The 288,358-nt window shown below is 40.8% G+C and overlaps 5 protein-coding genes across 8 annotated transcripts; 3 read left to right on the forward strand and 2 right to left on the reverse strand.

Annotated features, from left to right (window-relative positions):
- The first annotated feature begins 9,179 nt into the window (after nucleotides 1-9,179).
- Nucleotides 9,180-132,134, forward strand: FREM2 (FRAS1 related extracellular matrix 2). Its single transcript, XM_009085633.4, has 24 exons — nucleotides 9,180-14,328; nucleotides 17,073-17,162; nucleotides 73,990-74,136; nucleotides 76,155-76,385; nucleotides 79,070-79,195; nucleotides 80,085-80,336; nucleotides 93,140-93,289; nucleotides 95,628-95,837; nucleotides 96,027-96,224; nucleotides 98,223-98,387; nucleotides 98,471-98,653; nucleotides 102,059-102,189; nucleotides 103,097-103,255; nucleotides 104,152-104,455; nucleotides 106,357-106,488; nucleotides 107,081-107,412; nucleotides 116,849-117,041; nucleotides 119,124-119,228; nucleotides 120,358-120,485; nucleotides 120,575-120,709; nucleotides 124,139-124,265; nucleotides 124,464-124,651; nucleotides 125,548-125,694; nucleotides 127,444-132,134. The coding sequence occupies exons 1-24, from the start codon at nucleotides 9,180-9,182 to the stop codon at nucleotides 127,954-127,956; spliced, it is 9,495 nt and encodes a 3,164-aa protein (XP_009083881.3). The 3' UTR covers nucleotides 127,957-132,134.
- Nucleotides 132,135-148,376: 16,242 nt separating this feature from the next.
- On the forward strand, nucleotides 148,377-189,466 carry LOC103827373 (complement C4-like). The gene is made up of 41 exons (XM_009102903.4): nucleotides 148,377-148,526; nucleotides 149,996-150,188; nucleotides 151,203-151,383; nucleotides 152,033-152,103; nucleotides 152,416-152,501; nucleotides 153,174-153,256; nucleotides 154,385-154,472; nucleotides 156,762-156,867; nucleotides 157,061-157,184; nucleotides 157,503-157,618; nucleotides 158,358-158,525; nucleotides 159,266-159,463; nucleotides 161,073-161,264; nucleotides 162,596-162,745; nucleotides 163,165-163,291; nucleotides 163,666-163,737; nucleotides 164,588-164,788; nucleotides 165,559-165,670; nucleotides 165,896-165,966; nucleotides 166,780-166,919; nucleotides 167,765-167,977; nucleotides 169,270-169,321; nucleotides 169,753-169,833; nucleotides 170,986-171,189; nucleotides 172,701-172,776; nucleotides 173,198-173,354; nucleotides 174,716-174,811; nucleotides 175,141-175,309; nucleotides 176,268-176,434; nucleotides 176,866-177,024; nucleotides 177,626-177,685; nucleotides 178,144-178,237; nucleotides 178,909-179,077; nucleotides 180,714-180,801; nucleotides 181,441-181,515; nucleotides 182,102-182,210; nucleotides 183,175-183,264; nucleotides 183,647-183,739; nucleotides 184,432-184,515; nucleotides 187,876-188,008; nucleotides 189,133-189,466. Exons 1-41 carry the CDS (start codon nucleotides 148,462-148,464, stop codon nucleotides 189,269-189,271), a joined length of 5,052 nt encoding a protein of 1,683 aa, XP_009101151.3. The 5' UTR covers nucleotides 148,377-148,461; the 3' UTR covers nucleotides 189,272-189,466.
- Nucleotides 189,467-191,278: 1,812 nt separating this feature from the next.
- STOML3 (stomatin like 3) lies at nucleotides 191,279-199,810 on the reverse strand. The gene is made up of 7 exons (XM_009085634.4): nucleotides 199,759-199,810; nucleotides 196,931-197,034; nucleotides 196,235-196,307; nucleotides 194,917-194,999; nucleotides 193,008-193,211; nucleotides 191,875-192,009; nucleotides 191,279-191,479 (listed from the first exon to the last, which is right to left on the reverse strand). The coding sequence occupies exons 1-7, from the start codon at nucleotides 199,808-199,810 to the stop codon at nucleotides 191,279-191,281; spliced, it is 852 nt and encodes a 283-aa protein (XP_009083882.3).
- Nucleotides 199,811-202,769: 2,959 nt separating this feature from the next.
- PROSER1 (proline and serine rich 1) lies at nucleotides 202,770-223,564 on the reverse strand. Of its 3 annotated transcripts, XR_007776803.1 has the most exons (14): nucleotides 223,321-223,564; nucleotides 220,288-220,353; nucleotides 219,489-219,557; nucleotides 218,938-219,032; nucleotides 216,694-216,787; nucleotides 216,139-216,249; nucleotides 215,318-215,401; nucleotides 214,357-214,435; nucleotides 212,045-212,140; nucleotides 211,879-211,923; nucleotides 207,870-209,634; nucleotides 207,085-207,232; nucleotides 203,398-205,791; nucleotides 202,770-203,099 (listed from the first exon to the last, which is right to left on the reverse strand). XR_007776803.1 is itself a non-coding variant. In XM_050970513.1 (13 exons), the coding sequence occupies exons 1-13, from the start codon at nucleotides 223,363-223,365 to the stop codon at nucleotides 205,669-205,671; spliced, it is 2,820 nt and encodes a 939-aa protein (XP_050826470.1). In that variant the 5' UTR covers nucleotides 223,366-223,564; the 3' UTR covers nucleotides 202,770-205,668. The 3 variants fall into 3 exon arrangements, 2 of the variants coding, with proteins under 2 accessions (XP_050826470.1, XP_018764145.1); XM_050970513.1 differs by having other exon boundaries at nucleotides 202,770-205,791; XM_018908600.3 differs by lacking the exon at nucleotides 203,398-205,791 and having other exon boundaries at nucleotides 223,321-223,563.
- A 614-nt stretch (nucleotides 223,565-224,178) lies between these two features.
- Nucleotides 224,179-233,369, forward strand: NHLRC3 (NHL repeat containing 3). Of its 2 annotated transcripts, XM_050970559.1 has the most exons (8): nucleotides 224,200-224,282; nucleotides 224,859-224,961; nucleotides 225,195-225,344; nucleotides 226,208-226,355; nucleotides 226,856-227,056; nucleotides 228,218-228,309; nucleotides 230,162-230,274; nucleotides 230,760-233,369. In XM_050970559.1, exons 3-8 carry the CDS (start codon nucleotides 225,240-225,242, stop codon nucleotides 230,986-230,988), a joined length of 888 nt encoding a protein of 295 aa, XP_050826516.1. In that variant the 5' UTR covers nucleotides 224,200-224,282; nucleotides 224,859-224,961; nucleotides 225,195-225,239; the 3' UTR covers nucleotides 230,989-233,369. The 2 variants fall into 2 exon arrangements, with proteins under 2 accessions (XP_050826512.1, XP_050826516.1); XM_050970555.1 differs by lacking the exon at nucleotides 224,859-224,961 and having other exon boundaries at nucleotides 224,179-224,282.
- Nucleotides 233,370-288,358: the final 54,989 nt, after the last annotated feature.

Genomic DNA, 288,358 nt, shown 5'->3' on the forward strand with positions numbered 1-288,358 from the left:
GTGCACTCACTTGAAAGGATTGATAGGTTTTGTGAAGTACACAGCAAGAAAAGATCCAAAGAATATTTCTTCTTTCTTTCCTGGGTCTTATATAAGTTTCAGGGCTGAGGTAGAAGAGTGGAGTGATTAGATGGGAGAGTAAACAGCCCTTCCTTTCTTTTCCCTGCTAGTCTAGCTTCACTGGGAAGGACATATCTCAAAACTGTTCTGTAGCTGGGAGTTCAGGTAATTGAAAGGAACATTTTAAGTTCTCTTTGATAGTCAAAAAGTCTAAGATCAATATCCAGTATTTCTGGAGAAAGTGCTCTAATCACTAATTTATTTGTACGTACCAGCTGATTTACCTCTTCCTTAAAACAAACAGACCATAAAGACTCAAAATCTTCATGGCAAGAAGATGTCACTGTCTTATTCAGACATTTTACATAAACATAGTAACAACAATAAAATCACAGTGGATTGTCTATGATCACTGATACTTTATTTTGGAGAGAGATCTGCAGGGATTCAGTTGTCTGTGTATATATTTTGGATTTTTTTTTTCAGCAGATATCATACTCATCCTTTATTTTATTTCAGACTGTTTGTTTCAGTTATTGCTTCTGCTGCTTTACAATATTCTGGACTGCCTGGTTTAAGATCTGAGAAAGAAACATTTGCTTCTCAGCTGAAAACTTCATCACTGAGAAGTCCTGTTGTAGTTATGGAAAAACAGATATATAAGAAAATCTCTGTTAAGGACTTGAGAAATTTAGGTGAACGTAACAGAAGAAATTTAACTTTCACAAATCCAAAATATTTTATTAGACAAAACAATGTAAGCTTTCTGGGGCATTTAAATGGGTTCTGAACTAGGAATAACTGCTCAGGACAACATTGTGTTGTATTCACTAATGACCTCTAACAAATCTACAGTAAGAGGCAGAAAAGTAAATCTAACACTAGACATATTATGAACGGTATACATTACAGTGATTAAGTTTTTTACATAAATGAATGGCCTGGAATACTGCACAGAGAAATGACAACTTGATTTGTGAGAATTTTGGTTAATTCAAATGCTTTCATAGATGAGAAACCCTGGGGAGGGAGGATTCTCCTATGAATATATATTGAGTGGGACCTTCAGTATGGGATTAAATCCATAATGGGCACAGAACAGACGGGGGGAAAAAAAAGAAAAAAAAAAGAAGTAGTTTCTTAAAGCATAAGTGCACAATACTAAAGACCAAGGGCTTAAAAAATAATGGGGAAAACTGCCATGTCTGCAATGATGCAAAGATACAAAGGTGCTTGTTTGGGTGGAGGGCAATCACAAGGCTGTAGGTCAAGCACACATCTCCTATAAAGTCCCAACACCCTTTATAGAGATTCAGTGAGCATAAAAGGCATGATGGTGATGCAGTTCAAAACTATTCTGTGAACAGTGGATCTAGGATGTGTACCAACCACATACACCTCACCTTCCAGCTGAGAGTTTTTCAAATAAAGCTGCCAATTTTACTTCCCTCAATATGGTTGGAAATAGCCTAAACACTGCAAATACTAAGGTTATCTGACTGCAAATACTTATTTAGCTGTCTAAGGAAATTGGCAGTGTTGTTGCGTAGCCCCTGCTGGAGTTCTTGGTTTAGCTGCTCAGCTGCAGGTTTACATGTTGCAGCAAGAGTAAAGTTTATGGTGGGTCAGATACTGGTGGCCTCTGACCCTCATTATTTGGTGAGTGTATGTTTGCTAATTGGCCTTTTTTAAAAAAGAAAATAAGTTTTATAGATAACTGCTTTTTAAACTGGCAAAGGAAGCTGTTGTGTGTTCAGTCATTCAGCATGCAGGAAGCTCTTACTGCAAAAGCCTACCTGCTCTCTCTATTTTGTGCCATTTGGCTAAATATGTTCCCACTGCATTTGTCAGAGATTAAACTTGGTAAACTTAGTTTACCAAGTTGTGTTATGCAAGTGCATAAAAAAAAATTGGGTTTTTTTTAATAATTTAAATATAGGAGTCCTGGAGGCAACAGGCTTAGAGCTTCTGAATCTCTCGTAATGTAGAGTTGCCTTTTTCACATTTAATTTCCCAAATTTAGGATTTAAGCACCTATCTTAAGCCAGGAACATAAACTTTCAATAGAAGGGATGGAAAGAAATGAGCACTTTTCAAGGACCTTTCACAGGATGAGACACCTCTAACCCCCACTTCACTTCACTTATTATAAGAGGAGTGGTGTCTGACAGCTGTCAAAATTTCTTAATTTCTAATATAAAGGCAGCAATAAGTGATTCAAATCTCTTCCTATCAGGAGGTTGATAAACCCTGGTTCAACATATTATCAATAGAGGAAGTTAGGTGCAAGGTCTAAGTCAGACATCCAAAATGGCCTGAATGCTTCTGTCTATGTCCAAAGGGGTGAGGAATGACACATCTCATACACGGTTATTCAAGGCACCTTTGCAAGACTGTCTCCTTACTACAATGCTATAAACTCGTTTAACTGCAAAATTCCAGTTTAAAAAGGGGCATGTACCAAAGGATGGTTCAGCTTAGGCAGCCACATTCTGCCTCTCACACTCAACACATACATAATTGAGATGGGAAATCTGAAACTGCTGTGCCCAAGTTTTTGGGTTGTTAGGGCTCTGGTTAAGGGCAGCCAGTTGCATATTCCGAGCTCTGTGGTGAGCACTTTCTCTGTGAGACCTGTACCTCTCAAATATCCTTCTCCAAACACAGATCCCAGCTGTTCTTTGGCTTCCAGTTAATGTCTATGTTGCTTGAAGTTAGGCACTAAGTACTTATCCATGCCTTCAAAAATGCAGTGTAACCTGCAATTGGGATTCTTAGTGGCTAGCCAATATTTTTTCTGTGATGAACACCTGCAAACCTAGCAAAGCAAAATCAGTTTAATCTACTAGTTCAATGGCTGTTGCTCCAGCTCCTATTTCATAGTAAATGTTAACACAAATTGATGGTTCATTTGAAAGACCTGGAGAACTGGTTTGAAACCCTTCTAACAGAAAAGTCTGAAATTAACTTGCAACATCACAAAATGCCAATTTTTAATAGGTATCCAGGTGAACAGACACGTACATCCATTTGACTTGTATATTAATAAAATCCTCATCTATCATATTTTAAAATGAGTGAGATTCTTACCTTGGCAAAACTCACTGAAAACAATATGATGCTTATTTGAATAGAAGACACAGTATAAGACCCAAAAGTTTAAGATACATATATTCCAGTTGTGTGTAAAATGGGAGTAAAGTTAAACACTGGCTAACTTAGGGAAATCTCTGTGGAGAAAGGAAACAGAGTAAGTGGTCGATATCACTACCTGGATATGAAGAGGGAGGGGGATGCTGGTTCTTGTCCTCTTCACAATCTTAAGGCTTAGTTCTCATTTACTTTCCAGCCTGTGGCTGTCTAGCATAAAGAGCAGTAGTTTATAGTCACAGGAAAATGTATATATGGCAGTGATACTGTTTGAATTATAATACAGTGAAACTGCCTGTGTGGAGTGGTTTGTTATGACAGCCAAAGCTACAAAGATTAGGTAAAATTTTTTTAGAAAGCAGAACAGAAAAAAAATACAGTGAAGGGAATCTTAAGTGATTAAACTGCAATTTCTTCAGCCTTTGATATGCAATTTTAATAGTTATCCAAGGTCAACTCAGAGATGGCAGGATCATTTTTCAAAAGAGTTTTGTTACATTTTATAACAAATAACATAGCATCCTGAATTATTAGAAGCATTGAATTTGGGGATACCTGACAGCTTGTTTGACTGAAGTTCTGGAACTAGTTTAACAGTCTTAGTCATGGAACATGACTGAATACTATATAGAATGTGCAGTATGTCATGTTTATAGTATAGGTGTGTATAAAAAATATTTAGTTGATAGAAAAGAGTTCTATTAATAGGCAAAAATCAACATCCTGGCTCAGATAAATTAAAATAATTCTAAATATTTTTACTAAATATAATCCTCTGTCAGCTGCAGAATCACTGCACTACTTTGATCAATTAACTCACCCACAGACAAATACACCTCCTTCCATAAAAACAGCAGACATCCAAAATATGTGTGAAAGATAGTAACATCCATCTAGGTATTGCTGCAATTGTTTTGATAGCATATCATGCTTATGTTATAAAAGCCTCACAACCACTGAGACCACTACTCTAAAGAAAACCTTAACATGATGTGAGCACTTGGTACAACACAGTCTCCCCTCACCACTGATCTTTCAGCTCAACATGAAACATACAGAAAATGATTAACCATAGGAGTCCATTATGGAGGAAGATTCTTTTCTGAACTAAATTTTGGCATGCACAGCTTCATTCTACAGGAACTGCTGTATTTCTCTCTCAAACTACTTCACATATTTACCCTAAAAAAATTAATTTGGGGCAAATATTCCTAAAGCTCTGTTTCTAGGGCAGGCCAGAAGAAAACACAGGCTAATGTGGTCAAATTCTTTTCTATTTTTTGCATAGCAACCTCTGTTAAACCTATTAAAGAGTATTAATTTTATGTACAAATCTTCCCTTGCTTATTTTAAGGGGCTAAACCTAAAATCATAAACTTAACACTGAACTGAATATTGCCACTAGCAAAGATATTAAACTGTAGTCAGCTTGTACTCCAAAAAGTTTCACCTCAACTTCATTTAACATCTGTACTAGAATGAAATGCCAATAATTCCTTGTTGATAACACAATTTCAGTTATAATTATAATTTATATAAATATAACTAGCACTATACATAACCCCAAAAAAGTGCCTATTCTGGATTGTACTTTGAGATTAAATTGTAATAATTGTAATCCTGTCACTGGTGACAGGACTTGGTCACTTCCTATCAACAACATTTCCAACCCCTCACCAATTTTATCCAAGAGCAATCTGAGAGAGACTTTAGGTCTTAAGGTCTTTAAATATTTTTGGAAACACTATGTGGCTTATAGTGTCTTTGTACCTGCCTTCATTACACATCAAAGAACATGCATGTGTGTGTCAGTGTACATTTAAAAATAATGTTACACATTCCATAATCACAGTAAAAAAACTTCAGAGTCCAAACAGAAGACATAAACTATAGGTAATGGAACAACTTATTTAGTCTAGTAAATTACTGTCTTTCCTCTTTGTTCATAGATCACGAAATTGTATTTTGGCTTTGAAACAAAAAGTGTAAGAGTGATCAAAAGGCATAGGAAAAAACATAAAGGAAAATATATTGCTTCTGATGAGATCTAAAGTGGGAAGGAGCTTGAAGAAGGCTGACTAGAAAAGTAGGTTTTCAAAGAGCTGAGGTTGAAGTATAAAGAGAAACATGGCTGGTGCCCAGGACAGGTAGGCAGAGCACCAGTGCCAGACAGGTGAAAACAATTCCTGGGACAGCAGCAGAAGAAACAAAAATGACAAAAATAACAAAAATCTAAGAAGAGCTTTAGAAAGCTGGAGGGTGATTTTGGATTGGGTTTTGGAGTCACTGTTGGTTAGGCCATGTGGTCACACTTACTGAAGTACATGAAATGTACAAACCAGCACAATACTCATCCCAGCATCAAACCAAAACAACTTTGAGAACAGCCTGTGTAAGTTTCACTAGTCAAGGAATGCAACCTTATTCTGACAGGAACCAGTTACATTTCTTCATACCACAAGGCCATGGGATGCCACGTTACCTGTGGATGCCACATTAAGTGGTGCTGGACTTCGCACGAACATCTCTGCTGCATGGCAGCAGATATTTGGACTGAAACATAAGTCATGAAAGAAATGGAGAACAGGTTCAAGACAATCCTCATTTATAGAATATGAAGGTAAAGAAGACATTTTGGGGAGGACTCTACAGGCAGCTCTCTGCCTCTAGAGATACCTGGCAGGAAAAGGATGACTGAAAGTTATAGCTTAGCAACACTCTTCCATAAATCCATGCATGAAAATTCATAAATAGCCCCTTGTGTAATAATTCATTAATGAAATAAGAGAACAAAAATAGTATGGAGCAGCAGAAAGGTTGTTGGTTAAATACAGCAACACACAGGCAACTGAAACACTCTCTCAACTGGCTGTTTTAAAATTTTCAAATTCTTACTATGTTTCAGCAGACTATTTTGGTCTTTGAACACCATATAAATTGACATACTGGAAATGATGGACATTTGCTCTGAGGTTCAGTAGATACTGTAAACCCCTCTTCTACATGGCCTTCAGAGCTGAATTGTAAGAGCAAAATTACTTAACAAATTAAGATACTTTGGATACTTAATTACACAACCAATTAAGTATCCAAATACTCCCATGAATCCCACTTGCTGTTTCCATTCTCTTCCCCTGCCCTCCTAATTTTCTTAGCAAGATAGAAAATACACTTTGACACGAGATGGCAAATCTTTTTGCACTTGAAAGTTATGAAATACTCACATTGCTGGAAAATATTAAAAAATGCTGACTTTTGTAAGTCATCTTTTGCCTCCTTTACCAGTATTTAAGAACCAAAATTAATTCATTTTTACTAACTTATTTGAAGAGTGTGTCCGGAAGTGTTTACATTGTTTAGTACAAAATAGCTACAAAAAGCAATATAATAACAAAAATCAGGCATTGCTACTGTTTAGAAATAAGATTATGCTTTATCAACAGAGGGCAGTCTTTGATAACTATACATTTGAATGAAGACTTGGAAAGCAGTAAACTTCTGTTTGTTTTACATAGGATTGTGAGTTGTGTCGGTTTCAAGTAAGGAATATACGCCTGTGAAATAAACAAACGTCTTAAAATATTTATTTAATAATGCTGTGTTAAATGAGGAGGTCTTCTATGCCCTAAATATTTGTTTCTATTTAGACTTGGAAAAAAAGTTTAGTAATATAGCAAAACTGCAAGATTTCATGCAAAGATATGTATATTTTTTTCCCCATGTCAAATACCAGTTCCTTTACTCACTAAATTTTATTTTAAAAGATCAATGGACTTTTATTGGGCCTAATTCTGATTTGCCAGGCTAACTTCAGGGACAATTGGTAGGAAAACAGTTTGGATTTACACCTATGTTATTAGATCAAAACTTAACCAAGATTAATTTTCTTCAGGTACAATTTGAACATAAGTGTTGGCACAAGCCAAGGAAAATACTTTCAAAATTCTCATCAATTCTATATTCTGGAATTTTTATTTATGTTGTCCCGTGAAAAGAAGAAGAAATAAAGCAAGTCTTGCACTTTGTACTTGGACTGTGGCACAAGAGCTCACTGGCTTGTTTGACAAGACAGCAACTCTTAAAAATAAAGAGGACTTCTGCTGTTTGTACATGGAGATTTACTACTTGGTGATGGAGATAACAGAGGTCAAAGAAGCAGAGCCTCTATCTATGGAAAATAAGAGATTTCTGTGTAAGACATGGTGCAACTCTATCCCTTTACTATTTTTTTTCTTTTCAGAAGCAGCAAAATACCTCAAAAAAATTAATATTTGGACTATCTTGTCCAAATTTTAATCTTGTCCATTGATGCCTGGGACTCAATTGAAATATCTTCATTTGAATATTACAAATAAGAAATTCATTGCTGAAATCCAGGGTGAATGTCTCACAAGGATAGACAAACAGTGTTGCTTAACTTAGAAGATGTCTAACTACTAGAACTACTACCCCCTGCAGCAGCATCCAAATCCATGAGTCTATAGCATAGATTTATTTAATAAAATAGCTTTCAGCAGTATTCCACAGGCATGCCAGTAGTAGAATATAAAAATATATCACAAATTACAATAATCCAGTGTTTAGAACTGAATGTGGATGTCTACTGATGTCCCCCCCACCCCAAACCAAGCTGAATGATTTATTAGAAAGAATACTTAAATGTGAATGTAGCTGTGCCCACACTGCAAAATTCAAATTCCAAACTCGAGTTTTGCCATACAGAAAGGAATATCACATGCCATAATGTTGCTCCACCGATTGATACCGCAAGAGATCATTTTAAAAGAAGGAATAAAAAAAATACACAAATGTCGAAACAGCCTTGTGCGGTCTTTGAATCTGTGTCTTTAGTGGTGTTTTTCGCTTTGTTAGAAACCTTTTCTAAACCAGCGTGCGGATCACATTTCATAAACAATGAGGAATGTCAGCAACTGAGACACGCTGAATCGAAACTCAGAGCCTCGGGCATTTTAAAAGACAAGGAACTCCAAGTTCGGGCTCTCATTAACGTGCTTTTACCGGCAGGCACAAGGTGGCAGAGGGACCGTAAGGCTTTCATTCCCGCCGCCTCCGAGGAGTGACACTGGGCACTAACTGGTGCCAGCTGATGCGCTTGGCGCCCGAGACCTTTATCCAATATTCTTTGCGGCGCACAGAACCGCGGTGCGGGCAGGCAGCTCCGCCGCAGCTCTGGGCCGCTTGCCCTCGTGTGACCCGTCCCGTTCTCTTTCAGGCACTTTTGTGTTTCCCCCGTTCCCCGTCACGCGGACCCTGCTCTCGGGCAGCCCCGCTCCTGCCGCCGCTGGAAGCCGGGCGGCACCGCCGCCACCCCGCGGGGAAGGGAAACCCCGAGCACTGCCCGGCGGCGAGCCGGGAAGAGCCCGGCTTTAGTTCTGCCCCCGGAGCCCAGGCGGGAGCGGGGAAGCTCAGCGCAGGAGGCTGCAGTGCGCTCCCGCCGCTCCCTGGGCTGGCAGAGGTGCGCTCCCACCGCTCCGGGAAAGCCGCGCCGTCCTCCCCCCAACTGGAGGGCTCCCTTCCCGCGGCGGCTCGCGCCAGCAGAGCAATCTGCGCCACCACCTCCCGGCTCCCGCACCGCCATCACCTCCCGGCCCCCGCACAGCCACCGCCTCTCCGCTCCCGCCGCTCTCCCGACTCCTTCCCCTCAGCAACCTGCTGGGCGGCAGCGGGAAGGAGGAAGGGGGAGCCCCGACCCTCTCGTAACTTGCATGATTGGCACTCAGCTCTGCCCAATTGTGCATGGCGGCTTCTCCCCCGGCGGGTGCCCATTGGCTGTTCTGAGGCGCGGGGCGGGGCTTGCCGGGCCGCGGGGCTCCCCTCCGGAGCGGAGCGCGGGGCGCCCAGAGCGCAGCGTGTGCGTGGAGTGAGCGGCGCCGTGCCGGCGGCAGAACTGCGGCTGCGATTTGGCCACTGCCGGGGGTTTCCGACGCTTCTCTCCTCCGGCAAGGACGATGCAGCCTCTCCCCGCAGGGCCGCGGCGGCTGCTGGCCGGCTTGCTGCTGCTGCTGGCCGGCTGCGCCTGGGCTGGGGCGGCGGAGCCGCCGCCAGGCAGCAGCGCCGCGGTCTCCTCGTCGTGGTCGCCGGAGGCGGACCCCGTAGTGGTGGCCAACCGCGGGCTGCGGGTGCCCCTGGGCCGCTCCGCCTGGCTGGACCCCACGCGGGACCTGGTGTTGCAGGTGCAGCCGGGGGACCGCTGCCACCTCACCGTGCTGGACGAGGACCCGCTGTGGCAGCGCCCGGGCCGCCTGAGCCCCCGGCGCTTTCCCTGCGACTTCGGAGCCCGCGAGGTGCAGTACTCGCACCTGGGCGGCCGCAGCCCCGCCCGGGACCGCGTCCGCCTGCAGCTGCGCTACGACTCGCCGAGCCGCGCCCTGGTGCTGCCCCTGGTGCTGGAGGTGGAGGTGCTCTTCACCCAGCTGGAGATCGTCACCCGCAACCTGCCCCTCACCGTGGAGCGCCTGCGGGGCACCAGCAACCCGCTGGACGCCCGCAGCCTGGAGTTCGCCTTCGAGCCGGGCCGGCAACGCTGCCGGGTGGGGCTGCTGCCGCTGCTGGCCGGGCTGCCCCGCTACGGAGAGATCCTCAACTACCCGCCGGCGGCGGGGGGCGGGGGCGGGGAGGCGGCAGAGGGTGACCCGATGCCGTCCTCGATGTGGGACTGCGAGGAGTTCCTGCGCCTGGGGCTGCGCTACCGGCACACGGCCGCCGGCGGCTCCCCGAACCGCGACCTGGTGCCGCTGGTGGCCGAGCTGCGGGAGGCGGCGGGCGGCGGGGCGCTGCTGAAGCGAGAGTACTTCCAGGTGCTGGTGCGGATCCGCGCAGGGAGTGAGAACGTGGCCCCCAAACCCAGCTTCTTGGCCATGCTTATGATGGAGGTGGACCAGTTTGTGCTCACCGCCCTCACGCCTGACATGCTGTCAGCTGAGGATGCAGAGTCGCCGCCCGATCTACTGCTCTTCAACATCACCTCTCCCTTTGGTCCTGGCCAAGGCCACATGGTCAGCACGGACGACCGGAGCTTGCCTGTCACCTCTTTCAGCCAGCGGGATGTGCGGGAGCTGCGCATTGCCTATCAGCCACCCATGGAGGACTCCGATCGGGAGAGACTCTTTGAGCTTGAACTGGAAGTGTTGGACCCAGAGGGTGCTGCCTCAGAGCCCTTTGCCTTTGTGATTGTGGTGAAGCCCATGAACACCCTGGCACCCGTGGTGACCCGCAACACTGGTCTCGTGCTCTATGAGGGACAGTCAAGGCCTCTCTCGGGCCCAGGTCCCAGCCCCAACCTGGTGATCAGTGATGAGGATGACCTTGAGCAGGTGCAGGTGAGTGTGGTGGCAGGGTTGAGGCATGGCCACCTCACTCTCCTGGAGGACACCCCAGGACCCGCTACCCCTCGTAAACACTTTACAGTGGCTGAGCTGGCAGCAGGCCGAGTCATTTACCAGCACGACGGCAGCGAGTCCCCACTCAGTGACAACCTTGTGCTGCGGCTGGAAGATGGTGGCTCTCGCCACCGCGTTGAGTTCCTTTTCCCCATTACCCTGGTGCCCACTGATGACCAGCCACCCCTGCTTAATGCTAACACAGGGCTTGCCATGGCTGAGGGTGAAACAGTGCCCATCACCACCCGTGCTCTTAGTGCCACTGACATTGACTCGCAGGATGCCATCCTGCTCTTCACAGTGGAGTCTGGCCCCACGTCTGGGCAGCTCCTGCTCCGTCAGGCGCAGCCGCCCCCTGGCTGGGAAGAGGAGGAAGAAGAGGAGGGCTTTTCTTGGAGGAAGGTGCCAGGTGTAGCGGGGAGTTCCCTCATCTATGAAAAGCCAGTGAGAGAGTGGCTGCAACAGGACATTGTGGAAGGACGTCTCTTTTACCACCACTTTGGGGCTCACAGCCCTGGCCCTCGGGTTGTGTTGGACCAGTTCATCTTTAGAGTCCAGGATGACAATGACCCACCCAACCGCTCTGGACCACAGACTTTTGTGATCAGGGTGCATCCAGTAGACAGGTTAGCCCCAGAGCTCCATAGCAGCAGCAGCCTGCATTTAATCGTTGCAGAGCAGCAGGTGACCCCCCTGCGCAGGAAGCACTTGTGTTACACAGACCAGGACTCAGGGGACCGGGAGCTTCGCTACACAGTAATCCAGCCCCCCACTGACACCGACTCCAACCACCCTCCCGAGGCTTACGGAGCACGCCTTGGATCCCTTGTCCTGACCGAGGATCACTCTGTGGAAGTTACGCATTTCACCCAAGCCCAGATCAACCATCACAAGATCTCGTACCGTCCCCCACAGGAGGAGCTGGGGGTGGCCCCTCATTTGATTCAGTTTCAGTATCAAGTGCAAGATGCAGCTGGGAATGCAGCCAAAGGGACTTTCACCATCTACTTGCAACCTGTGGACAACCAGCCTCCTGAAATCACTAATACTGGCTTCACTTTGCCTGAAGGAGGTAGCCATGTCCTTAGTCCAACTGAGCTGGATGCCAGTGACACAGACACTGAACTTGCCCGTCTCAGATTTATCCTGATCCAGGCTCCTCGGTATGGCCAGTTGCAGCTCTCTGGGTACAGTCTGGTTCCAGGAGGCATCTTTGGCCTGGAGGATATCAGACAAGGGAGGGTGGTGTATGTGCACAGCGGAGCTGAGACCAACAGTGATACCTGCAGGCTTGATGTGAGTGATGGGGTTCATTTTGTGCCCATCACCCTGAAAATGAGTGTGCACCCAGTTGATGATGAGGTTCCTACACTACGATTGCCCCCAGGCACTCTTGGTTCCTACCTCGATGTGCTGGAGAATGGTGCTGCTGAAATCACTGCTAATGTCATCCAGGGCACGGATGAGGATACAGATGACTTTATGTTGACCTTCATTGTAGAGCATCCTCCTCAGCAAGGGAGCATCCTGGTTCAAGGGGTGCCTGCAGAGAGATTTTCCCAGAGAGATCTGTTGGATGGTGCTGTGGTATATGCTCACACCGGTGGCGAAATAGGCCTTCTGCCCAAAGAGGATGCTTTCAATCTTACCTTGTCTGACCTCTCTGAGAAGTGGCGTGTCAGGGGCAATGTTGTTCAAGGAGTTTCAGTCTTGGTGACCATTCTTCCTGTTGACAGTCAAGCTCCAGAAATTTTTGTGGGGGAGCAGTTCGTGGTGACGGAAGGTGACAAACAGGTGATTACTCTTGCTCACCTCAGGGCTGAAGATGTGGATACTCCTAGTGATGATATACTATGCACAATTGTTGCTCAGCCCACATCTGGGTATGTAGAGAACATCTCTCCTGCCCCTGGATCTGAAAAATCCAGGGCAGGTGTAGCTATAAGTGCTTTTACCTTGAAGGACCTCCGTCAGGGGCACATTTTTTATGTCCAGAGTATACATAAGGGTGTAGAGCCTGTTGAAGACCGATTTGCTTTGCGCTGTTCTGATGGCATTAACTTTTCCCAGAGGCGCTTCTTCCCCATTTTTGTTGTGCCGATCAATGACGAAGAGCCTGAAATCTTCCTACGAGAGTTTGTTGTGATGGAAGGCATGAGCCTGGTGATTGATACCCCCATCCTCAATGCAGTTGACGCGGATGTCCCTGCTGATGAGTTAATGTTCACAATCACCAGGCTTCCCAGGCACGGCCACATCGTGAACCAGCTGGTCAATGGAACTGTCCTAGTGGAGAGCTTCACCTTGGATCAGATAACAGAGAGCTCCAGCATTCTCTATGAACATGATGACTCTGAGACCATGGCGGACAGTTTTGAGGTGCAACTCTCAGATGGTAAACACGCCGTTAGGAAAATGGTACCCATCATGGTTATTCCTGTGGATGATGAGACGCCCAGAATGGCCATCAATGATGGTTTGGAGATTGAAATAGGGGAAACTAGAACTATTAATAACAGAATATTGAAGGCTACTGATCTTGATTCTGAAGACAAAACCTTGACATACGTTATAACTTACGGCCCAGGACAAGGCCTCTTACAGAGAATAAAGCCTTCAGGTGGAGTTGAAAATATCACCCGGGGAATGAACTTCACCCAAGATGAAGTGGATAGAAATTTGATTCGATATGTGCATTTTGGCCAACAAGGAGTTCGTGATCTTATCAAGTTTGATGTGACAGATGGAATAAATCCTCTCATTGACCGCTACTTTTACGTGACAATAGGCAGCATTGATATTGTCTTCCCTGATGTCATCAGCAAAGGAGTTTCTCTGAAGGAAGGAGGGAAGGTGACCCTTACTACTGATTTGCTTAGTACCAGTGACTTGAACAGTCCAGATGAGAACTTAGTTTTCACCATTACTAGACCACCTGTTCGTGGTCATCTTGAATGCACAGATCAGCCCGGGGTACCCATCTCCACTTTCACTCAGCTCCTGTTAGCAGGCAATAAAATCTATTACATTCATACTTCAGAAGATGAGGTGAAAATGGACAGCTTTGAGTTTGAGGTGACTGATGGCTATAACCCTGTGTTTCGTACTTTCAGAATTTCTATTAGTGATGTGGACAATAAGAAACCCGTTGTCACAATCCATAACCTGGTGGTGAGTGAAAATGAATACAAGTTGATAACCCCATTTGAACTGACTGCAGAAGACAGAGATACACCTGATGCATTGCTAAAATTTATCATCACTCAAATACCAGTTCATGGCCAGATCATGTTCAATAACTCCAAACCAGTCACCACCTTCACTAAGCAAGATCTGAATGAAAATCTAATCAGCTACAAACATGATGGCTCGGAATCAGTTGAGGACAGTTTCTCTTTCACTGTTACAGATGGCACTCATACTGATTTCTATGTTTTTCCCAACACTGTCTTTGAAACAAGGAAACCTCAGACTATGAAGATTAGAATAATGGCTGTGGACAACAGTGTACCTCAAGTTGTAATAAATAAGGGTGCTCAGACTCTCCGTGTTCTGGCCACAGGTCACATTGGGTTTCTGATTACCAACAAAGTGCTCAAAGTGGAAGACAGGGACAGTTCACATGTTACTCTTAAGATCAGAATCACAGAGGGCCCACGCCATGGCTTCCTGATTCACCTGGGGAAAGGCAACCATAGCATCAGCCAGTTCACCCAAGGTACAACAATACTTCATGTGCTTTCTTTAGATCACTGAAAACATTAGTTTTTGTGCTAAACTCTATAGTAATTGATGGAAGAAACGTTCCAACAAAGAGCTTATTTAAAATGGCTTCATAATTTTTTACATCTGTTTATTTTTTGTTACGTCCGTGAGAGCTTTAATCAGGAAATGTGGTCTGCTGGGTAAACACTGATTAAAGGAGCTTCATTTCTTTGGAGAGCTTAGTCCAAATAAAAGGGATTTGCACTTTCTGTCAGTCACAGTGGTAAAAGTTTGGATAACAGAATTGGGCTGTACATCTTAAGAGACACTGCTTCTTTAACCAGTTTTATTTAGAAAATGCTATGACAGTGGCCAAGCTATTATTAACTAATGGCTAGGGTATTGGTTGCTGTACAGTCTGAGCACACCTAACTGTAAAAGCAAAATCCTTTCCCCACCAGTGGGAAATAATATATTATGAGTGCATTTGTTGCCTTAATTACACAAATCTTTACCACAAGATGTTTGTGGTAAATTAAAAGGTAATGTAAACATTTAAAAATTATGTTAATGGTACTTACTTTTTACGTGGAACTAAAACATTTGGTGATATAAATAGGGCAAAAGCCACATGTGTCATATATTCTGAAATAAGGCCTCACCCCAAGGCTGTGAAGTAACTTTAATTAAAATGGGAGCATTAGCTATTCTCTGGAGTATTTTCCATGTTACTTTACAATGACTTAATGGCTAATTAATTAAAAATGAAATAGGTCATGCTTATGCTACATTGAAACAAATCATTGTCTAATGTTCAGGGCAGAAATAAACAAGACCCTCTTTTGTGATATTCGTTATGATCCCAGTGTAAGCACAAATTTTGCAAAGGACTTTGGGAAGCCTCTGCCTTGACTATTGGACCTGTTTTATGCTTTCTTTTTATGTTTTGATCTTCTCCTCTCTTGAGGTCTCTTACCCTGTCATGTGCTACCTCTTTCAAAATGCTGAGTAGTTCCAATTTCAACAACCTATGTGGGTTCTTATGGGGCTTGTAAAACCTTATTAGAGTCTTCCAGTTTATGTTGGAAGGGACTTCTCGAGGTCATTTGATTCTATCTTTACTCAAAACTGGGACAACTTTGAAGTCAAATGAAGCTCTTCAGGACATCATGCAAAAAAAATTTAGAAAGCTGCTTGCTAGTTTGTGAAGTCCATACTCAAACTCCCATTTCTTGGATTTGTTCCTGTGGTGTATCAACAGGCAGCCTGACCTCTTTGAGTAGTGTAACAAGATTCATTGTGTGTAAGCATGGGAGCAGTCTGGTTTTTCAGATTCCTGTAACTGAAAGAGAGGACAGAGCAATTGTTTAGAACACGGCTTTCTGATAGTGGGGACAATTATATTTTTTGAAATAAAAAATTATACTTGATGCATTTCAAAATTATGTTGGAGAATTCCAGTATAAAATTAATTTTTCAGGCATTGTGGTTACACAATTATGAATTGTGCTTATAACTAGGCAAGTTTTTATATAGCTGGCATAACCTAATCAGCTGTGGAAGGAAAGCATAGACTTCCTAAAGTGACTCCAAACATGTTGTTAAGGAACAGAAAACAAAAAAGGTCATTCTTTGCAATTATTTTGACAAAATTAAGATCTTTGGGTGGCAGGTGGCTTTTTTTTCTTAGGACGTGGTCCTGGTCCTGCAAGCACCAGTTCAAGTGCTTATCTTTATGTATGCTGGAACCATGGATTTTGATAAGGCTACCCCCATGAGCAGAGCTGAGTATTGTGTGTTTGCCAGATGAAAGATTTATGTGCTCCACTGGCATGAAGAAGTATTTGTTTGCATCCTCTTTACAGCCCCATGAATTTTTGATCTTTAACTTTCAAACATTTATGGAAGAGATTCTTCACTTACATATATTTGCTGATAATGCTCTTGGCTTGTTTGCAGTCAAAGATGTCTGGTTACTTTTGGAACTGAAGATTTTGTGAAGCTCTAACAAAAATGCTTTTGGTTTTTTTTTTCACTCATGCATCCACCCTAACATCAGAGAAGAACTTGGGTGGTGCTTGAGCTCCACTTTATTGCGAATAATTTCTAACACTTTTTCTTGAAAAAAATATCAGACTTGGGTTTTTACCATCAGCAGTCCTTCAAAGAAAGTGAAAAAAAAATTAGTTTTTATGTATATACATGTTTCTCATCACTACTCAAGGAAACCAGGAAAAACAATATTAGCAAGTATTTGTTTATCTTTTACACGCTTTATGGTAACTGCAGGTTCTACATCAGGTTTTTTCCTAACTGAAGGAATTTCTGATTACTCTAATTGCATCTACTTGGGTTCTTAAAACAGCCAATCACTGTAACTGTCCTCGACAGTACTTTGCAGGTTGAAGAATGACAGAATCAATATCCTTGTGGAGATGCACCTCTGTTTAAGAAAAGGAACCACTAAAAATACGAAGTACTTCTAACTGTCAAGCCCATGTTTTTAAATTTCATTTCAGTTATTTTTGTAAATACAGCTTTAAAAGAAAGAGAGCCCTGGGGAGGAGGAAGTAAAGGGAGAGAGAATGAATGATATCTGTAAAACTTCAACATGTTAATACTGAAATTCCTCAGTTCTGCTGTGGGACCTTGACCTCCCACTTGTTGAAGCTAAACTATTTAATGCATGTCAAATTTTTCTAAAAAAGTTTTCCTATCTTCATAATTTAAAATAAAGTCTATTTTTCCTCTTTCCAGCTGATATTGATGATATGAAGATATGCTATGTTTTACGAGGGAGTGACAATGCCACCAATGACATTTTTCATTTTTTGGTTGAAGACAGTGGTGAGTACTCCTAAAATCTCAGTTTTTCTTGTTATTTAAAGACAAAGAATTCAAGTGTGCTTTGGGAGTTCAAGAACATCGAATTGAGGGAAGTCTGTTATCTCCTGGAATGTGATTGATTTTTGGCTTTCCTATATTTTGAACTATTTTCTGATGATTACAAAAAGAGGTGTTGATAAAATGGTCATTGTACCTAATGAAAAAATCTCAAACTACTCTAGCAAGAAAGTGAAATTCTGTAAGTCTACTCAGATACCTTCTATACTCTGATACTACTTTCTTTAGTTTTACCTTTTTATTCCCTATCCAGGCTCTTCACACATAAATTCTCCTAAGTCTTTATCTTGAGAAACTTTTCATTTGCGGTTATTGGTGTCTATCATTTTAAAGGTTCCAGTTCTAAGACTTTTCATATCAAAACATGTACCTGTTGTGTAGAGTTCAAGATTTTATCCTATGTACTTAACAGAATCCTCAATGGCTTGTCAAAGGTCTTTGTCAGGTGACTGGTGTGAGTTCTCCTAGCTAATACTATTTTCTGGGGTTGTGGGGGATGCAAAAGAAAATTATTTTAAAAAAATTAAGAATACTGCTATGTACTCATTTGAGGGAGAACTGTGAGGGAGAACTGTGTTAGGTTTTTTTGTTTGTTTTAAAAGCACAAAGAAAGAACACTTTAAAGGGTAAGCAAAATACATCAACAGGATTTTTTCCCCCCTCCAAAGTCAGACTTATTGTGGATATTCCTAAATGTAGGTATTCCTGTGTGTGGTAACAGGTGGCTAGATTATGTTACTTTAATGCCTTTTTAAATATGTGATACATAGCTCTATGAGTAATTGGCAATGAATTTTATTAGTTGATTTAATAATATACTTCTTAGAAAGAATGCTTCAAGTTGGCTGATTGTCAGCTCATGTACACAGCTTGTGTTACTGCTTCACAAGAAGCATAGCCAATTAAGAGTAATAAGATCAGTGAACAGGGATTTGTCCTGTCTGTCACAGACTGGACAGTTTTGTCACCATCTACCGTTGCTGGAGCGGGACATTTAAACATGTTTTACTGTTTATTGTGCTGGACAAGCACAGAGGGAACACCACCTTTCCGGACTTTTGGAAATGTCTCTGCAAATCTTTGTGACATTAGAGACCAGGTAGTGACATAAGAGTTGGCACTGCCTGACTTATTTTCCATAAATGTTTTCTTTTCACTGAGATATAGGTTAGAGAAGCTTAAAGGTATGTAAAATGAAATGTGAGATGCTGTCTTTTCATGGTAATACTTTTTTATAACAGGTGTCACCAGAAGGTGACATTGTTCATGATTCTTGAGTTATTCTTTTTGTAGGTGAACAAATATTCAGTCTTGAGCTCATTTCAAGGTTTTGTGTGGTTGGAGTAATTAAAGCTGATGAAAGTTTGCTCTCAGTGAGCTGTTTAACATCAGTTCTTAAAACTGAGTTGCCCCTCAAGAGGCCAACATATGTGGGACTTGTCTCTGTGCTAATTAACACTTCATAGTGGCAAATACATAGTCAAAGTAAATTGCATCTAATATATGATATTTTTTTCATTGGAAAGCTTACCTGTCACATCTGCTTCTATTTAGCAGAGTTGTAACAGCCTGTCAATTGTAACAGCATGCTGTTTTTCAGAATACAAAGAATCATGATAACAAGGTGCTTGCTGATTTTTTTAGAGCCTTTGGAAGTTGTGACATTACTGTCACAGACACTACTTAGCGAGACGGCAAAATGGTTTTTGCTATCCTGAGGCTATTTGTTGACAGAAAAATGAGCTGTGTTGCATTTCAGAGTATTTCTGATTTTCAAGATGGTAAAGGCACATTTAAAGTTGAGGAAGTTGTGATCAAAACATTAGTAGCTGTCTGTCTGAAATATCTCAAATTTATTAGCAATGTCTTTAGAATCTGTAACAGATGAAAAATCCAGCAATTTAATCTACTTCTATTTCCACCCTTCTCAGAAAGACTTCAAAGCCTGTGTTTTGCAACTCAGATGTATTTTGGCAGACTTTCAGTTGTACCAAGGCTATTGTTTAGGATTTTTTTTTGATTTTAAGCCAAATCATATTAAGAGACTCCACTCAAGAGCTGAGTGAAAGATGGAGCACAGGTGATCAACATCCATTATGGAAAGCCACACTTCAGACTTCCATCTCCTGTATCAAGATTTTTGCAGTAGTAACAGGTTTGTGCTACCCTGCAGTACCTAGTGCTGTAAATCAAATAAGTGGGACTTTACTTAAACTGAATTGTGCGATAGTCCCTGAGTGGTCTGGTTCAAATCAAGAAACATTTCAAAACATGATTCAATGAATGAATATGCATTTGTATAATTCAGATAATATATTTTCAAATAATTTAAAAACCCTAAAATAAGTGGCATCTTGCAACCCAAGTATTTTGTATCTTCTAGGCTTTCATGCCTCAGCAAGGGGAACATACAACAGTACTTCCTGCTCTTTTCATGTGACATGAATTAGAAAGTTATTTTTGCCCCAGACCTGTAGTGTTGCCTGTAAAATACTTTTCTACACGTCCTGTGATATTTGTTCATAATCTCTGAACTGCAAATAGGAGAAGAGCATGACTTCCTCTAGGTCTGTCTTTTGGTGGCTGATCTGCCATGCTCTTTATACTCTGACTTATAAAAAGAAATGCAGAAGCTCTTTTGTCAGCCTCTTAAATGATGAAAGTTTGGGGCCTGAGGCTGTTATTTCATGCAATTGCCTGGAGACCAAGTACAAGGAGTCATCAAACTGCTCTGGTGTGAGCTTTGTTGTGGATTTGGAATTTTGTTTATCTTCTCACATGCAATAGTATTTATGGTAAGCAAGTTAGGGCAACAACAGACTGGGCAGGTAGGTGAGGGTGAAAGGGCCAAGTCAGCCCTCTGCCAGCTCTTGGCCCCTTGCCTGCTCCCCTTCTCCCAGTGGGAGTGAGGTGAGTGCCATGCTGCATACCAAAGCATGACCTGGGATCTGAAAGCATGAAATATGGTGCTGGAACAAGGTTGTTTGCTTAGTAACCAGCAGAGAAAACTGAAGTACAGACAAATGAAGAGTAGCTTGGGGATTATGGCTAGCTCATCATAAACTTTGTGGTGCTAACTAAAGAGAACATACATGGGCTCAATATGAAGAGAAAGGAAATCCATTTAAAAGGAAAGTAACTCCTTAGGACTATAATTAACAAGCAAGAGCATAGGCCTGCTGTATTCAAACCAAAATTAGAGGTTTCACCAGGAAGAGCTGGTTCAGGTTTAAAGCTCTGAAGGAGTCTTATTGTCAGCATCAATTACCTACAAATCTATGGCTGTAGAGATTTTCTGGCTTTAAATGGCATTTTTAATAAGAGTAATTAAAAAGTAAAATAAACTGAACACAATTCCCCTATTTATCAAAACTAATGTTTTTTAAAGGTAGAAAGCATTATTTGGCTCCCTGTGTAGAGATTTAGCCTCAATATGATCTGCTATAAAGTGAGAGAGCCCATGCTGTTTTACTTAGAATAAGACTCTGTAGTGTATCAGATGCTGCTGAGTTAGCTGTGTGACATTTTCAAAGAAACTACTGTGGTTCATATTAGAATTTGCTTTCCATTTTGTTTTGAAGTCTAATCCTAAAATAATCATGTGGAGATCACTTGATGCTGAAAAAGTGTTATGAGTCCATTGCTGTGAAACTTTGAAAGAAGTGTAGAATTTTCTTTTTCAGAAAGGTTGCAAAACAGTCTCAGTTGAATCACATTCCTCAAGAGTGGCCTCTACATTCCATTAAGAAGGTGGAGAAAAAACCCTTCTTAGCAAGTGCAAGCATGTGACAGTGGTGAATCCTGATGTTTACATTATAAAAATTCTTAATTCAATGATTAATAAAGGAATGAATGCTACCAGAACGCAGGGAAAGCAGGATTTTTATTTCTCATGGGGAGGTAAAATGCAAATCTAGACTGATAGCTGAACTCCTGCATGTATTTCTGGTATGTGAGTTTCAACACTATTGAGAGACTCACTAGACTGAAAAAAACAAAGATCCACTTGAAAATGCTTCAGTCTTTTAATGAATGAGAAACACAACCATAGGCTAACTTATATCTGATAATTTTAAGGAGAAGCTGCAGTTTCTGCAGCAAGTTCATATTACTGGTAGCTTGGGAAAATTATGTGTGTAGGGCACAGCATAGAGTTGGTGCTTCAGCTGTGCAAAATGGCATTAATCTGTATAGAATGAAAGTTGACACAGAAATTAGGTCCAGTTGAGATAATGTTGAGCTCTGATGCCTGTTTCAGAAAACTGCACTCTACAATTTTATGCTACATCCCTTATGAGTTGTCTGAGGCATTTTTACTCCTTATGTGAACTGAGCATGGAAAATGCAGTAAAACTGAAGTCTGTTGTTTACCTTCTCTTTATTTTTGCTCATCTGAGATTCATTATTGTCACTGCAGCAAGTTGTAATAATTGACTAAGAATATGGGTTTAATACCCAGGTTCTGTAGAAGATATTTTCTCATGAAAGTTGCTGTTTGAAATAATCTGAAACTGGTTGAACTGGTTTAAGGCAGTTTTTTTCGGCAATACTGCTGATTGTGTCGTGTAAAACAAACATACCCCAAAACTGGCTGTAAACTCAAACCCCAGCAGAACCTCCATGCCTCCAGAGGCAGTATCAAGATGAAATACATTCCCATGCCCAGCAGTGGGTGTCCAGGTTAGCAGCACTGCTGTGGCAGCATGTGGACTGCCTGTTAGAGAGCAGCTATTGTATTCTTCTTTTGATTCCCATAAGAAAAATTCTTTATTCTATTTAGGTTTTGTAGATAACTCTGAAATGTTCAAGATCAGGTCATGTAAAGTCAGTGAAAGAATGTTCATCTCTCTTAAATAATGGTCTGATCCCAGATATTTTTAAAAGAAGACCTTGTTCTTGGCCTGCTTGTTACTTGACTAGTGCTCTCATCGCAGTAGTTTGCTGTGTTTGTTCTCCCTCCTCCCCTGTCTGTCTTCTGAAGGTTGAGAAACTGTCAACCAGGATTGCAGCAGCCATGGAAGAAATTTCTGTGTTCAGCCTCAGTATTTTTTGTTGCAAGAGGCCAGTGACACACCAGTAATAATGCAATATTAATAGTAATATTACTAGTGTGGCATTAGTCAGTTCTGTTACAGTTTCCTGTTTTGAGTAACAAAATGAGAGCACCCTGATGTGGGCTTTTTGGTCTGGAGCATTCTAAAAAAACCCCTTGATTGTGTGAGGGGAAAACCCATTTCCTATCCAGCTTTTATTTGAACCATAATCGGCCTGTCCCTTACCTAACTTCATTCTCTGCTCAGCGCTTGAGTCCTCCAAACTGCTTCTTTAGGACTGCTATGATATCTTGCAACAACTTGCCTCAAGGGCAGAATGGTTTCAAAGGAGAAGTAATGACAGCTTTTCATAGCTGGTTTAGGAATGCCAGGATCACTAGGGAAACAAGAATTGTTTCATTTCAGGCTCTTTGGGCAGCTTTTCTGACTTAAAGCCAAGGCATCGCAAAGCCATGGCTCACTAAAACTGGTGATTTGCATCATTAGCTAAATCTTACTTAAACTTTTTGTTACAGATCCCTAAATGCCTTCACACAGCACTGCATTTTGCTATACTAACATTTGGCTAAATCTCTACTGAAGCAAGAATCTTTCAAAAAGAATTCCCTGAAATTGGCCTTTAAGCCAAATTTATGGGAAAATTTAATAAACTTTTCCCAAATATGTTTATGCAAGAAATAAAGAATCATGTTCCACTGCCTAGAGAAAACTCTCCATTAAGTTAGTGAAATACAGTTATTGCATCTGTCATTCTTTGTTTTGCTAAACAAATAATATTTTTTTATGCTTTTTTAATAAAGCATACCTGAATTTCACTATTTAGGTATGCTTTATTAATTTATGAGGGAGTAATATTTCACCCTTAACTTTAATTATTAAACTATAACAGTTGTCAGTGCTATTTTTCAAAGCTAAAATGCCAATGTTTTTTCCTGGGTGAGCTATAGTAATAATAATAGTGTGATATCAGACCTTTTGGACAGTTCCTAAAGTAGCAAATTGGTAAAATAGGATTGGGGATTATTTGCAGCATCCTTGCTTGACCTCACTTACGGCATTTGGGCATACCAGTCTTGGCAAGACACATCAACTACATTTATCTTTGGCTTAAAAATGAGGACACATCACATGTTTGGGGTTTATTTGCCATCATTTGCCAAGTACTGTATTGGATTCTGGTCCATTGCCAGGCTTGTTGCTGCTGTTTTAATATACTCTAGGATGGTGCCCAAGCAATTTTCCACATGTCACACTTGTTACTGTAAGTATTATCAGAGGATTTAAATAGTTAGCTTGACACTACAGTTTATATATTAAAAAAAATCAAAATAAACTTTACTGTAAATAAAAGATGATTTCATGGGGATGTTATTTTGAATGTGGTTGCAAGGCGTCAGCAAAATTAGGTATCTGTGAAAATATACAGGATTAAGAGATGCTTATATGGAACATTTAGAAAGTCTGGTACAAGCCTTACTAATCTCAGTGGAAAGATTTTCATTGTCTTCTGTACTAGTTATTATATTGGTCTCCTTGTCCTGGCATTTTAGACCGAGTCATGGGAATTACTGAATTTTCCATTTCTAACTTGACTATCACCTTATCCTTCAAATATGGACATAGAAAAGACCTGCTTTGTCTAGTTGAAACAAGATGTATGTTTGAGACAAATGAGGGTAGCTGTGTGATTTGGCAAGAGAATTTTTGTTTGGCTTTGATAATTTGAGTTCAAATGGTGATTTTATCCAAAAAACAAAGCTTTCCCTCTGCTCCCCATCTTGTATTTTTAATAATTTTCTTTAAAAAGCAAAGCAGTATATTTGAAGGGGTGGGTTTGCCTTGGATTAGTAAAGGAGAGTCAATTATGGTTTTAATTGTCTTTTATACAGAACTTAGGGCACTTTGTCCAAACCTAGAAGTCTCAGATGAAATTCCTTCCTTCATTTGAGAGGCTTTTTAACCCACACTTCCACTAATACGCCTTCACTTACACTCTGGCCTGTTTTGTATTGATTTTCTATTTGCTGCCCAAGTATATGAGTTCTTAATTACTCTTTTGAATATTGCCTGCACTTGAATGTTCCACTTTCAACTAAGTATTGTTACCACAAAGCCAAAAAATTCTCTTTTTTTTTTTTTTTTTTTTTTGTGTGTGTGTATGTGTTCTTTCCTCTTTTCCCTTTTCCCTATATTTCTCCTTTGCTGGTGATACTGCTATGTTCCACAGAATGAAATGGCTTAGGATCAGTGCCTTCCAGAGTAACCCTTAGGCTGGTGGTTTAGATCAGGGTTTAGAGCAGGCAGATACTGATTCTGTTCCAGTTCTCCTTGAGTCAGGGCCAATGGTCTTTTCATCCATAAAGAATCAGTTCCTGGACTGTTGGGCTGGTTGAATAGAAAGGAAATGTCTCAAACAGCAATACCTGCTGATAGTATTTTTCGAGTTTCCACCTGAGATCACTTGCTGAGTAATCACACTTTCAAAGAACAGATACAGTTGCAACAAAGTTTGCCAGTTCAGCACTTGAAGCTCAATCACTCTTGTTTTCCCAAGCTGAATAGTGCCATTGATTTCATTTGACCTGGTCAGATGAGAGACAAGGAAGGGATAAGGTAGCCCTATAAGTACTTAACAGGCTTCTTACTTAAAAATAATCCACAATTTAGCTTTTATATTCTTGTGATAAAGAGGAAGGCCCAGATAGCAGCCAAAGAAGCATGACAATGAGCAGTAAAATTAGGTCAAAATGCAAGAATTAAAGGGATTAAGAAGACACACTAGGCTTAAGTAGAAGAATTGAGAACTCTCAGCAGTAACACTGATTGCCAGTGACATGAGAACCTGCAGAAAGACGCTAATTCCTAAAGTGAGCTATAATAAGCTTGTGAAATTATCTTGGAAGTCAGTTGGAAATATTTTTGATTTGGGTATTCTGAAGAGCTCTAGAGAAGGGACACTGGCTGCTGTCAAGAAATCCTGCTAACAGTTTGTTTAATTTCCCAATTCATTTTAATCAAGGGATTCTAAACAGCCCTCAAGATAAGTTTAGCTTATATCACTTCACTGGCCAGTTAACTGTGTAGAGTCCTCTGGAGTTCCCATACAGGTCCATTTGATAGCAAAAAAAATGTATGCAGGAAGTTTATAGATTTCTTTAAAAATCAGGTTGATATTTTTTCAAATAGCGATAAGGATCTCTGAAACAAACAACAGATACATGAAAAACAGTATTCCAACAAAAAAGGATAGTGAGTATTAATTAGTAACTACTAATCTATGGAAAGATGCTAAGAATCAAATTAAATTTAAAATGGAGAAAATATAATGATAGCATGTTTTGTCATCAAGGTTTCACAATTTGTGCATCTTATTTGCACCATTCTCACTGGTGCTAGGTTCTGTTTGCCTTGCTAGATATTAATAGGGCAATTCTTGCCTCATCAGCCTCTGTGTTTTTTCTGGAAAAATGAAGACAATTATTTTTTGTTTCATAAACCCAAATTTGGCTTGGATGCTGTTCAGTTTTTTCCTAAATTATATTACTTGTTCTTTATAATTGGTATCAAAGTAAGTTAGGGAGTGCTTTGGTTGGCTGGAGCTTAACGATGGAGGCAGTAGAGTGTTTAGGGGTAGGAATCAAGGAAAGACCGGCATGGTAGATCTCTTGGTGAGAGTCTGTTATAGAGCACCCAGCCAGGATGAAAAGGCAGATGAAATATTCTATAAGCAGCTGTGAGAAGGCTCACATTCACTAGCTCTTGCTCTCACGGGGGACTTCAGCTTGTAGCATGCCTGCTGTAGGTCCAGGCCAGCAAGAAGGAGGCAGTCTAAGGAGGTTCCTGGAATGTATGGGAGACATCTTCCTGAAACAGCTGGTCAGTGAGTCAACCAGGGTACCAGCTGGACCTGCTGTTTATGAGCAGGGAAGGAAGGACTTGTGGGAAATGTGGTGGTTGGAGACTGTTTTGGGCACAGCTATCACAAAACTAATGAGTTTAAAGGAAGAGGATCAGCAGAACTGCCATCTTGGACTTTTGAAGGGCAGACCTTGGCCTGTTTAGGAGCCTGGTTGAGAGAGTCTCTTGGGAGACAGTCCGGAAAGGCAGAGGGAGCCAGGAAAGCCACACGTTCCTCAATAAGAAAATCTTAAAAATGCAGAACTAGGATATCCTCATGTACCAGAAGTAGGGAAGAAGACTAGCTTGCCTGAACAGAGAGTTTTGGCTGGAACTTGGTGAACAAAAGAGCTTATCACCTTTGGAAGAAGGGCAGGCAACTCAGGAGGAGTACAAGGATAGCATGAATTTACGCAGGGAGAAAATTAGAAGAGCCAAATCCTAAGTAGAGCTTAATCTAGCTACTGCCATGAAAAACAATTTAAAAATTTCTATTAATACATTAGTGAGACAAAAAAAGGAGTAAGGAAAATCTCTATCCGGAATTGGATGTGGGGAGAAAAATAATGACAGAGGATGAGGGACCAGGTTCACCCCCAGTAAGTTTGCTGATGACACCAAGTCGGGTGGGAGTACTGATCTTCTTCAGTGCAGGAGGGATCTGGACAGGCTGGATCGATGGGCCAAGGCCAACTGGAAGAAGTTCAACAAGGCAAAGTGCTGGCTCCCATTCTTGTGTCAAAATAATCCCATGCAGTGCTACAGGCTGGGGGAAAAGAACCTGGGTGTACTGGTTGACAACAGCTGGACATGAGCCAGTTTGTGCCCAGATGGCAAAGAAGGCCAATGGCATCCTGGCCCGTATTGGTACCAGGGCAGGGATCGTCCCCTTGTACTCAGCACTGGTGAGGGCACACCGTGCATCCTGTGTTCGGTTTTGGGCCCCTCCCTACAAGAGGGACACTGAGGTGCTGGAATGTCCACAGAAGGGCAATGGAGCTGGTGAAGTGTCTGGAGCACAAGTTCTGTGAGGGACGTCTGAGGCAGCTGGGGGTTTTTACCCTGGAGAAAAAGGGGGCTCAGGGGAGATCCCACTGCTCACCACCTACTGCCTGAAAGGAAGGTGTAGTGAGGTGGGGGTTGGCCTCTTCTCCCAGGTGACAAGTGACAAGACAAGGAGAAATGGACTCAAGTTGCACCAGGGAAGGTTTAGATAGGATATTCAAAATATTTTTCATGGAAAATCTCATGAGGCATTGAAACAGGCTGTCTAGGAAAGTGGTTGAATCCCCATCCCTGGAGGTATTTAAAAGACATGTGGATGTCATGATTTAGTGGTGAACTCGGTAGTCTTGGGTTTGTGGTTGGACTCAATGATCTTAAAGGTCTTTTCCAACCTAGATGATTATATGATTCTATGAAATTAAAAGCCAGGAATGGTGCAAGCAGAGTGAATAGAGTAAATTAATTCATTTGACTTGTCTTGATTATTGATTGGGTTTGGTCTAGATGAAAATATCTTAGGCTGGTATAGTGTGCCTTGTTTTCTCTAGGGTTTCCTTCAGTGAATTTTTCTTTAACAGATTCAACTAATTAGGTTTTGGGTTTACTACTAGAAAAGATTTCATTTAGCAGTCAGCCCTTAGGAAGCTCTTTGAAAAGACAAAAAATTTTCCCCTTGCTGAAGAAGGATTTTGACTTGTTGAAGTTCAAGTCATTAGTAAAACATTAATTCAGTCGGCTTGATACGCCATTGCCCTGAATGTTTGCCAGGATTCCAATCTCAGTAACTCTTAAGTACCAGCATTGCACTTCTCTCACTGCTGTATAATGCACATTTACGTCAAGACTGTAGGAATGCTGTTACCACACACTTTGCTGCTGCCTCTCTAAAGCTTTGCAGTTAGGAAATAACATAATAATTAGAGAGGAAATTTTAAGGATACCTTTTAAGAAACATTTGAAGTCTAATTCAAAGCCCAGTGCCTCCAGTGAGGCTCTTTGTGCCTCAAGGTTTTTGGTTTGAGCCTCCATCACTGAAATCGGTGAGAAATTTTTTTTCACTCACTTCTGTGGTGTTCAAGAGCACGTTGTGCAAGATAAGATTCTCATAGCTAAAAGGTTATTCAGCTGTCCCTAAAACTCTTTTGCCCTAGAATTTTTACGGCCTTCGAAGTATTTGATTTCTTATTCTGATGTCTGCTTTTTAGGCAGAACTTGTAAACTCAAGAGCCTGAGACACTGTAGCCAGTTTAAAAAACCCACTGAGGTACCCTGTGTATTATTTCAAGACTTTCCTAGGCTTTGTGCTGAATTCAGTCAATGTCTATGCCATTAAACTGGATCATCATGGCCGTAGAGCATTTGTAGTACTGTGTGTTCAGATACATCCCTCCTGAAAGAATTGCACAGAGAGCATTTTGGGTAGAGATAAAAGATTCTAGTGGAAAGGAAATTATTGAATACCTTTTTATTTTCCTGTCAGATGCACAGAGCATCACACTCAGCTTCTTCTTTAGGGATAGATGATGCAATGTTATACATTTAAGATCCAAATGACAGAGTTTCTCTAGTGGGTATTTTGGGTGGGATTTTGTCCTGGATTAATCCTAATCAAGTGGAGGTCCTTGAAGTGCTGTATTAATAGCCAAAATAAATTTAGATTTTGTTCATAACATTGAGGATGAGTAGATTTAGATGTGGCATAGTAACAATTGCTCTGAATTCTAATCCAGTTTTGCCCATAGTTTCCTTTTAATGTGTACTTAGAATTGCATAAATCATGTAAGTATTAAAAAGAGCGGTGTTCTGCGCTGGCAAGGTGTACATTTTAGTTGGTGAAGTGGAAATTTTCAAGCTTGTTGGCTGATTTGGGTATTACACTAAACATAGGAAAGGACATGAGATTGCCAGTGTCTTGCTTTTACTTATTAAATCCTTTCATATTGTACGGGTTGCAGATATTTGAGACCTGTGCTCAATTTTCTGTGCTGCCTGAGGAATCTTAAGTAGGTATTTCCTATAAAACTGCTGTTACCTTTAGGCTGTAGGAAATGTGACTTAGCCTGTGCTCCTGCAGAATCCTGTTTTTTGTACACCAGTGGCAAGTGGGAATAAGATAAAGCGAAGTATTGCTTTTGTTACTGTTTTGTTTTGCCACCACTGAAAAAACACAGGCAAGAAGAGGAAAGAGTAGCTGGAATAGGCAGATTATGCATTTAACCAAAGTTTTATGACTGTAGTGGTTGAAGTGGCCTAAAAATGAAGGATTTCATTGGGATTCATCAGCCAGCCCATGAGCTCAAATACTTTCATCTAGCTCTCCTTTCCCCTCCCCTCCCTCCCACTTAAAGACAGACAGAAAATAATTTAGTAGTATGTCCTGCAAGTATTGTAGCAATAGCATGGCAGAGTCTTGTGGGTCTTTTTAAGCTTACTGTATGCTATGTTCTGATTTTAAAATGTACTACTTCCCACCTGTTTAAGGATCTCAACTGGGCTAGATTCAAATAAGCAGAATAATTTTCACCAGTGTTGTTCTGCCCTGAATCATATAATGCATAATTCTTGAGTTTCAGATTATGAAGAATGGAGGAATAGATCACAATAGAAAAATGTTTTATTTGTTTATTTAAGGGAAAATAACTATTTAAATGAAGAAGTACTAATGTACTTCTAGCATGTAAAGTATCTTATTTTTTGTGTTCCTATTCCCCATTCAACACACACAACCCAACCACCCATATCTCTACACCAAGGTAGTGAGCTTGCAGTGATTCCTGTATCATGTCTCCACCAACCCAAATTAGGCTGCTATTTAAACTCCTTTAATGAATTGTTAGGTTCATAGCACAAGTAAATTCAAGATTATATGATTTTTTTTTTTGATCAGCTCATGAAAATATATTGGCACCATAGTCCAGTTAATGCCCTGCAAATGCTTACTAAATCTTTAGGAAAGAGGATGAGACAGGGAAGAGAAATATGTTTTTATGAGGTCAGTCTTTTTTTCTCTTTATTGAGTTTTCTCACTGTATTCCCCAAAATAGCCTTTTACTAATTCCCTTTTTCTGTCATTCAAGAGAGCTGTTTCTGAGAAAATGCATTTTGCTACTCTTAGCGTGCTTGAAAATTGAAAGAAGCCTCCAAAGAATCTAGACCTGAGAAATGCAAACCCATTGAATGCAATGTTAGTCTTAAAGTTGTAAAAATTTCAACATATTGAGTAATAAGCAAACGTAGTTTTAGACTGTTAGTCTCTTTGTAGTTACTGCTATTATTTCAAGTAGTTTGATAATTATCAGTCATAGGAACTCTGCTTGAAATCATATGATAAAATTATGTCCTTCCCTCAAATGCAACTGTAACCACCTATTAAAGCACATAAGTATGCAACTTGTGATTTTTCATGGTTCTTTTAACTTCCCTTAATTACACACATGAACCAGGCCTTATTCATTGTTTTGAGGTCCCGGATTCATCTAAACCTCTGAGGAGGAGACATTCCTGGATCAATATCTGGTTACCGAGTTACTGAGATGTCAAGTGACTGCTTTACTTTCTGATGCTCTCTGCTTCTAGGGAAACTTCATCTAACTGGGGCACCTCAGAGATTCCTCCTGTGTGTGGTAAATGTGTTTGTTATTTAACAGACTTCCCCTGGCTTCCACAGCTAAAAGAGAATAAATCTAAATCCTCTGTGGACTTGACATCTATTTTAAGTAAGACTGTCTGCAAGGTCTTTGGGATGGAGCTGCTTTTCCTAGCTGGGACATACTTTGGCAAATGCGATGGAACCTGATTTGACAATGCATGGCTTTGCTTGATTAGTCCCTCATCAACAGGAAATGTGTTATTTAGGTAAAGAAATAGCTTCTATACTGTTTTTTCCTGCACTTCATCAATTTTGTGCTTGGAATGGAATATATGGACATTGGAGCAAAAATATGTTGTAAAACATATTCTTTGCATAAATCTTGTGGGTTTTCTATATATTCTTTGTTTAAATCTTGTAGTTTTCATATCTTTTGAGTACTTTTGAAACATAATAGTTTTTGTGTAGATTTTCTCTTTCAAGTATTAATTTTGACTTGTGAAGGGTTTTTTTTGTTTTTTTGTTTGTTTGTTTTCAGGTTGGGTTTTTTGTGGGGTTTGTTTGTTTGGGGGCTTTTTTGGCTTTTTTTTTTTTTTTTGGCTTTTTTTTTCTTGGATATGTTTGATGACTCCAAAAAGATTGAGTGGTTAGACTGAGTATTAGGTATGCAGATAACTATTAAGAGTTAATATAGGCTTTTTTTCTACAGCATTTGACATAGCAATGAGTTACAAAATTATCTTAAACATTTAGGAAATGCTGAGCTTCATGAAGTTGACAGTTTGGACAGTTTATAATGTTTTGTTTGAAGGATTGTGGAACTTGTCAAGTTTCACAAAAACTGAGAAGCATAATTTCCTGAGAAGCCTTGTTTCATGAAACATAACAGTAATGGTGATTTTGCTAAACAAAGAGGCTAAGCTGCTTCTGGTCTGCTGGAAATTTTCAGAAGCTTGATTTCTATGTTTCACCCATGTTAGTGGCATCACAAGGATCAGTGTTTGGATTTAGAATGCAGAACAATTCAGCTTAGAGATAGGAATGTAGTTTTTAAGAGCAGGTGATCCTAACTGGTAACAGATTTCCAAGGCAAATGGTGGATTCTGATGTCTCCAAGAACAGATATCTTACAGAAAAAAACCCACCTGTGAAGCTACATCCAACACAAAGTTACTGAGTGGTCTACTAGGTTCTCTCAATGCAGAAGATCAAGCTAAAGCATTACAGATGCCTCTTTTGGCCTTGAAATTAATAGAGCAGGAATTTGTAGAAACTTTCAACTATTACTGATTTTTCCCGCATCTAGAGACAGCAGCAAATCTCTCCTGGAAACTTAGAAAGAACTGAAAAGAGAATATATCATTTGAGAAAATTCTTACTAGTTCTGTGCTTCCAAATTGTATATATAAGAAACAGTCCTTACTCCTCCTTGACCCTCCTCCAAGATCCTTAAGGAAATTAAGAAGTGCTATTCTGAAAGTCATAGAAGGACCTTTAAATCACATAGCTGAAAAGCCAAGAATTCAAGGAAGATAAAATAAAACCTGAATGGTACAGAACTCAAAACCTGTGGATTGTTTTAACTTTTCATATAGTCAGTAGTTATTATTTGTTTAGTATTTCAACATACAGTCTTATCCCTCTCCCACCTACACACATTCTTGTAAAGTATATCTTTCTAATCTTAATGTTATCTTAACATTTTTCACCTCAGGGAAGTTTTTACAAAGAATTCTATAAGTAAGCAGCACTTGGAAAAAACCAACCAAAAAGAACACAGAATCCTAACAAATTTGACCAAATTGATTTTTAAAACCTTTTGTATTTAACATTTAACCCTTAAATTTGCCAATTTTTTTTTATCTTCAAAACCCCATAATGTGCCAGATACTCTTAAAATAATATTCTGTATAAATGTAGGGACAATATTTTTATAGAATTCCATTGTTTATCCTGTTATTAGCTGGATCAGGGTTATTCTGACATAATCAAGTGAAATAACTCCATTCTCATGTAAATGAATGTGGAATAGACTAGGCAGATTTCTACCCGCTTCTCAACAAAATTATTCCCACAGAGGTTATCCAACTTGTGTCCTGCCTGGTTAGTGTCTTGCTTGGAGGAGTTCAGCAGGTCAGAGGCAGATGTCATGTACATCACACTGCTGGCTTCCCTGTGGATGTGCTGTCACATGATCTCCAAATGGGGGGATATGGGTGACTTTCTGCTCTGATTATGGGATATCTGTCTTTCCTGCTTCACTCCTGTTTTTTCCCCTCATATAACACTGAGGTTGCTTTGGTGAGTAGCATGGCTCACAGTTGAGTCTTAACTTCTGGATTCTTGACATGCCTCAACTGGCTTTTCACCTGAAGAAAAGCAGGTATTCCTCCTTCAGTGCTTAGCTTTGCATAAATAGTTCCTGACCCTGACCAGTGCTCATGGACACGTTATCCAGTCAGCCACACTGAGGGGAGACTGAGAGCATACTGTTTCAAGCAGCAGTCAGTTTTAAAAAATATTAAAAATGTTTTTAATTTATAAAAATATATGAAGATATATTTTAAATTAAACATATTCATTTTATTAATGCAAAAATAGGTTTTAATATATTAGGATATATTAAAATATATTTAAAATATATATTTTATATAATATGAAAGTATATTTTCTTCTGCATCAGAAAGACTCCAATTTTTGATGAAAAATAGTTATTTGGAGGGGAAAGATGGTCGAGAGACATTTTTGCACTTCTACAGAATGCTTTGTAGGTCAACTTTTAGTTCTCACTGATCACAGTACCTGAAACTACAACTTTCAGGCCCAACCCACCTTTCCAGTGTAGCGCTGATAAGAGATTGTCAAGAAGTTGATAAACACAGGCTTAAGGATTAAAGGTAAAATAAAGTGTCTGTGGTAGGCTTTCAGTGCAATGTGGTGTCCATGAGTAAATGAAGATTTTCTTCCTTTTTTTGTTTTAATATTTCTTTCTCTGGGCTTCTTTTAAAACCCTTCTCTTACTTACACAGTTTAGTAGTCCTTGCCTTACTTCTTGCTAAGATAAAAAAAAAAAAGAAAAAAAAATTTCCCCTCCACAAACACATTACCTCTGAGAATTCCCCTTTGGGCAGTGTTGTTCAGCTTCATTCCAAAATACAAGGTTGTGTGCTAAATGACATAGAATAGGATACACAGGAGGAACAAAGGCATGATTAATTGCCTGTGCTAGAATATTTGTTTTACTTCAAGCTAGCTGCATATCTTAGAGTAGCAGAAGCCACAGCATGAATTCTAACATATGTTTGTCCAGGCACAAACTTTCTGTGCATTGAGGTTATACATGCTAAATAAATAACAAGCATTGTTAAAACCCACATTTCAATCCCTTAATTGCTAATGTTTGGGTGCTAGCTAGATCAAGCCAGCACAGGTACGCTGTCCTGTACTCTTATTAGTAGTTTCTTAATTTTTTTCAAGATTTAACTAGCTTTGGAGGGAGCTTGTAGTATACTTCCCTGGCAACTTATAGTTTTTGAGGTTTTAAATGCAAGATCTGAAGAGTCATATGTTTTTGTAGTCTGCTCATTTATTACATTATAACAAAAAATATTCTTAATCTACAGACAAATGTTGCTCTTTTAATTTCAGAAGGAAAATAAAAAGGATGGGAGTCATATGTTTTAACAAAAATGTCCAAATGTATGGTTGCAAATCTAATGGTAATTTTGGGATCCCTTTGTAGTTAATGGAGGTTAAATAAGGGTGATTCATTTCAGTCTAAGAAACAAGTTAGTAGATGAGTTGAATTGCTCTCCTGAGGTGCTCATTTCTCTACTTATGTCATGGTACATCTTGGCTATTAGTGGAACTCAGAAAAAAAAATGTTGCATCTACGTACATAGATTTACATAGTTACATTCTGTAACTCCCACATAGGATTTTATTTGCTGAAATTATTGTGGTGGGAAAATGTAGTTATGAATAATATTAAAAATATTTATGCAGTAATTTCAGTGCATTTTTTTAATGTTTACCTTTGTTTTGCTCAGAAAACGTAAATTCAAGTTCTGTTTTTTGCCTTTCCTGGAGCTTGGAGATGGTTCATGGTTTTACTTTATTTCTTTATATGCTTAATTGCTGCAAAATATGCAGTAGATGCTGAGAACAGCTTTAATGAGTTAAGGAAATTAATAAAAGTAAGATTATGTTATCTTTTTCTTCACTGTAAATTTGGCAAGCCCCTTTCATTTGCAGTGGCTATTCCTTTTATCTAAATACTTGGGAAAGAATAGAGAGATAATTTTTGATGAAATGAAATACCAAGAAGTTGTGATTCAGATAAAAAAATGCTTAGAAGTGCAAGGAAAAATTTTATCTTTATATATATAATCCTTAAATACATTAAATGATTAGAACAAATAGGGAGTTGAGCACTGGACTACAAAACTGAAAGCAAAATACTGCAAACATTTCTTTATGAACCTTTATCTACATTTTTCTAAATACTTATGTGGGTATAGAGTGTCCTGGTCACACATGTTTATATGCATGTCCATACACAAAATGCAATGAAAATATTAGCTGTGAAGTTAAAGAAAGATATATTGAATATTCTGAATATTCTTAGCTTTTAGGAGTATAATAAATAATATGAATAGAAAAATATCTGTTATTTTCCACTTCTATTTGTGTCTCTAAGTCGAGAGAGGATGGCTTAAAATGAAGTTACTAAAATAGATTTTATTTCTAATTTTTCACATTTGGTATGTGATTTCATGCAAGCTATAGATTCATGGATTAACAAAGTGCTGGGCCCATTTCTGGAGATCCTTTAGTCTCATACCCCTGTGCTGAGCAGCATCAATTGAGCAGATTGTCCAGGAATGAATCCAGTCAGGTTGGAAGTATCTCCAGGGCTGGAGACTTCCACACCCTCTCTGAACAATCTGATTAAAAGCTTGAACACCCTTACAATAAAGAAGTGTTATTGTCATGTCTGAATGCATCTTGTAATTCAGTTTGTCCTGTGCTTCTTGTCCTGTCTCTGGGCACCTCTGAGAAGAGCCTGTCTCTCTCTCATTACACCTACCCAGGTACTTTCAAGTGCTGCTAAGTTTCCCACCTGAGCCTTCTCTTCCACAGGCTGAATAACAACTCTCTCAATTTCTCTTCAGAAATTTGGGGCTCCAGTTCCTTAATCACCTCTGTGGCTTTTCTAGCTCCACTATGCCCTTGTCCCTTGTGTGCTGGTCTCAGTACTGGGCCCAACAGAGCACATGTCTCTTCATGAGTAGAAAGGAAGGATCACATACTGAAACCTGCTGGCAGGTCATGCCAATGCAGCCCAGAATGCTGATTATGTTCATGCTGTCGTGGATCAAACTAGGCAAGTCCAGGGCTCATATTGTGGCAGTAAGAAAAATATCTATTCCCTGTGACTTCATTCATGTAGAGAAGCAAAACTCTAGTATTCAAGCATGCAAACTACCACAAATGTGTGTGGCTTACAGATTTTAAATGCAAGGAGCATTTCCAAATTAGTGTAGATGACTGATAGCTGAGACAGGGCTAGAGCGTGTTTTCCATGTTCCACATGGAAATGGAGCATGGTTAGGAACCACCAACTCTAAGCAGAACTGTAAGTCTGTCTCATAGTAGGGTTCTGGGGAAATCTCATAAAAGCCTTTGTCAGTTGCTCACAAAATCTATTACCATTTATTACCTTGGCTCTTGGCAAAACAGCTGCAAGCTGTTTCTTTCTCTCTTCCTGCTCTGTATGACTATTATAGGCTGGAACATAGAGATTCATGTCCATAATGACTGGTAAAATTAGAAGAATCAGAATTGGAAAACAAACTCAAAATTTTAAAATTTTTCTTTCAATTTAACTATCTAAAATTAGGGGACTAAAAGAATAATATCAGAAAGAGGTATGAAAGGATATTCTTAAATTGCCTGAACCACGATAGAAGTGTACCGCTTTATAGCAGGAAATAAATCCATCCCTAATTTTCAATTTAGATTAATGAATGAGGTGCTGTTTGGGTGAGAGAAGTAGGAGGGGAAGAGGGAATCCAAAATCCTTGCCACCTGGTTCTTAAAACTAAATGTGATGCTTCCAGAGTTTTACTGAGGAAATGTAGGTACCTGTAGAGGACATTTTAGCTTTTATGCAGGCCAAATAGCCATCTGGAGTTTGTTAATTCTCTCCATCATCTGTTTATAGAGTTTACAGTGGTTGGGTTCCTCCCTTAAATATGGTTCAATGATACAGTCAAATTTGACTTGATGACTTACTGCTGCCAAGCAAGCAAGATCCCCCTCTCCCTCCCTCACCCTTTCCTATCTCATGTCACACCAGTTTATAAATTATTTGGTTGATTCAAGTAACTGTTCTGGCAGAAAGCCAGTGGGGTTTTAGGCTAAGTGAGTGGTAGGGTGCTGAACTGGTTTACCAGGCAGGCAGGGATGAGCAGCAGGGAGACCAGGCATTTAGGAACACAAGGACTGGAGGAGGTGGGAGAGAAATGGAGTCTCCCCAGTTGGGGGCTTGAGGTGCTGTGTTGGTTCAGGTGAGTTGTCCAGCTGTGCTGCTTCCCACTCAGTTCAGATGGGCCTTCTCTGGCTGCTTGAGACAACAGGAAGCTCTGCTACCCACCACAGGGGAACTCCCACCTCCTCATTTCATCTGGCTGTTACCTCTTCCTCTGTGCGAGCACAAGTGATGGTGCAACCATGTGCAAAAGCATGGATTCCCCCTATATACAGCATCCCATAATTAATCACCCTGAAACCGTCTTAAAACTGCATTCTTGGCTCCTCAGGCTAAGAAGATTTGATCGATGAATGAACAAACAGCTTTCCAGCTCCTGTTTTAAAAATAATAATAACACAAATTTTGCTGGCTGGTGGCTTAGCAACAGAGAAAAGGCAGTTTGTAAAACAAGTCCATTTAATTTGTACAATGACATTCCAGTGTGACATCTCCATTAGCACTTAGGCAAATTTTTGTTGGAGGTGTGGATATGCTGAAAGAGACTGTGCATTTTGTGATAATCATCTGAACATTAAAAAGGAGAAAATAATAAAAAAAATAAGGTGAAAAGTTATATGCATATCTGTGCTATTTAGGAGAAAAATATCTAAATCTGTAAATGAGAAAAAAGCATAGGTATAGCATTACACACATTATAAAATAAAGTTTTATGTCTTCTAATTGACAATATTATAATGCTTTTATTAAATTTTTAAATAATTTAAATTTTTTAATAAGGGAGGATCTCCCATTTAATTTAGAATGTTGCACTAGTGTTAGCGATTTATTTAGCTTGGAATTGAGGTAACAAGTAATGAAAATGAATTGCTCTTGTGGAAGGAACATTGTGCTGCAAGTTGATTATCACTATATCAAAAGTGGGTTAAACATTTTAAGTACTTTACACAAGATAGTGGTTTGCATGTGGTAGGAGATGTGCAGTTAGATCATTGAAATAATGGTTTGAGCACCTATATTGGGATTACAATCCTGTAAAACTTGTGCAGTGGAGAGATTCAGCTGGCTACAGTTCATGTTCTACCATAATAAATGGCATCCCTTACATCACATATTTGATTAACAAGTTAAATGTGGCATTCATGCAATGATTACACCATCAAAACAATCTTCTTTTGAGATGGAAAAGCATGCAAGGAGTGGCGAACCAAGTCATTAGGCAAATGCGTTAGTGCTTCATCAAACCATAGAACCATCAAGGTTGGAACAGAATTTTAATATCATGAAGTCCACCTGTCAACCCAGCAGTACCACTGAAACCCCTAAAGCACTAAACTCTATCACCCAGAATTGAGTAAAGGCTAATGGAGAACCACAGAATCACAGGATTTTTCAGAAGTAGGCTGTTTTTCTTTCTTTTTAAAAAAACAAAATCAATCAAATAAATAAAACCCCCACAACGTGCATCCTCTTAATTTTAAAGGAAAAAGCCAAATGGTTTCTGGAATTCACACATGTTCTCTGTTGCTTTGTGTGAGTAGTGGTTGGTGGTGTGCATGTCAAGGCAAGGTGATCTCCCATGTTGTACTGAGTTGGTGGCTTTGTGGTGCTGGGGATGAAGGCAGGATGCTCACATACCTATAGCCAGGAGAGAAAGGCTTCTTCAGACATCAGCTGAGAGTACTCAGCTTTTGCATTGAGTTTGCACTGAAGAGGCCTTTCTCTCCTTTCAAGGATTTCAGGGGGAGCTGGGGAGGCAGGTCCAGACAATGGCCAGAGATACTGCTCTAATAAAACAAGAAATTGCAGCATGTTTGTTCAGACTTGCAGTGTCTGTAGAGATGCCAGCCATCCCCTTTGCGTAACAAAGGCAAGGCTGCCTCCGGAGATTTCTTTCTGAAGGCATCTCTGTTTAGAGACAGTGCATGCACGTGCATGCCATATTTCCTTCTTGTGTTTGTGCTTGGTTGCATCTTTTAAATCTAACATAGTGTTACACTGTACATCAAATCACTGTACTTTATATTTTCATATGCAGCCCTGATGAAGTGTTTTAAATTTTCCATACCATGTAATAAGAAGGTATTTTACAGATTAATAGACATGATTTGGTTGGAACAGATTATCCAAAAATATTATATTAGTGTTGCAGGTAACCAGGTTGGTTTTGCATGAAAATAAAATGTAATCTTTTTGTACTTCTAGAGAAGGTGATCTGGTTACTTGACTTCTGAAGCTATTTGGAATATTGATAATGATTCTGATTTGTCAAAGCACACCAAAATCCTCTATTATTGATGGATGCTGTGTGTCAATCACAGCAGACTAATTCTAAGATAGAATAATGACTGTAGAGAGGAACCTGAGCAGAATTTATCATCTCAATAAGGTACCAATAAGACTGCAGCTGCAACAGTTGTGATTCAGGTTGATCTGCTGGAACACTGCAGTTGTTCATCCTCAGTTCTGCATTGCCACTGCCAGATAAGTTTTTAAACTAACCAGTTAAAAGCTAGGTGCCTTGTATCTGTATGTGCTGCAGTTGATTATTTGGATGCTCAGAGGCAATGTGTGGTAACAAAAACTGGGAGCTGTTGATGGTTAGAGCTCTCTTTCTCTGTGCCGAAGGTAGGGTATGATATAGAAATTTCTGTTCCTCCACAGCATGGGAGCATTCTCCAGTGTACTCACTGGGACATTGGCAAAGCAAAGGAGCCCATGTGAGGACTAGGGTCTGAACATACCTTCTTTTCCAGTGGAAAACCATGACATTTTTTCCTTTAAAAAAATGTATCTAAGCTTGCTGACTCCACTTGTCACAATTTTTGTCCCTAATTCTTCTTGAAGATGGTCATAGTAATGGCCACATTTGAAAAAAAGAGTTCTGACGGTCGTTTAAACAGGTGTGTTGGTTTAATATGTTCCTAAATGGTCTTTTGCCAGAGGTAGCTGCCTCTTTACAGAGTCAGCAGAGTGGTATGCATATGTTAGTAAGTCCAGAGTTAGTCCAGCTCTGTAGCAGTGCAAGATTAAGATGCTGAACTATGGATGTTTTAGGGCAGGGGTGCACACTATATTTCACTAATGCTGCTAGAGGTCTGCCAGTGATACAGGAGGGGGTGAACAGCTGTGGAGGGTATGGTCTTAGAGATGCTTTAGCAAAATTTGCCAGGGCTTTCCTGTCTGATATGGTCTTGAGATAAGATTTGCATCAGAAGGTACAGTATCATGCAACTCATTAAGAGCTTTTATTCACCATTCATTTGAAGTATATGTCGGTTTTTCTGGCCTGTCCAAGTTAGTATAACTTTCTAGGCATATATATGCCTAGAAACCTATCCTGACTTCACAGAGATTTAAAACACCACAGTCTAGTTATCATTGAATCCACCACCCTCTTAATTACACAGTTTCTGAATTTTTCATTGCAGTTATGGACATTTGCATGTTGGTAAGATACAGGACATAAAAACCTTTTATGAGGAGCAATCCTGTTTTTTTAAAGAGCATATGCAGGCAAATTCAGTCTTAAAATTTGATTTTAAAAATATGTTGTTTTAGCAATGTAAAATAAGTTCAGGTTCACCTGTGAAGGGGTTGTTTTCAAGCCAGAAACCTTTGGTCTCTGGGCATGACATGGATGCAATCAGACTTTCACACTTTAAAGAAATAGTTCTTATAAATAGTGCTTCATATTTAAAGAAATAGGACAATATCATGAGCACTACAGTGCCAGCAATTCTTCTTACTACAGATATATTTGTACTGCCTGTACCTGTCATATCAAATGAAGGATATATTAGAATGTATTTATATCTCATATGCTAACATGTACTTAATGGTGGAATTCTCTGTTGAGAGGGGATTGAAGTTTGGACGTAGTGATTGCCAAGTAGAATTGTGGATATGAATATCAGATACAATAGGGAGTAACATGCAGCATAACATCAGAAAAATAAGAATAAAAGTTAAAAAATTATGGTTTGGAGGAAATGGGCAGATGTGTTGGTGAAGATGCAACTACATGAGAAAAAGATTGACTTTCAGATTTGAACAGTTGTAGGGAAAGAACAAAGAGAAGGTTATTAGCAGAGAAATAAAGAGAGACTGAACACAAGCGTTATACATCCAGCAACAAAATGGAAAAAAATGGGAGTTTAATTTGTTACAAAATTAATTTAAGTAATAGAAGGAATTTTCCCTTGAGTAATATGAAATTAAGGTGCTTACTGTGGTACAGCAGGAGAAAAAGGTAATGATTTATGGAGACTACAGAATTAAAGTAATCAAAATATGATTTCTATGTAATTTTTCTTTCTGTGCTGCCCTTTCTTTGCCAGCTGGAGGTTTAAGTTATACATACACATATCTCTTCCAGAAATGTAAACTAAACTGGGAATCTTTTTTTTTAATTTTTTAAATAGGTGCTTATTTTGTAATATCAATGTTAAAAGTCACTCTTTTAAATTTGGTTACTTTTTATATGTCTTTTGTTTCTTTTTATGTGTTTTAATGAGATACCTATCATCCTAGGCAGAAATGTGTTATTGACAGTTTTACTTTAAAAGGGAAAAGGTCTTTCTTTGGGATCTTTGAAGCAGATTTTTTTTTTATTGTGTGACTGAGAATATTCTACTTTCATCATCAGAAATATGTCACTCTTTGTAAGACACATTACAAGAATCTAGAATTATGTGTGTGTTTCATCAAGTCCTTTATTAGATGAAATGGTGGGGTTTCCATGAAGTAGATTGGAAGATTTACCAGAGTGCAGACTGGCCATTGGAACTCTGAAGATGTGTTTCTCTGCACTGTCACCTGGGTCCTGGAGGAGATTTTGGCCTGCAAGTGATTCAGGTCTTCTTGTAAGTGTTCATGTTGCAGGGCTGGTATCAATTCACAGCATGTAGCCATCTATCCCTGCCAAGACTTCCAGTGCTGAGCTTGTTGAAGCACAAGAATGGGTTCTTATGGCCTTAAGAGCTCAGCTGCTCTGGGATGTTGGTTTTCCTAAGTTGTGAGTGTCTCAGGACACACTGGTGTTCAAGTGGTGTTCTTGGCTTTCACGGAAGTGTCCTGCTCTGTCCATTCCATCTGTTCTAGCATCCAGAGCAGTCCAGTGGCTGATTTAGCCAGGAAGATCTAGAAACTCAGTGGTACAGGGGCCTCAGAAGGTGGGATAAGTTTTAGCAAGATGATCGCCTGGTTTGGGTGCAGATGTGGCAAGGTGGAGACAGACATTGGATGAAGCAGTGGCTGCAGGTTCTCCACATGAGGAGCTGAGCTTCTAGTGCAAATTGCAATATCAGTATTCTGACCAATCTCACAGTTCATCTGTTCATGACTATTCTTGTTCAGCCCCATGCCTCTTTTTGAAGAGATTTTAACTTTAGAAGTAATCAGATGGATGACTGCTTAACCAGAGTAGTTCCCTCAGACTTTGTGTTCTACCAAGCGATTACACTTTTAGGTATCCCTGAAACAAATGAAGCATGATAATTAGAAATTGTACATATGGATGTAGAGCTCACTGAAGCTTTTTGATAACCTGCCATGAATGCTGGTTTGCATTAGGCTGCCAAGAGCTGTGACTGTGGCTGATCAGATAGTTATCAAGTAAACAGAGATGTTCTGTGCGGAGTTGGAGGCTTGGGAGGTGTTTTCTCTTTGGTTGCCATATTCTTTGGCATGTGCTGCAGGCACTGAGCATGAGTCCTAGAGCTTTTGTTAGGCAATTGCAAGGCAATTTCACACTGTTTTCTATGGCCATTACAAAGGGTTAGGAAAGTTCTGTTGTCATAATGTAGGCTGCTTCCAAGGGAGCAACCAACATGAGGAATACTTTTTGTGCTTTCACATCCCTGCATGAAGGAGGAAGGGAAACCATTTCAATGGAAATTTGTGATGCTATTAAACCCTTGTCCACTTATGCTTTTGGTTTTATGAGAAAAATAATGATCATTCATGAACATTTAGAAGGAAGTCTTCTTGTTTTCTTTCCCATGTTCTTATGGGGAGCAATTCAAGGGAAGAAATCACTCAGAAAGTTTTGCCAGCAAATAAAGTGTTAAAATTAGAAATTAGACCTAAAGTCTGGGAATAGTGCAACCCCTTGCAAGACAGGTAGAGTTCTTCATTATCCTAGAAAGAGAAATTATTTTATTGTCTTCATGATGATTAAATTCTGCCACTGAAGCAGTCAAATCTGCTGGGTTTGTGAACTGAGCCTCGAGAAGTAGAATTGATACCTTGCTGTGTAGCTGGTGATCTTGGTGCTGTTTTACTAGTCCCTTTGCACTGGAGATGAGTATGAAGTTTCACCAAAAGTTAGTGGCTTCTGAGTCACTTAGATGTTCTTGAAAATTTTATCTGGTAAAGAACTTCAGAGAGGAATTCAGGATTAATTATACAAGCAAACTCACAGGTTTTTTTTGTGATCTCAACTAATTTGTTCCACTCTGGGCTAAATTTGACCTGATGCCCTACAAAGTTGCTTGTCTATATGCACATCATCCTCCCCAGCATGTCTCATAATTCCCTTGTTATTATTTTTTCCATTTTCTGAGTTTTCCCAGGCCCCTTGACCTGAACCTTGAATAATACAGATTTAAGTGTAATTCTGTATTACTGGAACAGCACTTCAAAATTTGCAAGAAAGAATAGAATGCTGGTTACACCCACTCCTAAGTCTTAAAATTTTATGCCATCTGATTTTTCTTGTGGTGAGAGAAATGTCAGCAGACTGGTCTTTTGTCACAAGAGTGTATACAGTTACATGTGTCCTTTGTGTGACAGGATTTTTTCAGTGACCTGATTAAGGAGGCTTTTAAAAATGCATTTTTCATTTTAATAGAAAACTGATCCTACTTTAAATAATTGAAACAAAAATAACTCAAACTGAGTCCCTTCAGTGTGATCACAGAGACACATTTGCAAATATTTTTTCCTAAACCTATCTTCCCATCTCACTCTGTCTTCACTTCAGAAGATCTTTATCTATTGTGCTTGAGGAGAAAATAAGGGGTTGGAGAAAGGCACCAGTCCAGGCTGAGATTGAAATCTCTGTTCAGTTTTTCAGTGATGTTTGATCTGGCTGGTAATCTTGGGTAGTACCCTTAGTTCCTCTGTTGCAGTCCCCATTGGTAGAAAATCTCCTTTTCATTGTCCTTGTTTAGCCTACAATATCTTTAAACTGTCTTTAAAGGAAAGGGTTTATTTCATCTAACTTAGATTTAGTTTAGATACATGTTTTGGGATGAGATTAATCCCACCTTTTCCCTCTGTTGACAAAAGACACACCTTAAAGGAGCTGAAGTGTGATGTTTATACTGACTCTACTGCATTTTCAGTGTCATGGAATTTTATTAAACATTTGTATACATAACAAATATGGAGTTGCAAATGTGGATATGGGCTATAGAAATAAAAACCAGAAGAGATCTGTTATGATGGGCTGCAGACTGCAGAGCATCAGTTTGTTAGCCAGCAGGTGAAACAGCAGTGGCCACTACAAAGAGATGGGCTGCACAGAGGGGTTTGGAGAGGATGGCCAAGATGGGGTGAGCAGTGTGCAGGGAATCTGCAGAAGAGTGGTTTTACTGGAGCACAGGTGGTAGAGAGCCAGGGAAACCTCACCTTTGTACTCCTGCACAGGACTGCCCCAAGGAAATGTGTCGGAAATACGCGTTTGATGTGTTCGGTGGAACTCTTAACTGCACTGCCATGAACACGTTTGTGCTGTTTATTATTGGCAAGCCTTGCAAAGGAATTTTCATTTTATTTGGAATCCAGGAGTGGTTTGGGGAGCTGGCAGAGGGTTAATATCTGCAAAGCTCTGAGGTATGTGAAGTGCTCAAGGTGCCTGCTAACAGCCTAATACACTGTTTGCAAATGGCTGTGTCGTGTCACTTGGTGGGACATGCCAAGTCCTGTGGTGTAAGCTGGGCTGTGACACTAAGCTGCTGATGGAGAAAATATATTTTAGCCTGACTCTGTTGATCATGGATCACTTGTACATCATTGTTGCATACATTATTGTATCCTTGTGGCTTTGTAAGATAGCAACCTCTCTTTTTCTCTGAAAAAATAAGCAAAATTCTGGGGCATGGGTGTTGTGAAGCAGAAAAAGAGCAGGTGTAAGGTTCTGCAGGTGTTCAAGGTACAAGCTCAGCCATGGGCATCGTGGAATGGGATGTATCTGTATTGTATTTCCTGCTCACTTGATGAGTTCTATGCTCAAAATTCATCAACCCCTCTGTAAATCCTGAGGTGAGGCTACATTATGAGTCATTGTGTTGTTTTTGCCCCAGATATGGCACTTTAGCACTTCTTTTATTGTCTGTCCCTCTCCCAATATTTTATTTTGTTTGGTGTCTTTATCTATGGCCACTGGAAAAGGGAGCTTCAGCTTATGGCACTGTGCTTTCTTCAGAATCAAGTGTGGGATGTTTGCTATATTTGGGGCAGATTTTTAGGCAACTTTGTAAAATGAAGAGATAATCACCTGATTAAAAAAAAAAAAAAACAAAAACCTGTCCATTTCCACCATTTTTATCTCTCTGAGTGGGAAATGTGGAATAAATCATGTAAAGTATTGAAAGAGAAATTAGATTAAAGCTTTTGTATTTTAGAAAAATTATCCTTAAATCCTCTCAGGAGCTGCATTAACACTAATACTCTTTTTTTCCTTGGTGGGTGCATTAGCATGCATATAAAAAGGTTTGTTAGCAAACTGACTGATATTTTGTGATTACTGCCATTTCATTTCACACATATAGGTTAAACGTGCAACAGGCAAGGGGTTCAATTCTTTTTTTTTCTTTCCCTGCCCTTTCTAGCATAAAGTACATAAACCTTGGAAGATAATTTTTAACCTAGGAGTTACCCATTCATTAGCAGAGTTGAAAGCAGGATACATTAAGTAGTTGTTTCCTGACCTCAGAGAGAGCTGCCTGTGTGCTCTCAGATCTGTGTCCAATAATTGGTCCTACCTAGGGGGAAGAAAAGAAAAAGAAACTACACAAACTGACTGAATGACCACTGAAGGGTGCTTCCAGAGTAATAGCTGGCTTCTGGCAATGCTCCTGTTCATGTGACATAGTTTGAAATACCTTTCTTGTTACCCAGGGGTATCTTCTACCTTAAGCTTTTAAAAGGTCATTGCTAAAAAGCAGGAATATTGATTAATTGGTGGGCTGAATTTTTAATCTTACTGTTTATGTTGTGATCAAAAAATGATAAAAGTCCTTTCAAAGAGTGAAAATCTGTGTGTCTGTGAGAAATAATTTTCTGAACTTCATTATCTACCAGGTATACCAGACTGCTGATAGAAAACTTCACTCTTTAGTTAAATTACTTAAATTTTTTTTCGGCAAGTCAGGATTTTAGAGTTATCTTTAGATTGTGTCATGCCTATGTACAAAATCTGTCAGGTTAATGTTTTTGCCTTGAGCTGGCTGCCATGGCCAGGCTGCCCCTTCTAACTCTTTAGTGCAGCTCCTCAGCTACCTGCACAATTCCTTTGTCCTGGAGAATCATTCTGGAGTGACTTCAGTTTTGTCCATTTTCATTTAGCCTAAAGTGACTTGAATGGAGTGAATGCAATTATAATGTGAATGGTATGCCAAAGGAGCAGATAATCTTACAACTGTAAGGAATGATGCTTTTTGGAAGGTTTACTTCCAAAAGTATGTGCACTTCCAAAAGGAAGTTTGATTCTTTGACATTTTTCTTCTTTTCTTCTGAAGTTAAAAAACTCCAGAATAAGTAGAAATGAGAGCATTGGAAAAATCTGGTTTTTTTATTTTATGTAATTTGTTTGCATTTTACTCTTCACATACCTTGGCTGGTGGGCTGGTTTTTGCTGGGGTAGAGTTAATTTTCTTCACAGTGGCTGGTATGGGACCATGTTTTGTATTGGTGCTGAACATGGGGTTAATAATATAGATTTGTTTTTATTTCTGCTGAGCAGGGCTTACACAGAGCCAAGGCCTTTTCTACTTTTTGGACTTGCACACTGGCAAGGAAATTGAGGGTTGGGAAGAGACACAGCCAGGACAGGTGACCCAAACTCACCAAAGGAATATTCCAGACCATGTGACATCATACCCACTGTCTGAAGAGAGGGAAGAAGGGGGGGTGTGCACATTTGGAATTGTAGTGTTTGTCTTCCCAAGTCACTGTTACATGTGATGGGGCCCTGCTCTCCTGGGGGTTGCTGAGCACCTGCCTGCCCATGGGAAACAGTGAATTAATTCCTTGTTTTGCTTGTGTGCATGCCTTTTGCTTTCCCTAGTAAAGTTTCTTTATCTCAAGATCTCAAATCTGGAGTTCTCCAGATTTTTCCTTTCTGATTTTCTCCCTGATCCCACTGGTGGGGGAATTAGGGAGCAGCTGTGTGGGGCTTGGCTGCTACCTGGGGTTAAATCACAGCAGTCCTTTTTGCATCTAAAAAAGGGACTGACCACACACACTACAGAAAGTTAATGTTTACAGAAGAGAAAAAGGTAGGACTTAAGAAAAGCAAAGCTGAAGAACTGCTACAGTAAGGGAAAATTTGTACCTACAAAACATTCCAAATCCATATTATCACATGACTATAGTCACCAACAGCAGAGTTTCTCAATGGGCCCTTATTTTCCTTTCAGTTTTAACCTGCCCTTTCTGAGGTTAAATTGTGTATCTAAAATGTTCAAGAACAGAAAAGGCTGGAATGAGCTTCCCTACAGGTGGGGTAGTGCCTTTGAAGTTAGCCAGTAGATGTCATCACAAGACTGAGCGTCTTTGTCCAGGAGCTGGGCAGCACCCTTCCCTAATCCTGCACACACGTGCCAGCTCATGGCTGGCAGAAACCTCATTGCAGCACTTGAGTGTGTGTTTTCTGTCTGGCAGCAGGTGTGGGCTAACAGAGGGGTTCAAAGTATAAGTTATCTACAGTCTTCTACACCTTTCTCTGCTGGTAGTGTGTGAGATGTTTAAAAGACTTTTTTTCATTAGAGGGAGGTGACAGTGATGCCTGTGGGAATTAGGAAATAGCAATGACAGTAAACTCACTAACATAAGGGCTCACTAGTGTCTTATAGATAAGATCATAGATATATTTACACCTACTTAGCTGCAGAATCTTGCTTCTCTATACTGTGTTCCAGAATGGAAGGGTATGATCTGCAAAAGCGTCCAGTGTTAATCTTACTCTGTCCTTGCTGAGTAATAATAGGAAATTTACCATTGATTTTGTGAGAGGAAAAGAAGGGTTTAAAAAAAAAGTTTTCTCCTGAATTTTTATTTAAAAAATGCATTCCCAGTCCTCACGATCACGCTAATTGCTATAAGAATTAATTGCCTAAATATACATATCTTGCAATAATGCAAGTACAGTAGAACCAAGAGGTAGCCTTCTGGTCTGTAGCTGTCCCTTCACAACAATCCAGGTTTTCCATAGGCCCCAAAGCCAGCCTGCATTGATGTCTGGTTTCCATAACCTTAAATTGCACTAGTTGTCAGCACTTTGGCATCTAAATCCCATCAATACAGTATTCTTCTGAAATCTGTAAGCATGCTGTTTTGTGGTAGCATATGTATGACCTGCCCTGTGTATCAGTCTCTGTAAGTTAACACTGGCCCTCTCTGACAATCATCACAGAGGCAGCTGGGTTGGTTTAAGATGTCCTTGTCCTTCAGCTGTTCAGTACTAAACTGCTGCTAGAGGCTGCATCCCAAACAGGATGAGGGCAGACAACAGAACTCTTTCTCCTTCAGGAAAATGCTTACCTCAGTTACCTTAACTTGTTGATGAAGAGGCTTTAAGTTAAGCTGGTTAATTTGTGCTGGAGTAGACGAGAGAGGCTCACAAGATCTGTTGATTTGTATTGGTAGAGGAGGCCTTCAGCAAAGGAGCAGAAGCAAGTAGCCAAGGTATATCAGCTTCTAATACCATCTCATTCATTTATTTAATGAATGTCTGGCTGCAGCCTAAAACTAAATATAACAATTTAAACAGCTGCAGTGGTATAGCTAATCTTCTTCATATGCTCGCTCACTGCAGTGTTTTACAGTATTGCCCCTATCCAAGACTAACTGGACACCAAAATCTCTGGCTTGCCATTTGCTCACCTCTCAGGATTCTCAGCTGCCCCTGTCCAATAAGCACATGTATACTGGAGTGTGACTGCAGTGCTCTGAAACCAGAAATGAAGACACAACACTAAATGCTCTGCATTTTGCATCATAGCCATATAAAACAGGAATTGTGTTGATTCTCATGAGAGAATCCTTTTAGACTTTGGACACGTAGCTGCATCTGCTACGGAATTTCCACCTGTTTGTAGTAATTCATAATCTGCCCATAGCATCTAAGTTTTTCTTGGAGTGTGCAGCATTTTGTTTACTGCAATTTGTCCATCACAAGTCCCATAGAGAGCAGCAGGGCCCATGGAGAGCTGCCAGGGAGAATCTGACTCGGAGAGAAGCCCCTCTGAGAGTTTTCTGGTATGAATGCTTGTCTGGCCAGCTTTGCCAGGACTGGGGAGGACAGGTGGGAAGCACCATCTCCCCATCTTCATTATGTATTCCTCTATTCCGTAGTGCCAGTCCTTCTCATCATGAGAGGACAGGGTCTTTAAGGGTACCCAGTCCACAGCAGTGAGAGGACTGCTTGTGTGCTACTTTTGTTATCTGAGGCAATCTGAGAACAGGCTCAAAATGGTGTTGCACTAAGGACAACTTAGCAAAAGGAAGCAAAGTATGGTAGGGGGAAAGTATCAGCTCCAAAGGGGAACTCATTATAGAGTAGTAGAGAGTACTGCTTGTGCAAATGCTGCAATAAAACACACTTACTGCCTACTTGCCATAAATTGCTTTCCTGGTGCTCTTTCTTCCAAATATTTTAGGCTGCCTGATTACAACCTACTCATGATAAGTCTTGTATAAAATGAAATGTCTTGTGTCATAGTCTCTCCGTTATTTTTTGTAGGAACCTCATTTTTATTACTGGAGACCAATTTGGACATTTTGAAATTTTGCAATTTCACATTTATTTCAGTGCCTGAATTGACTGTTTGGTAAAGACTTTAGTCATAAATGTACAAATAACACCAACAAATCTCTTTAAATTGCAATTGAAACTGTCAGTTTAAGAAATATGATAAGATTACAAGGTCAGTCATGACAGAAGCTTTCTTAAATCAAAACATATGTGACACAATAAAGCATGCATCATAAGGTTTTATTGTCAGTTTGCTAAATTTGTAAAACTGCTTCATGACCATTTTGCAAGATACACAGTATTTTCATGCTCTCTTTAAGTTTTACTTATTAATCAAATAAAGTCAGCTGGTCTCTTTCCTTCCCCCTATGTTATGCCTGCAGTTGGATAAGGGGTACACAGATGTTGCTTGTGGTAAAATGATGCAACTGTCAGCCCATGGCAAGTTGGAGTGGAGAATGGAGACTTCATTTTAACAGCAGTTTTCTGGCAGAGGATTAATAAGCTTCTATTAAATAGAAATGGGTATCTGAAAGTTTTACAAATTACATGGTTTTGAAAACCCATCGAAAGGGCATTAAAAGGATTTACATCCGAACAGATGTCCAATGTGTTATTCATCTGTCTTGAAATAAGAATAGATAAACTAAAAAACTTCTGAAATATTTTGGGAACTGGGAAATAGAGTTTGAAAACCATATTTGCCTAATAGCATATTGCAGAAATTTGTAGACCTCCATATTACTGACTGAGTTTAATGATCGCTCCCTTACTGTCAGTATTACTTTACATTCCAATTTTTTGTTTGTCGACAATCATAGTTAACATTTACAGGATTCATTGTAATGTTATGTAATGTTTTTCTGTTTAGGAATCTGGCTTGATGGATAAACTGCCAGGTTCATTTAAGATGTGACCTGTGGAGATGGCAAAGAGAATGTGTTCCTGATAAAGCGCAGAGCATTGCACTGGGAGAGGGAAGCAGCCTTACAGAACATGTCGGGGCATGACTGATAGTGTGGCTGTTCTCTTCTGTGTTGGTTCTTGCTGCACTCCCCCCACCCCTTCCTATAGTATCCAAACACCTTCCAGTAGTACATGAACAAACATGATTAGCATCTGTCACAAAATGTTCTTTCTTTCATCCTTTCCTTGGGGCAGAATTGTGTGTGCAGTGTAACCTAGAACTTTTTCTTTTTTAAATGTATTTGGTACATTATTATTATGTTTGTTAAAAAGAAATCAAAGGTGCATACTCTGACTCAAATGAGAAGATTCATGCTTTATTCCTGGGGGAGTTCATTTCACAAACTCAGACCAGCCCCCAAGCAAGCTCTGTTTCCTGCACAGACTGGCTTTACCTTCAGGAGAAAAACAAAATCTATTATGCCTGAGGAGTATTGACTAGCCAGTTGAACTGGAGCTTTAAGCAGTGTTTTAAATATGCTCAGCCCAGAATAATGAGACCCTTGAAAGAATGGCTTTTTTTTTGGTTTAAATGTAAGTCAAAGTTCACTGTGAAGGCATCAAAAACTGTTTAACAAAAAGACTGGACACACCTTTAAAGTCTCTGTTGTTCAGATGAATGGGAGTGTTTGGTTATCATTTAGCATTCTCTGTTGACTGAAGGACACATGTTAAAGATATATCACATCACTGTGACCATGAGAAGAGTGATAAAAATAAGTATAGCCTTTTTTTTCCCTGTAATTAATGATGAAAACAAAGCCTTGCCCCGTGACATAATCTTTCTTTTTGCCATGAAACATAAAGCATGGCAAAAAGAGTTTTTTCTGAAGAAACTTATCCTTGATACATTATTACAACCAGAATTAAGCCTAAGTTTCCATCATCAAAATCAGAAATAGGCCAAATACACATTAATTTTTCAGTTAGGATCTTGAACCTGATCAAATTTAGTTTCACTCCTGGCTACCACAAAACCTGATTTATAGCTTACAGGCACAATATAGCTCCATGGTAAAAGCACCTGCTGTCAAATGTTCAATCCAATGAGTTTCCTTGCACTCTCTTTAGGGATGCCACCTCTCATGCAGTGATATCTACAAACAGTGCTTCCTGCCATCTGTTTGCTCAGAAGTTTGCCCTCTTCCCTTTCTTCAGCATGATAGAATATCACCCAATTAAGAGAAAGGTTTAAGACTTATATGTTGTATCACATACTAGATGTATCTGTCTCCAAAGGGAAGTTGATTAGTGTAGAGGTCTTTTACCTCTGAGTCAGATGAGGAGATTCCTATTTATGGTTTCACAGTTATAAGATCAACTTTCATTTATTATTGCAAAGGGCCAAATTTTGGGGCTTGAGTGATGCTGAAAAAGAAGACCTGAGTTTTCATCCTACCCATTGATCATGACAGGATAGCTATTTTGTGCATGTAATCTGTTCTTAAAAAGCAGACGTACAGGAACATAAACCAGATTTCACAGACTCACAGAATGTTCTGAGTTGGAAGGCACCATAAGGATCATCAAATCCAGCTCTTAAGCAAATGGCCCATACAGGGATTGAACTGACAATTCTGCTGTTATTAGCACCATGCTCTAACCAGCTGGGCTCATCTCAGTTTTATTTGAAAGTATACTCAGGGTCATTTCAGCTACTTCACTCCTGAAACTGATGACAGTTTTGAGAGAAATCTATTGTATTGTGCAGAGACAGTGTCTGCTTTAGTGGGTACAATCTCTGCAGAAAAAAAATATCATTTTCCTTTGTTCTTTCTTGGTATCTGGTGGTTGTGGAGATGTTACTGGAGAGAAAATGTTGCATCTCCAAGGTGTGAAAGCACAAAAGTGTGGGTTAGCTGCCCATTTATCCCAGAATCACCTACAATGCTTTTGCATCTTTAATCAGTTAATGCCTAAAAAAAATAAATGTTAGTGCTGTTTTGTACTTCCTTACTTGACTGAATGATTAGAGCCACAGTTAACCTTTCTCCCCTCATTTTTCAAAAGACCATGTGGTACCAATATTTGGGAGTATTAAATTGTTGTTAATTCTTTGCTCCACATAGGTTCAGAAAATGTTTTCTGTTCTCTAAGCAATTAGAACAGTAGTTGGAAAGACTGAAATAAAGATAGGACATGCATTTCCCTAATGAAAACCAATAGTCTTTAAATGTGTTTCCAAACTCTACTATAGGAATAATCTGCAATCAACTTCTTTCTGATGAATTTATTCTTAGTACAAATACATAGATAAAAAACATTGTAACTGATTTGCCTTATAGTTAAAATTCTACTTACAGAAAAAGGAAAGTATTTTGTTTTGTTTTGTTTTTTAATGGTATTTTTCTTCCATGGGGTGAAAAAAAAAAAAAAAAAAAAAAGAAGTTGGTGAGAAATTGTGAAGCTTGCATGTCTGGATTTATTTGATTTATATTCTGGTGAGTGGCATCCCTGGCCATGGCAGCAGGGTTGAAACGAGATGATTTTTATGGTCCCTTCCAACCCAACCCAAACCATTCTGTGAAAAAGCTGTCAGACCATCTTTGTGCCTATGACATTCATGTACTGATGTGTAATTTGAAAGCTGTATTTTGTATACAGTTTTATAATGAGATCCTACCCACTTGATAGATATGAGGTTAATTACATGGGACTACAGCACTTGGGCTTCTGGAAGTAAGGTTTTTCCCATCTCCTCTCCATCTATGTTCAGGGGACATCTGAGATCCCTACAGTTGTACTGTCACCACAATGCTGTTGTGTAAGACAAGGTCTTAGCATTCCAATGTTTGCAAAGCAAAGCTAGAAACTTCCCATTTTAAGTAAAAAGGCAACAAGAAAAAGCCCTTTTTTTGTGTGTGTTTGGACTTGTTAGCTAGTTTTATTTAGTATTTAGTATTTGGATTTTTCAGTATAAGCCAGAAAATACTTCACAGGGTTTCTTGTATATAAAAATACAAAATAGCTATGTATGAAAGAAAACAAAAGCAAAAAATGGGACTCTGCAGGAAGCTACTCTACAGGTTTGTAGCATTTTTCTGTCATTAGCAGTTAGAGAAACTGATAAATATCCGATAAAGTTTTTGCATCTAAACAGCCAGTGAGATAATAATATAATAGAGCCACTTGGTCTTGGTGTTTATCATTATGTTTCTTACAATGAGGTACAGAAAAGTCGTGCTGGTGTCCCTTGTCCTTCAGATTGTATTGCTGGTTTTTTTCATTCTGTGTCTGGAATGACTGCCACCACCTTTTGTGTGTGAATTGTACGTGTTTTAAAGATGGATTCCTATTCTCATAATGTTACTAAACAGGAAACAAGCCTTGCTTTGTTGTAGGCTCAGATTAACCTAAAAAAAGTGCCATTAAATCAGATATGAGATTCTTTTAATACTCTCCATGATTTTTGTGCTAGAGAATATGGTGATTCTCTGGCATGCACTGTCAGATACTGTTAAAACACCTCTGCATTTAAAACTAATTAGAACAAACATGAAATTACGAGAGAGTTTAATTGTTAAGGAGGTTAATGGGAAATTTATTTTGCATGTGTCTTAGTTACATTTATTGTACCACAATCAAGAGGAACAAAGAAAACTAAAGAACACATTTTTCAAATTCATCCTGCTCTCAGTGCATTTTCTTCCCTGTGTTTGCCCTGGTGTCTGTCACAGTCAGGCAGATCTGTTTATTCTCTAATATAAAAATAAATGAAGAAAAGTAATGGAAAATAGGATTTTCCAGCAAATATCTGTTTCTGGATCCATCATTCACATATCTTAGTTATATGAATACTTTAATATATATAGGAGTACCATACTGGAAAAGGTCACTTGTGTTTTTGCAGGGCAAGTGTCATAGAATCACAGAATTGTAGAATTATTTGGCTAAGAAGGGACCCTAAAGGCCACCCAGTTCCAACCCCCCTGCCATGGCCTTGACCACTTCCAGGGATGGGGCATCCACAGCTTCTCTGAGCAACCTGTGCCAGTCTCACCACCCTCATGGTAAAGAATTTCTTCCTGATGTCAAATCTGAGCCCACTGTTTTACAGTTTAAAGCCATTCCCCCTTGTCTATTACTACATGCCCTTGTAAAAAATCCTGTATATGTACTGTATGTACATAGTACATATACAAGAGTATATATGTACTATGTACATATAGTACATAAGGAGGGGGCACTCAATTGAAGGATTGCTGAAAGGGGAAATAAGACACAGATCTTGATTTTCGGATGAGAACTGTATTCCTTGTTCTTTGTTCTGTTGTGAGCTCAAGATGTTGAATGGTTTAGTAAATAAGATACAATTATGGATAGTTTCAGAAGTGACTCCAGTAATATATTTCTCAAGATAATGAAGTCTGTGAAAACAAAGTATATTTTTAATTTTCTTATACTTATCTAGATTTTCATATTTAACATGTGAGTACAAGTGAGTCAAAAAACCAGGCTTCTGTCCTTTTAGTTTCTTTTTGAAATGATACATTCACTTTAGAATTCATTCTGGTAGGTGCTGTATAAGCTGCATGTTTGTGTGTTTAGGTACATGTTTTAGGTAGATATCTGTCAGTATGTATATAGAGCACAAGTTTAAGAGAATTAATTTTTGTAGAGGGTTATATTTTTTTTATGTGTGTTTTTTTCTGTTGGGACATCAAATCTTCATTTTGTGGAGTGACTTCTTACCTTTAAAAGGTGTGGCTGGTGGGCAGTTAGATGCAAGATAGTGCCTCAAAAATGATCAAAGGGAGCAAGTTGCAGAATTTCAGAAAACTCTGTTCTTCAGTCACATTTGTGTCCTGCCTGTAGGTCTGATGGAAGTGGGCCTTAACAGAAAGCCTGGTTATCTGTAGGAATAACCTTGGGAAGCCTTGTAAGGCAGGAACCTTTATGACCTCTTTAAATGGTTGCCGCAACAACTCCTGCCTTCTATTGGGAATCATTTTTTTTATTGTTAAAAGTGATGTGATTTATGTCACCATCAAAGCATGTGTTGCTTGGTTTCACTCTCTATTAGGAATCATCATCATAGGGATGAAGTGGTTTTGTAGTGGAAATAACATGGAAAACTGGCTTTTCATGTTAAGGGCCAGATTTACACTCTAACACACTGATTTATACCAGCAAGGAATGTCAGCATGAGGGCTTGCTTCCAGCATCAAGAGACAGCACTGCTGCCAAGCCCAGCAGTCCCACTTTCTCTCCACCCCTGGTATTTATCACTGTGCTGATGCCTCCCTTCCACTGGCACAAGCACTGTTACTCTTGTGCCATGAACTCTGGGTCAGGGGAAACACCCAGATTAAAATTAAACTGTTTCTTTCCACATTTAGTTCTACTAGAGATCATTTCCCTGGAGCGGTTCCTTAAATGGCCATGCAAACACTTGTGCCAGCTCCAGGGGGAAACAGAGCAGGAGCTGGAACTGAGAGCCTGTGTTGGAACAGGGAGTCCTGGATTTCTCTAGACAGTGCTTAGTCTGCATTTGCTAAGTACATCCAGGAAGCTTTGGCTCAGAGATGCATTTTCAGTCAGTTTAACCCAATCTGAGACCAACACTTCAATGGATACTGCCTCCCTCAGAATTTGTCCTGCTCTGAGATGTGTTCCTGACCCACCCTGTTTGCCTGTTGTTTTAGGCTGCCTGTTTGATGCAGGCAAACATCCAGACACTAATCTGAAAGATATGGTGCCAAGAGGTAGGGTGTTTCTCATTTATAACCAGATTAATGTTCAGTACAAATCAGCTTGTACTGAAGTAAAGATTTACTCAGTAGGGCTTGCAAATTTCCCTTTTAGTAGTAGAGTCAGAGGCCATGTAACATGTTCCTTTTTTCAATCTACACACTCCCCACTCTGAGGAAAGTTTTTAAGTGTAGTTTGTGCTAGATTGAACACAGATGAAGTTAGATGACTAAATTCAGGTTTCTGAATGTGTCTAGTTGTCAAAGGTCCCGCTGTGGTCCATGAATAACTAGATTGTACAGTCTGGAATTACAAACATATTCAGCTAATGCAAGTGTCTTCTTTATGATGAGCTGAATATCTCTCCAGACACTGTTGGGCATGTTTCAGTTCCCTCAGCATAGCACCAAGTGTACTGTGAGGGCTGCAGCCAACTTGCCTGACCTCTGTCCAACCCTGCTGGAGAGCATGGGTTTCTTGTTAATCATGTGTTATATTTGCCAGCTGTCTGCAGATGTCTCAGATACCTTAAAGGGTCTCAAATGACCCTGAATACCTATCTCTAAACAGTAGGATGCAAATCCACTGACTAGTCTTCCTTGGATATAAAGGATGCTTAGGATAACTATCTTAGGATAGTTACAGACATCTACCTCATCCAAAGTTAGGTGAAACAAATCTCAATAAATGCTTTTCAAAAAAACCTGTCTAACATATCCTGAGTGCAATTCAAGGCAGGAATGTCTCTCTACATAGAGAGTTCTGGAGAGAATGTGAACAAAGGCTTCCAGCTGCTGCTGGCAGGCACCGTAAAGAAAGTGAAGTTACTAGAACCAACAGGCTTTTGGTGTTTTTTTGTTTTTTTTTTTTCTTTGCCAGACCATTGCACTTTACAGTGTCTTTACATAGTGGGATATATCTAGTGTGTCAGGCTCAGTGGAACCAGCAGTGCCCACAGCCAGTGTAGTGTCCAGGCCAAAGGCTCAATGCTGCAGGTTAAAGTCTGACTAATGGGAGAAGAAAGGTCAGTGAGTTATACCAACTTAAGCTACAGTATTAAAGGTAGGAGAGAATGCCTGGCATTACTGTGCTGTTTTCACAGAATGAATTTTTCCCTTCAGAACACACTGCTAAGTCTTGGTTTACTGACAGAATGTGAAGTTTTAGTTATGTGTTATGGGAAAACGTATGAACTGATTTCTCCTGTGTGTTCTACGGGAGCCTGCTGCAGTCCTGGGCTAGGTTCATGAAGAATTGTTCTTGGAATTGTTTTTTACAGGGAATGGAGTGTGAGTCAGGTAGAAAGGAACCATTAATACATAAAAAAATTACTCTGGAGATCTGCAGGATATTTTATTTCACTTCATCCAGCAAAATACTGTTACTATCCATAACTGTAATAATATTATTCATGTTACTGATTTATTTTAAACAGACAAAAAGAATTAATCCTCACCCTGTTACACAGGTTCTTCCGGTGATTGATGAAGACTCAAATTCTCTGTAAGATGAAAAAGAAAGCATAAATTCAGCTTTTAAAAATTGGTAAATTTTTATGGATAGGGTGCTGTGAGCACATTTATTCCCATTTATGTTCCTATGTATGAAGTGAATGTCAGTAGTAAACAGCTACTATAGATTCTGTAATGGCAGAGAAGCACAAAACTGTGGACCAGGTCTTTATCTTAATGAGCAATTGTGGCTTTGTTTGCTTCAACTGAGCTGCAAAATGAGACTGATTCTAAATACAGAGTGAAGGCACTGTATTCAATGAAGTTTAACAGAGTTCATTCTTACATAGGTCAGTGTGTATGTATCTATGGGAACTTATGTATACTATATAATTATATTGATTAATATATATACAGAGAGAAAGAGAGAGACTCGCAGTGTAGGAACATATTAAAGAGTATTCCATGAAAGTAGCAGACCTCAATTTTTTTTATTATTCTAACTTCGTACAAACAAATCTGGCTTAAGTTCATCAGCTGAAATTCACATGGTCTCTTAAAATATAGGATATATAGCTGCTGGGAAGAAATTTAGATTCTTCCCAAAACTGGTATGAAAAATGTAAATCTCCATGGTCAAAAAATGTGATGTCAATCATTTGAGCATATCAGGTGTAAAATTCTGTAGCATTAATTATATTCTCCATATTCCACAAAAATTACCGCACAAATACATTGGTGTTGACTCATACTGTTAACTCATGTTAACTTATAAATTAATATTCATACTGCATTGTTTGGTGATGATTGCACTTCACACTGGCTATTGGGCAGGTTCAAGCCATAGAAATGAATGCTGGCCTTGAGTTCACTGCTGGTGTTTGCAGTGCTGAAATGCTAGGAATGAGGGAATTGTAGAAATAATATTCTCTAAAACATGCATGTTTATAATTTTTCTTTTCCCATATTAATAATAATATTCTGGCATAGGTTAGAACACATAAATATTATACATACTACAGTCAAGAGATTTATACTTTGTTGAAGGTCTAAAGAACTCTAAGCATTCTAAGCTATTTGCTTGACACACTATTTAGTTTTCATAGGAAAGTAGTGAAAGTTTTCACTGTTCTGTTATTGACCCAAATAAGGCCGATTTCTTGACTACTAAGTTGTCGGAAGGCCGCAGGGTTTGCGACCCCAACTTGTGTTAAAAGACAGTGTTTCAGCCTGCGCGTTCAAAGGATCAGTCGAAGCTCTTCAGTCTCAAGGTTGTTGTTTGTATCTTACCTATAAAATTTTCTTCCTGCCCAGCCGAGGTCCTCTCAGCAGGACAGCCAGAAGCACTCTGCCTACCCCAGGGTGGTGTTATCTTTATATACTAAAAACTTCTTGCAATTATTTTCCAATACCTATCACCTATGTTAGACAGTGAGCTTCTACTCTAAACCAATCTAAAAGTGCCAACATCACCACCGAAGATGGAGGTAGAGAAGAAGAAGAAGAAAGGCTGGACACGCCCAAATCCCTCCATCTTGTCCACAAAAACCCCTATACTAAAAATCCCAAAACCTACATTTGCACCCTGTGATAACTTTGTTATTACACTACTTAAACTGCTGTGGCTTTTATCTCTCCATGTAAAGGTGGCAATTTGCTCCATGTTTCATAATCGAACCCACTGGTGTTCTGGGCTGTGTGCCAGGGTCTCTGAGCCCCCTGGCAGGGGTCCCGGCAACTCCAGACTCCCAAAGGGATGTCCTGAGTTCAGACACTAAGTGTTTTATGTATTGACTCAAATATAGAACTGTAAAATTGCAGAATCATTAAGGTTGGAAAGAACCTCCAAGATTATAGAATCCAACTTTTGACTGAACATCACCATATCAGCTAGGTTCCATGTCCAGTCATTTCTTGAACACTTCTAGGGATGGTGACTACACCAGCACTTCAGGCAACCTGTACCTGATCACTCTTTCACAGAAAAAAAAAAATTCCTGTTGTCATACCTGAACTTTCCTTGGTACAGTTTAAGGCCATTTCCTCTTCTCCTGTCACTACTGCTTGAGAGAGGAGACTGACCCCCACCTTGCTATTACCTCCTTTCAAGCAGTTTTAGAGAGTGATAAGGTCACCCCTGAGCCTCCTCTTTTTCAGGCTGAACACCCCCAGCTCCCTCAACCACTCCTTATATGATTTATTCTCTAGACCCTTCCCCAGCCCCACTGCCCTTCTCGGGAGACACCACAGCACCTCAATGTCTCTCCTGTAGTGAGGGGCCCAGAACTGGATGTGGGATTTGAGGTGTGCCCTCACCAGTACCAGTACCAAGTACACAATCCCTGCCCTGGTTCTGCTGGCCACACTATGGCTGATACAGGCCAGGGTGCCATTGGCCTTCTTGGCCATCTGGGCACTCTGACTCATGTTCAGCTGCTGTTGTCCAGCACCCCCAGGTCCTTTTCGTCTGGGTCACTTTCCAGCTGCCCCCAGCCTGTAGGGCTACATGGGACTTTTGTGACCCAAGTGCAAGACCTGGAACTTGACCTTGTTGAATCTCACACCATTGGCCTCAGCTCATTGATTGAGCCTGTCCAAATGCCCCTGCAGAGCCTTCCTGCCTCAAGCAGATCTGCAGTGATCTGCTGCATCATGTCAGACTTAGTTGTCTTTCCATCATGCTACATTATGATTCTTTGGAATATTTTACAAAATTCCACACAATACTTGGTTACTGCTGACTTTATGTATATTTATAGGAGTTCACTTGTTGGTAAAAAAAGACAAAAAAAGTTGTACAAAATATTTAGTAGATTGCAGAGAGCATTCAGGAATTAACAGGAATGATTCACAGTAAGTTTTGCACTATTTGTAATAATATGGATTTGTGGGGTTTTGGGGTTGTTTTTTTGGTTTGGTTTTTTTTTTTTTTTATTTTGCAATGAGTGGGTGTGCAGGAACACTAAGTGACAGGGTGTATTTAATCATCACATTTGATTTGGTGTGAGCAGAAATTTAGATATTATAAAGCCAGCTTCACTCAATACTGCACGATATAAGAAGAGAACACATGTAGCTCTTTCAACTTTTTAAAGTTGAAATAGATGTATAGCCATACTGGGATATGCTCAAATTTCAACTGATAATCTGGAATATTTTCATCATTATATACATATATATATATATATATATAATTATATATATATATATATATATATATATATATGTGAGTAGGTATACTTATGTGTAGTAGAAATCATAAATATGCTTTTTATTTTGAGCTTCCATGGACTTCTGCATAACATTTTTTAAATTCAGATTTTGTTGCCTACTTGCCAAGGGATCAAAGAGTTAACCTAAAAGGTTGTAGCTTTCCCATAGATTGCACTGTCTAAATCTCATTCTCAAGATCTCTTAGGAAGAAAAATGTTTAATCATAGTCTGAATGAAATTCCAGACCCGCTTTCATGCCATGAGTTTTGCCAGCCTGTTCTCCAGTAGATTTAAATAAGTGTTCTGCTTATCAAAATGTGACTCAGAGAAAGCAGTGCCCTTAGAGGACAGTGGTGTGAAAACGGGCTCTGAAGTTTGTCTGACATATATGGCTGGCATGTCTGTAGCTGTTGAGTAATGTTAAAGGAAAGTGTAAGAAAAAAGGTTGGAAGATTTGGCCTGGATTGTCTGTCTGTGTAAGCAGCTACTGTATTTACCCTGAGAAGGGCATGTGATGGCAGATTGGGGAGTAAATGGTTTCTGTGGCCACACATGAGTAGGAAAGAGAGAGACAAGTGTGTCCAACAACCTGTAGAGTGCAGTATCAAAAAACACTGAGAGAACCCAAGATCAAATCTACCCTCATTTCTTTCCTTCTAGCCAAAACTGAACCTTTTCTGTCTTTGGAGCAACATAGTCCCTTATTGAGCTACTCAAGACAGAGCTTAATGACCTATCTCAGGAACCAGCAGGGTTGAGGAGGCTCAGCAGAGCATTCATCTGGTAAAGCTTTGCCTCTGGCAGGGCTGAGTCATGTGGCACTATCCTTTGTGCCATGAAGAGATACCTACTCAACTAGAACTTGTTTGTGTCTCTCTGACAGGATGCACATACTGTGTCTTGTCCCCATGTTCATGTGCAAAAGCATGTTAAGCTATCTTGGTGACTGTAGATTTAAATACCTGTTCAATAAAAGAACTACAACCTAGGGCTCTTAATGTAAGCACATACTAGAGCAAATGTGTCTGCACTGAACAAGTAGTTTTTGAGACAGTACACACACATTTCTTTTCACTTTTCGCTCCAATGTTCCTTAACATAAGGACTTTTATCAAACTTATCCTGAAAGTTGCTCATTAACCAGAAAGTGAAAAGAAATCGTTTTCCCATGGTTGTGTTATTCAGTATTACCCTCATTGTCCTCTCAAGAACTTACTCAGGGAGTATGTGAAGTGGTGAAGAACAGAGGTATTGCTTGTGTCTCAGCAGCTAAGAAATCTAAAAGATATATTGATTTATTAACATGAAGTAAGAATCATGTCCAAAGGATTAGAAATATGTTTGGACAAAGATGTTTCAAGATCTCAGTATGTTCTCTTGAGATATTTGAGTTAATGTGTGTAAAAACAACTTATTGTGAGACCTCCTTTGGACTGCAGCTCCCAATTTTAGAATTACAGAATGATTTTGGGTTTGAAAGGACCTGAAAGCTTATCTGGTTTCAAATATTTTGTTCCATTTAGTCAAAAAACATCCAGTTTCATCTGTTCAACAATTTTGGAGTGTTCCACTGTAGGAAGTGGAGACAAAGGCAAGAAGCCCCTGCTTTTGTAGGTGGAGATTAGTGAGAATATCCTTTTGGTCAGTTTGGATTAGCTGTCCTGTTTGTGTCCTCTGCCAAGATCTTGCCAACCCCAGCCAACTGAAGGATGGTGGAATGTTGGAGAGACAGTTCTGATGCTGTGCCAGCGCTGCTCAGCAGGAGCCAAAAACACTGGTTTTCAGCACCAGTGCAAAGCACACCACTGTGAAGACTGCTGTGGGAAAAATGAACTCCATCTCAGCCACACCCAATGCAACCTTATAAATAAAAAATATTAGTAATATTTGCCCCCTTTGGAAAGGAATGAGAAAGTGACCTAGGCAAGTGATTTTTTTAAATAGGCAGAAAAATAGCAAGTACGTCTTTGGAAAGCTTAAGGCTACAGCTCACCCTTCCAAGTGACAAGATAGGACTGACCAGTAGAGTTAAAGCAGAAAAATTTCTCTGACACAAAGAAACCAGTCAAGGATCTGATTTAGCAAGGGTGTGGGCATGAGTAAAGTTATATGTACATATGTTAGAATAATTGAAACTTTATTATGGATCACATTGCTTTTCAGATCTATCTCTAACTAAGGACTCACTGCCATATTTTTCTTCAGAGTGTGTGGCATAGATAGTTTTGCACAGGAGGATCAGCAGTGTATTGCTTTCAAGCTGACCAGCTGGTCGCTCAGTTTTTGTGGATGGGCTGAAATGTGCATCTTTCTGGAGGCGTCAAACAGAGAACCAGCAATCTGTGACATTTCATATATTGCACAGTTTTCAGATGATTAATACTTTGCCATCTCATTTTGTGCTGTTAATTCATATCCACACCTATTTGAACCTATAGAAAAGAGAAAAAAAATCCTGTGAGTGTAAGTTATGCACCTCTCATGTACCTCTCATGAATCAGTCCTGCTAATTAAGACATCCATTTTCTTCTAGAATTAGGGTAAGAAGAGAAAGAAGGGGAGAGGCTTTCACAGGTAGCTCTATAGCAGTCAGTGACTAGAAGGGTTTCTGTAACCATCTATACTTATGCAGCCGGAGGGCTGCCCAGGCTGATTCCATCTGAGATGTCCTGTTAATCTCACTGAGCATCCAGTGAGCTTTGTCATTTTCTCACCTCTGCTCTGTTCTCCAACTTCTGCTGTATCTTCTATTCTTCATGGCCCTATGGTCCATGGGGCTTCCGAGGCATTCCTGGAATGGGCTTCCATGGACCTCGGACACTAAAATGTTGTTGCATCCTACAAGAATCAGGAATCCTAACAGGTAGCAAGGGCACTGTCACATTTAGTGGGGGAAAGAAAATGAATATTTCCAGCAGCTGTGAAATCAGTTTAAAATAACAAGTTTAACACCCCCAGCCAAAAGGAGGAGGTAGGTGATGACAACTTAGCACTGTATTATCAGCTTTGTTCAGATTGCTTCAGGCAAGAGTTTTCCCAGCAACTTCCCAAGTGCCCCCCATGGCGCTGCAGCCCAGGGAACTGTCCTGGTTTGTGTCTCAGCAACCTCAGCAGCTACAGCAGGTGACATGTGGGAGGCTGAGGTCATGTCCCAACAGGTGAGTGCTATGCTGTTCCCTTTCAAGAAAGGGTGGGAGATAGCTTTCTTTAAAAGCAATAAACATTTGTGCTGGCTGGCAAGTTCAAACTGCTGCGATTCCACCTTTGCATGTTTCTGTACAAACTCTTAGGTAAAAAATGTAAACTTGAGACCAGAGATACCCAGGCCTTCACCTGCCTGTATGCAGTAGCCAGCAGATTTGGTGGGAGCCAGACTTGGCTTGAGAAAAGACATTGCCTCCCTGACCCTTGGGAAAAAGCTGAAGGATTTTGATTTCTCAATACATGTGGGAGAACAGTGGTAGAAATCTTCATCAAGGATTTTTCAGAAGCTTGAGGAATGCCAAATCAACTGAAATAGCTTAAACATTAGTCTCTTTTCAAGCCAAGTAAAATGTGAACTGTACATAAGTTGTTAAAGGCTGTTGTATATTAAAACCAAATTTGATTTTAAAGATGCAATTTTTCTGCTGCTAATTTTAATTTAGTTGCTACTTATCTCGAAGTGTAAGTGAAGGCGTCATGCAGAGAAGAGGGAGAAAGAAATTGTGTGTTGGAAGCAACATACTATCAAGATTGAGTTTTCAAAATTTCACAGTCACTTCTGTTCCCTGTCCTTCTGCTTTATGTCTGTTGAGCTCCTCTCTTGGAAAACTCACAGTGCTCATATTATTCTGGGCTATCAACTCTACTCTTCATTTCTGAAGCGCTTTTGTGCACTTATCTTTAATGTTTAAACAGATTTTTGACATCTTGGCTTGACTCTTTTAAGGAATCTTTGGCTTCTTTGGTTTTTTTCCTTCTTGTAATATACGTTATGACTACAACATAGGATTTTCAGATGAAATAATACAGGAATATATTATAATTACTGCCATAGGAATACACAATTTTTCCCCTTAGGATAGACTTCAAGTAACTAAAAAACTAAAAATTTTAGTCTATTTGAAGTTTAGTTTAGTAAAAAACTAAACTTCAAGTAGACTAAAAATTTTGTCATGATATAAAAAAATAACACATTATTGCAAAAATATTTATTTCCTCTGCAGAACTGATATCTTTGACTACTCTGCAAGGCTTGTCTCAAGTCAAAGTTACTGTCTTCAAAGAGAATCCTTTTCTGTTCTTGTTTATATCAACAATTTTATATGTTTTCTGTTTTTTAATCTGCTCTTGCAGAGCAGCACTAAATCACCTGCAAAAAGGTTATAGGTTTGACATAGCTTAAAAAGGATGAAAGGCACCACAAAGGAGTTTCTCTGGTCAAATAATATTGAAAGTCAAATATTTGAGATTACCTGGTACAATTACTCTGAAATTAATTAAAAAATAAATGAACCTGCCTGACATGTGTTCTCCTCCGGTCAGTCAAGCATTTTATTTGTTGTATTGTCAGAACAGAAAAGGAACCAAAATTCAAGTCTCTGGAAGTGAATTCTTAATAACAAAAAGCAGTTCAATCACTTTGACACAGAGTTAAAAGAATGCTTTTTGTGTCAATGCTCAGTGGGCGATAGCAAGTCCAGCTGATAAAATGGAAACACTATTCCAACTTGTTTAGAGTAGGTTTTGCTAATAATAACAACCACTTTAATTCCTCTTGAATACATTTTCCTCTTATGTCTGTAAAATTTGAGATTTATGAGTTTGGATTGTGATCTGGAATGGAGGGGAATTTTCTGCCAAAGCAGTGTTCAACAGCTAGGGGAAAAAAAATAAAAAAAGTTGTAAAGTTCAATTACTTCTTCAAGGGAAATTTGCCAGTTTGACACACAAAAGCAATTTCAAATTCATTGTGAAAAATTAGAGGTCTCAGTTTCAGGTGATACCCCTTCATGCACCCTGGTTTTAAGCATGAGAATGATTTTGCAGACATTGAAATATTAGGCACATATGTAGGAGTTTGCAGTACTGTGTTCTAAAAGAAAATGTAGTCTAATGAAGGGGAAATTGGTCTATTCTTTTCCCAGAATAGAGGAATTTCTTAAAATAGTACAGAATGAAGTGAGATAATATTTTGATTTTAATTATATTTCTCCTGACTCCTGTTCTAGTGTAGTGTCTTGCATTTGTGAGGTTGCAGTACACTTTTCTGTTATTACTCATAAATTGACTGGGGCTTAGGATGTGCCATGACCCTCAAATTCAACACTCTGTCTGAGGAGGCTTAAAATGAGAGTAGTTTTCCTGTGGGCTAATATGTGTGTGCTTTAAAGGTATAAACCAGAAGAGAAGTCCCTGTCCTGTGTGACAGTAGCTAAGATGGTTGAGCTGAACCCGTTATTCTGTGAGCCAAGGAAATGAGCCTTGCTTCAATTCAGCCAGAGCCTCTTGGGAGAGGTTGTCTGGCGCCACAAAACAAATTAGTGAGCAGAGACTGAAAACTATTAGGTTTATTTTAAGAATGTGTTGTCAGAGATCTAATAAATTTACTTGTTGCTGCAGGCCATGCATGTATGAAGCCTTAACTAATCCAGGTGGTGGGGTTTTTTTTTCCCTCAGAGGGAGGTGCAGGGTGTGGATCTTTAGGAAAAAGGTATTGTGCTTTAGGTAATGTGGGCATTGTTTAATGATAGTCATGACAGCTTGAGTGGGTTTTCTCTGTTAATACTCACAATGCAATTTAAATTAATTTTCTCATGCAAAGTTAGTTAGTGACTACACAAAATGCTAATTAGTTTAATTGGCAGCATGGAAATAACTTTAGAGTAGCAGAGCAGTTTTTCTAAACCAAATCAATTTTTTTTTGTTGCCATGTTTAAATATTCCAAAGATTACTTTTAAAATGTTAAAATTTACAAGTTTACCATGTTACAGTTAGGACCAGTTGTGTCTTTGAGTTTTCTCAGGACCTCCTTTGTCAAGAGGATGACTTAACTGGGCTTTAGTTAACCATATAGACTGGTGGGTTGAACACACTCCTGTTACATTCAATGGAGTGGGTCAATCTTTCCACAAGGTGATCCAGCTGTTTATATAAGATGTGCCTGCAGTTCCTGAAGATGTATTTCTTTCCATTCCTTGTGCCTAGACAGCTAGGTTTAATTAAGCATACATCTTTTATAAGATAGCATTAGATGATATGAATCCTGTGCCTAGGAAAGATCTCTTGTAAGGATCTCTGAGGCAGATCTCTTGTCTTCACCTTTTGTGGAACAGGAGCCAGTTGATTATGTCCCTGTGCTCTGGAACCCAAGCAAAAACATACAGTGTTTTGCCAGGAGTGGTTATTCACGGGAGATACTGAATTGTTTTGCTCTGAGCTCTTTTCTGTTTAGAAGCAGTATTCATCGTGGAGAGCTAGTCCCTTGCTTGCAGCAGAGAATCCAAAACCAGCAAGTGGATCTTTTGGATTTTCTAGAAATCAGTTACAAACTAAGTACTTAATATGAATAAAGGCTTTCAAACACACACAGTGCTCCAGCATCTTTTTTGGTGATTCAGATTGGGTTGCTCTTGATCCACTTTGCTTTTTCCTTTGAAAACTCATAGTCTCTTGGTGCAGCCAATAGAGTGACGGTATCCTGGCTCTCAGTGAATTTCTACAGAGCTGATTTATAATGAAATTAATTTAAAGCTATGAGACTAATTGGCTGAAGACCCAGTGCATATTTGCTTGTACAGTTTTTTGTCAATGAAAATCAAGTTAACCTCTTAGTCAGAACCCAGTCAATCTTCTGCAGAAGAATGAGACATAGACTTGAATTGGGCATTCCTTGGATTAACTCACTGTGAATCTCCAGACTGCACTTGGGGACATCCTTAGTGACACTTAGTGGAATTTTACAAGGATCCAAATTTAATGCGCGCTAGGTAACCTTGACATTCATGTCTTGTCTCTCACTTCCCCATCCCTTTTTAACAAAGCAGCTACATGGTATTTTTCTGATATTTCTTCTGCTACGTGGCTTCAGGAATTTGCTTATTCGGAGCCCTGCCAAATGTGGCCCTTCCAACTTGTTTCTTGGGGGTAGACATAAAACAGAAAAAAGAGTTACAGAAAGTACTGAAAGATGGAAACTGTCTGCAGTTCATCGGATACCAGCAATTATACTCCAGGCAAGCTAAGTCCATAATGCTGGGAAGTGGGTGTTTTCTCATGAGAAGTTCAGAGAAAGCATTGTTTTAGTCCCTAATGACTTAGGGCTGGTTTAGAAGGTTCATTTTGAAATGTTCTGCAAATATATTGAGTTACAGTGGCAGATATAGTGCAGGAGAGTGCAGAGTTCAGCAAGTTGTAGTGATTGGGGTCTATTTCAGTATACTTGAAAGACACTTACAAAGGTGAAGCATTTTAAAACTTTTCTAATCAGGCAATATCTTTAGGTTTTCTTATGCATTGTTCAAGTCAATTCAAAACTTTCTAGTGGCATGTGTTGTGTGCTGGGTTAACTTAGGCATTTCACTTCTGCAATTTCCATATGAAATTAAGGCAGTTTTACAGGATATACCCTTTCTGATAGTCATAGAGGGAATAGTGTTTGATCATAAAATCAGATTTGTTTGGGTTGGAAGAAACATTTTCAGTACATCTAGTCCAATGATGTGCTGCCCCAATGCATTGAGAAAGGAGCATTTATTGTCTGCTTTATTGCTGGGGGCAGCGGTGGGGGTGAGAGGGGGGTAATAGTTTGACAGAAAAAATATTTGCTTGAGACCTTAGACTTTTTAACCTGAGGCTAAAATATACTGGGACCATTACACAGTATGGCAAATCAGAGTTGTTGCGCGTTGAACTGGGCATATAACGTCTATATATTTATTGTGACTAGCAGAATCACCTAGGATTTATATGTTTCTCCTATAGTCTGGTAAAAATAGGTTTATACTTTCCACGAATGACTTGGAAAATAGAGTGGGGAAGTAGAGAGTGCTGAGGTTCACAGCACTCACGGTTAAATGGGGTATCATGATGCTAGGGACTAACATTTCCGCATTTCACACCAGATTTTGCTTTTACTAAACCTATTGATGTAGCTTTTTCTTGGTGTATAGTAACTGACTTGACTTGACACAAAAGAGGCAATAAAAGATTAAAAAATGGAATAGATATCTCAAAATGGACAGTTTCCTGTTCTTCGCTCTCTCTGTATCTTTGAATTCAAGTTCACAAGTGGATTCCTGTTTTCAGATGCTTCATGTCCCTGCTGCAAAGAAAAGGGTAGGGTAATGCCAGCTCAAGTAACCCTGTCTGAATGAGGCACCAGGTAGGGTCAAATATTTAGAACCAAGGAAGCAGACATGTGGAGAGGTAAACAAGTCAACAATTCTTGCACTGCTGTACAGTGATTGCTGAACTGTTGGCAGACTGTTAATATATTGTCACAGTTGTTTTGATTTTCCTTACTAACATCCTTTTGCACTCTGTTCAGAAGGCAAAATAAGAAGAGGCAGGAGAAAAGACCAGTAGAAAAAAATTTGAAGAAATTATTTTTTCTTAGTGCCTTATTTACTGATTGTTTTTTCCACTCTTTCTTGTTTTTGATATATCTTCTTTGTCCGGGAGGAATTTGTAGGTTAGGTTTTTTTCTCCATTAAGCAACCTTAGCTAATGACTAAAGAGAGCAGATGCATTGTGCCTTGAAGCTCTGCAGGTCCCAGGTAGCTGTGTTTGTACAGATGTATCTTGTACACACAATGAGAGTGTGTGGCTGTGGGTATGCAGGGTAGGCACACTTTTGCTGATACATCTCTGATTTATGCCACAGATACTCAGCAGGGAAGCCAATATCTGCATCAAGATGCAACAATTTCTGTTGTGTCAACAAGTGAATACTGAGGTGCAGTTATTTGCTTTTATTTATGAATTAGGGTCTGGAGTAGCTCCTAGGGACATCAAAACTGCAATCAGACTTTTGTTACAGAATGGCCATTTTTTTTGGACCCTCAGGTAAACAGTGCTCAGGGTACACAATTTAATGTTAGAATTATTTTTTATACTGTCTTTACATAGCTCTATGATCTATGGAGAAAACTGAAACTGATTCTTTCCTCCTCTAAGCTCTTTTTTCTAACCATGATAGAAAATTCTGACAATCTAATCTGTATTTTTTCATGAAGGAATTATAACTTTAAGATAGCTGAGCAGCATGGCTAAAAAGATGAATGCTTGAATGGGAATATTAATTTGAATATTATTTTTTTAAATATTTTTCCCTTCAAGCATCTGACTGACCAAGTCCTCTTCCCCCTCCTCTTGCATTCACGTTGTGTAACTGAATCTGTTTTTTCCAAATTACTTGATCATTTTAGGAATTTCTTGTTTGATGACCTATGCAAAAATAATACATCACTGTTTTCTGACAGGCAAACAATTTGCTGACAGGCTTTTTATGAAGACCAATTCCACGTTATAGCTATCTTTGACTTGCCATATACAGGCAGACCTTTTCAGAGGGTTTTGTCCTTAAAGCCTCAGTCATGAAGTCACTTTGTGACTCAACTTACTCTAGATCCTTACCTTCAGTGCCTTACAAAGTTTCTAAATGCATCTTACAACTCTTGCCATCTCATTTCTCATTAATATCTCGCTGCACCACCTCCCATCTAGCATCTTCTGATTTAGCACTGCTGCACTCTGATCTCTGGCAAAATTCAGGAAACAAGTTTTCATGCCTCGCTTTAGCAGCATCTTGCCAACCACATCTCATTCATGCAAAACTCCTTTGGATTTACCATGTTCAAACACTGCCCTCCTTCCTTTTGTGTAGTTTTAAAAGTAATGGCTTCCTTCTCTGGACTTCTGATGTACTTATACTGCCAGTACTTGCGTGGAAGAGAAATAAAAGCAAAGCTGGTTTAGTAGCTTAATGATTTGCCCAGCAGCTAAATGTCTGACTGTGCCCAAGGACAGTGCTTCTGAGCAGTCCACAATCCATCTGCTGATAGAAATATTATTGTAGGGCTGGGACTTATTTAAATAGTAACCTAAACTAAAGTGACATGTTTAGTTGTTTAGCTGTTTTATTTCTGACATTTTACAACTTCTAAAAGCTATTCTCTTGATATTCTTCACAGGGTTGTGTTTGTGTGGTGCTTGGCTCTACTGTGTTGTAGCAGTTTTATCCAGATTAGGCAGGGGGGAATTCATTTTACACAGCATTAGAAAGCTGTAATAAAAGTGTCTACAATCTGCAGGAGAAGTACAACCTACAACAGGAGTTTTCAAACACTGCTGAGGAAAAATGCACGTATTTTTGCATATTTTAATTCAAAGCTAAACTTATTCAAAAATAAGTGTCTAAATTAAGTCATAGCTTTACAAAATGCCTCTTTCCTGGGTTTGACTATAAAAACAGTTTAGGATTTCTAGCCCCAAAATAAATACCTGAAATTAGGTAAGGTGTATCATATGCTTCCTACTCTGTTTCATTAGAGTCTGTAGTAATAATAATAATAATAGTAGTAGTAGTAGTAGATAATAATAAGAACAGTGGTTTTATTCTGTGGGACAGTGGACTGTGAAATGGCTTGCATAAATCAGAAAACATGTCTTTTGAACAAAAAGCAAAAAGAAGGAAAAAAAGCAAAAAAGTGAAGACAAAAAGGTTTAAAATACCTAGATTCTTTTCTTAAAATTTTAAAGCTGATAGGTTTGGTATTGCACATTCTAAAAGGTGAACATTATATATTTCAGGGACAGAAGCAGGTCTGTAAAAATGGAAGCTTGCTGTAACCCCCATGAGTAATATACTTTTTTGTGTGTTTGTTTGTTCTCTAGGAAAAAAAAAAAAAAAAGAGAAATAGCTGTAAGCAAGAAATAGGTGGAATGAAGGCAAGACTAAATATTTTTATTGCCTGTCTTGTGCTTTTTTTCTTCCTAAATTTCATTCATAAGAGGCCTGTATGTAAGATGTAGATTGTGTGCCTTTGTCCACAGCACATTTAACCTTGAGTTCTTTGGATAAGAGAAAAATGTATACAAGATTTTCCTTTCTTCTATCCTCTGGTTAGAATATCTTTTGTTTAAAAGGATGCAAACTCAGCTGGAAAATTTTCCTTTACCTTGGCAGTTTCAAATATCTGACATCCTCATTTGTAGTAGGATCGTGCAGCAGTATATCTTCTCACTAGTGGTACAAATAGGTTCTTTCTCCTCTAAAAGACAATAAATTTCCACCCTTTTTATATGTCAGAAGCTTTTATCCTTCTGTTAAATTATGGTCAGATTGGGCAGTGTGTTCAAGGGTGGCACACAAATGGCTTTTCTCACTGGATTAGAGAATAAGAAGTATTCTGTTACATTTGTCCCCATAAAGCAATGGGAAGACATAACATACAGCTAACATAATGTAAGTGCTCTTGTAGTTACTGCTGTAGCACTCTAGCTGCTGGTTCTCTCTGCTGCTCATTAGTTTCTGATATGTGTGTTTGTAGCCTTCCCCTTTGTCAGAAACAATAGAGATCAAAAGAGCAGAAAGGAGCAGGGTGAAGAGGGCAGGCAGATACTCCAGTAACCATATCCCTCCTTTCATTTGCACGGTACCTTTGCCTCTGTGTGACATTGCACAACTTTAGTTCCTGGTTTTTCTAGTAGGCAGGTCGATAAAGAAACACAGGGGCTTATCTTTGAAGCAGGGTGAAAGCATGTGGAGTGGCTGCCTTGTTTTTCAAGAATGGAAGAAACTGGAAGGGGTAAACCAACCTTCATTTGTCTCTTCCTCAAGTAATTAAGCCATTAATGAATTTAAATGCTTAGATATATCTCTCTGCTGTTCACTTTTTTCACTGCCTTGGGTACAGAAGTGTTAATTTCTAGAGGAAATGTCTTGCACATTTAAGACAGTTGTTACCTGAGCAAACCTTGTTCTGTAGCAGCACCTTGTGGGAAGGAAATCAGACTACAGTCTACAGACATTCCCAGAAGACAGTTGCTGAGTGAGCATCTGCCATCAGTGAGCTGAGCAGCTCATTTTATTACTGCTATAGAAATTAGGAGATTCTAGAGTAATAAAAAGCACATCCATTAGGATGATATACAGAAGGCACCCCAAATACATTTTGATTAATGTTTGCTGCTATTTTTTTGAGAAATAAGAGGATTAGTGTACTATGTTTGTGTGCATCTAAGAAAAAAATTACTCCCATGTGTAGCAAATATGTTCTGGTTGAGTTCCTTACTTGTAATTTCTTAGTTTTAAATCTTTAAAACCTTTGGATTGTGATGTCCAGATAGATACATATCTTACCCAGGATACAAGGTTGCATTGACCTCTAATCTTTACCAAAAATGAAATGTTTTAATTATGTCTTTTTAATTTTTTTTTGCAGGAGGCAATAAGCTGCAGAATCAACATTTTCGCCTAAACTGGGCATGGATCTCCTTGGAAAAAGAGTATTACTTAGTAAATGAAGACACCAAGTATCTTGATGTTGTTCTTAAACGGAGAGGTTACCTGGGAGAAACTTCTTTTATAAGTAAGTTCAAGTCTAACCTTCTCAGTTGCTTCTATAAATCACTGCCCAGCTAATATAATGCCCAGTTGATATAACATATCAATGCAGCTGTATCCTATTGCTGCTGTTGCAGGATAAGCAAACTGTATTCAAAGGAATATGTTTATTTATTAAAGAGTGTGTCTCTTATATGCTATGCATATGATTTCTATAGTTAAATAATGAAATTTTTTTCCTTATGTGTATTTTTTTTGTCTTCTGCAATTAATTTCTGAATAAACAACCCAAGACATGGTCCTTCTTTCTTTGATTTGATTGATACCACTGTTTATTTGTTCCACAGAATACAGTTCCTGTCCAGATCTTCTTTTCCCTGTAATCAAAAAATACAGTTGTAGCAATTGAAAAGACAACAATAAACATATTTCATTTTCTAGGAGGGCTCTTGTGAGCTGATCTACCAGCAGCCATGAGCATTAGGCTCATTTTCTTCACTCTATGTTGGCAGCCAACTGAGGCTGATACAGGAGGTGTTGAAAAATGTTTGCAGTGTCTGGGGAGTGGAAAGGTGAAAAAAAGGTTGTGTTATCACATTCTGCAACCTCACATCTGTTTCTAGCTTCTGGATCTGTTTCCTTCTCCGATGCATTTGCACCAGGGAACATTATCCTTGTACAATTTCACACTGAAACCTATGGTGAGCTTACACTGCTTAGAGAAAACACTCAATTTAAAGCTGTTTTTGCAGAGATATGTATGCATTTACCTGGCAAGTTTCTGTTTAGGGCTTTTTCTGATTAAAAATCTGAGTTTCAGGTAGAAAGATGCAGTAGGGACATCTATTTTGGCATGAGATTTAAGGGATATGGACCTTAACCAACAGGATTGAAAGAATTTGTTAAAAGAATCTGTTTTGAACAGTGTGAACCAACTTTGCTAATATATTTCTTTTAAAGAAAGGAAAAGAGTGATGAGATAAATACATAGTTAAGGATGTGTGGTTTAAATAATTACTGGTAGTGAATAATAGATACTGATGTGACTTCTGACCCTTCAGATAGAGTGCTTACAAAATTTTCTGCCTAAGGATTCAAGGTCAATTTCAGTATTGAGCTGACTAAAAAATCCGCAAAACCAGTCTGAGTAAATTGCCTCCAACTACCTTAATCCAGCAAATGGAATTACAGAATTGAAAAGAGCATAAAACATTCTGCTCAAGATGCTCACTGGCCCTTCTGGTCCGTATGCAGTGCCAGAGTCGCTGAAGCTTTATAGGTTATATAAAATTGGCTATGACTTAGGATGAGGCACAGTCCTGAAGAAAGAAAGGCAAGGTTTGTAGGGAAAGGTCATGTGTTTCAATGCATTAAATAATGCAGCTGTAAGAAACAATCAGAGAAGGGAGAGGTTTTAAGGGGTTTTTTTTCTGAAAACCTAGAAAAGCCTTTAAGATTTCAGTTGTGCTGTAGGATTTTAACACATGAGCTGGAGGCAGTTCTGAAATACTGTCTAATTTCCGTGAGGATCTTTCAGATAGCCTTAAAGTGGGAGTGAGATGCCTGTGAAAACCTGTTTCAGAGCAGTCTGAATCTGAGGCTGGAAGGCCTGTGCCATCTCTCTGGATTGAGTTGTTTGAATTTTTTCCCATGGACTTACACTTCAACTTCACTTTAACCTAGTGATTGTCATTATGCAAACATGGAAATAAGAGTACCATAATTTTTAAAAATTCTTATTGCAAGGGCAATGAGGGCAATGGTTCAGGTTTTGCATCTTCTTTCGTTTTTATTCAGTATATTTTCCTTTGTGTCTTTGTGTTTTCCTTAGCTTTCCCTTAAAGTCTGAACTTTCCAGGGGTGTTTTTATTTTTCCACCTCTATGTGTGACACCCAATATAACATCGATCAAGAGAAATGGATTTAGTTTGAATGTGCTCAGGTTGTGGAAAGTATATTTTTCTACATGTCTTTTAAATGTGACACAATGGGAAAAAAATTACTAGTGATGTTTCTAATGACCTGAATTTCTGGTTTTGGCAGGCATTAGCACCAAAGATGGTACTGCCAAGAAAGATAAAGACTTCAGAGGAAAAGCCCAGAAGCAAGTGCAGTTTAATCCTGGTCAAACCTTAGCTACATGGCGAGTGCGGATTTTGAGTGATGGTGAACATGAGCATTCCGAGTCCTTTCAAATTGTTCTTTCTGAGCCCGTCATGGCAATTCTGGAATTTCCTGCTGCATCCACAGTGGAAATTATTGACCCAGGAGATGGTGAGAACCTTTCCAGAACTGTACTGCTAATATGTGCATATACCAAAAGATAAACTGGAGGGCAAATGCTGTGAGTAACAGTGGATACTAAAAGTTTACTGTCCTCAACATATTTCTGAGGACAGACTTGGGCATCAGGTAGCCATTTTTCCTCTATCACTTCAAGTGCTTGATGAAGGTACTCAGGCAGCATGTTTTTATTAAATACCTGCAATTTTTTTATGATATGTTATTTCTAGGGAGTTTGTTTGTTTTCATTTTAGGTGTAACAGGTTTTCCACTAAATCTGTTTGCTGAATGTATCTGAAGAGTGGGTTGGAGGCTGACTTGATTTACTCTGCCGTGGTAATTCATGTTGGAGAGGATGGTACAAGAAAGTCTAGGCTGGTTGATCACAAGTTTGGTCTTGGAGCAAACTATTTGCATCAGTTAAGCCTTGATATGAACCTGAGAATGTCAGTAATTGTAAAGTTCATTAGACCAAGTGTATCACACGCTGTGTCAAAAACAAAGAAAATTATGGTTAAATATAAATCAAGAAAAAAGCTGATTCTAAAAAATTCTAAAATAGAAGTAGAGCATGCTCTGGTTGCTTTGTATTTTTTCAGCTGCATCCAGTCACTTGAAGCCATGGGCTGTACTCATACAGAACTGTCCTTAAGGAATCTTTTAAGTATGGGATGACCATAACGACTTGAATTATATGGTCTTCCCTAATTAGCATTTAAAGGGTATTGGGCATGGAAATTGCCAGAAGTGTCTTAGTTCCTAGATACAAGTTAAACCAGAGCTTATCTCACATCCATTTTTAATCTCTGAGAAAAATGGTGCTTGACTTGGAAAGCAGCATGTATGAGACACAGAAATAACTTGAAAACGTGTTAAATCTCTTTCTCTTTTCTATTATCAGTAAGATAGCACAGTTAAAGGTAATTGACTGAGTCTTTATGCCACCAACAGTATTTTATATTTCTTAAATTAAGATAAAATTTTTACAGTCCCTGAGAATTTGTATTAATTATATGTAAAGAGAAGTTGCAGAGGGCAATATCAAATGTGCAGCTGTAAATCAAGGAATATCTAGGAAAAAACTAGAGAGAGAACTTTGAGGGAAAGACTGTGTTTCCTAACAGTATTTTGAAGCTCAGGGTTTACCAAGCTCACTGAATAAGAACCATCAAAAGTTTTATTCTGCTTCCAGTTAAAAAATCATTGCTTTGAATTGTGTAGCTTTAGGATCAAAACTGAGAGTTTGTTTGGAAAGCTGTACCATCCTCTTTGGGTATGGGACATTAGTTAATGTTTTACTGGAAGTATAGATTGCATAGGGATATGGTATTTAATACTAGCTGTGAACGTGTAGCTAATTCTCCTCCAAGCTTTTATGTTCCTAAGGTCTGTTAAACTTTTATAGTGCCATTTTACTCCTAGTTGAATAATTATGAGAGAGAGAGAGAGGAAACCAAATAAATCAGATTCCTACATGTTTTGGAAGGTTAGAGTTTTTTATTTTGTCAACTAAATTCTAAAGGGAGAAATAAAAGAAATTAAATAGGTTGGGGTTTTTTAGTGCTGCCTTTTGCTTTACTTTAAAACAAAAAAATTCAGGATTTTATATTTTTCATGTTGAATTTTTGTCTTACCAGAATAGTGAGTAGTCTCAGTCTTATCAAACCTGAATTACAGCATTTTTAAGGCAGGCTTTTTGACCTTAAGTCATGCTAGTAGTAGTTGGAGAAATAAAAGCCTGGAACATGTTTTCAAAGAAGTCACCTGACAATTTTCAGAACACTGTTTGCCAAAGTACTCTGAAATGATGAAAAATTGCATTGTGCAATCAGCTGATATCGCTTAATTTGATATTATACAGAATTATAATCTGTTTGGGTTGTAGTCATAGTAAGGAAACTGTAAAGATGCTTTGTAGTTAGGTGCATAGTCACCTTTTGTTCTTGAGTTTTTGAGAGAACAAGAACAAAATTGATCCTGAATCCCAGTAATAGCATAAAGCCCAGCAATCTGATTACATGAGCATTAAATAATGAAGGAGTTCAGAATGCATCTTAGTGGGATTTTCCCCTGAAAAAAGATCTGATATCCTTTTGTGTGGTACATTTTAGAGTGAGATTGCTCCTCAGACTTCACTGGCTGTATTGGCTGGGTCTCCTAGTAAAAAAGTAGTGTAGACATGTAACCAACTCAAATCGAATGTCCAAGTCAGAGTAAGATGTCAAGAGCTCAGCCTTGCTCCTCAATGCCAAATGATTTTCCTGGTTATCTTGGTGCAGTAAATTAAAGAATGGCCTTGATGAACCACAGACTCTCTGTGAGATGTGCTATTGATACTTCTGTAGTTAACAGTTAATAATTAAACACCATGGAAATAATAAAAAGACAGACTTTGAGGACAAATTCTCCAAACACTGTCTTGCACCATTAACCTTAGAAAAACAAATCAGTCACATTAGAGACAACTTAGTAAGGACTTGTGAATTCAGACCTAATGATCTGATTTTCTTTTCCATTTCTGAAACACTGATGAACTCTACTTCTCTCAGTCTCCAAGTTTTACTGACAATTTAGTGGCATTGCCAATAAATGCAAGTTACTTGTTGCAATCTAGAATATTCAAAAATGCTCTTAGCTAATGTACAAGTGACTTTACCAGGTTCTTTTCTTTGCAGAATCAACAGTCTTTATTCCTCAGTCCACCTATACTATTGAAGAAGATGTTGGTGAGTTATTTATTCCAGTCAGAAGAAGTGGAGATGTGAGTCAGGAACTGATGGTCACCTGCTACACACAACAAGGTAGTAGAATCTACTATAGAGTTAAAAAAAATTACAAGAGTGGAAAAGAGACAGAAATTTAAAAATATTTATTTCATGTATTTTATAATAAAATTGTTTATAATTCTGTTAATTACTTTTTCACCTAAATATCTTCAGTCTCAACTGGAAATACATTCATCTCTGCAATCTGTCTAAGAGTATTACTGAACGCAGTTTAAAAAGCATCATGGAGAGGTGAAGAGGATCTGTGTTCTTTATGTTTCTGCAAGATTTTTATATGCAACCCCTTATATTTGAAAGTGATGAGAACTGAGAGCACTGCAGTGATTGCCCTGGCTATCCTTCATTTGTTTATACCTTCAAAAAAAAAATATACAAAATAATATCGCTTAGTTGTCATACTTGTTGTTCCTCTGACTTTCAGTCTCTTACTAATAATACATGTGCAGGGCATAGGGTTTCTACACCTGTGGTTTTATTTATTTTTTTTTTTTTTAATCTGGAGCAATATTTTGTGTAAAGTGATCTGGAATCCAGATAAATTGTTTTTGTGACATTTTGTCTGTTCAAGCCCACTAGTATCTTCAATATGGGTAAAATATACTAAGGTAGTTAACTGGTAATCCTCACAGGGGCTATTTTGTCAGTCTGTCTCTTGTGATAGGCAATATTCATTCTGACTGGAAAGGTGCAAATTATTTGAAGAACCACACTCTTCCATTGTATCGTGTACAGAAGTAGTGGAGACCTCAGAAGTGGGTCCATAGACCTCTGACCTTGTCCACAGCCCGTCTTATCACCAAAAAGTAGACAGAAATTCAAAGATAATGAAAATAAAATTTCATATCTGTGAGGAGATCATTGTAACCATGGTATGTGTAGTGACTGTTTTCCTTTTATGCCACAGGAACAGCATCTGGCACTGCCCCAAGCTCTGTACTTTCCTACTCTGACTACATATCCAGGCCGGAGGATCACAACAGCGTTCTACGCTTTGACAAAGACGAACGAGAAAAAGCCTGTCGGATTGTCATCATAGATGACTCCTTGTATGAAGAGGCTGAGACCTTTGATGTTTTGCTGAGCATGCCCATGGGTGGAAGAATTGGTGCAGAATTCCCAAGCACTCGCATTACCATTGTACCTGACAAGGATGATGGTAAGATACCATATAATCGAAGTGATACCCCCAGTGCAGGGATAGAAACTGCAAAGAACATCACTTTCAAATCAGCACGTGGGTTTTGTTTTTCTTCCTGCTGGTTAAAACACATGCTGCTTCCATCTTGAGATTGGAAAATATTATTGGAAAGCTGTGCGAGTTTTTGAAAGTATTTAGTAAGGCTATTTTATTGTTTCACAAAATCACATGAGCAGTGATTCAGAGGAAGGATCTGCACCTTTCTGTTCTGTCACATTAACAGACATAATCCAAGATGTTACCTTGCATGGGCAGCCTTGTTGGGGCAGAAGCCATCTAGCAGCTCCCAAGAGGAAAGCTATATTTCTTCTGATTTGAGGCTGCATTTGAATTTTACTGCATAAAAGTATCCATTTGTGTTCTCTTTGTCTTTTTAATATAGCAAATATTCAGATAAAAGTAATGTTGCTTTAGAAATTGCCTCATATGGAAACACTGACAGAAAAATGTCATTTGTTCAACTGGTTAATAATTTTAAGATATTGCTTTGAAAGGGACACTTCTGGGGTTGATTAGAAAAATGGGTGTGACTAAGAGTAGAATCAGCACACTGTATCACAAACTGCTTTCAAAAATACATGCATTATTGCTGCCTCAAGCCTCTCCTTTAACACTTCAGCATTGGTGTGGCAGTTCTTTTTCTAGGAGAAATAGCATGAAAGCTTCCTGATACAATTGCCCCATTTATGTGTGAAGTTTGGAGACTGACATCTCAACTGTAAATTCTGAGATAAGACTACTTGATAAGCTGTTTGAGTCCTCTCTGTGAGGCCATAAACCATCTATTGTGACACCATCGTATTTCCTAAAGACTAAAGGGAGCAATTACATAGTACAGGACTCTTTGAAAGTCTGATGCCAAAGCAGACCATTATTATCAGCACAGTGATTTCTCTCTAGGTAAGGATACAAAAGGCAGCTCTTCAAGGCAGGAAGTCTGCACCCATCTAATTGCCTCATAAATACTCAGTCTGCCTGAAATTTCTCACCTGTAATCCTGTGACAGAGGTGACTTTGTTTTCTCTGTGGAGCATTTGGGGAATCATATAGCATTAATGACTACAACAGGCTGAAAAAACAGGTCTTGTGAAGTAGGAGATCATATAGCAAATGCAAGCCAAAATAGAAATCTTTATCTGACTCTGCTACTATAGCAAACAAAAATTTATTCATTTAGGAGCTTCTACAACAGTTTGATTTGTATGAATAATTTAGATGAATTCATGAACTTTAAAATTTGTGCGTAGCAAAGTATAGAATATTTAGAGAATAGCTATTAAAAACATGTATTCGTGGAGAAGCTGATTACCCAAAAATTGAAGATATTCTGACTGCTTAAGTATATATATGGAGAGTTTGGGATGGAGAGAATGATTCTCCAAGACATTAGTTAATATCAAGGATGAGCTGAAATTAGACCCTCTAACTTCAGTGGGAATCTCAGTGACTCCAAGTAACAGCAGAGTATAAAACATTTTATGAAACTCACACAAAATATTAGGGAAGTTAATGAGAAACCTCTTTTAACAATGCCATTAGAAAGCAGGAGAAGTAATTTAGTTTGTGTACCACGGTTTAGTTTTAATTTTCTGCATTTATGAGCACAAGATGCCTCAGATATACAAACTTTTCTGCCCAAGGTAATTTAGCAAAGAATAATCTTATGGGGTTTATTAAAAAAGAGGGGGAAGTGTTTGGGAAATTAGAATAGAATATTTTCATTATGTAGCAACTGACATATCTATGTTTGTTGGTAGGAATAAAGAATATTTGGTATATTAAAAGATAAGGGGTCTTTGAATGATAGGTTTGGAACACTTTTTTGCAAACATTCACTTTTCTTTTTTCACCCAAAGTGTTGCATATGTGGTATTTGAAATTATGTGGCAGAACTCCTTTTTTACAGTGAAAGAACTCCCACAAAGAATTCCAACACATGCAAAAACAATTCACTTACCAGTAAAATTTCCTACCACTTGCTTTTTAGTTTGCATAAAAACATAAAGCATGAAAAGTCTGTATTTGTTTCATCTGACATCTGTTGCACTGCCTTATCTATAAAAAGCAGAGAGCAGAATACAGGGTAGATAAATTATAGATTACACCTTGAATTTTTTTTATGTGTTCACACACACATACAAATATATGTTTACAAGCACATATTTTTGTAAGGTTTTAGCACCCTGGCAGTCATGATTGAAATTCTGCATAAATAAGCAGAGGATTTTAAGTAGAACTGATTATTATTGTTTGCAGTGCACAAAATTAATTTTACTAAGTTAAACCAGCATGGAATGTGAAAAAAAAAATTTAGCTTTTAACAGAATGGTTTAATTCAGAAGATGTCTAAGATAGAGGCTGGTAGAAGCTTTAGCACATTTGTAATAGCCAACAGCTGTAGTAATGCTGTAATGCTAAATTCTGTGGTCCACTTCAGTCTCAACTTCACATCTACTGATACATATTTCTCATTGTTTGTTTAAATTCATCTTCTACTTTACAGAGTTTCTTTGGACAAATGTCACAGTGTGTCATTAAGTGATGTCTCCAATAACTGTGACTGGATTAACATTATGCATTGACTTCTTCAGGCCAAACAACAGAAATAGCAAAGGTCAAAGCTTAATTATACTACAGGAGATCTTTCCTATGGAACTCAAGTCAGCACTAGAAACATTGTCTTATGTCCTCTGGCATTCCATGTGAGTTAATTAGGAAACACTCACCTTCAGCACCTACCATCCAAGTCTTTTATTTTTAGAAAATGCCCTTAGGGTCTAACTAAAATGGCATAGTTGCTATATAATCCTGACAATAAAAATAGTAAGAGGCATGCTCTGGTGAACTACAGTGTATTCACTAAATGCTAGGCAACTGAGAAGTTTAATTGGGCATTATACAGTTGTGCTGTGCTGCCAAAGCCAAATCTGAGGAAAAAAATTGTAGTATGTAGAACATGCACTAGTATATTTATATATTGTGAATGGTGATTTTCAGATTGGTTCAGCTATGGGGACATGTAATTTGGAAGGGACGTTTCCTGATAGGTAGTAAAGTTAGATAGAAAAAAAGACAAGGATTAAGTTAATGAAGCAAATAGCAGAAAAAACTTCATATGGAAACCTTGGATTCAAAGTTACACAGGCCACTGCAGTTAAGGCACTAAAAAACAAAAACAGTTTGTTGGAGTCAGATGTGATAGCTATTAACTGTGAACCATGGAAGAAAAGCATGCATAGGGAAAAGACCTATGTAAATCATCCACTTCTGGGGTGGCACTAATCTCACTTGGTATTAGCCTCTATAACTTTAGACATCTGATTCAAATAGGCTATTACAGCCTTCTTCTGTAGTTATTGAAAAGAGAGATGTGCACTCAGGAAACATCCCATCCTAGGACAATTATCTATGTTGTTGAGCTCAGTCACCAGGGATACCTGGTGCATCTGAATTCATTGATTTATGACAGAAGATATAAACCCTACCTTAGAAATTTAATTTGCAAACACAAAGTTGTAAGCAGTGCTTGGCATGAAGGACATACCTATACTGCATGGAGAGCACAGAGTTCAGCATAAAGCTCATTTGAATGAAGCAATTTACATAATAGATGAATATTATGCATCTAGGAAAAGGAAGATGAGGTTAATGTGCCCTTTTCATTCTCCTTGGACAGAGGAATCCTGGAATTCAGTCTACGACTCATGAAAACACTCAGACCCTACTCTTCCATGGAAATGCCTTAATCCTCAGGCACTTAGCTACTAAGCTAGATCAGCCTGGAAGTGCTCTCAGTTTTTCCAGCTGTAGCAGTGACTCTGAAATCATTTCATAGAGAGAGAGAGAAAAAATGAGATCTAAGTCTTTTGTTAGTATTCATATGGGGATGAAGAGCCTGTAATTTGGTTCCAGCACTAACAATGTTCCTGTCTTGTATGCCACAAGTCTGATACAAAATGCTTTAACAAGGTTTGAGTCAAAGCTCTGCTTTTTCATTGTCCCAATATTTTAACTGCTGTGCTAGTTTAGACTCTCTTTTACTTACTTGTTTTTTATTGTGGGCAAATTTAAAACTTGAGTTTGTAATCACATTTGGAAACCTGAAGAGAAGAGATGTGGTGAATGCAGAGCTGGAAGTTTGCACCTGAGGGAAAAATACTTAGAGTTATTTTGTGTGCTGCACATTTTTTGTAAGTGGCTGTCTCCCCATGTGATTTTAATTCCATGCCACTGTGTTTAGTGTTGGCGTGAGAGCACGCAGCCTTACAGCCAGGCTGACAAACAGTCCTCCTGCCTTAGTGGAATTGTTGAAGACTCATGCTGTTCACAGCAGGAAGTACATTAAATACATTTCTTCCACTTCATTCACATTAGATGGGCAAGAAGCTGCTCAAACTTCTTGACATTTCTACACCAAGGCTGGGAAAGCAAAGGACTCAGATTTATGTCAGAGATTTGCTAACCATTATCTTTACACCTGATCAACAGAAGCAATCACTCATACCATCCACATGATAGAGGATAGCACTGTCTGGGAATATTTTACAGATGAGTAAAATGGATGATGGTATCCTAATGTAGAAAGGGAATGTTAGAGGTTAAACAGAACAGGTTAATTTTTTAGTCTTCTGGAGATTTCATTAAAACACTTGCTGTCACTTTCCTTACACTTAATTAAATTTTGAAAATCCTTAGACAATGTTCTGGAAATTGGAAACCACTAACCCTTTTCCAGCTTCCTTGGAGCAGTAGAGTATATTAATATTTACTATCAATAGCCTGAAAAGTCAGTACTGCAAGGTTATGCTATAAATGTATGCTTTGCATTTTCTTCTAGCAGGCAGGCACTATGAACTAACTCTCAGTGTGTGTACTGAGCCAAATTTAAAGCTTATGATAAATAAGTGTTTTATTGGTAACATTGTTTATCAGAGGAACAACCTTATCTCGCAAGGCAAGTTGGAATCTCCTTATTTCCATTGGTCTCCAAGGCAGACAATTCAAATATGCCTTTTTCTCTATGCCAGTAGGTATGTCAGATCTTAAACTGAACAGGTGGTTGATTAATCTTGGTAGTTAACATCTGCTAGTGCATTTGTCCAATTTTAATTACAGTCTGAGCACTACAGGCAGAGCATGCCCACTGTTATGTTACTGACTGGAGTCATGATTTGGCCAACTATCCATAACTGGTCTCTGGAGATGCCTAAATTACTGAACTAGTTCTTTTTTCCTGTGCACATCCATCTTTGATTACTTTCTCCCTTTTATGTTTTTACAGTGCTTGTGAGTCTGATGCCTCTGGCACTTCTGTTCACCTTTAATTTCTTTTGTCCTCCCTTTAAGTAAAATCTCTATATTACCCCCTCCCCTTTCCCCAGCCTGTGGCAGGTGGCCAGGTTGGCAACTAATCAAGAGAAAAAGTGGATGACAACCAGCTTATGACAAGTTATACTCCCAGTTTTCTTTACTAATAGCTTCTTATTATCACCAGTTCAACAGAGTAAAAAATGTTCAATCCATGATGATAGCCTTGAAGATTTCAAAAACTGCCTGTTTGCTGCCTATTACAGAAATTAATTAATGTCATACCTTGCAGTAGGACATTCTGTAGAGTAACCAGGCACATTTATGATTTGCTTTCTTAGCATTATTTATTGCTTACAGTTTATTATGTATGTGTGTCCCATTTTATAAGTGTGTGTGTGTATATGTGTGTGTGTGAACTACAGATGTTGGATTAATTTTTGTTCATCTGCTTAATAACTAGAAATATAGTCCAACCTTGTGATCTGGGCTTCTTTGATAGGTGAGGAGGACAGAACATGGACAGAACATGATCTCCAGGCAGTACTTTGTCACATCTATTTCAGATGGCTCTTTTGCAGTAGGGGAGGCAGCTGGTGGAGCACAAAGCTCTTCAGCCTTCACTGCTGTATGTTTTTAAATGGGTTGCTTACATCCAGTATTACACTTCTATTTTCACAGTAATTGCAGTAATATTTTGAGGAGAATGTTGAAATGCAGAAAACTTTTAGTTTTGTACTCAAAGCGCATAAAATAGCCAATGAGCAGAAAGCACAAGATTACATGAGCTGTAGAAAAAAATTATGCCTTCTGTTAAATTTAGAACAAGTTTAATGAAGTGATGTTTTTATGTGAACTGGTATTGCATCCCAGAGCCTAATGCATTATTGGTTTATGACAGTTCACTCAAGAGTACATTGAACTGCTTTCTCTCTTGTGTCTTGCTGTAACATATACGTTTTTGATGGCATTGGTCTTTGTACTGTAGATCTTGCATTTAAAATACACTGTTTAGAAATGAATGAATGCCTAGAAAACTATTCTAAATTAATCATCTGTTCATTGTCTGATATGGTTGTAGGGAGTGAATTTAGTGACTGAATGAGTGCTTTGCATGTTTGAGATTTGGATAATCAAGTTGAGTCTTGTTGCATTCAGTTTTTCTAAGGCTTCTTCAATCATCTTCTTCCTTACTTTGAATCTCCTCATACTGAGACTGCTCATAGTCTTTAAAGACCCAAAAGATACTGAACACTGTAAACATGGTAGCCCATTGGCCTTTAATGACATCGATTCTCCTTTTGAACTTGTAAATTTTTAAAAGAGTAATTCAGCTACTGTCTCTTTCCACTGTCAGGACACTCTTTTGTCTCTCATACAAATGGGATCAAAAGTCCAAGAAACAGTATACAAGGAGTTTTAACATACAGCAGAGCATATTTTCTTGTGTGAGAGCTCTGCTTTTGTGGTCTGATAAGTCTGGCTGTAGCTCTGGTTAAGGGATACCTTGCTTACTTTTCTTCTACAGCCACGCTGAGCTAAATATGTTCTGATTGCATGTGGGCAGAAAAGCCTGTAAGAAGTTGTTTCCACCGGTTAAGCAAACTAAACCTAACTGGCATTGTGAATGAATAGTAAGAGTGCAAAAATCTAAGGTTGGCTCAGCCAGAAATGTCTGCATACTGTATCTTTATCCGATTTCTGAAATGCTGCTGAACATTTATGGTTTTAGCCCTCAATTATTTACCTGATGTTTGAATCACTGACTGTAAGCACCTTCAAGTTTGGCCTCTTTGTGAAAAACCTTGTGTGTGGTATATTTAAGTGCTACTGCCAAGACTTTCCATTTATCTGTCTGCCTCTGTTTCATCGGTTTGTTGAGAATTTGTTACCAATCCCATTTTCCAGGCTTGTTATATAAATGTAATCTAATTAATTTTAGAAATAGAGCATGTAGAAGATTCTGAGTTGGTTTCATGCTCTGTGGGAGGTACAGCCAGTAGAAAAAAGGTATGTGAAATTCAGATGGTTGCTGCAGGCAATATAATCATGGTTGGGTGTGTCCCCAGATTCCAGTGTCTGTTTCTTCCTCTGTTAGTCTTTATATTTTTATTTCCATTGGTAAATAAGGCAATTATCTGCATTGTGGAATGATTTAGGCAAGTGATTGGAGCTTGATGTACTTACAGCAGGAAAAATCTTCTGGCCCTGTCCTCAGACTGAACATAGGAAAAACTCTTCCAACATGTGTAGTAGTTCCAGTGATATCAAGGTCTGTAGGTTATACCCTGAGGGGTGTGGAAGAATCATAACAATACTACTCTACTAATAAATATTTTCAGGTGTATATGTTAGTTCACTGATATATGAATTTGGTGTTTCGGAAAGGTAGCAATATTTCTTAGGAAACCAACAAAGGTCATTTAATTGCTTCAAGGGAAGGTCACCTATTAGGGTGAACTGCGCACAATGGCCTTTTTACTAGCATGCCATTTGCAGCTGGGAAACAATTTAAGAGTGCTCATTACATTCTTGTACATATTAATTAGCTATTTGATGAAAAATTCATTTTTGCTTTAAAGACTAACATCTTCAACGAGTTGAACCACAGTTTGTCCTCATGCACTCAAATGTCTTTACTCTCTGTTGTTCAGGAATGCTCTGTAGCTCATTGAGCTGTTACTGCACCATTTATGATCAGCAGCCTGGCATTAAGCAAAATCAAAATCAGCTCTGTTCTCCAGGCTACAAACTGTTCCTGAAGGCTGTCAAGAAGGAAGGTGCAGGTGCCATCAGATGGTACACTGTAGCCATCTCACTGCCAGCCTCACTCTTTCAGCTGGAGCTGTAGTCTGCTTCCTTTAGCATGCTACTTTGCTCGCATTTGAGTTTTGCTTATTGATGTAGCAGAGAGTTTAGATATGGACTCCAATCCTGCCAGGCAGATGCTGCTTGTGATGGTGCTGTGTCTAGAGAAACTGAAGCATGGATGCACTCTAACATAAAGTGTTATGTTAAATTAGTGTGTATCATAAATTAATTAAGTGTGAATCATATATGTTGTTCATAGCAATTGCTGCTTCACACCAAATTACTCTGCTGAAATTGGTAGGTTAAGTTGCATTAAATAAGAGTAAATAAGTGATAAGCCAGTGGAATCAATGTATGGCACTGCCATTGTGGATTAAAAAAGAAATGGCAATTTCCTTACAAAATCAAAGTGTGTTTGGTAAAGATGGTATTAATTTGAACACGTCCTATTACCTGTCACAGGGTTTGCAGAATTGTTTTAAAAAACCTCTTTAAGTCAATAGACAGAATGGTCTGTTGAGACAAACAGAAGACATTATTTGCTAAAGATAATGTCTGTTGCAATTTGGCTGAAATTAGCAATTTTGATTCTGAGGGGAATTTACTTTTTGATTGCAAAAGTTATGACAACACTACTAAGATGAAAGCTGTTAAGACTGCAACATATGAATTTGAAAATAATCTGTTTTGACCACATCAAATAAAAAGCTATTGGCATTTGCACAATAGGTACCTGCTACAGAATTTAGCTTTGACTGTAATCTTGACCCCTGCTTCTACAGCATTCAGTGAAAATAAATGACTCGGCAAATTAAATTCATTGTGCTAAATGCAAGCTCAGTTGCTTGCATAGTTTCAAGTGTGTGTAAATAGCTGCAGAATGGTGCTACCTAGTTTCAGATTTTAAATTCCTCTTTGATATTGTCTTGAGATAAAGTTTTTGTAATGGATGGTTTCTCTGGACTTTTCTTTTGCTGCTATTAACACACATATATGAGAGAGATTTCAGAAGGTGCCCTTTACTGCTATGAAACAGTAAATGCTCATGCCTTCTTGCTTTTCATGAACTCACATTCTTAACTGGCCTATCTACAACTCACATACATCATGTTTGTAATATTGGAATCTGGTATGTTAGGGACTCATCACATCAGTCCTTTAACGCCAGCTTTGATCCTGAAATGCAAGCAGTGATTGTGTAGGAATGGAAGTGTTCCCTGAGTATGAGCCAGATCAGTTCCAGCCAAATCTTGCCATGTTTGTCTGGTTTTGTATCCAAGTTAATTAGCAGTGCCAGCCATCAGGGCTCCTTACTTCAGATTCAGCATGGCCCTAACATGTCCAGAGTGTACCAGAACAAGCTTTGTAGGCTTGCAAAGCCTGGTTTGCACCTTCCGCATTACCACAGACTCCTGCTAGCTCTGGCAACTCATAATGTTCACCTCATAGCCTTGTTTGTACTGTTCATGGAAAGAAGGAAGGCAAAAGCTTTTAGGAATAAATAGCCTTAGCCCTAGAAAAGATGAGCCATAAGTTCATTTGTAAATACTGCTTCTACTGGTTCCAAGTATCTGAATATGTTGGAGTGCCATGTCTGTTTCTTTCCTCCTGAGAGTACATATATATGTGTGTGTGTGTGTGTGTGTGCATGCATCACTGGCAGCAAGTATCACTGAAGTTCACTTTAGTTTTAAGCCTTATCAAGGAGTCAGCATGAAAGAGTCTGTTCTTTTGTGTTTGTCCTAAATATCCTGCCCAAAGGATTTTTTAATAAACAACCTACTCTTTTGCAATGTTTTCCTAAAGCAGTCTATAAGGATATAATTTTAAAAGGTAAAGCCTCTTCGGAAATAAACATTTTTGTGCTATCACACTGATTTGATGATTTACCTTCAAAGTTAGATGTGTTCCTAACAACATGAGAAGTGTGTTTGTTTTCCTTCTTGATGACTGACAAGTGCTGTAGTTGAGATATGCCTCTGACTCTCTAAGTACAAGGACAAGGCAAAGTTTTCGTTTCTGTGCCAAGAAACCTGGGACTAAAGCTCCTAACCTTTCTCCTCTGATTATTGTAACTTCATGCCAGCGAAGTCTGTGGGTCTGAACAAAAAAACCCTTAGAAAACTTCCTCTTATTTCTCTAAGAGGAACCATTAAATTTGCAGTAGTCTCTCTTCAGAGTGATTACTAGATTAAAGGTCTGCTGTAAGTGAGCCGGCAGTCATTGAGCAGAATGTTTTCCAGACATGACCTGAGATAGACAATGCTTTCCCTGTTAGGAGCTTGGCTTTGCTCCTTCCCCTGGGGAGCTACTAACACAGCTTACAGGAAATGAATTTAGAAAACATTTGTAAGGATTTGTTTCCTAGGATGGGTAGCCATGCAGAATGTGTCTTTCATTGAACATACATACCTCAGAAAGTGTGAAAAACTCACTCTGAAATACGAGGCAAGCTAGCTGAAGGTTTATATATTTTTTTGTTTGGCTGTGACTACAGGAATGAACAGTATGTGAGGATTCTTCTTCGGCAGCAGTAAAACAAGTGTTAGAATAACGCTGCAAGAAAAAAACAATATTTTATTTTATGCCTTCCATCTAGTTTAAGGCATATCATGTAAGTTCCCTATGTAGCCAGTAAGTAAAAGGTAATGCTTCCACACCTCAGATTTTTCGGATTGCAGTGAGTGAGCCATTCTACCTGTCCTCCTGTATGCTCATTGTGCTGGGAAACCTGCAGTGGCCTATCTTTGTCCTTGCAAACTGAGAGCAAGTAGCTCCATGTGAGTACCTCTCACTAAAGTGCTTATAATGAGGTGCAGCCAAGTCCAGATCAAGTTCCGGAACCATTGGGACATAAGAGCAAGATTAGGCTTGGGAAAGTGTGCTGAACCCTAAGCATACCTGTTTGAGAAATGACGTGTATTAGAATTGATAATGTTTTCAACTGCCTTTATCTAACTATTGGCATGTTAATAACCATTTGGTCTTACTAGGTATTCTGTATTTTTATTGTCTAGAGGCTGAGGAAGTCTTTGTCCAAGAATTTAGAAGAACATTTTATGTCTGAAATGACACATTGCTTTGCAGATCTAATGTCCAGTGCTTCAGTATCCCTGTAAGGAGAACTCTCATCAAAGTTAATAGTAGTTACACAAAAGGTACAGAGGGTGTATCCTGTTCACCCATAAAAAGTGTTTCAGATAAGAGCTTCACAGTTCCAAGTATAAAAACAGCTACTGACAAGCCAGCCTCTATGGGCAAATAGAGTAAAATCGATGTGTGTCTGCCTGTACACACAAATACACACATCTTTAAATACACATACTCTTGAGTTTAAAATTTAAAAAAAAATTGAACCGACAAAGTTTTCATTTTCTAAAGTTAGACTTCTTCCGAGTTTATCTTTCATCCCTCAAAGGTTGAAATAATAATTTTGATAATGCTCAAAAAGGTCTATGAATCTGCACTATTTTTCAGTAAATACATTCATTTCCATTAATTTGTTGCATGATTTCAGTTTTAGCAGATAAGTAGGGAGGCAGCTGCAGTTTTTCATTGATGAGGGATATTCAAGGATTTCTTTTTTTGCTGCTCCTGGAGCACTGAGCAATTGTTGGGATCTTTGCTGACTGAATTCTAGTTGGCTTTATGCTGCATGGTATTTCAAACACGTTTGTGATACTGTAGCCTCATGATGCTGATAAATTCTCACAAGACAGCATAAGAAACTTGTGATGAAGTGCAAGGAGAACTTGGGTAGGTCTTTCTCTGCTTGGGGAGGTTGCTGTGATTTCTGCTGTGCAGTGGGAAGGCTGAGGCACTGGCTGTGCATGATTAATCTTGCATGTTTGAAAGAGGAATGGAAAGGATAAAAAAGAGGAGATGATATACATCCAGGATGAAGCTGGGATATGATTTTAATGCTCTTTACTTTGTGAAATTACTGTGGATAGGAAAACTGGAAAAGGGAGGAAAAAATGAAGCTAAACAATGTGTCAGTTAAGTGGAATAGCTCTTAATCTCCTTTGCTTTTTGCTCTTCTTTCTTATGAACTGTGGAGCTTTAGTACTAAGATAAAGACTGTTCACATTTCAGTTTACATGAAATAAGATTAATTTTGTTTTAAATGCTAGATGTGGGAGAACTAAAATTAAGTATTTGAGCCTTTAGTTAGCTGGAAAATGTTACCATGAGTAGTGTCATGTTCTAGTCAGGAATCTATGAGAATGTTCAAGTTAAAGTTTCATTATCTGTACTCACCTTCATATGTTTGCATCAAAGTGAAAAACTTAAGGAATTTCTGGCTTTTGCACAGGACTCAAGTAAAACAAGTTTAATGAGATACCACATTTGGTTTTGTACACAGATTCATATAAGCTGACACAAAATGTTGAAAATTTAGGAGGTAAGAAAAAGAGCACAGTGCCGATATAACAATTGCTATCTAAAACCATACAAACCAATACTTGAAAAGGAGCCAAAATAGCTAGACTTCTAAACCTTGAAAAAAGAAGCTTTATTTCACTTCCTGAGAAAAGCAAATTGCTCTCCACTGTTTAATGTGGATTTTATATTTTAAGTTCTTTTGATAACTTCAGTGTAAGGTAAAGAAGCATTTATGGACATTATTCCTCTTTCACCAGAACCAGCATTCTACTTTGGAAATGATGAATACTATGTTGATGAGAGTGCTGGCTACATTGAGGTCCGTGTCTGGAGGACTGGAACCGACCTGTCCAAAGCCGCCTCTGTCACGGTGAGGTCACGCAAGTCTGAGCCCGTAACTGCAGAGGGTGAGTTACTGCTTCACTCCCATTTCACACTGCTGCTACTCTGCACTTGCTGCTACACACTGCTGCAACGTGCTGCCACATCTCACAAGTGCTGGTTCAGTGGGTCTTGGTATAAGATTTTATTGTAAATCAAAGGTGACTCCAATGAGGGGGAGAGAGAATGATGAGGAGGACTCCATGGATATCAGAAGGCTAATTAATTACTTTATTATACTATACTATGTACATTTAATCTAAACTGAATCTGCCAAGTACTCACTCTGCACACACCTGCTCACACTGCCCGGAATCTCGGAACTGTCCCGTGCCAGTCCCAACACACACACACACACTTAGCCCCAATAGGCCAAGGAAACAAAGCATCCTCACTTTGGGCAAACAATCTCCCTATTGCATTCTACTTTGGCACAGCACAGGCACAGCAAATGATAAGAGTTGTGTTTTCCTTTCTCTGAGGTTCAGAGAATGTGAATCTCAGAAATCCTTGGGAAGAATTGTGCCTTGCTTTTCTCTGTGAAGAGAAATGTGACAACACAGTTTCAACCACATAAAATGAAAATTGTATGTGTCTTTCTCTTAGCAGATCTCTTCTTCCTAGAGCAAATTAAGTAGTTGTAGAATTTCAGAGAAACAGGAATAAGAGCTGCTATGAAGAATAGCACAAAGAGCAATACTTTTAAATCCTCATATAAAGACTGCTGCAAAGGCAGTTGATTGCTGCCTCAAGAGCATACTCTGGGCACGGTTATGTTCAATGGCAGTGTGCTGAGTTTTCTTCTCTCATTTTTACTGTAGGCAATGAGAAATTATTACCTAGTATCCTATCCAGGAACAGGATTGCTTCAGCTGTGTGGTTCTTGGATGCTTTGACAGAACTCTTGACAGCAGAATCAAGTGTTAGCACACTCTATTTTTTTCACAAAACATATCATAATGTTTAAACTAGGTTATTCATATAGAGGCAGCATAAAAATTGTCTTCCTTAGATGCTTATCCTGAGTCTAACTTTACTGTTATTTCAGGAATATCTAAACATAATATACTTGTATGTTGTATGCATAACACAATATACATAACACACACATATTTTTCTTATGAAAAAGAAAATTATAAAGTCTGAAAAAATACATGATTGCTTCAGCTCTGAACTTGCTTTTATGACTTGATGTCTTTATCAAATCTTGAATATTTTATTTATTTTATTTCTGGTAAAAAAATATCTTTCTTTACAGTAAGGATCTTCATTCATTGTGCCAGGACCTCTAGGCTTAAAAGCTAGGAATGTCTCAGTTCTTGAGCTCTCTAGTCTGTTGGTCACAGCATGAAAGCTCTGATATGGCTGGTTGCCTGTAAAACCATGAACCTGGTTCTTTCCCTTACACAGTGCAGCAGATCTGCTGCTCTGAGTTATCAGTCCTGGGGTTCTGCCTTACAGGCTTAGCTCCGGGGGAGTACAACAGTAGAGCTTTTAGGCAAGTGCCCATCTGATGATGGCCTTTAATCTGGCCAAATTTTGTGAAATTCACAGAATTCCAAACCTGATTTCCATTTCAATTTAAGTGTTTCCCCCAAAGCTTTGTTTCAAGAGCTCTGCTGTTTCTTCTCCCCAAAACCTAATGTTAAAACTGAGTCCTTCTCTAAAGTCCTGGATACCTTTAATGCCTTGGTTCTAAGACAGTGTCATGTTTTAGTCAGTATTTTGTTTTGTTTGCCTTCTTCTCATTGACATGTTATGGATTGGTTTGATTTGCTTAAAAGAAAACAAACCCAGATCAATCTTCCTTTAAGAGTAAGGTGGCAACACCTCGCCTGATCTGTTCTGATAAGAATTTGATTTATTTGTTTTCCATTCATTCTGTTTTACACAACTCCTCTGAACAACAGTTCTTCCCCCGGTCAGCTCACTGGCCTCGTCTCCTTTCCTTTGTACATTAATCTTAAAACTTACGTCTTTGTTAAAAAATAATATGAAATTTCTTTCCAAAAGACTTTGCTTTATCTCCAGAGTCTCTCTCAAAGCTTTTTGCTTACTTTCATTTTTTGCTTCAAGCAAATTTCATTAGTTTTTCTGGAGTACCTGTTGGTTTACAACAGAACAGAATCAGCCTTATTTTGTGACTCAAATTGTCATTAAACAAAAAATTAATTAATGTTGACTTATTTTATTGTGTAGTCCAACTTAAATACCAAAATATAGTTTTGTTTTATATGAATGCCAGAATTTGGCAAATACTAAAGTTATAAAGGAAATATATTTACCTACAATTAACTGCCTAGTGATAGATATTTTTATTTTTAATTGTATGTAATGCTATTTTTATCTCTTTTCCTTTGGTAGCTGGAGTAGATTATGTAGGCATCAGTCGTAATTTGGATTTTTCCCCTGGAGTCAATATGCAGACATTTCGTGTGATAATTCTGGATGATCTTGGACAGCCGGTGTTAGAAGGAACAGAGAAGTTTGAGCTTGTGCTAAGGATGCCCATGAATGCTGCCCTTGGAGAACCCAGCAAGACCACCATCTTCATTAATGACTCAGTGTCTGATTGTGAGTAATTTTTTTTTTTTTTTAAAACTTTTTCATATTTTGGAGATGATGTGTTAAGTCATTTGCTGTCTGGCCTCTTGTGTTCTGTATCTGGTGCAGTGTGGCATAAGAAATGTGAAATGATGGAGGAAAGATGTGATAACTTCTGCAGTTATACTTTACATGTGCTCTCTATGTTTTTCTGCCCAGTGCCAAAGATGCAGTTTAAAGAATCTGTGTATGTAGCCAATGAAAATGATGGGCAGGTTTCTGCCATGATATATAGGAGTGGGGATATCCGATACACATCCACTGTCAGATGCTACACAAGGCAAGGTTCAGCTCAGGTTATGATGGACTTCGAAGAACGACCTAATACTGACAGTTCCATCATCACATTCCTTCCTGGTAAGTTCTGATCGTATTTTAGAAGCCTTTAGTCTACCATGTTTTCTTTTGCTTTGCTTTGTTTCATTTTGTTGTGTTTTATTTGTGTCTTCTCATAAAGTAGTGCCAAAAAGATCACTCTACAAAACAAAGGTTTGGGTTTATTTCATGCACAATGGGATGATGTTGCCTTTATTTTCTTCACTTCTGACTTAGAGCAATAATCACCAAAAACCAAAACAGTATATCTTCACTTAGCTTCAGCCTGAGTGCCAGGGTCTTTTTGCTAGCAAAAACAGGTTTGGCATAGCACAGTAGAAGCACAGCTCTGCTGTCAGAAAAGAAACTTCAGAAGTTCTGCTCTTTGTTAAGCAGATTTCTGGCAAATACATTTGACGTGCACTGAAATGAGTAATAGATCTTTCAACAGGTACATAGCTTCCTAATTCCTGTTTGAATTTTATTCTCCCACCAAGGCTTTCCTAAGACTGCCCACGAATATCAGGTAATTAATATCCCACATTTCATCAGAGATGAAATGCAAATAAATCAAATGTTGCTATGCTGAAAGAATATTGCCTATTTCTTTCTTCATGTGCAGAAGGCAGTTTGGTCTTCTAGCCTTTGAAGTTTACACGCATGTGTTATTTTTTACAAGTCTTAAACAAGTTCTGTCCTCAGCATTAAATCCTTGGTATATCCTTATCACAGAAATTGCAACCTTTGTGTTTCTGTAGACATGTATCACTTGAAAAAGTGAGTTGTTCACTCTGTCTTTCTTTAGGGCTGGCCTCAAGTTTTAGTGCTGTCCTGTACTCTAGACCTTTGCTATTGCTTCTGTGCAACAGGAGAGAGTCCAGCTAGTAAGAATTAATGAATCTGGGCCACTTAGAAGTGACTTTTCTCTATTCTTGAGTGTTGCCCTACCACTTCTCTGCAAAGACGTGTAACAAAGAGGTCTACTGGAATTATATTGTGACTTCATAAGCTTCTTAGGCATGTTTAATATGCAGCAGTTTTATTCTAGTTTTCACATTTTCCATGTAACAATAAGCAGCATGAGTATTTTGCATTTTTTCCCCTCCTAAGGCATAATTTATAATTTTCCTATAGTGGGGAGAAAAGGCAGCCTCAGGAAATTAACACAGTCAGCATCCTGGTCTGGTTCTTCATCTTGAAGAGCCTTGATCTTATTTGCACGTGTAATGTTGAAAAAATACAGTAAATTGACCTCATCTCTATCCTGCTGTGCTGTTCCTTTTGTCTGGGGTGTAGGAGTCAGTCCCATGAGGAAGAGCCCAACAAGTCATGCTGGGTGCCAGACACTGAACAGCATTCAGAGGTTTTGCTGCTTGTGTAGAAGACATAAGAAAATATGTTCAAGTTTCTGAACATCTAGTAAGTCAGGGCACATTCATTTATGAGTGCAAAATTGAGAGGTTTGATACTCCAAGGCATTTTTAAGGCTATATTGACTGTCACTTGGAATAAGTGGGAGTTCAAAAGACTTTAAAGTCAAACTGAATAATATAAGTGAAGGTCCACACAGTTGGAGAGTGTCCAATCAAAAGAGACTTGAAATATAAAACTTCAGGACAAAATTGCCATTAGGATTAGTAATGGTAATTAGTAATTAGTATTACCTATAGAAAGGTTTTACTTTTCTGTTTCCTTGTGCAAGTATTTACTTTTTTAAGTGGACTCTGAAGAAGAAGTCACTGAGAAGGAGCATTTTCTTCTTAGGTAAAACTATAGGACTAATACACGTAAAATGGACATACCAAATAGAACCTTGTCTTACAGAATCCCAAAATGGGGAATTCCACTTTGATGAGTTTCCATAGAAAGGTAATGATTGCTAGTTCTGTTTTCACTGCTGTCATTGCTCATTAACTTGTATGTTGTCAAGGTGGATGCCTTGGCCAGCAGGATTCAGGTGCCTTGGGCTTGGGGAGAAGTGCTGTATTGGAGCAAAGAACACCTAAGTTCTGCCTGATACTAGCTCCAGAATGATTGCAGGTGATACTGAGAAGCCTTGCACGCTGCTGCTTACGGATGATACTTTCCATGAGGAGGAGGAGGAACTGCGCCTGGTTCTTGGCACTCCAAGAAGTGATTCTTCCTTTGGTGCCTCTATTGGCGAGCAAAACGAGACGCTGATAAAGATTCGGGATGATGCAGACAGTAAGAGAATAGCTTCTTGTTATTGGCTTTTGAAAGCCCATTTGCATGCTCTAAAATAATTGGTTTTTTTCTTCTAATGACAGAGGCTATCATTAAGTTTGCTGAGACCAAATTTAGTGTGAGTGAACCGAAGGACACAAGGCAAGTAGCAATTGTGAAAATTCCGGTGCTTCGTCTGGGAGACACTTCCAAAGTTTCTGTTGTGAGAGTTCATACAAAGGATGGATCTGCTACTTCTGGAGAAGACTATCACCCTATATCAGAAGGTAGGATCATACTTATCACATCTGACAATTGTGTTCATTCATGACTCTAACATAATTTTTTAAATATGAAATAACTTTGTGATGAGAATACTTTGCAACCACATCCCAAAATGCATTTTCCTATTCAGTGTGGACAAACTAAATTTGAACAGGAATACCACATCCCCTGTGGTATACAACAGCCAATTGCTGTTGTATACTAATTATCAGTGAAGATATTTACAAATATCCTCTTTGAAAACAGCTGTACTCCTTTGAAAACATCTGTAGCTCAAGAAATTGTGGAAGATGTGTGACTTAAACCTTAGTTATATTTGCAGAGTGTAATAATATTACTCTGAAGAAACATTTACTTATAGGATATGATTGTGTGGTTGTTTCTTGAGCAATTCATTAAGAGAATGGAATTTGCTGTATGTAGGAATTAATGTGTATTTCTTTTTACTTTTCTATGTTCAAATATTAAGCTTTCCTTCTGTATTTCTGAATTCACTGCCTTCTGCTCCACACTACTACTGAGTGAGGAGAGAAGTTGTACAACAGAATGAGAAATTTCTTAGCTGATAAACTTCTTTCCATTAATAGCCCACCTACCTGCTTTAGGCCATGACTAATGAAGCTTGTAGCATTATGATTTTTTTTTTCTTTTAAAGTTTATGATAGTACATGATAGTACTCTGTGTTTTAAGATTAATCATTCATTGCTGAAGTGTTTTCATAGTTTTGGATAAACTATTTTGGCATCCAGTCCAGCTGGAATATATGACTTACGTTTGAACATCCAGCAACAACTTTGCACTATATCTTCAAATTCCATAGCAGTGGCATTTCCCACTAGTGATATCTGAAGGGGCAATTTGTTAGCCTCAAGAAAATCATCAACCCAGAGCTTGCTAATTCCAGTCACTTTGCTCCTGCATTTTAGAGTTTTGCTCTTTCCCCCTGAAAATCACAGGAACTTTTAGTGTCAGCTGAAACTTATCCTATATGCACATTACCTGTAGGCATCGTCATGCTTACATCCTCCCTGCTGTGCACCAGCAGCACATGGGAGCAAGGTTTTCAGGGGAAACCCACTGCTGCAGAACAAGAGGCTCTCAGCCTCTGCCCCAGACCTTTGAGAAAGGTCTGTGATGTGCAGAATTTCCCCACAAGTTTCAGAATACCTGTGGGTTTAGGGAACCTGCATATTCAGCCATAGGTACAAAACCCACATCATTAATTGAGTTTTCTGAAGGAATTGTGGCAAACTGAAAATCAGTAAAATTCTTAGCTGTCACACAGCTGAAAGTTCATGTGTTTATTACCAAAAAGAATATTTCCCTGGCTTAATAACACTTGGGATTGGAAGCATCATTAGATCACTTAATCAGACTCACTGTGGATTGCAAAATTCTCCCAGTTTTCCCAAATTATTTCTGTATTGATCCAAATGACTTTGGTTGGAGAAAATATATCCTTTAGAAGGGGCATCTGGTCCTGGTTTGAAGGCTTTGGAGGGGAAGAGGGCTTCTTAGCATTTTGCTTCACTGATCAGTCTCTATCACCTAACTGTGCCTTATTTCTCATATAGATTTCAGCTTTAATGCACTACTGCTTTTTGTGCCTGTCCCTTTAGAGTACAGAGGTCTTTATCACCTGGTATATTTTGATTATGGTGGTGTTTCTATATACCAGTGAGGACATCACTGCCTGCAAGTCCTTCTGGTCCTAAGTTTCTCCTGGTTATTTCTGTACATCTTCAAAGTGAATTTGACATCCTTTAAAAATAAAAATATTAGAAATGCACTTATTATTTTGTTTATTATCAGTCTCACCCTTTCCAGGCACAAATGTTAAATAGTTTCTGTACTTTTTGTTTCTTTAGTAGTTAAAACAGTCAAGGATCATAGTACTCCCTAACTCAGTGTGGTGGGTTGATCTTGGCTGGACAGTAAGTGCCCACCAAAGCTGTTCTATGACTCCCTCTCCTCAGCTACAGAGGAGAAAATATGACAGAAGGCTTATGGGTTGAGATAAGAAGAGGGAGACATCACTCACCAATTATCAGCAAGAGGAAAAAAGACTCAACTTGGTAAAATTAGTTTCATTTTTTTTTATTAATCAAACCAGAGCACCGTGATGAGAAATAAGACATTCCTCCCACCCCTCCCTTCTTCTTGGGGTAGCTTCACTCCCACATTCCTTAGCTCTGACTGGCTTGAGGGAATGGGGGTTGCATTCTGGTTATCACACATTATTTCTGATGCTTCTTCCTCCTCACACTCTTCCCTATTCCAGCATGAGGTCACACCCACTGGAAACAGTCCTTCAAAAACTACACTGTGGGTCCTTCCTGTGGTCTGCAGTTCTTCATGAGCTGCTCCAGTGTGGGTTCTCACGAGGTCACAAGGGCTGCCAGCAGACCTGCTGCACTGTGGGCTCTTCTGTCCTGGGGCCACAGGTCCTGCCAGGAGCCTGCTCCACTGGAGGCTTCCCCCAGGGTCCCAGCCTCCTTTGGGCATCCACCTGCTGGATCACGGGTCCTCCACGGGCTGCAGGTGGATCTCTGCTCCACCATGGACCTCCCTGGGCTACAGGGGCACATCCTGCATCACCAGGCTCTGCACCAGGGGCTGCAGGGGAATCTCTGTTCTCGCTTCTGAAACACTCCTGCCCCTCCTTCTCCACTGAGCTTGGTGCCTGCAGAGTGACTTCTCGCATATTCCCACTCCTCTTTCCCAGCTGCTGCGGTTCAGCAGTTTTTTCCCTTCTTTAATCTGTCATTCCAGAGGCACTACCACTGACACTGCTGGGCCCACCTTGACCAGCAGTGGGTCCATTCTGGAGCCAGCTGGCATTGTCAGATGTGGAGGGTGCTTCTGGTAGCTGCTTGCAGAATCTCTAATAGCTCCCCACTACCAAAACCTTGCCATGCAAACCAAATACAATCAGCTAGGGTTGAGCTTTTTATCACCATGACTTACAAAGTTTTTTCAGAGACAATGATTTTCAAAATACAATACTCTTGTGAAGCTGCAGCTTTATTCCTCATTTTTGTTACATACCATTGTATTTATTACATTTTGTTGAATACCATTTATTTAGAATTCTTCAGTCTTTTTGTCATTCACGTAGGTTGCCAACATTTATGTAATTAGTCACAGATAACTTTCAAAACATTAAGATCCATTAGACTGAATCTTGAGCTTTTCAAATCTCTTGATTTATGTCTTATTTTCAGTGATTTCTACATGTGTCCACTGCTATTCATTATTATTATTGGTAGCAACAAATAGGTTATACTAAATCTGCAAACATCTGTAATTTGAAAAGTGAGTATTAACTGCCATCTCTCATGGCTGGGCCTAGAATCACGGGTTGTTATGATCAACAGATTTATTTTTAAGTGTCTCATGTTTTCAGAAATTGAGTTCAAGGAGGGTGAAACACAGCACTTTGTGGAGATTGAAGTTCTCTTTGATGGAGTAAGGGAGATGAGAGAAGCCTTCACTGTCCACCTGAAGCCTGATGAGAACATGGTTGCAGAAATACAGGTAACAAGTTCATGCAAAGTCCTGAACAAAAAAATCTGGTAAACAGACCTCTTACTTGCTTTCTAGCTTATCATTTTACTCTTCTTTTAAGACTTATTCCTATCATCTTGGCTTGTATATTAAAAGACAAAAAGGCCATCCCAGCTGTCACAGTACCACCTAAACAAAACTGTTTGTTGTCAAGGCATGATGTGGATGGGGCCACAGAGTCACTGAAAGACTGAAGTCTTCAGGGTATCATACCAGATACTGCTCATATAATCAGTATTAGAAACTGATGTCCCCTCGGAGTCCCACTCTCTGGGAGTACAACTTCTGTGTTGTGAGAAGAGCAATTTCAGGTGAAATGTCAAAATCATATTAATATTATTCTTATTGTGTAAGATGAAATAGGCACACATTCTTTTTATTTAGCGTTGTATCTTGCATTTTTTTAATGCAAACTTTTAATTCAAACAGTATACTCCTTTGATTTGGCATAAAATGTGCTTGGAACTCCCTGTGGGCTTCAGCAGTGTCACACAATATATAGTCTGACTCCAGACATCCAGACAGAAGAGACACAGCCTTTGCTGATGACAAACATCCCATTTCCACCAGGCATTAAAGCATACACTGCACATAGGGACTTCTACCAAAATACTGAAGTGATAACAAAAAAGCTGGGAGACAAGGTTAAAGGTCTAGGATCTTCAATGTTCTGAAAAGAAAAATTTCATTTTAGCTCTTCCTTTTGCAGTCAGCAGTGTACTTTTGGTGCCTCGACCCTTTCTCAATAGCTCAACCCTCAAGCTGAGGTTTTAGAACTTTTGGAAAACTGTTTTGAAGGCTAGACATTTTCTGATGGAGATCCAGCTTGTTTATTTAAGTTTTCACAGACAACTGTTTCTGTATTTTTCATTGTCAGACAGCCAAGGCCATTGTTTACATTGAAGAAATGAACAGCATGGCAGATGTCACCTTTCCCTCTGTCCCTCAAGTTGCATCTCTGTTGATATATGATGATACTTCTAAAGCCAAAGACAGAACCAGTCCCATTGCTGGCTATCCTGTCATCTGTATCACAGTGAGTATCTCTGTGGATAAATGGAACAAAATCAGTCTATGGCTTTTGTTCAGTGGATTTTATATACGCAGTATCAATCCATATGGCGATCAGTCACACATATTACTCACACATATTAGTTCAAGCTAGAATTATCCTTAGAGCTAATCTAATTTGTCTGGGTAATGAATCCATTTTCAGGAGGAGAAAAAGCATAGAAAGATGTTTCATTTGTTCCTCACTAAGAATAGTGCAATGTTGATACCCACACTGTGTCTGTGATTGCATGACCTTAGTATTTCCTGCATTATCCTGCCTTAATTTGTAGCGTTAATATCACTGGAGATAACAGATGAGCCATTGTTTTCAATGGTGCTGCAGACTGTAAAATGGGTGCTGAAGGGAATACAGGCTTCTTTCATTTTTTTCACTAGTAGTTTTGCAACTGAAAAGTTTACATAAATATTCATATACCTTGATGGACCTTTGTCCATCTTCAATTTGTTTTTCACATATTCCTTTTGCACAGGAATGTCACAAGTTGAATGGTTCTTCTAAATAAAAAAGAATCAAAGAAAATAGGTCTTTAAATGCAAAGTGTATTTGCAGAATCAGATCAAAGGGACAAATTAAAATTAAAGTAGTACATGGGAGTGTAGTTTGTGCCTTCATAACTATGCCACGTTTTCACCTATAATCAATTTGAAATAATACTTTTTATTTCAGTAAGCATAATTAGATACCCCTTTTAATCTACCATAACAGTGCTAAATACATCACTGTAAAAATAAGGTGATTCCTCATGAGATTTAGTGGGATTGTCAGTTTCATGTTGTTGAGTTTTGTGACTCTGGATGACTTGAAATTTCTTTGCTGTGAAGCAAATAAATTCTTAACACGTCTGCCTTGATCTGCAGGCCTGTAATCCTAAGTACGAAGACTTCGACAAGACTGGCTCTATATGTGCCAGTGAGAGCATCAACAACACCCTGACACAGTACCGGTGGCTTGTGAGTGCCCCCACAGGCCCTGATGGGGTGACCAGCCCCATGAAGGAGGTTGACTTTGACACCTTCTTCACTTCCTCTAAGATGATTACACTCGACTCCATTTACTTTCAAGCCGGGTCTCGTGTCCAGTGTGCAGCTCGGGCTGTGAATTCAGATGGGAATGAGGGTCTTGAGCTTATGAGCCCTATTGTCACTATCAGCACATCAGAAGGTAAGGCATCATCACCTACTGCAAGATTCACAGGTCTCTTTTGGATCCCAAATTCAGTCCTAACAAAACCTGCTTACGTGATCAGGTGTTTTAACATTACCACGTCAGCTTTTCTTCTGCTGTTCATTGAGTTGGTGCAAAAACTCTCTTGACACAGCAAAGCATTGTATGAAGAAAAATTTTTTCTTCTCTCCTAATTCTCCGTGTCTTTGAATAATAATTCACATAGCAAACTTGTATGTTCATGAGAACAATATAGAACAGGCAATGGAATTAGTGAAACCTGGTTTCTGTTGACTTTTGAATTCAACAGAAGTAATGATGCAGTACAGTTTCAGCTCCTATTAAGTATTGAAAAATCCACATGGGAATGGCATATGAAAGCCTAGCCAGAAGAAAAACCTTATTTGGCATTCAGGCCTCACAGGACACCTGAGAATTGATTTCTTCCTTGACTAAAGACAAAACAACTAGACCCAATAATAGGGCATGGACAAAATTTTTCCCTGGTCGAAACATTCATAATTATTCACCCATCTTGTTATATGAAACAGACTGGCTTTGTTATTGTAATAATGCATTATTTGGATTACACTTGACAAATTAGCAGAGCTAATTAGCTCCATCTCAGGACAGAGTTGTCATGCATAAATTACTTCTAGTACCTGAGCCAACTTGTGATGTGGAAGGAAAGAAGTGCAATAATCAAAGCAACCTACAAAAATCCTGAATATTTTCAGTTTTGAAGATGCCTGAACTCCAGTGCACAGACCAAACTCTCAAAAGGAATTCAGGTTGTACAAAAAAAAAAAAAAGTATTTAGTGTCTTTAGCAATGTTATTTACATTTACTAAAAAAAACCACCAAAACTAAAAGCAACAACCAAACCAACCAACGAAAAAGCTGTCATGTGCAAAAAAGAGATTTGTTTCATCCTGACAGAAATTTCCTACTTGGAGATATTGAGAAACATTGGGTCCTCCAGACCCAATAAGCTCTCCAATAGGAGCACCCTGCCTCCTCTTTTCTTGAAATCCCTCAGAAATAGGCAAAAGAGGACTGTTTTGATTTTCCACATCTGCTTGTTTCTTACTTAAGAGTACCTTGTAATCTTTTGGCCATCACATGACAAAGTGACCAGAATGCAGACACCACTGTATTGAACTATGCAACTAGAGGTTGCATACATCTCAGATCACATGATTACAAATCTAATTTTCTGGTCCTACAAACTTGGACTAATACTGGAAAACATGGAACTAACACTGGAAAAGATTTCCAAAATAAGTTACACGTGCCCTTTCTTGGAGAAATTCAAAATTCAAATTAACAAGACCTTAAGCAGCTTGATCCAGCTTTGGAGCTATCTCTATTCTAAGCAGAATATTTCTACATATCCTCTGACACAATCTTTCTAACTACACTTTTGCTACTGGTGGATTAGGAGACTCATCAATTTCTCTGAGGACATATCACTGTATACTCCAATCCAGTGCCACCAGTGAAGAGTGGTCAGGTATCTTCCATAAAACTTATATGGTGGGAGGAATTAAAACATATGCCTCTGAAGACCTCTGTAAGAAAGTTTGGCACTTAGCACTGGCTTGCAAGTAAGGTTGACACATGCAACTGAAAAGACACCAATGCAATATCATCACCTTGTTCTGAAAATGTGATCCTGTTATCAAGTAATCATTTCTGTTTGAATCCTCTTTTGAGTAAATTCCTGTTGAAACCTCTGGAAAATACTTCTCATAGTCTTTATCTGTCATTGAAGAAAATTCTCGTTCTTTTGGATACCTGTACCATGGGAAAAAAAGTACATCTTAAATAGTGGAAAGAAAAGTATAGATTGTTTCCTATGGACATAAAGTAAGGCTGCTTTCATTTTTTCCCACTAGGTCTTTGTCAGCCTCGTATATCAGGAGTAGTTGGAGCAGAGCCATTCTCTGCCAAACTGCGCTACACTGGCCCAGAAGATCCTGACTATGCCAACCTCATCAAACTGACAGTCACAATGCCACATATTGATGGTATGAGAAAATCAGCTGTGCAGTTAGGAGAATTTATACAATATGCTGATATTTGAGCTATTATACTAGTCAGGTTATTTTAAACAGACAAGTTAATAATGTAATCTTTTAACAGTAGGACCAAAGGAAAATGTTATGAATGAATAAGTGCAGTTAGCAACAAGATGCATAACTACTGTATTGGTACATAGTCTCTGGTGTGAAGAACAGCATTTTCAGATTAACTGCACAATTTATGTAAATTGGGCTAGACCTAAGCTTTGTAAAGCTCCTTCAAAGTGCATAGAAATATACAGTGTAATTACTATTCACGCTATTTTTAATTTATTAATATGTTGTGTATTAGTATATCTAAACATCAATATGTTTAGAAATATTTTATTTTTCTTTTCATAGTACACAGTTTTTGTGGGTAAAATTCTCATTCATTCTTAGCATATCAACTTTCTTTGAATTCTGAAGTACAGTAATTGGTGTAAATACAAAATACAAGAGCACTGCATAACATGTTTAGTGTTTGACAAAGTCTGGCTAAATCAAGGAGGTCTGACAACTGACATGTAGTGATAGTTCTATAAATTAATGTTTTTAGGCATGCTGCCTGTTATTTCTACAAGAGAGCTCTCCAACTTCGAGCTGACCCTTAGCCCTGATGGAACTAGAGTTGGAAACCATAGGTGCTCCAACCTGTTGGATTACACAGAAGTAAAGACCCACCATGGTTTTTTAACTGATGCTACCAAGAATCCAGATGTGATTGGAGAGACCATTCCCTATCAGTACAGCCCAACAATTAGGGGCTCCAATACCTTGCGCTTCTACCGCAACCTGAACCTGGAAGCTTGCTTGTGGGAATTCATCAGCTACTATGACATGTCCGAGCTCCTCACAGATTGTGGAGGCACCATTGGCACAGATGGACAGGTATGGAACTTGATTTTCTACTGTATTCTTGTAATAAAATATTTCCCTCATAATACATGTGTGCTAGTAGAAATAAGAGAATCATTTGTTCTGAATGAAATTTGTTATGATTTTCTCCCAGTATAGTTCTGGGATATTGTGGGGCAAAGCAATCCTTCTTTTACTGTATAGCGAGCCAATTTAGTCTTTTCTTAAAATGAAAGCCTTCTGAAAATTGCTTTTAGCACATAGATAGCACTGGGCTATTTAATATTCATTGTAGTATATCTTAAAAAGCAGTTTTAAAACAGTGGAGAGAGTTCTTGCTAATAATGATGGACTGCAGTGTCCAACCAGCACTTGGCTTTGCTGAGCTCTTGTTCACTGGGTAAGACAACCTGTCAGTGCAGACAGCACAGTGCTCTCACCTTACTCAGCAGAAAATTACTTGTTCAGGAAGCAAGAAAAGCTGCCAATATGGAATGGTCGAAGAACAGAGCTGTGAAAGCTGTTAAAAGCAAGAGATTGGAGAGACCTTGAGGTGTACTTTGGAAAATTATTTCTAGAAATCCATAGTAATGTGGAAAGAAAAGGGTTCAGGATTTCTTCTGGAGCAGTGACAGTGAAATGAATCCCTGGATCTTCCCTGTATAATTACTATATAAGCCTGTCTGATCCCACTCAGGCTCTGGAGTACAGTGGCTGTAAATATGAAGTTTATGTACAGAAAAATATATTCAGGGAATAATCCTATAGTCTGGAAGAAGGACTCATATCAGAGTCTACCCACAGCTAACTCACTTTTCTGGTACCCTAGAACTCCTTGTAAAACCACTATGAAAAGAATGAGCCTGCTTTGTGAAATGGTCATACTTCTCTTTTGACATTTTGCCAGGGAGCCATCTGCTATGAGACCTCGGTAGACTAATTTACACAAATTCTTATTTTTTTATGCCATTTTCCCAAGTGGCATAAAGCAAATGTGGAAAACGTGTCATTGCCCACAAAAATGTACAAGCATGTGCACCAACAGAGCTTATTTACTACTAAAAGCATAGCCATCAATGGACATACAGATATCTATTAGATAAACTGGGGGTTTTTTGTTTTGATTTTGTTATAATTGCATGCCCAAAGTCCACCTTACTCCATGGCTGTTCACAGTAATCATAGTCAGTTTGGTGGACGAGAAATTGCACCAGGATCTCTTTAGCACTTGGTTAACTTCCTAACATTCTGCCCCTCTTAACTAGAGATTATATACTCTAAATCAGAAGATGAGAATAAAATGGAGCTTCTGCCTGTCTCAGATACAAAGGCCATGATGGATATGTCATCTCACTGCTTTGTCATCAGTTCTGGTTCCTTGTCTATTACAGAGACCAATTCAAGGTCTCTGCCTTCATGTTGGAAGCTCACTGTCCATGCTCTGCTTGGGCTTGGCCTCTGCTGAAAGCAGATCCTCCTACAGGTGCATTCCATGAGATCTGTGAAGCTGTCAGAGGGAAAGGGAAGGCATCCAAGTGTGGGATGTAAGCCTTACACATTCCCACAAGATAAAGATTATGCTCATCTTCACTGTTCTTAGAATGATTTCATTTCTTCATTCCTTTGACTCTCTCCTTATGCCCAGGCAATATGCAACTGCAAATTCTTCTTTCCCATACAAAATAACCATAAGCACACACAACCTGAAGCATCTGTATGAGGCTTGCATATGAAGCTATGCAAGCCACTTCTCCCTCAGTGAAAAGGAAGGAAGAGCTGGTATGAATCCATTTAAAATACTTCTGTGTCCTTTAGACAAAAGGCTGAATAGCTGCTTTAGATAAACATATATCTAAATAAAACCTATTTATCTCTATGTTCATATAAACAGAGGAGGAAATAAGTACTATTCCAACATTTTAGTAAATTGGAAGAACCTGGGTATTCAGTTTTGGAGGACATGCATAAGTGGCGATGTGGCCAGAGAAGTGAGCTGTACTTTCCTGAGGTTTCAGAAGTATTATGTACTTTATGTAAGATCTCTCGTTAACCAGCAGAGAGGGATCAACATGAGCTGTGAGAACCATGAAACGGCAGCTGAAGTTATCCTTTAGTGCCTTCTAGGTTATGGAAAAAAGGTTTACAGTATGTTAAGTGAAATATCAAGCTGAATTACTTCTAGCAGTGAAGCATTTCCCTGCAACCAGTACGCGCTTCACTGCCCTCCCTGTTTTCCCCACCTTCATTTAATTCTTCTCCAGGTTTGGTCTTTATCTTCACATGACCCCTCCAGCTGAGAGGGGAGGCAGTCAGTGCCCTATCTCTGTGGTTGTCACCATTGTTGTTTTTTTCTCCTTCAGTGAACAATTAATAATCCTTTTCTGTGAGGGGCAAGCTGGCAGCTATGGTTTTCACCATTTTTTTTAGCAGACAAAGGAAGCCTACATTCTATTATACAGACAGAACAGATAAATAGCAAAAACACTCTTACCATATCCTGCTACCATTGCAAATTTAGTATCTTGAATTTACCAGATACTTTGGCTAGAACTTTAGGCTCAAAATTTTGTTTCTTGATTCTAGTTCTCCAGTACCTGTGTGGTCAAACAAAGACAGCAGCCATGTTGATTCAGACAGAGAGATTTCACACTAAGAACTGGCAATGTCTTAAATGATGTGGACCTTCACTTCATGGGAGCTCCTGGTATGGTAGGGGAAGAAGAAGAACTTTAGTAAGCAAGAAGTGAGGTAGGAGACCTGCAGCTGGTGCAGTTCTTCTGGCACAGCTCCTAGTGTTTGCTGAAGGCTGCAGCTGTCTAGGCCAGTTCCCATGAACTCATGAACTGTCATAATACATACAGAGAAGGTCTCAGTTTTCTCTTTTTTTTTTTTTTTTCCTTTGAGGCCTTTTGATTGTGACCCACTCTCTTTCTCAATTATTCTGTGCATGAGCAAACCCTGTGTGAGCTAGATGCAGCACTCCTTTCAGTGTGCAGTGTGACGGTTTGTTCCTGGGGTCTGCCCAAAACTGAAAAACCAGGCACTTATGTATCAAAACATGGACTTAGATGTGTAGTTTAAAGAACTTCTGCCTAAAATTAAAGACCTGCTCCTCTTTAAATTGAGCTAATTAATTTGGATTAGAGTTCTGTACTTGTTAAGGTCAGCTTTGATGATTAACAGTTTTTTTTAGGACAACCTGCAGTCACAGTCTAAAATTCAGTGCCTGCATTTGGATATGAATAGGCCTTAAAAAAGGGGAGCTCACCTATTTGAGGGCAGTGTTCCAGTATTTTCAAGTAGTTAACAAAGGTTGGGTTTTTCTTCATGGGGACATTGTGAGAGTCAAGTACTACAGACGTCTCACATTCTCCCAACACAGGTTCTAAAACAATGACAGATATTCATGAAAGAAAGTGAAAAAATGAGACAGTGAAAATCAAGCAAGTGATCGTACTTTAATGAAGTGTACACTGAAGTACTGGCCTACACTTATTTCATGGAGTGTGAAGTATCATTTGATCCCATTTCCTGCTGTTATACCTGCTTGCTATAGCCAGGCAGTCTGGCATCTGAAGGCTTCTGTGTGGTTCTGGCCAAGTATTTATACATGGATATTGCTTTCTGTAGTTTCAGTCCGTTGCCCGACTTGGAATAGGGAAGCAAGGAAATTACCATTCAAACTAATTTTATTAACAACAGCTCGTTAATCAGGTCTTTTACAGGAGCAAGAAGGTGAAGAACATGTAGTAAAAGACTTGAATGTATAGCTTTATACCTTGAAACTATGGTAATTGAGTATGGCTGAACCGTTCACTTTTTTCTCTTCAAAAACCGGTTATTTTTGGCCCAAACTGAAAATGTCTTTCTTCCGATATGTTCAGGTCACATTTATGCTATGCATGTTATGGCACTGAGCGTTTCAAAATCCAATTCTGCAAACAGGTTTTAAAATCACTAATGTACTGCTGCACCTTATACAAGGCAGCCTGCAGAGGGTTTTATTACACAGAAACAGTATATTTCCAGCTTTATTGGAACTGGTTTTACCAAAATCACACTCTAAGGTGAAAACTCACCTATTCTGAAAATCTCACTAGATGTTGTAAAATTCAAGCAGACAAAAATGTCTGTTTTCAGATTTTTCTATTCACTTTAGCGACCCCAGTCAAGTTTAAGAAAACTCTGTAACTCATGTTCCCTTGACATGGTACCTCTCTAAAAGACAAACATTTTTTTCTCTAGCTGCAAACGTGCATTTGGTAAGCTGTAAAGGAAAAAAAAAAACTATAAAGTGAATGCACCAGCTGTGTAACAAAGTCAGAGGTTACATTTTTTCAAGGGACTGGCATTTCAAGGCTATATTGCATTCTCTTCTCCATTCAGACTTCTTTAAACAAACCTGCTTTGCATTTCACCTGTGACCTACCTGTCTGAGTGTCTTCATAGGGCCAAATCTTAGTTTTGCCATACTGACATTGTGTAAACAGTTAATTGATAACATTGTTAAACTTGCATGACTCAAATTCACAGACATCACAAGTGAATGCAATAGAAAATGAGACGTGGAGTAATTTGGAGAATAAAAATACATTTTTCATGTAAACCCTGTTTCATTGAGATACACAAAATAAAACACAAACTTGTGTTGTTTCTAACGTCTAACTTAATCAGTACTATCAGTGCACACACACAGATACACTGACCAGCTGTGCACGCTGGAAATGTAAGCCAGCTAAACAAAGCATGCTATAAATATAGAACAGAGTCCATGCCACAAACCCTTTATTGAAAATATTTTTTTAACCATATTCCATATGGTTATGTGACAGATTCTCAAAATAATTGTATATTTTCGTTAATGAAGTTTGACAGATTGCATCTGAAAGGGGAAGAAAAGAAAAACACGTATAGAAACTCCCATTAATACTTTCTAAGTCTTAAATGGAAATTGTCAGTATTCTAAACCAGACCTTATGATCTGTGATATTTATCTCACACAAAAAAAGTATGAAGCTCTACTTCTTAGATCAATGTATAAATCATGTTCTTCTCTCACACATGTGAATTTTGAGGTTTGATGATTTTTTTATCTCAATTTTTCTAGATATTGTTTGTAAGAGTCTGTTCCCTCCTTGGAACAATTTTTGTCTTCTGCCTTCTCAGGCTCTCCAGACCTGGCATTGTCATGGAGTATGAGACACAATTTCCCCATCTGATCTATTGTGTAGCTGTAGTTTCTATTTCTCTCCTGGTATCAGAAGACTAAAATTCACACCCACTTATTGCTGTTCAAATCAATGTTACTGAATGTAATTTTTTTCAGTGTGACTGGTAAAATCTCCTGTGCATAGGATGCATGGATACATAATGCACCTGTCCTGTCTCTCCACAGCAGTTAAGCTGATCCTACACTTACACAGCTCTAAGCCACCCTTTTGGTTTCATCAGTGTCACACTGAGATATAAAATGAACAGCTGGCTACTCCCAATAGGCTTTGCATGAAGTGCTGGAAAAGAAAGATAACTCAATGGAAAGAATGTTTTCTCATGTTGGTCTAAACAGCATTATTAAGAGGGCTGGAGAAGTCAAACTCCTCCATCTGTGTAACACATTCCATCTATTCAGTTGTGGGGTGGGGCAGAGTCTGCTCACTTTGACTCAGCTTTCCTTTGCAGTTGACTTCCTCTTTATTTTATTTTCACTATATCAAAAAGATCCTTTCATATACCGTGTCTTGAGATTTTTCTGTTCTGCCTGCAGAAGGGTAGATTCCCCCTTGTAGGAATGAGAGGCTCTTAAAGGTTTTCATTTATTGTTAGAGAGAATCAGTAATTCTCTATCAGTGTTGTAGGTTTGCCTCCAGACCTGCAAATCCATGAGTGCCTGTAGAAGGATTTGTGTGTAAAACTCAAGGAGCTTTTAGCAACAAATTCTTCCTCCCCATCCATGCCATGAATCACACATAAGGGCAGCAGTACTGATGGAAGCATATGAGTACACAAATAAATTCCTAGGCTGAGGCAAGCAGCTCTGCTGCCCAGACACCTCTTGCAGGTTTTGCTAAAAGGGAAGAACCTTTTAAATTCTACAGCCCTAGAAACGGAGAGATTTCAGATTTCTCCCCTGAGTAGGGGTAATATGTCAAAGGAGCAGTGTTCCTGACAGACTTGCCCCAGAAGGGATCCTGCTACTAGATTTTGACCAGTGCAAATAAGCTGAGGTCTCTAACACTACGGTCCCAGTAAAAGGAGGCAAGAAACCCCCAAAATGTGGCTTACAAACCTCGTTAGTGGATTGCTTTCTGTAAAGTACACATGAAGAGTCAACGGTACATTGAAAGCCAAGAAAAGCTTTGTAATGAGGAGTGGTGTTTTTTAGTTTGGTGTGTCATAAGGTACTGAGCTAGAAGGAGTTTTGGGGATCACCCTATCCAGGCCTCTGCCTTAAGTCTATATAATGTCATTCCAACACTAGTAAACTTAATCTAAAACTTAACAGGAATTCATGGGCTCACTATTCTTGCAGAGTGCCACCACACTGAGGGCTGGAAACTCTTCTGGTTTCTAGGCTGTGTTTGTCATGGCCTTCTTACAGCCATTTGCTCCCGTGTCAGCACTATCTTTCATCATCAGTGGCCCTTCTCTGCACTTAGTGTCCTGATGGATATAGACTGCATTCTTGCTCCCTCTCAGCCTTTGTTGTGCTGGGCTCAACAACACTGCTACTTTAGACTCTTCTCATCAGATAGTTTTGCCATTCCTCTGATTATGTTGATTTCTTTTTCTGCAGTCTACAATGCAAATTAGACTTTTTCAAGCATGGATGATCAAAGCTGTTCCAGATAAGCTCTCAGTAGTGCTCTGTATAATGGCATGCATGCTTCTAATTTCCACCCCATTCCTCAGTTTATCTTAGGATCATAGCACATGGAGAGGGTAGGAAGGTCATAGTTATGATGTGATCAACTCGCATAACAAAATTTCTTTCCCCTCTATTGTGTCTAATGAATGTCTTTCATTTCTACAGAAATCCCTGTGACTGGTTTCTATTACCTTATACTTTAAGCTATAAGATTTCATCTCCCTGCTATTATTCTAATCCTCAAGGTCATTAAATTCTCACTTTGATATTCCAGTCCTCTACTTTATCATTAAGCATTATGTATGCTTCTATTTAAGTAAATAATGGGTGTATATTAAATCCTGTTCCACATACTTTTGTCTCTTCCTTATAAGCAAACTAAATTTCAGGTCTCTGACTTCAGTGTCTAATTCTTACTGTACAGCATCCAGATATAGAACAAAAAGGCAGAGGGAAAAGCTGACACAGCTTGTCTGGGATAACCTTACAATAGTAATACATTTTTTATACAATCAAATGTATTCATTCAGTTCTTGATACTGGTCCAGGAAATTACAAATTTTTGAGTTTTCCCCTGAATCAAAAGCAAACCATAAGACACTCGAGAGCTGCATCATTGCTGTATTTTTTTAATGGAAGTGAGAATATCTTGTTGTTATTTGGAACAATTTAGTGAATCATCGTCCAAAATAATTGCTCAGATACTCATGCAGGTACTCATACTCCCACAGAAATATTTGCAGCTCAAATAGTACTAAATGATAATATTTTTGTCTAACTTTATTGGTCATCTAATATATAGAGAAAACTTTTTTTTCTGTTCCAAATAGAAGTTCTTGATTTTGTTTATGTGAAACCAACAAAGCATTAATGTAGTCTACAACTGTAGCATCTCATCTACCAGCCTGTGTTAGTGTTTTATTTTTCAGTGGTGCCAGACTCTTTTCAGTGGTGCCCAGTGACAGCACAAGGAGCAATGGCCATAAACTAAAAAAGTTCCACCTCAGCATGGGAAAGAACATAAGAGGGTGGCAGAGTGCTGGAACAGGCTGCCCAGTGAGGGCATGGATTCTCCCTTTCTGGAGACATTCAAAACCCTCCTGGACATTTTCCTGTGTAACCTGCTCTAGGTGACCCTGAGTGGCATGTGGGCTGGACTGGATGATCTCCTGAGATTCCTTCCACCCCTAAAATTCTTTGGTTCTGTGACACTATGTGTTTCCAAATGACTACTATCTAAATGCTAGCACGTATTTTGGAATGAGTCAAACAATATAAGTCAAAAACATTTTGTTAGCACAGAGTGCAGATCAAGGAGAGTCGCACATGAAAGTGAGCTGTCGCAGCTATGAACATTTACCTTAATTAAGTCCTTGATTAGGTCAAAGCGTTTAGTGAGTGCAAGCAGTAAGTTTGTGGTCACATTATATTAGTAAAGGTGCTGTAAGGCATTTCAAAGTGTAAAGCAGCTATAAGGTGATGGTCATTCAACCCCTTGACTTGCTGCTGGTTGCACCCAGCTTCCTTGTAAACTTCCTTGAATGCTGGGGAATTTTGATTGTGCAAAACACTCTTAGAATGATGTAAGGTAATCAGGGAAATGTTCAGATGTGCAAATTTATATATGGAATTTCTGTTGGAATAAAATCAGAATTCAACAGCTTTTATGACTTGTTAAAGTTTCCCACTGGGAGATGATCTCAATGTTTTTCCTACTTTCTGAGAAAATCCAGAATGGTCTAAAAGGATCTGGATTACACATTTCATTCAGAGATATGTGAGTGACAAAGTATTTGTAACCAAACATAAACACACAAAGTCTCTTCAGACAGGCTTAGAACTGTGTATCATGTAAGAGCTATCTTAAGAGGAGACAGTTTAATGACACTATTCTTCTTGTCTTTTTTCATTATATATATATATATATATATATATATATATATATATATATATGTATATATATATATGTAAGAATATGTAATTCCTCCATAATTGCTTGGTCCAATGTATGAAGAAAGGCTCTATTTTTAAGCCCATATCAGCTTGCTTGTTATTTTTAGCTCTTCCAGACAGTGAAGAACAGTATCATTTCTGTGTTTGCATGCAGCATGTTAGCTATTATCCATGCACAGAGGAAGAGTTCCAGAGGTGGCTAAGTAGGGTCCAAGTACTCAGTCTTGCAATGATATTCGAGCAATTTCAGCATCTTCCAGAAGAGTTTCTTAGTTGATAGTAACAAGAACGTAAGCAAAAGAGTTGGTTAAGGCATAAACATAGAGCAAATGCAAAAGCATATTTGAAAAATTCCTAAAGCCTTCATTTGTAGTTGTGTTGTTTATGCACTAAAAAAACTGAACAAAAAAGATGAGTCAAAATTGATGGGGTTATGTTTTATCAGTTTGAATTAAAAAGATGAAACTTGAAGGGATGAAAGCTCAGCTGCAAACCACTGAAACATGGTTTTGCACTTCATCTGTAATTTACAAAAAGAGAGAATTTGATTGGGTCACAGTATTTATTTCAAGTTCTCTTCCCTTTCTCCAGCATTTTGCAATGCTGCCATTCATGATCACTAACCCTAATATACAATTCTGGTTTTTTTAGGTTCTCAACCTAGTGCAGTCCTATGTCACGCTGAGAGTCCCTTTGTACGTCTCTTATGTTTTCCACTCTCCAGTGGGCGTCGGGGGCTGGCAGCATTTCGACCTGCAGTCAGAGCTCCGGCTGACTTTTGTGTATGACACTGCCATCCTGTGGAAGGATGGGATCGGCAGCCCGCCTGAAGCAGAGCTCCAAGGTGGGTGTTGCATTTCTTGGCATAGAGCTCATGCTCTGTTACTGGGAGTGTAGTTTGCACGCAGTGGGATGGTTTTTCAATCATTTCAGTACTAAAAACAAATTTAAAATTTTCATTTATTATCAATTGCAATCTGTCGTTTCCTTACACACACAAGTATCTGCTGGAATGTTTATGAAAATCATGTGAAGTTGACATCAGCTCTTTTACTGCAAAGAAAGACAATTATATTGTTGTATTTGAAGTACGTGTGCAGAATTTAAAACATTTATATCTAGTCAGAACTTCAGGGTACATTATGTAACCAAATTCTGTTAGCATACAAGATATTTGCACTTTAATGAAAATAATGTGATACCATTTTTTTCTCGCTATGAATGGCCAATTTCAGAAACTTTTGATATTTTGAAAATGTTATGAAACATTCAAAAGAAACAGAACTATAAAATGGAGGCCTGTCCTCCGCGTGAGTGGTAAACTCTGAGACATTCTACAATACATTAGATACTGTCAGTAAATGCTTGTGAGTATAACTAGTCAGCAAGTAAAAAATCTATCATTGCAGAATTTATCTTTTAAAAAGTTAAATTACTTTTTACAAATAGTGACATACAGATGTATGTGCAAGATTAAAATATATAGTTACACCTGTGTGCTGCATTATTCTTTTGATGCAAATTTACTTAAAATTTCCCAGCATTATGCTTCAGGTGTTTCCCATCTTTCTCAGCCTAAGGTAGAATACAGGTACCAGCTGTAATTATGTACATACACAATTTCAGGACTCCTGGGAACCTAAAGTCACTTTTTTTGCTTCTGCTCACTCTGTATGTGAGCTACAGAAATCATTGCTCTGCCATTTCTGTCCTTATGTAAGAGCAGGAAATGAGGAGCAGCGAGGGGAATCTGCAGTGCATGAAGAATGAAGCACATGTCGTGCCATGCCCAAAGAATAAACCACACGCCACAGATCATGGGATGTGCTAGTCACCAAATAACAACCAGATCTAATCATCTGTCTCAGCAGTTACGTGGTGCATCTGTGCCACCATTTCCCATCTTTAATTTTTTTATTTCTCTGTTTAAGAAGAGGTGTTTTGGAGGTGCCAAACATTTTCAGTTCCCTTTGAAAACTACCAGTACAAAACAACCCTCAACATATCCCAGGGTTACTTGGGTAGTATTTTTTCAGCAGTTTTTTTTTCTGGGCAAGGAGAGGTTAACTAGTTTCCAGTTTCTTTCCATACCTCTCAATTCATATAATTGTGCTACATAAACTGTAAAGAAGTCAAGGTCTTCTAAAGCTCTAATGCATGAACATATAGTTATTTCTATTGTACCAAGAAATATGGTTGGTACAGATGCTTTTCTACAGGTGGTATACATTCACACTGGTGTGTTCAATTTCCAGCACATTCATGGGGGGACATTCCTGTTTCCTTCTTTTTCCTGGCAAGCAGAATGGTTATACATCCCTGGCTGTTTGTAAGGGAGCATTGGAGGAAATGCCTGAACTCTAAAGCTTTGCAGAACTCCAGAAGAAAAGGGTCTTGGCTGCAAGCTACGGAAGTAAACCACTTCTGGGTACAAGATCTTGTAATCTGAAATTACAAGATTTAGCCTGTATTGTGCTAAATTCATGCCAAAAATTGCCAGCAATGCAAAGCCTGTCAGAAGGAGTTTCACAGATTAAATACTTGGTGAAAGTAAAAGACTTCATTCTGCAGATCCCACTGGCAGCTGACCATGCTGCCTGAACCCAAGCACAAACTGCTGTGTGGATTTTCCTGAGCATACTAGACCAGCTGTTTGGGTCCATGGTAACATGTAAAAGCACGGCTTTGCAGGAAAGTTCCCTGTATAAGCTTTGGAAGCTGCATCATATCCCAAAATCTCAAAGCTTGACTGTCTAAGTTTTTGTTTGGGAAGAATCTGGAGTCAACCCAAAAAGTACCAGCAGGTCCCCGCCAAACACGTGACATGGCAAGGGTAGATGAAAGAGTGGGTCTGGTGTTTCACAGGAGTGTGATTTCTTTGTCCCCTGCCAGTGGAGCACAGTTGTTAATTGTTTTCTGCTGGCAGGTTCCCTGTTCCCGACCAGCATGCGCATCAGTGAAGAGGGACGCTTGGTTGTCAACTTCAAGACTGAAGCCCGGTTTCATGGTCTGTTTGTTATGTCCCATCCTGGTAAGTGTAAACCACCCTTTAGCAGCACTACAGAAATATAGACAGCCTCCCCAAATCTGATACTATTTTTTTTTTCCTATTTCTGCTCCTGATAGCTGATTGATTTTGGGGTTGTTTTGTTTTTTTTTTTTTTGGAAACTATACTATTCAGATACAGATTTTTCCTCTGCTTGAGATTTCTTACTTTTCATTGATGACTGTATTCAGGTTGTCAAACTTGTTGAAATATTCATTAATCTGATGGAAGGCAAATAGTTCTACTTGATCAAGAGCCTGATTTATGAAGGATGAAGATCTAGGCCATTGTATCCATTGGGGATCTATAGATATATGTTTTTAACCCCATAGTTATAATTGCTATTTACTTACATTGCCCTAGGAACTAGGCATTAAAATTTCTTTTCTAACTTAAAGCTTTTCTAGGATATTTAGACCTTTCTCAGAGAGCAAGAAAAAGTCTTGTGTGGGCATTGTATGATTCTATTAATATGACATTCTCACTGACATCCAATTAGTCATTGCTGAGGACCTGTTCCTGCAGTTTAATCTGTTTAAACCCCACTACCTTTATTCAGAATAATTACAGGTGTAAGATTTGGTCTACAGATATAAATCTGAGCATGAATGCCAGCCATGGAAAAGAATATCTAACTAAATTAAATCTGCTGAAAACAATGAGAAGAGAAAAAAACCAGTAAATCTCTTCTAGTTTAACTCAGGTGTTTTTAACCCATATAACTCCTTCATGGTGCTTCTACTTTTTCTCAGCTGTCCTCTAATATGTTTGGTTTTGCCTATAGGCAGAGACAAGTTTAAAATAGAAGAGATTACAGGTCTCTGCCATTCCACTCTCACTGTTTTGACTGTCTCTTAAATTTATTCTTCGTACAGGTCTCTCATTGTGTACAAAAGCAATGGCTGAATAGACACTTGAATAGGAATCAAGGAGGTCCAGCTGAGCTGACTGTAATTTATTTTAGTTTCAGTTAATAAAACCCAGTGCCCTGTGAAGGTATTACCATCAGCTATGGCATTATGGTTTATGAGTCATTGAGAATGTTTTTCAGGCTCTGAGGGTTTGCAATGAAGCACTACAGGTGACAAATCTGTCTCTTTGGCATGTCTCTAGCTTCATCTCTAACTTCCATGGTTATGTCAGCTGACCACCCGGGCCTCACTTTCAGCCTCAGCCTCGTCCGAAGCGAGCCAACCTACAACCTGCCGGTCCAGCAGTGGAGCTTCCTTTCCGACTTCGCGGTAAAACCTCGGCCCTCACCTCGTCCTCTGCTGCCCCAGCCTCTCAGTTGGGATGCTGGTGGCACAGCTCCCTCTCTCTCTGTGTCCAGGTTCGAGACTATTCTGGAACGTACACAGTGAAGCTGATAGCCTGCACCACTGCCCCACATCAGGAGTACAGCCTGCCCGTGATCTGCAATCCCAGAGAGCCCATCACTTTTGACCTGGACATCCGATTCCAGCAGGTACCCTTCCAATGACACCTTTGTCATATTTCCTTTCTAATTTGATTCCCATTTGTTGGTCTTGTAGCAATAGTGCTAGAAACTGAATTTCTTGCTAATAAAGAAAACATTCCTAAATTGGTGGGAGAGCACATACTCCTCTCCTGGTAAATAACCATTGGTTCAGGGGAAAGTTACTGTGATGCAATAGTAACATTTAGAAATTCTTTTTTTGTCTGTTAACTTTGGTAGTAAACAGTTTTATCAGGTAATTCGGAAAATATAGAACTATTATCAGAAGGTTTTCATCTGACACAAAATCAGAGTTAGGTGTCAGGTATTAAAAGAAGAACCTCCAGAGGAAGATTCATTCCGTCCTAAGTTAGAACCTCTCTCACTGACTGTAGAGGGAAGTGTAGGGAGGCAACACTGCTTAGGATTAAAACTCACAAAAGTGACCAAAACAAATCTGAGCCATAGCAATATGGATCATATGGAAACATATGGTAACAGGCAAACAGCATACCTTTCACATAGTCCAGCTGTAAAGCTCTGCAGCTGGGAAAAAATTATGGAGAAGTGGATTCTTCTGTAGAAAAAGTTGGTTTAAAAAAAAAAAAACTGAGGTCATGTTGGATAGTTAAGAGAACATAAACTGCCAGCTTTCCAGGCTATCAAAAGGGCTAGTGTGACCTTGGGATGTGTAAGGAGGAAGTTAAATAATTTCTGTTATTTGAAGCCAGTACATCCAATACTGGAACAGTGTGTCTGTGGTATCATGCTCATTAATAGTATAGATTATGCTATTAAATCATCTTACAGAATAAATCCATATCAGTCAGGGGTACACAATTACTTTTCTGTTGACTTAGCCAGAGTACACAAGGGAATGTATGCAGTCTTTATGCTTTCATTTGGCATTATGCCACCTGTGGGAGAGCAGATGATTCCTGAGAGGGCATTAAGTCCTGGCAAGGAAGAGAGATGATACATGATCTGATGTGAAACCTGCCTTCTCAGAGTTAGCCACATTTCAGCATTTTGGAGAGGCTTGAATGGAATGGGTGAGGGGAATTTATACTGGTTCAGCACTTCAGCCTTTGTCTGGCACTTCTAATCTACTTCTAGGGACTCTAAAGCAATTCTTAGCAAGAGTTTTAACCAAGGGCTGCAGTGACAGGGTAAGGGGCAACTGAAAGAGCGTGTCTTTAGATTGGATGAAAAGAAGACACTTTTTACAATGAGGGCAGTGAGACACTGTCACAGGTTACCCAGAGAAGCTGTGAATGCCTCATCCCTGACAGTGTCAAGGCCAGGTGGGATGGAGCCCTGAGCAACCTGGTCTAGTGGAAGGTGTCCATGCCCATGGCAAAGAGGTTGGGTGACATGATCTTTAAATGTGCCCTCCAACCCAAACCACTCTGTGACTCCCTGAAATCAACGAGTGTATGTATGGACCAAAATTACTTTTGACTGCCAAGTCTCATGATAAAATGATGAGGCAGGACAAGAGTTGTGTCGCCCAATTCTTAGTCTAATGATCCATCTCCCATACTGAATTACCTTCTTGGGCTTTTAAATGTGAGGCTATTCATTTCCTTGGGAACTTTTTCTTCTAATTTCCTTCATAATTGTTTTCACTGGTCACAAGTGAGGAACCATTTTAAGACTCAAGCAGAAAATTTATTTGGTGTTTCCCCACTGGTTCCACATTTCCTTTTCGGACATGTATCACCTGCATATCTCCTTTTTCCGCTCTCCATGGCCCCTGAGGAGTCAAGCAGGTAGTCTGGAACTCTAGTGAGGATTGTATTAACACCATCTCACTCTGAAATTCCCTGAAAAAGAACAATATTCAACCTCCAAGCTTTGCTTTATCTCAATTCTTTCCGCATCTCCTTTCTTTCGATGTGTATCACTATTTCCTGACAGAAGCCCTTCCATACTCAGGATACTTGTTGCCCTGGGATGGACCAATCTCAAGGGTGCTCTGTTCCTTGAGGTACTGAGTATTACTTGGGCTTTGATCTCATGGGTGATCTGCAGTGTCCCCACATCATCCATATGCAGAGTTGATGGACATGGCAAATAGGCAGAATAAATTGACAGTTACTCTTCTCACCCAGAAGATCCTCTCAGATTGTTTTCTAAGAACTCTCATATAAAATGTCTTAAATGCCCATAAAAGTAATTGCATCTAAACTACTGTCCTAAATAACACAGCTGGAAAACAGTTGTACTAAACAAGTATTTGTGGAACTACAACCCAGTGGCCTGTCTTTCAGGCATTTGGAAAGAAGCATTCCAAGGGAATGGAATTGTTTATCTTTTTTTTTTTCCTCTTTGTAAAGGCTGGGATGCTAGGGCTCCTTTTTCTAAAGAGTAGCACTCCATTTATAAAAAGGTTTGAGCTGTACATTCTTCTTGCCAGATCCTGTTGCTTTGATCATTTTGGGACTCTGTTGTGAAATGAACCCTTATCCATGAGCCAGAAAGAATGTTTTCTTCATTTTCTTTCCTTCCTGTCCACACACTTATACATATATATACATATATATACATATGTATGTTAGCTTTTTTTAATTTGTTTAGTGTCCTCTTGTTATTTTTTCTTTTCTTTTTTTTTTTTTTTGGCTATATGTGTCTTCCACATTATTTCCTCAGGTACTTGCATGCTTTTGAATTTTAGGCTCCCCCAGTTCTTCTATTCACAGTATAATTTCCATTTTATTATGCCATGTCACTTTATAGTTTGCCTTTGTCATGCCTCAAAACCAATACAGCCTTCTTTGTTGTTTTATGGTCCCATGAAAAACTGCTGCTGATAGTATTGATTAATTTTATCCTTTTCATGTAACCAAGGAAGAACCATAGATATGTGTGTCAAATATCTAAAGATAAATACTATCATAAAAAGATGCTCATATGGTTTGGTGCATTTTCACATGCATGATCTGATATGTCCTGCAGCACATTAGAATAACTGATACTTGCAAATAAATCTTCATCAATGTGTGCTTTCAAATATTGACAGAGGATCAGAAGCAGAGGCAAGACTTGTGTGAAAGAATGAAAATGGGATAGAGAAAACAGGCTGTGATGAGTCAGAGACAAGTTTTTTGGGGAAAAGTTTTCCTCATGTTACCCCCACACATAAGTTGCCCTAGACCACCTCCTTAGCTGGGATTTGGAAAAATGTGGTGCGAAGAGACTAACCTAGAATATTATAAAATATCACAGAGGCAGATAATCCAAAGGTTGTTTGCATATAAAATATGTCTAGTACCAGGATATCTTTTTATTAAACTGTAATTTTGCATGTAGATGTGCAGAACTGGTATGTAATGTACATTGGGAGAAGATCGTGCTTTGTTTTAAGAGTTTAAGATCATGCTACGTTTTTTTCATTAAAAAGTCTTGTTAAAGAGCCTTATGCTTTTGTGGTTTTAGGTCAGTGACCCAGTGGCTGCTGAGTTCAGCTTGAACACCCAGATGTTCCTCCTCTCCAAAAAGACGCTGTGGCTGTCTGATGGCTCAATGGGCTTTGGGCAAGAAAGTGACGTTGCTTTCTCAGAAGGTATAATTGTGCATAGATCATGCACATTTAATTTGTGTTCCACTCTATCAGGGTCCTGTTGCTGTCTAGGAGTAAGGGTGTGTGCTTCTTGACATGTCTTTATTAGCTCAGCTTCTTGACAAAGCTTTATTTGCTCAGCCTCAGAGCTGTGCTAAATGCTCAGTCTAAGCAGATGTGAACTGTGTGCACTGTTTACAGGTGATATCATATATGGTCGGGTGATGGTGGATCCAGTGCAGAATTTGGGTGACTCCTTCTACTGTAGCATCGAGAAGGTTTTCCTGTGCACAGGAGCTGATGGATATGTACCCAAATACAATCCATCCAACACTGAATACGGGTGCCTTGCTGATTCTCCATCCCTTCTGTACAGGTTTAAGATTGTGGTAAGTGCTCTCATTCTGTGAGAATGCAGAGATATGTTTTTGGGGTTTTTTTTTCCAACTTGTCTTTTATCCAAAACCCAACTGTTTTTTAAAATGTTCTCAACAGCAACAAATTTTTGACTTGAGCTCCAGGTTAACATTAACTTATGGAGGCAGTATCTTGCCTTTTCCCTCCTGATTCTATTCTTTTTCTTTCTGGGAACTACCTTCAGTAAGAGTTTCACCTAAGTTAGAATCCCAAAATAGGCTTTTTCTCTGCATTGTCTGTATCCATGGACCATAGAGGGAATTTCAGGAGACATGCAATTGAGGGGTTGTTATTTGTTTCATGTATAGCCACCCAAAATCTAGTGTATACTGCAAAATTAGTCATCCAGGTTGCCTCTGTAGTCCACAGGGAAAGAGAAATATCTTTAAAGTTGGCTTGGATAATCTAATTTCCTTCCTGAACATGACTGTAGAGTAACCCCCAGGACCTACAGACCTGATGCCTAACTTTTAGAGTTCTTTAAGATTATTATATAATAATCTAAACAAATTTATGTGACTGTGTGATAATGAAATGAAATGTAGCTTCTTTGGACTGGGAAATAGACTCCTTACTTTTGTTTCAGACCACATTTATGTGTCTTTTATATTTAAGAAGTGTAGCTATGGTTGTTCTCTAGTGTTTTCCCCAATTATTCCAGAAAGGCAAGAGATTATATAGAAGTTAGTGGAAGTCACATGGGAACACAACTCCTTCTCATGTATTTTCTCTTGCAGTAGTATTTCCCTAGACTGCATAAAATAGCATGTTTAAACTGCGCAATTTATACATTGCAAGTAAATACTAAAACTGTTTTTCCTGTAAGAAATTAATCTGTGTTTTACAAACTTTTTTCCCCTCCTTGCAGGACAAAGCTCAGCCAGAGACACAAGCCACAAGCTTTGGAAATGTACTTTTTAATGCAAAACTTGCAATAGACGATCCTGAAGCAATTCCATTAGTCAAACAGCCAGGCTCTGATGGATTTAAAGTAGATTCAACTCCTCTGTTTCAGGTATGATTTCTGTAGCTTAGCAGCAAGAGTACTGAACCAAGGAAGAAACACTGGCACAAGTATTGTTGTTAACTGTAAGTCAAATTGAAACCAACAGAAAGATTTATTTTGATTCCAGTGACAATCAAACACAATTATAGATGCTTAGAAACCTATAGAAAGAAAATCTGGGACACTTAATATAAGTGTTTCTGTTGGGATACCCTTGCTTTTCTCTTGTATAATTCCACAGGCTAACCAGAAGTTATGCAAATTGTTCTTGTACATTTCTTTTAAGAAGTTAATAAGATTCTTGTTGCACATTGATTTATTGCTTCCCATCTCATTTCTCAAGGATAAAAATTAAAAATCATAAACATTTTTAGTAAGCTTCATCAAAATCAAGTTGATAGTCGGCATTTTCTGTACAATTCTTTCCTTGCAAACTTGCACAGTGGGAAGCACTGGAAAGCCTAAAATATTGGCAACTAAAGGATGCAACTACTTCTTAATTATATATAATCCTTCAGCTGTGTGCATTCAGCTCTTTCATCTATATAGCCCAATCAAAAAGTTCTCTCTTCACTATTTGTCTCTAGTATTTGCAAAACTGCATGAACACCTCAAGTGTATAAATTAGTAGGAAAAATATGAAGAAGAAGTTGATTCTACTTCTGGCTACTTCAGTGTTAAAGGTCCCGTAGTAAGCAATAGAGTCTTTAACAAAGGCCTACTTAAAAGTATAAAAAATGTTTCAAATCTGCCTCCAGGAAAATGGAATCTCATTTTTTGTGTGAAGAATCCATTTCCATGTATTCCAGTGCCATGATTTTTGGTCCTCTTCCAGTCCAAAAAGTGAGAATATGAAGAAACAAAAGTATATCTTGAAAAATACTTGGAAAAACAGGAGTGAAATAGAAAATGTGTAATTTTTCAAAATAAAAAAGCTGGGCTACAACCATTCAAATTAACAGGCAGTATCTTTAAGACAATATTCAGACAAGCTTACTGGACCTTGTGGAAGCCAAATCTGGTACATATCCAGGAAAGATGAGAGAAATTGAAGGACAGTAGTGTCATCTCACACAGATTGCAGGGACCCACACCACCCACCGCAGATTAAGTTTTCAGGAACCTGTGGAAATTAACTGTTCCAACAGCCTGCTCAAAGCAGGGTCACCTAGAGCAGGTTGCCCCAGACCATGACCAGTCTAAACAGATGTGGGACTCTGTTGTGAAATGGACCCTTACCCTTATTCAAGTTGTCTTTTGAATATCTCTGTGTGAGGAGACTCCACAGGCTCCCTGTTGAAGGAGACTCCACAGTCTCCCTGTTCCAATGTTCAAGCATCCTTGCAGTAAATAATTGCTTTCTTATGTTTAGATGGAATTACAGCCAGGGCCTAATCACTTGGTCGGCTGGGCTTGGAAGGTCCTTTTCTGTGACCCATCCACAGCTAAACATACTTTGTATGGCTTTTAGTACTAATAGCACCAAAACCATGCCAAGGCCATAGCCTTCATCATCTGCACTTGGTAGCCACAGAGTCTGACTGTGGAGAGGAATGGAGACTAAACCCTCTGAAAATTTTGGCAGAAAATACCACTGTTCTGGTGCACATTGGCACATAGTCAGGAGTTATCTGTGCATGATTTTGAAAGTGCTTGTCCAGGAATTCAGTCGGAACAGAGACTGATTTCCTCTGCGTTTAGTGCTGTCCAGATTTAGTGTCTGTGTGTGTTTAAACACAAAAATATGTTTCTTTCCAGGTGTCTTTGGGTAGGGAGTGGTATGTCCATACAATCTACACCGTGCGTTCCAAGGAGAACGCTAACCGCGGAATCGGCAAAAGAAGCGTGGAGCACCAGTACCACTCGCTCCTCAGTGGTGGGAGCCCAGGAGCATCCACATGGAGAAGGCAGAAGAGGGGAGTTGAGCAGGCCCCAGAACTTGCAAGAGACATTGGAGCGGAGAGCAACCGAGGAACGAACATACAGCACATAGCCCTGGATCGCACCAGCAAGAAACAGGTGCCTCAAAGGGAGGTTGCGCTCAATGGTGTTCTCCCCATGGAACTGAATAACCAAAGTGCAGGAATCAGCTTAGTCACAATCATTGGTGGAGCTGCTGCCATTTTCCTTGCCATCTGCTTAATTGCAATTATCATTTTGCTGCTAAAATGGAGACGAAATTCTGACAAGAAGGAAAGCACAAACGAGTCAGGCAGCAACGAACCCATGATGCTACCACATAATTACAGCAATGACAGCTCAGAGGTTTGATTCCAAGACCACAGTATTCAAGCCAGAGTGTCCAGAGTGCCTCATAAAAACTCTTGAACTGCACATTTTTAGCAGCAGATAATGGTGACTCGTGAGAAGTGTGTTTCTAGTTGTACTTGAAATTTGTTATCCTGAGCTCTTACTGCCATTATCAACAACAGAAGAAGCTGAATGAACCCTCCCACTTCGCATGAAAGGAAATGTCCCTGATGTCCCTATACCATGCACTAATTTTAAGCAGCAATTCAAGGGACTCCATTGTAAGGGAGAGATTATTGTTGTGGTTTTGTATTTTCTGACATTTCAAAGGAATAAAAGAAGCTGAACAAAGGTGCTATATATCCTCTCTCCAATAAGAGAGGAGATCTCTTTCTTCAGAAACACATAATACTTGAGAGGAGGGATCCTCACACTCTACTGTAGAATTTTGTACTGTTTCTCACAAAGAACTCAATGTCTACAAATAGTTTGAATGGTGATGGAATGCCTTAGGCATGGATCCTCCATCCTGTAAGTTTTTGACTTCACTTAATCTGTACCAGTATTTTTTATTTTTTTTTACTTATATGTGACTGAACTTTTTCAAAAGACAGCTAGATTATACAGCATAGCATTATAAACAGTTGCATGTCACAGGATCCAATAGATACTCTTTCCTGCAAATTCCTATTCGTCTATTTAATCTGAATATTTTTTTTATTTATGTTTATATAAAGCTGAAGAATGCAACAAATCCAGAAAAAAATTTTGGTTTTCACTTAAACTAGACACTTATGTCCTCCTAAGTTTATAATGGATCATGGAAGTGCTGTAAGGTAAATTTTATTTCTTAGTGCGTGTTCACTGCTGAGAAATGCAAACATTAGTGTTTTAGTACCTGGAGAAGATGATAGTTAGATTCAAAATGCAGAGGACAAGGTTCTGCTGAACTGAGCCTAGGAATCATGATATTGAATCCATCATAGTTAGTTGTCATATTAAATAACAAAAAAAGATCAACCTTTGATTGAATCAAGTAGTATTTATTGCTGTATAATCATAGCACATTTTGACAAACATGCTGGGTCTTTGTTGGGCATTTTTTAACATGTGACTACTTCTGCAGGAGTAATTCTAGTTTTCTCTCAGCATTCTTGATTTAGGTAACATGACAAGTTTGGATCAGCAGTGTCCTGTGTCAGTTTTTATCCAGACACAAGCTGTTCTGTCCCTGTCAAATCCTTGGCTGTGAAAGCTATATAACCTTCGGGAAACTTCCCTTTTGTCACACTAGCATTTTATGTAAGTCCTTTAAGTCATGCAGTTGTAGAATGGCCTGGGTCAGAAGGGACCTTCAGGATCATCTAGGTCCAGCCCCATCGCCATGGGCAGGGAGACCTTCCACCACACAGGTAGCCCCATCCAACCTGACCTTGAGCACTTCCAGGAATGAGGCATCCAGAACTTCCCTGTTCAACCTGTGCCAGTGTCTCACCACCCTCACATAAATTTCCTCCTAATATGTAAATCCACTGTCTTTCAGAGGGAAGTCATTACTCCTTGTCCTATTGCTACATCTCCTTGGGAAAAGTCCCTCCACAGCTCTCTTGTAAGCCCCTTTCAGGGACTGGAAGGTGCTCTAAAGTCTCTCCAGAGCCTTCTCTTGGCCAGACTAAACAACCCCAACTCTCTCAGCCTGTCTTCATAGGGGAGGTGCCACAAACCTCTGATCATCTTTGTGGCACTCCGGACTCGCTCCATCGTATCCATGTCTTTCCTATGTTGGAGGCCCCAGAGCTGGATGCAGCACTCCAGGTGGGCTCTCACAAGAGCAGAGCAGAGGGGCAGAACCATCTCCCTCACCCTGCTGGCCCCACTGCTTTGTCTGCAGTCCAGGATATGTTGGCTTTTGGGCCTGGGAATGCACATTGCCTGTCATGTCCAGCCTCTCATCCACCAGCACTCCCAAGTCTTTCTCAGCAGGGCTGCTTCTAATCCAGTCTCTGCCCTGCCTGAATTTGTGCTTGGAATCACCCTGACCCAAGGCCACCTTGCCCTTGGCCTTGTTGAACTTCATGAGGTTTGCTCACCTCTCAAGCCTGCCCAGGTTCCTCTGGATGCAATTCCTTCCCTCCAGCATGTCAACCACACCACACCACAGCTGGGTGTTGTCTTGCTGAAGGTGCCCTCGATCCCACTGTCCATGAGATGGTCAAACAGCACTAGAGTCAATGGAGTTCTCAATAGAGTTGAACCACATAAAATCTGAATTAGGATGTTGAGACCTTGCTAAAATATCTCTTCCCAATATCTCTTCCCTTCCACCAACATATTGTGGTGGTGGGTAGAGGCAGTCCCCAGTACACTTGTCATTTGGTGTTCCAGAGATCAGGCTGCAGAGATCAGTTAGCAGAGCAGGATGCAGTCTGAAAGCAGCCTGTAAGCACACAATGCTGCCTCTGAACTTAAAAAAAAAAAAAAAATCCATTCAGAAATCTTCCTGGCCTGGTTGTGGGGGTCAGTCAACACAGATAGACCTGACCTAGTAATTCTGCACGGTTGTCCTGTAAGCCATAAAGACTCAGGAACATGAAGCTCTACTAGCCTATGGGTGGATATCTGTGTGGTGATTCATGGTACTGTGTGAATGTGCCCCCAAAGAGACTCGTGCTGGTATCTCTTGCACTGGATTTGAGTTGTTATGCTTCGCTAATTTAGTAGGATTTCATCAGCTTTTCACAAAATGAGTCAGGTCAGGATCTGTCCTACCTTTTCCAGGTTTTCTGAAGATGGTGATTAGACAGCTTAATTGAAGCATGCTTGCAGCACCCAAAGGGTCAAACTCCATTACTAAACTCTTGCAGTCTTCTTTTATTTTAATTAATCCAAGTTCTAGCCTGAAACAATTATCTGTAAGCCATGCCCAATGCTTTAGACCTTTCTCCCAGTCACCTGACATCAATTTGCCCTTGTAATGAAGTTTCTGTTTTCGTGGTCCATGTATTATGTGCACAAGATTGATCAAAGGCTTCACCCACAGATATCTTTTATATTTAGTAAGTTCACCTCTAAGTTGAAAATGTACACTAAGATCAAATTTGCCTTTGTGCCTATGTGTGACATCACTATGAGAAAAGCAAAATTTCTCTCCTAGAACCTGCATGTTTGGATAATAGCAGCCAATGATTCGACAGTAGAATGGGGCACATGTAAATAATAGAACATTCTAATATTTATGAAATGCCTGTTTTTATAAGCAGAGATGATCTTTTTAAAAAATATATATATAAAATACAGAAATTAGGTGTTTATCAGTAGAGCTATTTTTCTGCTTTTGAATGTTACCAGACCAAAATATCATTAAAGGTGCTTGCAGGCAAAATATTTTTTTAATTCTTACTTGTTTTTATAAAATCATATCAAAACCCATGTGTTCTACAAGCCAAATATTTAGCCCAGTAAACAACTTGATCACTGCTTTGACCAGTGTCTGATTAAAACTTTGTGAAATATTTAGGTTGATGGGAATAATCAGACTAATGTTTTTGTAACAATATATAAAATTATACTGCAAAATTATGATAACAAAGAAAAGGACAAAGCAAACACTGAAAAGTTGGGCGAGCATGAGTAAGATTTGTGAGTCAGATACCAAAGTCCTCTTCCTGGGAAAAAAAGTGCTATGTTTTCAATAAGGCATGCTGGATTTGTCCCATTCTTAAGAAATTGGGTTTTTTACAGTTCAGTAAACTGTAAATAAGTCTGTAACAGCATGCTTTTCTTTTTATTATTATGGCTTCAAGGTTTCTGATTTCACTAAGTTGTTTTGGAAGCTTATTAGCATTTTTCCTTTTACTTAACAAGTGGCCTTGTTTATACTAACCTGAATAAGTGCCTCGTTCCCAGTGATGTGCACAAATATTTTAATATTTATCTATCCAAGCAATAAACTGAGTATATTTTATATATATATCTATTTAATCTATTTCCAGATTATGTATTCAATCCTCTTTTCCCTGGCGATGCTTATTCTGCTAGCAATAATACCATTTGTTTAATCATTTATACAATAATTACTCTGTTTAAATTTGTTATCAAGCTGTCATATTTTTTTGCAACAACTTTTTGCTGGTGTCTATGGCTGTGATATTTGGCATTTGTATCAGGAAAAAATAAAACTACTTCTGTTTGGTTACTGATCTAAAGTTTGTGTATAATTATCATGCTCTGGAGAGAGGTCAGTAATGAAGTGTCACAAAAAACTTAATTTGTCACATCAGTGGAACACAAAGTTCCTGTGTTTGCAGCAAATCTCACTGCTTTGTTCCTCAATTGATTGTTTTCTGGTCATGAAGAGTTCAGCACAGGGGTTGTTCTTTAATCTTTGTGTTGCACTCATGGCTCAGAGAGGGATTTCTCTTTCAGTTCCAGAACATCAGGAATCTCTAGATACCTGCAGGTCCTTGGTAGGCAGGATTCCCGTGTTCCTGTGTGCTGTTTGGAGGCTTTATTTTACTCATCTCACTGACAAGAGAAAGTGACTCTGCAGGGAGCAGTTCCCTTGTTCCTGTAAGGCCAGTGTTCCTTCTTGTGCCAGGTCATCAGATTTATTTTTCCCATTGGCGAATGTATCACTGATAGATGTAGACACACATGAAGGACAATGATGCAGAAAGAAAAAGCCACTCTGAACTTTTCCCTTCTCACCCACCCTTTGTAAGCTCTCACCTCTGACTTCTGTGTGAATTCAATCAATCACTTACCTCCTTCACTGTCAGAAAGGCCATATTTCATGGCTACTTACATGAGTGACAAAATATACTTATGAATTTACCTTGCAATAAGGAAGGACAAGCCTGCAGGCAGTGATTCCTGATTTGCTACATGTATTCCCTTCTGCTACTGAACTTGCCGATGTGGATCATGCTCAGCAGTTGCTTGGTCTGAGCCGAGAAGCCCTGTGTCATATCTGTGAGCTCTGGGCTGTGGTTTCTGCCAGGGATAATCAGACTGAAAGAGTTTCTGTCCTGCTCCCAATATAAATAGCTGTATATGATATAAATGAATAAAGAGTCTGGTCCCAGAAGTATGGTGTTATCAATCAATCAAAAGGCATTAATTTCCCACTCCAAGATCACCTGCAGCATTCAAGTCATGTCCATGCACATCTGTGATCACACTCATTTTGGTACTTAGTGGAAGAATTTTGGTACTCCTGAGTTGGTCAAGCATGTCCTGGATAACTCTCATTTCCAAGCCCATGCATAGTCCCATTTCAGCATCTCTGTCGAGGTTTTTTAGTGTATCCTGTCTTTTGAAAGAATGACTCAGCTCTTGCCCTGAAGGAATTCAGCTCATCCCATGCAGTGCTTTAGCTTTGAAAGCTGTTCAGTAAATTACTCTCGAGGATGCCTGTTTGAGTTTGGGGGGGTTTATTATTTACCTCAAGAGGTAATTCAGCCAGAATTTATCTTGCACCACTTTGCTTTGGTAAGTAACCAACGACTTCCACTGAAACTGAAGCAGACCACTGGCAGATTCTTAAATGATACACCTTGTTTCATTTCCTGGCCAATATTCCAGCATGTGCTGGATTCCTCTTACCCCCTGTTACCTTCAGTTTTGTGATACAAGTTTTCCTGAGTGTAAGTTTATATGTAGAGCATAAATCTGTAGCGTTCCAAGTAAAAGTGTTCAGGTTAAACCAGTGCAACCAGAAGATCTTGTATAACAGTTGCCATCTCGAGCATGTTTTTGACCACTTTTGCAGGAAGACTTCTTACTCAGCATGGAAGGCAAGAGGAGGCAGTCTGGGTAAGTGTGTGTTGTACCTCCTCTTTGATAATGTATTACTTTCTACTTTTCTCCTACTCTCATTCCCTCCCATCCCCAACAAAACAAAAAAAAATCATACAATGGAACTGAATGACACAGCAAATAACAAACAGGATGATAAAAGGTAAGGAATCTCCTTCACCATGAGGAGATATTAAATAGATAAAACTCTCTTCTACTTTTCAGCCTTGGAGAGAATTATGCAAGGGGGTATATGATGGGGGTGCATTAAATCCTGAATGTCAGAGAGACTGTGAGTAGAGAGCAGTGATTCATTGTTTCTTGTAATATTTTAGAGAGGTTTCACACAATACAATTTGCTGGCCACAAGAATGAAAGTAGTCAATAACCATACAACCTAAAATTAAACTTGCAAGACTCATTACTGAAGGATGACATGCATACCATACCAAAACAAAAAAAAAAAAAAAAAAAAAAAGAAGGGAAATTCAAGGAAGAAAAGTCAATTCCAATCAGCTGTTCTGTATCAACAGCTGGTTCAGAAATGGACTAGGAAAGTAGCCAGTAGGATTTAGGAGAAGGATCAAGCTGTTCATCTTCCCTTTCCTTTCTTTTCCCTTCAACTCCAGGGCACTGCCAGAGGCAGATAAACTGACCCAGAAGAGCCACTCTAAGCCCTAACAGTTGTGCAAAGAGCCACCAGCCCCAGGCTTGGAATTGGTACTTATAAAGTACAAATACCATAATGTGCCTTACTGATGTTGTTTTTCTTGGAGTAAAAGAGGAATGAAAGTTTTCATTTTTCAGCACCCTAGGCCTCCAACAGCTGATTCACCTGCACCTGACATCTGCCTAAACCTCCTGCTGAGGACTGCTTGGAACGGTAGCAGGATCCAATAGCCTTTTCCTGGTGCATATCCTGTGAAGGCATATGATCTGGGCAAAATGAGGTAAAGCATCTGGAGTGAGGAACTTGGGGGCCAAGGTAAAAGATACTGTTGATTATTTTATTTACCTTATAAACATGCTCCATTTATTCTCTGCTGTTTGTACCAAAAGGTTAAAATAATATTTCTTGTGCTCTCAAGTGTCTCTTTCACTGATGTATTTTTTACTTATGTTTCTAATGGCACCAGAATGATCATGACAAAAAAGAAACATAAATACCTAATTCTTTAAAAGGAATAGGAACGTGGCTAAGGCTCTGCTTCCCTTTCTTGGCAAGACACCTCGATTTCAGTGCAGGAAGCTGCACTGTGCCCCACAGGGACTGGTCCCAAGTATTGCCCAGCCTGTGAAACCAAGGTGGGAGTATGATCTGGCTAATTGTTAGAATAAAAAAAGCTATCTTTGGGGGCAAAGATAGCTTTTTTATATGTTGCTATATCAGGAGGTTGGCTTTTAGGTGTCATCCAGTGCCCACATCCCATGACACAGCTGTGCCACAGACCATCTCATCTGCACTGTGCCTTCCACAGTCTTCTGGAGATGGGATTCCTGGTCTCCTGTTGTCAGGATTTTGAAACACTCTGTCCCAGTAGGAGGAAAGGAAAGATTTGGATCCACCCTCAAAGAGCTGGAGAAACTTGTAATGGCTTTATGGACATCAGCACCTGCCCACACTCGGCATCTCTCTTCTGCCCAGGATTTAGCAGACATGCCACATGATGCCTTAATATTCCAGGCAACCCTAGTGAGCAGTTCAATGCCTGCTTTCTCTAGCCAAGGGTTTTTTCTAAAACTAGTTGGGTATTTAGACACATTTTCTGAGAAGTTCACATTCTGTTTTCAGATGCAAATGTTTGTGTGCACACCTCCTGCAACAGTTGGGGCACTCATTTATTACTCTTTCCTCAGCTGTGGGGATTTCTCTACCCTGCAACCCTACTCTCAGAGCAGGACCACCCATAAGAGCTTCTGTCCAAGCTACTTGACTTGGTGCACTGCTGCTTGGATTTTCCTTTCCAGTTTGGCTCTCGAAGGTGCCAGGGAAATATTTCTCCCCCAGGAAACTTCAGTTTCCTCAGGAACTGCATTTGTCATCCGTAACATCACTCTGAATGATAAATGTGAGGCCAACAATTCAAAAAACTCCTTGCAGCATTTTGGCATTGCTTGTAGTTCACATCTGGGACTGTCAGCTGTGGTAATATGCATTTCCCCAGTCTTCTCAAGAAGTGCTGGGGAGTTCTATTCTCTAGCAGAATGTTTGTTTTCAAAGCATGATTGCAACTTCTGTACATGAGCACACATGTGTGCTCACAGACAAACACACACAATATGTTTTTATTAATATCTAAATTTTGTATAGATTTTATCACGTTTTAAACATACATGTATGTAGAGTAGTATCTGTACATTTTATATAGTATGTACTAGATACCGATATATGTAAATTGGAGATATTTTATGAGTATGTCCATGTTTTTGTATTATATAATACAAAAAGTTGTATGTATGTGTAATTCCTCAGATAGGATCACAAGGATGAAGTGTTGCAAGGGGGAAAGCAGAATTCAGGGTATATTTGCCTGGAAGGAATCACAGCAGCCAGACCCCCTGTCAAAACCTGAGAATGCATTCTTCTGTATCTCCCTGACCCCAAGGCACCTCCCAGAGCCTTGGGGTCAGAGAGACTGATTTGATACCCTCTCCTGGAGTCCAAAATAGGCAAACAGGTGGCATTCTGGACTGTATCCCTGATGGGGACCAGCAGTTGTAGCTGGGACCAGCAGTTGCAGTCTATACCCCCAGCTTTTGAGCTTCTCAGTCCTGGTCTGCTGCAGGATGCCAAGGAGAAGCAGATCCATTCCTTCACAATACCTCATGTTTGGAGATCAGCAAGTAAATGGAGTGAGAAAAACAGAAGTTAAACTACAGAGGTTTTCCAAAGTCCATTCTTCCTCTATTTACTTCATGTCAAGATGCTGCAGCACCAGAATTTCTGTATCCCAAGAACCTACAGTGTGGGGCAGGAAACCTATAAGGTGTGGCAGCAGCTTCTCTTTGTGCCCCTCTCCTGAGCTGTGTGCTCTGGGCTCCCCTTCTGCGACTGCTGGGAGCTGCTTTTGGTCCCTCATTGGCAAAGTGGCCCGGAAGGGCTCCCAAAGAGGGGGAATGCAGCAGGCTCCCTCATGAGCATGTGTCTCCAGCAGCCCATGGCAGGGGATGCTGCCAGACCCTGGGCCACCTGAGACCTGTCTCCCTGGTCCCCAGACACTCTAAGGGAGTCTTTTTCATCTGGTGAAGGTATGAAGTTAAAAGCAAATCAAGTGCCCAGAGAAGGAGGGCACTTGGCTGCTAAACAAAGAACTGCTGTCAGACGCTGTCCAAGATTTCTCAAAGGGGCAACAAAAGCGCAGCTTTATTCCCACAGGATGTGAACCTCAGCTCCTTGGTGGCTCCTGGCAGGAGGGATCACTTTGGTCCTGCTCAGCCCAGCCCTCCCCATCCCTCTGGAACAGTGTGATGCTCGTTAAGGGAGCTGTGCAATTAGTCGTGGGAGAAAGTGCAAGGAGAGCTCGAGAAGAGGAGCTGCCTGCCTGGTGAGTCCAACACTGGCTGGACACGGGGCTTTTTCTGCTGCTGCCACCCAGGGCCTGGGGAACCTGGTGCTTCTCACAGAGAAAAGAGTGAAATCTGTGCTTTAAAGAAAAGCAGGAAGACCAAGAGGGTGCCCCTGCAGACTAAAAGGCACCTGCTTGTGGTAAGATTTGCACAAAGCCTGATTAAATATTTAGAAAGGTCTTAGTTTAATAACCTGCGAACACACAGTTCTATAATTTATAATTCATTTCTTTGGGGTTTTTGCTTCATAACTTTTTGGCAAATTTAAAATAATTCTCGTTTTTTCTTGGGTCTATCTCCCAAGTATCTGCACTTTCAAGGGAAACTGTCAGTGCTACTTTTATCTTCCTTATATGGTTCTTGATTAACTGGTCATACTGTGTGAATCTTATCACTAAAAAAAGAAAAAGCCAAAACCCCAAACAAATAAAAGAAAAACCCAGAAAAAGTGCATATCTGCATTTTGCAATTTTTTTTAAAATATATTATAGTAGTAAACTGACCAGGTATTTTCCAAATTCTAGTGAGATCAGCCCTAATGACACCAATGAATCACACTGCTAAAATGAGGAACATAAATAGCCTTCAGTATCAATACAATCATTAACAGCAGAGAATTATCAAATTTGGTGTGGTCTGGGTTTAGCTTTCCCTTTTCTTCTTTCTCCTATATCCTTTTTCCCTTAGCTTCTCCTTTCATTTCCTTTACTGCACTTGCTGCACAAAAATGTTGGAAACATGCCACCTTCTGTTCTTTTCAGCTATTGCACAGCCCAAAGGAAATGTATAACCCCTGGAAACGTGTGTAAAATGTGTGCACATCTGTGCACAGATACAGGCAGGCACACCCACACTCATGTCAACCTACATATGCACACATCTCTGAAATCCCTCTGAGCTATCTAAATCTCTTTGCTCACAGCCTTTTCTTTAGTTACAAGGTTTGCACTCCAGCTGTTAGAATACATGTGCTCACTAAAGGGTTTTCAAGGAAACCAGAAATTAGGCCAATTCTGACCACTGTCACTGAAAAGTAAAGGGAGATGAGGAAAGTAAGACTTCATCCAGTCTCTTTAATGACTGCAAAGACTGAAGATCTCTATCTGCTTTTTTAAATTCTTAATTTTATCTCCTTTACCTCCAGGTTTACACCCACATGTGCATATTTCCCTTCAGAGCTGCTCTGGGAAAATCTCCCTCCTCTCATTTCACTGATATAGGAATGCTGAACAGCTTTGGCTAGAGCACCCTGGGCATCCTCACTTGCACATCACAACAAAAAAACAGGGGTGTGGGGGGGATGAAAACACAGCTCCAGCCCCACAGTTCTTCTTTTGTTCTTCTTGACTTTCAACACTAAGTTTTGTATGGCTGATTATTCCTTTTCCCACCAAAAAAAAAACAAAAAACCCCAAAAAAAACCCTCAAAAAACCCCAAGAAAAAGCACCACAAGGGAATTTCTTGAGTAACAACTCTTCCACAATTTTATCCCATTCATTTAGTCTTCTGTTATTTCAAATGCAGCTCAGCATTATGGGTATCAGCAGATTACTCCTCTGCATAGATTTTTCTGTCCATGTTTCTTCTATTGCCATTTAAGGAGTCTCCATTACTAAAGATAAACTTGGACTTTGGCAAGGCCAAGCTGACTCTCCAGATTCCAAGCTATGAGAAATGCTTTATTTTCTTTTCTCTAATCACTAAGGAGTATGCTTCTTTCTAAGCAGCTAGGGCTGTGTTCTGAGGTCCTGGATTGTTTTCACTCTGGGCTCTGCAGTGGAAAAGCAGGAGATAATTCTGTGTTAGGTGACAGAGGTGAAGAGTAGTCCCTGTGGGCGAGGGCAGGGGGATGCACACAGCCACATAAATGGTGTTTGTGGGCCACCTTTGCAGGCAGATGGGGAGGTGGTCAGAGCACCTCTCTCCAGGCTGCAGAAAAGGGAGGAAATCCATTGCTTTATCTAAATTTGTATGAGAACTGCTTTCCTAAGTGCATAGCTGCACTCTTCTGTATCTACCTAATACCTATTATCTTGCTTTCATATGGTGTTGCACTGCTCCATGTAATGGATTCTGCCTGCCTGACTCCTTAGAGAGGGCACTTTCAGATATCTCAGTTACAGATAGGGTTATTTGTTCTTTAAAAGCATGGCAAATATAATTAACACGGTCTTCACTTTTACTGTAACTCCCAGAAGGGCTATCTGCAGACTGTAAAGAGGAATAAGCAGTAAAATAAATATCCTCAGAAAATATTTTTTTTTCTCTTTTCTTTACCTCAGAGATATATGTTATGACAGAGAAGCCAAAGACCCTCGCTGCCTATTCCTTTTTGCCAGAAAAGTGTTAGCATTCCTAAACAGCTGGTCTTTTACCACAATACCTTAAGGCACTTTAATTCCTATTAGAAGTGAAGTTAGTCCTCTGCCTGCTGTGAAATGGAGGCCTCTTAAAGATGGTTTAAAGTAATCTTTTACCCTCCCTTCTAGTTGTAAGTGGAATTTAGCTGGAACAGAGAATAGGGGGCCCATGTTTTCAAAGCATCTGTTTTCCCAGATAAGTTCTTGACTCTCAGGGAGTGGGAAGAGTGTGCTGCAGTAAATCAGAAACTCCATAAGGTGTGCAGTGGGGTCAAACTTCTGAGTGCACCAATCACCCCAGAAAGGACTCAGATGAGATAAGCCTTGTGCTTGGCAGCAAACTGTGGTGGTCAGCACAAACCTTTTCATCTTGCCTTGCACGGTCTAATGCCATGAGGCTGATGCACTTGGGCAGAGCAAGGTGTTCATGACTGGCCCTGAAACCTGGACTTGTATCTAGACCAGGTGGTTTGGGAGACAGATGAGTAAAGATTGTGATGCCAAGAGGTGGGCAACTCTCAGTATTCCAAAGTGAATCCCACCGGAGGTGTCTCAAAAGATAACATTTGATTCTGAATTGCCAGTGTGTTCCCTGGGACTTGTTTAGGGAGAATTATTTTATTTTCTCCTCTTTTTTTTTTTTTTTTTTTTTTTTTACATACAAGTGTTTAGGCACTCCTTGGAAAGAACAAGGATGGAAACTCTCCTTTCAGTAACTCAAATTGCTTTTTAAAGCCCACTTAGCTGTGTTGACTGTCACAGGGCTCAGATCCACAGCCCTTGTAGGCGCATCCTGCACTGTGGAGAAGAACCAGGAGGACATGGTAATCCGGAGCTGACTCCCCATTTCTCCATGTACCAGTCTGGGAGGTGGGCACCTGGGGTCTCAGAAAGCAGGGCCGGCAATTGCCCAATCCTTCAGGAAAGCTGCTGCGCGGTGCAGAGCACAGCTGCCGCTGGATGGCACCAGGACTCCGCACGTGTGTGCACGCTCCCCTCCAGCCTCCCTGAGCCAGGCCATCCATCGCTGGGATAAGGGATGCTTTGCAAACAGGCACAGCAAGACTCGGGGAGCGAGGTGATGGGGGAAATTACACACGGGAAAGCTGGGATTGATGCTGTCATGGATAAAATTTTTAAAGGGGCAAATGATCTTTTATGATGTGTAACCGAGATGGGAATGAACTTTATGTTCCTATCCAAACAAGCTGCTATTTCCAGCTAATCATATAGAGAATAATCACAGGTGTGGAATACACTTCTCTAACCATAGGATAGAGGGAAAAGTTTTGTTTGTTTTTTTTTTTTTTAACTATGTTGTTACAAATTTTCCTTCTTGCTGCTTCAGGCTACAGTAACAGTGGTATATAAAGGCTGCAGGCTGTGCAGATTGTGGCTGCAAGACTCCATGTCCTAAAGTATATCGACATCCCAAATGGGAGCCAGGTCAGAGGCATTAATACTGCCACTGTGAGTCAACACTTTTTGATCCTTCAGTGGAGAATGAATGCAGCAAACTTACAGATATTTATAGAATAATGTAGAAGCTAATACTCTTCTCCAGAGCCACTGGAGCTGGGCTTGCTGCCTAAATGTGCATCTGCAATGTGCTTACTGAAGCCAAAAAGCTTTACATAAGTCATCAAAGAAAAGGGAGCTGTTTGGAAGTTTAGGGAACCATTACATTATGTTGTAATTCTTAATGATCTCTGATGACTGCATCTTTATTTACTTATCTATCACTGCTCAGGCAGAAGTGTAAAAGCCCGTGAAATAGGAGCCAGCCCCAGATATAAAGAAACTGCTGCTGGTGAGGCCATGCTGATTTTTGCCTTTTTCTTTTGTGCATTCTCTGTAGTTTTTCACACACATATTTGTAGCTTATTATATTAGTGGCTAGTTTTCCCAGTAGTTTTCCATGCCCTTTCCCTAGGCAGAAAGACAAAACACATTCCAAGGGCACCCATCCTATCTTGGTTCTCCCAAGAACCAAGGCCAAAAAAGAGCTCTTTGAGACACATTTTCATCAACAAAGTACAGCTAGTACCAAGGGGGGGCTCCAGAAAAGAAGGGGGAATTGATGAAAAAGGCACCACTGGTGGCAGCAAGGAATGAGAAAAGCCTGCAAGGCAGAACACTGCTGCCCAAGGCTGAGCTGCTTGTAAGGGCCAGCCTTGGCAGCCCCGAGCTGGGTGTAACCTTGAGGAGGAACCTGCTTCCCCATTTAGGTGAGAGAGGCCAGTGGGCTCCAGGTGCAGGGCTAGATGGTGTCCAAGCCCAGGAACAGATAAACAGCCGGGGAACTGGATCACAGATCTGGGCTTCTACCTGAGTCTTAGAGTTCCACAGGCACTGTCTCTTTCAAAGCTGCCCTTTTTTTCTTCACTGATCCAGACAGACCCCACAGTCCCACCCAGTGCAGGGAGAAGAAGGAAGCTTAGAGGGGTGCCCAGGTGTGGATGGCACCAGCTCCCAAACCTCTCTGTCCTCCCACCCTGAAGAAGGGAGAGCAGAGGTACAGCCCCAGCCTTGCTTTCACAGCAGGGCTGCAGGCTGCACAGCAGCTGAATCCTGCTGGGACTACAAGCTGAAACAGAGAGGTGCAGATGTGTTTTTAGACCGCATCTTGGTGTGACTGAAAATTCATCTTCCTCATTCAGAGGTCAGGTAAAAATCAAGGATGAACAGTCTGGAAATGTATCCCTGGTCATAAATCTGTGTGTTTTAACCCCAGGCAACAACTCAGCACCAGACAAATGCTCACTCATTTCCCTTGCATCAGGATGGGGAGAGAATTGTAAGAGTAAAAATGGGACAGTGGGAGCACAAAGACCATAATTCCAAATGTCCTTGGCTTCCTCCCTTCTTTTCTCAGCTGTCATGGTATGGTCTGGAATACCCCTCTGGTCAGCTGGAGTCAGCTGTCCTGGCCGTGTCCCCTGGCAGCTCGTGGTGCACCCTCAGCCTGCTGTGGGTGAAAACCAGAAAAGGCCTTGGCTCTGTGTCAGCAGCGCTCAGCAATAACAAAAACATCCACGTTATCACCACTGCTTGCAGGTCAAGTCCAAAACACAGCCCCACACCAGCTACTCTGAAGAAATTTACACCAGCCCAGCCAAAACCAGCACAAATTAGCAAGACATGCAGTCACATATTAGCAAGAGCAGATCCACGTGCCTTCAAGATGTGTTGACTAAATACATGAAAACATCCTTTTTGTTCACATTTTTATAGCTTCACCTTTTTTTTTTTCTGTGGGCATGATGTAAAGGCAACTGTACAATGTTGGTGCAGGGTGTGTCTGACCCAAGCACCATCAGCAAGGCTTTGGGGACATCCAGCCAGCCCCCTTTTGAAGGCATTAATATTGCCTTCTGCATCTGAGCCACTGAGAGGGCAGCAGAGCTGACATCTTTTGCATTATTTTGCTGGAGGTGGTTTTCTGTAAAACTGGGTTTGTGAGGGAAGATTCCTCCTATGATTGCTGTGTCCAGCCAGGGGACAGTAGCTGTGTCTCCCAGGACAAAAAGGCACATTGTTCATACAAAGAGCTGCCTAAAAAGCTGAGTGTCACAAAGAGCCAGAGCTCTGTGGCTAAATTTCTGAGAAAGAAGAGATCAGCAGACATTCCCTGAACAACTGTCTCACTGAGCTGCTACAAACTCATCCAGACTTTTCCCCTCTCCATCAGGATAGCAGATGCCAGGCCTGCCACATGGGGATTTGCTGCAGCTCCTGAGCAGCTTCTCCTTTACAATGAAAACAAAATTCTCCTGACCCTTATATCCTGTCCCCTTTCCTTCTTTCTCTTTGGGTTTCATCCTTGAACATTAAAACCAAGGGGCCAAAAAAAGTAGGGCAGCTTCCCACCTGCCAGTGGAGCTGACCTAAACTTGTCTGAGTGTGATGGAGGTGGGAGCTGAGCCTTCTCCCAGCCTGGGGGAGGAGATGCTTTCTCCTTTCTAGTATCCCATGTTCCTCTGAGTTACTGGGTGAAGTGGATGTTTTATATTTAATTCTCAGATCAGGACAGGGCAGGCTGCCAGTGGCAGGTAGGCATAAGGGTAGCTGTGGTTGTACATGGTATGGGATTTATTTTCTCCTTTGCTGTGCCTGTAAAACATTTTCTGGTAAAATTCTGCAATTGTTTGAAACCTTACAGTGCCTCCATGCAGCAAGTCAGGAAATCCTAGGAATGAGGGTCAGTTATAAGTTACTTCTCTAAAATTTTCCTGCAAGAGACTGGCTTTACTTGTTTTCACAATATGCCTCCAAATCCACAGAACTGGATATGCAACCTTTGTTTTCAGTCTTCTCAGCTACTTAAAATTTTAGCTTTTTCCACTGATATGCTCAAGATACCTTTTGCTTCTTTAGACTTATTCTTACCTTTTGCTCCCTTGAAAAGGAGAAGAAAAGAATTCCCTAGAGACATAATTGTGCTCATTACAGTCCAGAGGAATGGAGAAGTTGGGAAAGATCAAATGATTTGAAATACATTAATTTTTATATGTAATTTATAGTTGGTAACAAGGAAAAATTTGGGTTACTTTGGGGTTTGTCATGAAATTGAATGAAAAAAAAAAGAAAACTACAAAGAACAAGCCTCTAGGCAGAGTATCAGGATGTTTGAGTACAAGGGCAGTACTCCAAATATTCTGTATTATTTAGGCCAAGTTATTTTATTCCTCGTTTCCAGCAGCTCTGTGCTTTCACCTGGGGTGAGTCGCTTGCATGCTCAGGTATCTCCTCTCCTCCTGGCCAGTTCAATGGTTTCTTAAAGGTGCCAAAAGCACTGAGGTCCTCGAAAACATGGTTTACCAAGAAAACAGGATGGATTGTTACAATGTGGTGAAATGTTATGTCAGTGGTGTTACGCGTTTATTGCTTGAACTAAAACAATCCCTCATAGATCACTTTTGCAAGATAAGAATTTTACAGAAGCAGTGCTGATTTTGTGTGTTTGTTCAAAAATCCTTATTTTTTATTTTTTCAACACAATATTCAGAAAATCACAGAATTTAGAGAATGAGAGAGAAGAGAGGAAGAAACCCATGAGAAAGAACTAAAGCTTAATCCCCCTGAAATGCAGACTCGTCAGTGAGAGCAGAAAATGACGGGGAAATTCTGGTTTTCCTCCTCTAAATATATGATTTTTTTTCAGTAAATACACTTAGAAGTACTAAATGTAGAACTTTTAAAGAATTTTTTAATTGCAAAAGCAGCTACAGCCTTTTCATTTCATTACCTCGATTATGGTAAGAAAAAAAAAAGTATGGTTTTAATTTACAATTCCAATTAGTATTGACACTAAAGAGAAGCTATCCTGCTGCTAAGAGGAACTTTTCCAATTAGACCCACACTTCATGGTCTGCTGTTGAAAAAAGGATTTCCAAATCTAATTTTCTGAAATGTCAGAAGTGAAATATTGCCTTTTGTGTTTGTCCCAAGTCCCTGTAACTCAGCAGAGAGGATGTCACTGCAGGGCTCATTGGTGAAATGGGTTTTGTGAAGCTGCCCTTTGTACCCTCTGCAGGCAGAGGTGAAAGAGCGCAGGACGAAAGTGAAAGGAGAGTTTGGTCTCGATAGTATTTAGGCTGATTAAGTGGAAAAAGGCTTTGGGAAGCCCTTCATGCCAAAGAACAAAAACTGCTGCTGGTGCTCAAAACACTGTGAAATCCCACCAAGTTCAAACGAAGGTACTGAAAGGAGAGGCAGCATATACTCAAAATAAAGCAATTCTGTCTCCCTGGGTTTGGGGCTCATGCACACATCAATCCCAGGCTGTGCTTTCCACAGTCCACACGGGCCAGCTGAAGGATCAATAGGTGAAAAGTGGCTGATGAGTAAACAGGAAAGGACTTTGCCTTTAGAAAAAGAAAAGACATTTAAGTTATTTTAAAGGGAATTTTCTGTGTTCTCTCTCTCATGTGTGTGCTGGAGATCTTCAACCAAGATTGTTTTATTTTATTTAGTTTCATTTTGTTACATTTTAGTGTGGCTATGGACTGGAATGTTTTATATTATACTACAAATCACTGTGTGAAGAATCTGAGATACTAGAAAACCAATGATTATTTTATACAAACCCAGAGACAGGAATAAGGATAAGGAATTTTAATTGTCTTTACACAGGTGGTTATGCATAAGCTTGTTCTTTTGTGTTTGCACGATACAGTGAAAAAAATTATATTTAATTGAAGTCACTGGTTTATATTTTGGTGACAAAAATAGCTTTATTAAGAGTCAGAACACCTCCTTAAATTCAAGTATAAAGTAGTTTTGCTGCATATTGCTATGGACAGCTGTTGTGTATTCACATATACTTATTCATACTTAAGGAAGCAAAAGTGTACAAATCCAATTAAAGACAAGTGAAAGCAAAATAATAGCTTTTTTGAGGTTCTCTTTAGAAAGTGATCTGTGAAAATGTCTAGCTGTGAGTTCATACATGGCTGTTTGTATTGCTGTGCAAACAGACCTCAGTCCCCGACAAACAAGCCAGGCAGGACAATGGAAATCCCATCTCCTCCCCTCTGATAAAGATGGGCACAGAGCAAGATTTTGGTGTGACCTCACACTGCAGAGTGCCTTTCCTGTGACTTCAGGAGTAGGAAAACCCTGCTGGTTGTGTTGCGGTCTTCTGGAAATTGTTGGCTTTTCAGTTGGGAGAACTCCCTTATGTCTTTCTCAAGGAATGGGCACTGATCTTGCAGATGTTATTTCTTTTCTTGTTCTGTATTTGTCTGGAGAAAAGCAAAGAACCCACTCACAGTTGTCTCTTGTCCCATTTTAGTGAGTAGGATTGCTCAGTGTTTGCATCAGCTCCAACCCTGGATGGCAGCAGGGCAAGATGGAGCAGCAGAACAGTCTCTGAAGAGGGCAGGAGCCTTAGCATGCTCCACAGCCCCTGCTGCTCTTAATTAACTCTCCCCATTATCTCTGCCAGAGGGAGAATCCTTATTTTACCAGCTGCAGGTTTTACAAGGCTCCTCTGCTCCCTCGGGAGAGCACAAGCCCAGTTCCCAAAAGGAGTTTTTCTTCCACATGTCTTTGCCTTGAACACAGACCAGCTTTATGGTGGAAATCTCTACTCTTCCTCGTCATCTCCCTTGGGTTTGGGAGGCCAGAAGCCCTGAGGAAAATTATTCTGGCATGGAAATAAATCAGTTTTGTGAGTGTGTAACTGCAGAGGGAATTAGTGGGTGGGGAAGGAGGGCAGAGAGAAAATGACTTTGTTTTTAATGGTTCCCAAGTCTGAACTCTTATAAACATCTCCTAAAGAGCATGGGTTTGACCCTGAGGATCCACATGTATCTTTCCTCAAGTTTTTCCTCCCTCCTGACAGCTGAAGTGAGAGGAAAAAGACCGAAGAGGTGAAGGAAACTGTCTCTTGGGGAACAAAATAAGCCAAAACACTATGCCTAGAGTAGGCAAAATGTAGCTTTTCCTGACATGAGTTTGAAGCCAGGTACTGCTGCCCACCCTTTCTGTGACAGAGAGTACTTTCTGTCTCATTTTGTCCCAGAGGGAGTTGCCAACTTGTAGCATACTAAGTGTAAAATAGTGAACTGGTTTGTAGTTAGCCTCTTCTCTTTCCCTACCTCCTTGTCTTGAAAAGCAAGGCAGGAGATGTCACTTACGCAAGGGGTGAGGTGTGGAAGGTCCCATGACTGTGGGCAAAGAGTCTTTGATGTGAGCATGAATTCACCTGGCAAATAAGGGAGTGCTGATTTAAAGCATCCATTGCTAATGATTAAAGACACAGACTTAGCTGTGGTGTGCTAAAGGGCAGTTCATCACCAGAGCCTGGGAGTAGCCATGTGATTTCTGGGATTTGATCTGCCTGTAAATCAGATGGGCACGTTTCCATTTTCATGGGTCAACAAAATTATGCAATTTTGTTGACCCATGAAAATGGAAGACAATGGTCCAGTAAAAGTTTGCAAAAATGAGACCTGATGATGGTGTCAGTTCTTTCATTTACCTTTGATCAAAACTGGATCTTGTACAAACAGTTATTCTTCAGATGGTGTTTTTTGCCCCTTGCTTATCGATATCCTAGTCTTTAAGATGTGCTTCATGCAGTCTGGAATGCCTTCAGCTGATGATTGATCTTACATGTTTGTGGTAAGATGAGACTAATTGCCCTCTGGAAAAGCCCAGTGTCTTGGGCATGAAGGAAAGTTGGGCTGAGTGGCTCAGACAGAGGCATCAATTTCATTTCCAATGAAGTTAAAGCAGATTAATGCCTCCAAGCACCACAGACTGAGACTGAGTTGTACAGGTGGATTTCCAGCACAGAACCTTTGAAGCTGTCTAAAGAGAAGGAACTTTGTCTCACCTTTGCTGGACCACAGAGATGCCTGGAGTTAAATAAAGGCTTAGAGAAGGAACCTGTCACCTGCATTTGTCCCCATTTAGAGATACTCTACAGCCACTCTTCAAGCCACAGTGTCTTGTTTGATTTTGGGATGCCTTGGCAGTATTTGTGAGAACTTCTCTCTGCCCTTGGCTTTAAGTTGCTATCATGTGAAAACACTGAAGCTGGGAAGAGAGTGGATGAACAATAAATTATAAAATTGTGACTTAGTCCAGAATGTTTCTCCCTAGGGTATTACTGTGTGCACCAGCAGCATGTCCACCACTATTGCTTGCACAGTTTTGCAAGTTATTAATAAATAACCAGGATAGGCAACATCATTCTCTGCAATGTGCTGTCAGCCCATTTCCTACAGCCAGCACCTGGATTGATGGTGGCTCTTTGGTGCTTCTGTTTTGCAGATGTTGTAGAGTTTTCCAATGGAAAGGCTGGTATTGTTGGTGAGCTTTTGTTTGCTGCTGTCCAATACACAACAAGCACCATCGTAAGTATTTTTTATTACAAATTCTTCAATCCTAAAAAATCCCTTGAAAGTGAAGGTTGAAAAAAGTCTCTCTCCCTGATAAAGAATCAAAAAAGCCAGGTCCTTGGACCACTGAAAATTTGTGTAAACTTAAAAAGGTAAGAAGTAAAAAGCTTAAAACTACCCTTTTAAGGAAGAAATATTCTCTCAGGAACCAATAATTAAAAATTTACAGTTTGTTCACCCTCTTGTTGCTGTTTGCTCATTTATTGTTCATGACATTTATGGGATTGAAAAATCTTGGGCAAAAAAAAAAAACCTCTGTAATTGATTTATACATTGCAGAAAGCAAAGGTTTAACTTCTGGGAGACCTTCAGTATTCTATATTTATCCTCAATTTCAGTAAAAATTTTCATATAAGCCAGGCCTTGTGTCACCTTTTGCTAGAGCCAACAGATTCTGTGTGAATGGAATTAAATACCAGCTTTATTCCCTGATTTCTATAACTCACCTTTCACTCTATGCATTTAAGAAAGAAGAGGGTGGTTTTTTTGAAAAATAAAAAAAGTAGTTCAGCCAACCCATTCTGATAATAGAAAATCATTCACCTTTCATTTTAGAAAGGTTCTGCAGAATGATCATTTTCCAAAAGCACCTCTCTTGAGCAAAGAACTGTTCTTTGTCTATTGGCATCATAGGTGAAGAGACAGGAATTGGCTCTTCACTCAGTTCTCTGATTTCTGTAAAATTGTTTTGTGTAAAATAGACTTGAAAAAAATGAGAACAAGGATAATGATCTACATTTTAAAGGTCATGAAATCAATTACTAAGAAGGACCAGAGTAGGTCAAGAATGAAGGAAAATAATAAAGAGGAAAAAAAATCCCAACCAATTTTGCCTCCAGATCAGCCCTTCCCAGGGATGCAGTCTTACCTTCTGTGATCTCTCATTTCCAACATTTCACAGTGATACTGCAAGGAAGATCAGCTATTTGTAACCCCACATCTATAGTTATATAGGGAATCTATACCTCCTGACACATTAAAGCATATGCTGGCATAATGTGGGTGCTAATACATGAAGATACATTACTTTGTAGCATTAATTGTGTATTTTTTAATGTGTATTCATTGTCTTTCAATGCATGGCCTCATTCTGTTTCAGAAATTTGGGTTTATATAGCTTTCTCTGAGTTGCACCAGGTCATAAATTGCATTGGTAGTCCCTGGGACATATTGCAGGCTTTTTCTCATCTATGTATAGTGATTGATGTTTTACAGGACTTAAATGGGAAAGTTCAGAATTTGGAGATCAGACAGAGAAAATTATTGTCTTTTAACCTCTACTCTGACTAATAAGGGCAATGGATTAGGTGCTCTCCACAAGTGCCCCGCTCAGCTATTTTGTGAGAGCCTGTTTTATCTTCAAAATTCATATTGTTTGGACATTCATTGAACATTCTGGACAATCTGTTTATCTGTTGTTTTAGATTTCTTATTACTGCCCCAAATGTGGTGCGTTTGGGCACCTATGAGACGATAACAGTTCAAGTCCATGGGGCACAGAGCCCTGTGCAAGTTACTGCATTCTTCAAAGATGAGATGAAAAATCAGCTCATATCAGAGAGGATCGACTTTAACCTTAATCAAAACAATGGCTACCAAGAGATGAAAAAAATAATGGTGAGTCTGCCATCAAAGTGATTTCATTTTTTTTATTTGGTGATGAAAAGCACATCATCTCTACTTGGAATAGGCTGGAACCGAGACAACAATGATCCCAAGAGACACTGACAAAGCCAATTCTAGTGACAGCAGCACCCTATTCCCCAACCAGCTAATAAAACAATGCTAATGTCATTTCAGTGGTGACTGTGAGTATTCTTTTGTGCCCATATAACAAGCTCGAGATTTTGTCACATGGTGATAAATGAAATTTAATTTAAAAACATTTAATTACTTTATTACTGACGGGTTTCTTGCCTCACTTAAACTATGAATTCAGGCCTTTGGGTTACTACTGGCCATTTTACAATACAGGAGAAACCTTTAAAAATATGTAGTCTCTCAGACCAAAGTTTCTGTTCTTCCTGCAGATTTTTAAGTTGATTAGTTCTTTACATCCTATGTTGCATCATTTGCTCCTGACACAATTCTTTGACGTCTGGCAGGATTTATTTCAGTAGCACTATTTGGGCTATTTGGTTGGGAAAAAAGCACGCAGCAATATTCAGTTTAGCTCTGGTTGGTTAGTACCAAAGCTAACAGCAGAGCTTTCAAATCAAGTTCCTGTCAAGGTTGATGTCTAGAAGCAACACATTAAACTGAATGAAGCAAAGCAGCAATCTCATAACCAAGATTTTAGCATAAATAGCGATTACAGGATATGTGGTAACTGGAAATCAATAGGCATGTAGACTGAATTCTCCTGCCTGGAGTTATTGGCACTGGGCAGAAGAAAGTGTATTTCTGTGGTGGAAAATAGATGGTTAGAGAGTATTTCTACTGAAAAAGAAATATTCACCTAATAAGAAAGATCTAGCACCCAGTAAGAAAGATATAATTGTAAATCATATGTTGAATGGTGCTAACAAGATTATTTAATCACTTCAGCTGTTGTGGGGCCTCAGCTATGTGGTCCCAAAGTTACAAGGCTCATCTCTGACTCTGTGGGGTTTTCCCTTTTATTCTCTTCAGGTCAAGCCAGGGAGTCTGCAGCAGAGTCTGTTCAAGAGGAGTCATCTGCCATATGTTCTGCTGGTCACTGAGAGCAAGGAGCTCCCTAAGGCTGCCAAGAGCACTCGCATCCTCCTGTCCTCCAAGAAAGGCTACATTTTTATCCAGACAGATAAGCCCATATACACACCAAATTCCCAAGGTTAAAGTACAAATGTCTCTCTTCAGGTGCTGAACATGGATGTTACAAGGGCAGGATTAGAAAAAGTAATAAGGAGCTGGTTGTTCTGGCAGCCAGGGCTTCTGCAGGGTCTGCTCTGCGCATTGCAGCAACCCCTGTGGAAATGCCTCCAGAGACAGTCACTTTTAAGGGAGACAGACAAAATCTGCTCCTTTTTGTTCAAAAAGGTTAATGATGACTTTCCTTTGGGAAAAAAAAAAACATGAGAAACTGCCAAAAACTGGACTCCTACTGCTTCTTCTTACACAAGCATTAAGTTGCCTTTGCTCTTTATAACCCCCTCTGCTTTGTTACTTACCAATTTAATTAACAAAAGAGGGAAGTAAAAAAAGGGTTTGAGTTTGGTTTTAGACTCAACTGCAAAAGGAATACAAAAGCAAGTGAAATTCCTTGAGTAATTTTCAGAATTTTCTTCAAAAATTTATCCAGTCATCTAACATGCAAAACTACAGAAGGATGCAATTATTTTTCTTAAATTTCTCAGATTTCTTTTCAATAAAAGAAAGTGTTTTATCTTAAAATTCGGTAACTCGGTTTACAGATTGCAAGGATATGTATCTAGGAAGGCCAGAAAGAAATTTGTGAACATATTTATTCTTCTGTTAAACAGTCAGATACAGGATCTTCATTCTGGACAATGCTATGAGGCCGACAGATGACACGGTTACAGTTGCTGTGCTAGTAAGTATGCAAAACCACTGTTGAGGAGTGCTTCTTCAGCACAGGAGCTATGGAAAACTCTTACAAAACATCCAAGAGCACAATAATAACTGGGACTCCTCTTCAGAAATCTGTATTTGCACATAGTGAGATATCTGTAGTTATTTTTGGCCCATATCAGAAACATGGAGATACGTGACATGTGAATAATACAGCAGGAAAGTAAACAAAGCATTTTCTCTTCCCCAGCACTAGGATATGACCTTGAGCTTTTGGATGCAAATGTTTGACACCTGGTGCACAATTTAATGTTTGTGTCTTCTGTCTCAACAGAATTCCAGGGGAATGGTGGTTAAAAAGTCAGACCAGAAAATAAACACAGTGTTTGGTGAAAACTTTGCTATACCCGACATTGCCGAGTATGTTACTGCTCTGCCTTCTACATCTAAACCTGGAGATTAAAATTTTTAACTGCTGAATTTCTTGAATTACCTTTCAAAATTGTCTTTCTTTCACCATGGGGCACATATGGAGCCTATGATCAGTATCTTTCCACCTTTAAGCAGCTCATCTTGGAGACATGAGTCCAGAATTTACTGTTAATATGCTGAAATTAGCAACATGTATCCTGGTAAAGAACCATTAAACTGCTCAAATATCTGCTCAAACATATGGCTGCATTCAAGGGAGCATTTCTAAAAGGGCTAGTCTGCAGAGAGTGTCATTTATTATATCTGATTTCAAACACTCAAGCCTTTACTTAAATATTCAAGGCCTTCTGGCATGCTAGGTTGATTTTGATATCTCAGTGAAGATAAGCTATAGGAAATATTTGATGAGTTCTCTGTTTCTGCAGCCTTTTCAAAGGTAGTGGTTTGCAAATATGTTATCTTTCACTTCCTTGTTTTGAGTGTTACCTAAGACATTTGGAAATATGTTGCTCGCTCCTTCCAGTAAAAAGAAAACCATTAATTAATTAATTAATAAGGGATGAGATCAAAGCAAGGCAATTCAGTGATAATTTATATGATGGCATCAGAAAATATCTGAGGAATTGTAATTAACTATTTTCTGCTGAATCTGTGCTTCAGGCCTGGAACTTGGAAAATCAAAGCCTGGTTTCATCAGCATGAAATGTCTAATGTTTCCACTGAATTTGAAGTTAAAAGATATGGTGAGATATTATAAAATTTGCATTATAAATATAAGGAGTTATCACAATGTGTTAAAATACACTGCAGTGATTGAATCTGGCTGTAGTTAGACACTGAGGGCAACTTTCATGGTGTTTCAGTGCATCATTGCTATCCCTGATTCACAAAAGGAAAGCTCTGGGTTTGTGTGGCTTTCACTTATATTTAAAGAAAGAAACACCTCTGTTTTTATACAAATTTAGTAATTTTTAAGCACTTTTTAAACATTTTATCAAAAGACATTGGATGGGCTTTCCTACTACAGGAAAAAAAATGAGATGAGCTCCATTTTGAAGTATTTTCAATTCTGGCTAATTTTTGCAGTGAAGGCTAGGATGGAAAAAAGAGCAAAAAAAACCCTGTCCATTTTGTCTCAGTCAAATTCAATCTGGAACTTCATTAGAGTTATTCCTATCCTCAAAGAATGTTTTTTATGGAAGATAAGGGCCCTTTGGATAAAGTAAAAATGTAACAATTTGGGATAAGAAGTGGTTTGATTTATTTACACTGAAATTATACCTCCTTGTGAAATGAATGTGGGTTTGTTGTTTCATTGTTTTGGTTTATTTTTCTTTTAAAGACAAAAGAAAACCTTGAGATTGTATGAAAATCTCATTTTAACAAAACCTATTTTGCCTTAGCTAGTGGAGGTAGCAGAACAGTGGAGATCACTGCCCCCTCTCCAAACAGCTGCAAGCAGGAGCAAATCACCCTGATATACCTGCAGGAGTAAATAGGTTGGCTTTGAAAGAGCAAATTCAGAGGGACACAGCTGATGCTGAGGAACTCATATCCACTCTCTACCCAGTTCAGCGTGGGTTTAGCTCAACCTGCTCCTAGTCCTGGGCACTTCCTGCCCATGAGCAGGCAGAGTTTAATCTTATTTTCCTTTAAAATAGATAAATTTTGTGCACTTGAAGACTGCTCCACTATGTGAAGCAAAGCAGAATAAGTGAAAATGACCTGTAGATTTGTTTCAGAATAGCACTGCTTGCTCAAACTAAAACATCCCCTCAGTGCAGCTGCATTGTCTCAGTTGCCACGACAGGAGTTTAAGGTATGCTTGAAACTCGCATGTCGTGACCTTTTATCTTCTCTTTTTCATGCAGAACTTCCAAGTTTTGAAGTCAAGCTCATCCCACTTCATCCATACTACCACATCTCGAATGAAAGCTTTGTGTTTGATATCGAGGCAAAGTAGGTGTGCTCAGAGCTGGGCTGGTTAAGCAGATATGAGTTTTGTGACTTTTACCTTTTTCTTGTCATTAAGAGCTAACTAGTTTCTGGCTTTCCTTGGATCTGATCAATCTTATGTACTCTCTGTTTCCACCACTGACTTGAGACACAGTGCCAAGTGCTGCCTGGGTCCAGGTCATGATGATCAAGCTGGAACAAGATTTTCTGAATATTTCAGTTTGCTAGCAAAGGTGGCTATTTAGGATTCTCCTCTGTGTTCCTATGCAAGGGTCCAGGCAAACTAATAATCTGGTTTTCTGTGTATTTTTATTTTAAACATTTATAAATGTTCTAAAGCCTCCACTTGCTATGTAACATAATTCAAGTAGAGCTGGATTCAAGTTTGAGTATGGAAATTTATCAAAGCACAAAGGTCTGTAAGTAATAAGCTAGTGCTTGTTTGAGAGTAATGATTTATGCAGAAAGACTTCCAGGTAGATAAATACAAATAATCAGAGGAGCTTCCATGAGCATCACTACAGCATCGCATGTCCATTGCTTAACAGCTCTGCCCTGGCCTGGAGGTTCCATGGCTACAGAGCTCTCAGACTGGCCAGACCATGGGGCAGGGCTCAAAGGAAAATGAATTACACCTGGTCCCATACCAAATAAGAATGGCATCAAACACAGAGCAACTTAAGAAAGCAGACAATAATAATTTAATAAATCAAAATATTTTTTATTAAAAATAATTTTTTGGCTGTTGAATTTTCAGGTTTCATAAGAGTAGAAATGCTAAGAAATGGCCTGTTAGGAGAATGGCTTAATTAGCACTTGATATCTTTGGGTTTTTTTCCTTTTCTAAAGAGGAATTAATGTTATGAAATGAGAACAGGCAGGTGGAAGCAGCTGGCCTTCTGTCATAGTTGGGAGAAATCTATTCAGTTTCAGAGGAGTGAGGACTGTTAGACTACTGCTTGCTGTCCTTGGCTGTGCTGGTCCTTCTGTTCCCCAGCACACCTTGAGAGAGCAGACAGAGCCTGTATCCACCTCCTTGTGCTTGCCTGAACAAACTCAACTCTTCCTATCTCCTTAAATTTTTATTTGGTTCTATTGAATAATTATTCCCTTTAATCATGATCACTTGATATTGTGATATGAAGTGATTTCAAATCACTGGCTTCAGTATTTTAATTCTTTCTAAATTTTTTTTGTGCTATTGCAGAAGTCTATTTTGAGTTTATGAACTTCACATATATTTGACTCCTCATCAGTATCATAATTATTTAAGAAGAAAAATTGACCTCCAATAACTGGATAGCATTCCTTTCCTTCTTGGAAAAGGTCCTAGTGGTGCCACACAGGCCTGCATGACTTTCATCAAAACCAGCATATGGAATTCCTGATAATTGAACTTATTTCTCTAAACTGGCCATGCATGTAATGAAGTTACTTGGTGTAATTGACTATTGTTTCCCATTTATTAGCTCTGGCATTTAATGCAGTTTCCATAAGCGCTGTCTCTCCATTGGCTTTATTGGTACAGATCAGTGCAGCTGATCAGGTCAGTTTGAAAGAGGCTTGTTTAAATAAAAATAAGCCCGAGGTGAAGCAGAATTTCCTCAAGCAAAAGACAGCACCATGGCCATGACAGGTCTCATGTAGCACATTGCACACTGTGCTGCTGGAAGATGCCATGTGCCAGGGCTTCCTTGAGTACAGAGCCAGGTGCAACATCATGCCCTATCCTCTCTCCCCATGACCTTTATTAAATGTCCACTCTACCCAGTACATGTGTTAGAATATCAGCAGGGAGGGTCATCCTGCTGTTCATCTTCCGAGGTACCAAATATTTCATATCAGTCCCTGAAATGATTCTCTGATCCCTTTTGTTCTATGCTCTGCTTATGAGTGTCTCATACAAAGGAATTAGCTGTTCATCCAGGCTGAATGCAATGAGTGGTGTAAGAGCTCTCTGTGCAACTTAAGCTCTCATTAATTTATAAAAAAAAAAATTACTCTGATGCAAATTTTACCAGATGATGTCTCCTCATGTGATTCTGCCAATGTGACTTATGCTATAAATATCTTTGCATTTGAAATCACCAGTTGGCACCAAGATCAGTAAAAGTTTTTATGTTTAAGTTACAAGAGAGTGGGGCTAAAATTTGTTTTCAAGTTACTAGTTATAAATGAGGCGAGGCACCTAAAAATATTCCAATGTTTTTTCAGCATAAAATGATTAGTCTGCCTTAAGCTTGCTTTTTATTAAAATAATGATCCCTCTCCTCACTTTTCTTCCTTCCAAAGACATTCTTATGGGAAAGAGATTCAAGGTGCTGCATATGTGCGATTTGGCATAATTGATGAAAATGAGAACAAAATATTTATTCCAGGCCTGGAGCAACAGCTATCAGTAAGTATTCAGTGGAACTACTGATTTATCCTACCTAAGCTGAATATTATCAGAAATTCTGGAAACTTTCAAGTCCATAATACTGTAGCTGTGATATAAACAACACTTTATTTCTAATGGCCACAAACCAGTAAGGCTGTCTCTCTTTCATTTTTTGTTTCTTTTTTTTTTTTCCCTCCCGCTTTTGTTTTAGATCCAAAACGGAAAAGGAAGAGTTACTTTAAATACACCACTTTTGGAGGAGAAATTGAGAAAGAGCATTTCTACCCTGGAAGGGTTTCATTTATATGTGGCTGTTACCGCTGTGGAAACTGCAAGTGAGTACAGCATGGCTTGGCTGATACAGTCTGGAAGATTGACATTGATCTCTCTCTGGTGTAATCTGTTATGTGGGGAATCTGTTCTCACTGGATCCATCTTTGCTGTAAAACTTGCTCATGCTGTAGGGAATTAACTAGAAGAATCTTGGATGGAAAGTGGCTGCTCAAGCTCCAAGTTGCAGATGACATTAGGTAACTTTAACTCTCTCCAGTAGCTGAAAATGAAAACAAAACCTTTCAGAAGATTAGATATCCAAGGTATGCAAGTCCATAGTTAGTGGACCCATAGCAACACATACTGCTTGATATTTACAGGTGGTGAGATGAGGGAAGAAGAGCTCAGCAGTGTGAAGTTTGTGAGATCTCCTTATGCTCTTGATCTGTCTAACACCAAGAAGTATTTTGTGCCTGGAGCCCCCTTCTCTGTTATGGTATGTACTGTTCTGACTGTGTCTGTCTGCCTCCACAGCAGTGCATTTATGTCTGCCCTCTTGCCTTGGCTGATCCACTGTGAGCCCTGTAGGACAGAGACCCTCAAGAATAGGTGCAACACAGAGCTACTGTTTGTGTGTCTGGTTTGTCCCCTTTCTGTATGCTCAGCACCTGAACTGCCAGAAAATGCTGGTTTTCTGCTCTAAACATCGATGTGCACTGTTGCTCTACAAAGTTTTATAAAACATAGCAGTCTCTTCCTCTCTTCCATATCAAAAGATTGAAACAAGAATATTGTAATAAAATAATACCACATCAAATTAAAATTCTGAGCAGTAAAATGGGGCATTGCCTTTTAAAATAAATGCATTTAAGTTTATGTGGCTTGAAACTTCACACCTTCAAGTTTTTTCAGAATTTTCTACTAAGAGTTGAAGTCAAAATATTACCTTATAATAGTTAATGACAAATATCTGTGGAACCTGCTTAGATTAAATAGATGCTAAGTGAAAATCTGAGGCATTTTGTAATCTGTACTCATAGGTTTTTACCTAAACTGAAGTCCAGACAAGTAAATTGCTATTGCCTTTTCTCAAAGCTCAAATTTTTGAATGCTGGTAGGTACAGTTTTATATTTTTTTCTCAGTCCATAAAAATTATAAATTAAAATTGCTTCTTGTTTGTGTTCATTTTTTAAACATAGGATTTCCTTTAAATAACAGAACTTTATTTCAATAGGTAACTGCCACTTTTGTTGATGGTACTCCTGCTGCCTTCCTATTTATCACTGCCACTCTTGCCTTGCCTGGAAAACCCCCAGTGAAGAAGACTGCCTTCTGTAATAGAGAGGGTCTGGTCTCCATTACTTTCAACGTCCCCAAAGATGCTCAAACGCTTGAAATAAAGGTAAATAAAATGCAAACATCCATGTTTAAAAGTATCCCACTGAGAATTGCTCATGAGACAATTATAAACAACTGTGAAGATGATCACTTTTCATTGAATTAGCACAGAGGTGATTTCTTATATGACATGCAGATCCTTGTCCAGACTGTGTAAGATTTGTTAGACAGAGCAGGGGCCTGAGGGATGTCTCAAGTGAAGGACACTCCTGTAGTGTCATCAGAGCCTTGGGAGGACATCCATTGGTTGTAGTGATGCATTTTTGTGTTTTGGATGTGCATTTGCCTGGAATGAAGGACAGAAATGGGACTAAGAGGAATATCACCATACAAAGTGATAGAAAACTATGAGAAGAAAGTGAAGGAAAAGGTCCTGAGCAATGCAGAGAGTCAACTACATCTGCCCACTCAGAGGGTTCAATTATGTGCACGATATAAAACAGGGGAAAATAAATTGTCTGAGTACAAAATCACTTTATGATTTTTGACCCATTGATTCTCATTTAGAAAGAGCCAAGGGTGAAAATACCAAAGGCAAATACAGCAAGAGGCAGAATGGGTAAGAGAATAAAGTAATTAAAATCCTGGGGTTTGATGCCATGTTCTGCTAATGAGGGCTCAGCAATTATTCCTTTCACTTCACAGCATTTTCCAAAGAACCTGGCACAATATAAATTATTGGTGACACTATTCACTCTCTCCTGTGGGACACTTTACTCACTCTGTCCTTTTCTTCCCTAACAGGTAAAGGCTGAAGAGGGTAAAGTAAGGTTAGAAACACCTGAAGCCAGCATCAGAGCTGAAAGATACCAGTCTGCTTCTCCAAACTACCTCAGCATCAGCATCCCACACACTGTTGTGGCACCTGGAGATACCTTACCCATCACCTTGAATGATATTCATCAGCCTGGCAGAGGAAACATTGGCTATTTCTATTATATGGTAAACAGAATAGCATCATATCAGTAATTTCTTTCAGAAATTCTGCAACCTGGAACATTTACCTAGTTATTGATAGAAGGGACACCCAAGGGGGTCCAGGAAAGGGAAAGTAGGATGATTGGTGTTCTGGCACTCCTGACCCACCAAGACAGGCTGAGGGACCTGGGCTTGTTCAGCTGGGTGAAGAGCCTAAGAGAGAGTTAATAGCAACCTTAAACTACTTGAGGAGGAATTAAGGCATAGTGGAGACAAGATGTCCTAGGTGGTGCCACACAATCTAACAAGGGACCAAGGTTACAAATTATGGCTTGGAAGATTCATTTTGGAAAAATCTATTTGCTAGTGATGAGTGCCATATTGGAAGAGGTTCCCCAGAGAGTTGAGAGGTTTTCCAGCCTGAGAAAAATTCAACACTCAAAAAAGAAACCCTTGCCAGTCTCACCTAGTCTTGCCCTAGTGATGTCTCATCTTAGAGCAAGCAGCTGGACTAGAGATCTCCAGAGGTCCTTTTCAGAAATTATTTAGATGATTCTGGTGGTTTTTATACATTTGCAGTTATTTTCAGAGCATGTAAAATGCAGAGTATTTATTTTGCTGAATGAGACAAATGTGTTTGTGGGTACATGCCAGGAGTGAATCTGTTGAATGTAAAATGTGTTTAATCCCCTTCTCACTCTCTTTGTCCTAATTTCCCTTGGCAGCCTAAATCTCACAGGATGATAAGTGCCAAGATATCAGCTCCCATTTACTTTTAAAAGGACTCTGATATATTGGAATAATTGTGTCCCTAGGAGTTAGGTTTAGGTTTGGCTGTTTGTTTTCAATGGGTGATGTAGCACAGGGCTGGAATTGGTGCTTTAGGAAGGTGTAGTGCTGGGCAGGCAGGACATGTGGGAGGGATGGTGGCAGGCACTGCTGGAGCTCAGCAGTGAGGGTCTCTCCCAAACTTTGGTCATCTTAACAAAGGCAGTGAGGATTTCAGGCCAGGCTGTAGCATGCCCTTGTTTCTTCCTGAAACCCTGGATGTTTAGGAAAGTTTTACGTGTTTTGTTTGTGGAAGAGCGCTCTCACTCCTGCCACTGTGCCTGTTTTTCATTCCTCTGACCGCCCATGAATACAGCTAACATAATGTAGGAAGGAAGGAGTTAAATAGTGAATGATGGACTGAAATCAGTTCAAGATCAGTCTATGGGACTTTATCCTTAAACCTCCAGCTCCAACTCTTTCACACCATCTGAAAGATTTAGTACTGATTGCAGATTCAATAATGCTGATGTCTTCCTAGGTATGATGACCAATCATTGTAGGAGACAAAATTTAGTCTACTCTCTGAGTACCCCTTCTACAGTTGTAGGAGTGAGTGGAGGGTGACAGATTTGTGTTCAAACCTGGGCCACAAGACCAGTGTAGCAGAGATCCATCACCACAGCATGCAGGTCTCCTCCAGGCTACTGGTATACAGCTTGGCAATTAAAACTATTAATGCCATTAGAAGTGAACATATTTTAAACAGAAATTGCCTCAGGAAAAGAAAAAGCAAACAGTAAAATTATGCAACATAATGGAGCATGGTCACAGTATTTGATTTCTCTTTGTTTCTGCCTTGCAGGTTGTGGCAAAGGGACAAGCTGAGCTTCTGGGAAGGGTCCCATCCTCAAACAAAGTGATAAACCTTAAAATCACCGAGAAGATGGTGCCTGCCTTTCGGTTTTTAGCCTACTACTTCATTGAGAGCGAGGGCCAGCAAGAGATCATCGCTGATTCTGTGTGGGTGGACGTCGTGGATGTCTGCGAAGGAAAGGTGCTTTCAAAGCCCTCAGCTTCTGTTCTTGCATTCCAAAATGTTTTTTTTAAATGGGGTAGTGGCAGAGCAAGTGCAGACCTGGGATTATAAAGTGAGATGTCATTTTTATTGAAATGGAGTCATCAGGAGTCGTGCCAAAAGGTATAGCTTGGAAAGGCTCTCAGGTTGTGCCTCAAAGAGATGAAAAATAGTTTCTTAGAGAAAAAACCACCCCCTGTGAGTGTCTGTATTTTAGAAATCCACAAGAAAATACTGATAGAGTTATCGAGGGAAAAGAATCTCTTTGTAACTTTCTCTTTTTGTACTGATGTGTGTCGCACAAAAGAAACTGAAGCCATTTATTGGGAAAAAGCTATAAATTTGAAGTAATTTTTCAAGCTTTTTAATTTCTGATAAAAGTAATTTTCTGAGTTTTGGTAGCACTTTAAAAGCTTTTAAAAAGAACAGTTTGCATTAGAAAATGAAGTATAGGTAAAATGGGAGGCCCTCTAAGCCTTTCTTTCATCTTCCTTCTCCTCTTCCTCCTCCTCCTTTTGGGACTATCAGGTAAAATGAAAAATAGCAAGACACAGGAATTTGTCCCAATAGCATGAAACTAAATTGCTGAAAATTGTCAGCTGTCTAAAATTATTTTTTCCACTAGAAATATTTGTTTTGGAAAAGGAATATGATAGTCCATTGGGGGGGAAAATGTTTTCAAGAAAATATCATCCATCTCCAACAGACAAACCAATCATTTCTTTATACAAGGACAAAATTCAGTAACATTCACAGGCATTTCCAGTAATAATTCCCTGTTATTTCATAATCACCATGGCTACTTCCTCTTTAAACCACCAATCAGAACCAGATCTCTGTTTGCTCAATTATGCTAAAAATTTCGAGTGTGTGATAGAAAGCAGGAAATATTATTACAGACTGGTTTAATTTGGTCAATTTTGTACATTACCATGTAATGACAAGGACATTGTGCTCATGTCTTTCATGGTAATTTTTTCTCCACTGGAAAATAACAAAACTATATTCAAGACCCCAGTCCCACAAACCCCTAACACAAACTTTTTATTTCCCTTGGTGCTTAAAAGTCATTGAAAGCCAACATCCAAAATTCTGCAGGACACACCTTTCAGCTCCCCATGATTTCCTTCAGTGTGAAATATCTGCACCTACATGTCCCAAAATGCAGGATCACAGGCAGAAACTCCAAAAAACAGGAACATCTCCCAGCCTCTGACTGCTAACAGTCACAGCTGACAGTATTCCTGGCCCAAAGAGTCTTTACTTTTTATTAATAAATATGCTAATTTGTTTCAATCTCTTTTATTTAGATTAAAGTGAGAACAGAACAAGACACATATGAACCAACAGACCAAGTCAATTTGCAGATTGAAACAGACCATGCAGGAAAAGTTGCCTTAGCTGTGGTTGATAAGGCAGTTTTTATTCTGAATAAGAAAAATAAGCTTACAGCCAAAAAGGTAAGATATTTGTAAAAAAATACCACAGCAAGCAAAGTCAAGCAAATTTTTCCATTACTAATGAGAGGATCAAAATATAATTAATGGCTATTAATTGCCTAGACAACACTTTGTTAAATTTGAAAATGTCTTTTCTTTTGCAATTTAGGATCTATTGAAGATAAATTGCATGCTTAAGATGAGTGGTATATTTAGGATGGGGCTTTCCACCCTATGGCAGAAAAATTTGTAAATTCAAAAAAGCGTGGGTGAAAGCACTCCCTAACTAAAACATCCCTCAGCTTTAATTTGCTTCCCAATTCAACTTGCACCACCAATTCCTTTTGTTTCTGCGAATCAAAGGCTACAAGAAATGTTCTGATACATGTATAAACCCTTTACAAACATGTACAGTCCATCTGAGCCTCTTTATTTGGCAGGTATTTAATGCTATGAATTCGTATGATCTTGGCTGTTCCGTTGGTGGTGGCGCAAACAGCGTTCAAGTTTTTACTGATGTTGGTCTGGCTTTTATATCAGACACGATTCAATCCAGCATTCGGGAAGGTAAGTGCAACCTGCCCTTCAGAAATTTGTGTGAGACCTCTAGAGATCTGGGGAGACTGATTGCTTAAAAAGTCAGAAATATTTCTACTCTTATGCTGTAAAATCTCCCTTGCCTTTGGGTTTTTCTTCTTCTGTACTTCCACCAGATGCTGGCAGTTCAGATTTCTTGGATGGTGGGTGCCTGTCCTTTGGTGACCACCTCAGCTGGGGCAGGCAGAAGTTGGCTAGGCTGGAAGATTTGTGGAACTCTCCCTCAAATTGTGGGTCTTCTGTCAATGAGATGGGTCCTAAGACAGGTCTTCATGAATTAGGTGAATGATCAGGCTGTTCCTGTCATATCATTGTGACCAAGCACTTCTGATCTGCTTTCCCAGGATATAAATGCATCCAGGGCACCAGAAGGCAGAAGAGATCTTTGGATTTTCAGAAAAAAATGTCAGGAATTGGTATGTCTGCTCCTCTGTGTGGCCTGAAAATCTTAGCAGGGGGAGGCAAAGGGATGTGTCTGGGATCTAGGGAACAAGAAGTGATGGCATAGTGAAGGATGCCAAGATATTCTTAGTTCCAGCTCTTGCATTAGGTGACATAACTTAGCACAAATGCTGCATGATGCATCATTCATCAGCGCAGCTCAAAAACCAAAACCAAATAATGCCTATAAATGGAAATTAGTTCTCCTCTTTATAATCCCAAATGCAAAGCAGTTCTAGTAGTTAACGTGTCATATCCTCAGTCACGACTTGAGGTTTTCAAAATCATTTGTATGGTCAGAAGATGTTTTAGAAATCCTTTTTTTTCCTTGACATTTTGCTTTGAAGCTGTGCCAACTTTGGCACTCTGTGCTTCAATTAAGAGAAGAGTTAGTATACCATTTGGTATAAAATGTCAGTTTGTGCAATTTTTTTTTTCTCATTTTCTTGCCAGAAGACATGAAGGGTTGGAGTTGGATTCTTCCTTTCTTTTGAAATCAGACTCTATTCAAGAAAGAGAACACTGATCTTGCTATTCTATTAAGAATTCCAGCCTGCAAAGAGGATTTAACTTTTAATTCAGTCTGACTGGGAAGAGAGGGGTTAGAACAGAATGTCTAGGATGCCATAGAGCCTATGCTTTCCTCCTAAAAACAGTTTGTGGACTGTTTTTAGGAGGGACTGTTTAAGGGTCCCAGGCTGAAGATTGGCTGTTGCAATAGAAATGGATATTAATGGCAAAGAATGACAGGATTGAGCACAATGAACACCTTTACACCGATTTCTTCTTACACAGCACTAATTCTGGGCTTTAATTCTATTGCAGCCAGCAGATACCAAAACACTGCTCTACTAAAATGCTGCCAAGATGGAATGAAATTAAATCCCATGAGGTTTTCTTGTGCAAAAAGGCTGGCAAAGGTGTCTGGCTCCCAGGAGTGCAGGGATGCCTTCCAGGACTGCTGTGAGAAAGCCACAGCCCTCAGGAAGCAGGCGAGGCAGATGAACAGAGTGGGCTTGGCACGACGTAAGGAGCAGCAGCACGCAGCTCTGCCACTTTCACCCTTCTTGTGGTGGCTGGGGAGGGTCAAGGGGCATTTTAGTGCTGTGGGGCTGGGGAGGAAGTTTTCCCATCAGCATTTCAGAGAGCCCCAGTACAAGTGCAGCAGCCACGCAGCATTGCGTCTTCACACCTGTATGCTGGGTAGGTGGGACTGGCACAGGATAACTCCTGGGGTGAGAAAAGGCAGGAGTCACCTCAGCCACTGCTGGCCCCTCCAGTCTTTCAGAGGAACTGGTGGCCCCTGCCCACACTCCAGAGAGGCCACAGACAGCAGAGGGGGAAGGGGGTGGTTGTCTGCATTTAGGGCTCTCAGTGGTCTCAGATTTATGACTCTTTAATTAATGGTGCTACTATTATATTACCAAAAAAACCCAAAATTACTTGATATCTAAAATGATCCCATTCTGAGTGTAATTTCTGCTACCATTTCTCACAGATTTCCCCTGTCTGTCACAAGTATGGGACACTGGGAACATCTTTGCTAGCTTTACTACAGGAATCTGATTTCTCATTTGGTAGCATTTAGTTATTGTAGCTGGGAAGAGGAGCTCTTTCTTCAGTGACAAGCTACGGTCATTGTTCCTCTTTTTTCAACATCTTTCTTCAATTCCCAAGATGAAACCCAGATGAAATCTTTTCATTCAGAGCATTTTTTTGTGCTTTTATGAGTTGCAAGACAGTGTAAGGTCAGCAGCTGAAGACTTCCAAAAAGAAACCTCGCTCCTGTTTTACAGAATACAGTGAACATGAAGAGTTGTTTGATGAAACCTCTGTCAGCTTGCGCAGTTATTTTCCTGAGAGCTGGTGGTGGAGTTTTGAAGAAGTGGAAAGCCCTGGAAAGCACAGGTACTGTGTTGCCTAACTGGCTGAATATGTTTAAATTTGTACTCTCAAATGTATACAACTATCAGCTTTATTTACTATCTGATGCAGAGGACTTCGGAATATTTGCAAGTACTTCATCTCCACAGCTGAGGGAATATGTTTTTCTCTTTAAATACTCAAACTTCATCAAATTAAAATGTTTACATTTTGTACATGCCTTCTAAAACATTTTTTTTGTGTTTCCAGTGTAAAAAACTTCGCTCCAGACTCTATAACTACCTGGGAAGTTCAGGCAATAAGTATATCTCCTGAAAAAGGTATAAGTGTTGGCTATTTTTTGTTTTTTTATTTCTTTATATGGATGAATAGAGAATGTGTAATTTTCAAAAGAGAGATAGAATGTTATGCTGGCAGAATAAAACAGTCGGTACGGAAAAACACAGTGTTTTGATCATAATAGCTACTTCTCTCTTTTATGCCATGTTGAAGTCCAACTAGAAGTTAAGGTATAGCTTTATATTTATAAAAACAACAGGGAGTAGGGGTTCAAGGATGATGGATCATACAATCAAAATTGTCGTTTATTCTTTCCACTGTTTAAACCACCTGATTTTAGCTTCCACGTGGCCAGGAAGCCACATGAGAGGCAGCAGTAGTAACATCACTTTTATTTGGTTCTGGGACCACGTTCTGGCCATCTCAAAGCATGAACATCTGTGGTCTCTAAGGCAGAAAAGAACACCAGAAAACCAGCAAAGGACCAGCCAGAGAGCCCAGGTTCCCAGGTGCTGCCCTCTGGGAGCTCCTAGGAGTTGGTGAGGACTACACAGGATGGAAAAAGGGTCTATATTGTACTGCCAGCTCCGCTTTGAAAGGGGAGGAAAACTGGGCATCATTTCACTCAGAAAACATACAATCCCTCTGCCAAGTTTTAGCTATGAAAAACCAGTGACTCCAGGGGGCAAACTTGAGATAATTTCAATGAGTTCTGAGTATGCCTGTTTTCCTCAGCCTGCTCGTGACCTCAGGAGAGCCCAGGCACTGACTTTTGATTAGACATTTGACTTCCGATCAGCTGATGTTAAGTGTGTAATTCTCAATTCTAGCTGTTTTTCTTTTTCTCACCCCAGGGCTCTGTGTGGCTGACCCCCACACCTTTGCAGTTTTCAAGGACTTTTTTGTGTCCCTGAGACTACCGTACTCAGTCAGACGACACGAGCAGCTGGAAATAAAAGCAGTGGTTTACAACTACCTGCCCAACGATCTCCAGGTAGTGTTATCAACAACTGCTGCACCTTGCATGCCAAGCTAGCTAGAGCTATGGTTTTGTAATAATTTAATGGGAATGTCCTGGCCGCCCTTCAGTGTCCCCCTACAGCCCAGACATAATGCTCCTCTCTTGAGCTCTTTCCCAAGCACAGGATCCAGTTCTACTTGGTAATCAAACTTCCTGTATTGAGCAGATTTTATTCACCATGTTACATAGCCATATCCTTTGTTTTTTGGTTACTTCTTCCCCTTCACTGAAGTAATCTGTTCCCTTTTTGCTGCCTGCTGATCTGGACAACAGCCAGCTGCTGACACTGACACTTGCTGACACTTCACAAGGTACACAAGATAGGGAGAAAAATGAGTATGAGTGCACCATCCAATGTTAGCCACAAAATTCATTGAGCATACAACACAGAGCCGCTTTTCCTCTTCATGTAGCTCCTATGCACTCCTGCATATGGCCACAGTTGTCACTGGGCTTAGGGCCTTCATTGTCCTAAGGCTGATACTCTTTTTTTTTCACTTCTTCCCATCTCCCATCCAGCTGTTCAACCAGCATCCTCTGAGCTGCATTGAATTGTGCAGAGCTGGGATGTATAAAAATGCACTATTATAAAAATGCACTATCCTTCTTACTTCACTGTGATTCAGGGACAGGCCAAAACTCTGTTTCAAGTTCAGTGTAATGAAGAAATGTTAGCTGTTTTACCTTCAGAGCCCTAATCAATATAGCTGAATATTAGCAGACCATGGGGTCACAGAACAAATTACATTGGAAGGGGCATCCAGAGGTATTTTCCCTGTGCACCAGGACTGCTCTTGGGCATTGCCTTGTGCCCACAGGTGACAGTGAAGATGGAAGCAGTGAAGGGGCTGTGCACTGCGGAGACCACGGCGAAGGCAGTGCAGCTGCAGCTGCTGGCCAAGGGGAACTCAGCAACACCAGCCTTCTTCTCAGTCGTCCCCCTGACTGTGGGAGAAATCCCAATCACCATCATTGCCTTCGACCGGGATTCTGGGCACAGCGACAGCGTCAGGAAGAATCTCAGAGTGGTGGTATGTATGTTGTGCTAGGTATGCCCTGACTGAGGGCAGGCACTTCACAAATTGTCCCCAAATGCAACATGCACTATACCTGGAGTTGTCGTGGAGGGAGTGAAATGGTGCAAACACAAGGCTGGAAGCAATTCAGGAAATCCATTGTTCAGCAAGGACTGAGAGGAGAAAATTAAGCCTCTTTGTCTATTGTATGTGGAAAGGTTTGCTCTCTATGGCAAAAAACATCCTTTACCCATGACACAACAACAAATTCTTCAGCAGGCGCCTGTCTTAGAATCTTTAACTCCTCCCTGTTTAATTCTCATACAGGTGGATGCTTCATCAACCTGTATGAGAATTCTTTTTTCCTTGTAAAGACAAGATTGAAGATGTCCATCTAGCAAACTTTTAAGAAGGAAATGCTCTCTGCTAGTAATAAAATTAAACCCTATTTTATTCCTTCTGGTCAATGGATCAATCTTCACTCTTAACTAATGCATAGGTAAAAACATGCAAAACATGCTAACAGAGATGCTGTATTGATTATTTAATACCTTGTCACTCTTTCAAAATTATAAAAAGGAGGAGACTTTTAGAAAAAAAATTACTTTTCAAGTGCCAACACAGACTCATTACAATACCTAAGTCATCCATGGAGGACTTTTTTCCACCCACATAAAAAGTGCAAAATATAAATCCTTGCACCCCAGGTGTCAGGGATTACCATGTAGGTAAGGATAAGGCACAGGATGCTGGGAACCTGCAGTTGTTAAAGGCTATACCTTTTGTAGATATAGACACAGTCTGAGTTCAGTGTTACACCAAAACACTAGAAGTACCAATAAAAATAGCTTTATTTAAAACTGAAACTGTAGGAAGAGGGATGTGAGGAATCAGAAGGGAAAGCATGTTAAAGTCTTACACCCAAGATGTACTCAGAATTTCATGGATTTCATACATGAGAGGTTTACCTAAATGAGTCCCTCTGTGAACTTGTCTTGATGGGTCACAAAGCTGAGAATAAAGTTTGAAATTTAATTTTTGAGAGTGGGTTTGGTAACAGAAATTTCCTCCAGGGAAATGTTTCAATACTAACATAAAAAATCAGCAAACTTATTGGTATTTCAGTTGAGAAACCAAAATTCTTATTTAAAGGTTGAGTTTTACCTAGAGAGAAATCTCCCTTCAAAATCAGTTTTTTGTGCCACCTGCTGGCCTAGTGCTTGGGTGGAGCTCACAAGTTTCTTGCAGCTTAATTTCAGGTGTGAGTGCTTGCAAACTTTTTAACTTTTCTTTCTTTAACTGTGCAGACTGAAGGTGTTTTACAGAGAGAAGAAGAGACCATTTGCATTAACAGTGACTGTAAGTTACCCAAAGAGATTACATACAGATGAGGTTTGGAGCAAGAATGAGCAGTGAATTATGGGGGCAGTGAAATACTCCTTGATGGACAGATGTTCCCTTGGTTAACCAGAACTTGTCAGAAGTCTCTCCATCCAATAAATAGAAAAAGACTCATGGGAAAAAAAAAAAAAAAAGAAGAATTGTGAATTTTTAGAATTTATTTATTTCATTATTATTTTTCAAGGTATCATTCTTTATCTATAAGCTGGTCATCTATTTAATTCACTTATGGGTCTTAAGTGTATTAAAAACAGGTTCTTTCAAGTGTAAAATATTGCTAAAGATTGAAAACTATAAGAAAGATAAGTTTATTTTTTTCTAAAATTACAGTATGTTGTTTATTTTTCTGAAGTCTGGATGTAGATATCTATTTGTTATTTTATTTACAGTGAAGTCCCATACAGTGGACCTGAACAGACCATCTAATATGGTACCAGGTTCTGACAGCCACGTGTTAGTTAGCCTGAAAGGTAAATGTAATTTTTTTGTCAACAACTTCTCCATAGGTGACAAGGGGCAGGCCCCTCTGTGCTGCTCATTCCTGCATGGCAAGTCTCCACTCTCTCCTGGCTTTTCTGTTATGACTCAAATGGTCTGTCCTACATGATCAGGTCATAAAACAAAACATCCCCAGGGTTGAGCCAGTACCTCCTTCCTCTTTCTAATTGCTCCTTCTTACTTGTAGTGAGCGCCATAGCATTATGAGATCCATCCTTCCTCACTGAGCTCAGACTAACATCATGGGAAAGCCAGACATGAAGGGAAGAGTTCGTCTTCTCTAATAACTTCATGCAGGGCTGTAGAGATCTGCTTTGGATTCCAGAAATAAGGATGCTGGACTCTGAGGTTCTGGAGAGTTCTGTGTTTCCAAAGAGGAGATATGTTCATATATTCATTATATCAAATATAGTTGTATGCATATATATATATATAGATATATATATAGATATAGATATAGATATAGATATAGATATAGATATAGATATAGATATAGATATAGATATAGATATATATATAGATATATATATAGATATAGATATACACTCATGCATACAAATTTTGAAACATCTATAAGCAAGTCCTTTTAATAGTGATAAATACCTCCCCCCCAACCCCGAAATGCAAAATAATGTATTTGTGACACAGAGGACATTGGCTTCCATTTCAAATACCTGTTCTAAAATAAAGGGATCATTGAATTTGTAAAGTTATAAAATTGCAGAGAAAAAAAAAACCCACATAAAATGTTTGGCATGATTAATACACAATCTTTTTATCCCTCTGTGGGAGGATCAGAGCTGGTTTGACAAGGCTTTTCCAGCCCAAACCTGATAGACAAGACTTTCCCCCTTCTGTTTCTTCCCTGCCTCCAGTAGCCTGAGGACTCTTTCTTCTTCATCACTGTGCCAGCCTTCTTTCTCCAGCATTCCTGGGGCCTGGCACCTCGTCCTTGCCCTTCTCTAAAGAGCTTTATGAAGTCTCAGGTAGCTAAGAACAGTGTTGAGCAGTGAGGATTACTGGGCCATGCTGGAATGTCAGCCTGTAGTAGGATTACCTTTCTTCATACTACAGCAATCCGTTTTAAATAAGATACATACTATGGCTTGTATTTTTTACAACAGGGAACATTATGGATCAGTCTGTTGAGAACTGTCTGAGTCTCAATGGAGTTGAGAGGCTGATTCAGGTGCCCACAGGCTGTGCAGAGCAAACAATGGTGAAAATGGCCCCTGCAGTCTATGCCATTGAGTACCTGGATGCCAGCGAGCAGTGGGTGAACTTCAATCCCGAACGGAAGCAGGAAGCCATCAGTATGATTGAAAAAGGTAGGCAGGAAAAAAACAAAACATGGCAAACCAACCAGAGGCCAAAGGATGGGATCCTTGCTATCTGTTTGCACTGCACCCTGGCTGCAGCTGCCTCCTGAGTGCCCGCTGTCTTACCACAGCCTCACAGAAATGCCCCTGGCAGTCTGCAGACAGACATGAGACGCAAAGGACAGACATGTGAGGAGGGCTTAGGACACTAACAACCAGCATCTGGCACTGGATGGTATTGACACTGACAGTCCATTCTCTCTCTTGACTAATTTAGAAGTAGAAAGTAAAATCTGAGCTGATCAATGAAAATTCTTTTCAGACTAAATGGATAGCAAAAGCCAGTTGTTCATTGCCTCCAAATGTTCAACATCAACCAAGATAAATCACATCCTAAAAATGCTTATTCTCCCCATACAGTGTTCACAGACACTGCTTAGGGTAGCCAGCTGGGATGTAGACATCTCTGTGGCTGTCAAGAGGAGTATTAAAAGGAAATTCCCAGTACTAATCATGATTTCGGCACCTTCAGTTGCCCACTCCTGTATTCATCATTACATAAGCTAGAAGGACTTCAGCAGCCTTTGGCCAAGCCAGTGATGGAGTTTCCTTAGGGAGAGGACACCTGCAAGTCTGCTTCTGGAAGACTCCAGTCCAAGATGTGATCCAAAGCTGGTATTAAACATACGGCAAAGTCAGGACCACAGTATGTGGAAATGCTCCAGTTCACAGGAATTAAAACAGAGAATTAGTATTGGAGCAGGTACAGCTGATCTTTCTAAATACAGTGGTGTGCTTATGGCATAAAGCATTACAATTCAGTTGTCATTGTGATCTTCAGATATGATAAACCCATTTCATCAATGAAAAACAAGTGTATAAATAGAGATTAAAAGCATGCTAGCAGTTGCTGCATGAAGATCTTTGTCTGTTTATCAAGCCTGCCAAAAGTGACATGAGATCCTGCTAATAAGTATTTAGTATTATCAGCATCATTTAGTGCCTACATTATGCTTTTCTTAGTGAAGTTCATCAGTGTAAAAAAGTTCATCAGTTCTGTGGATATGATACAAAATTGGTCAAAATAATAGCAATCAAGATCTGAAGCCATAAGTCATGATTTTTCTAAGACTGTGTCTGACCCAATAGAAGATGTTTGGTATACTTTTTGATTCAGTGCACCATAAAATCAACAGCTTGAAAAGTTGTCAATAATGGGAAATAATTTCCCAGTATTCACTACACATACAGTGTTTTGTAACCATAGGTATCTGCAGTTTTCAGGTTATTTGCTTGACTCAATTAAGTCAAACAAGACAGAGGATCTTCTAAGCCTAGTGATTTTTCTGTGTCAAATTCTGCTGACGCAGACATTTCCTCCTTAATGCCCCAGTGAATGCTTCCATGAACTTTTCCACCAGTCAATACAAAACATGTCTATTATAATACCAGTGATTTAGGAAAATGCCCAATAAATATGGGTGTTCTCTGAAGAGTTACGTGCTCTCCTGCTCATGCAGGTTACACTAGACTGCTTGAGTTTCAGAAGGAGGATGGGTCCTATGGAGCATTTAAAACAACCCCCAGTAGTGTATGGTAAGTGATTTTCTTTTCCTGGGGTTTTGTTTTTGGGATTTTATTTTTAGGGGTTTATTTGGTTGGGATTATTTTTTCAAATTACCTCTTATCATTTGATGCATCAGAAGTTTTTCTTTGGTGATGAATTTTGAAAATCTGGTGGTTTCCTATGTACTTTTGCCATGAATAATCAGCCACCAAATTCTCTTAGCATATTAAGTCCTTGGTGAAAGAGATTTATACTGAGCCACTGATTCTTTTGCATTTCTCATGAAGTAGAAAAATTCAAGCTGATGTTGAACAATAACTCACTAGGTTTCAGCGAGTGCACTGCATTGAATATGAGTCTGTGCATAAAATTACTATGTTTTTCTTCCTGTCAATGTAGTCTTCTATAAATATCTGTCAGCACAAGTTTGGAAATTTTTCTTTTGTGCAGGTTAACTGCATTCATTGTTAAAGTGCTTACAAGGAGCAGAGAATACTTCGGTATACAAGACAGTCACATAAGCAACTCCATTTCCTACTTGGTTAATCAACAGCAGGCAGATGGCTCATTCCATGACCACCACCCTGTAATGGACAGGAAAATGCAGGTAGGTCAGCCATAGTTAGAATGATTTGTCGTGCATTTAGGGTTATTAGGGATTGAAAGGAGTGCTGTGAATTCTTGAATTACAATAAATGTATCTAAAGAAAATAAATCTGTAATGTAAGTACAAAATCTGCAATGCAAAATTAATTTGTTAAGATGTCTGTTATGTCAGATGCATAGCTAGCACTTCACCACCACCTTTATCTTTTTATACAGTCTTAGACACGTTTTTCAGCTATGCCTATGGGGCACTTAAAAAATTATTTTGGGGGTCACATATTTGGTAAAAATGTAAGCCTTTTATCCCTTAAGGCCATAGAGTGTAGAATTGTAACTTTGTTTTGAAGGGGCATCCAGAGCTCATCTAGTCCAAATTCTGCTCAGAACAGTTCTAGTTAGATCACACTGTGCTGGAACACATCCAGCTGTGTCTCAAGGACATCCCAGTCTGTCTGGGTAATCTGTTTCAGTATTTCACCATGCCCATGATTGAAAAAAGAAAATGTCAACACTTAATCAGAATTTCAAATTGCATATCTTGGTCTACCCATCATCTATAGCTGTCCAGAAACACAAAATTATTGTACTGTCCATTAATTTAGCCTAGGAAAGTAATGTGCATCTTCCAAAACTCATTGAAAATGCAATATAATGACTATATATATGTATAAAAAAACAGTCATTAATATTTTTACTGATCTGTGTCAAATAACTAGTGAGGCTTTCACACTCTGGCCTCAAAGCTAGTTTCACAGTTGATGTAACAATATTGGGGAAAAAGAAACAAGTAGCTCAAGGACTGGTCAAAGGGTTTTGGGTTTTTTTGACCTGTGTTCAAGCTGAGATAATCTTCTATCTTACATATACTTCAAGAACTTTCAGGGGGAAAAAAAGGTAATGAGACCACAGAGCTTACTTTATCAAGAGGGATAAGAAATAATATGGTGTATAAATACCTTTACAGGAGTGTTCTGTCTGCAAGGTAGAGGGCTCTTTATTGTGTAGAGAGTAGCACAGAAATGAAAACAACCCCACCCTCCTAGTGACTGAAAATTGAAACCATGAATGTTTCAATGAGAAATTATAGATTTTTAGCTGTAAGATAAATAACTATTTGATTATCAGCTGGTTCCCCGTGGTGGGTTCCTGATCTCTTACATGTTCAATGCAACATTTAATGCAGCCACTATAGAAGATATACTTTAGATGGACACATATTAGTGAAAAAAATTTGAGGCAACAGCGACACGTTACACAGTCATGGGGTTTGCAGAGAAGATCCTTGACTTTATGGAAAGTAATTTTCTAGATTTAATCTTAAAGCTATGCATGCACATTTAACTTTTCCATTTCATCTTTCAGGGTGGCATTAAGTCAGCAGAAGACGATTTGGCTATGACAGCCTTTGTAACCATAGCCTTGCAACAGACCCTACGTGTCTTCCCGTCACCTGATGTGGTAGGAAGCCTGGCTCTTTAAGTCTGCAGTCTATTGCACTGTGGCATACCCACCCTACCATCTCCTGGAGAACTGCAAGTGGGGTTTAAAATCTGCTTGCACCTGTGGTGGGTAGGAAAAGATGTCGTGGCCTGGTATAAAACAAGGGGTTTTGAGCTACATGCTCCATCATCAATGGCTGTAATATTTGCTAAGCAAATATCATTATAATTGTCTTAACAATTACTAGAGGGAAGTATTCTAATTTCAAGTACCAGTTTCCTAGTGCCAGAAGTAACAGTTAGCAGGTCTCAGTGATCTTTACAAATGGATCTATTCTGTTTCCACAGGCACAAGTGGTTACAAGAGCAGTGGCTTACATGAGGAATCAGTTTTCAAGAAATACTGACTGCTATTCTATAGTCATCACTGCTTATGCTCTGACACTCGTACAGTCTGATAGTGAAGAAGCTCAGTTTGTGAAAGACAAATTAAGGGGCTGTTCTTCCTTTGATGAAGGTACTGGTAACCACTCTTAAAAATCCCTTTAAAAAGCACTTTTTCTAATAGAAACTCATTTACATGAACAAAACAAATTGAAGTAAATGAAGAAACGTTAATTTTATGCAACTGTGTATGTATATATCTAAGACATTTAATAATTTAAATTGCATAATTAAATATTTTAATATTTTACATTTTAATATGTAATATTAAAATGTGTCGCTAGTGAAGCCTGAATCATAACCTTCTCTGATTTTGAAACTAGAACAAAACTACAGTAAATATTCATTAATGTTTTCTGCTTCCCATGGGAAGAAAAAGAAGTTGAGGCCAAATGAGAAAGAAGGAAGTTCATAAGTAAAAATAGCAACATACAGGAGTAGTCCAGACCAGATTTGTGGTTGAGAGGGAAGGTGTCTCTTCCAGCCCACCTACTTTCACAGCCCCCCACCCATTCTGAGTGCTTTGTCCCAGCTCCCATGGATGTCCCACTGACCCCCACAGGGTGTGGCAGTGGTGACTACTGAGTCAGTCAGCTGTGTGGCTGCACCACCATCCTGGTTGTTCCTCCCAATGCTTTTGGTAAATACAGTACTGTTCAACAGCCCCAGTTTAAGCATAGGGAATATGTTTCTCCTTAATCAAGGCTGGATTTGTGACCATAATTAAAACTGTTTTGTCTGAGGGACCACCAGACACAATGCTACCACTCCATCAGATGGGCAGCACTGTACAAGGGGATCATTAGATCCATGGGTGGGAGAAATCCAAATTGAAAATTGTGGGTTTTCTTTTCCCTTATCTTTGCTTCCCAGCTGATTTGTTGCACTCACAACAGCATCTGTGTCTTGTGGTTACACAGTGCCATGACAAGAAGCACTGTCATGCTATTGTTCTACCCACTGTGTAGAACAATAGTGATTTTTGACAAAAGTCTCTGCCAAGGTGATTCAGGACTGAGTTGTTCTTGCAGCAAAGCAGCAGCGCCACTGGGGAAATGGCAACAACGCAGTCTCAGTGGAAACCACTGCCTATGCCCTTCTTCACACCTTGCTCCTGGATGACATGGAATATGCAAGGCCCATTGCCACGTGGCTGACAGAGAGGAGGAACTATGGTGGAGGATACTGCTCTACACAGGTGCCTGACCACCAGTTCGAGGGCAGTCTTAAGGGGAGGGAAGGAAGTAGAAGCCTCCTAAGAACTTTTTCATTTAGATTTGAACAGTGAATTTTCAACTTCTTTGGTGTATGAAGCAGTAATGATTTTGGATCCTTAATTAGCAATGGGCCACAATAAAATAGTTAAAAGCCAGAAAAGAAAATTCTTTGATCTCATGAAGAAGTAGGATAATCTAAGGTCAGGACTCCAATGTGTTTAAAATTTAGTGCTATAAGAACAAGCTGGGGAATTAAATGAATAGTCTGTGGAAGTAGGAGCTGACAAATGCAGGAGAACTTTAAAGAAGCAAAAAATCATAAAACTGATTCAAGGTGACTGATAATGTCATCTCACATCTTGAAATAACTTGGCATAACTGCCAGTATTTTTTGTTTTTCTTCCTCACCTAGGACACAGTGATGGCCTTAGAAGCTCTCTCAGCATACAGCATACGGACACTGGACAGTGTTTCCACTGACCTGACTATCAGACTGGGAACACCTGGAAGGCGAAATTCCTACAGGATTGTTCTGACTGATGCCCAGGAAGCATTTCAGAAGCAGCTAGAGGTATACAACCATTGGTGGCCACAAAGGTTTTTTCCCCCTCAAGAAGGAGAAATCAAATCCTCTGGCCTAGGTTTTGTCATGTTAAGCAACCATGATGCAGCTGATTTTTCAAACCTTTAAATAATTTGATCTGTAAAACAACAGAATCTTTTTAAGGTTAAAAAACCCCAAACCCATCAGGTACTTAGTGGCACACTTTAGAGGTGCTCTCCTGCCCCTGAAGACTTTGGTGCACAAATGTCTCCCAAAAGTGAAGAGTAGCCAGGAACCTAAGTCCTTCTAGGGAATGAGGAGGAAGGGGAATATTCTGATCTTCACTGTGCGTGGAACTGTGAAAATGTGAAATCCAGGATAGAAAGGAGGGGCTAGAGTTGGTAAAACACATCTACTGTGCCCTAAAACTCTAAATCAGAGTGAGATTCATTAGCTCAGTTCATTTAAAATCTTGAGACATGAGGTCTCATAATTCCTTCCATAGCTGGAAGTTTTCCCTACCTAATCTTGGGGGATAAAGGCATAGAAGACTGTCAAGATGTCAGGAAAACAATAGACCAAATTCCAACCACAATCTAAATACCTTTTCTTTTCCCTTGTTTTGCAGTTTGAACTTGGGAGAAAACTTGAAGTATCTGTGAATGGCAAAGGAAACGGGACAATGAGTGTAAGCTGTAAATTCAAGATCCAGAGTCCAGCTGGACTTCTTTAATCTCTTTATTAAACCAAAGTGAAAACCTACTTGACATGGCCTCAACCTTTGTGTTCCTACCTCCAAAATTGTAAAATTTTGGGCCTAAAGCCTGCCCTGTCAATTTATGGACTGTCAATTTTTCCTGTCTTGAACTTCATTAAATCCATAAAATGTCAAGGATAGAGGTGGCTGGAGTTTGAAATACCTCTTTGTGTTTGGGAATGGAGTGTTATCTCAAAGGAGTCCCACCCCATTTGTGACTTGCACATGGGACCTACTTCTATCTGTGACAGTCCTCTGTGCCACTCAGGGACTGGCCATTGTCTCCACACTCCCATGTCCCATCACCATGTGTTGGAGTCCTGGGTGGGTAAATGACTTGTCATTTAAATGATATTTTTAGTGGCTTGCTGTTTGTGTGTTCATCTCAGATATTAAAAATGTACTGGTCACCCGAGCTGAAGAACAACACCTGCAATGATTTGAATTTGACAGTAGAAGTGGAAGGGAGCCTTAAGTACTCTGGTGAGTGAAAGGGCAGGGGCTGGGTCTCAAAGGTAACACGTTTGGCCAGCTGCTAGTGATACTTCATAGCTTTCCAGCCTTGGAAAGTGGGAATAAATGAATGAAACAAGGAAAAAGAGAAATCCCTGAACCCTACCCAGTCATTATTTCATTCTGCTCATTATTCTTATTCTTAGTGGTTACACAGATACCATTAGAAACTCTTCTTGAGAAAGGGGAGGTGAACTCCCTACACAGAGGGGAAAGCCCTGCTCAGTTCCCTGGCTAATGAGGGACCTAGCATGTGGGCTTAAAATTCTTTGAGACAGATCTGTCATAGGTCTTTTATATAAGCAAGAATGTGTTTTGCATCTCCTGAAGTGTGTAGTCATCATCACCTCTGCCTATGTTTTTTTCTGTTTGAATTGTTAACTTTTGGAGGGAGTGATTGTCCTTTAAATGTTTATGCATAGTCTAAACCCCATTCTTAGCTCCGTTTGTTAGTTATTCTTCCTACACTTATTCCTAGAGTTCTAACTCTGAATGACTTGGAAACACTGAGACAGTGTAGAGTGAACTGTTATAACACTCACAGTGATGGCATGACTGCCCACTGGAATTTATCATTAAGCCAAAAAGGAGCCAAACTGCAGGAAAACTTGTTAATGACTGGCCCTGTCTCTCCCCTCCAGAAGCTGAATACTCTGATGAAGACTATGATTATGAGGACTTGACTACAGGAGGAAACAGCACGTTTGAGACACTGTCTAAAATGGATTGGTTTGATATCCGCAGCAGAAGAAAAAGGGATCTGACCACTCACAGCAAAACAGAATCCTTGCAATACAAAGTCTGTGTCAGGTAGGTCTGCAAGATCAGCTCTTCATAGGCTTGTAAGTCTCCTTTGTCACCTTCTTCATATCCACAAACTCACCATCCAGCCTAGTCATCCCAGAGTCTGCATGCACTCTAAGTGTGTGTCCTCTCTCCCATGGCAGGAGAAAAGGTTTCCAAACAATGGGTGAGATTTGTTTACATGGTTTACATAAACTTCAAATGTCCATTGCAGATTCTTCCCCATCAGATTCTGGGGAGACTCTAAAGCACTTGGCAGGCTAAAAATTTGAAATAAATATTTTATTAAAAAAGGTAAATACAGCTGGAATGCAGTAGTAGCATATTTACAGAGTTTCATCACTTTCTGGAGAGATTCCTTTTTGGTCACACTCTGGCCTCATAAAAAAAAAGGATGGCTAATACTACCTAGGAGAGAAGAGGAGACAGATGGGATATTCTGTTGTGACAAGCAGTTGGCAAGGGCAGAGGTAAGAATAAAGAAACCCTCCTATGCAGCATAACACTGAAACACCTGTCGTTTTTGCCATTTATAGTCTGGCATTGGTCTCAGAAGCACAAATTTGTGCCTCTCCTATGTTCACCTTCTAGAGAGGAACAGGATGCAAGAGACAGGTTTTTCTCTCCAGTAGAATTTTGGTTTTCCACTGACTTTTGTCAAAGCCTTGAAGACAGTGGTTTTATCTCCTCTTTTAAACAGTGGCATGAACAATAGCAGGGGAGGACTGAAGTCACCCTAATTCCCAATTTTCACTCTGCCTCATTAAACATATATTCAGTTAATTGTTTACTGGCCAAAGCATCATCTTCCTAATTATTTTCTATGTAACATTTATCAGCTACCAGATCAACTGTTCTGCATCACTGTTCTGCTGAGTGTTAGACTGAGGCTTAGATAATAATGTGAAATTCCTTGTGGCTAAGACATTGGATAAAAACTGAAGGCATGATTTACATCACCATTCTTCTTCCCTTCACTGTGGTGCATCCTTTATGGGAAAGGGAGAGTGCCAAAATAAACAGTTCTGAAATTCCACCAAGTGTAAAATATCTCATGTCAAGGCACCCCATGTGAGTGCAGAACCACTTCATTTTCCAGCAATGACACACTTCCTGATTTTTGAGATGGTGAAAGCTGAAAGATTAGAAATCCAACACAGATATTTAGTGGATAATTACAGCAATGAGGATTTTTGCCTCGGACAGCAAAGGTGATGTAAATTTGACTTAGTCTGTGAAAAAATTGGATAAATTCATTTCCTATCTCCACTTTGTAAGTAATAGAGAGCAGATACTTTGTCAGTGCTGCTTACCTCCCTGGCTTCAACAATGCTTTTAAGGTGGTATGAACTGTCATTTACAGGAGAATTTTTTCTGCCTATCAGCTCCAAGGAAAGCCTATATGAAAATCTCAGGGAAGGCACCTGGGTTTTGGATGACCATTTGACTAGTCTGCATGACTCATTTTACCTCCTGACTCTTAATGAATTAGGCAGCTAATTTTCAAATTAAAATCCCCTTAGGAAAGTTAAATGGAGCAGAAAGTTTTGCTTCACCTTTAGCAAGCCTGTAAAGCCAGACACTTCAAAGCAACCTGGCTGTTCAGTGCAGCTGCTCACTGCTGACCATGTCCCTTATAAAGGTCCACAGGTCCCAAAGCACCAAAGATGTCCCTGGTTGATCTCACTCTGCTGAGTGGGTTGGAGCCTGACACAAAGGAGCTCGAACAGGTTAGAAACACGCTTTTCTATGCAACATTTTACAGAGCCTTTAGAAAATTCTTCTTTCAAAATATTTTCAAAAATCTGCAGAAGAGACATGGGAAAACAGATGATAGATAGATAGATAGATAGATAGATAGATAGATAGATAGATAGATAGATAGATAGATAGATAGATAGATTTTCACTCTTCTCATTCTAATAAAAATATTTGCTGAATACATGCAAGAAATGCAAAGCTTGTGGTGAACAGAGTTAAGATTTCCTAGTCCCTTGTAAAAGAACTTAGGGTGAGGCTTAGCAGGGCAGTAATGTGCCCTTATCATGTACTGCTGTCCTGTGTCATGCCAGGACAGGGCATCCTGGGCTTGCAGAGCAGAAGGCAAGTAGTCTTTCAGTGGTGCTTGGTGGCAGGGCACAGTGACAAGGAGATGGGGCACAGTGCTCTGACAATGTGACTTCAGAGTTTGGGGTTCTGGAGCCAGCTTGGTTGAGGGAAGTTTGCTCAGTTTTGTGCTTTTAGGGACAGTCTCCTTTATGGGGAAAGAAAGAGGGCCGAACAAAGCAAACTAGAATATGGAAGGTGGCACATATTCCTGTTCTGCCAGGGGTTTGTTCTGATTTGTTTGTTTCTTTTTTTTCCTGCAGTTGGTGACGGCTTCAGACAGGTACATTCAGCACTTTGAGTACAAGGAAGGGAAGGTTTTGCTCTACTTTGGTGAGGTAAGCAAACCAAATGATTTTCTAATCCCTGCCACTTCAGATAGCATATAGACTTTTAAAAAATCGAATCATTGCACTTTTTACTTTCCATTACCTTCCTGTAATTTTTTGTTATTTATCATTATTAAACAGCTCAGTGGAAAGAACAGAGAAAGGGAAGAAGGGAAACACATCATCTTCCACCATTCTGTGTCCAAGGAGATGTAGTTCATATTCAGGATTTGGCCTTTGGCTGAAGAAAAAAGAGAAATCCTCTCTCCCTCTCTAGCCAGAAGAGAGGCTTTTCATATGTGATAACAAAAGTGTTAACTGGTGGTCCTGTAAATTTCACATGGACATCTTGCATGTCAAGGCCAGATAGTGATTAACACCCCTAGTCTCTGTGTATATTTTCCAGTAGTTTGGATAATGACTCCACCCTACATGCACTTGAATTGCTTCACCTCTGCAGCCAAAGCAGCTATCAGTATTAACTCATCTATGCCATCAGAACAAGTGTTCAACAACTAGCACAGACACAAATATTGAGGAATTGACTGAGGAGAGAGAGTTTTCTCATCAAAACTGTTCTTCCTTTTTCCTCCAGCTCCCAAGTGGACCAGACCCAGATTGTGTATCATTTGGGGCAAAGCAAATCAATCCCATGGGCTTGGTTCAGCCAGCAAATGCCATCCTTTATGATTTTTACAACCCTGGTAAGGGCACAGAAATATGATACATATCTGCTTGACAACTCTCAGAAAAACCCTCCAGTCCATAGAAAGTTGATTTTGATGCAGTGTGTGAAACCACGTAATTTTGCCTAGTGATTAAAAAAATAGCTTTGCATAACTGTTTTCCAGTTTCTTCAGGTAATCTAAACAGAGATCTCCTCAGGAATGGCCTAGTATTGCAAAGGGACTGAAAATGTGAACTTTCACATTCATGAATTTTTAAATCAGATTTACTGAGTTCCTGTTTCTCATGGTGCTTTTAAGCATATTTCACTCACATTTTGTTTTGACAAGCTGTGTCTTTATACATCTAAGACAGACCATGTTGGAGGTTTGGCTTTTGTAGTGTGCTTGCCAGGGAAAGCAGTCTTGTTCCTCATTCAAAGAAAGGTTAAATGCAAATCATCCCCATTTGCCAAAGTTATGCAAACAATATCTGAAAATTAGATCAAATCTCTACTTTGCTTTAACGTAGGCATCCAAGACAGTTTACACTGGGTTTAAACCACTAACTAACTATTGGTCAATCCTATCTTCTTCTTCTGAAACTGTGCAGTGTTCACTGTTGTTCTCTGGTATAAAGAGGCTTTTAAGATGGATGGTTTCTAGAGGGAACAAAAAAAAAAAGGGGGAACACAGGGAGGGAAGAGTACAACTTAAAGAAAAAAATACAAACAAATAAAAAAAACTCAAAATAACAAAATTCCCAAAGAAAAAATATCCAAACAGAACAAAAATAACCTCTGGCTATTGCCCAGCTGAAAGGCAGCTCCTCCAGGTGCCTAAGCCGTAGGTCTTTGGGAAGTGCTGGTGTGCATCTGATCCCTCAGTGCTCTGCTTTCTCTGGACCAGGGAAAAGCTGGGCTGCAAACACAGTTTGTGCTGTACTGTACAGGCTTTTCCAGCTGAGCTCTCCCCTACAAGCTGCTTTGTTCCTTGCCCACAGACAGGAGCTGCAGTGTGTTCTACAGCGCTCCCAAGCACAGTGCCATGCTTTCCAAGCTGTGCCACGCCGACGTCTGCCAGTGTGCAGAAGGTAAGGAATGACTGCGTGAGCTGGTCTAAAAGAAGGCAGTTACTCCTAGGAACAGCTTACATGGGAACTGTTCAGCCCAGAAAGGACCATTAGAATTATCCTAATGTGTAATACAGGACACATTCATCCTCTAGGATGTTCAGTATCAAACTGATTTTTTTCTCAGATATCCTGGATTTTTTGATAGCTAAATGCAATATATATATATATATGTATATATACATGTGTTTGTAAAAACCTTCTATCCTCTATCACACCACTAAGGAATTTGTTCTGACATTTTATTCTCTGTTGTATTGTTGTGTGAATATGGATGTGCAAAACTACATCTCTCTACATATCCATGCCTATTGTGGTGTATCACTTATTTTCTTCCCTCCAGGTCCCTGCCCAAGGCAAAAAACAACTTTCAGCAAATCATTAACACAAGCCACGCGTGTTAATTTTGTCTGCTACCAACCTACTGCAGATTATGGTAAGGCACAAAAGACAAGTATCATTCATTTTAATAAGTATAAACTTGTAGTTTTATGCCCAGAGCTCTCCTGAACTGAGCTGGTTTTCCATATGTGGCCAAGAGGTTGAGGAGAAATAAATGTGAAATAAAGACCTGTGCAGTTGTAGTCATCAGGGCAGTGAAATGGGAAGCAAAAGCCTTGGAAAGATGCAGTAGGATGCCGGGGGCAGAAGGGGGGGACATTATGTTACGTTGTGGTTTTATGTTTAGAAAAATCCCATGGTGCAGTACCACAGTCCACTACATCCCTCATGTTACAGGATGTAGAGAAATAATAGGGTTTCCATGGCATGCCATAGTTCTGCAGAGCTAGATGAATGTTTTTCCCTTTGTTAAATCACTTTTCTGGCCTCTTCTTTGGATACAAAGTTAGAAAAACTACTGAAGGAAAACTGGTTGTGCACCATTGGTAAGTTAGATGCCAACAGAAGGACAGGAAATAATGAAAGCCTAACCACAGAGGAGCTTCCTTGGAAACATACTAAGAAAGGAATACAAATCTAGGGTCTCTTGATTAATAATTCCATGGTTTGGGAGTAGATGGTACACTGGCCTCTGTTCAGACACTTGGCAGATGCACACCTATAATTCAGGCTTTGGATGCAATTTCATGTTGCCATCTGGCATCACAGAGTTGTTGTCTGTTGCAGCATACGAGGTGGAGATCCTCAGCAGTACAAACAAGAATGTTTTTGATTACTATGAGGCCAAAATCCACAAGATCCTTAAAGCATGTAAGTACCAAAATCTTTCATTCACCTGGAGAAAAACTAGGCTGAATAAATGTTAGCCAGCATGAGCCATGCAGATGCCTTCTTCTGCCATGGAAAAGTGGGGTCAGATAAATTTCTACAGTAGGCTTTCCAGAAGGCTTATTTACTGCAAGGCTTGTTTGGTGCAGCTGCCTCACTGTGCAGCGAAGCCCCGGGGTGGTTTTTTTGGTTCACATTGTGCAGTCCCAGAGCACACAGGCTTCAAACATTTCAGATGAAAATGTACCAGAAGACACATTCCAGACTCATTGAGTCCATGGTTACAAACTGGAGCTGGTCTAAGATAAACCCCTCCAAACACATGCGTAGTGGGGGTATTATGTCTTCTGCATCAATTGTTTTATTTTATAGACTGTTGACAGATCCTTATTTTTTCTTGTGTGGACATAGCCACTGATCTCTCTTCTGATACCAAATGAAGATTTGAAGTGCTTATTACTCAACTAATTATTGAGCAATTTCAACCCTTGTGGAACAGGGTAAGAGTTGTCCACAGTGACTTGCCTTAGGTCAATAAAGACAGGAAAACTTCTGGAACTTCAATCTAATAACTGTGCTAAAGAAATTGAAAGGCTTCTTTGTTGTTAGGTGCAGTGTAAAGGTTTGCACAGCTCTCAGACAATGTCCCTTTGCAAGCCTGCCATCCCAGCTGCCCCCATGTGAACTGTATCAGCAGCATCAGAAAGCACTGATACTCTTCAGAGTAATTTCTGGGGAAGCTGTCAGGTGACCCACACCAAACTTCAGCCTCTGTGGTGTCATGTGGTCACCAGTTTGGAGTTTGGCAGACAGAGACTGCCTTTAAAAAGGAACTTCAAAGGTTTTGAAATCTTCCCTCTCTGGAACAGAATAATTAACTCACTCCATCTATCTTTGGCCAGGGGCCTGGCAATGTCACAGAGTACTTTATGGCTCTCAACTTGTGATCTGTGCCCAATGTTCAGTAAAATAAAGTCCGTGCTTCCTGAGTCCAGAGAGAGCATCTGACATACCCAGGGCTTTCCATATGGAGGGAAATGATAATGTACCTGGTGGTCAAAATACTGACTGTAGGAGATTATGGTACCCCAATGGAAAGTTTTTTTAATCTCTTGAGAATACCTACAGAATTTGAAGGCTTTAGGGCTCTGGGTCCAAATGCATTTGTACTCACAACTTGCAGGAAAGCGGTGGAAACATTTTGGGTTTTGGTGGCTGACAGAAATATCCTTTGAACGTGATGTTGAAGGGAAAGGATGTCTTCTATTCCCACATACTTGATTATTCTTTTTGGTTTGTGCTGTCAGATGCAGCTTCTGAGCACCAAGAAGCTTTCAGCAGCTTTGGGAAAGGCTGGCAGGAGGCACAAAGACATGTGAGGATGAAGAAAAAGCTAGGTGTTGCACCCAAACCAGCCTGTGACTGAGCTAGTGTTGTTATCTCTTGCATTCTCTGCAGCTCTTCTGAGTGAGGTTGGCCTCTGTTGCCATCAAAAAATTTAGATGAGAATTAGTAGGGTAAAATCTCATTCTCTGGACCCTGTCATTATTTCCTTGACAACCTTTGACGTAAATGGTTGGTTCAGAGGACTGATGGAAACACTTATTTGTGTTGGGGAGTCAGCAGAAGAGAGTATTGCAGGTGTGTGCTTCTCAGATTACTTTGATAATTGATAGAATTAGCACATATATTTTGGATGGCTAATATTTGTGTTGTCCTAGGAGCCCTCAGGGAGTCCTTTTTGGGAACAGTATAGCCCATACAAAGTGGCACAGAATCTTTCTTTTTTCTCTTCTTTCCCCCCTGCTCCCCTTTTTAAACATTATTTCCCATTACAGATTCTAAAACTATGAGTAATGGTTTACCTTAAATTCCACTTGGATGCTTTGAAACATTAAATGTCAACTTTTTTTTTTAAATTGGAGATTTAAGATTGGAAATTACATAATAACCACTCTGGGTAATGACTCAAATGCTTATGATCCCACTGTCTGAATTGTATTAGGCCATTTGTGAAGCATATGAACCAAGAAACACCTTGGTAATTTAAGCCAAATGAGGCATAACATCATAATTTTCTTAAGTAGTTCTGACCCATCTCTGCATTCCGTGAACAAAATGAAAATTCAGGACACCATGTAGCATAGGGAACAGCAAAAAGGCCTTGGGTTATATTAAAAAATCTACAGGACTTATATTGTCTCTAAAAATGCAGATGTATAAGTAACATATATTAAACTGTTGCAAGTTTTACCTAGGTGGTAGTTAAGGTTCTTAAAGCTAGGTTTCACAGATTAGCAGTCCCTGCCAAATTCTCTGAAATCTAATTAATGTTAGAATATTCTACCTCAGTTTTGTTCTACTTTTAGGATTTTGATGGCTAATCTTTCCATACTTATAAAAATACTCTATATTAGAGCAGATGATGCACAAGATTCTGTTAACAGATAAAAAGACCATAGTGTAATTTACATGTAATTTAAACTGGTTAAATATTGAATTTTTACAGGAAATTTCAAATTATAGTTAGAAAGAGAGTAAGAAATTAGAATATTGCTGTTATTTGCTTTTTTTTTTTCCAATAGACTGTGAAAACTGTTCTAGTTAAACATAGTGTCCTCATGATCTGAGATTGGTCAGAGGAATAAGCATCTTTTCAGCTCTTGTGTCATTGCAGTATCTGAGTAGCCACCTCATCTGCCTTGGATGCCCACTTCTGTAGTGGGCACTGCAATTCTGAATAAATAAACTTCTGGGCCAGAATCCAGATCAGAATCTTCTAAGTTACTTTAATATGGGGATCACCAGGAGATTGTCCTGTGTATCAGATTCAGAGGGAAGAGCATAAAGGCTGCATTAGCAAAGTTTAGGTCAGGTGTACTAAGGAGAGTGAGAGTTTAATACTGTCTGCTGCATTGTTGAGCCTCAAAATGTTTGAATTTAGTTTCCTAGCTTTTAAGACCACCCTGAACGTTTCAGAGCATTCTGAAATGGAAGACAGCAGGTTTTCTATTTTCCTTGGCTTTTCCTTCAGTCTCTGAGACTTAAGCAAACTTCATTAATGTCTGAAAGGTGCTAAGGTCTATAGGAAAACATCTTCAATAATTACTGCAAACACCAAGACAACCAGCTAAAGCAAAAGTGGCTTACTTTCTGTCAGGTCCCACTAGGAGAAATGTATCCCACCACAGCAGGACCACTTATTCACTCGTCAAGCCAAATTCCCAAGTGAAATATCACCTTGGCTTAGCAGTGGGAAAAATGATCACAGGGGGTTGTGTCCTGTGGGCTACAGTTCTTCTGTCAGAAAAGTTCATGAGGTTTTCTCTCCTTGTCCCACAGCTGCAGATGAAAGCATCCAAGTGGGTGAGCACCGGCAGTTCCTATCACGCTCCATGTGCCAGTTAAACATTGTCCCTGGCAAGCGCTACCTCCTCATGGGCAGAGATGGGCAAACTGTGGATTGCAACAACAAGTAGGTGTAAAATGGTCTCTGGGCAGCAGCAGCTGCTATCATGGACCATAAACCCAGGGGATACTCAATCTGTTAGAATACCTCCAGAAAGTCAAGGCCACACCAAATTTCTCAGGGATGATTCTGCTGGATTTACTAAAGTGCAAAGTGTTCCACTCCATAGGCAAAAGCAGAGCTCTGGGGAAGAGCTGAGCCACCTAAATCTATTGGCTCATGGATCTGTGGTTCCCAGACTTCCCAGGATCAAACCTGGCCCTTTCCCCTGGGTTATAAACTCACAGCTAGAAAAGGACAATAGGAAAAGCTACTCAGTCCATCTACTGCAGCTGCCTTAAACAGCTCCTGTGTTTGCAGAAGAGATGTGTGGGAGCATGACTAAGAGCAGCTCCCAAGGTTGCTCTTACACCATGCACGCAAGTAGGATATTCTTCTCATTTCTCACTGTCACACTTCAATGAATAAAAGGGAATTTATCTCAGTGGGAATTCAGTGTGACACTATCAAATATTCAGGGAGGAAGATATCATAAATGTTTCCTTTTCCTGCACAGAACTGGACAAAGGTAATGCCTCTGAAAGCTTCTAGGGAGGAGATCTCCATCAAGATGTGAGCACCACTTCCTAAAACCTTAAGAAGTCCCATTCCCATCTCTGTTACATCACCTAGATCAGTAGCCTGCTTCAAAATAAGCCTGATAGAGACTGTGGTGTCCCAGCAGAGGTTTAAACTCCAACATTTCTCCAGTTCAGGCATGAAATACTGGAAGCTACACAGCTTCTCATGGGTATACTCTGCTGGAACTAAACTTCCCCTCCCTGTCCCACTGTTGTGCACTTGGGCCTTTTGTGTCATTCTGGAAAGCCTAACAGACACTTAGCCCAAGCTTACCTGACATACTCAAAACACAAGTTCAAACAGGTCTGTCCCAGCTTGGCACTGACACATCCCAGACTTTGTCCAAAGCTCAGTTAACCTGCTGGTGAAGGCAAGTTTCTTGGCTAGTGTAACTCTTGATTTCAGAGATGCCTCTCTGGAGGGATGCAGCAGCTCAGGGATTACACTTTCCCATTGCTCCATGTCAGGAATAATGTCTAACCTTCTTTACCTGTCCCATTTTCACTCAGGATGCAATACTTACTTGATGCACAAGCCTGGGTGGAGAAAATTCCAGCGGGCAATGAGTGCCGCAGCACTCTGCGCCGGCAGAGCTGCGCTCACCTGCAGGACTTCCTGAGCACCTCTGACAGCCTGTGCCACGTCTGAACAATGGCTCTGACCCCCACATCTCTCTTGGACTGCAGCTCACCTTCTGCCAGAATTCTTCCTGCAAAGCCTGTGCATCCCAGGGGCACCTGAAACATGGCAGGGCTGCTTCCATTGCTGTTCCACTGACTGGGGTGTGAAACATCCTCTTGTGGGTGTGTGCGTGGGTAACACAATAAAAATGCAGTTCCTCTACTAGTTACTGTCTTTATTGTACCTGACACTGGGGAAGAGAGAGCAGGAGTTTGTGTCTCCTTGAGCTATTCTACAACAGTGCAATTATCCTGTGGAGAGTCAAAAAAAAAACCACATTGTGCATTGCCTGAATAATTACTGCAGTTCTGGACAGGGGAAAAAAAATATTTTAAAAAAAGACCAAGACATTTTCATGTGTCAAAAAGAAAACTGGGTGTTCATGGGCTTACCTGTGTTACACTGCTGCTGAAAGAGAAGAGATACCAACATTCATGCTTCAACCAGCAGCTGGTTTCTGGCTGTAATTGTGACTCCTGCTGACCCCATGGCTGGATTCCATACACTTCTAAAGCTGGAACTAGAAGTGGTACACTGAGCATACCCTGTGCTGGACTCAGAAGTCTTCCACAGGCTTGTTGGGCTGGTAGCTCAATGAGGGCACAGAGTGCTTTTATTCTCACTCTCTAGCCACGTCTTCCAAGCTTTTCTTTTTCTTGCGTTTAACTCAAAACTACTCTTTTCTTGGGATAAGAAAAAGTCTGTGGAAAATGTTTTGGTAACGCTGTTAAGCAGATGACTTTCAACCACAGGTTTTGCTTCTTTTGCTTGCCAGCAAAATGCCATTTGTCAGTCATGTCTGAAGCAGAGAAGAACTGTGTAGGTCACCATCCTCAGATGTTCATACCCCTGTGTGCTCTGTGCCAGCAGCTAATGAGCACAAACATTTGCCACCTGGACTGCTTGTGCTACACTGCAGTAAAAATAAGAAGGGCCTGTGTCAATGATATGATAATTAGTAGGTCCATGCTGAGCTGGTTAATTGGGAGTCAAATGACCGTGCTGATAGAAAGGGCAACAGTGATGCTCATGTGGCCAAGACATTACACTGCAGCAGCACCTACCAAAACAGCTCCATCACCAGAAATTTCAGATTCACAGAAGACAGTTCATTGCTTTGTGCCTGAACTGAGTACTGAACAGCTATCTTTGAAGCCTGAAAATTCAAATTTAGCATCAGCTGGACCTGGATATCAACAACATCTTCCTCTCAGCTGCCAAGCATTGCATGGATGGAGGGTAGGGAAGGCTTATTTCAGGAAAACCTCAATGACTGCTTCATGACATATGTAAAGGAAGATAAGAAACGTACTGAAGGTGTAAGACAGACACTTAAATTGACAGAGGACCTTGAGGTTTATGAAATGTTGTTGTAATGCCTGGTTATTCATTCTCTTTATTACACAGCTTATATAAATGTCAGTGATATGGCAAAATACAGCTGAGGTCAGTAAATGGAGTACTAATTTCTATTAATATGAGATAAAGAATAGGCCATTCCACTGACATACCCATTATCCAGTAATTCTGCCAATATTTATGAAAGAACATCTCTAAGGTTAAGAGCCAAATTCTTTCTTTCCACTCCACAAAGCTTAAGTTAGATACCAATGTCTGACCCTTCTGCTGTGTGGAGTCAGCACCAGCTCAGAGGTTCTTGCCTGGCAAAAAAATCACCAAAAAATTGCAACACTCAAAACTCTGTAAACTGTGGTGAAAGCATCATTAAAATTTTATATTAGATCTAACATACATTCTACATATTTTCTTCCATTTTACTTGCAGGTGACTCTAAGCCGGAACTGCTTAGTGTCTGAACTTTGCAAATGCAATCTCAATGTGGGAGCTGTGTGTGACTATTAGAGTTATTTTGGGGGCAGAGGACCCAAACATGCTTCTACTTTAACTCTGCCAATTTGCTTCCTAGGAAAACCTTTAAGTATCTCTGGCCTAGGAGCTAGCATAGAACAGTCTCTACCCCCCTGTCCATTTCTGCCCCAAACTCCCAAACATATTCATAGGCAGAGGGAAGACAATGGTGGAGTTATTCTGTGCTGCCACAGCTGTTAACGTTTGCAGGTAACGCAGTGGCAGACCTGCTGGAGACTCAGCCAGCACCATGGAGGCCTTCTGGAGAGCTTTGGAAGCATTCTTTTCTCCTTCAGCTGCCACAACCTGAAAAGGAACAGAAATGGAAATGGCATGGGAATGTTGCCCATAGTGGTGCAAATCCAGCTTTATAACGATGAGAAAACCAACTACCTTGGATTCCTGGAACCACAGGACAAGAGGAAATGGCCTTTAAGTTGTTAAGGGGAAGTTCTCATTGGATATTAGGAAAAAAAATTAGGTTGTCAAGCATTGGAAGAGGATGCCCAGGGAAGTGGTGAAGTCACTAACCCTGGGGTCATTTAAAGGGTATGTAGATGTGGTGCTTAGGGACATGGTTTAGTGGTGGACTCAGCAATGCTGGGTTTAAGGGTTGGGTTTGGTGATCTGAGAGGTCTTGCCCATCCTAAACAATTCTGTGGTTCTATGACAAGGAAATGAAAGCCTGTCATGGGTCTCACCTTAGCTTTTTTCTCTTGAGCAGCCTCTGCTTCAGCTGCCATTGTCCTCTGCATGGCCACGGGGATCCTGATGTCTTTGATCTCCACACGAGCCACTTTGACTCCCCACTGCTCTGTGGCACTGCCAAGGGTAGCCTTGGGGACAAACAGCACACCAGAAAGAGCACAGTGCTGGCAGAGGGAAAGCCATGTGGTATTCCCTGCTTGGACAGAAGGACAGGGCAGACCACACAGCAGAAGGAGGGATGCTCCAGGGGCACCAGCACCAGCATGGTGTGTGCACAGTGGGTACCACAGCCTCAGGAAACACTTGCTGGTCAACACCAGTGTCTCCTGTAGGGCTTCTCTCCTGCCTCCTAAATTATGATCTCCCATCCTATCCTTAGGTGGGCAGTTACTAAACTTCTCCCTTTTACAAAGAAACACTACAGCGAGTTCCTTAAACAGCACAGCACGGTAAAAGTACACTGTGGGTGAGACACAAGTCAGCCCTGCAGCACTGGAAAACTCATCTGTGCTCTGGTTCCTGGGCACTCCTGCAATCCACACCACCACCATGACCCTGTCTCTGCGTGGCCACTCTCCTGGCTGCAGAGGGTACAATGTCTCTTTGGTCTGACTATGCCTTGTCTCTGACTGAAATTAGTAAATTGGGTATTGGATTTTTCCTCTGCTCTCTCCCTGGCTGCCAAATCAAAAAAAGAAACCAGATGGCATTTTAAAGCATACAGCAACTCAGTTTTGTGCTCTTAGTTGTAATGACAGAAGATACAAGTCTTGCCTCAATGAAGTGTCTGCTCAAGACAGAGCTTCCCCTGAGCAGGGGATCTCCTTCTCCATGTTTGCAGCTGCCTCTGTGCAAGGGGCTAAGCTAATTTTTTTTAATCAGTGGATAATTTCAGAATTGTAATTGCTTTTTGATAGAGATAACTCTGCTGCAAGAGGCAGGGGAAATACCTTTAGAATAACTCTTTCTGACTCTAAGCAATGAGATGCATAATTGAAAAAAAAACCAAAAAAAACATAAAGGGAGATTTTGTTATCCTTGTTGAAGAAAAAAAGAGACATTATTTCTAATTTGTTACTCCCCAGAAGACATCTCCATGCTTATGAATTTTGAGTGCCAGATTTACCTGGATCCTGTGTGCAATCTCCTCACGACCTGCCAGCAGCTGAGCCAAGCTCTGTGTACCCAGAACGTTTCTCAGGGCTGTCTGTGCCAGAAGCAAGGTGGCAGAGTGGACATCAGTGACGTTGGCAACAGCACTGACAGCGCTGTGGATCCTGTAGTGCACCACCCCATCCACCTGGGCAGTTACAGCATCCCTCGTGAGAATCTGCATTTGAGAAATGCACACAGTCACAGAAAGATCCAACAACACCTCTTTTCCTAGAAAGGGAATTTTATTTTTTTTAACCTTTAGTGAGTAAAAGGCATTGATTATTCAAAGAAATTAAAAATTTCTCTTGATTTCTTTGTCATTCCCCCAAGAAATTCAAGAAATTTCTTCAAGAGAGCTGTTCAGCAACAACAAATTGGGTGAAAATGCTTTACATACCCTCTAAATAACTGGTTCAATTTTAAGCAAATCTCATAATTTGAGTTAATTTCTTTTGCAATAATAAATGATGGCTATCCTCTTCCTTTCTTGCAGAAAATCCATTAATGATCTTATACATTTCATGCAGCTTGGAAGATCTGTGCTACTTCCCCTAAACAATGTATTTGTAAGAAACACATTAAAAGAAAAAGTGCAAGAAATTGTGAGAAGAAACTGAAAGAAATATTTAAGCATTCACAGAAGAGTTGTCATTTTTTGCCAGCCAAGCTTCTTGTGCCTCAGAAGGCAGCTGGCCTCAGTGGAGAACTGATGATGCTCCACTATCACTTTCCTCCTCAGCATCTTTTGCCTGCAAGGGGATGCTTCACAAAAACCCTGCCAAATGCTGCAGAAGCCTGGCCAAAAGCTGCTAAGCCTCATACAAGTTCCAACCATCTTCCTTCCAGCCTCACATTTTGGGGGAGCCATTTTTCATTTCCCACCACACACCCCTGTACCCTGTACTCTGAGAAAAGGCTCTTTCTGTTTACAGAAAGATAATAGCCCAAAACATCTCCTGGGGAGCACAGTAGGAGATTATGGGGGCCCAAAGGGTTTTGGAGCTGCCTCTTCTCCCTCTGCTCTTTGTTTAATGAAGGGGACAGCAGTGTCAGCTCCATAAGCAGAAGGATTTTTCTTCCATGGGGCTGAGGCCACACAGACCAAAACTTGATCAGAACAGGACTGATTGCTCAACAACTTATCCTTCAGATTAAATTTTTCAGCCAAAATTTACAAACAAAATGAATGAAGATATATCCTGCTTGCATGTATCTTGCTTCCTCCATCCATTCCTGCTTGGACCTGAGTTTTGTGGAAGGTTGTCTGCTAATTCCTGTCAATTTAACAGGATTTGTTACCCATGAGTAATTTGCCTTTCCAGACTCATGTAGAAGGCTCTTTTGAATGGTGAGCTACATGTCAGATCCAATTTTATTAGGACATTAATTAGCAACTGGGAATTTTGTAGCCCACTCCTCTCTTGTCCTCCCTGTCTCACATTCACACTTGTAACTCCCATCCCTTATTTTTGAAATCACAGTTCTGAACACCAGCTTGACCTGCAATGAGGCATCTACAGATTTTCACTAGGAAAATCACAGAATGGTTTGGGTTGGAAGGAACCTTAAAGATTACTCACCTCCAACCTGCCTCCCATTGGCAGGGACACCTTCCCCAAGACCAGGTTATTCAGAGCCCCCTCCAACCTGGCCTTGAACACTCCCAGGGATGGGGCACCCATAACTTCTTTGGGCAAGAAGCTGTGTTGTAAGCAGCTTGAAATGCAGAAGATACAGCAAAAAAAGCTAAATTTCATATGGTAGCTAAGTTCCACATGGTAGCTCAGTGTGGCAAAATTACAAAATGTGCATTATTTTTAATGTGCCATGAATGTGCTGCATCTTTTGTTCCTGTCTTAGATGGCCTCTAGAGAAGTTACCTCTTGTGGAGGAATCTTACAGGTAACCGTCCTCAGATCAACCTTGATAAATGTATCTGTACATGGAAGTACAATGATCATTCCTGAAAAATAAAAATTATTAGATGAAACACCTCTGAAACTAAAATCCAGATCCAGGTATCCTAGAGAAAATTAACAGATGGAAATACCCACAGGATTTGGAATAACACCCTCCTTATCACTGCAGCTGTCCTTTCTGCTTGCAAGACATGACAATAGTGTTGTTTTGCATTTTCAAATAACAGAGGGAAGTGCAAATATCTGCAGATAATTTGAACTCATTAGAGCTTAACTACCTGGGACTCTTGTCCAGAAATGGGCACCTTGAAGCTCTTGTCTGAAGTCTGCCATGGGACTTTTGGCAAAAAATTCCTTCCACGCCTTTAATTTTCCCTTTTTTAATCACAGGCCAGGTATGGTTCAGTATGTGTCCTCAGGAAAGACATCACCCAGGTGATTCCTGCACTACATGAGCAACATTGTCCCAAGATGTGACAAATCCTGTAAAGGAGCCTCCACTCTCCTTCACTGGAGAGGGAGACAGGACAAAACTTCCAATCCTCTACTGAAACCTCAGCACCTTGCTTTGGCACCCAGAGCCACACAGAAGAGCCCTGTACCAGGCCTAGCTGCTCTTTGGACCACATGACTGCTATTCCAGAGGAAGGACAGTACCTGAAAAAGTACTGAAAGTATTTCAGTTCCTGTTATTTCAGTTGGCCCTTTTCCTTGCCCAGAGGTGGTAACTGCACCAATGCAAACTCCTCGTGTAGCTGGGTTTGGTTTGTGATTTGTAGGCTGGTCCTAGGGAGCAGCCTTGGTGTAGCTGCTGGGTGTCCCTGCCCTGACACATTTACCATTTTCAGGGCAGAGGACAGCTAAGGAGCTGGCAGCCACAAGCTGTGTTGGAAGTGAGGTGCAGGGAAAGAGTCCACAGTCACCCGAAAAAGACCGTGGCAGACCTGAACACTGCATTTAAACCTCCCTGCAGTCCCCTGGCAGTGTGTGCAGCATGAACTCATCCTTCTGTTGTCCAGATTGCTCAGCAGCAAAGTCACACCTGGTATCAAGGTACTCAAACTTCTGTGCTGTGGCAGGAGGGGGGCTGTATCTTCTCTTGAGAAAAGTAAACAGTCTGCAGGTAAAGGAACTGCAGCAGAGGGGACCTTCTCATTCCCCTCTGTGCCATGAAGAAGGGTTTCATGGAACCTCTGCAATTCTCTAAGTGGTCTGAGTGCATTGTAATAACATAAACAAACCCAGAGGATATTAACAGAGAAAAACTGCATGCATTCACCTGGTCCCTTTGCTTTCTTGGACAGAATACGTCCCAGACGAAACACAACAGCACGTTCATATTCTCTGACAACCTAGGAAAAGATTTTAAATTTAGAACTTTACAGCTAATTCTATTTTAATTCCCTGGTCCTTAAATCTTTGGCACCTATATTAAATGTGAAGAAAGTACAAATAATATAGGAAGGAACAAAGCTGCAAATCACTTTCGTCACGTCTTCTACTTGACTCATGATTTGCTGGAAAAACTCGGCCCCTGCCCATGGAAACAGGTTACAAAACAGATCACATATGAAAGAATTAACAGTGATCTAAAAAGGACATCCCAGAGCTCTCTCAACATCAGCAGCACACTCAGAGCAGTTGTAGGCAAAGGGGCTCTCACCTCAGGTAACCTAAACCACTTCACTTAGTGCATCATGGCTTCTGAAAGCCTGGCATCCAACTGATGTTTAGCTGGAAGTTTAACCAATGATGAATGTTGAGACTGGAAGAAATTAAGTGAGGAAGTTGTGGCAACACAGAACATTTGTGAAAGAACCTGTGTGGATATAATTTCCAGAGCACACCTTTGCTACAAATCCTTATGATTCCCCAAAATGTGAATGTGAGGTGCCTTTTCTTAACTAAATCAGTAAAAAAGTAACAACAACGATAATAGAGCATTCCCCATGTGCCTCAAATCCTGATAGTTTACCTTGATACATGCCCAGATGGAAATAGGAAAGGTGATAAGCACCAGGAGGAATGAAAGTGAAACCAGGATCCAGCCACAGACACCAATTCCTTCCTGCCTGTCAGCTGTAAAATATATAAGGAAGAAGAGCAATGATTGCAAAATTTGAGAAGTCATCCCAGGGATGTGCATCTAGCCCAGGGCAATCATATGGGACCACAAAGTCCACAGAAGCTCACTCCCTCTTCCTGCCTCCCTTTGCCCAAAGAAAGCCACAAAACACCTAACTAAACATTCAACTTTTTGACCCTTCCACACAGACAATTATAAAAGGCTCAGAAAACACATTTTTGCAACAGGAAAAAAGAGGAAAATGGAAGGTATTACCAAAGCTGGGGACTGTGAAGGAGAAATAAATGAACAGGTGAAACCATGAATATGAAACTGCTGGGCTGGACAAAAGGTTTATTTTGTGTGAAACAGGTAACAAAGTAAATGAGGGGAAGTCTTGCTTTCTTTAGATGGACATTTTTAGGAATATTAATGGACCAGTACATCCACTGGACTTTTCAGCAGAACTTCAAAATTAGTAAAGTTCTGCTGAACTTCAAAATTCAGCTCATCTCATCCCAAAATTTCGTTCTAATGAAATAAAACAAATATAAAACTAATTTCATTATTTTAGTGCCTGAAGGGAAGGCAGTAGTAAAGTAAGTTATTTCAAGGTGTAGGGCAGGACTGGAAATTTCTGATACCAAATAAAACTCACATGAAGACAGAAATGAGAAACAGGAAACAATTCATTTTATACTTTGTTAGAAAAAAAGCAGCTTGTCAGGACTCTGAGACAGCTCCCTGATCTGTAAGGCAGGTGCTGGCAGACCAGCAGAGCAGGACTGACAGGTTTGTCAGGACATTCCCAGCAGCCCAGGGAAGGAGGACACACAGCACAGCCCTCCTGCAGCCCCTGCCCCTCCTGGGTCCCTGTGCATGGCCAGGCTGTGCCTGCACACCTGGCTGTGACATGTGACATGTGACATCCAGCCCTGGGCTGCTCGCAGCTCTGCCCATTCTGCTGGTGAGGCTCCTGGTGCAGACTGAACTCCTCACATGTGAACACGTTTGCATTCAGAAGAGCCCGGGTTCAGGTGTCCCCGAGAGCTGGGCGCAGAACTGGCCCACCAGGAGCTCAGCTTTCCTCCTCATCCTTCCCAAAACCCCAGCAATTTTAAATCCCTGGTTGTTTTATGAAGCATCATCCAGCACTTGGCAATCAGTGGCAAAATTCATCTGAGGAGCTTCCCTAAGCAAATTACTGTGCAAAGCTTAAGGCCATGTGTATAAAAACAGGATTATTAGGATTTAGTGAGGAAATCTTTAATCTTTTCACTGCTATCTGTTCTCCACACAGTGGACTTCACATTACACTACTGGTGTGGCAGGCTACAACAGGTACATAAAGTACCAGCAGTGAGGTGTCTTTTAATCAGTGGAAAGAGATCAAGGAAAGTCACAAAATAGGTATCATTCAAAATTCTTAATCTGAAATCTGAGCAAATTAATCATGAAGGGATGTTTTGTTCAGCAGAACTCAACATTTTTACTCTCTCTTAATTTCACATAAGTGACCAGTTTACAGAAAATATCTGAAGATCTTTTTCTCCAGTGACAAATTTGGTTATGAATAACCTCCTCAAAAGCAATTTTGGGTTGTAGCATCATCTACCATCATCCACCTGAGCCCACTATGAAGATGCCTGGTGAGAATGACACAGTCCACAGACAGGGGAATGGATGGGAAAAAATGCCAGCACTCAGCAGACTGGTACACAAGCAGCTGAGAAGAGTTTGGGGTCAAGATATCACCCCTAACCACCATGGGTAAAAAGCATACATCCAAAACTTGACAAAGTACAATTGAATCCTTCTCCACAAGACCTGTCCTAGAGATCCTGATGCCAGCTAATGATGTAGGTTATAGTTAGAAAAGGAGAACAGGAAAATGTGTCTTTGAATGAAACTCCTAGCTCCCCAAAACCACCACAGATCTTCTCTGAATACCCCAAAGTTTCAAACCATTTAACCACACAACAAATTAAAGACTCCAGAAAAAAACAGTAGTTAAGAACCACTCACAATCCTATATACCAATGACCTGGGTTTGCCATTCCTGTATATGGATTATAATAGTCATAACCACCAAAAATCTCACTTGACTCTTTAGACCAAAGCAAATCTGGAGCTGCAATGCACCACAAAATGAGAGAGCTCATCACTCAGCAGTTGTGGAAAAACTCCAGGGTGATGGAATAAGACTCACTTCATTTTTTCTTCATGCACTCATTAGGGTACATCACAAACAGACCTGGTAAACAAACTCATTCTGTGGGTTTCACACTTGGAAAGCAAATAAAAAAATAGTGCAGGTAAAAATCTCCCAAGCCTCCTACAGCAACAAAAAGATGGAGTAGATTCAGCCTCTTTAACCACCACACTTTCTACTTTAACATTTCTGCTTTCTCCTAAGGGCTGAAAAATTCTTCTGTCTTCCCTAACCAGATCCTATTTTCTCCTCTCCAGTCCATTGCTCCATACAGAAGTGTGTCAATAGCTGAATCAGTCTTTTTCATGCATGGGGGCATGTTGGCAGAAGGCAGATGCTGATGCATCCTAGCAGGGCAGCATGAGGCAACTTGCTCTGTCACTTACAGTGGCAGATTCTGAGTTTTCTTCTACAGTCTATGTCAGACATCAAATGTAAAGCAAATGGACTTTTTTTGTTTGGTTAGTTCTGCTCCTTTTTATATTATTGAGAAAAACCCCACTCACATGCACAAGACAAGGCTTACCAATTAGATGTTCTGGGTTCATTTTCTTGGGTCTCTCTGTCTGGGGATCCATCCCCTTGGAGGGAAGCTCTGACCCCCTCACAGATGAGACAGCAGTGAACCTTGAAACTGTAGGGCAGGTGCAAGATGCTGAAGAGGGAGGCAGGATGAGAGAAGGAGAAATCCCCTGTATTGGAGTCTTCTGGGAGTTAGTTACCCTGGTGAGGAGAGGATGTTCCCAAACACCAAGTCTCGTGTCTCTGATGTAGCTGATGGTACTCTGTGGCTGTCCTGTCTGGGGTGCACTTGGCCCAGCTGGTCTTAGGCCCCACAAAATACAATTTCTATGAATCTGTCACCAGAGATTAAAACCCCCACGAAAAAGCCAGGAAGATAGAGTCCTGTGAGCAGCAGCTGAGGTAAAGCCTTGAGAAAATGAGGCTCAGGGGAGATCTCAACCCTCTCTACACCTGCCTCAAAGGATGTTGTAGCAAAGTGAGGATTGGTTTCTTCTATCCAGAAACAAGCAACAGTATGAGAATAAAAGGTCTCAAGGCGTGACAGAAGAGGCTTATATTAAATATGAGAAAAAGATTAAATATGAGAAAAAACTTATTTCACCAAAAGAATTGTCAAACACTGGAACAGCCTACCCAGAAGAGTGGTAGGGTCCCCCTCCCTGGTGGCATTTAAAGAACATGTACATGTGGCACTTAAGGATGTGGCTTAGCAGTGCTGGGTTAATGGTTGGGCTCAATCCTAGGTGGTCCTTTCCAACCTACGATGCTATAAAGCCAGAAGGCAGAGATTGCATGCTGCTCCTCTGCTGTTTTGGGGCTCAGCTGTTGTTCAGATCTCAAACACCAGCATAATAAATAAGCAAAACTCCATGTGAGGTCTCCAACCTGTGTAGAGTAGCTCACCACACCCTTCTTCACACTGTCCATTGGTAGAGTTGATCTGGATAACATCAAAACCATGGCAGAAGCAATTCTGTTCCCAAGTCTTAAAATTGTCCCCCAAGTAAGAGTATTTTTCACAAAATAGTTTGACAATAGAACTAAGCATAGCATTTCAGGCTAAGCCATTTCTGAAGGCTGTAGCAGCAGAGGGCAACCCTCTCAAAGGACAAGGCTGTTGCTGGGTTGAGAGGCTGTTGAGGTTTTTTTATATGTAATCTGTGAGTTTGATATATAGCTGCATTAATTACAGGGCTGGGTTTTGTGGGCATCTGTTATCTAGAATATCTGTGAAGATCTGGCTCCAGTTTCATTTCACCCAGGTCCTCCTTCCTGCCAGTAATCACCTTGGCCCCAGATGGGTCATTCAAAGCTGATTGTCCCCCAGAGAATCCTTTTTCAGTCTCACAAAGAGGAAACTACACCCCTGAACTGACATTTTAAATCCCACTGAAAGCCATAAGCACAGCCTGAAAAATCAGGATTGACATGCTTATTGCAATATGCTCCCAAAAATGTTCAATATTCATTGTAGGCCATTTCTAGCATTTCCACCATTATTTGACTTCAAAACACTGAGCTGGATCATCACACCTTTTCAGGACAGACTCTTACTAGCAGGGTCTCATGTGCAAACAGTGACAAGAGAAAAGTTGTTTAACTATTTAGAAACAAAAACATAATATACAAAACTACCCCAACATTTTTTTTAATTTTAGAGCACTAAAGTTACTGAAAATAACTTAATTCTGAACCATTTGAATGCCACAATTTAAACAGCTGTTTATACTGTCAGATAAATGTTAAAAGTTAACAGACATAATTGCTCCCTGTTTATTGACAACTCCCTGAGGTGACTGTAAATATAGGTGAGTAAAGCAGATGGTGTTTTGTGTTTATGTTCAGGAACATCACAATATTAGGGTTTTTTTCATTTTAACATAAGCTGCACTTTTTTTCTCTTTTCAAAATTTTGAAATCAAAGTCAGGGCAATCTCAAAGCTTTCTCCTTGGGTCTATACTGGACACCACTCAGAGATTAAAACACATGAGAGCTCTGGGGCAGAGCAGTTTACAAGCTGCAAGTTCACAGGTGCTGAACAGCTTGGTGCACTCCTGTGATACAGGGCACAGCCACAAAGACTGAGCTCAAAGCTGCTACAGAACTCACTGATTTAGAAGCCACATCAGATGACTGGTTTGGGCTGCTCACAGTTCAGTTTTTCTGCAGAGTTTTAGATTTGTGACATAGCTAAAGCCTTCAACTTCTATTCCAAGAGCAGCTTGAGGGCTCAGGTCAGGCATGATCAGGTGCTTACCTGTAAGCACATCATTCTTCAACATTCCTCTGCACCAATGGCAACATTTACAAATGGCACCCATCCTTTACAATGTCAACTTTCTCCCACCTACCTCATCTTCCAGTCGTAGAGACTTAATCCACAGCCATTTGTAAACAGCGCCAGTCCCAAAAATGCAAAAAAGAATTGTCAGGCAGTCCCCACATGAGATTTGCAAACAAAGTTGTAGCTTTGTCTTTTTCTGACCTTCTTAGGCCCATACTACTTTTTTTTCCATGCACTGGGCTTTGGTCAGCCCCTATAGATTTCACAGCTTAGTCTTTTCCTGGCCCCAAGTTCTGCTTGCTTGCTTCAGGCTCAGCATTCCCCTTCCCCAGGTCAAAATTAAGGAGACAGGACAGAGCAGATTAACAGTAGTGTCCTTTTGCTTGTAGGAAAATCCCCTATTGCTGCTCCTCCTCATGAAAATGGCATCAGCTTTCCACAGCTGAAGGTCTGGAGATGACAGAAGCCTCCCCCCTTTGGCCACTAGAGTAAATATGAGAGAGAGACAAAGGTATTGCTCCTCTATCAATAAAGAAAGGCAAGTCACAAGAAAGCCAGAACATTCATACCATGGCAAGTTTCCCTTCAGGACCAGGCAAACTCCCAACACTCATTTGCAAACCAGAGGAAAAGGACAGAAAATTATTCTGTTTCTCTTCTATTCACTGCAGCTGCAATTAAAGCTCCTGAAAGAAACACTGAAACTTGTTTGCAAACACAATCCTGGTATGTTCTCAGTTGTTGCAAAAAAGGTTTTATTTCAAGGAACACTTCACCACACCGTATCTATGCAGGCTGTCAGTACACACAAAATAGAGAACTAATAGGCAACTTGAACAGTGAAAAAATCAGTTAGTCCAGAATTAAAGTCATACAGCAAGAGCCCTTTCCTGGCACAGGCTCAGTTTAAGGTGGTTTGCCTCAGGAGCAGACATTTCCTTGGCTGTCTAAAAACGGTGCTCAAGTAAGCATGAAGGAACTCAGGACAAATCATTCCCTTCAGAAATTCCAAGGCTGGGTCACAGCAGTTTGCTGCAATGCAGAACGGACTCTATTCCTGAAGAGGAAAAAAATTATTAAAAAACAATTTTACATCAGGAGAAATATTTTTAAAAATTGAATTTTAATCCTAACCAGTGGAGAGTTCCTTTACAAAATCCAGCTCAGATTCAGTAAGAACCAGACAGCCCATTCCAGACATAAGAACTTTACAGCTAAACACTTCTGAACCTATTCACTTGTCTAACACTGATGGGAGCATCAAACGCTCATCTCTGGTAAAGTGGCTGGACAACACCCAGTAACTGCATTGCTTCAGAAGAGCATTTAGCACAGTGGATTTCACTACTTCTCACCTGTTTTCATTTGGAGAAACAAGGCTTGAGTCTCTTCAGCATCTCTGAGTTGTCCAGTGCTCAGACAGGAACCCCATACCCCACGACCATTCAGCAGATTATTTTAGAAACAGAGGCACAAAGTGCTTTCTGACAAAACAGAATCACTTGCTTTTGACTACAGGGTGACATCAATTAGTTTGAACTTTGATTGCTTGATGGGGAAACTAGGATTAAAAGAGGATGTCAGACTCAGCACCTCAGTAAGGTTACAAAACACTTACTGACTTGGAACTGGTTCACATTCACATCCTGAGGAGAAAAGCCAATTTGCTCGTGATAAGATACCTGTATCTTTATTTTATCCAACTCATCTGCAAATCTACAAAAACAAGTAATGGAAAGAATGACAAGCAAAGTAAAATGAAAGATGGTAGGGACCTCTTCTACAGATTTCTTAAGACAAGATATTAGTATCTGAGATATCAATTTTAAAAGCAGTTCAGAGTGGAGAATCATTAGAATTTAACAGGTTTCACAAAATAAAAAAATGTAAGAACACAATTTTTTTTAGATTTAACATAATATGTAAGTTTGATTATTAAAATGTCAAAGAATTTAAGTTTTTCACCTACAAATTAAATAGGATATTTCTAATGTCAGTCCTTAGGAAGTAAATGTTATAATTTTGGAGAGAATTCTGCATCAAAAAGAAATGGCATAAAGCAAGATCAAGATCAGCAGAAGTATCTTAGTAAAAACAAGTTTATTCATTCATATTTTACGTAAATATGCAAATAGTCAGCAAAGCCTTTTTGCCATGACTGTAAACTTTTTATTTTAAAAAATTAGGTTAAAAACCAATACAGTAATTTCCATTAATGTTCTAAAAAAGTTTGTTCACATCTTGAAAGAAAATACATTAGCAACATCTCCCAGCATCATCAATCTTTAAAAAAGTAAAACTCTAGGTGCAGAACATTTCTACAGTGTAGTATCTCTACATTTTAATTTAGTCACATAATTGAATATCATTCATCTCTACTGTCTCTAGACCATGGTCAAGAGCATACCTTAAAAAGAAGATATTCAATGACGTGTTACACATCGCCACAGATACTAACATTATTAGAGGAGTGCACAACTCAATTTCACTAACAAAGCAAGACCTTTCTATATGCTGCATTGTAACAGTTAATTTAGCTATATGCTTTTAAAATCATGTATGTTTTCCAAGGAAAAATACTAAAAAAATCCATGGTCCAAATTCTGCTCCCACTTATATTCACAGGATAAGATAAGCACCATGAAGTTGTAGTTTATAGCTGAAAAGCATATAGACAACCAGTTTGTTTGTGAGTATAAGGGAGAGAAGAACTTGCCCCATGTCTGTAAACATTCACATAAGTCTGCAGTCAAAAGTGCCAGATAGGCAGCCTATCCTCAGTACAATTATTTCATTCATTCAGAGGGGCGCTGGAGGCAAGGAGAATATTATGGAACCTTATTTTAGAAGCAAGTTAAAATGTTTTTGTGTACTTTGGAAAGACATATTCTCAGCTAGCTAAACCATACTCCAGTAAAACATAATCCACTTCTACCAAATACAGTACAGCATCATTTCCTATCTTTCTTGTTCAGACAAAGGAGTACTCAATTCAGCAGCAAGCCCATGACAGTATTTTGAAGCATAAGAAAAACCCCCACACACCTCTGACCTACCCTCCCCTTAACATACTGCTGATGCTAACAGGAGATCCTCATACATAGGAAGAAAACATCTGAAAAAACCATAAACTGACCTTAATTCGTACACACTCAAGAAGTGTGCTTCTAGACAAAAGGTCGTCTACAGCTTTAATTGTCTAGTTTCAGTCTAGAGCTCAGTCTATATTAACCACATACACCATACAAAACATAACAGGATAGGTGCTTATTCACACTATTAAGTATACTTGGTCTCCCTACTCAGCATGACAGTCAATTGCCCTATTTACACAAACATCTGTTTGAATGTTCCCGATCCTGTAAGACACCAAACACTGAACTCTAAAATTAAAGGAGAGTCAAGGATGCTCAGCAATTCACAGGATCAGACCCTGAATCAAATTGAATGCAATTCACAAATTAAGTTTGACATCTGACACAGCTTCCTGGAAACATTTTACCCTCATGTTTTCCCTTTCTTTCCCCAGCTCAGACCATGCTCCCACTATTGAAGAGACAGCCTTCAAAGTGAATAGGATCAGGCTCTGTCAAGCAAACACTGCAGTCTTTAGAAATGCCTGGTATTTACTGCCATCCACTCTGGGGCAGACTTGTCTGCAATGAAAATGGTGTTCCTGGTGTTGATGGATAGTTAGCAAAACCTTCAGGCTGAGCTGTATAGTTCTCCAGAGCAGAAGCAGAATGCGCCTTTAAGGAAGATAAGAAGTTAGGAAACAGCACTGATAAAAATCAAGGAAACAAAAATCTAAATTAAGCAAAATTTCAGCCACAGTACCAGTCCTGCTCAAGCTAAAACAAATGAATTATATTCGGAAGTGTGCAAAGAATAGAGATGAGCAAGGCATCTATACAAAGATGTTAATTTGTAGTGCAACTATTGCTCTGAAATACCAGAGAATAAAACAAGCAGTTGGATTAAGGGGGAAAACAGAGAAGTGTTAATGGCACCAGCTGATTTGGAAGGCACAGCTTAAACAGAAGCTGTAATATTTTAGTGACTCAGCTTTTCTTCTCTTCATTGCTCAGGTAAATAACTGTTAATTTTAGTGACTGGATCTTATAAATAAGAATAATTACATTCCCTCAATGCAATCTGCACACATTTCTACAGAACAAATAGACTCTGAGCTGCAGAAGCATGGTCTAGATGAAGTAACTTGCTTCTTCCAATCCCCTGATATTCAGAAGATATCTGACAATATGCTGCACTCTCAACAGTACTTAGACACATGCTCCATTTCAACAACTGATGTGTCACAGAAGAGAGAAAACATTAAGTCAAGACACTCAGCTCTCTCTTTTAGTATTATGTAGAGAAGGTCAAATTTCTTACAAGAGTCTGTACAGAGGCTGTTTTTTAACAAAAGACAAACTAAACAAATAAACAAAGTCTGATGATAGTTTCAGTTAACTTATGTAGGTTGGTGGGTGAAACAAGCTGTTTCATGGGCAAGAGATGATGAAACTACACATTACCCAAAGCCACTTCAAGCTTATATTACAATTCTATTTGTGGGAACTATCAAGAGAAAGGCACAACCACAATAGACACAATTTCAAGACAATCTGATTACATGTGCAGAGGCACATAACTCACAACAAATGGTCCATTGAAATCTGTAAGTTACTCAAATGTCAGACTGGAACTGAGCAGAAATTTTGCAATGGTATGGTCAGCTCATTAGATTTAACACAAACCCAGCAAAATACAATTAATTTGCATTATCTTTTCTTTTATCTCTCCCCATTTTACAAAGAGTTTTAGATAATGTTTTAATCTCATTCATGAAGCATTGTACATTGGCCTTGAGTAAGAAGTTAGTACAAGCTGGTTTTTATCATCATCCTTTAAATCAGTTTTCACACAATTTAGGGGTTTTTATTATTTACTGACTTAAACTAATCCCAAGGAGTTAACAGGCAAGTAGCTGCTCAAGAGATCACTGGAAGCAGAACAGTACTAACAAATAGGCACATTACCTGTAGTAGTGCTGACTGTGCAGCTGCACTGTGCTGCAATTCCTGTAAGGAAGATTGTGCGGCACTTTGGGGAAAACCAGGGATACCAGGGAGAGATAAAAGACCAGGAAAAACTGCATTTCCTGGAGTCTGTAGTCCAGAAGTCAAGCTGAAAGAATGTGAAAATGAGGCTATTATTAGGAACATGTTTTATTCTGTTTCCCTCTCTACAAGCTTATGTCTATATAAATTACAAAAGCAATTCTTTTTCTAAATCTCATAAAGGCCAGAATTTCTAAACCAAATTCCAGTCTTTACCCACCTAAAAATCATTCATACATATACAACCCAAGATTGTCTGGAACATACCTAAGGGGACTCAAAATGTTTTGTACCTCAACTGAGCTGACAGTTTGCACACAAAAAAACCCCTTAAAGACAAGAATTTATTCCTTAATATATCTAAGATATTGTCTGCTATTACCTGTGTGTGTTAATGGATGCCCACATGGAATCCATTCTTGTAAAAGCCTAGGAGGTGCCAAGTATCCTCATTTGGGAAATAAAATCACTGAGCACCTCACTGGATTAGACTGTCGTAACAGGGACTATTGAGGCCAACCTATTTAGTCACTACCCTATCAGCTTCTGAAGCCAAGTGGGAATCTGGTTGTGAACTGACTTTAAAAATTATCTGCAATTAGTAACTATGAGTGAAAATATTGTCTCCACACCTAAAATAAAATCAGCGTTTTACCAAAGAGAAAAAGAAATAGTTCTGCCCTCCTCCAAAAACAGTAACATACCCAGCCTGTGCCACAAGTGCAGAGTTGAAGTTTGAGCTAAAGGCCGAGGCAAACCCTGGCAGGACCGGAGCTGGAGATGGGGCTGTGGCAGCTGCCGGCAACGGTGCAACTGCTGCTACTGCAGAAGATGCCTGGAGGCCAGGGAAAGAAGGGAGAGCAGGAGTGACAGAGGGTGTGTTAGAGACAGGAAAACCAGGGAAGGATGGGTTTGATGATCCCAGAGGTCCCTGGGCAACAGAAAAAAGGGAAGGGACAGCACTGGACAAGTTAAGCGAGAAGGGTGGAGCGGAGACTGTTGCGGAGGCGGCGAGTCCTGAGAGCACGGCGGCGGTGGAACTCACATGGGGGGCGGGCACGGCTGAAGCGCTCGTAGCCGGAGCGGCCAGCAGAGACCCCGGGAGAGTGACGGGCGGGGTCAGTGCTGGGTTACCAGTAAAAGCAAAGTTACTGGTTAGAGACGTGAAAGGAGGAAGTCCATTGAACACGGGGGCAATGGGAGCAGAGGAGCCGTGTGGGGCGAGGGAAATGGAAGCCAGAGAACTGGAGTTGTTCAGAGGAGCACTCAAAGAGGAGAGCCCTGACAGCGCTGGGTTCAGGGAACTGGGCAAGCTGACGGGCACTGAAGCTGCTGAGGTGTACGCACGGCCGAGCCCTGACAGTCCTAGAGTGCCATGAGAAGAAGGGCTGGCCGAATGAGAAGGACCTTTGAAGGCCGACAGGGTAGGACTCATGGGTTCTGTTTTGACCAGAACTGGGATACTTGTGGCAGCTGGGGCTGATGAGAGCTGCTGATCGGGATTAGTAGGACTTGTGCCATGCAAGAGGGAGGCTGATGAGCCACAGTTGACTGGCATAATCGATGGCGAAGTGGTTAAAGGTGACTGTGCAGGCAATGTGGGGGGAGTGGAACTAGAATTGGCTACAGATGGGGATGGAAGACCTGGAAAAATAGCCAGCCCAGGTGTGGAGGAACGCTGTGTGTTGGGGGTGGCTGATGGAGTGTAACATTTGTTGACAGAGGAAGTGGGAGGATCAGAGCTTTGATTAGCAAGAGCAGATAAAGAAGCAAGCTCACTTGTCACAGCAGAAGGTAAAGCAGATGAATTGATTAATGAAGTGTCATTTGATGTCAGAAATCCCTTTAAGACAGACAAAATTGGGTTAGGCAAGCTAAGCGAGCCAGGAATGGTGGTGGCAGGAGAATTAGCAATTGTAGATGGAACAGGACTAGAAATCCCTTGGGCATTGGGCGGCAAGGACAAAGGGAGGCCAGCAAAGACTGATGACAATGGAGCAGGATTATTAGCAGAAGCAACTGAAGAGGTTGCAGAGAAAGGGAGGCCAGCAAATGGTGTAGCAGCAGATGCAAAGGCTTCACTGGATGCAGGTGTGGCACATGGAGTGGAAGAACCTTGCGGAGCGGGCATCGCAGCAGGGATAGAAGCCAGCCCAGAAAAAACTGAGGGGATAGGGGTAGAGGTTGCACTGTGAACAGATGTGACAGGAACACCAGGCAATGAAAGGGATTTGATGACAGTAGGGGTTGGGGTAGATGGCTGAGATGTATGGATGGAAGAGGAGACCTGTCCTGGGAAAACAGGAAGGACAGGGGTAGACATGTTCATCCCAGAGATGAGTGGAGTTGCAGGTGCTAATGGATGGCTTATTGCCTTGACAGGTGATGGGGTAGGGACTGGAGTAGCAGCAGGTGTTGAAGGATTAGAACCATGAGGAGTAAAGAGCTGATTCGCTTGTGCAGAAAAAGCTGCAAAGAAACAAAACCAGTAAGAATACTTGAAACTGTCAAAAATGTTTGAAATCAACACAAAAACATTTTATACAGCATTTCAAAATACGATACACAGGCAATAGCTAACACACAATGTCTACATATAAACAATGAACAGCGGGGCCTATGAAAACAAACCAAAAAGGTACACACAAACACATCACACACATCATACACCATGTGAGCTAACACTCCTTTTTAAAACACTCTGTGACATCTGCTACCTCTTCATGATCTCATGCAAAACAGTTAGAAACTCAAATACACTCTGTAAAAACATCTAAGTGATGCAGGTAAACACCCTCCCTCTGGTCCCTAACAAACCAGATCTAATATTCCATCAGCATCAGATCACCTGGGCTCCTCTGCATCCACTCTCACTGAAGGTCAGAATTTCCTTCAGAACCAGTTAATTCAATGTATCATGATTTCAGAGAAGTTTAGTCAACAACTGAAGAAGGCTGACTTCAGGTGCTGGTAGTTTTCTTTCCTTCAAAATCAGGTCATTCTCTTCACTGTGCTTCCTTCAGATTTTGATTCTAAGAAGGTACACCTTGAAATTCATGTATCACACTACAGTATTAAACTGACATTGGTGCTTGACTTTAGCAACAAGTATTTCTAGGAGTCTTTAGTCAGGTGTCTGTAATAAAGGCAAGCACCTGCCACTAAAAGTACCAGCTTGTGTTAATCCTACAAAGTAAGTTAGAGATATCAGTCAAGCTGCAAGAAAACAGGCAGGCACACTGTGAATGTGGAGGTTAATGGAAAGGAGCTGCATTTATGAACACTGGCATGTCATGACTCTCAATATGCCTGCCTCTAGTTTCCTGTGGAACATGAATATGTTAATAAATCATTCCTCTCAAACAACCCTTATGCTTTATTTTACTTTTGGAATAATCTGTTCAAATGCAAGCAAGACACTCATCCAACCAGTCAAACTCACCACCCAAAACTCTCTAGCAGCCTACACATCTCTCTTGCCTGATTTCCACATATAATTCTACACACAAATCCAGAAAATTATTCTTTAAAATCTTAGACCTAAGTTGATATGACAAACTCCAATTTTGTGTATGTTGAAACTCTAAAATGAGTAAATAAAAAAAAAAAAAAAACTATTTCCTTTGGCATACTCTTTTCAAATAAAACCCCAGACTACCCAGCTCTGGATTCTGCTCTTTTCTCATTCTATTTCCAAGATGAAGACTCCCCTAAAGATCACAGTTATTTAATCCTGACAGCCAAGGTAATTACGAATGAAATACAGCTGTACTAAACCCAGAACTGAAGAGAATATTTCATTCCTTACACTGTATTCATTTAGCTGCATGAACTAACTTTGTAAAAAATACATGCACACTTAAAGAGGGGTATACAAGAATGAAGTGATTCTTCCAAACATTTCTGTAGAACCATCCCTGGACTCAGAGAAGACAAAACACAACTTTTTTTTTTTGTTGTTGTTCCCTAGGAAAATTTACAGTAGCTGAATTTTTCACAGTCATTTTATCTATTTGCTGTATTTGTTAATATGCCTGACTCAATGGTCAGTAAATTCTCCGTTTGTCAAATCTAATAACATTATCAAAGCCTTTTTATAAGTAGTTCCTAATGGGATTTATTATTATGCTTTATACTAAGTGTACAAAAAAACACACAAATAAAAACAATTTAAAAATGCACAACTGTCTTGGTAAAAAGAACAGGATCTTACAGGGTAAGATGAAAGTACAGGCAGACATAGTTGGATCTAACACTCTGGGATAAGACATTCAAAAATCTCTAAATCTCTCTTGCATTCCTACCTTCTTATTGCAACTGATCTATGAAATTAAAATGTCAATGAGTTCTCCAACAGATGTACAGAATTTTTAAAATTGCAAAGATTTACTGAAGTATTTAAGTGCATGAACATTGCAAAGGGTATTTTGATTTAGTCTTTAGCATTATTTCTCACATACTTATATAAGGAAAAGTATAAAAAACTTTGATAAGCTAACACAAAATAATGAATTTTAATGTTTCAATGCTTCTAAGTACAAATGTCTGATGAGTTTTTTTTTTCTCCACTCTAAAGAGATTCTATTCCACAAACTTAGTGGCTGCATACTTAGAAGCTTATGAAGAACCCACTAAACAAGTTGTTAACATTTTCTGGACAAGTAACAAAAATACAATAAAACACAGAAATCCCCCCGTGGATTTGCAATTTACCTTGATTTTGGGAAGGTTTTGCCTGGCTGGAAAGGTCCTCATTTTCTAAACAGAGAACAGCAGCTTGTTATTGAAAGCTAAATGAAATTCCAGCAGTGAATGATCCACTCCCAGCAATGAACCAGGAAAAACAGCATGAATATTTTTAAAGGTATGCATGCTTTACCTGATGCCACTTGATTAGCAGTGTATGGTGGAGGAGCTGGTAAGCCTGGAGCTATGACATTGGCCATTGGAACTAAGCCAGCATTGTTGTAAGCACCTAAAATAACAAAGGCAATACACATCCCTGTTGTCAGAACAACCTGTATCTAGATGAACCAGTAAGCATCTTCACCTTTAAAAAAATATTTTCAAGACTGTAAGACATTCCTTCATCAAAAAGCTAGACCAGTCAACTATCGAGGCTGGATGTTGGCTTCTGCCAATGTCTGCCTGAAGGGCATGCATTTTGATCCAAATTTTACTAAGGGCAATTCTCTTAAGAGCCTGAAAAAGTCAGGTTTCAATTCCCTTCAATTCCATTTTGCCTGGAAAAACTAAAAGGGGAGGAGTGATACAGTGACAGCAGCATCGCTGGCTCCTTTCCTATTCTTAATTTAAAGGCTGTTGCAACTCCTTCTTCAGCATTAAAACCAGACAAACAAAGGAGCCAAACGCAGGCAGATCAGTAACCATAACCCTTTAACATTAGCCAGAAAATTCTGAGAAAGAACAATCCTTCTCAAATACTTCATCTAGTATTCTTCAATATTTCTTTAAATGTTAAGAAATTCAAGCAGGTTAGCAAAGAATTTTATTATAAAATTCTTACAGAAATTAACATATTAAATATACCTTTTATCCTCTGTTATTTTTTGGAGCAACTGAAATTGTTGTATTGCTGTGGCATACAGTTCTGATAAAACACATCTGAATTTAAACTGCAGGAACACCCACATTTCACAGTGGCCCTGAATTAATAGTTTAAGAGCATAAGAACTTGGGCTTCATTGGAAACAGTAGCAATACTGAAAGTGCCCCAATTTGTCATATAGAAGTCCTTTCTGATTTCATACTTTCATAGTAATTCCACCTGATGTTAAGATTTCTTGCACAAGAAAATCAGAAAAGCAACGAACAGTCACTGCATCACTCAGGAAAGAAATGGTCAAGAAGCAGAAAACAATTCATCATTCTAACCACACTGAAAACAATCATATTCAATAGTTTCAGGTCAGCATCTGCAATCTTATTAAACACAAATATACACATATGTATAATTTCACCAGTTATGAGTTCTGTTGTCACAAGAGCTTTCTTAAAACACGTTACAGCCTAGTAAGGCCTGAAACCTCAAAAGCTCCTTCGAATACTAAAACTGTACTAATATTTCTATCTTGCCAACGGCCAGATTTTGTGCTTTAAGGTACTTTGGATAGGATTTATTCAATATAAATTTGAGTTACTCTGCAAGTTTCCTACTCAGTTTCTTCAGAACAAGTAATTTCCTGGGCATAAATAATCAATCAGTCTTAGTTTAGCCACTAGTAGTGCCCATTTTTCTAAAATGGCTATAAAAAGACTTGCAGACATCAAGTTGATTAGATGACTCAGCCTTCAGCATGCTTGCTAGGTGCTCTGCTTCACTTTCTTATCAACTCCCTGAAATCCCCAACATCAGTGAAAAGCAAGCGCCCTAAGCAGAGCACTCCTTGTTTTGCAGTATTCAAGATCAGAAAAGGCTTTCAACTGCCTGCCAGACCTTCATCTGACTACTTTAAGTATTCTAAGCTTTTTACCAAAGAAAGGGCAATTGCCTTGCCCCCTTCCAAAAATGTGTTGAGTCTAACAATTGATGCAGCAGAGCAAAGAGAGGAGCTTATGAATAAAGGCTCAGAGTCTTACTTAAGGCACTAAGAAATAGTGCCCTTGCTAGAAATAGAGCAATGGCAGGAAAAAGCAATCACTATTTCCCTTCTGACACTGAAATCTACTTTTCTTTTAGGAAACTGTTTACTCTCCATGATGATGGACAGAAGGTAAAGCTGAAGGCAAGTGAGAAACAGATTACAGCCCTTAATCAAGTTCCTACAGTTCCACCCAATTCAGGGCCGTGGCTGACCATATTCCAAGTTGGGTTCTACAGCAACAAGTCAGACTCGTCAAGCCAAAGCCCAAGCCTTGGCCAAATGTTGCAACAAAGCCAAAGCCCTCGTCTTGTCTAACATGCACAATGCCTCCCATAAATTAAATATTTTGTCATCAGAGCAGGATTGTGAATTTTTTTTATGGATGTTGGAAAAAGTAGTCAACATATTCCTCTTTTTATCAATTCTGCTGTCATGAAAGAAAAGGTAGAAACCAGTACCCAGCATGCTCATGGAGCAGAAGCCAATTTCAGATATGACCATGGTCAGAGAAACCAACACTTGACACATTGCTTTAAAGGCAAATGCATGAACAATAGCATCAAGCTAGAACACACAGAAACCTTACTTGGTGCAATAGTTGCATGTGGCCGACACGGTGGGATGGGGTATGGAACTGGTTTGTGTGGATTGTACGTTGATGGAGCCTACATAAACAAAAACAAATGGAAAAAGCAATAGTGAAAGCATTAGATAATGTTTCTCAGACAAAAAGCTAACATTCTACTACTACAGGCAGGCATTATTTTCTACCAATATAGGTGATAAGAAATTTTTTCGTTAATATCCATATTCAGTCTTTCTGAAAAGAGTGAAACAAACATCACTAGTATACCTTTAGATTTTAATAGAAAACTGAGCACTAGTGGGAAAGGGAGCTCCTTTCTGCCTTGTAGTTCTCATACTCTGCAGTCTTGGACTGACTTCTCATTTTAGAGGTTTAGCACATTTAAAACTAGCAAATATTTCTGAAGGTACCTACGTTTTCAAAATAATACAGCTTTGTGGGAAACATCTCATAATAGAAGTGATAATAAAACATTTGGACAATACTTCAAGTAACAGGTTCACTGAAAGTTCGTCCCACATGCTCAAAAATTTTGAAATACAGATCAGCTGTGTTAAGAAACAAGAACCTCTTTCTAAGGCACTGCTGTAATTCAAGTTTCAAAGATGGAGGCATTTTCTGTGCTCATGTGAGAAATCCTAAGAGAGCAGCTCATGATGGATTACCAAAAATGCTTTTCGTTTTCTCTTCTGCTACTGTAATTAAATTTTGTCTTCAAATCCACATACCCTGTATCCGGTAGAGAATCTTCCCCCTCTACAGATAAAAACTAGAGCTCATCATCAAGTTAAATAAAAACATACTAGGTCATACTCATTACAGAAGTTTAGCTTCAATTAAATTGCTGCTCTACAGTCTTCTTGCAACATAACAGCATTTTATAACAAAGCCTTGTTGAATTGGCTGGTAGCTGTCTTGGGGATTTTTAAAGTGTCATTTATTTATTAATTTTTAGACATACTGGTTTGGATGGTCCAAGTATACGGGCTGCTATTCCTTTTCCTTCATTAGTACATTCTTCTGTGTCCTTTTTGATAGGGGTTCCCTGAAACAAGAGAAAATTAAATCAAGCATTAATTTAGAAGCAAACCTTGCTGTACAATTTCACCTTTTTTTTTTTTCTGAACTATGTTTGAGTTTCTGAACATTCTGAAAGTAACCATATCTGTCAGGGAAAAAAACCAACTCAACTAACTGTTTTAGGCTTGTAAAGAAATGAGTAAGAGCATTCCAATAGCTTGGTTTGTAACACTGAGCTTTTGTAAAGAGAGGCATTTTAAACAATGCACATTGATGATAAATTTCTACATTTTGACTTGTGGACGTGATAACATTAATTTAATTTTGCTGTCCCTTAAGTGTTCACAGGAAATGCTTAACATGCTTAAGAGCCACACTAAGATTAGCAGTAGTACTGTAGTGACCATATTAAGTCACTTTATCAACCTACCAGCAAGTCTCTTGACACCTCTCCTGATTCTGCCAAATACTGCTGGAGTTTACAATGTCTTCCTGATATGAACAATGTCTTATTTATGACATTGTTCAGGTAATCTTTACCTGAAGCAGCATAGAAAGAATGGGCAAATAAAAATAACTCAAGTTCCCTGTAAATGTGGAATGGGGTAAAACAAGCAAACAAATAAACCAACCCAAAAAAACACACTTTGGTTTTGATTCCACTCCTCCTTCCGTGTATATGAATTCTGGGTTTGGTTATACTACAATAAATCTTAAATCAAGGTTCATCTGTGAAAAGCAAAAGCATAGGATCAAGCTTACTGGAAAAATCCCATTTATGCGGCTTGGTTTGCCCTTGGGATAAGGATTGCCAGGAATCATGCCACAGGATGATATCATAGCATGAGGAGCCTTACAACCTGTTTTTGAAGCCTGCAAAATAATCAAGAAAGAACATTATTTGCTGCCAAATTCAATGCTCTAAAGAGACTAATTACTACTTCGTGATATTTAGACTGCATGAATCAACCTACACAGAACAACTGAAGTCTGTGTCTCAAGCCTTATTCCAAATAATCCACATAGTGTAAAGTTCTGTCAAAGTCCCCCTCTGCTTACACTGAACTTGGGCTTAGGCACTTGGGGTTCTTTAAAACAAACACAAACTGTTTTCTCCAGCATTGGTTCCAATTCTGTGTCTCTTTTTCCTAATGCCTGACAAAACCTTCTCCTTTTGTTGCACATGCTCTTATCTTTTTGCAATTGCTTGTTTCAGCTTGTCTTACACCAGCAGCTCCCAGAAGTTCTGATGATAAGCCCTGACCCCACAAGGACACAATCCTAAGAGAACCAAGGATATTAGTTTATCTTGATTACCTGTTCGAGAATTCGTCTGCATCTTTTCTTCTCTGACATATTAATTCTGAAGAGATCTTCAATCAGGCGATAATTCTGAGCATCAACAATGTTGCTGTAAAGACAGTGACAGACAATTACTGCCATTCCATTTGCATAAGCTGAAAATGCTGAAAAGTGACCCACAGTTAGCCACTACCCAAAAGCACATTAAAAAAAACATGACTAGTTCAGATCATACTATTACTATTATTAAAATAAAAATCCTAGGCTTAAATATGGCCTTCACACCTCTAAGTAAAACGAGATACTAGAACTAAATATCAATACAGAATAATGGATGATGGCTAAACTTTTATTTCAAGACTAAGTATGTAGAATAATTTTGCATCACAACAGTGATGCCTTGAGACTTAAGGCATCAACAGTTCACTAGAAAGCTTTGATTACTACTAACACACAATTCCTAGCACAGCAGAAAAACAGCAGCCACTCAATTTGCCACTGTTTCTTGACAGTACGGTGGAAAAACAAGTTTTCATCTAATTTAATTTAGAATGAAGAAGATAAATCCTGGTAAATCTCTCTAAGTTCTGCAGAGCTAGTGAAAGCCTTCATATAGTTCCAAAAGGTACCCCTCCTCTCCCTTCCTCCCCACCAAAGAACAAAATATGTGACTACAATGAGACCAATGCCTGCTTCTACCCACCTTAATCATAATTCTGACCAATTTTTTACCAGCACTTCTCTGTCAAATATTACCCATGCCATCCAAACTACTAGAAATACCATACAGCACCAAAAAGGAGGACTCCTCAAAGGAGGATATTAGACAGGAATGAAATCAGCAGAACATTGAATGAAACCACGAAAAACACCTCAAAGAACAGTATTAAAATGCAAAAGAGCTTTCAGCTTTGTTCACTATTCCTGATTAATGAAGTAAGCAGTACACAGATTTGGGTTAGGATTTGTAATCATGACTCTCTTACTTTGCTCTAGTACTGTAGAAATTCAACAGCTAAGGAAGTTATTGTGCTTTCCCCCCACAGAAGCTGAAGTGTAGCAATTGAACAGCACAAGAGCTCCAGTCTCACTATGAGAAGGTAACAGGTTAGTATTGTGTGACATTAACTAACTTTCCTTTGGCTACCCTGTTTTGGTTTGGTCTGAAACAGACTAGGAGCACTGACATGGCTTCCTTAAGCTCAACTCCTAAAGCAAAACCATGTCTGTATCCTCAATCTAATGTTTTAAAGCAGTAGTACAGCATTCACAGGGTAGACAGATATGCTTAAAAAAAAACCAAAAACCCTAAACAACCAAAAAAAGAACAATACTTTATAAAATAAATCCCCTGAACCAAGCAGAAGAGTTTCAGTTAAAATATGTGTAATAGATCCTTTGAAGCAGCTCTGTTCACTAAGAAAACCCCAACATTCTCAGTAAATAAAAATTTAGAATATCTATTTTTTTATAGACAGTAGAATTGTCAGTTTAAGAGATCCATTTACTTAACTGATCTCTACGTATGTAATATTTAGAGGACTTCTCAAAAAAGGGCAAATTCCCAGAATTTCTCAAGTCTTCCAGATTTCAGTGAGCAGAGAAACAAGCTTAAGGCCCTCTTTATTCTCTACATTTGAAGAGCACAGTAAAAACACCACCAAAAGTTCCAGTCTTCCAGCAGGCAGAAGCTCACACAGCAGCAAGAACTATGGAATTTTCCACATCATTGGTTGGAAGGACCTTAAATATCATCTAGCTCCAGCACCCCTTCAGGTGAGCAGAGGCATCATTTACCAGACCAGGTTGCTCAGAGCCCCATCCGGCCTGGCCTTGAACATTTCCAGGGATGGAAACTTCTCCAGGCAACCTGTGCCAATGCCTCACCATCCTCACAGCAAAGAATTTTTTCCTAATATCCACTTCAAATCTACTCTTCTTCAGTGCAGAGCCATTCCCCTTGTCCTGTCACTACACTCCAGCTCTTGCAGGCTCCCTTCACATACCAGAAGGCTGCAATTAGGTCACCCCTACTCATTCCAGGCTGAACAAACCTAATTCTCTCAGTCTTATGTCCACTTCTATAATGTCTGCTTCTAATTATTCTTTTAAACAGCTCCATCAGTAATGAATTTCTGCTTTACCTTAACCAGGCACAGTGCTTCCTTCTAGGAGAAAAGTTTTCCTTCTAAAGTTTTATATCCTCAAACATGAGCTGAACCAATACAAGTTGAGGAACACAGCAGAAGAGATACTTACGAAGCTAAGATTTCAAGGGCAATAAGTTTATCTTTACTGAAGGTGAAACAGTTGAGAATATTAACCATTTTTGATGCTGGAACTGCCACTATTTTCTGATAAGAAAGAAAGAAAAAAGTGTGTATAAAATAAAACAGCACAAGTATTTTAAATTCAGAATACAATTCAGCAACAGTTTCATATGGTATATTTCAGTAAACTTTTAATAGCTTCTCCCTCCCATTGGGAAGGAGACTCTACATGCTAAATTATGAACATACACCTCCAAAAAGCACTCACCAAAAGCAAAGAAATCAGGGGAGTTCACAAGAGTTAGAAGGGTTACATCTCCTTCTGTGATACACAGGAAAGTAAAAGTCACTTTAGTCAAAGAAGATACCCCAATTAGATGTATGAAATTTCATAGCTTGGTACCACTGAAGGAGATGAGGAAGAAACTTAGTAGATTTTGAAGAGTATATTGACTCATCAGTTGAAAAGTAGGTGTCATAAAATTAAAACAACATTAAGAGCGGAAATTTCTTCAACAACATCATGTCTCAAGTACTTACATGTTGTAAAGCCTTTATTGCCTTAAGCTGTGGTTCTGCCCAGGAGAAGTATCTCAGTAATTCAACAACCTGCAACAGTAAGGCCTCCCATTAATCTCTCAGATATATTTAAAGTGTATGCTAACAGCATCAATATGACTTTCCCACTTTTGTAGCACACTGGTATACTGCTACAAAACATCTGTCCATGATGGCTGATTGTCAGTGCCTACCAGCATCTAACCTTCTATTTATTTCTAAGAAAGCACCTAAAAATTTTACTTTATGAGAGGAAGATTTTTCATGGAAAAACTTAAAACACTTTTTGACATATATTTGCATATATTAATAACAACACCACTGTATTAGAATAAGTAAAAAAAAAAAAGAAAAAAAAAAAAGGCAAGTATCTCTGAAAAGCTTAACAACTATCAGGATCCCAAACAGCATATTCCCAAATATAGACCAAAAAAAGCCAGCAGGAAAAGAAAGAGGAAAAAGAAAATCTACATATTACCATGTTATACATACATTATCTCTATTTAGACAATACACACAAAACAATTCTAAATTCCATTGCAATAAATTTATACAACTTTCCAGACACAAAAAGAATGAAAATGTAGTGATTTTGATGACAAAGAAACTTGGAACATTTTTTAATAGTGTCATGCTGATATAATAACAAGCAATTAAATCTCCTCAATAAATATGTAAAGCTAATATGATCAGCCTCAGTATGACTGAAGACAATCATTGTGTATTAATGAATACACAAAAACAATAGGTCCCATTAAACCCATAACAGTGCTGAATTTACCTGCTCACTGGAAAAGTATCCATGAACATATTCAATTGCTTTTAATTTGTACTCAGTCAATACGGCCTAAAAGATATAGAAAAAAAAGGATGCATAATTAGTGACTAAAAAATTATAATTATAGCCCAGCCATCTGCTAATCTATTAATCTAAAATCTGCCCCTACAAAGTGACATTTGTATCAATTACGCTGCAGCATTTTGAAGTAACAGTGTACTTCTTAGGTAACTGAAAAGGGTGAAAAGCAGGAATGTGATTTAATTGTTCTGTGAAAAAAATACTCATTTTTTTATTTACTTGATTTTGCTTTTTCATTTTCATTGTTGCTTATAACCGTGTTGAGAGAACATCATCACTCTTCTTTTGGCTCCAATGATTTACATCAACTTAATGCTAAACAACATAATACAGTTGATTATTCAGGCAATCGCTTTGTATTGCCCCTGTAAACTGACTGTAATACTGTAAAGTATTTTACTTCAGTGAATTTATGAAGAAATTGGATAATGAGTCTATACAGACAGAATTAAACACACAACAAAGCTTGGTCCAGAGATGGATACTGTCTTATCATTATCCTTATGCATTCCAAATTTTAACAGGCAGTCATACCAAAGAAAGAAAGCAGAGTACTTTAATGCAGCACTGGCCTTTTGACTTTGTAGCAATACAGCTGTGTGGATAACCACGTGAGCTGTCTAATAGCCAGGACTTCCTCCCTCCCCTGTATCCAGCCTCTGTGACAGGTACAAGATGTAAGGAAGACAGCTAACAGCTGAATTCCTGCACCAAGCCAGTGAAAACACCTTTCTTCCATGGTTTCCAAGTTCCCTCTCTAATGCTAGATCTCATGTATAATCAAACTACCTTTAGCTTCACCCACACACCCACTTCTGTTTTCCTCCCAACAACCCTCTTCCTTTCTGAACTTCATTAAGAGACAAACTACCAGACACACTGAAGTCACAGGGGGCAGAAAGCACTTCTGCCTTTATGCTCATTTTTTCTTCTATTCCTTCCTCCTCTTCACGTGTTTTGAAAAAAGCAGAGTATGTCTTTCTTTTTACCAACATGTTACTTTCCCTTCTTAAATCAACAACTGAATGACTTCATAATAAGAGTATAAACAAAAAGCACTGCTACGCATATTTATGGGAAGGCACAAACAAACAAAACCCGCAAAGTTTATTTTGTTAGTACTTGTAAATACATAGAGGGGAAAAGAGAAGAAAGCTACACATGAAGACATTTAAATAATTGTTCCTGCTAACTGTAGGACTGAAAATGGAACATGCCAACACAACCAACTTGTAAATCACATAATAAAGAAGGTTCTACCACAGAGCTAGAAATGAAGCTTAAACAAAAGCATAGCAGCAAAGACACAAAACCAGCATTTGGATAATGAACACTACACCACAACAGCACAACTATTATTAACACAGCACAGCACTGATCCTTAGATCAACAGCGAGTTGGAATACAGGAATACAAGCAGATAGCGTAGAGGAAACATAAGTGCCTAAAATCACACGCCTAAACCCTTCTGTCTGAAGTCTTTAGTAATCACAGAGCGTGTTCTGAAGGACTGCACTGCAGTAATATAATTGAAACATTACTCCCTCCCACCAGCAATCATCAGAGAAAGCATTCATGTGCTAGTTGTTCCTTGACCTTTTTTTGGTGGTTCCCAGATTTTTCACACAAATTCCTAAGTTGGGAGGAAAATCCACATCCTGAAATAACTTAGACTGTCATGTTTTTAGCTGTTTTATGAAAGAGACCTTAGGACCATGACCTTATGCAAAAATGTAGTTGTGATAAGAAGGACACCCCTGGGGCTTCTGATGAACAGTTTTATACCTCAGCATGGTTTTATACCTCGATATGTTTCAAAATAATAATACTGCAATTGCAGCCATTACTGCCTCATATGAAAGAGAAACTGAACTGAAACTCAACTCCAGAACCCGAGTCCAAATAAAGGAAATTTACCTCTCCTAGACAAATCAACACAACAAAAAATTCTACTTAATACAAAAATGCTATGGATCGCTGTTGAGCCACGAGGAAATCACATTTGAAACAAGCCCTTCACTGTCACACCAAAATACCCTTGGCAGGTAAACTGTTCTACTGTGACACTTAAATAACCTCTGCTTAACTGCAACAAAATACATCATCACAGGTTTCTGCTTCCCAGGCAAAACTAGTAATATTATTCTCAAAGGTTCTGATTTTTCCTCTCCTTTCGTCCTTCTAGCATTCAGGGAAGTATGCCAATCACTAACCTCAAGCTTTCCTCTTAAAATCAGTCCCCCATGCAGAGAGAAACCAGAGCCTTGCCAGACATGAGGAAGCCCAGGTTTGTATCTCTGCTCCCCACAACCTGCAGTGTTCTGTTCAGAGAGTTTTTGAACAGGAGATGAAGAAGCACAGCTCAGAGCAATCACCAAAACGCAGGGTTGACATCTCAGAGGAAGGTGTGCACACTGTCACTCCTGAGCTGTGGGAGACGTGATTTCCAAAAAGGACAACAGAATGCAGCTCAGAAATCAGTGTTCTCATGTCCTACTTGTGCATTGTACCTCCTAAACCAGCGTATAAAAGGTGGGTACTTCTCACTGCCTCCGGACAGGCCAAGCAACCGCAGCCCTTCCCCCAAATGAGACATGCTTGGCTACTTTGGTTTCCTCCCTCATCTTCCTTGAAAGTAAAAATGCTGCAGTAACTTTATGCAAGTGCTTAATTCCAATGAGGGCTCAAGATCATCCAGACCCAACCACCCTGCTATGAGCAGGGACACCTCCCACTAGACCAGGTTGCCCAAGGCCTTATCTAACCTGGCCTTGAACACCGCCAGGATTGGGGCATCCCTGGGCAACCTGTTCCACTGCCTCGCCTCCTCCACAGTAAAGAATTTCTTATTAATATATAAGCTAAATGTCCCCCTCCTTTCGATTTGTAGCCATTACTCCTTGTCCCATAGTCCATCACCAAATGATTAAACTAACACACAAAACGAGAATTTACCTTCCTAATTTCATCCAGCACGGTTTCAAATGATTTCTTATCCATCTTGATTACTGCCGACACTTAAACGTGGAGGAAATAATACTAGTGATTAAAAAATCCTAAATGTCTTTGAGCATACAGGAAAAAAGGATTTTAAAAAATAAATAAATAAAAAATGCCGAGCACGGAAGGCGGCCGGGGCTGTCCTCGGCCCCGGGGATGGAGCGCTGCCGCCTCTGCAGCGGCGGACACGGAGACAAAGCCGCCCTCCGGGAGCCGCCCGGTGCGCCCGCTCCCCGCGCGTCCCGCGGGCGCTCCGGCGGGCGTAGAGGTCGCGGCGGCAGCAGGAAGGGAAGGAAGGCAAGAGAAGGGAAGAGAAGGGAAGGGCGGCCGCCCCGCTCAGCACGCGGCACCGCGGCCCGGCCGGCCCGGGGCGCCCCCGCAGAGCATCGTTCGTGGCGCCGCCGCCCTGCGATCCCGGCGGGCAGAGCCGGGGCGGACGCGGGCGGCTCCCGGGACAGGCGGGCCAGGTGAGGAAGGCGGCCCGGGAGCGGCGTGAACCCACAGACAGCGCACCCCCTCCGCCGGTCCCGCCTCCCTGCCGTCGCGCCCTTATGGCATCACGGCGCGGAGAGAAGGCCCTTTTCTAGGCTGGGCGACGACAGCGATGCCTGCGCAGGAGCTGCGGGAATTCGGGACGGACTCGCCCCTCGCCCAGCTCCCGGCGCCGCTCCAGAGCGCTGAGCGCTGCTCCGGGACACCACCGCACCCACCCCGCGCTGCCCCGGCGCCGCCGCCCCAGGTCCCGGTCCCGGCACGGCGCGGGGAGCAGTGGGCACGGGGGCGATGTGGGAGGAGCGGTGGCCACGTGGCTGCCATGGCAACCGGCCCGGCCCCCGGGAGGCGGGAGCGGCGGCGGGGTCGGGGCTGCCATGGCCGGGACGCTGCTAACGCTGCTGGCCCTGCTCGGCGGCGCCCAGGTGCGCGGCGGCCGCCCGGGGCTTCGTGCCAGGGTCTCCGGTTAGGGTGGGCAGCGGGGAGGGCCCGGCGGGGCCGCTGCGAGGGGCGCGCCCGGGGCGGCGGGGCGGGGGTACCGGCGGGGCGCGGGCGGCGCGCTGCGCTCCAGCGAGGAGAAGGGAGTTTATAGGCGCCTGACGTCCCGCTGGATACTGGCAGGTGTTCTTCTTGCGTGTTTGCTCACGGTTTTCTTTCGGGATAGCCCGGCCTGTCTGTCTGTCTGCAGCTCTGTGTCATCAGTATGTCCCCTGATCCCGGCAGGGCGAGGAACACAAGTGCCAGGTGCCCGTGGGCCTTCAGGGTATCCCGCGTTGCTTCTTAGCTCTGTGCTGAGTGCTCTGTTTCAGTGCTTAGCTTCCCCTCTTCTGCTGGAAAAACAGAACAAGAAGGTGGAGGATTATTTTTTTTCCGTCATTGTTTAAAATGTATACATTGACCGGAATCTGACTGTTCCTGGCATTTAAACTTCTCCATTTCCAAGGTGTCGTTTTCATTCTTGACCTGTATTTTTTTCTTTTTCTTATTTCCACATCCTGAAGTGGCTACTGAATCTGGTGCATTTGGAACCTTCTGTACTATCGTCCTCATTTTGGAGAGTGATTTACAGATATTAACGGCAGCTGTGGTGTAAGAAATTTCAGGGTGTGTGTTTTGCCTTCTAATTCCAGGGTTCCCCAATCCGAAGGACTTGATTAGCTAGTTTTCAGATTGTTGAAGCTTTCCCACTTGCAGTCCAAACCCCTGGCTGCAAGCCTGCTTCTCTTTATCTGTCTTGTTAATTTAAATTGAGTAAATGAATTTATGATGCTTTTACTTTCACCTGCTTTTTCCTTTGATCCCACCCTCATGGAATTTACTATATATTTATTTTTCAGGTTTTAAAAGCAAGGAACTTCTCTCATTGGAAGGGAGAGCAACAGATGTACAAGCTGGACATAGGCTGGCCTAAAGCTCCAGAGTACTTCACTGGCCAAACATTTTGTGTTGCTGTTGACTCTCTCCATGGTTTGGTCTATGTAGGGCAAGTGAGTGGAAATACCATATTTCTCCCTGTGGTTTTTTTGTGGGTTTTTTGCCTTTAAAGCATCTGGTTAAGATTAGGATATCTATGTGTATGTTTTTTCACATATTTATATTTGTATGAATAATTATTGTATCAAACTCAGAGAAAATATAAACAGGGATGTCCCTGGTATATCTATTTTTGAAAGCAGTTCTGGCACAGCATTACATTTCTGTGGTATGAATGCATGACACAACTTAACTGAGTTACAGCAGCTTGTTCCCTCAGCTGTAAGATAAATGTAATTCTGGAGCAATGGAAGATTCCATTCTGAATCTTCCATTCTTTGAGGCCTTGGCCCATGAAATCAAAACCACATATCTCTTTCAACCAGCTAGAGTAACTGAAGTTAAATTGTTTCCTCTACCCAGGTCCATGTGTGAGTATCTCTAGACCATGGATAAGACATTCTCTCCATGGGATGTGGTGGGAATGTCGTGTAAAGCACAGTATGAGTACTTGAGTGCCATGCAGCTAATAAAAACTCTTGCAGTTTCTCACACCCATTACAGTGGGCACACTTTTCAGCAGGAACACAAAATCACAATTCAAGCTGAAAACCATGATAGCTGCAGGTACTTGGCTGCTCTGAAAGCTGGACTCTGTGTGATGTAAGGTGACAGTCTAGACTGACTGGAAGGTTTTTCATACTAAATTTAGACCCATATCTCTTTTTCCTTTTCTAGCTGGAAGAAGAGTTCCAGCAGAAAATCATGTCAAGAGATTCTTTCAATTCATGAAACATTGCAAAAACTTCACAAAGAGGAATTTTAAACTGTAAGACTACTTAATATGTTTTCTTCAGAACTTTTTTTACCTTTTCAGCGGGGAGACAATGTGCCAAAGGTACTTGTATTCTCAGAAGAAGGCTATTTTCTTCACTCCTGGAATGATACAGTTGAAATGCCTCATGGTATCTTTGTATGGAACACTGAAACAGGAAGTTCAGTGTGGATCACAGATGTTGGAACAGGTATGCATGGTGGTGATATGAGAAATATTCTGTGGAGAAGAAAATTTAATATTGCTTTAAACAGCTCACTTATTTAAGTCTCTCAAGCAATACTGAGATAGATTTGTGCTTTACTTGCCATGAACCAACTTCTCATGTGCAGCACAGAATAGTCTGAAGTTTCATGAGTTGTGCTGTGTGTCTGCTTACAGCTGCTGAGCTTGGTCAGCACTCCTCCCTACCACCAGAAGTATCAGGGGAAAAAAGCCTGATTGACCTAAGTTTAGCCTGGTTAGACCTAAGTTTAGTGATCCTAATATAGTGGATGAATAGTGTCACAGCCTGTGGATTTACTAACCCACTGTCATATAGAATTTTAGAATTTATTATAGAATTTTGTCTGTTAGATGTATTAATATTACTTACTTGTGAGTATCAGATCTTCAGTCTTTGCAGTCAGTTTTAATACTTACATTTTGTTTTGTTAAGATGTTTTGCACTTTCTTTTTTCCTTGATTCAGGGAAATATGGACACACAGTGAAACAGTATAGCCCTTTGGGTAAACTTATGCAGGTCTTGGGCACACCTGGTAATGCTGGTTCAAGTTTGATTCCCCTGCAATTTGATCAACCAGCAGATATCTTTGTGGAGGAAACTGGAGAAATCTATGTTGTTGATGGAGACGGAGGAATGAACAACAGATTGCTCAAACTATCAGATGGTATGGAAAAAGGAACTCTTGCAGTAGTTGACCACTGAAAACTGGATTTTAAATAGCACAGCTTGGGAATATTTTTAGGCAACTATTAGGCAGAACTGTCTTTTAACTTTAGTTTGAAGGCCTTATTGAACAAGAACCTGTTTTCTGCTTGCTGCTTCAGGAGAAATCTCCTAGTCATGCATGAGAAGAGGCTGAGTGACTTTGTTCAGTGTCCTGGTTACCCCAAGACATTCAGTCTCTAGGAAAGCAAGCTAAGGGGGATTCTTATTGCTGTCTTAAGTCAGTAAAAGGAGGCTGTAGAGAAGACATAGGCACTTTTTTTTTTTGAGATATACAATGAAGAATGAGGAACACAGAGCAAAAGATTCAAGAGGGGTAAATTTCAGTTTGATTTTTGTTACAAAACATTCAGAGTAAGGGTGGTCAGAGAGTGAACGACAGGGTGGTCCAAAGATGGTTTGCACTCTCCATACCTGTAGATGCTCAAAAGCTGATGAGTTAAGGGCAACTTGATCTAAGTTGAGAGTTTGGTTTTTTATCGAGGCTAGTCCTGCTTTGAGGAGCAGATTCGACCAGGCAATGTCTGGAGGACTTTTATACCTAAATTGTTCTGTGATTCTAATTAGCTCCCTCGTACTCCTCAGTTAGGGCAGTGACTAAAGAGTCTGCACATGTCCACAGGTGGAATAAGTGGAGGAGCTGCTGTTTCTCCATTTTCCTATCAAAAAGCAGATACTTTCCTAATACCTAATTTGCAAAATGGTAAATTGTTAAAAGTGAAAACTTTCAGGTAACAAGAGTTAAAAATCAATTTAGGAAATAAATGAATAGCATAATCAGCCAACTTCTTTTTTTTCCTTTTTGTATATTTTTTTAATACAGTGTTTAACAGACCCTTGGATTATGGCTCTTGTGTATTACTGCCTCCATTTTTGTAACCATAATCATGAAACCACTAATAACAATCTAGTCATTACTGTAGTAGTCATATTTTCTCTCAGATTTATGTATTGGGAGTATTGTGTTTAAACAGTTTAGAAATCTCACCTTTTACAAATTACCCAAAGTAACTTTGCAAGAGGATGACTTAAAAACTGGTTTATTTGTTGTTTTCTCACTATGATTTTTTTACTTTTATTTTTTATGGTGCTCACTATTCAGACTACAAAGAGTTATGGCTGACTGGAACAAATGGGAGTGGCATTGGTCAGTTCAAGATTCCTCACAGTGTAACAGTGGATGCTTTTGGACGGGTAAAGAATTGAGGAAATTTCTTAATTTCATCTTTCAACAGACTTGTTTATATGTATTTGAACAAAACAAAACATATTTCTTTTTTGTTTAAACTGTTGTGATCTGTGTCACTTTGTGGGGTTACAGTTTTAAAACTGCAATTTCAGAGTGCAGGTTCTATGGATTCAGCTGACTCCAACATTTACACCAGGATCCTGACCACTTACACTGTCAAGGTCCATGCAACAACAGAATGTTCCTCCTGCAGTTTGTAACAGATTGCCATTGTGAGACTACAGGACAAGCATGTTCTGTAATAAATAAAAGCACTTCTGTTTTTTCATGTAGAAGCAGTGGCCTGCTCGGACCATCCTGACCTTGATTAACAGCTCTTCTCCCATGGGAAAGAGCATACCAAAGGATCGAGTCCAGCCATAAATATCTGTGCTTTGATGTAAAACCCAGAAAACTGGGCTGTGAATGTGTGGGATGAATGATAAGAGCTAGAAATATTTTACTCTGCTCATTTTGGTTTTTTGTGGTTACTTTCTTTCTCCTGCTGGCAGGCTGTGTAGTTGATCCTAAAACTAGTTCACAGAAGAAACCTATAAATACTCAAGTGTGTTTATTTAAGACAATCCTGCTAGATGACAAAGTGGTGGTCCATTACCCTCAGTCACTATACTTCAAGGGGCTTTAATTTCATATTTTGAAATTCTGAATAACCTTTAGGTGATAATGAGACTCTAGCTAGGTTGTAGACATTACTCTCTTTTACATGCAGCTCAAGGCATTCCAAGAGTCTGCTTCTGCCAGGCATTAATTGTAGTCTGGCTTTTGGTCTTCTGGTCCTAGAGAGGAATTATGCAGTTGCTTCTTAATCTGTTTCAGGAAAAATAAGATTGCTTCATTAAAACACCACTGGTTGAAGCTAATTCTGCTGATGCTGTCTGAATCAGAATAAGAAGTGTATATAAAAATCAATTATCTGCCTAAACTGGCAGAGTGGGAGAAAAAACAGGAGGAGAATGATCACTTTATGCTGCAGAATAACTGTGAGTTTATTCATTCAAAGACAGTGACTGGGATAAGCTATGATTTCACTGCCAACATAGTGTGGATCATTAGTTTAGGTTGAGAATTAATTGTTAATTCATAAGAAATCTAAGAGAATGCTTTAATAGTGCATAATTTAAAAACACTGATGAAAGATCTAAGGTTATGATTATTGCTCCCTTTTTGGTGATACCCCAGAAAAGTCTTGAAGTTTACTTACCAGACTGATGACTTGTCAACAGCTAAAACTTCAATGATTGTTGTACAAAAAATGCCTTCATTGGAACTGTCTAGTGGTATTGCTAGCTTGCAATGTTTGTGAACCCATTTAACACAGGGTGGGACAGAGACAAAACTGGTTAGACAAAACCAACTAAACATGCTTTAAGTGTTTAAATGGCTAAATATTTGTAGTAGTATTAGGCATGTCAGGAGTGTTTGCAGATCATGAAATGAGACTACGATTGGAAAAAAATGCAGGTGACAGACCTTTAGACAGATCTTCAGAATTTAATAGGTAGAAATATGTCCTCATTGTGGGGATAAAAATCCTACCAAATATATAGCCACAAAAAAGAAGAAAAGGTACTGATTTCTCTGTTAAAGTAGTATAAAATAATTTGTGTATGTTTAACTACAGGTTAGTTTTGGTTTATATCTGGCAGTCAGATCTATTGATTTAGATTTGAATGGGAAGGTATACATTCTTCCAGGGTACAGTCTTCTATTTTTACTACAGGGAACTTTGCTCTCATAAGAAGCAAATGCATTTCATTTGTTCTCTTTGTTGACAGCCATGATTTTTCTTTTTGATAGGTGTGGGTTGCAGACAGAGGCAACAAGCGAATCCAAGTTTTTGATAAAGTCACAGGAGAATGGCTTGGGTCTTGGAACAACTGTTTTTCAGAAGATGGACCCTATTCTGTCAGGTATTGTTGAACAGTTCTAGGAGCACACAATTGCATAAATAAGGTTTACTTTTACTGGTGAATTAAAATGTTGATATTTAATGCCTGCTGACAAGGAGTTAACCAGTGAAATAAGGTGCTGGGTGTCCTAACATATGCAAAGATCTGCACAGTTGCATCTTGACAGGGAAATCCTGGCTTTATAGCGAGCCCTGTGGATTTGAATGCAGGATTGGGAGCTTCACTTTAGAGTAGTTATGTTATTAATTTTACTCCGTTGCAGCTTTTACAGGAAGAAAGGCTTGCTTGAACAAGTTTTCTGTTGCATAATGTGTCTCAATGAGCAGCCATATAAAGAGCAAGGCTCACAACTTAATTCCCAGTGTTACATTGCATTTTGTTTTGGTCATAGCCTTCAAAGCTATGCTTGTTCAAGAGGTTTTGTTTGTGTTAAAATGAGGTGCCATATGGAGTTCATAGTTCCAAAATATGTTGATCTTTCACAGGTTTACTGCCGATTACAAATACCTGATTGTAGCTCAGCTGAATATCAACCGGTTGGCAATCCTGGCAGCACCTCCAGTCGGCTCCATTGGGGACTGTGCCATAGTCCACAGTGTCCAGCTGGCTGATGAAACCAAACCACACCTTGTGGATGTAGACATGAGGAGTGGAGCAGTCTATGTTGCAGAGATTGGAGCCCAGCAAGTACAAAAATATGTTCCTTTAAGCTGATAGTTTCCCGCAACTGCTGTGGCAGAAGCTGTGTGACATTTAAGACCTATGACCACATTTCCTTGAATTCTTTATGGATTGTGTTTCCTTAGACAAGCACAGAACTGCACAAGTGCTCCCAGAACTGTAGAACTATGACTCTCTCCTAGCTGTTCCGGAGTTCTGGAGAAATACTTGGTGTTGAGCTGTTACTTGTTTAAGTAATGATATGGTGGCTTTTACTTTTGTTCCAATTATAAAATTAAAATGCTTATCATTTTACTATATAAAACTTCACAAACACAACTGTTCATCTTAAATGTATAGAGTCAACTTGGGGCTCTGCTTAGCCTGTGTGTGTTGTTAAATGGTCAGAAATGTCTGAAAGAAGTTCTATAAATTATTTTCTGAGAGAAGAGCACTTCATTTCAATGTTTCTTCACTTTGTTTTCTGAATGGTTGTGCTGATACTGTCCAACAGAGAATATAAGGATGTGTCACAATGTTAAATTAGATGCTGCTGGATATTGGTGTCAGTACTGACATCTGCCTTAGGTGGTTAATGACATAAGTATTGAAATCTGTTTTCAGCTCTAGCTAAAGCCATAAAGTCTGTAATAAGCTTGAGCTAAATTGATATTAGACACTTCAAACTAAATTAAAAGTATCTGCACAGCAGCCAACTACTGATTCTTAAGTAAATTAGTTCTTAACCTTATTTGATTTATATCAGTGTGAGTTTTCAGTTCCATAAGATTTCATAGGGGAACATATTGAGGTTCAAGTTGTGTAAGTTCCTCAAGAAAAACAACTTGCAATTTGCTATGAAAGTCTTAATCAGCAGTAGGGACTGGGAGACATATGATTTTCTTCTGATTTAATTGAAGCTCTGTCAGTTAACAGCAAAGCATCTGTTTTAATTTATTTCCAGAACTCAGACTTCATCAGCTTCATTAATGTGTAGAGTTAAGTTTCTTACACTATATTATAGCAGATGTCTCTAAGCTCTGTCCTCTCCATTCCCAGAACAAAGTGGTTCTCCTTTCTTTGAGTGTTGCTACAAGATTTTAAGTTCACTTTATAGCATAGAGGGAACCAGGTATTGGAAAAATGGGATGGGGAAGATGGCATTGCAGAAATGAGACTGTGGATAACTGATTACCATGGTAAAATTGTGGATCCAAATTCCATATTTTCTAGCTCTTCTAAACATTTGAGAGGATTTTTGCTTTTTGCACACACTTATTCTACTGTGTGTATGATTTTAATACTAATTACCAGCTAAGAGAGGTCATTTTTTTCAACTTTCTTAGAAAGGGAATATGAAAACGGAATTGTACTGATGGAAAATACCTACTTCAGAGAATATTGTCAAAAGCAAATGCTACTTAATTTGGTAGGTTTCAACCTATGATCACAAAGTTGTGAGTCAACAGATGGAAAAACTGTTCAGAAAAGTCAGATCCATACTTTCTCTAAAAAGTAACTCAGCTATGGAGCCTGACTGCCTGATTTCAGCACTATTTGAGATTAATGCACTATATGTGAAAGCTTTGTTGTTGGTTACATCCACAACAATAAGACCAGATCCCACCTGGGGCTCCCCTCACTCAAACCTTTGCAGGAGAACTTTAGGGTTATATGGTTTTGAATGGGAGCTAGTAAGCAATATTTGTTTGCTGAAAAAGTAGCAGTACTTCTTCTAGACCAATGTGAATATGTCCACACAGAGTGCTGTGTGGCTTTTCTAACTAGTTTTTGACTAGCTCAGGGATCTCTGCTCTGTGTGCAATTTAGCTATACACAAGGTGGGTTTATTTTTAAAAATTTTACTATAAAATCATGATTTGAGCATATCTTGGTGTGTAGGGGGTCCAGGCATACCCATCTTTCTTCACTACATCCTCTCTTTATTTATTTTTCCTTTGTCACATCCATTTGAAAATAGAACTCCAAGCTCTCTGGGAACATGTTTTTGTGTTCAGTAAAGCAATGTAGTGCACTTTTGGATGTTGACAAATAACTTACTTGTACGAGTTTCTGCTTGCTGCATGGATCTGCTCTCAGCTCTTTTTCATGAGCTTTTGGCTCCAGGAAATGGGGAGCACTCATCCAGTTTTGTGTGGCTTTACTGAAATAGGCCAAGGTGCCAAAATGTGCCTTTCCACTAGGCATTTGGGTATCTGTGATAACAAGGGTCAAGGGATGTTTATTATTAGTAATTATGAGATACAGAGATAAAATAGAGTCTAAGCATCTATGACTAGACTGAGAAAATCATTTTGTGCACTAACTTGTTAATTCTCTGAATGTTTTCTTATGTATCACCTTGAAACCAATTTCTGAAGAAATGCATAGCAGGAGAATTTGATAAAATAAATTGAGAGATTCGCATTAATAAACTCTTGGGTGTTTTATTTCTGTACTGATATAAATACATTCCATTGTAATAGATTACTGTACTAAATACAGGGCCCTCAGCACTTAAATAAGGTATTTAATAATTTCTGATAGCAACATTTAAATGTAATCTAAAATTCCTTGATATCTTTATACATCACTATTTCTGTGGCCAATCTCTTTTGCATTCTAATTTATGTACCAACACAGAGACGTAAATATCTCTCATATGTTTCCCTCTGAGTAATTGGTAAAATGAAATGATGACTTACATAAGTGCCAAGTTAAAAAAAAAAGCATTTTAACTGTATACCCTTATTATGCTAATCAGGAAATTTAAAAGAAACGAACAAAACACTTCTTATACCAAATCAGGTTTTATTTTCAGAAAAAATTTACTGTGCAGTCTGTCTAGTTTTTAGAAGACCAAGAAGGATTCTCTATGGATTAGAAATACTTGCACAAGAAAAAAAGTAACATACTGCAGTGTTAACTAGATAAGAGAGGAACCTAAGGTGATTGCTAAAATTGTCCAGAAATCTAATTTTAGGTAATCAGTGCCAGCTTTTAGGTGTGAAGTATTGGAGTATTCAACTACTGGAAATAAAAATACCCTCTATTTTAATGTCTCAAATTTTGCAGATTTTTTTTTTTCTTGTTTGGGGGGGGGGGGTGGTGGGGTAAGTACCCAGGTTGTTAACTGGATGTGTTTCCAGGAGGAAAAGACCAGATCACATAGTTCTCTCCCTGCCAGAATCAGAATAGTTTGGGCTGGAAAAGACCTTCAAGATCGTCTAGGTTCCAACCCCTCTGCCATGGACAGGGAACATTGCACTAGATCAGGTGTCTCAGATCATCCAACCACACCTTGAGCACTTCCAGAGATAGGGCATCCACAACTTGATTGGGGAACCTGTGACAGTGCCCCATAATTCATGATTGTTTTGTGATTCTCAACAGCCTTTTTTTGTGTGTGTCAGAAATTTATTACCAATATTTGGCCAAAACAGAAAAAGCCTGAGTCAGGTTTGTGCTGTGCAAGATCAGTTCAGTGAGGCTTAACACCTCAATGAAAGCTGAAGGGAAGGGTACAAAAGTATGTTTGTGGGTCTGTTCTTTGCTGAGAGTTCACTGCTTCTGTGGGTAAGTTCTCTGCCTTACAGAGGTTTTTTAACCTTTTAGAAGCATTCAGTAGTCACTTATCTCAGTTAGCACTTACTTTCCCAACCATTTGTATCCCGAGAAGAGTTCTCAAGCGATCCGTCAGCCAGAAGTGTGTTTGCAGTCACTCAAATTGCCTGTTCCCAACGTAAGAGGGCACCAAACCCCTGCTGATGCTTGGGGCACTCCGTGTGAGGACAGACCTAACAGCTGGTGCTTCCTGAACGTTTTCAGTAAGTCAACAAAGATAATTAATTGCTCCAGACTTCCTTTCTCTTTTTAAAATAGGCTGCTTTAAGCATAAGCTGATCATAGAATCATAGTCATTTTGCCCTATTATTACTGGGATTTATGTCCATCTTTTATTTCCATGGTTTTCCTAGGGAAAAAAAATCAGTAACTCAGTGTCCAGAGACAACTGGATATTGTGAATTGATTCTTGTAGTCCTTCCATCCTTGGTTTCAATTGAATTAATAGTGATAGGTTGATTTGGAAATATAGTTATTTATAACAGTATAACTGTAGCAGAATTATTATACAAAGAGAGAGATGCCAGTGTGTTTCCCTACAGAGGTGACCCTAAGTAAGATTAGAGCTAAATTTACTTAATCTCATTCACCAATTTTATTCTACCCCTCCTTTCTCAGCCTTTGTTTAAAAAAAATCTTGCTCTGGTTTTGTACTACTATTTTATTCTACTCCTTTGGGAGATTGCATCTGCAAAAATTGTATTTTCCAGTAGTTGCCATAAAAAGGTTAGAACACAGGCTTTTCTTCAAGTAAGTGATTCAATATAGTTGAATCATTCAGTCTTTCAGTGTTCATAAAGCATCAAATCCATGTTGCTTATATGAAATTTTAAAGTAGGAGCATATGAATTGTGCACACAGGATGATTTGTTACTGCATTAAAGCCAAAGTAACACTGATACAAATGAGATGTTGAATAGACATTCTTTATCATAGTACCACATGTTTCAGTCTTAGGAAACCACATGTAATTGTATAACTGGATCTGCAAAACAGAGGTGAAAAATACTGCCCAACAGGAATAAGCCTGGTAATTCAGTCTCAGCTGTGGAGGAATCTCTTACAAACAAATTAGGACTTGAGAAATCTCTTTAATCTCCTGAAGAGTCTGTATACTTAAATTTTTCCTGGCAGTCATTAAATATTAGGAAGGGCGTGCTTTATATTTAATCTGGATTAATTTATTTTCAACAGCCTGGGTTCTGTTTCCAGGTAGCTTAGAGATTTAATATGGCTTTTTTTTTTATTTTATTTTTATCACCCCTGGAATCATTTACAGATGATGACTGAGTCATCTCTTCCTCTGTTCCTTATCTAAACCGTATAGTTCGGAAAACTTGACTTGCAATGGAAAACTGATAAGACTTTAATTTCAAAATGTTTTTGTAGCACTTTTTAATAAAAACAAACAAATGCAGAAGAATCTTTACTGTGCTACAGGAAGTCTGAATATTAGATTGCCAGCACTAAACCTATCTGTGTGCTGTACAGGAGTAATGCTATCCCCCACATGATTTGATGAGGCTGAATTTATTCCTCCTACTAACTCTCAGTACAGTACTGTCTCTGACAGTTGTCAGAGAATTTGTGTGACTACATGGTCAAGGTGTAAAGATGTAAGAATAGACCAGAATGAATACAGAGTTTTTTAATCACTCTTTGCTGCTGAATTTCAAATTTTCATGCTGTTAACATTTTTTGACAGTCTTAATCAGAAGATCTGGCTGAATTTGTAATTGAAACAATTCGATAAGTTACTAGCAGGTGGTCAGTTCATTAAGGTCATTTAGTATTTTCAGGAGATTTCTGAGATACTAACTTGTGCTTAGAACTGCAATAGTATCACAGGAGAGGAAAAATGGCAAATATGGTTCAAAGAAAGAAAAAACCCACCACACACACAAACAAACAAACAAACAAACAAAAAAAAAACCGCACCACACCTGTGTGTGAGACTTCTGTAGAGGCTCAAAAGATTTGATGACTGTACCTTGCTATTTGACATAAACCATAATGAAAGAGTCCTCTACTGGATATACAACCATGAAATCTATTACAAGTCTTTGGAAGAATATCTAAGCATGTATGTCAGGATGATCTGGCTAATAAAGTTTGCTTAAATCTTAAAAGGGCTTTTACCAACATCTCATGCCAAGTGTCCAATTGTGAGAAATGAAAAAGAAGGGCTAATTATGGAACACAAATTAAAATATTATAAATGAAGTTAAAAACTGGTTCTGTGCTGGTCAATCTATTGATAAATGTTCTGGAAATTAATTTAGAGAGTCAGGGACAGAATTTACTAACAATACTAAGCAACTCAGGCTTGAGAGTAAAGACAAAAGCTGCAAAGAGTTGCACAATATCATGAGAGTGAATGGGGAATAAAATAGCAAAAGAAATATAACACTGATAAATATAAAATCAGGTACAATTAGTAAAAAGAAGTCAAATTTTATACACTGTGATGGCTTTAATATATACTGCCATTCAGGAAATTATTCCAGCTCATAAAAGATGATTATATGAAAATATCAGCTACCAAACTCAGCAGCAGTCAGGAAACAAAGAGAATATGAACAGTACTAGGAAAGTACCAGTTGATCAAACAAGAAGCTTTGCAATGCAGTTATGGGAATTCCTAGTGCATGCTCATTTGGAACAGTGCAGGCAATTCTGCCTCTTCTTCCCCCTTCTAATCTCAGGAAACCTAAAGCAGAAATAGAACTAGTAGAGCAGGGGAAGAAAAGCCTGTTAAAAATCCTTGGCTGTATGCAGCTGCTGTGTGGGGTATTGCCAGCATTTCATCACGAAAGGCCCCTGCATGAATATGCCTTTCCCCTATAGCTGCTAGAAAGGAATCATAATAGAGGCTTGTGCTCCTCTATAAACACACAAATTTGTGCTTGCGTATAAATCTTAAAGTGGAAAAAAGTCTTTAATCAATTAAGGAGGAGACCTGGATGTCAGGGGGAAGGAGAGGGGAGGAATTCTCACCAGCAGAGTCCACACTAGCTGTGTAATAAGGCTTGCCCCATCTTACTTAATGCCCAGTCTGATTTCAGAGCTTTTAGTTTATAAGAGCAGGAGATTTAATTATAACTAGGGATTGCCATGATTGCATCCAAGCTGTTGCCTTAACAAGGCTTTGTGATGGATGATACTACCAGATGAAAACAGAAAGTAAGTTTGAATCATATTTAAGACAATAAGCTGAAGGAGATAAAAATATTTGGGATTACTTTAGAGGTGGTACCTTGCACTTGATTTGAAAATGCTTGCCAGTGTTCTAACAGGAATGCATGGTACAGCAGACAGTTCCTGATTTTCATTTTGCTCAATCTCCTTATCATAGATTTCCATAGACAGTTGAGTCAGGAGGAAAAACAGGCCACAAAAAATATTTACCAAACATCTTTTATTAATTAAACTATTATTATTAATAGATTCAATTCACTATTTTCTTTACAGTTAAGTCTGATGGTCTGACCCATGAAGATCTACCTCCAGAGCACACCCAGCTGCAAAGGGCTGCCACAGACAGCTCCCACCATGTACTTACCTTCTCTCTGGCCTGCTGCTTTCCAGTCACAATTTCTCCATAGTCACACAGATGTTGGCAGTGCACAAGTCTTCTTTGCTGCACACAACTCCCCAGCAGTACACAGGAGAGGAGCACGGACTGCACACCAGGAAGCCCTGACAGCACTGGAGGGGCTTATGTTTAAAAAGTCTCTTTTTTTTTTTTTTTAAACCAAGCATTGCAAAGAAAGGCACAGCTTACCTAAAAAGGCAGATTTGCTGACACTCTAGGAGAGTCCACCTCTAAAGCAGAGCTGGACACCAGGAGACCACCAGAAGGTTGCCAGTTGCTGTGAAACCCATGCAGCTCTGCAGAGCAGCCATGTAAGATCTGGTGTGTCCCAGCTGCTTCTCCCCATGCCCTTTCTGTCCTGCATGGAACCAGAGGGCCCTTCAGTCACCATGGCTGCGCTCTGAGCAGCACCTTCCTTCTCCAACACAGGAAGCAATCACACTCCCAATGTAAAACCTATCATGATCTGCAGACACAAATTTTCCAAGGAGAAATATTATCTCTTGTTAGCGCATTTGTGGCAGTTTAAAAGCCTTTGGGTATGCAAGGCCTTATGTAACTTCCCTTTTTTTATCAACTTTCTCACTAGGTATAATGAAGGATATCACCTTCCCCAGCAAATTTCAACTTGCTCAAGATGCTGTAACAAATTTCAGATTGCACAGATTGCATACTGTATGTGTCCTTAACACAAACACACGCACTCAGGTATACAGATAATATATCAGGAGAGGTGTGCAGTAGATGCAGTATATATAATCTAACATTCATACATATGTATGCTATTTTAATTTAATTTTTATTGATCTAGTCCAGGTCCAAGGCATGCTGGGAGAGGAGAGTGGTAGCAAATGCTTCTATAAGGAAACTGCCTAAGCCACCCAGCATCAGCAGTATCTCCCTGCTGTGCTTGCTCTGAACAGAGACAGTCCTTGCCCTTGAGATCTTCCCCAAGGAAATGGGCTGGTGTTAAAGAAAAGCAATATATAATTCAGTAAGACAATCTGACACTTCCATCCTTTCAAAAGGAGGTCTGGTTTGGTGTGAGGGATCCATTAGACCAGCTCAGGTGTCCCAAGGAATGCTATTGTGCCAATCTAACTCACTGCAATAATTACGGTAGATGAGTTTGAATGGATTTTATTACATCCTTAGTTCTCACTCCTTTGCTTGGGAGAAATTTTAGCTAGGATAAGAAAGGAATAATAGCTGCTTGACCCAAAATCTTTATCAGAGAAGAAACATTTGCAATTAGATCTAAAAATCTCAAACCCTGTGTAATTTCAGAAGAAAAAGAAACAGCACTTGGCACTACACAATACATGAGATAAAAGCCTGCACATTGCCAAGAGGGCATGACATAAGAACACTGCAGAAAATGAAGCAGTGGGAAAATTAATAGAGAGGAAATTATGAGCACCTTCTAAAAAGTTTTATTATAAACATACCTCTTAGCCCATGGAAGAATTGCTTTTTCACTGCAATGTGGTTAGAGATGAATCCAAGTAAACAAAACATTCAAAACTTAAGTGGAACACAGTGGCATTTCAAGGAAGTACAAGAATGACACAGGCTGGGAATGTATCCTTTTTGTTAGGCAAAGATTTATTCAAGCCTAGTCAAATTGAATGTGGTTCCTGGTGCTAGCAGGAGCCACATTTAAAGAGCTAGCACCAGGATAGAGCTATCCCTAGGATAGCACTCTCAAATCTGAAGTTTAAATTAGACTCCAAATCAGGAGTGCCAATTGGTAACGTTTAAATAAACACCAGCAGGCTGAGTGACTGACAATCCCACTGCCCATCCCTCGCTAGCCCATGCTCCTCACTGAGGGTGAGTGACAAAACCGGCAACATCCTCTGAAGCGAAATAATTAAATGGGCTGAATCCTGCACGTCTGGGTGTTCAAAATGCAAATACTGCTGCTTTTTGAAATTCAGCAGAGAATTTATTAGCCTTTTATACCGATAATCAGATACAGTGGGGGAGGGATGAATGGTAAAATTGAAGCAATACTGCAAACCCAGAAACTGTGGGACAAAGGGGATTGGGTTGTTTCATTCCTGTTCTGGGGTAAGGCTATTTTAGCTGCTGCAGTTGGTTTAATTGGCTGGCCTTAGTTTTTTAAATGGGTGAAAGCAAACCTGGAGCCTTGTGTTTGTCCCTTATTTTTTGCTTTCTGGCTTTCTCTGCAAAGAAAGGGAATGAAACAAAAGGGGAAGCTGACCACTCCTCCTCCAGCCTCTCCAGGTGCCCATCGTGGGGTGATTTGCAGCAATGCCCTCACCCACAGACCACCCTGAGGGGACAGAAGGGAAGAGAGAACAGAACCAGCCCTGGACACTTTTCCATTTTTCTGCAGATGTTTTACTTGGAGCCCAGTCTCAGACCCCAACCTCTGGTGTCCTGTTCCTCTTCTGCAACAAGGCTCTTGAGGAAACTCCCAAGACTGCAGTGGGCTTGTCAAAATACGAGCTGAATGATCAATAAAGCAAGTCATGTCACCCAGCCAAAATCTTCCAACATTCGCCTTTATTAGACATTGGTTTTGTTTACTTTTGACCTCTGAAGTTAAACTATTCAGGCTGAAGTCACCCATGCACTGGATTTCTTTATCTTCAGCTTAAGTCAGTGACTCCTAAGAAAGTATATTGTTTTCCACTTAGTCAGAAGAATTTTAAAGCAGGCAAAGCTCTAATACCTTCCTACTAAATATGGCTTTAAATTAAGCAAAGGTCATGTCCTCTGCATGAGATATTTCCACTTGTTATTCCTGTGGAAAATATGTGGATGTATGGCTGTGCAGTGGGCCTGGAGATGCCCAAGGAATGGGAAGCTGGAGGAGGACCACCCAGGAGAGAACACTGAATAAGACAGGAGCCCCTGGGGAGAAAATAAATTGGTAATCATGTCAGTAAAGATTGTAGGCATGATGCATGTGGGGAAAGGGCAGATTTAAAGTTGCACAGATGGCATTAACTCTGACACTTCCTAGGTTTTTGCCTGCTTGAGTTAGTAGATTTACCAAAGTATTAAATGTGCATATGTACACGTACATTATTGTTTTCTGACAATGTGCCTTTGACCAGGTAAACCTGTTTGCAATTGACAATACCTTGACACACAATGCCAGTGAGCCCTAAGACACAGCTGAGGAGAATGTAAAATTACAGTGTGAAGTGGACTTTCAGTGTTGCTGAGAAAGAAAATAATCCATGTCACCAGAGGTGGGCTGCTGTTTTGGATCTTACTCTCCCTTCACAGTTTTCCTTACAGCTGTGTCTGATGGTGTTTAGTGTGTGTGTCTAAGTGGAGGGGAGAAAACTGTTTGCCAGAAGCCTCAAGGATGCACAACAAAACATTCTTCTTGGTTTGTCAGTTACTTGTTTTTCTTACTTCTGTAATCAACTCTTTTACTCCTTCTTAGCTTTAAATTTTATTTAGCTGACCTTGCCTGTACACAGATCCACAAATAGAACAAGCCAGTCTCCCCTCTCAAAGTTTAAGATTCAAAAATCAGTTTTTAATGGAAGATGCTTTCAATCTTTTTAAACGAAATAGTAATTTGAGTTACAATAAGGACTATTAAACAATTTCCTGTACTGAGCTACAATAGATGTTTTCATCTCTACACTTCTCATTGCTCACTATTATTCTTACTGCTTATATATTTTGATGGGTTTTAGTATGCTTAAGATGCTTCTCCAGAGTATTTTCCTAGATTATGGTGAGCAGGGTTGTTATATGGTTGGTCCTTTCATGCTCCGAGCATCTTATTACTCTATCAATTAAGATTTTCTGAGTCCTATCTCGCTAAAATTTGCAAATCAAATAACTTTTAATTTAAAGGAGAATGATTTGATGGTAGTGTCTGCTGGGTTTTAGCTAAAGTAAATCAAAACACATGCAGCTGAAATTGTCTTGAAAGCAGAAAGGCAGTTCCACTGTGAATCTGTGGGGGAGGAGGTGATGAATTACACTGTGAAAGGAAATGGAAACCAGATGGCAGTTGCCAAACACCAACACAGGGCAGTTATGTATACTGGAGGCACAGCCACATAGCACTTAGACAAACCTGTTACCTAGATCCTCACCAGGCTGCTGAGCAGAGAGAAGCTTGGGGTGTCTGGTGACATCGGGGTTTTGTGAGATGAAGACAAAGCAGCAGCTCAGGCTGAATGAGCCCAGGCTGCAGATAAGATGAGAGACAGGCAGTTTGCCAGGACCTCCCCAGCACTGGTGACTTTGCCCAGAACTTCTGCACCGTTTGGAACCCCCACCAGTGCCCACAGGGCAGGGAGCTGCTGGCTGCTCTGATAACGGGGAGTGAGGGGGTGTTTGAAGGCTGAGCTTGAACAGAGTATTTTTTCCCTCATACAACAGCTCAGGCATCACTTCGGTGGCCACAAATAGTTTTAAACTCACAACTTCAGCTTCATTAAGAATCTTAGCTTGGTGTAGGTGGATTTTATATAGGAGGAGATAAAACATGTAGGAAAGGTTAAAACACTGCACTGCAACCAGGAATAAAATTGTCACTGACAGCTAGAGCAAAAACAGGATTTTCCCCTATGCAGAGATATCACATATTTTGTTGCTAATATGACCCCACTCACTAGGACCAGAGCAAACAGAAGAAGATGCAAGCTGGTGATGAGGGATTGACATCAGAATTGGGATGGTTCTGCTCCTCCAAAGCATCCACAGTTTACTGGCTGGGGAGTGCAGCTGTAAGTGAACAAAAGCTTTTTGCTCAGCGAATTATTGCTTATTAAAAGTTGTTGTTTGAATTTCTTTGCAACTTTAAAGTAGATTTTCCAATCAGCAGATGAGTCATTCCCCTAATCCTCTTTATTTTGCCAACAGACAAGTAAGAAGACTCAGCTGATATATACCTTGGCATATTGCCATTTTATGACTCAGTCTACCACCCTAATTACTTGTTGTTCTGCTTTGTTTCAGTGAAAATGATGGATTATAATAATTATTTTTGCATACTGTACTTCTTCTTTAGTCCTTACATCTAGAAAGGGGTTTGGCCCCATTTTCCTGCAAGTCAACCACTGCAGAGGCATGCCATTTTTATTTAGAGATACATGGGTTAATTTCTATTATCAACATCTCTTATTAGCAACATTAAAGAGGAAAATCAATTCCCAAGAAAATCCTTCTGGTCACTTTCCCATCTGTAAAAGGTTATGGCACTGCAGAGTTAAAGCCTCATCATCTCTATATGAGATACTTTGTTCCAGTTAAAATATCTTGTGAAATGGTCACATGAGTGCTTTATGATTGAATTCAGCAATTTATAGAAGATTCCCTTTGGCTAGAATTTTCCAGCCAGCAGCTGAGATGCAGTAACTGACAGCATGCCTGGAGCAAAGAAAGGAACAAATTTTAACTAGAGATCCTAACAGCTTTGTAGGTACACATTTTTAGGGGTTCTGTCATGCTGTGGCATCATGCATGGAGAGCAAGGTGAAAACATTTTGAGCCATTAACATTGCAAAACTGACCCTTCCTTCAGCTCGGGTGAAGGTTACATGTCACAATATAGAAACCTTCTCTGTGGGACAGTTTCCAGATAGGATTTCTCATCCACCACATTGTGAAGGCAAGGATCCAATAGATCTATTAGCTGTTTCTCTTGCAATTCTACCTGCAAGCTGACCTGAGATGTGCAGCTTCTGGCCATAGCCCTGATTTACACTTGCCTAATGCTCTCCATGGGGATAAAAAATTTTCACTCTTTTTGCTGGACAGCTGGAGGAGGGTCTGAACTCCAGTGTCTCAGGCTGAAAGGCTGAAAGGCAAAGACTATGTCCACTCTATTAAAAATAACAAAAAAGAGGGTTTGGTCCCTACCTCTGAATGACATGGACTGTCTCACATCCACACAGCCCAGGACATGTTCCTCTTGTAGCACTTCCACCCCATCCTCTCTCTGGATGTCCTCTGTCACCCTGTCAGTGCCCCTTCAGCAACAGAATTATGATTTAGAAGGCTGGGGAACTTCACCTTGTTTTCTTTTTATGAAATAATCTAGGGTTTGCTCTGCAACTTTGAACTTTAAGAACCTGTAATTGGATGTTTTATTCACACCAGTGTGGCACGAGGAGATAACCTCAATGATGGAGGGTCAGGTTCACCCACGCTGCCTTCTGGCAAGAGTTGCTGAGAAAAGATTCTCCCCAGAAGGACTTCTGGGCTCTCTCTTGGAAAACATTCATTGGAGTGGTCTGGTCAGCCCTTGAGCAAACTAAAAATTCAGCAGAGAAGAGTTGGGGACCAGTGCTCAGCCCCACCCCCTGCCCCACATTTGTTTAGCTGTACTAAAATACCAGGAGTCAGCACCTTATTCCACTGAAAGGGTATTACCAAATCAGCAGAAAAGGAATTACATGAGTCAAATTCAACATTGCACACACCCTCTCCCTGCCAGGGAGCAAACATTCACATCAAATAGTTCAATCCAGGTTTGAAATATATATATAAATCTGGCAGAGAAGCGTTTCAAGTCAAACTGCCTCCTGGGACTTCTCCCAGGAAAGTCAGCTTAAGCCCCACTCCCACTCAAGGTCCCATCCAGAATTATGGTTTCATCTTATGCAAAACACCTGAAGTTTTTGGCAGAATATTTGAAAATTAATACTGCAGCACAATCATAAGAATTCCTCTCTTTTTAATGGGATTTTCTGCCTGGTTAATAAACAAATTGTCTTTTAAATGAAAGCTGCCTCTGAATTTGTTCTCCTGCTGGATTCCAGCCCAGCTGACTAAGAAGGAAACTCCAGAGAAGTTCTGTTCTCTCTGACAATGATCATGCAGTGAAGTGATGTGTAATGGTTATTCATTTATTTATTTGCTTGCTTACTGACTTTCCATAGTTAATCTCTGTTGCATTGCTGCCTGCTGTCACTCCCTATTGATTTAAAAGGAATGTTGCACCTTGGGTTGTTTTTTGCTCACAGTACTTTAGCCACCCAGATCTCTTGGTGGTGGTGGGTCCTGTCTTCTAGCCCTGGGGATGCTTTTCTGTCATAACCATCCTTTATCTAAGGGTTAACTCTTGCAGTTCTTTTTCTCTAGAGGTGAGGGAATGGACAGACAAATGGAGCCAACAACAAATGAAAGCAGCAGGGCTGCACACCCCAGCAGGGTAAAATGCTTGACTTAACCAGCACTGCTTTAGAAAATCATAGTTTCTTCCCAGTTACCTTACTGGTCACGATCTCTACAGGTCATTGTTGTGCTCTGTAGTCACAGGCTTCTCAGCCAAAGAGTTATACATTTTAATTTATCTGTGAGGCAACCAGCACAGCAGCAGTGCTTCTGAACGTAGATGATAATTCATTCTGGCACTGTGCTCTGCTGTGTTAATATGAAAATGCAGTGCTGATTTTGTTTATTTGTTTTGTGTAAGGAGATTGATGCTAAATTTACGCCTGTAAATCCAACAGGATCATTGTGGTTTAAGATAATTGCATGGCTTAGCATAGTTGTAAAACTGCAGTTGATTCTGGCACTGGGAGCCTGCCTTTGATGTGTCTCGGGTTCATCTCCTGGAATGGAGTGCCAGTTTGTCCCACGATCCATCATTTATTTATTTAAATCTAAAATAATCAAGATCGGTTCCCAAGGCCCTATGGAACTGCCATAATAAATTATGCAAAAATACTGTCAAGTTAAGCCTCAGCAGTTCAGCCAACTATCTACCTCCACTGTCAGCTGGAATGCATGTCTCTGCCTCCTCTGCAAACCCTCTTACATAAATGCCCTTTGCAGTGTGCCTGGGAAGTCAATAAATTTGGTATCTTTAAAAGAAACCAGAAAAGAAGAATTTCCACAGCCATCAAATGTAACACTTTGCAAGTGCTGTGCTTTTCCCATTACTGGGAACTTCTGAGGAAAGGCCATTTCTTGGTGTTGCAGACCCAGACCACAGACGACTTTACTGTGCACACAAAACTGAGTGTGTCAGAGGACGAGACACTCTTAATCCAAACACAGAGAGTAAGGAAAACTGCCAGGGATGACCACAGGTACATTCTTTCTGCTTTCCCAGGAAAACACCGCAAACTCCAAGAGGACTCTGAAGCACTGATCACAGCTCCTGAGATACCAGTATCTTATCTCTGCACTGGGTCTGTGTGGCAAGGTTTAGCTGGGGGGTGCTACTCAGGTGGTGGCTGTGAGAAGCTGCCGGGTGCTCCCCCGTGTCCCACAGAGCCAATGCCAGCCGGCTCCAAGACGGACCCACTGCTGGCCAAGGGCATCAGATAGTGTCTCTGGAATAACAGAGTTAAGAAAGGAAAAAAAACCCACAGCAACTTCAGCTGGAGAGAGGAGTGAGAATATGTGAGAGAAACAGCCCTGAAGAGACCAAGGTCAGTGGAGAAGGAGGGGGAGGAGGTGCTCCAGGTTCCAGAGCTGAGATTCCCCTGAGACCAGTGATGAAGACCATGGTGAGGTAGCTGTGGCCCTGCAGCCCACAGAGGTCCACAGTGGAGCAGCTATCCCCCTGCAGCCCATAGAGACGGGTGATAAAGTTTCTGCAACCCCCCTTCCCTGTCTTCCTGCACTGCTGGGGAAAAGAAGGCCGAGAGTTCAGGAGGGAAATTAAATGCAGGAAGAAGGGAGGGATGGGGGGAAGTTGCTGTAAGATTTGGTTCTATTTCTCCTTATCCTATGCAGATTTAATTGGCAATAAACTGAACTAATTTCACCAAGTTGAGCCTTTTTTGCCTGCGATGGTTCTTGGTATTGGTAACACAATCGTCTTTATCTCGACCTTTTTTTTTTAATATTTTCTCAGCTCAGTAGGAGAGTGACAGAGCAGTTTTGGTGGGCACCTGGCACCCAGCCAGGGTTAAGCCACCACATACTCCCAAGTATTCTGTCTGGATTTCAGTTGTTGAGCTGCATGAGGCATGTTTACCAGCATCTAACCTTGAGAGAGCCATCACACAGATCACGTTGTCAGTGTTTGTGCCCAAGAGGGAAGGCTGTGTGTGTCTCATGAGACACATATTATGAAAACTGCCTAAGAGGAATGCTAGCAAAAGAAGAAAATGATAAATAAAGTAGGCTTAAAATAGTGAAAATATTTCAACTATTATTTTTACTGTAGAAGCTCTAAAGTCTCACTTTTTTTTTCCCTAAAGCCTATGTCCCTGGTATCTCCTGAATAACTTCCCAGTATATCCTATTTCTTCCTACTCTTGTCAGTACTGTGGCAAAAAGGTCAGCTGTCACAAAATACCATTAAATTCCTTTAGCCTCCAAAATGCTTGGCTGCATCTAGTCTGCCTGTTGGCACCGCTCTTTGTTACATAGTAACTCATGTGCTCATGAATTGTCTGGAAAAATGCTTGTGGGCCCATTCCAAAGCCACAGCAAGAACTTTTTGCAAAAATGCAACAAAATTTTGGCAATTTCAGTTGCATGAAGCACCTTCTGCATTCAACAGAGATCAACAGACCGTGTCCAGCCAAGGATGCTGCCCATCCAAAAAAAGCTCTTGACTCAGGGGACTCAAGATGAGCAGCTGCATCTCAGCCTGCTGTCCATGTGCATCTTTGGTCTCCACAATGTCTGTGCCTTGGGATGGATTCTATGAAAAGTCCAGGCTGACTATAGGCCCACTACTAAGTGGAAATAAAGTATCTTTCTGAAATCTGGTTCCTAAAGACAAACAAGGGAAACATAATAGAAACTTGAGTGAATGGAGGCTAGACTTTAGCTAGCTCACAAAGTCCCATTTTTCCAGATCTTACTTCTTAGACCTAACAATACCAAATTGAGCCAAGTACAAACACTTTCAATTATAGAGCTAAGTAAAAACACTTTCAATTATACAGGATTACACTCTCTTTGAAAATCATCCTTAGCCAAGGCCACATTCCAAATGTGCTCTGTTTTTTAATGTTTCAGTAAAGAAGCAGCCTCAGGGGAATGCTAAACACCCTGGGACCAATATTAAATATTGTGTGATATTGGAAGGTCACTTAGCCTCCTCATTGTTTTCTGAATGAAAGACTGCTTAGAATGGGGAAAAGTAAAAGGCTGTAGGATCACTTGTAGACATCCTATTAACTGAGGCTGTATATTGAGTTTTCTAACATGGCATTGCCGAAGTCTTTAAAACAACTCAGCTTTCAAAACTTGCAAGACCCCTAAAAGATCAGGGAGCACAATCCAGGAGTTGAAGTGGAAAAGTCTGTAATCAGTTTTGAAGCAATTACCAGGATGCATATTAAAATCATACATGTACATTCTGTATGCTGCACTGAAGTCGTGTTTAAGCTCCTTTTCTTATTGAAAGGCAATGATTGGCCTGCCTTTTGCACAGGTGAATGCAATTTAGATATGTTCATAGGTAAAGCAGACACAGCAGCTGGAGCATTAATTAAACGTTTTCCTAACTACATAAACAGACAGTGATATATCTTCATAGCATCTGGCAGTTTAACCATTCACTAGTCATCCTATAATTAGCATGCTGATGAATTTAATAGAATACTGTTCTAATGTAGTGCCAGATGGTCCATCTGACTTACAAGGGGAATGACAATCTCTGTCATGTTTACTTCAAGGGTAGCAGAACAGCCAAAAAGATCCTTCTGAGACTAAACACTGGTGATATAAGAGGTTACATTTGCCACCCTCAGAAAGCTTTAAGTATTGCTATATGAAGTGAGCATACAAGTTCAGGAACTTCACATGAAAAGTTTGCTTGACTTCCCTTGTTTTTTCTGCGGTTTGGTAAAGACATTAGCTTGCTTGCTGTGTTTGCAGATGAACTTCGTGTAAGACAAATAAGTACCAATCCCAAGGTGCTGTGGAACAGGAGGAGGTGGAGGATATTGAGTAGGGCTCGGAGAGGTCTGCTGTGCAGCAAGACCTGTGAGATGACCTCTGGCCACCTCAGTGGAGCCTTAAGTTAGTCCAAACATTACACAAGTGAGTCTTCACTGTAGCTCCATTCATTAGAAAAATTACATTTACAAAGCAGCTAGTGAAATGGCAAGGACAATAAAATGAGGGATATCCATAGAAGAGAAACTAAAAGACAGAGATGGTGACATACTTGCTGTCAATAAGTAAAGACAATTATTATGTAGCCAGCAGAGAATTTCAATAACCTTCAATATCATTCTGGACTTTATAACAGACTTCAGTGGAATTAGTAGTCAGACTACAGCAATCTTATTATCAAAGAATGTCTTGTAACTAAGAACCTCTGAGAGAAGATACAGTGTGTGACAGATAAATCCCAGTGGTTCTTTTATTCAGAAGCTGGATGCAGCCTGCTAGACCAAAGTCTCCTTCATGACAAATATTGATCACGTTCCAGCTGAGCTCCATCTAACATTCTGAACATTAAAATTTGCTGACTGGTTTTTACTCAGCCTATCTGTACAATCCTCTTCTCTTAAATAACAAATTATACTGCCAAAATATCAGTGAAGGGACTCTGTATAGACTGCTACCTCATCAGCATCAACAACATGCTCCACACTAATATCCTAAATTCCCTGCTACAGAGAACAATTGCTTTTAACTTCAGGATCTTCCAAACTGTTTCTAGACGGATGGAGATCTCAAACTACTTTTACAGGCTCCTGCAGTGATTCTGACCTAAAGACCATTGCACAATGAGGATTGGTGATCCACATAACAGTGAATCTGTGAAGGCACAAGGCCACGCTGTGCTGTGCACCAACAGCATCACCTTCAGGCCTGTGCCATGCTGCACTTCTGCCTCGGTGCAGGGCAGATTTGGCCGGGTGATGATAACAGTGGGGCAGCTCCCACTCCATACCAGTGATTACACACCTGCCCGGCCTTGCCTTTATCTCACAGCGTACCAAAATGTTTTCATGAGAACATCCTCTCTGTTTGACAGTAGAAATGATGAATGGAGTTGTTTTCTTGTAAGAAAATCCTATAAAAGCTTGCATGACCAGAACAGACTAATCCTTCCATCTGATGGGATCTGTAGGGTGTGCTGCTACTCTCCAGGGCCACGAAACACAGAGTTCCCAGCATCTAAGGGGAGAGGTAAGTTTAACTCTTCTTTATGCTGTTAGCTTTTTAAAGTCTTATTTTAAATGATGCTTTACAGAATCCAGGTACCTTTCTTACTGGGGTTGTAACCCCTGTGTGCAAACCCCTTGTTGCAGCCGGCAGGTTCCAGTCAGGAACGCCTCTCGGGAGAAAGGATCCTGAGGGAGGGGGAGCCCGGGAGGGTGCGTGGGTGACTGCCCAGGCTGCAGCAGCAGACGGGCTGCAAGGCGAGTCGCCCCGGTGGCTCCCGCAGCGGCCCGGGAGAGCAAGAAGGCGCTGTCTGGACGCGTCCCCCGGCCGAAGTGCTGGGGTGTCCCAGCAGGGACGGGACAGGGGAAGGGAAAGCCGGGGGGCGCTTGCCCTGCGTTTGCTCGTGTGTGAAGCGGGGCCGTCCCGCGCAGCCGGCGGGCAGCAAGCGGGGGCCCGGCCCGGCCCAGCCCGGGCACCGCGGCGGCTCCGGGAGCGAGGAAGGGGTGGAGGGGTCCGGCCGCTGGTGACGGCCGAGGCGGGGGCTGCCCCCGCCCTCCGCTCCGGGAAGATGCTCCCGGCCCGCCACCGCCTCTTCCCCCAGCCGGGTCGGGCCGGAGCGACCCCGACCTGTTCGGCACACAAGAGAGAGGGGCGGCGAAGGTACGGGCGCTCACAGGCTCCGCTCCTGATAGCCTGGGGAAGGGGCAGGATACGAGACGGGTTATTGCTGTGCCAGGCGGCGGGACAGGGGGAACCCCCGGGCATGGAACCCCACCCCGCTACACCAAGAATGAGCCCACAAATACGAACGTGTAGGATGGGGCTGGCACGGCCGTAGGCAAGGATGTCATGCTGGACAGTGTCAAACGCTCCGCCTAAATCCAGGCAGACGATGCCAGTTGCTCTGCCCCGCGCACCAAGGCTGTAGACCCAGCACAGAAGGTCAGCAAATTTGTCAGGGCATGATTTGCCCTAGTAAAGCCATGGCAGCTGTTACCAATCACCTCTTTGTTTTACATATGCCTTAGGATAATTTCGAGGAAATTATCCTAAGGCATGAGATATCTGCTCCATGATCTTCCCTGGCACAGAGGTGAAACTGGCTGGTCTGTAGTTCCCGGGTTTTTGGCTTTCCCGTTTTTAAAAAGGGGGTTTTATTTCCCTTTCCCAGTCTTGGTTTCAGACAATTTAAAGGAGAACACTCTGGAATGATTTGTCTCCCTTTATAGGAGAATATATATGAACATATCTGAATTGCATGCACCTTTGGGAAAGCTGGGCCAGTTGTTGACACCTTCAGGCTAGTTTGTGATAACTTCCAAGAACCCAGGGCAATTTACATTTCCTATTTGATCTTGTTGTGTAATGAGGGCAATCCACATACTCCAGGTAGCATTGGTGGTGTGACATATTGCAGGGACCTTTCCTTTGAACATCCAGCCTCGCACTGCTAGTCAGGGTGCCAGAAGGAGCTGTGCTTCAGTGCCAATCACTTCTGAGGCAGCTCGAACACCTTCACAGGCTGCAAGAATCTCTTCTGCAGTTGGAGTACAGCTGGCTCAGATCCTCTGTATTACTGACTCCACAACCCAAGAGGTCGTCCTCGAGTCTCTCCAGGTACCTTCTGCCAGCAGCTCCAGGCTGCAGTGGACAGCATTTCATTCACATCCTGTCCTACCTGGCCCAGGGGCTGTGTGAGTAATTTCTTGTTTGATCTGTTTAATGGCTTGCTGTTGTTCAGGGCCACACTTTAAAAAGTTTTTCCTTCTGTGTCTCAAGGTAGAGAGGGCTTACAGTCTGGTTGTATTCTGAGATGTGCATCCCCCAAAACCCATGGCACCTAGGAAAGCCTGTAGTTTTTTTCTTTCTGGTCAGTGAGGACATGGCAGCTATCTTACTAATCACCTCTGCTGGAATCTGTTGACAGCCATCTTGCCACTTCACTCCTAGGGACTGAATTTCCTGAACAGGTCCCTTGACCTTAGTTTGTTTAATGACAAAAACAGCTTTCAGGAGAATCTGAATTATTTTCTCCCCTTTCTCAGAAACATCTTCTGCTGTGTTGTCCTATACAATGAGGTCATTGATAGTGTTCTGAAACTTCACCCTTTTCAGTGCAGACTGGATCAGTCCATAGAAAATTGTGGGACTGTGCTTCCACCTCTGATGCAGTCAATTCCCAGTGTACTGCATGTTCCTCCAGGTGACAGCAAACTGTGGCCTGCACTCTGTTGCTAAAAGAAGAGAGGAAAATGCATTTGTGCTGTCAAGAGTGAGGTCCCATTTTGCTGCCTTGCACTCCCGTTCATACCGAAGTTCCAATGAGTCTGTCACAGCAGCACTCCAGCACATACCCTGCAGCATGGCCAGCCTGAACTGCCCACAGGCACAGCCTCGTAGTCCTGGGGGGTCGGCAGTGGCCTTGTGGCAAAGTCTTTGTTGGGCAGCTGGAGGGGGATAGCAACCCCTCGGGCTGCTCCTGGCTCTGCTGTGCTGCCTGCAGCAGCTCCTGCACCGCCTGAGCCTCCACCCAGGGGAGGTCTGGGGCAGCCCCGGCTGAGTGAGGTTTGTGCTGGGGTGTCACAGCAGCAGGGGCGGGATGTGTGTTGGTGCGGGATGCTAGGGATTCCTCAGGTGGTGAGGGGGGATCAGGGGGATCACCAGCTCCTTTGGGGGCAGTGGGGCCGGCCGGGCACTGAGCAGCTCCTGGTCCTCTGCTGCTGTCAAGAAGTTGCTGTCGGTCTCGGTGTCAGCACTGCGCGGGGCACTACGCAGGGTCACATGGGCAGCGGCCACCCGCTCCGCCCCAATGCTGAACACAAACGACACCGGCCCCCAGGTTCTCCTGAACGCTGCCCCCTTACGCTGCCCGCCATCATCTTCCTCTGTGGAGCCCTGTGCAATAAATACGCTGCTACACAGAAATCTGTTTTTAACACTCAAAGGCAGTGTAACCTGGCTGGCCAGACTATAACCAGATTGGTCAGAGTGATGGTTGCAGTCTTGTTGAAAGCAGTGGTCGCAGTTCCATTGAGGTTCTGGATCCTCGAGTGGTACCAGAAGGCCCTAAGCCAAAGATTTATATATGCTCAGGTTCAGGTGGGAATTCTCAGTAGCTCCCCCAGGGCAGGAAGTTTCACAATGGATGATGTAACATTGTGAGTCATATTTGAGGACCCCATATGAGGATATTTTGGGAGTCTTTTGCATTCTGAAGTTATTACAGTGGCTTATTCTGGAGCTATTGAGTCTGTTTGGCCCACTAGCAGAGATGACCTCTCAGGCTTGGTGTGAACATACTGGTGCTCCCCCCAGAAGGAAGTTATGACAGCTGAGTCATTGCTGTAAAAAAAAGAAACACTACTTGCCTCACAGGGTTTGCCCCTTTTTCCCTATCTTAATTTGTTGTCCTTGTATTGCAAAAGACCCATATCTTCTTGGTGATTTCTCATGGATAGCTTCTCACAGCACTGACTCCATCTTCATCACAGCACAGCCAACAAACTCCAGCTCTGTCCTCAACCACCTAACCCACTCTTTTGTAGCACTCTTCTTATTGGACACAGCTGTGGCCCATTAAGGGCAGGCCTGTTCCTAAACTTTCGTCATTACTACAGCCCCAACTCCTCAGGTGTGAAGCTACCTTCTGCACTATCTTTATTTTCTTATATTCTATCCGTCCACATTAATTAAGAACCAGTTTGTTAACCTGAGGTGTCAGGTGTGCACTGGGCAGCTGCTGCACATGACCCATCATGAACAGTTCAGCAGAAATGACAGGGGAGTAAAATACAGTTGATTACAACCATATAGTGCTAAACTGGTATCCTACTCCTGTAACTAGAACAGCTAATCATATATTTATAAAAACACTTTTAACTATCCTTTAGAAAAGGGGCCAGATTACATTCTGTTTGAGCTTTCATCTCTCTAGTTTTCTTTCTGCATGACCTAATGACATCCTTAAACACTTCCCGAGTTGCCTGCCCCTTTTTGCAAAGGTGATTAATGCTCTGGCGGAAAATGTATAAAATAAAAATTGTAAAATAAACTAAACATCCAACGAGCCTCTGACCACTGACAACCCAGAGACAGATTACCACACCGAGGTTGCAAAACTCCTGGTGGCAACAGGAAAGAATGCCTCATTAACAAGTAAAAAGATAAAAAGACATGGCTCCTGCAGAGATGGCCTTCCCCATTCACCCACCCCACCCCGCCCCCCCCCTCCCTGCCCAAAACCACCCAGGAACACCCAAGGATGATCAGCACTTGATAAGTATCATCAATCAAGATAAACAAAGTTGTCAAAGACATGCATCTGAATACATGACATCTTCTGACATGATCAGTTCCTGCCACCACCCAAGAAGCAGCAGTTGTCCAGCCCTGTACAATAGAAAGAAACTTCATGAACACATGGAGTGATGAAAGAAATCGAGGCACCTCTGCCTCAGGCATAAAAACCTGTATAAAACAGCCCCGCCGGAGACGGCGTTTGCGAACAGGGGGAGGTCTGATGTGATAGAGGTTGGATCTAGATTCACTCAGTGCCGATCCCGGGCTTGACGCTGTCTCTTTGACTGTGGCTTTCAAGGACCGTGTTTTCGGTTGCAAAAATAAAATCTTTCACGTTTACTAATTTGGCTTTCTCATTGATCATTTATAACAGGTGATTAACCCTCTTTTTTTCCCTGACTTCTTTCAGAAGCTCCCTGCCCAGTCATGCTGGCTGTTTTTCCCATTAGCTCATCTTTCGGCACACAGGGACAGTCTGCTCTTGCACCTTCAGATTTCTTTCTTGAAGTACGTCCATCCTTCCTGGAGGCCTTTGTTTTTATGGGTTGTTTCTCAAGGTAATCTTTAAATGAGCAGCCAGAATAGGCCAAAGTCTGGCCCCCCTAAATCCAGTTTTCTGGATGCCACTCTGTCGGAACCCAGGACATCCCTCTGGCTGTCCAGAACAGCCAAGACCCCTGCCAGGGGCTCAGAAACCCTGGCACGGAGCCCAAGATGGGGAAGAATAGACCACAAAGTAGTCAAAGATCTAGCCAAGGCCATCAGAGACAATAGACTGGGTTTTCCATATTTCAAGCAGCTTTTGAGGGGCACTTTCAACACACATGACTTAACACCTTATGGTCTTAGATGTCCTGTGTCAATGATTCTTACAGACATGCAGAATCTTCTGTGGGACACGAGATGGAAAAGAGCTCTCAGTGAGCTGAGAGTCAGATACCAGGGCAGACCAAACATGAACCTTACTGTGGCACAGTTGGCAGGTGATCCTCCAGACAATCCAGTGCAACAAGCAGCGAGGCTTCCATGAGAGGTGCTGAATGACATCAAGGAAGCAGTACAGAGAGCAATTCTGCAGATTGCACCAGCAGGAGTCCAAGATACTATCTACATGGACATCAAGCAAGGTCCCACTGAACCTTTTTCTTCATTCAGAGATCGACTCACACAAGCAGTGGATTGACAGGTGACTGATGAGGGAGCGAAACCACACCTCATCAAGAGCCTTGCCTTTGCCAATGCCAATCTGGATTGCAGGCGAGTCATCAGTGCGATGCCCAACACAGCCCTCTTTGGCAGAGGTGGTGGAAGCGTGCAGCAAGGTGGGAACACCTCAGCATGTTGCATCCATCGTGAAACAAGAACTGCAAGGACAATTAGAAGAACAACTGGAAAGACAATTGGAAGAACAGATGGAGAGAATGTTCCAAACACAAAATGAAAGGATTGACTAAGTTTTAGTGAACTTTAAAAAGAAAAACAATCCTCCTGGAGGACAATATGGGGCATTTGGACACTTTAGGAGAAACTGCCCAAAAATGCCAGGGACTGAAAAGCCATTGGACCTTTGTCCAAGGTGCAGGACGGGAAGATACCCTGCAAATGAATGCTACTCTCAGACGGATGTGGGTGGAAAACCTCTACCACATCCAGGAAACTCAAAAGAAAGCATGCAGCACTGCCAGTGCATGTCAACAGAAGCTATGGCGATGACACAAGAAAAAACAGGACAGACATTGGGGAATGTCGAGCAGACCCCCTCAGCAAAGCCATCAGCAGAATACCCAGAGACCCAGAGCTGCTCCCACCAGGAGCGCAGTGCATCCTGGTAGCTTCCAAACTGACGTGCTTCATGGATGAAGAACCACGCAGTGATACCCACTGGTGTCACTGGGATTTCACACAAGAGACAAGACATTTTAATAATCGGTAAGGACAGAAGCAGTATCCTTGGACTTGCCATTTACCCCTCGATTGTTTCGGTAAAATCACAGTGAAGAGCTGACAGTTCTAGCCAAAGCTCTTCTACCACCACTGACTGTTCCAGAAAACACCCCAGTAGCCAAAGCTATCGCTTTGCCACCACACGCAGCAGAACAAGTCATGCCGGTGTTTCATGGGGGGGGATTTCCTTCTGGAGAACATGTGGACGTACACGCTTCCTGGATAAAACACATAGGTCAGAATCAACTCAGCGTCACCTGTCAACTGACCTGTGGCGAAAGGTCGATCACCATCAGAGGGATACTCGACACAGAGGCCGACATCAGTCATATCATACGTCTTTTGGCCCCGGGAATAGAAGTTGGTTGCTCCCTTGAGCTCTCTCACTGGCACAGGGGGGAGTTCCCTATGTCTGCAGAGTGAGAGCGCAATTTTTGTCATTGGACCAGGAGACAAAAAAGCGATCATTTGTCCTTTTGTTGTGCAAAAGCCCATCACAGTATGGGGAAAGGACCTTTTAGTAAAATGGGGCATGAAATTGGAAGTGGATTTTTAGTGGGGGTCACTGCGGCACTCACCACTCTGAAACTGACTTGGAAAACTGACAGCATTGTCTGGGTGGAGCAGTGGCCCCTTGAACGAAAGAAATTGAGTGCTCTGAAGAGCCTGGTCCAAGAACAGCTGAAAAGGGGACACATCAAGACAATGAACAGCCCATGGAATTCTCTAGTGTTTGGCATCTGGAAGAAAACTTCAGGCTCATGGAGGCTGCTGCATGACCCCAGGAAGATCAACAAAGTCCTCGAGAACATGGACAGCTTCAACTGGGACTTCCTTCTCTCTTAATGATTCCAAGAGATTGGCTGATATGATCATTGATCTCAAGGACGGTTTCTTCAGCATTCTGCTTTATCCAGATGATGCTCCTCAACTTGCTGTCTCCATCCCAAGCATCAACAGAGAGGAGCCCCTGCAAAGGTACCATTGGGTGGTTCTTCCACAAGGCCTGAAGAGCTCACTGACTATCTGCCAATGGTACGTGGTGCAAGCTTTGTCTCCAGAGCAGAAAAAACAGCTGGGGGCAAAAATCATTCATTACATGAATGATTTGCTCATTGCAGCACCAACAAAACAGGAGCTGTAAGAAGTGGCTGTGTGATTGCAGAAGTGCAAAAAGCAGGACTGGAAATCAGCATTTCAAAAATAGAAGAGACTGCACCCTGGAAATACCTAGGATGGAAGATTTCGGAGCAAACAATAAGATGAAAGAAGATGGGTGTCAGCTCAAAAGTCAGCAATTTGCATGATCTACAACAGCTTCTAGGAGAAATCAACTGGATGAGACCAATCTTGGGGATCACAAACGATGATATCCCATCTTTGCTCGACCTTTTGAGAGGCGACAGTGACATCAGATCTCCCAGAACTCTCACACATAAAGAGCGAAAAGAACTCGAGAAAGTTAAAGAGGGCATTCAGCAGAAACAAGTGTATCGTTTTGTAGAGTCACTGCCCTTTCAATTGGCAGTGCTGGGGGAAAAAGTACAGTTTCATGGCCTGATTTTTCAGGGGAATTCATTTCAAAGAGACCCTCTCTAAATCATAGAGTCGATTTTTTTGTCTTACAGGTCTCCAAAGACGATCCTCACAGATCTGGAGATGGCATCTCAAATTATTTTAAAAGCAAGGACAAGGTTGCTGACAATGTCAGGCAAAGATTTTTCTACAATTTATTTACCATTGAAAAAAGATTATTTTGATTGGGTGATGCGAAGATCAAAAGATTTGTTAATTGTGTTGTTAGGGTATCCAGGCACTTGCACGATTAATTTTCCAGGTCACAGATTGTTGAAATCAAAAATATGTTACAGGGAAAAATCAAGAATAACTGAGGAACCATTGGACAGGATAATAGTATTCACTGATGGTTCAGGAAAGACACAGAAATCAGTAATCACGTGGCAGAATTCAGTCATAGGGGAGTGGAACTCAAATTTAAAAATAGTCCAAGGTTCACCACAAATTGTGGAATTGGCAGCAGTGGTCAGATCCTTTCAATTGTTCAGACAACCTCTCAATTTGATCACAGATTCAGCATATGTTGCAAATGTGGTCAAAAGGTTGTAAGGTTCACTTTTGAAAGAAACAAGCAATGACATCTTATATTCATACTTATCATGCATGAAAACACTGCTGGAAAACAGAGAACACAAGTATTTCATCACTCACATTAGAGCACACTCGTCTCTTCCAGGATTTTTAGCGGAATGGAATGCGCAGGCAGACTAGTTGCCTATGCCTATTTCACAGACTTTACCAGACATTTTTGAGCATGCAAGGTTGAGTCATGCATTTTTTCATCAAAATGCACAGGCACTGATGGAATCCTTTCGCATTTCAAAAAGCCAGACGAGGGAAATCATTAGTGCTTGCCCAGACTGTCAGCTTGTGCAGCCACCTGCGTCCACAGGAGCAGTCAATCCAAGAGGATTGCAGAGTCTCCAGTTGTCGCAAGCTGATGTTACAAAATATCCACCTTTTGGAAAGCTCAAAAATATCTACATTTCAGTTGATACATTTTCAGGAGCAATTTTCGCATTGTTACATCAGAAGAAACTGCACAACACGCCTGTCCACATTTTTTACAATCATTTGCATCATTAGGGGTGCCTCAGGCAATAAAAAGAGACAATGATCCAAAATATACAGGGAAGGTGCTTGACAAATTTCTGAAAGGGTGGGGTGTCAGACATACATTCAATATTCCCCACTCTCCCACAGGTCAAGCAATCATTGAAAGAACACACCATACCCTGAAATCCCTCTTGGATACACAAAAAAAGGGGGAGCCAGAGACAGTGCCTCACATGAGACTGAACAAGGCATTGTATATTTTGAATTTTTTCAACAGCTCCTCTTCAGAACCCAATCCACCAATTCTCAGGCATTTTTCTAACAGCACTCAGGCAAAACTGAGGGAGAATCCTTTAGTTTTGATCAGAAATCCAGAGACAGGACAGACTGAAAGCCTTTTCAAACTAATCAAGTGAGGCAAGGGTTTCGCTTGTATTTCCACAGGGCGAGGTCCAAAGTGGGTGTCAGCAAGACATGTGAAACCCTATCAGACTCAGAAGCAAGAAGACACGGATCCCGGAAACAAAGAGGCAAGCACACAGACGGAAGGAGAGGACCAGACCGTGAACATCTCCTCGAACAGCACATAAAGAGTCCAAGGACTTGGGGTTTCTTTTGGGGGCTTGGGTGTCACGGCATGTCAAAGCTTCTCACAAGGAGTGAAGCCATGAGCTTGAGATTCAATCAGGTATTGCTCATGTTCCTCATTCTCCCACCTATTGCCTTCGGCAATGGAGCAGATTTGCCCATGGTCCAGCCAAAACAAAATGTTTGGGAAACTTTGGCCCATGCGGCAGGTTTAGACAGCATCTGCTTCCCACATTCAAGACCAGGGAAACCATTTTCAACATGTTTGGTGGGCTTGCCGGTGGATGAGTGGCCAATTCCAAAAAACATTCCTTTAAAGATTTCACAGGTCATTTCGAATCCTGTGAATGAGTGGCATCTTTGGACACAGCTCCTCCCTGTGGCTCCTTTCAAACCTCAGGAACTGGACATTCTTGGGTCAACAAAAATGAAATTTTGCATAAAATTTGAGATTCCGGAAGTGACACAAATGAAAAATAAGACATTCGATGTCACTCCAAATCACATAATTTATAGAAATGCATCTGCTTGGTGCGAATACACCAAGGTGACAGCCAAAGCATCACTCCAGGTTCCAGCACAATTGCCACAAGGGTTCTTTTTCATTTGTGGGGACAGAATTTGGCGTGGCATCCCTGCAAATGTCAAAGGTGGTCCATGCAGCATTGGGAGTATTTCATTGCTAACACCCGATTTGAAAATTTTAAAAGAGCAAAAACATAAGAGGAAAAGATCAGTGGAACAATACAGTCCAGATTGTGATGATGATGTGCACACATGGGACAAGGCTCGGAGAATTGCAGTTGCAATTTCCTCACCACAGGCAGCATCAGGGGTGGCCTTGACTCAATTGGATTATATGGGTTGCTGGCTGAGCAAGCATGCTCGAGCTGTTTCTCTAGTACTGAGTGACATGCTAACAGACATTGACAGCGTAAGACAAGAAACTCTCCAAAACAGAGCAGCAATTGACTATCTGCTGCTGGCACATGGACATGGGTGTGAAGAATTTGAAGGGATGTGCTGCATGAACATGTCAGATCATTCAAAATCGATTCATGAGGAAATCAAACAGTTACAAGAAAGCATTAATAAGCTTGGGGAGGTCACTGGATCCTGGATGGATGATGTGGTTGGATTTTTTAACCTTTCACCATTGTGGAAGGAACTTTTAAAGGCAGGTTTTTATATTTTAATAGGGCTTGTGGTTCTTCTGCTCATTTTGCCATGCATCTTTCTGTGCGTGCAGCGGTCAACAAAGTTGCGAAAGAGGTGTTTTGATGCAAACAGAAGGGGGAGATGTTGGAAACCAGAGCATCCCTCCGGCTGTCCAGAATGGCCAAGACCCGTGCCAGGGGGCTCAGAAACCCTGGCACGGAGCCCAGAACACCTGTGGTTTTGATTATGAACCGTGGAGCAAATTACCAACCTTATATGATGACCAGCAAGCCACAACAGTTTAAGTAGCATAATAGTGAAGTTATCACAGGGTGAAAAAATAGATTTTTGGGGTTTCTAGAACAGGGGTTTTGGGGGCAAGATGGAGGGATTGGGGCATGTCCAGCCATTCTTCTTCTTCTTCTTGGCCTCCATCTTCTGCTGTGATCTTGGGACTTTTAGATTGGTTTAGACTAGAAGCTCACTGTGTAACATAGGTGATAAGTATTGGAAAGTAATTGTAAACATTGTATACATAGAGACACAACACCATCCCAGGGGCAGTGTGCCTGGAACTGTCCTGCTGGATGGACCTCAGCAGAGCAGGAGAAAAATTTTTATAGATAAGACACAATAAACAACCTTGAGACCGAGGACTGAAGAGCTCCAACTCACTCTTCAAGCGCGCGGGCTGGAAAAGAGAATTTTAACGTATATCAGGGTTGCAGTGACCAGCTAAAGACCCCGAGACGCCCCCTTGTTTCACTGAATATTGAGAACTCCATGGTCACTGTACCCCAGATGGCCTCAGCCATCTTCTCCCAGCCCTTCTCTGTAAACAGGAGGTCAAGCAGAGCCCCACCCCCGATAGGCTCGCTTACCAGCTGTGAGAAGAAACTCTCGTCCATACACTCCAAGAACCTCCAAGACTGCCTCTTCTCTGCTGTGTTGAATTCCTACCATATATCTGGCAGCTGAGTCTATTGCCTTTATCAGCCAAAAAAATCTGAAGGATAAAAAGTGGTTGCCATTTATTGAAGATCTTTCTGGTGCATTTATGATGAAATGCAAAGCAGAATGCACACCGATGATGCACTTGATATAGGGCTCCGACACTTTTATAAGTTTAGCAAATTAGCATAATTGACAAGAATCCCCAGTTAGAAGTACAGTAAAAGATGTAATTTTCCCCTTGGTTTGGCCCCATATTGAAGCTTTCCCCCTTTATTCCAGCCCCACATTGTCTATGTCTTCATACATGTAAAGGAACATAGCCTTGGTTCAATGAAGAAGCAAGATTAGAATAGGATTTCAGAAATGTGTTTGTCTAGAATGTGTTTATTCCTCCACTTCTTCCTGGTCAAACTCGCCTCAGCTTCCAACAGAGTAAACTGCTGTAAACCCCATAACCCTAGCAATGGAAACAGAATCTGCCCCTACATGTCCCAATGGCATTAGAGTACACTGCGCACCAGTACCAACCAACACGTCATATTCCTGTGGCTCTCCTGTGCCAGGCCATGGGATTCACTCCATTCAAAAGACCTGATTCCCCCATGCTTTTTCATGCCTAGAGGCAGGGCCTCTCTAGTTCTGGCTATTTTTCCTTCTCTGGGAATACATTCTGGAGGTCCCTTCAAGGGAATCAGACATGTCATTCTCCCTCCTATTATACCTGGCAGCTCGGCCATGGGAAACTGGAGCTACATTCATTCAGGTGGAACTCCCTCTGTTAGTGGTTTCCTCTTCTAGCTTATGTACTCATGCCAGGACAGAAGTGGGTTTTCCATCCCCTTTTCTTGTGTCTTGTCCATGCTCACACAGGAGGAACAAGAGGTTGGCTTGTGCGGTGTACCCCCTCTCCCTATATGTGCAACACCCGCTGCTGATAACAGAGGCTTTGGTCTATACTGATGATATTTGGAGAAGGCCCTCCTTAAGTTCCTTGCTGAAGGATCTGAGTTTCTGAAGGATCTCTTCAATCCTGTCTTCCAATCTCTGCATATACTCAGTCAAGACAATTTCCACAACTGAGACTTGGGCTCATGTTGGGGCATGGACAGTGTCTTCATTTGTCATCTCAAAAGGAGACAGAGTCTCCTTTTCATAGCACTTATCACCAAATCTCTGAAAACTGGAATAAAACTCCTAAACAACTTTTTCTTTCTGTGTGTGTTCAAGAGGGCCCCTTTTATTCAGGCCCCTGGAAGGGCATGAGGGATAACTCCTACTTACATGCCTCCCAATTTCTACAAGCTCATTGCTAATATACAGTCACAAAATGCATATTATAATTTCACCATTACCCTAAAACCCTCCTCATGTTCCCCACGTTCTGAAAAACTCAGTCACTGTTTTGGCTGTAGTTGTATTCCTGAGCCAGATGTCTCTTCTTTATCTTCTAACGTCCTTGTTTGGGTATCAATTTCTGCATGCCTTACGCCTCTGCTAAAGGTCTGCAGACACAGAGTCTTCTCTGTTACAAGTTCAGTCACAGTGTCTTTCTACTAAAAGCTCAAAGTCACAGTAGAAATTAAATTAACCCTTTTAGTATTATAGTGCCCTCCTCAACCATCACAGTGTGGCTCGGGCATGGCCGTACACTTGTGTCCTGAGTCATGCAAGTTTGAGCCACATCAGTGTCATACCTGTTACTATGTCTGGACTCTTAGTGGTTTGGTCATTTGAAAAAAGGAGCTCTATCACAGCCAGTTCTCTCAAGCATGGGATTCCTTGCTCCATGGTCTTCCAAGAGCCTTCCTGTGGCTGTAGATCTTCAGGTCAGAGGTGTCTCTCCTTCACACTTGTTAAGAGCCCAATCTAGAGGCTGAGAGGTTTGAACCTCTTTGCAATCCCACTTCATGTGACAGGGATGTCAAATGCCTTGTTTCACTACCATCCAAAATTGTACTGTCACTTGCAGTGTCAGAGACTGGGATCAACAATATAGACTCATTGGGTTGTCGGGTGAGGTCTTTCCTCAGATTGTGAAGACCTTCTAAGGACAAAAACTCAGTGGTTATTTCTAATTCCAATTCCTACACTGTCTGTGAGGGTCCTGACTCCCCATCATTGTTATGAGCTTGTTGTTAAAATGTTGGGGAAAGAATGGGGAGTTGTTTGTTATGGGGGAAGGGAAGGTGTCCAGGACTTGGTGGGGGTGGAGGGTGGACAACTCGGAGAGTGATTGGGCCGGAGCACCAACCAATCACTCAATGCCCTGGAGAAATGATTGGTCCAGAATGAACCTCCGTAAGGACCAATCAAAGCACCCGAATTCCACCAATCGGTGCGCGATCCAAAACCCACCAATCCTGGACCTGGAATTGTTATAAAAAGGGGTCTTTTCTGTTTTTGGGGGTAGTTCTTCTGTTCTTGTTTTGAGCTGTTGTGTGGGGATCTGGGCTTATCCCGGATCATCTGTTCCCTCTGGCTTGTTTTTAAATAAATGAGAGCCTTTTTCAATTGTTTCCTGAAATTTGGCCTCGTTCATTTTCATAACAATCATCAGCCTCTGGACAAAAAGATTTGGTCTTGTATTTCCTCCTCTGGACACAGGTGACTCCTATTAGCTTAGGCTCCCTTCTGGTTTTACTGCACCCTGAGTGACTGGGGTGTCTGCTGATTTGTTCTCCTTCCCCTCTGGCTATACCTGCTGCTCTGGAGTAGGGAGTGGTGTGCAATAAGCCTTAGTCAGCACCCAGCACAGTGCAATGAGCTGCTTCTTTTTGCAGTTGTCATTGCCACTTTCCTTCAGATATTTCTCAGCTGGGTTCTAAATTTATTCAAGGGGAAAACTCCAAACTATTGGGGCAGAGTATTTCTTCAGGGCGTGGACTGCATCCTTCCACATGTCACACCACTCAGGATTTTCCACCACAGGGGCAGGTATCCCTGGAAATCTCAGCCATGATTCTAAACATGCTTTAGGCCACATAGAGGAGAGTTAACAGAATTAACAACAAAAATATGGCATCTTTAACATCCAGAGGGAAGCGAACTTTCTCTGAAGGTGACTGTCAGACCTGAAGGGGGAAAGGGAGGTAAAAGGCTGGGAAAAATAATTTCCTACTGGTTTCCCCACAGGCTAGGTGTGATTAATAATAAACCCTCAAAAGTAACAGCTGAGACCAGGACAGGCAAACTGCAATAATACACAACAAACAGCAATAATCCCAAATAATTCTAATTGCCTCTGATATTATCTTTAATAAGCTGTTATTATAGATTATATCAACACAATAATCGTGGTTTGTGTCCTTGATCCAAAAAAGATCCACATCTTGGGCAAAATGACCCATGTATATGGAGAAGTATACATGCCTAGGTGCCACAGGCAGCATGGTGACCAGTGAGTTCTGAACTCAATACAAAAAGTTCAGGACAAAATTGTTATTTTTTCAATTTGTCTCTCATGTCCCTGAAGTTGGGAGGCAAATTTTCTTGGTTTGAGACAATATAAGGAGAAAAACTCTAGAATGGGTTGTTTCCACTGATGCCTTAGAATTTTAGCTTGTATATTTTCATGTATTTATAATCCTCTAATTCTTTATTGTATAGCTCTAAACTCCATATACAGTGCTAACTAATGTCTTCATATTTTGGTCAGACAAAACAATTCCTCTCTGGGCCTAGGAATCAAGGACCTTGCTGTCTCAGGCCCTGAGAAGTATAAACAAAAGTGAGTTGGGGTGGAACAACTGGGGGTGAAATGTCTTCATTACCTGAAGCTGTAATTGTAAGATTAAACCCCAATATGCAAATGGATCAAACTTATAAAAACGTGAAAATTCATGAACCATCATCCATTTTGGGTGTAGCCTCTGGGGGTGCTTAATCTGCCTGAAATATACCAACTTTTATTCTATTAATTTTGTCTGGCCTCTGTTTTAGGTAGCTCTGAAATTGTTGACACCAGCCCAAGGGCGGGCAGTGTGCCTTGGACTGACCTGCTGAATGGACCTCAGAAGGCCAGAGAAAGAATGTATTAGATAAGAGAAAATAAACCACCTTGAAAACCACAGCTGAAGAATCCTGACTCCTTCTTTGACTGCCAGGCTGGGAAAAGACTTTCTAACACATCTCAGGGTCACCCTGACCAACAGGATGATGATGTCCCTGGGTGGGCACATAGCGAGCAGCCACACTGCCAGACATCAGATGCTGAATCCAAGCCTGAGAAGAGGCACACCACCAGAGAAAAATCCCAGAACAAACAACTTGACCTCTTCCCAGACAAGTCACTTCAAGCTCCACCTGGAAAAGAGGACGAGCAAGGGAATCCTCACCTGTGAGCTGCTGGCCAGTGACCAGGACAACCTCTGGACCGACCTTGCAGAAGATTTAGCTTTTGGTAAGAATGGTCAAAACTGAGAATATGGGGGTAACATACTCCCAGGAGCAGCTCAAAATCTGGTCAGCCCTACAGGGCATGGCAGCCACACATCCTGTGGAAATTGCTGAGAAGGAACTTAAGGATCTTTTGCTATGAGTGTGGTGTAATTATCCACACTCAGAGTGCTGTCTGTTGTTTGAGCCAGGCTTTTGGAAAAAGATCAAGAGACACCTTTATCATTTGGCCACAAAAAGAGATAAAAAGGCAGTGAAGCTTTTACCTTCAGCGAGGGTAATGCTGGAAGCAATATCGCGAAACAGGAGAAAGGCTGCCAGTCAGCAGCAGGCAACACAGACTCCTACAGGAGTTGAGGGAGGGAAGTCACCCTGCCATCAGCAGCTGGCAGTTGTCCCTACCGACCCAGGGGAAGCAGAAATTACTCCCACCGAAGGGGAGCAGGAGGAACTGCCATCACCTCCAGGGTCCCAGGGGTCCCATGGGTCCCCAGAATGCCCAGAATCTTCAGGGTCTTCTGACACAGACACACCTCTACCAGTCCCAGGAAAGCTGAAATTAGCCATTTTCCCCAGTGAGGAGGAAGATTGGAGTTTAAACAATTCTGAGGCTTGTAATCCCAAATCGAGAAAGCCAAAGCGGAGTCTCACTGCAGAAGTGGCAGCAGGACGGGTAGGGAGGGGTGCGGACGAGATTGCGGGGCCCAAAGGGAACTGCCTCTGGGCGACTGGCAGAGCCGCGCTGCAGTGGCACCAGACAGCCAGCGGCAGCCTGGGGCGGCACCAAGGGCAGCTGGTTTCACAGACATGTCACAGGCACCAGCAGGGCAGGAACCACACGCACCGGTTGTGGGTGTTGGCACAGAGCCAGGGGAGGGGAATCTGGGTGGGGATCAGAGCAGGGAGGAGACACCAGAGCCAGAATGGGATCAGGGCAGTGAGGATGTCAGTCTTGGGGAAGAAGGGGGTGTTTCTGAGAAGGTGGCTGCGCCAAAGCGAGTTCAGAGGAGGCGTGGTCAGGGTGGGGGCGTCCACATTCCCATGCCGACACAGGCAGAAACGAGGCGTGGCCAGGGTGCAGATGTTTCCCAAGGTACCACCCCATCTCCATTCCCATGGCAACAGCCATGCAGCCAGCCCCAACTGCCAAACCACAGCCAAACTCAGCAGCCTGCACAGTCCCCGCCTCAGTCAAATTCTCAGATTGGCGATCTTTTGCAAATGCAGCACATACTATGGGAGGCACTCAAAAATGTGCCAGAGTCACAAACCAAAGATTGTAGTGAGAATGTGCAAACATCACAGTCAGGCCTGGCCACAGCACTACCTAGTGGCGGGACTGCAACATTGCAACATTTCTTTCCAATTTGGTATACAAGAAAATCTAGGTCAAAGAAGACGGTTCCTGTGCAGCGAGTGGAACATCCATTGATTCCTGAACGCCGTGGGGCTCATGACACTCCTACTAAAGCACAGCAACAGGATAATAAAGTACGTATTACTGCTTCAGAAGGTGTTCCAGCATGGATGCTTTCAACATCAGGGACTGCTGGCTCATCCAGCCAGGAACACTCAGTTTCAACATCAAAGAGTGCTGCCAGATTTCTTTTACAGTATCTAGATATGGCTCTGGAATCTTGTCTGGAGTTGTTGGCTCATCCACAGATTTTTCAGTCAATACAAGGCAGTTGTGTTTTTTCTTCAACAGCAAATACTCCTCTTTCATTTATGAATGTTGGGTCTTCATCTTCACAGAATTTGCAAGCAGCACAGGAATTTAAAATCCCTGTTCCCCATCCAGGATCAGGGGTAACAGCCACAGCGCAGCAGGGGGTACAGATGCCACTGATGCTGGTGAGTCCCAAGATGGGAGAGGCTGCAGCATGGCAGCAGCCACAACAGATGACTTCACTTTACAAGCAAGTGCCCATGGACACACAGGTACCCACAGCACAAACAATTCCAATGATAGATTGGGTAGATATTAGGATAAAATTAGCAAAAGAAAGAAATTTATTACGTGGCACTGGAGGCTTCATGATTCCAGTGAATTATGATGCACAGGGCCAAAACCCAAGATGGGAATGAATAAATCATGAAGTAGTCAAAGATTTAGCAAGGGCCATCAGAGATAATGGACTGGGATCTTCATATTTTAAACAGCTATTAAAAGACACTTTCAATATATATGACTTCACACCATATGATCTCAGATGTCTTGTGTCAATGATCCTTACAGACATGCAAGTCCACGTATGGGACATGAGACGGAGAAGAGCTCTTGGTGAGCTAAGAGCCAGATATCAGGGCGGAAAAAATGCAAACCTCACCATGGCACAGTTGGCAGGTAATCCTCCTGAGGACAACCCAGTGCAGCAAGCAGCGAAACTTCCATGAGAGGTGTTGAGCGACATCAAAAAAGCAGTGTGAAAGGCAATTCTACAAATTGCACCAGCAGGAGTTACAGACACCATTTTTGCATGGACATCAAGCAAGGTCCTTCAGAGTTTTTCTCTTCATTCACAGATCATCTCAAGCAAGCAGTGGATCAACAAGTGACTGATGAGGCAGCAAAACTACATCTACTCAAGAGCCTTGGGTTTGAAAATGCCAACCAGGAGTGCAAACTAGTCATCAGTGCAATGACAAATCAACCCTCTCTGGCAGAGATGGTGGAAGTGTGCAGCAAGGTGGAAACTCCTCAACATATTGCATCCATCGTGGAGGAAGATTTGGAGAGAGAATTGGAGGGATGGTTGGAGGAACAGACAGAGAAAATGTTCCAAGCGCAAAATGAAAGACTAGAAAAGATTTTTGCGAAGCTTGAAAAGATCAGCAATTCTCCTAGAGGACAATGTTACGAATGTGGGGCATGTGGACACTTTAAGAGAAACTGCCCGCAAATGCCAGGGACTGAAAAGCCATCGGACCTTTGTCTAAGATGCAGGAGAGGAAGACACCTCGCAAGTGAATGCTGCTCTCAGATGGATGTGGATGGAAAACCTCTACCGCATCCGAGAAACTCAAAAAAGAGCGCACATCACATGCGCATGACGACACGTTATGGCGATGACTCAAAACCAGATAGAAAAATCATCTGTGAACATCAAGTAGACACCCTCAGCAAAGCAATCTGTGGAATCCCCAGTGACCCAGAGTTGCTGCCACCAGGCTCACAGTGTACCCCGGCAGCTTCCAAACTGATGTGCTTCATGGATGAAAGCCACGCAGTGATACCCATTGGTGTCACTGGGACTTCGCACAAGAGACAAGACTTTTTAATAATTGGTAAGGACAGAAACAGCATCCTTGGACTTGTCATTTACCCCTCGATTGTTTTGGCACATCACAGTGAAGAGGTGACAGTTCAAGCCAAAGCTCTTCAACCACCACTGACTGTTCCAGAAAACACCCCAGTAGCCAAAGCTATCCCTTTGGCACCACATGCAGCAGAACAAGTCATGCCGGTGTTTGATCAGCAGGAGTTTTCATCTGGAGACCACGTAGAAGTACACGCTTCCTGGATAAAACACATAGGTCAGACAACACAGGTCAGACAACACATAGGTCAGGTCAACACAGCGTCACCTGTCAACTGATCCATGGCGAAAAGTCCATCATCATCAGAGGGATACTCAACACAGGGGCCATTGTCACAGTCATATTGTACATCTTTTGGCCCCGGGAATGGAAGTTGGTTGCTCCCTTGAGCTCTCTCACTGGCACAGGGGGGAGTTCCCTATGTCTGCAGAGTGAGAACACAGTTGTCGTCACAGGACCAGGAGAATAAAGAGCAATCATTCGTCCTTTAGTTGTGCAAAAGCTTATCACAGTATGGATAAAGGACCTTTTAGCAAAATGGGGCATGAAATTGGAAGTGGATTTTTAGTGGGAGTCACTCATCACTCTGAAACTGACTTGGAAAACTGACAATCCTGTCTGGATCAGAGGCCCCTTGAACGAAAGAAATTGAGTGCTCTGAAGAGCCTGGTCAAAGAACAGCTGCAAAAGGGACACACCAAACCAACAAACAGCCCATGGAATTTCTCCAGTGTTCATCATCCGGAAGAAAACCTCAGGCTCATGGAGGCTGCTGCATTCTCCTGGTTTAGGGCAAATTTTGGAGAGAATCCCCAAAAAGGGCTCCTCCAAAAAAACAAATCCACATGGCCCCTCCCCCCAACCAGTTCAGGAAGAATTCCTCGGAGAGAGGTGGAAAGAACCTGTTTATTTGACAATCACAGCACCCCCCAGCACACACAATGAACAATACCGGGTGACACCACTCTTTCACCGCTCTGAAAAAGATGACAAATTCAGAAAGTCTCTCCTGGGGTGGTCACTGTTATCAGTCCCTCTGGCACTGAGGCAGCTGCTGCAGCCACAAGGTGTAAATTCTCTCTCGGTGTTCCAAATCCCAGTCCGGAGCAGGTTCCACAGGTCCAAATGGGGTGGGGAGGGGGGGGAAACAGTCTATCAAGGAATTTGGGCTGTTTAGCTAAATTAACTAATGAGAAGGGGGGGGGGGGGGGGAAAGCAAGAGCAAGCAAAGCAGAAGCGAAGCAGAAGCAAGAGCAAAGGCAAAAAGCAGGGCAAAAAGCACAAAAGCAGCGATATGTATTGGTGTTATCTGTATGTCCTGCCAAGTGGCTGATAAGAGGCCCAAAACAAAACTTTAACTCTGCCAGTCTTAAAGGCACAGAACATAATATCCAGCATAAATTACACCCACACGAATGGGGATAACAGTCACCCTAGGACATTCCACCCCTTATTCCCATATCATCAAACAATTTCCTCCTATCTCATGTCTATACGGTTTAGTGTACAGGCAATGGCAATAACATAGCAAACAGTGATATTTGCATGTCATTCTCACCCCACAATCAGATCTCCCTGAGGTACACATCGTGTCGTTCTATCTCTTTGCATTATCCACCATGTGCAACCTGGTCCCTGAGCAAAGACAGCCCCACGGATGGGTTTGTCTGTACTCGAGGCAGAATTGATCCACACCATTTTCCCTAACAGACCTCTGATATAGATGGAGATAAAGTACCACTGGGACTTTATCTCCATCTATTATATTCAGAGACTCAGACTGGGCAGGACCTGCTCAGTTAGTGGAACCTTGGGTGTTAACTAACCAGGTAGCCTTTGCTAAATGCTGCTCCCAAGTTTTAAAAGATCCCCCACCCAAGGCTTTCAGCTGGGTTTTTAGTAGCCCGTTGTACCTCTCTACTTTCCCTGCAACTGGTGCATGGTAGGGGATATGGTACACCCACTCAATGCCATGTTCCCTAGCCCAGGTGTTGATAAGGCTGTTCTTGAAATGAGTCCCATTGTCTCACTCAATCCGCTCAGGGGTTCCATGTCTCCACAGGCCTTGCTTTTCAAGGCCTAGGATGGTGTTACGGGCAGTGGCATGAGACACAGGATAGGTTTCCAACCATCCAGTGGTGGCTTCTACCATGGTCAGCACGTAGCGCTTGCCTTGGCGTGTCTGGGGCAGTGTGATGTAGTCGATCTGCCAGGCCTCCCCATACCTGTATTTGGACCACCACCCACCATACCACAGGGGCTTCACTCGCTTGGCCTGTTTGATGGCAGTACAGGTCTCACAGTCGTGGATAACCTGAGAAATACTGTCCATGGTTAGATCCACCCCTCGGTCTCGTGCCCACTTATAGGTGGCATCCCTGCCCTGATGGCTTGAGGCATCATGGGCCCACTGAGCTAGGAATAACTCTCCCTTGTGTTCCCAATCTAGGTCTATCTTTGACACCTCTATCTTTGCAGCCTGGTCTACCTGCTCATTTTGTTGGTGCTCCTCATTGGCTCTGCTCTTGGGGACATGGGCATCTACATGGCGGACCTTCACAGGTAGCTTCCCTACCCTGGTAGCAATGTCTTTCCACTCATCAGCAGCCCAAATTGGTTTTCCCCTACGCGTCCAATTGGCCTCTTTCCACCTCTCCAGCCATTCCCACAGAGCACAGGCTACCATCCATGAATCAGTGTAAAGGTAGAGCCTTGGCCATTTCTCTCTCTCAGCAATGTCCAGGGCCAGCTAAACAGTTTTGAGTTCAGCGAGTTGGCTGGATCCACCTTCTCCTTTGGTAGCTTGAGCGACCTGTCGTGTGGGGCCCCATACGGCTGCTTTCCACTTCCAGTTCATCCCTACAATGCAACAGGAACCATCCGCGAAAAGAGTGTAGCGTATTTCCTCTGGGGCAGTTGGTTATATGGAGGGGCCTTTTCAGCCCGTGTCACTGGTTCTGGTTCTTCATCTGTGACACCAAAATTCTCACCTTCAGGCCAAGTTGTAATCACCTCCAAAATCCCAGGGCGATTCAGTTTACCTATACAGGCGCGTTGAGTGATAAGGGCAATCCACTTGCTCCATGTAGCGTCAGTGGCTATCTATCTATCCCATCCCATCTCCTCATGTTTTTTCTAATATGGTGAGTGGAAGGAACCTTGCCTTTTAACATCCACCCCAGCACTGGCAGTCGGGGTGCCAGGACGAGTTGTGCTTCCGTGCCAGTCACCTCTGAGGCAGCTTGGACTCCTTCATAGGCAGCCAAGATTTCTTTCTTGGTTGGAGTATAGTTGGCTTCAAAGCCTCTGTAGCTTCGACTCCAAAATCCTAGTGGCCGACCCCGAGTCTCCCCAGGCACCTTCTGCCAAAGGCTCCAGGACAAGCCATGGTTCCCGGCTGCAGAGTAGAGCATGTTCTTCACCTCTGGTCCTGTCCTGACTGGGCTAAGGGCAAATGCATGGGCAATTTCCTGCTTGATCTGGGCAAAAGCTTGTTGTTGCTCAGAGCCCCAGTGGAAATTGTTCTTCTTGCGGGTGACCAGGTAAAGAGGGCTCACGATCTGACTGTACTCGGGAATGTGCATTCTCCAAAAGCCTATGACACCTAGGAAAGCTTGTGTCTCCTTCTTATTGGTCGGTGGGGACATAGCTGTGATCTTGTTAATGACATCTGTAGGGATCTGACGCCGTCCATCCTGCCACTCACTCCTAGGAACTGAATCTCATGAGCTGGTCCCTTTACTTTGTTCTTTTTAATGGTGAAACCAGCTCTCAGGAGGATTTGGATGATTTTCTGTCCTTTCTCAAACACTTATGTGGCTGTGTTCCCCCATACAATGATGTCATCAATATACTGGAGGTGTTCTGGAGCCTCACCCTTTTCCAGTGCAGTCTGGATCAGTCCATGGCAGATGGTAGGACTGTGCTTCCACCCCTGGGGCAGTCAGTTTCAGGTATACTGCACTCCCCTCCAGGTGAAAGCAAACTGAGGCCTGCATTCTGCTGCAGAGGAATGGAGAAAAATGCATTGGCAATGTCAATAGTTGCGTACCACTTCACTGCCTTGGACTCTAGCTCATACTGAAGCTCTAATATGTCCGGCACGGCAGCGCTCAGTGGTGGAGTCACTTCATTCAATGCACGGTAGTCCACCGTCAATCTCCATTCTCCTTCAGATTTACGCACAGGCCAAATGGGGCTGTTGAAGGGTGAGTGGGTCTTGCTGACCACCACTTGGCTCTCCAGCTCTCAGATCATCTTATGGATGGGGATCACAGCATCTTGAGTGGTTCTATACTGCCGTCGATGCACTGTGGAAGTGGCAATTGGCACCTGTTGCACTACTCCCTTCAGAAGTCCTACTGCAGATGGATTCTCGGACAGTCCAGGCAAAGTGTTCAATTGCTGGATGCCCTCTGTCACTACAGCTGCTATCTCAAATGCCTGCCTGAGTCCTTTTGGGTCCTTGAAATACCCACTTGGAAGGTAATCTATGCCCAAAATACATGGGGCCTCGGGGCCAGTCACAATAGGGTGTTTCTTCCACTCATTTCCCGTCAGGCTTACATCCGCTTCCACCAAGGTGAAATCCTGGGATCCCCCTGTCACACCGACAATAGAAACAGACTCTGTCCCCACATGTCTCGATGGGATTAATGTACATTGCGCACCAGTGTCAACCAAAGCTTTATACTCCTGTGGTTCCGATGTTCCAGGCCAATGAATCCACACAGTCCAAAAAACACGATTTTCCCTAGCCTCTACCTGGCTAGAGGCAAGGCCCCTCTAAGCCTGGTCATCCTTCTTTCCCTGGGCATATGTCTTGGATGTTCATTCAAGGGGATTGGACATGTCATCATCATCATAGTATCTGGCAGTTCGGCTACGGGCAACTGGAGCTGCTTCCCTTTTGGTGGAACTCCCTCTCTGAGTCCTGCCTTCCTTCAATTCACATACCTGTCGTGCCAGAGCAGCAGTAGATTTCCCATCCCATCTCCTCATGTTTTTTCTACAATCACGCAGGAAGAACCACAGCTCAGCTCGTGGGGTGTACCTTCTCTCTCCATTTGGGGAACATCTGTATTGGGCACTAGGACCTCTGATCTGTACTGCTGAGATTTGGAGAAGATCTTCCTTAATCTCCTCTCTGAGCTTCTTGTGATTCTCCTCTATCTTATCCTCTAACTTTTGCAGACGTGTTTCCACTGCTGCGATCCTGGCATTTGTTGGGCCATGCACAGCGTCTGCATATGCTCGGAGCCTCTTTGCCATATCCAGCACGGTCTCATCCCTCTCATCCCTCTCATCCCGCTTCATTATGGCTAAGGCAGAAGCATATTCATGTGGCCCGAGTCGTACAAGTTTCTGCCACATCACAGATGTGCATGGTACCAAGTCTGGGTTCCTAGTTGTTATGTCATCTGAGAAGATAATCTCTGCCACTGCCATTTCTCTCAAGCGTTGGATCCCTTGCTCTATGGTCTTCCACTGGGTCTGCTGCATATGAAGATCATCTGCATACAGGTATCTTTGTGCAACACTGTCCAAGACCCGTGTCCAGAGGCTGTGAGGATTAACCCCCCTCATCATTCCTTGGTCGATGACAGGATCATGTGACAGGGATCCAAAATGCCTGGCTTCAGTGCCATCCAGAACTGTGGCCTCCCCTGCAGCATCCCAGAGACGGACTAACCAACTAATTATGGATTCATCAGGTCACCGTATAATCCTTCTTTAGGCCACGGAGGTCCTTCAGGGAAATGGACTCCATATTGGCTTCTGATCTGGCACCTGCTGCTTTGACTTCTGATTTTACATCAGGAGGTGCTGAGGGTCCTTCTCCTACATCATCATCATCATCATCCACTGGCTGAATGGCCTTGCCTGTGCATTTTCCACTTCTAGTGCTGATAGCAACAGCCATTGGTTTAGCTGCTGGCTTAGGCTCACTATCTAGCTTGGCTGCTGGCTTTGAGCCTGGGCTGTTGGCTGCAGCCTGAGGGACTGGGATAGCTGCTGATTTATCTCCCTGCCCCCCTGCCTCTGTCTGCTGGAAAACCATATCTAGCAACGTGCGATAAGCATATGCCAAGGCCCAGCTCACTGCAATGATCTTTTTCTCCTTAGGGTCATCCTGGTACTTCTCTTTCAGATATTTCCCCACCTCAGCTGGGTTCTGAATTTGTTCATGGGGAAAGTTCCAGACTATAGGGTCAGAGAATTCCTTCAGGATTTGGCCCATATTCTCCCATTTCCCACACCACTTAGGATTTTCCACACCTGGGTCTATTCCTGAGTCAGGGATCTCATCAGCCCATCTAGAAATCTCACCCCTCATTCTAGAGATGCAGCAGACTATATAGAGGAAGCTTACCAGATTGAATACACCTGCGGTAATCCGTGGTTTTCCTGGGCCTTATATGAGTCCAAATCCAGCTAGCTTAAGACTCTAGCCCACACGGACCTGCATAGATGAAAGTAAAAGACGAGAGGCGCTCTTCTCCACGTGGGTGCAAGTATCCTGTTTATTGGCTTGGTGCAGGACACAGGTGATGGGTCACCCAAGTAGAAAAGAGGGCGTGGAACTCTCACACAGGAGGTTTTATACCCTAGGGGATGGGGGTGGGGGAGAGAGGACCGGAGCCAATGGGATGCCATTGGGGAGGGGCGAATTATCTGTAGGAGAGACCAGGTGTGTGTAACGGGGGGGGGTGTGAGGGGGAGACCGTGTGATGAGGGAGGGGGAAAGCCCATCTACTTGACCCAACATGCTCAGTAGAAATTGCCCATCACCAGTGCACCAACAACTAAATAAACTTTTTAGTGCAATACAACACCTCCACCTTTTCTGTTAACTAAAATTGAAAGGAGATGTGTTGGACTATTTCTGCTGCTGATTATAACCACCCCGAGAGTCCCCAGTCCTTGAACAGTCCTCGGATTCTTGCTTGACTTGTCCGATCAGGCTTTTTACTTCTCGGAGGGCTGTGTGGATGTTGGGTGATTTTGATGTTAGGTTCATGCAGCACAGTCCTGTTGGAGCGTCTGTGCCAGGGTCACCCAGATGTTTTGGCGTAGCTGAGGAACGATCCACGCAGCTGTCAGACTACTCAGCGCGAACAGGATCACAACTTGGACAGGGCTCTCTGTGAGGTTAGGTGGGAGGTAGATTTCCTGTTCTACAAAGGAAAGCAGACAATTTTTTAAAGAAAATACATACAAGTACATGGGCCTGCCAGAATGCAGCTAACTCTCCCTATGATGATTTTTTCTCCTTTTTCCAGCGGCGTCTTCTCTTGGAGGCGACAGCTGCTTGCTTCTCATCCCTGTCTGCTAGAGCTGGATTTTTAGGGACGAAAGGTTTTCCCCACTTTTGGGGTATCCATTGAGGGCCTGAGGGGGTGGATACACATGCATAACCACGCCCCCAGGTGACGAGCTCATAAGAACCCCTGGTTGTCCAAGTTTCTGGGTCCTTAATGAGAACTGGTGGACACTGTGACAACTTAAACCGGTTGTTATTATTGAAATGACGTATTACTGGAGGATTCATGTTTTCAAATGAACAATTCAGAAAATTGATGGTAAACAAGGCTTTACAGAGCTTTTGTTGTGGAGTCATCCACACTGCAGAATTTCCCTGCCTAGCCAGGACTTCTTTGAGTGTATGGTGGGCACGTTCGATCACAGCTTGACCTGTGGGGGAGTGGGGAATGCCTGTCTTATGCTCCACTCCCCACTGCTGGACAAACTGCAGGAACTCCTTGGAGGAATATGCAGAGCCATTGTCGGTCTTAATCTCCCTAGGGACCCCCGATATTGAAAAGGCTTGCAGCAAGTGTTGTTCAGCATGTGCAGCCCTTTCCCCTGTGTGGGCAGAGGCATAAACCGCACCTGAGTATGTATCTATGCTGACGTGTACGTATTTCATGCGACCGAAACTGGGAATGTGTGTGATGTCTGTCTGCCACACTTCACAGCTCCCAAGGCCTCGGGGGTTAACCCCAACACCCAGGGATGGCACTGCCTGAAGCTGGCAATTGGGACAGGTGGCCACAATGGCTGGAGCCTGACTTCGTGTTAGCTGGAACTGACAGATTAGACCTGGAATATTTTGATGGTATTGTTGGTGACTTAGTTTTGCCTGTTGAAAGATGTCTGGAAGGCGTGCCATTTCTGCTGAAGCTGCAAGGGGATCTGCTTTGAGATTACCTTCTGCAATCTCGCCTGGCAAATTGGTGTGTGACCTCACGTGCATCACATGGAAAGGGTGCTCCCTCTGTGAAACCAAATAAATTAGTTTTGAGAGCAACCCATGGAGATGCTCATCCTCAAAGTCCTTGAGAACTGCCTGCTCCACCCTGGACACTACTCCCGCCACGTAGGCTGAATCGGTAACCAAATTAATTGGCTCCGAAAACTTCTCAAAGGCTCTCACGACTGCGGCCAGTTCAGCAATCTGGGGCGACCCCTCCACAAACTCAACATCAGCTTCCCAGTGCTGGGTCTGGGGATTTCTCCAAGTCATCACCGACTTGTGGGATGCTACGGATGCATCAGTGAACACTGTAAGCACCTTGAGTGGCCTATGACTCTTTTTCTCAGGAGCAATGAGGTGGAATTCCTCATTGAATTCCACCTCATTGGGCCTGGACTGATACCTGTCCAGGGATAGCTGGAGACTGGCATTGTTCTGGAGTAGGTCATTGAACCTTTTCTTTGTCAACTTCTCAGGAGAGCCCTTTCCCTCCTTAGCAAGATGGACTGGAAGGTGAATACACTCAAAGTCACAACCGGCCAGCTCACGCAATCTTAACCTGGCCTTCCAGATCAGCTGAGCTATCAGCTCCCGTGGCTGTGTGATGGTTTTGGATCTCTGATGGGCGAGGAAAACCCACTCTATGATTAGAAGTGGATCTTTTTGTGCTTCAAACCACTGGAATATCAATCCGTGTATGTGTGGTAACTTCCCCAAAACAATGAATTCGAAAGGCAGCTCGGGCTTATAACGATGAGCCTGCCTCTCGGCCAAAGCCTTCTGAACTTTTTGGAGGGCGGTTTTTGCCTCTGGGGTCAGTTTCCTGGGAGAGACTAGCTCTCTCTCTCTCCCTTCAGTAAATTGAGAAGGGGAGCTAGGTCCCTGTTAGTGAGACCCAGCCAAGGCCTGATCCAGTTCAAAGACCCACACAAGGAATGGAGATCTGCTACAGTTTTGGGATCACTCCTAATTTCCAATTTCTGCGGAACAATGGTCTGCACAGTGATTTGCAAGCCCAGGTAGTTCCAAGGCGGCATCCTCTGAACCTTTTTTTCCTGCAACTGACATCCAGCAGAGGTTAAAACTTTAACCACTAGGTCAAGTGTGTCTTGGAGTATTATGTCATCAGGGGCACACATCAGCACATCATCCATATAGTGTAGGATGATTGCCTCTTTTTTCTGGGTGTGCACTGGGGACAGCAATGAAGCCACGTACCACTGGCAGATGGATGGACTGCATTTCATTCCCTGTGGCAATAATTTCCAGTGATAGCGCTTCACTGGGGCTTTTCGATTGGTGGTAGGGACCAAAAAGGCAAACCGTGGAGCATCTTCCGGGTGTAGCGGAATATGTAAGAAACAGTCCTTGATGTCTAGGACAGCCAATTGCCAATTTTGGGGAAGCATCGTTGGGGAGGGCATCCCTGGTTGGAGAGACCCCATGTCTCTCCACAATTCTCTTGTTTACTTGTCTTAAATCTTGGAGGAGCCGCCACTTATCCTTCCCTGGCTTTTTTATTACATAGACCAGGGAATTTCGGCAGCTAGATGTCTCTTCGAAGTGTCCTTTAGCTAATTGTTCTTCCACTAACTCCTGGAGCGCCTTTATCTTTTCATTACTGAGTGGCCACTGTTTTACCCAGACTGGATCATCATTCAGCCATGTTAACTTGTGGGCAAGGCGCTCCACAGTGGCCGCTTTTAAAAATCCTGGGGTGTCTTAGGGATGACCAGTTTGACTCCCCACTGGGACATGGTGTCTCTACCCCACAAGGGAGCTTTGTAATTAGTAACAAATGGATGGACACTGGCCAATTTTCCGTCTGGTTCCTCAATTTGCATGATGCTTTTTGATATCTTTACCAATGTGACTCCTCCTACACCTTGGATTTGGCCAGCTACAGGCTACAAATCCCAATGTGACAGCCACAACCTTTCGGGTATGATTGTCACATCTGCCCCTGTGTCAAGCAACCCTTCCACGTGGAGATGTTCTGTTCCACGCATCAGGTTGCATCCCATGATGGGTTTGTCGTCACCAACCACTTCTGCCCAGTATACACTGGGTGCCTTATCATTTACTGAAATGTCTGCTGGGACAGGAATGGCCTGGGCGATGATTTGCCCCTTGGCCAAATAGAAGGGTGGCTGTGGACAGCGCGCCAGGAGAATGAGGTTAGGTATGCCCCCTTTGATTGTCATGGGAGCCACCTCAATCTCCATGGGTGTGTGTGCAGAGTCCCCGATAACAAAGTACTCACTGTCCAATTTTGTGCAATCTTTTGTCAAGTTCTGCGAGTCCTCAGGTAGGCCCACTCCAATGACCATCCACTGGGTAGACCTGAAAGCAAAAGCTTTGGTGGTCACGAGCTTGAAACACTTGTGAGACCACCAGATTTTATCCTCTAAATGGCTATTTTTTTTTCCCGTATCCCACTTCCCTTCCTCCCCCCTTTCTGTTTTGAGGGAGGTTTTCCCTTTAGGGAAGCCTGCTGCATTTAAGTCATGTCGCTGGGCGGGTTCGCGCTGGCTTTGGAATTTTTTTGGTGTGAAGGGTGTCTTTTGTTGCTGGCTTTGAGGGCAGTCCTGGGCAAAGTGTTCTGGTTTTTTGCATATGAAGCAAATGACATGTTGAAGTTGTTCTGGTGACATCTGTCGCCTCCTGACTCCTGGAGATACAGCTGCCACCGTCTCTGGGTTTGTTGGTCTTGACCACGCCTCCTGTGCAGCAAACAGTTGTGCCTTCCTAGCACAGGCTTCGATCATCTCTGCCAGTGTAGGCGGGGGGTTGAGAGGCAGTCCCAGGAGCACCCTGGTGCAGACTTCATTGGCATTCCTCTGTGCCATCTCTTTCACTATCTCCATTTGTGTCTTGGGGTCCTGTATTTGTCTCTCAACCTGTGTACGGAGTCAGTCGACAAACTGCAAGAAACTTTCTGAAGGAGACTGTTTAATGTCAAGAAAACTACCACTAGGTTCAACAGTTGGTAGGTGGTTAAAAGCCTTGAATGCAACTTTTGAAATCTTATCTGGAATGAATTTGGACAACACCCGAGCTTTGTCCTCAGGCTTATCCCACTCCCCCTTGCCGCATAAATGTTCATAAGTAATGTTATTGTTTTCTAAATCTTTGGCACCCTGAGGGGTTTGTTTAAGTTCCTCCACGAGATCTCTGAGAGATCTCTTCCATGAGCTTTCCCATAGATCAAACTCTTACTGGGTAAACAGGCACTGGAAAAGATCTACTATATCAGTAGGAACAAATTCAAGGGATGGTAATGTAGCTTTTATTATGCTTCTAAAAACTTCACTATTTCTCCCAAATTCTAATTGACTTTTAGATAACTCGCGCTTTGTATGATATGAGAAGGGCTGATAGGTTCTAGGACCAGCCCTACCACCTGTGTATTGAACAGGGGCTGCCAAGGGGATTGCTTCTTCCTTCTGGTTTTTAACTCCAGGGTTTCCCTTTTCAGCCCCACCCCTGTGGGACCTGGCAGGGAGACCACCCCGTCCCCAAGCTCCACTCCCATGGGAACTGGGAAGGGGACCACCCCCTCCCTCAGCCCCAATTGCCTTGGTAGGCAGGCAGGGAAACACCCTTCACCCCACCCCCACGGGGAATGGGAGAGGGTACACCCCCTGCCTCTGCCCCCCCCACCCCAGTGCCTTGGTAACTAGGAGGGGGAACATCCTCTCCCCCTGCCCCACCCCGGTGGAAAGCAGTCAAGGGCCCACCCCCCCCAGCCCTCAGCTCCATCCCCCCAGCCCTTGGCCCCACCCTCTTGGGACACAGGCCAGGGGACGTGGGGAACAGACAGGGAGGCGGGGCAACCATGGGAACCAGAGGTGGGGTCACCAGTTGACGTAATGGGGGGCGGGGAGACAAAGGGAGGGGGAGGAGCGTCCGAGGGAAGGAAAGGGTTGTGAGACTGGAAGGGGTTGGGGACAGTGGGCGAAAGGGATTGTGGGGAGAAGAAGGGTAAGTGGAGGGGTGAAACATGTGGCTGCTGCCATTTTGGGCTCCGGTCATGCGGTCGGCAGTATCCTGAATGTCAACCATGTGGTCACAGCCATTTTGAGAAGTGGGAGGGTTCAGAACGCGAATTTAGGGTAACAGAAGTTGGGTTAGACGGGTGCAGGGAAGGTGCTCTGTCAGCCTGCGCACAACTGCCAGGGCCAGGGTACTGAGAGAGAGGTGGGAGGCCAGGGAAGCAGTGGCAGTGCCAGTTACCCTGAAATTGCCGGATAGCCTCACTTGACTTTCTCAATTCAGGGGCAGAGGGAGTGGGAGGAGCTGTGGGAGGGGAGATTTGTGCTGGCCATCCTTTAGAATCCCTCTTTAGGACTGCTTTCCAAATGACCAGGAACACAGGAAAAAACTGAGACACTGTCCCATCTCCCTGTTCCGCTTTTGCTCTTAACAAGTTTCCTATTTTGTCCCAGGCAGAGACAGAATGAACATTCTGCTGGGTAAACTGAGGGAAATGTAAAGAAATCCACCGAACGAACCGTTTCAAAACTGCTTTGGAGACTGTAACGTTTCCACTTCTTAGGGTGTCTAAGACTAGGGTATAAATGCCTCTCTGTGTCGCAGAAAACTTACCACCCATTTTTGCTTTCTGCAGCACTCAATCTACCTTCTTTACAAGCTAGTACTAACAAAAACTTAAAGCACTGACTCCACAGCCAATCCGGGAAAGAATCCAGGCAGCCTCCCTCCCCCTCCTACCTGGGGGAGACGAACTGCTTGCGTACAAACCGCGTGGCTTTTAAAATGGCGGGCGCCAGCTGCCCGCTCCTCTGTGCCACGTGACCGCCATGCGGGCGCTCGGAGCTGGCCGTGCCGGTTCGCCGCCGCTTGCTGGGGTCTGCCGCTGCCCGGGCGCGACCGGTCATGGCAAAAATGCAATCCACGGCTCCCCTGCCACTGCCCACACCACTGCCTCGGCGAAAGCTGCCTGTAGCACTGGGTTTACGGCAAAACCCGCCCGCGCCGCAGAATCACACCACGCGCAGAGGTGCCGCTGCTTTTGGGATCTGTGAGCTGCGGAAACCCGACTGATGGAACCCCGCTGCCGCCGAGACGGCACACAGACAACTCCGGAGCCGCGCTACCTGTGCAAACTGTGCGGAATTCGCAAACCTTCTCAGGACCGGGCTTTCCCTTCACCGGGAGCTCGCCCCCACCCTCCGGGGGCTCCCCCAGGGTCCCACTAACACTCGCGGGGAATACTCACCCTGCCTGGGGACTGGCTGTGAAAGCTGTATAGAAGTCCTCGTCTGGAATCGGTCCACCATGGGCGCGGCAGGTTCTCGATCCCACCCTCTAAACTTCTTGCCGACCAAAATGTGACAAAGAAGTCAGAGGCAGATGAAAGTCCCAAAAGCTAACGTAATCCACTAGTGGAATTACCAGCTCCTTCGTGGCCCTCATGGGAGACGAACATGTGGGGTGCCACCTGTGGTAATCCGTGGTTTTCCTGGGCCTTATATGAATCCAAATCTGGCTAGCTTAAGACTCTAGCCCACACGGACCCGCATAGACAAAGGTAAAAGACGAGAGGCGCTCTTCTCCACATGGGTGCAAGCATCCTGCTTATTGGCTTGGTGCAGGACACAGGTGATGGGTCACCCAAGTAGAAAAGAGGGCGTGGAACTCTCACACAGGAGTTGTTATACCCTAGGGGATGGGGGTGGGGGAGAGAGGACCGGAGCCAATGGGATGCCATTGGGGAGGGTCGAATTACCTATGGGACAGGCCAGGTGTGTATAACAGGGAGGGTGTGTGAGGGGGAGACCATGTGATGAGGGAGGGGGAAAACCCATCTACTTTATCCAACATGCTCAGTAGAAATTGCCCATCACCAGTGCACCAACAACTAAATAAACTATTTAGTGCAATACAACAAAAGAACACAGGTACAGAGCCAAGAAATGGCCATGATTTTTTTTTTCTGGCTTTCTGCCCTTCTAGGACTCTCTCACAACCCTGATTTCCTCAGAGAAGTGTTTTGGCAGAGGGGATGCTCTCCGAGCCTGGGATATGAACTGTGTGGGCTGCAGCCAAGAGTCCCTCCATGAGGCTCACGAGCCTTGCCTTGTTTTATCTCTCCCACTGTCCCTGCCCTTGGGATTGCCTCAGGGTGCTGTTGATAGATTTAGGAGTCAAACTAGTTTGCACACTCATGGCATTTTTCATCTGACCAGCAAGTTGTTAATAGCATCATCAGGTGTCTCCTCGATCATTGTGAAGAACACACTAACAAAAATCTGGTAAGCATTGGAAATATCTCAAATTATTTCAGAGATTTTTAAAAGCACTCGTAGAGAATCTGGGCTGATGCCATTCCCCTACCCCATCATTCCCATGGTGGGTATCTGCTGCTTAATTTGCAAATGTCTAGTGCTGAGTTACGGAAGTTGCTGAAGACATTTAAGTTATTAAACATTGGTAGAATATTAGGCATTAAGACTCTGTGTAATACAAAATGGCTTTTTTTTTCATTGAGATTTTAAATTTCAACTGGTACTTTTAAACATCTGTGTATTAGTCCAATTTAACTCATAATTCTATTGCATACTTTGTAAGAAGCATCCATACAATAGAATTAATTTATTACTAGCTTTAATTGTTGGCAGAGACAATGTAATTCTGTTGTGATGCTTCACAGAAACACTGCAAATATGACACATATATAAATTACTTCTTACTGATGTAAAAGTTCCTTCCCAGTTAAGCACATCTGCGCTGTGAGAATACAGAATGGCACATATTTTCCTGGGAGCAAACAGCAAAACTGCATAGTCTACTGAAAGATCTACTGGCAATAAGTCTGCTGAAGGGTCAAAATTTGAAAGGTAATACTAATTCTTTTATAAATCTTTGAAAATTTCAGTGCTCAGAAACAAAGAAAAGAGCATTCAGTTAGATTTACTTCCTAGTCTACAACTATTTGTTCTTCCATTTTGAGCTAGGAGTAGAGAAAAAAATGCTCTATCACTGTGCCACCTGCATAAGCTGTTATATTTGTTGATCCCTCCCTCAGGAAGACACAAAAAAGAACACTATTCTCATCACCTCCATCGGCCACAGAAGAACTCAGCTGTGTAAGCCAAAATTAGACATATCAAAGCACCTTTGATCACTTCGTTGTCTGTCAAGCTCTCTCCAAAGCAAGCACTGTCTTCCATAATGGATTGTATTACTTTGAAAAGTCATATTTAATTTGTGTTCATTCCTTCAGATTCCTGATACTGTCTAGGGTGCTGACTGTGCAGCACCACACGGAGAGCCTTGCAGGTGGGTCTATTAATTTCAGAGTGTTCCTGCTTCTCCAACAGCATGTGGTTTAATTGCAGAGCTGGTGAAGCAAGGGCATCGCAAGAATTTATCTCCATTTTTCTGTGTGTGCACAACCACAAAGTCATCCTGTAGTGGAGGTTTGAATGAGTTATGGGACCATAAAAAAGTACTTCAATTCACGAAGCTATCAACTCTTTGTCATGAAACAAAAACACCTGCCAGAAGAGTTTTATTCTTACTTGATAATCACAGCACAACTAGGTATGGGACAAAGCCATAATTTAAAGGGATATTATTATGCAGCAGACATGCTCTGAGGAACCATAGTCTAAATTTAGTTACTAATTAGAAAAACACATTTTACAGATGTCATTAATTAGCCAACAATCTGAGAACTGTCTCTTTCAAACAGGAAATGTAATATTCATTAGTAAAGTATCCACCACAGGATTTGACTTCTCTTGCCCAATAGATCCAGCAATGGGTCATTACTCATATAGGTAACTTCTTGTTTTCCACTGATAAAATTAATTCTAAGATACGTTTAGTGAATACTGAAATTATGCCATTGAGAAGAAACTGCAGAAATACGCAACAAGCCAGCATTCTTATGTCACTTTCCAGACTTTTATGAAATTCCGCTTCTGTCTTTCAGTCTGTTTGGACAAAATCAGATCATACTTTTGTCCAATAACCTGTGATTCAGAAACTTCATTTTTCATACAGAAGAGCTAAAATGCTGAGGAATTCCTGTAGTCAGGTCCCTGAAAATTCATCTGTAGCATCTGTAAAATACCAAAGCTGACACTTAGAAATGATTAAGTAAGTTGAAAAAAAACTGCAATATGAGGAACAGGATGAAAGTTGCCAGTGGTGGGAACACAGCTTTCTCTGTCAAATGAAAAATCTTGAACTCTCAAAGAAAAGAATGCCTCAAATATTTCAACCAAGGGAAAAACTGTTGTTAAATGTTACAGTGTTGATTTATGTGAGCTATGGTTCAGTGGCCATATGCACTCCATTTTTTTATTCTTTGCACTGGGTCATATTTCTCATAGTGTCTCATTTTGGGAAGGAAAATGGCTCAAGAAACTTGTAAGGAATTCTTTGGCCACAGACATATTTCAGGAAATGTAAAATGTACCTAGGTAGCCTGCAAATGGAAAACTACAAGGACATGGGGCATCTGTTCTGCCGTATAACTGAGAACGCTGCTTATATATACCCTAAAGCAGTGGGTACTTGGCCAACTCTTCATTCCAAGCTTTCATTCTTAGGGTTTCACTTTTCCAAAGAAAAAATATACTATGTGAGGGAAAAACTTTCCCTTTAGGAAATTAAATATATTAGTCTCATTTTGAGTTTTGACAGAGTGATTTTAGTTAGCCCTGGAAAATCTGAACCCTACCCATCAACAAAATCCATGTCTCCTTCACTGGTTTTTCTTTGCTTCCATTTTGCTTGGTTGTTCTTTTGGTTTTGTTTTGGATTGGGTTTTGGTTTTTCTTTCCAGCATTAGACAAATTTTAAGTAATTTCCAAGTAAATTGTTGAAAATATTTTAGAAGGAAGTCTCCAAAACAAGGACATGGCAAACACTCAGTAAAGCTTTAGGATCTCTTTTGAGAGTCATAGCAATGAGAATTATTTGTAGACCAAGTCAAGCATGTTTCTTAGTGAAATGAAAACGCAAGGATTTAGCTTCTATCGATTCTTAAAAATCTCAGAGACTTTGAATGGCATTGATTTCCTAAGACACTTAGACTGAGCTGGTTGTGGAAATTTCTCTTGTAGTTTATGGAGACTGAAAGGGACCTCAAGAAGGAGAGTTATCCTACCTTATATCTTCCAGCTTCCTGGGTTAAACCCCAGTTTTAAGATTCATTCAGGGCCTTTCACTATGGAGGAAATTGGGAAACAGGGAACATTTTTTCTCACTGTTTAGGAAACCGTTCTGGATTTCCTTCGCTCAAAAAATTCAATGCTAATGTTTTGCTCATAGAAAATGATGCATTTCTCTGTTGTCTGATAATCACTTTTCTCTCCTGGGACATTCTGTACAAATGATTTATGAACAAGTTATCAGTCACAGCCTTGTCTGTGTATTCAAATTTTCTTTCATGGGTATCGAACCTACATTTTAACCTCATCTATATCATACAGCTCTAATTTAAGTAAGGAGTGAAATATGTACATGCATTTTCTATTTTAGGAGATACCTATAAAAAGAATTTTTCCTTTCTGGCCTAATTTTTGGTTTTTAAAGTTAAAATAAAGCTGGTGCAAATCTACCTATTTTTTAGTCTTGGGATCCTTTAAAATGAGTTTGCTGAAGGGACTTAAAACTTGAGGCATGTAGCTTCACCACTGTGGCTCACCCAGATCCTTCAGCACTGTTTCTGTACCCTGATTTAGAAAAACATCTCAGCAAGTATCATGTGTTTGGAAAATACATTTTCTTCCAGTATTTTCTTACAATGACAGTCACCTCCGTGAATATTCTGGCTTCTAAGGCCATTTACTAGCACACACTGTGAAAGAAAATCCAAACTCAATTAAAGAGGATTAGGTCTCTCTGTCCCGTGAGGTGGCCTTTCTGCTTGCATCTCTCCTGCAGCTGTCACTTTCTGAGATTCATGGCTGTTACCCTGGGAGCCAAAGTCATATATATGTTGTGTTCAAGACACTCAGTGGTAGAACAGAGAATGGATGGCCTGTTAACATAAGCACAGCTCTGTGTGGCAAGTGGCTTATAGTTGTTTGTATACAGATTCAGGCTATTGTGCAGCAGACAAAATAAGATTTCAAATCAAATGAAAATGAAAAATGTTGTTGCTTTTGCCACTTCCTTTTATCTAAAAGTATTTATGCAGGTGCAATGCTTTAGGATCAGAGAAGGAGATAGGAAGAAATAATTTGTAAACTTTTACAGCATATAATTTAATGATTTTTCAAGTCCTTGTATTACTTCAACAGACATGGGAGGCACTGAAGAATTTCTGGACATTCATTCATGTCTAAGTAATCATCTCCCACCCTCCCACATTCTTTCTTTCGTTTCTGTTCTTTTCGTTCTTCTTTCGTTATTTCTTTTCTGTTTTAGTTCTTTCGTTCTTTTCGTGCTTTCTTCTTTCTTCTTTCTTTCTTTCTTTCTTTCTGTCTTTCTTTCTTTCTTTCGTCTTTCTGTCTTTCTTTCTCTCTTTCTTTCTTTCTTTCGTTCTTTCTTCTTTCTTTATTTCTTTCTTTCTTTCTTTCTTTCTTTCTTTCTTTCCTCTTCCCACATGGCAGTTTTTTAGATAGAATGTTGTA

This window comes from Serinus canaria, chromosome 1 (genome assembly GCF_022539315.1).
Source record: "Serinus canaria isolate serCan28SL12 chromosome 1, serCan2020, whole genome shotgun sequence".
In the NCBI taxonomy this organism is placed as follows: domain Eukaryota; kingdom Metazoa; phylum Chordata; class Aves; order Passeriformes; family Fringillidae; genus Serinus; species Serinus canaria.

What these genes read in the sequence shown, in the direction of transcription:
- PROSER1 (XM_050970513.1), bottom strand. Translation starts at nt 223,365, where the DNA reads ATGGATAAGAAATCATTTGAAACCGTGCTGGATGAAATTAGGAAG. An exon ending in TGCTAATCAAGTGGCATCAG is followed by an intron (nt 211,924 to 212,044) that starts GTAAAGCATGCA and finishes TTCTCTGTTTAG; the next exon opens with AAAATGAGGACCTTTCCAGC. An exon ending in CACAGTCAGCACTACTACAG is followed by an intron (nt 205,792 to 207,084) that starts GTAATGTGCCTA and finishes TCTTCCTTAAAG; the next exon opens with GCGCATTCTGCTTCTGCTCT.
- LOC103827373 (XM_009102903.4), top strand. Translation starts at nt 148,462, where the DNA reads ATGGAAAGGCTGGTATTGTTGGTGAGCTTTTGTTTGCTGCTGTCCAAT. An exon ending in CAATACAAAGTCTGTGTCAG is followed by an intron (nt 179,078 to 180,713) that starts GTAGGTCTGCAA and finishes TCCCTTATAAAG; the next exon opens with GTCCACAGGTCCCAAAGCAC. An exon ending in ACTGTGGATTGCAACAACAA is followed by an intron (nt 188,009 to 189,132) that starts GTAGGTGTAAAA and finishes ATTTTCACTCAG; the next exon opens with GATGCAATACTTACTTGATG.
- STOML3 (XM_009085634.4), bottom strand. Translation starts at nt 199,810, where the DNA reads ATGGATCCCCAGACAGAGAGACCCAAGAAAATGAACCCAGAACATCTA. An exon ending in GAACCCAGAACATCTAATTG is followed by an intron (nt 197,035 to 199,758) that starts GTAAGCCTTGTC and finishes TATATTTTACAG; the next exon opens with CTGACAGGCAGGAAGGAATT. An exon ending in CAAGAAAGCAAAGGGACCAG is followed by an intron (nt 195,000 to 196,234) that starts GTGAATGCATGC and finishes TTTATTTTTCAG; the next exon opens with GAATGATCATTGTACTTCCA.
- FREM2 (XM_009085633.4), top strand. Translation starts at nt 9,180, where the DNA reads ATGCAGCCTCTCCCCGCAGGGCCGCGGCGGCTGCTGGCCGGCTTGCTG. An exon ending in TTTTTTGGTTGAAGACAGTG is followed by an intron (nt 17,163 to 73,989) that starts GTGAGTACTCCT and finishes TTTTTTTTGCAG; the next exon opens with GAGGCAATAAGCTGCAGAAT. An exon ending in GCTTCCTTTCCGACTTCGCG is followed by an intron (nt 120,486 to 120,574) that starts GTAAAACCTCGG and finishes CTCTGTGTCCAG; the next exon opens with GTTCGAGACTATTCTGGAAC.
- NHLRC3 (XM_050970555.1), top strand. Translation starts at nt 224,235, where the DNA reads ATGGCCGGGACGCTGCTAACGCTGCTGGCCCTGCTCGGCGGCGCCCAG. An exon ending in CCCTGCTCGGCGGCGCCCAG is followed by an intron (nt 224,283 to 225,194) that starts GTGCGCGGCGGC and finishes TTTATTTTTCAG; the next exon opens with GTTTTAAAAGCAAGGAACTT. An exon ending in CAGTGGATGCTTTTGGACGG is followed by an intron (nt 228,310 to 230,161) that starts GTAAAGAATTGA and finishes TCTTTTTGATAG; the next exon opens with GTGTGGGTTGCAGACAGAGG.